The sequence below is a fragment of the Lonchura striata genome, chromosome 4 (assembly GCF_050655825.1).
Source record: "Lonchura striata isolate lonStrDom1 chromosome 4, ASM5065582v1, whole genome shotgun sequence".
NCBI lineage: Eukaryota > Metazoa > Chordata > Aves > Passeriformes > Estrildidae > Lonchura > Lonchura striata.
In genome coordinates this window covers 71,398,983-71,679,349 of record NC_140706.1, presented here as the reverse complement: position 1 = coordinate 71,679,349, position 280,367 = coordinate 71,398,983, and the positions used below count along the sequence as shown (strand labels likewise).

The 280,367-nt window shown below is 46.5% G+C and overlaps 10 protein-coding genes and 4 long non-coding RNA genes across 54 annotated transcripts in view; 12 read left to right on the top strand and 2 right to left on the bottom strand.

Annotated features, from left to right (window-relative positions):
* The window catches only part of FGF5 (fibroblast growth factor 5), a 14,345-nt gene extending 3,517 nt beyond the window's left edge, over positions 1-10,828 (top strand). Inside the window, exons 2-4 of the mRNA XM_085578438.1 lie at positions 1,462-3,283; positions 5,415-5,518; positions 8,453-10,828. Of these exons, the coding sequence (XP_085434564.1) occupies positions 2,962-3,283; positions 5,415-5,518; positions 8,453-8,791 (765 nt within the window). The 5' untranslated portion in view covers positions 1,462-2,961 and the 3' untranslated portion in view covers positions 8,792-10,828. The remainder of the gene's footprint in view (positions 1-1,461; positions 3,284-5,414; positions 5,519-8,452) is intronic.
* A 763-nt stretch (positions 10,829-11,591) lies between these two features.
* Positions 11,592-13,122, top strand: LOC146767722 (uncharacterized). The gene is made up of 2 exons (XR_014954970.1): positions 11,592-12,024; positions 12,660-13,122. It is a non-coding gene; the product is annotated as an uncharacterized LOC146767722 (long non-coding RNA).
* A 6,519-nt stretch (positions 13,123-19,641) lies between these two features.
* Positions 19,642-100,867, top strand: BMP3 (bone morphogenetic protein 3). 5 transcript variants are annotated; one of them, XM_085578430.1, is made up of 6 exons: positions 19,642-19,858; positions 20,805-21,186; positions 23,602-23,719; positions 87,130-87,277; positions 95,822-96,732; positions 99,106-100,867. In XM_085578430.1, the coding sequence occupies exons 2-6, from the start codon at positions 21,170-21,172 to the stop codon at positions 99,295-99,297; spliced, it is 1,386 nt and encodes a 461-aa protein (XP_085434556.1). In that variant the 5' UTR covers positions 19,642-19,858; positions 20,805-21,169; the 3' UTR covers positions 99,298-100,867. The 5 variants fall into 5 exon arrangements, with proteins under 5 accessions (XP_085434556.1, XP_085434555.1, XP_085434557.1 ...); XM_085578429.1 differs by having other exon boundaries at positions 19,643-19,858; positions 21,096-21,186; XM_085578431.1 differs by lacking the exons at positions 19,642-19,858; positions 20,805-21,186 and adding an exon at positions 23,146-23,318.
* Positions 100,868-101,021: 154 nt separating this feature from the next.
* Positions 101,022-118,863, top strand: LOC110470153 (uncharacterized). Of its 16 annotated transcripts, none has more exons than XM_085578436.1 (9): positions 101,022-102,902; positions 107,942-107,984; positions 108,581-108,817; positions 110,093-110,191; positions 110,760-110,775; positions 111,200-111,342; positions 113,893-114,004; positions 117,038-117,351; positions 118,597-118,863. In XM_085578436.1, exons 1-7 carry the CDS (start codon positions 102,790-102,792, stop codon positions 113,917-113,919), a joined length of 678 nt encoding a protein of 225 aa, XP_085434562.1. In that variant the 5' UTR covers positions 101,022-102,789; the 3' UTR covers positions 113,920-114,004; positions 117,038-117,351; positions 118,597-118,863. The 16 variants fall into 16 exon arrangements, 4 of the variants coding, with proteins under 4 accessions (XP_085434562.1, XP_085434563.1, XP_085434559.1 ...); XR_014954961.1 differs by lacking the exon at positions 110,760-110,775 and having other exon boundaries at positions 102,891-103,022; positions 108,581-108,623; positions 108,758-108,817; XR_014954962.1 differs by lacking the exons at positions 101,022-102,902; positions 110,760-110,775 and adding an exon at positions 103,319-103,364 and having other exon boundaries at positions 108,581-108,623; positions 108,758-108,817.
* A 5,361-nt stretch (positions 118,864-124,224) lies between these two features.
* LOC144246141 (uncharacterized) lies at positions 124,225-129,011 on the top strand. Its single transcript, XR_013339824.2, has 4 exons — positions 124,225-125,333; positions 125,746-125,820; positions 125,944-126,035; positions 128,662-129,011. It is a non-coding gene; the product is annotated as an uncharacterized LOC144246141 (long non-coding RNA).
* A 4,304-nt stretch (positions 129,012-133,315) lies between these two features.
* On the bottom strand, positions 133,316-152,156 carry RASSF6 (Ras association domain family member 6). 2 transcript variants are annotated; one of them, XM_085578425.1, is made up of 11 exons: positions 151,953-152,156; positions 145,708-145,797; positions 141,074-141,152; positions 140,555-140,706; positions 138,829-138,920; positions 138,223-138,407; positions 138,018-138,119; positions 136,298-136,349; positions 135,653-135,771; positions 135,466-135,563; positions 133,316-134,337 (listed from the first exon to the last, which is right to left on the bottom strand). In XM_085578425.1, exons 2-11 carry the CDS (start codon positions 145,776-145,778, stop codon positions 134,262-134,264), a joined length of 1,026 nt encoding a protein of 341 aa, XP_085434551.1. In that variant the 5' UTR covers positions 145,779-145,797; positions 151,953-152,156; the 3' UTR covers positions 133,316-134,261. The 2 variants fall into 2 exon arrangements, with proteins under 2 accessions (XP_085434551.1, XP_021385203.2); XM_021529528.3 differs by lacking the exon at positions 151,953-152,156 and adding an exon at positions 150,133-150,362.
* Positions 152,157-170,813: 18,657 nt separating this feature from the next.
* On the top strand, positions 170,814-177,219 carry LOC110470161 (uncharacterized). The gene is made up of 4 exons (XM_031504656.3): positions 170,814-172,649; positions 172,814-172,949; positions 173,755-173,838; positions 174,440-177,219. The coding sequence occupies exons 1-4, from the start codon at positions 172,187-172,189 to the stop codon at positions 174,468-174,470; spliced, it is 714 nt and encodes a 237-aa protein (XP_031360516.3). The 5' UTR covers positions 170,814-172,186; the 3' UTR covers positions 174,471-177,219.
* Positions 172,493-195,990, bottom strand: LOC146767721 (uncharacterized). 2 transcript variants are annotated; one of them, XR_014954957.1, is made up of 4 exons: positions 195,881-195,990; positions 193,626-193,716; positions 174,387-174,466; positions 172,493-172,928 (listed from the first exon to the last, which is right to left on the bottom strand). It is a non-coding gene; the product is annotated as an uncharacterized LOC146767721 (long non-coding RNA). The 2 variants fall into 2 exon arrangements; XR_014954956.1 differs by having other exon boundaries at positions 172,493-174,466.
* On the top strand, positions 177,383-181,899 carry LOC116183588 (interleukin-8-like). Its single transcript, XM_031504655.3, has 4 exons — positions 177,383-177,514; positions 178,158-178,296; positions 179,756-179,839; positions 180,412-181,899. Exons 1-4 carry the CDS (start codon positions 177,451-177,453, stop codon positions 180,485-180,487), a joined length of 363 nt encoding a protein of 120 aa, XP_031360515.2. The 5' UTR covers positions 177,383-177,450; the 3' UTR covers positions 180,488-181,899.
* On the top strand, positions 186,655-190,408 carry LOC110470131 (interleukin-8). The gene is made up of 4 exons (XM_021529529.3): positions 186,655-186,844; positions 187,603-187,738; positions 188,480-188,563; positions 189,126-190,408. The coding sequence occupies exons 1-4, from the start codon at positions 186,784-186,786 to the stop codon at positions 189,154-189,156; spliced, it is 312 nt and encodes a 103-aa protein (XP_021385204.1). The 5' UTR covers positions 186,655-186,783; the 3' UTR covers positions 189,157-190,408.
* A 3,281-nt stretch (positions 195,991-199,271) lies between the features above and the next one.
* Positions 199,272-204,604, top strand: LOC116183551 (uncharacterized). Of its 4 annotated transcripts, XM_085578428.1 has the most exons (4): positions 199,272-199,730; positions 199,842-199,968; positions 200,062-200,145; positions 200,505-204,604. In XM_085578428.1, the coding sequence occupies exons 1-4, from the start codon at positions 199,427-199,429 to the stop codon at positions 200,521-200,523; spliced, it is 534 nt and encodes a 177-aa protein (XP_085434554.1). In that variant the 5' UTR covers positions 199,272-199,426; the 3' UTR covers positions 200,524-204,604. The 4 variants fall into 4 exon arrangements, with proteins under 4 accessions (XP_085434554.1, XP_077638781.2, XP_085434553.1 ...); XM_077782655.2 differs by having other exon boundaries at positions 199,427-199,730; positions 200,062-204,604; XM_085578427.1 differs by having other exon boundaries at positions 199,427-199,968.
* A 1,253-nt stretch (positions 204,605-205,857) lies between these two features.
* On the top strand, positions 205,858-255,674 carry LOC144246240 (epigen). Of its 15 annotated transcripts, XR_014954951.1 has the most exons (14): positions 205,858-206,146; positions 207,841-208,025; positions 208,347-208,469; positions 212,805-212,957; positions 213,643-213,750; positions 217,442-217,534; positions 221,527-221,652; positions 238,175-238,295; positions 239,019-239,171; positions 239,464-239,585; positions 249,565-249,636; positions 253,508-253,609; positions 253,969-254,042; positions 254,286-255,674. XR_014954951.1 is itself a non-coding variant. In XM_085578415.1 (10 exons), exons 1-10 carry the CDS (start codon positions 206,007-206,009, stop codon positions 239,516-239,518), a joined length of 1,254 nt encoding a protein of 417 aa, XP_085434541.1. In that variant the 5' UTR covers positions 205,858-206,006; the 3' UTR covers positions 239,519-241,091. The 15 variants fall into 15 exon arrangements, 11 of the variants coding, with proteins under 11 accessions (XP_085434541.1, XP_085434540.1, XP_085434546.1 ...); XM_085578415.1 differs by lacking the exons at positions 249,565-249,636; positions 253,508-253,609; positions 253,969-254,042; positions 254,286-255,674 and having other exon boundaries at positions 238,178-238,295; positions 239,464-241,091; XM_085578414.1 differs by lacking the exons at positions 249,565-249,636; positions 253,508-253,609; positions 253,969-254,042; positions 254,286-255,674 and having other exon boundaries at positions 239,464-241,091.
* Positions 255,675-255,908: 234 nt separating this feature from the next.
* Positions 255,909-266,577, top strand: EREG (epiregulin). 2 transcript variants are annotated; one of them, XM_085578424.1, is made up of 5 exons: positions 255,909-257,421; positions 264,299-264,382; positions 264,512-264,635; positions 265,187-265,333; positions 266,161-266,577. In XM_085578424.1, exons 1-5 carry the CDS (start codon positions 257,415-257,417, stop codon positions 266,219-266,221), a joined length of 423 nt encoding a protein of 140 aa, XP_085434550.1. In that variant the 5' UTR covers positions 255,909-257,414; the 3' UTR covers positions 266,222-266,577. The 2 variants fall into 2 exon arrangements, with proteins under 2 accessions (XP_085434550.1, XP_021385210.1); XM_021529535.3 differs by lacking the exon at positions 255,909-257,421 and adding an exon at positions 258,723-258,951.
* A 1,964-nt stretch (positions 266,578-268,541) lies between these two features.
* Positions 268,542-279,484, top strand: LOC146767720 (uncharacterized). Of its 2 annotated transcripts, XR_014954955.1 has the most exons (4): positions 268,542-274,113; positions 275,116-275,276; positions 276,321-278,250; positions 279,080-279,484. It is a non-coding gene; the product is annotated as an uncharacterized LOC146767720 (long non-coding RNA). The 2 variants fall into 2 exon arrangements; XR_014954954.1 differs by having other exon boundaries at positions 275,116-278,250.
* The last annotated feature ends 883 nt before the right edge of the window (positions 279,485-280,367 follow it).

The window sequence follows — 280,367 nt, the reverse complement described above, 5'->3', positions numbered from 1 at the left end:
GCTTATCCCCTCCATTTGCTGAGTTTTCCCTGTAACCGAGCCCTGAATAATTTAAATAACATAACATCAGCATTAGGCTTCCAAAGGTGCTGGTGTGTGTGTGAGGGTTGCTACTTCCAAAGGCAATTACACACAATTGCTCTGGGAAGTTCGCTATTACACCTACTTATTTATTTAGATTTAAACCTCGAGTTTGGGTTGGGGTTTTTTTTTTTAGTTGTGCTACAGGAGTGCCTGGAGTATTTGAAATGGGTGTGTTAAGCAGGGGAACAAATGGAAAGCAGCCAGAACCATGCAGGTCATGCCCCCAGCGCTGCTTGTGAGCTCTTGGCGTGTCACGGTGGGCATGAAAACACTCCGTGTGCCACGGGGACTCGTGTGAATCATTTCTCCATGCTGACAGTGCTCGGGTATTGCCCTGAGGGGGACAGGGGAATCCACAGACAAGGGGGATGCTGTCCTGCCACTGCCATCCTGCAGCTGTCCCGTTCCACAACACAGAAAAGAGGTGTACAGGCAATGAGCAAACCACCAAGGGCTCTGCTGCCTCACTGGGCTGCCCAGAAAGGGTCAGGAATGTTCACTGCACTGGGATTCCTTCCAAAAGTGTGTCCTGGGGACCAGCCTGGCCAAGCCCACTGTTGGAGAGGATAGATAAATATAATTATTCATAAATAATACAGCCAGGATGAGAACGGTCCTCCCTGCTACCTGGACAATGCCCTTGACTACGGATGGGTCCAGGGGTCAAGTGGTATGTTCCATCTCACCCCCCAAAATGTACGGTTCACCCTACATCTGTATCCCTCCCCTAAAACATCAAGTGCCTGTAACTCCATTGGCCCGAGCCTTGTTCCAGCCCGCCTTGAAGCCCCCTGATAAGGGGATCCGAGGGGCCACATGCTCTTTTGGAACTTCCCCTCCTCTTGGAACTCCCCCTCTCCTAGAGCATCCTCTTGTCTCTCCCCTCCCCATCCCCTCAAGCCTCGCCAAGTGCTGCGTCTGGCAGCTCGAGGCAGGACCTTTCTCCATCCCTAATAAACCTTATTCCCCAAGAGCAGCCTGCAGAGATCTCTTGCCTCAATGCATCTACACCGTCCTGGAGCAGGCAGCGCTTCCCTACAGCCCACCTGGCTGGTGTTGCCTTCTTGGTGGCCACCCCCCTTGGAAGTTTGAGTTGTCTGGGAATTCTTCACAGGAGGGGAATAACAGCAGCATGGGTGAGCAGAGGATGCCTGGTAGCCAGGGTGGTACCAGAATTGCTGTTGGAAACTGTGAGGGTGGACAACAGCTGGCAAGGCTGGACTTGATGGTGAACCTCTGGGCACAGAAGTTTTCTAAGGGTGTGTATCTCTGGCCTGGGCATGCAGGTGCCTCCTTTCTGCTCCTGGGCTGCTGCTGTGCCCTGTCACCCCCAGGATGGTGACTGTGAATATTTTTGCATTCATCTTTAACTCCCAGTAGCAGAAGAGGTTTCTGGTCTGCTGCCCCAGATGGAGAACAGGGATTTTGCTGCTGTGATCCCGTACCAGCTGCAGCCTTTACACCAAGATGCCCAAGATCCTCCTCCAGCAAGTTGGCCGTGCCTCCCTCAGCTGTACTGGTACAGGAAGTCTCAGGCAAACACCACTCGAGAGGTTAGGAAGCCCTGCAGGTCTTCATCCTCCTCGTGGGTTCGGAATCATCACGTGTGTGTAATTCAAGAGGAGGTGGGTAAGTGGAAGTCATGGCTTTTGCCAGGCTAACCACCACAGCTGGGAGAAGTAAACAAGGTCTGAGTGCCCTGACCTTCCTCCAGGTATGTGCATCTATATATAGGGCTGTCTATGTGTACATGTCTATATATAACGCGTGTGCATATAGCTCGGGGGATATGGATATGTGCTGAGAAATGGTCTGAAATGGCAGCAATGCTGTGAGATCATCTGCTCACACCAGCCCGTGCCAGGTGTCAGCCAGGCTGGATACAGCTCCTCAAGTGCGTGTCCCTCTCTGTGCCCCCGACCTTCAGCTTCCTCGGAAGGCGAAGGTCACCCTCCGGCGTGCCACCGGCTCTGCCTCCTTCCTGCCGAACCTGATCCCTGGGAGCGTGGCCTGGGTGAGCCCGCCAGCCAGGAGCACCCCTGGGATGGCCGAGGGGCAGCTCCTGGCTGGGTTTTAGGGGACAACCCCGGCTGGCAGGAGCGCTGAGGGCACAGAGGGGCAGGGTTGGGGCTGCGGGCTGGCCAGGGCGTGTTCGAGCCGTGCTGGCTTTGGTGGAGGTGAGGTTTCCCCAGCGGCTTTGAGGGCCCGGAGCGGCCCCAGGAGCTGAGGAAAGCATAATCCATGTGGAGTCATGCCGGGGGGATGGATGGCCTGTGGCGGCTGTGCTCTAGGCTCGTTGTCTTTGTGTTTTGGCCGCTGGTGCTGGGGGGCACCTGGCACGTGTGTGGGTCACCCTGATGGTGGCGGGAGGCTGGGGGCCGTGTGCCCCCTGCCCGGGAAGCGAGGAGGATGTTGGGGACCGAGAAAGGGCCACCACCGCTTCCCTGCAGGCTGCGAGATGCCACTGGGGGGCCTTGATGGGGACCCCCCCGTTATCCCCCAGGGCCGAGTGTGGCCCCGTGACTGAGGGCGAGCAGCTCTGCGGTTCGGGGGCTGCCCCGAGCCCCCTGCCCGAGGCTGGGCTGGGCGTGCAGCTGCCGTGTCACCCCCCGAACCCCAGGCGGGGGGCTGCAACCCGAGCCTGTCCCCAGGGTCCTGCAGCCCCGTGGCCTCGTCCCGGCGAGGAGGACAAGTTAATTTTCAGATAGATGCACCCCGAGCCCCGCATCTGCCGCGGGCACGGTGGGGGGAGGGGGGGTGGGGGGCATGGGGCCGGGCACAGGTGCGGGGCCGCCGCCCGGTTATAAATAGCGGGGAGGGGCGGCCCGGCTCCCCCCGTGCTCGGTTCCCCCCCTCCAGGGCTCGGAGCGGAGCGGGATGCGGCGCCCTCCCTCCCTCCTCCCGCCCGCCGGCAGCATGAGCCCGTCCTTCCTCCTCCTCCTCCTCCTCCTCGCCCTGCCCGCCCGCGCCCGGCGAGAGCAGGTGCCCGGCGGGGCGCAGCGGGGCCGCAACGCCCCCGCGTCTTCCTCCTCCTCCTCCTCTTCCTCCTCCCCGGCGGCGGCGGCGGGGCCGAGCCGCTTCCCGCGGAGCCGCCCGGATCGGCGGCGGGGCCGGCTGTACTGCCGGGTGGGCATCGGCTTCCACCTCCAGCTGCACCCCGACGGCCGCGTGGACGGCGCCCACGACGCGAGTCCGCTCAGTGAGTGGGGAACGGGAGGTCCGGGGGGCTGCCGCGCCCGGGCCGGCCGAGCGGGGCTGAGCATCCCTGTCCTTGTGCTCTTCCCACCGCCGCGGGGGCTGGCAGAGCCCCTCGCTCCCGGCGGGCCCGGGCAGGGGCGTTTGGGGTGTCGGGGGAGCCTGTCTGCCTCCGGGATGTGCCACCCGGGGGCTCGCCCAGCCCGAGGAAGCGAGCCCGTGGGGATGGTGTGAGAGCGTGAGGTCTGCACTCCCACCACAGCCCCTTGACAGGCACCTGGGGGAGGAGATGCTGCCCCTTTTTGGTCCTTTCCCTGTGGGACTTTTCCATCCCTCTCTCTGCTTTCTCATTCTCCCAGTGCAGTGATAGGATATATTCAGTTTAAAAATAGGACTGAGGCTGACGTTCCCCCGAGAGAAAGCTGTGCTAACTCATGGCTTATCCTCTGGTCGGAGTTGCCATGATATCCTGCTAGAGGGAATGAAATGGCAGGTGGGGATGAAAAATCCCTTCAGGAGCCCAAGGGCTCGGCCCGAGGTGGCCCTGGCAGGCTCAGCTGTTGGGAGCGCTCACGCAGCAGCCCCCACATCTGCCTGGGACCAAAGGATTTGGGGCCCAGACCGTGCTGAGAGCAGCCCCTGGGCAGGAATGCCGGAGCCCGGGAGCTCCGCTTGGGGTTTCGTGGGCACAGCAGGAACGTGGCCTGGAGGGGTTTAGAGGATGGATAGGAAAAGGGGCCCCCCACACCAAGGCTGTTTTAGGAGACACGGGCTTGGAAGGGCTGGCAGAAGTTTGGTGCTACAGCTGTCCTACAGAGACCTGAATTATGTGCATTTCCTTCCTCCTTAACCTGAGATATCCCCCCCGGAAAGGCCACAGCGACACCAGCTCCGCACGTCGGAGCAGAGCCAGCCCTGGCTGGGGACATGCGCTGGTGACGGGGCTGTGGCACTGAGGAGGCCCTCAGGAGGAAGAAGATGCCTTTTGGCAGGGGAACCTGAGCTTTGGCCTCTGGGAAATAGGGCTTGACCCTGGGCAACCCCAATAAACAGGAGCGTGTCTGCCACAGCGGCAGGGCCACCCCGCAAAGGGCAGGAGGTTTTTGGGGTGCCCTTGAGGACAGCCAGGGTTTGACAAGGTACCTGCCTCACTCCTGTGGGGCTGCTGAGCCTCATGGCTTGTGGCCTGTGGCAGCTCCTAACCCCCCAGAGTGCCCCCAGGCCCTTGGTGCTGGCGCTCGGGTGCCTCAGGGGGATGTGCTTCCTCCTTAAAATAAACGTGGGAAGTGGTGATCCGATACCCAGCCGCGGGGGATTTAACGTGGCTTCGCCTTGGCTCCCGGCACGTTAATCCCACGGCCCTGTGGGGGCGAGATGCTCTGCGGGCTCTTCCCTCTGGGGCCAGGGCCACGGAGCCCCCGGGGCCGCAGCTGGCAGCAGGGCCGGCTCCCCGGGGTGCGAGGGGTGCACCGGGGGTGTGGTGCTGCCCCCCGGCTGGCAGGGCTTGGGGGATGTGGGGATGTGCCCGAGTGAGCCCGCACCACCTGGGCAGCTGAGGTGCTGCTGCTGAGGGATGCTCGGAGGTTCTTCTGTCAGATGAGATGCAGGTCCTGCGTGCCCCATCAGGGGCCGGAGCCCAGGTCACACTCAGAAAAGTCACATTATTTCCGTGGCTGGGCTGCTCAGTGCCCCAAGCCCTGCTGAGAGGACGGGGTGTGAGGGAGCATCAGTGGTGCCTCCGGTCCCAGCTGGCTTGTGGGACACTGACTTCCCGAGTTCTGCGTCTGTGCGATGAGCACGGGCAACTCCGATCCCAGCCGGCTGGTGTAGATGGTTTCCCCAGGGGTCAACTTGTTCTACCACGGCCCAGTCAGGAATTGTGCCCCAAAATGGAACTTTAAAAAAAAAAAAAATCCACACAAGTCCCAGCCACCAGGCTGTATCCATCCCAGAGTGGATGGAGGCTGCCGTGTGAGGCAGAGGGATGGAGGAGGAGCTGGGTGGAGCCAGGCAGCTGAGGAGCAGGGACGTGGGAGAGGAAATGCAAACCTGTCAGACTAAGTTGTATTTATTTTTTCTCTGTCACACCGATGTGAAAAGAACTGTGATTTATTCTGGGATTTCTGTCATCCTAGGTATTTTGGAAATATTTGCTGTGTCTCAGGGGATTGTAGGAATACGAGGAGTTTTCAGCAACAAATTTTTAGCGATGTCAAAAAAAGGAAAACTCCATGCAAGTGTAAGTAAACCCCCCACCCTTACCAGTACGTCTTGTGTATGAAAGGCTTTGTGGCACCCCTGCGTGTGGGCACAGCCGCAGTGCCACGCAGACAGAGAGAGGGGACAGGTGGGGCTGCAGCCCCCCGAGCCCACCTTGCTGCCGAGGGCTTGTGAGCTTGAGGAGCTCGCCTTTTTGGTGTGCAGCCGGGTGTTTGCATCAGCAGAGCCAGCTCTCCGAGCACGGCCGGGTTATTTTTAGCCGCTTCTGCCGCAGATCGCGCAGAAGGGTTTAGCCAAATGTCTCCCGGCGAGCAGCACGCGTGGCGCCGGCAGCGCCGGGGCTCGGGCTGCCTTTGCCCTTGCAGACGGAGAAGCTCGGGCAGGTGAGGTCCAGGCTGCCGCGGGTGTGTCGCAGCTAGGGGGGAAAAATCCCGGTAACTTTGCTCTGCAGGATGAGGTTTCCCTCAGGTCTCGATATCCTTTTTCCAGCTTTTCTGTGTCGAATGAATCCATAAGCTGATTTCGCTGCTTGTTTCAACCTTGGGATGTTGCTTCCCTGTTTCTGCTTGTCAGCTCGGAGACCATTGAAACAAAACACAGTGAGCTCCTGTGCTTACACCGAAGTCGGTGCCTTTGGAAGGTGTGTGTACGTGTGCCACCCCACCAAGGGCATTTGTAAGGCAGCAGCTCGTCCCTGAGGATGGCTCCCAGTGAGCTCCCGGCTCGGGCTGATGGCTGGGGAAAGGGAAAAGGGTGTTGCCCACCCCGCAGTTCCGAGACAACCCTCCGGGTCCCAGGGCGGATGGCACGGATGTGCTTGCACTGCCCGAGCCTGCAGATCGCTTCCAGGGGGATTTATGAAATCACCTCTCTCTCCCTTTAAGTCTTTTTGGTGTGTTGCTCCTGCAGCCTACTGATGCTTAAAGGGTGAGCACGTGATTGCTTCTTTTAAGAAATCAAGTAGGAGCATGAATGGGTTCTAGGGGAAAAGGGGATTGGTTCCATGGAGGAAAAAACACGAGGCGAGAGCAAAGTGGCAGAGCAGGAGAGGAAAAGGATGGGAGAGGAGAGGGAAGCAGGCAGAGCGTGGACCCTCCAGAGCCTTCCCCTCTGGCGTACAATGGGCCTCTTATCTGAGCTGAAGCCTTGATTTATGCCCTGGCACAGGCAGAAATTAAATCAAGCCTCGTTGGCGCACGGTTAATTGTTGACACACACAAAGGGCAGGGCCAGAGAGAGACCTCAGTCAGGAGGGTCAGGGCAGGGGTGAGGACACACGATGCCCCGCTCGGGTGAGAGCTGCAAATTTGTAGAAACTTGACCCAAATATCTAAAGATTGCTGGACTAAACAATGCCAATAATGCAAACCCAGCATCTGTTGTTCTTTCCTGCACTGGCAGGATCGAGGTTATTTCATGGCCTAATGAGTTCCGAGCAGTACAAAGCACGTCCTGTGCCCGTCACTCAGGGCAGCGCTTTGATATGGGAGTCAGGCCGGGGGCTTCGCTGAACCGCAGACAAAACTCATTCCTGCAGGAATTTGGGCTCCTTCAAAACTCGCTCTCAGGCTCGGCTCCATCCCAGCTCGGTGTTTTACAGACGCTCTCCTCCTCCTTCTCCTTCTTCCCTTTTTTTTTTTTTTTTTTTTGATGCCAGCTTAATTAAATTACCGAGTGGTTCATTTTTAGAGGCACCAGCTTCAGAAAATGACAGTTATCCCGGCAATTATCAGTTGCGTGCACAGATGGCTTTTTCCTCGTTGGTAAATCCTCGCTCTCCTGTTTGTCCATTTTTAGCACGGAGCGGGTGGGAGGGGTGTTGTGCCTGTCCAGCACAGACCCCGGGGGGACAGATTTGCCCAGGTAATTCTCCTTTCCCAGGAGCTGCCACAAAACCGTGTTCCTCACCAGGGCAAATCTCTGCTCAACTGGATTTTGATATTCAATTGACTTCAGGACTGCTCTGGAGCTCTGCAGGGCAAGTCTGATGCCAGCCACGTGCTGTGGCTGCCACCCCTGCCCTATGCAGGGGGGGAAAATGGCTTTTCCAGGCTGGAGTGGTGCAGTGATGAGCTGAGAGGCTGGGATGTGGGGATCGTGACAGGGTCATGGTGAGGTAGCTGTTGATGTACTTCCCAGGGCAGGGCCTTCCCAGGCACATAGTATGTCCTGCCTGAGCATTTTGGGCTTCAGGGAGCACCAAGGGTCAGCAAAGCCCTGCTGGAGAAGGTGAAGGCCTGTGCATGCAGGAAGGAGCCAAGAGGGTGTATGAAAGACAGGGAGGGCAGCAATGAGTCACAGAGGTGACGTCCCTCAGAATCAGCAAGCTCAAGAAGACCTAAATCCAAGTGCTATGAGGCAAAACATGCATGACAGGTTGTGGGCTCTGTCACTTGTGCTATAAGACTCAACTTTTTGAGTTAAATTTGGGGTTTTGAGCGCTTTTCTTCTGGTTACAAAGCCCTGCTGGGGGTTGGGTCTTGTTCTGGGTGGCTGGTATTGGAGCTGGAGAGCTCAGCATCTCCTCCATGGAGGTGTTGCTGGGATATGGAGTTGGGGAAGCTTTTAGGGCACCAGGTACCATGCCCACCATTAGGTTCAAGTATGGCAGAGCATTTTGGAGGGGCTGCCAGAAGCTACAGATGTCATCCTAGGTATTTTGGATGGGGATTCCGGGGCTGTGGGCACACAGGTGGAGTGCTAGGCTCTGCTCTTTGGTTTTGGAATGCTTTTTGAAGAGAAGGGAAGGGCACTACTGGGGCAACCCAAGCCTTTTTCTTCCCAGGAAAGCCCAAACCCGGGTGGCGAGCGTCTACTGAAGCACCTGCACTGAGGATGTTCCAACCCTCGGTGTCGGTGCCCTGTGTTTCCAGCCCCATCAGCAAGCCCTGGGGGTGGGGGACAGCTGCCACCCGACCCTTGCGAGCGAGCGGTGTCCCCTCTGTCCCCGCAGGCCCGCTTCACGGTGGACTGCCATTTCCGTGAGCGCTTCCAGGAGAACAGCTACAACACCTACGCCTCGGCCGTGCACCGCAGCCCTCGCTCGGGCCGCCAGTGGTACGTGGCCCTCAACAAGCGGGGCAAAGCCAAGCGCGGCTGCAGCCCCCGCGCCCGGCCCCAGCACGTCTCCACGCACTTCCTGCCCCGCTTCTGGCAGCCGCAGCCCCCCGAGCTCGCCTTCACCGTCGCCCTGCCCGAGAAGAAGCCGCCACCCAAGCCCAAGGCGGCCCCGTCCCCGCCTCGGAAGAACGCCGGCCCCGTCAAGTACCGCCTCAAGTTCCGCTTCGGGTAGCGGCGCGGCGGGGATGCGGCAGCGGGGAGCTCCCGGGGCTGACCCCGCGGGACACGCGTGTTTCCCTCCACGGACGGACACGGGGAGCTCCCGGGGCTGACCCCGCGGGACACGCGTGTTTCCCTCCACGGACGGACACGGGGAGCTCCCGGGGCTGACCCCGCGGGACACGCGTGTTTCCCTCCGCGGATGGACACGGGGAGCTCCCGGGGCTGACCACACGGGACACGCGTGTTTCCCTCCACGGACGGACACGGGGGAGCTCCCGGGGCTGACCCCGCGGGACACGCGTGTTTCCCTCCACGGACGGACACGGGGAGCTCCCGGGGCTGACCACACGGGACACGCGTGTTTCCCTCCACAGACGGACACGGGGAGCTCCCGGGGCTGACCCCGCGGGACACGCGTGTTTCCCTCCACGGACGGACACGGGGGAGCTCCCGGGGCTGACCCCGCGGGACACGCGTGTTTCCCTCCGCGGATGGACACGGGGGAGCTCCCGGGGCTGACCACACGGGACACGCGTGTTTCCCTCCACGGACGGACACGGGGAGCTCCCGGGGCTGACCACACGGGACACGCGTGTTTCCCTCCGCGGATGGACACGGGGGAGCTCCCGGGGCTGACCCCGCGGGACACGCGTGTTTCCCTCCGCGGACGGACACGGGGGAGCTCCCGGGGCTGACCCCGCGGGACACGCGTGTTTCCCTCCACGGACGGACACGGGGAGCTCCCGGGTGGCCGTGCCGGCTCGAGGGTTTCTCGTCCCCGCTCAGGCCGGGCGGTGTCCCCGGAGGGATGCGCCGGGGTGAGCGGCTCGGGCTTGCCAAAGAGAATTCCCGCAGCGAGCTGTAAGCGCTGGATGGACCTCGGGTTACGTTCTGTTGTTGGAAGAAATAGAAAGGTACCTCTACAGCGAACATATTTTCTCACCTAATTTTCACTAGTGACTCTTTTGACAATCATTTTCACGCGAGAGAGATGTTCAGAGCCAAGCGGTTTTGTTTGTTTTTCTTGCATCTCCTTCTTGCTGCACTTTTTCCTCCGACCATACCTCAGGCACCATATATCCAGGTCTGTCCCTTTCCCTTCTCTCGGAAGCCAGTTCTTCCCTTCCACAAATTAAACCCAGAGACCGAGCCCTGCAAACTCTGTCGCCTTATCTGCGGTGCAAGGTGGTCTTCCAACCCTTTGCTGGCAATAATAGATGTGTGCACATATTTTGTCAGAGTCGCAGGCTGGCCGAGGGTGGCTGCTTGCAGCCTGCTCCTGGCGGTCTCTGCTGTTCTTCCCTGGACAGCTGGAGGAGCGAGTCTCTTCCTCTCCATCCAAGTACGGATTCGATGCCTGCTCTAAAATACCTCTGCCCCTGTGCCGGGGCATTCCCTCTCCCTGGAGGAGTCCTCCCGCAGGTATCCCCACAGGATAGGGATGCCTGTGGCCCCCGGGTGCCCACCAGTTTCGTCCAACAGTTTTTGCTGCTGATTTCTTTTATCACTCTCAATACATTTGCAGAGGCAGGGAGCAAGGTTTTTGTTGTGGTTGTTTTTTTTTTTTGTTTTTGTTTTTTTTTTTTTACAGTGTGCAGGGCGATGTGGCAATAATTGCTGTTACAGCTGCTTGTCCCTTGGGGAGTGTTTCTCCCACCCAGGTTGCCTGATGGCCCTGATGTGGAATTTTTTCTCCGTTGTGGTGTGATCTGTGGAGTAGCTGTGCACATGGAGTTTGTAGTGGGTGTTTAGCAGTGTTGCTGTATGTACAGGCACTGGTAGCATTGAACCTCACCGGTGAAGCCTTAATAGGAGCCCAGGTGGGCTCAGGTTGGCAGAGCCCCTCAGGACCTGAGCCCTGCCAGCGTCTGCCAGCAATAATTTGCTTCCTCTCCACATCGGATTGTGGTACCAATGGCTGTTTCCATTGGGATCGTGGTTCTTTGCCTTTGTCATCCTTCTGGGCAGCCCCTGGCTGGACATGTGTGCTCCATGTACGAGCATGGATGGGGACGCTGGAATAAACCAGTCGTTTTTCATTTTATAACCTGATTGTCTCATCTCTTGCCTTGTCTGTGCCTTCTTCTCTTCTCCTGAAGGAAAAGAAAAAAAAAACCAAACTGGCTGCTCCGTGTGTTTCTGTGGGGCTGGGTGTCGGTGATGGGGTGGAGCAGAGCTGAAGGGATGTGTGTGCTCCCTTTGCTGTGCCCCCCCCCAAATTGTGCTCCGGGGTGTCCCTCCTGGTGGCTTCGCAGGGGCAGGTGAACAGGGGTGTCTGCTCCCCATCACTTACAGCCAGACCGTCTGATTGTGCACAGCCAGAATCCACCTGATCTGTGCTCAGTTCATCTCAGCTAATGGAACCAGAGCCTTTGCAGGTGCTGCTCCAGCCCGGGCAGGTAAGGGAGGAGAGAATGTGCTCGTCTTGCTGCCACTGCATCCCCTCAGAGGACAAAAGGTATTGGTTTCATCTTTTTTTTTACAGAAAACTCTTATGGGAAAAAAAAAAAAAAAAAAAAAACCAAAAAAAACCACAAAAGCTGATGTTTTGCTGTTGTGGTAATAATTACAACATGTTATTGAAACAAAGAGGTCAGTGCCAGGGAGAGAGCAGCCCCAGCAGGGAGAGCAGGGTTGGGGAATCCAGCAGACAATCCCCGTTCCTGTCGGACACTCTTCCTTAGGGGAATTCACTGGGCTTGCTCAGCAGCAGAAGATTACAGACCTGAGAACATGGTAAATATTTCTGTTAAATTTGAAAATCCAATTAGTGGTTTTTTTGTTTTTTTGTTTGTTTTTTTTTTGGGGGGGTGTGTGTTTTTTTCTGTTTCTCTCTTTTCCTTTTCAACCACCTCAGAGGTACTGCTGTGGTGCTGGGGAGAACAAGCCAGAAACCAAAGAAGATAAAGAAGATTCCCAAGTTCCTTTCCAGACGATTGCCGCCTTCAGAGCAGGTGCAAATCCACGTGGAGCTGAGAAGGGGGATGTGAGGAGTGCAGCAAGCTGGCACTGTCTCCCAACTCTCTGGTTTTGGAGACCTTCACTGACCTTCTGAGAGGAAAAAAAACCTTCCCATCACTTTTTTACCCTGCAGTCACGCCTACTAGGGATGTAGGTCTTGTTCCAGATCTCCCAGAAGGATTTGTGTGTGTCCTGCACTCCCCAATCCATGGCTTGGAAGGAGCATCCTTCAGCAGGAGCGAGAGGAAGAGGAATTCCTACGGAGCTGGCGAGTTCGGGCAGGTGAGAAAAGAGTGATGAACAAATGGAAGAGCTGAAGGGTCCCTTAGGTGCCTCAGGGGTCTCGGGGAGGGGTGGGTGGGGCTGTGAGCAGGGCAGGGTGTGCGCAGCCCCCCAAAGCCCACCTCCGAGAGGAACCCCGAAGATCCCCCGTCCATCGTTGGGGGGCCGGGCCGAGGCCCCCTCGTACCGCAGCTCAGCCGGGACGGCTCCGGGGCTGCCGGGCTGGCTCGGGGCTCACCTCCCGGCCGGGGCCGGGCTCAGTGCCCGTTCCGTGCGGGGGCTCCTCGGCATCTCCCGCTTCCCCGGGCACAGACCGGCCCGGCGGCTCCGCCTGTCCCCGGGAGGGAAAGAGCGAGGAGGCGCAGGGCTGGAGACCCCGAGCAGGGCTGGAGCCTGTCGGCAGCGGGCGGCCGGGGAGCACCGAGGGGCACCGGGGTGGGCAGGGCGGTGCTGGGCTGGCACAAGAACGCTGCCGGAGCAGGAGCAGGAGCAGCCCCGGGCACGGCGCTGGCTTTTGGGGAGTTTGCTGCCGATGGTCAAACAGCTGGGCACGAACACCCGTCCGGAGGTGTGAGTGAGCTGCCGGTGGGGCTGGCTCGGTGGGCAAAGGCAGCCTTTTGCTGCTCCCGGCCCAGAAATGCGAAGGTGATCCTGTGCAGCTCTTACGGAGTACGATTTGGGTGTTGAATTGTTCCCACCTGCTCGAACAAGCTGCATCACAGCGACAGTCGAAGCGTCTCAAACGCTGGAACGTGCATCTCCGAAGTGCCAGTGCAAACTCTAGGGGAGATGTTCTGTGCCACACCCAGGGGCAGGGCCGCTCGCTTGTGGGTGTGAGTCTCAGATTCAGTCAAAGAAAGAAACGGAGAGCTTCTAGCCAGGCAGAGGCCTGGGAAAGAGCTGGGAAAGAATGTAAATAATTCTCTATCTCTCTTGTTATTCACATTGTTTATAGCTAAGTTCTATCACTGTGCGTCAAGCACTCTGCACCAATGCTTTGGGTTGTTTTCACTTCAGAACCAATGGATTTGATCCTTACGAAGCTCTGTATAAAAGAGCGGGGTATTTTGAATAAATGGGGATTTTACTCTCAACATCCTTCTGAGTCAGAGCCTCTTCATTCCCGTCCTGCCTCGACAGCGACAGGGGGTGTGCTGCGCCCCGGAGAGCCGCCGGTGCCCGGCCGGGAGCTGCTCCGGGCGCGCCTTGCGGCACGGGCACTCCCCAAGGTAAGGGCGCTACCTGCATCCTCCTTCCGCAGCTGTGGCCCCAAAATGTGTGTTTTCCAAAGCTTCAGGCCCCGGGGGATGAAGGGGATGAAGGCCAAGCATCTGTTTCACCGTGGGTGCTGTCACAAGGTCCCTCGAGCCGGGGGGTTTTGTGTTGTCTTCATGCGCCGTGTTTAACTCGCCTTGAAAAGCCTTTGGACTTGTATTGATGCACCCCCCAAAAGTCTCTGGCAAGGGCAGCTCAGGCAGAGCTTATGCGATTTTGAGCTTTGGGATATTTTTTTTTTTTTTGGGCTCTGCCTTCTCACACTTGTCGCAGCGTGCGCTTGCTGTGAAAATTGAGTCCGCCTCGGGAATTCTGGGCTTTGCAGTCATATATTAGCGTATCCTGCGTCTGGTTCTCTCTGATTTTTTTTGTTCTTGCCCTTTCTCTGCTCTGTTTCCCTGGTGTATATGTCTTCAAACACTTATTTGTGTGCTTTCCTGGCCTCTTGAGAAAAATAAATTAACAACTACTGTAAATAGTAGTTTGGAGGGGACCTTGCTACAAGGAGCTAAAAAACATTTTTATAGCACTTAGGTTGTCAGCATAGCTGGTGAATGGTACAACCACTGAATAGCTTCGTTGTCCTGTGTAATTTCCCCCTTTTTCTGGTGTTAAGATGATTATGGCATAATTTAATAGCATGTGTCAAACGTCTTTGGTAGTATTTGTGGGCCAGGAACTCATGTGATGCATAGTTCAGCTATTGCCATACCTCATGTGCTATTCTGTTTCAAGCTCCTAATTCAGGCAAAAATTCATCTTTTTTTTTTTTTTTTTAATGCCTTTAAATGAAAAAAAAAATTGTATTTATGATGCAGGGTTGACTCTTCACAGATTCATAGAATCTCAGAATGGTTTTGCTTGAAAAGGACCTTAAAGTTTGTCTCATTTCACACCCCTGCCGTGAGTAGGGACAACCTTCAGTAGACCAGGTTGCTCCAAGTGCTGTCTAATCTTGCCTTTAACATATCCAAGGAAAAGAATGGGAGTCTTTTAGCTCACTGCTGGGACACAGGGCTATGGGCTGTTCATCCAGGAAGGGGTTGCTTGGGTCCAAACAGAGAGGAGTTAGCTGGTAAGTGATACCTTGTGTCCTCTTTGGTATAAACAAACTTGTGTTTAGTGACTTTGGAGATACCTGCGAGTGAACAGCTTTCATCACAAAGAGACTCCCAGAGCTAGATCTCATTCTCCAGAGGAATTGTGTTCACCTTTGGCCTTTTGAACTAGGAGGAGTGTGGGGCAGACTGGTCAGGTTGGTGTCTGAGAAGGGGAGGGTGTCTGGGTTCCAGCAGCACTCCCAGGGCTGCTGCTTTGGGGTGTGACACAGAACACAGCGATATTCCTGCTGTGCAGATGTGGCAGGGAGTGGAACAGCAAGTGCCAAAGCTGGGTTTTGCTCCCTAAATCCCAGGACAGCTGGATTTAAGTTCCATCAGCCAGAGGAGGGAATGAGCCCTGGTGCAGGTCTCGCTGTTTCTCTGCCATCATTTGCATGGTGTGATTCTCCCTTGAGCAGAGAGGGCAGAAAATGAGGCAGGAGGGGAAGCTCATTTTGTTTCTGTGAACCCTGGGCTTGGGGCAGCTGCAGAGCACTTTGGGTTCAAATAATCCTGCCCAAATTGCCATCCCACTGTGGAAAGTAGTTAAAAAAAGATGCTTCTGAGAAACTGATTCTCAAGTTTCTTTCAACATTGGTGCCTGAGTACAAGGGGTGGGAAAAAATGCATTTGCTTTGACCTGACAGGTGGGTTACGTGTTTTCCTCTGCTAATTTGTTCCTTGGTGCTCACCAAGCAATTTGGTGCTTTTCAAGCTGCTGCTTTCAGGCTTGCTCTTCTGCAGCACTCTATGAATCCCACAATCTTCTCCTTGGTCCTTTCTTTTCCTTGGCTGCTGTGTTTTGGGAGTGGTGTCAGGGAGTGGGAGGCACAGGCTGTTTGTTTCATGCATGGGGATGGAAGCATGTGCCTGCTCCCAGGGCTCCTTTCTCAGCCTGCTTCGTGTGGCACATGGAGAATTGCTGTCCAGATTGCTTGTTCTGATCACAGAACTCTTATTTTGTGTTTGGGACCCAAGCTATCCAAGGAAAAGCCCTTGCAGGACAGTGGCAGGATGCGTGGAGCTCAGGGTCTGGGTTCTTAAAGTCTCTGCTGATGTATTTTGTTTTCTGTGAAGGCCTTTCAAGCATGCTCAACTATCCCTAAATTCAGTCCATGCCCTTGGTCTGGATAGGAAAACAAAAAAAGTGCTTGGCAGAAATGGGGTGCTGTAGTAGAACATTGAAAGGCAGTGTGTAGCTTTCCCCTTGGCCTTTTCCATGTTATTGGATGTTACATCACAGTGACATGAGGTAGGATCCCTGCCTATGAAAGAGGCAGGGCTGAATTTGGAATTTTTTTCCCTCTGAGAACATCTTACCACTGAGAGGCTGTTTCATTTGTTTTTCCCTGCACACTGATGCTTCTGCTTGAAGCTTCATTTGGAGCTACCCAGAACAACATAATTCAGCAAGAATTTTTAATCCACCCCAGCACCTCTCCTGCAAGGGCTCGGGCACACACATCCTGTCACTGTCAGCCACCTCAGGAAGATGCCAATTGCTCTCCAGCTGTTTTGCTCCACCTGGGCACCAGATCCAGCTGCAGATGTCCCCCTCCCTTGGCAGGGTGAGGATGTGGAGAGAGTGAGCAGCTAAGGAAGGGGCTGTGAGGTCCCTTGCTGCCTTTGGGTCAGACATGTGGCTTTGTGAGGAGAAACACCCAGGAGTGCCGAGCTCACCCTGGGTCAGGGGTGGCTCCGTGTGGTGGAAAAATCTCTCCTCCAACCCGAGCTTCCAAAAAAGGCTCAGAAATCTGTTCAGTCTCAAGGCAGTTTATTGCAAGTTATCGAAAAGATTTTCTCCTTGGGCTGCTGTGGTTTGCTCACAGCTCAGGCAGAGGCACACACACACCCTGACATCCTCTCTGACTCTGACTGCTTCTTCTCTCCCCGCCCAGGGCTGCTGCTGTCTTTTATATGGGACATTATGTGTTACATGGTTACAGTTTTCCCCAATGCCTATCACCTATATTAAATGGTGCTTTTCTATCTTTTATATGGAACATTACGTGTTACATGTTTACAGTTTTCCCCAATGCCTATTACCTATATTAAATGGTGCTTTTCTATCTTTTATATGGTACATTACGTGTTACATGTTTACAGTTTTTCCCCATGCCTATTACCTATATTAAATGGTGCTTTTCTATCTTTTATATGGAACATTACGTGTTACATGTTTACAGTTTTCCCCAATGCCTATTACCTATATTAAATGGTGCTTTTCTATCTTTTATATGGTACATTACGTGTTACATGTTTGCAGTTTTCCCCAATGCCTATTACCTATATTAAATGGTGATTTTCTACTCTAAACCAATCTGTGAGTGCCAACATCACCAAGAACATGGAGGTGAGGAAGGAGAAAGAGAGAGGACAGGACAGGCCCAAATCCCAAATCCATCTTAAAACCTCTGACCCCCATGTACAAAACCAAAACCCCCCTGTACATCACTCAAAAATTCTTCCCTTTACTTCGTGACTACTTCTACTCTAATATCTAAACTTTTGTGACTTCTTGTTCTTCCTGCAAGGTTGGTAAATCATTCCATGGCTCAAACCCAAAATCACAGCTGTTTCCAGCTGCCTGCCAGGGTCTCAAATGCTTCTGACCTGGACCCGGAACATCCAAAAATGTCTGAGGGACATTTTGAGTTCCGACACTGGAGCAGTGGGACGGGTTCTGCAGACACCAAGTGAGTGTCTGGGTGCTGAGTGCCACACTGCAGGCCCTGCAGGTGCTCCCATGGAGCTAGGAAGTGTCTGAGCCCCTGTTTTTGGAGAGAGGAGTGTGGCCTCAGAGCTACTGGCAGGTGACATGGTTCAGCTGCCACGTCCAGCTGTGCTGCTCAGAGCAGAAGCTGAAGAGAGTTGTTGATTTTTTCCTTCTGCAAGCTTGAGTTTTTCCTTCCTTTCTCAGTGTCTGCTGTGTTGGGTGTGCCAAGGAGGGCTGGGTTCCTCACAAAGGGTTTCAGGGGTTGGTGGCAATTCTGATTTTTCTGAAGGTGTATGGAAGTGTGCTATCAAATCAGCTCTTTTCTCTCCTGAAAAGCTTTCCATCTATGACCACCCACGTGTCTATGTGTTTTAATCATGTAGCCAGAGGCACTAAAGTTTTTACTCTCTAAGCCAAAACCTGCTTGCTTGGTGTCTGTGAGAAGTGGCATTTGTGCTGGAGAGCTGCAGTATATTCTGTTATTCCTTTTAATTCTGTTGTATGACTGTGTATCATGTACTGTATGCTATATTCCTAATGAAATGCTTTTGAAATTTGTATTAAGGATGAGGAGTTGGGTCTGTTCACTACAAAATCTTGTGAGGTCTGGAGGACTGGGGCGGTGGCTGCTCTCAGCAAAGGTTATTTATATATTTGCATCATGTCAGACTGCCCTCAGCCCTGGGCAGGAAACCTCTGGGACCGTGCTGTGGGTGAGAATTGGGGCTGTGTTTAACACTGAGCCAGGTCAGGTCAATATTTACCTATAGGTGTGGGGTGTGGGCCCCCACACTGAGCTGGAACAGGATCAGGGTGACAGATGCTGCGTTTTGTTGCATCTTGAGATTTTTATGTGCCCTCTTGAGACTTCTCCCAGGACGTGGCTGCGGCGGAAGGTGATGCTGCAGGTCAGCCTGCACCTCCCGTGGGCATTGCTGGCCTCTGTCTGCCTGCTGTGCCATCAGACCATGGCAATTGGCTGCTGTCACTGTCACTGCCACCCCTCCTGGGGCTGTGCCCTCCTGGCAGCCCTTGCCAGCCCCACACAGGAGCTCCAGGGGTGCCTCTGTGCTGTGTTGGGAGCGTTTGCTGAGAATGTTCCTCATCCCTGGGAGTATCCTTTTGTTCCTGGGTGGCCAGACAGAGCTTTTGGGCCTGTCAGCCTCAGATGGATTACAGAAGTCGCTGAAAGGGAGCAGGACAGGGAGGATGGTCAGAGGGGGGCTGTCACACCACACCTGGCAGTCTGTGCTGTGTGCTGGAGGTTGGTGTGACTTGCACCGCGGGGAATGAATGTCCCCTTCCCAATTCAGTCCAACAGATCCCAAGGCCTCTTAGAGGAATGTTTTCTTTTATTTTAGAGGAATATTTTATCTTAGAGGAATATTTTGTTCTTTACTTCCCTGTGTGATAATCTATTCTCCGAATTGCTATGAGAAATTCATTTTTCCTGGAGAGAACCCCATGGCAGAGACAGCTTGCAGAGAAGCCCGGAGCCACATTTGGGGAAGAGAGCGCCGAGAGCTGTGCCCTCCTGTGCTCTGGGAGCAAGGCACTGTGCCAAATCCTATTTCCCAGTGCTTCCACCTGGAGAAGCAGGGAGCAGGTATGTGTTTCCAGGAGCTCTGGCTGGGCTGCGAGCAGCAGGAGATGGGGACGGTTCCATTTATTCCCACCCGTGGCTGTATCCCGAGCGCCACTCTTTGACCGCTCTTTTGGCCATTCTCTGGCCCCTCTTTGGCCGCTCCGTGGCCCCTCTTTGGCCGCTCTTTGGCCCCTCTTTTGGCCCCTCTTTGGCCCCTCTTTGGCCCCTCTTTGGCCCCTCTTTGGCCGCTCTTGGGCCGCTCTTGGGCCGCTCTTGGGCCGCTCTTGGGCCGCTCTTTGGCCGCTCTTTGGCCCCTCTTTGGCCGCTCTTGGGCCGCTCTTGGGCCGCTCTTGGGCCGCTCTTGGGCCGCTCTTGGGCCGCTCTTTGGCCCCTCTTTGGCCGCTCTTTGGCCGCTCTTGGGCCGCTCTTGGGCCGCTCTTGGGCCGCTCTTGGGCCGCTCTTTGGCCGCTCTTTGGCCCCTCTTTGGCCCCTCTTTGGCCGCTCCGTGGCCCCTCTTTGGCCGCTCTTTGGCCGCTCTTTGGCCCCTCTTTGGCCCCTCTTTTGGCCACTCTTTGGCCACTCTTGTGGCCACTCTTGTGGCCACTCTGGCCACTCCTTGGCCGCTCGGACCGGCCCGCAGCGGGCGCGCCTCACTGCTGCCGTCTGCCGGCCGCACTGCGCTACTGCAGCAGGAGCGACCCATGCGCACTGCCCCGAGGGGCGCGGCGGGGACACCTGCAGGCCGCCATGCGGTACTGCATCGGCGCAGCGCGCATGCGCACTGGGGCGCGGCGTGACAGGTGGCCGCTGAAGGCGACGCGGAGCATGCGCAGTAGAGGGCAGGCGCCTTGCAGCACGCGTGCCTAAGGGCGGGATAGCGCTGCGGCGGCGCGCATGCGCGGTGGCGTCCCCGCGCGGAGTGCTGCCGCCGTGCGGGGAGCGGGCGGTAGTGCAGGGCAGGGGAGGCGGCGGGTCCCGGTGCCGGTTCTGGTCCCGGTGCCGGTTCTGGTCCCGGTGCCGGTGCCGGTGCCGAGGGACGCGGGCCCCGAGCGCCGAGCTGCCGTGCCCGGGAGCACCGGGGGACCGGCGGGCGCGGGGCCCGGCCGCGCTGAGACAATCCAGGAGCGCAGCGGTTGCGGCGGAGCAGCCGCGCGGAAGGTGAGCGGGGAGCGGCCGGCCTGGGAGCAGCCCTGGGGAGGGGAGCCGAGTGTATGAGGCTTGCTGCTGTGAGCAGGCAGTAACTCCCATGGATGTTACAACTGTTCAAAATGCCAATCGCTTGTTTTTAGGTTTTTTAAATAATAATTAAATGGTTATAAAAATAGTAATGCAATTAGAGTAATAAAATTTTAGAGTTAGGACAATTACGAGACAATAAAAAGCAAAGAATTACGGATATCCGGATGTTTTCGGGCACTACGCTGCCAAAAACATGCCTTGCAAACAAAGGAATAACCCTTAAAAGCAATAGCCTGTTGCATATTAATATATCTCATACATGATTCATAAATTCCTTGAAATTACAAATTTTTCTGGTTTCTGTCAAGTTCTTCCGCATCATCCTGGTGGTTCCATAAAGATGGAGAGAAGGTGGAAGGATGTTTGTCTTTTCCAATAAAGAGGCTGTAACTCTTTATGTGCCCTGTCGCTGTTATCTCCATGCGAAGAGCTTCTTGATTATCTCATCTTTCTTGAGCTAGTTCAAAAGTATCTTATAATCGCACAGTTCCTATTTTACCATTGTGTTATAGCCTAGAAATATATTTAGCACACTACTTAAGAGAATTAACACAGCATAACTTTCTAACATTACACATATGTAATATTTGCGAAAAGCCAATCATCAAATATACATCAGAGAAATCTGATATTGGCACTGCAGCTTTGTGCCAGCATGTCCCGGGTGTTGGTTCTGGGAAAAGGGGAGCAAGGGCTGAGGGGCACCGGGACTGGGTGTTTGGTGCAAATGAGCAGCTGGGCCTTCCCTTAGGCTGTGCTGGGTACGGATTGGTGTCCTGCCCGGCCTCAGTCTGTGCAGCAGCTGCACACTGGGCAGGTTTGGGGCCAGCCTCTTCATCCTTTGTCCCTGTTTGTCTCCTTGCAGAGGAGAGGAGTGTGTGCCAGCCCTGGCATTCCTCAGCGTCGGTCGCTTTAGGTTGCTCTGCACGTGCAGTGGAAGATTTACCTTTGGAGAAACTGCTGTTGTATTGTAGATCTGCAGAAGTGTTGAGTCTCTAAGAGTGCTTTGAGGGTTTGACAAAGCAGAACAGAGACTGGACAAATCGGCTCCAGCAGGCTGAGGACCATCTCCTTTGATTTACAGAACACTTAATCCAATAGTGTTTCAAACCTGTGGCAATGATTCAAAGTAACAGTTGGACTTTTTCTTCTCAAGGTCACTGGGAAGCATGGGACACGAACTGAACCATAACTTCTTGCAAGCCCTGTCAGGAAGAGGAGCAGCAAATTATGCTGGAAGAGTTCCTGTAAGTACCTGTGAGATGATGATCTACAGTTTTAAAATGCATCTGGAAAGGAAACCACATTATTTGGAAGGAAAACGTCAGATGGAAGTCATGAGAAAGATGATTTGAGGCGAGATTTCTAGATGGCCAGAAATATGTTGATGTTGGGCTTTTTTACATGAGCAAAGCATCTGGAAACACTCCAGGACGGCGATGGGAGGTTAGTGAGGAGCTGAGGACACGCTTGGGGTCGCTGCTGCCCTGCCTCGTCTGCTGCTCCCACACTCCCAGCTGGTTGTCTCAGGATGGTTTGGCTCAAGTTAAAATTGCTGCTTTCTGCAGAGCTGCATGAATATTCTTCAGTTCCTAGGGAGTATTGTCCTTTGTTCTTGGCTTTTCAAGGGCTTCTGTTTTGCTCCAGGGAGAGCATCCTGGTCTTGGTGTTCAGCCAGAATACTGCCTCTGGTCCCTTTTTGAAGGAGAGAGCAGAGCTTGGATGTCTCTCTCCTAGATGGCCTTGGTGCTAAAGACAGGTCCTGCAGGGGCCTGCAAAGGCACGGCTGGGTGCTCTGCAAGGCAGCAGTGGCTTTGGCTGGGACACAGAGAGAGTGTGCCCTGCTGATCTACTTCATCTCCTTTGGCTCTCTGCTTGAAATCAAAGTGTCATTCCCCTCTATCCCCTCCATAATTCTGTGGGCATTATGTGTTCTGTTATGGCTGGTTAGTGGGCAGAGGAAATGCTGCCTCAAGCGTGGGTCCACAGCAGAGCTTACAACAAGTCCTTGTAGGCAAGACAGAGAGAGGCTTACTTCAAAAACTCCTCAAAGGAGAAGGTGAACTATTTCTGAGGCTTCCACCTAATTCACTGGGATCTTTTCCTGTCACTGGAGGCAGCGCTGAGGCAGTGGCCCCCCAGCATCCCAGCTGCTGGAAAAATAAGCTTAGTAGGCCCTGGAAAAATAAGCACCCTAAGCACATGGAGAACTCATATTTGATAGAACTGCACTGTGTAGCTAGTACATGATAATTGATATAATTGTTAGATGTGATGATTGTTTAGTAATTAAATATAATTACTGTTTAATCATAAGAATAATCATGAGAAACTGTGGTCAGTGACCTATGAAAGATCACGAGAAACTCATGTCAATGTATACAATAGAACAATTTAAGTTTAATAATTAATATGTGAGTTATGTAATGATAGAAAATAGGTTCAGCTCGAAAGCCATGTTGGAGTCAGATTTGGGTCTGTACCCCTGATTCCCAGAGCTCTCAACAAAAGCACCTGCATGGAATCATATCCTGTGATTCTGTGTTTCTGAACGCTAACATTCATGCAGGTTTTAGCGTCAGGCTGTTGTCCTGAGCTCTGCCTTGTCTTAGCTTTTGCAACGTGTGCTTTTCTTGAGCGGTGCCTTTGCCCCGACAATTCTGTGCTCTGCAGTCACACCTGATCGTACTTAACTTGTGTTTCCCCCTGCCTTCTTATCCGTGCCCTTTCCCCGCTGCTTCACTGCTCTGTACACCTTCACACTTTCAGCTCTGTGCTTTTCTAGACTCTTAGTGAAAATAAATTAATGAATACGGGAACTAGAGGCTTTTCGGGGGGGTGGGGGTTAGCTTGCCCTCAGGAGCCAAAAACTCCTTAAGCGTCACTTTGCCCGTGTGCGTTGCGAGCAGTAGGGCCGAGAGCACGGAGCTCGCCCTGTTATTTGCATAACTCGCGTAGAATGCGGTTAGAAGCCGCGAGGTTCGGCACAAGCCGGTTTTCAAAAGTAATTTTTTAAAAAGCGTTCCAAGCGCTGGGAGCGACCCTCACAAGCGCGGAGCTGCGGGCCGGGCGGGGGGCGGGGCCGTGGCGCTCTGCTCCAATCAGCGCGGCGGGCGGCGGCGGCAGCGGCCAATGGCGAGGCAGGGCGGCAAACTCGGGCGCGGCGGCGGGAGGCGCGCGGCCCTGCCGGGCGGGCAATGGCGCCCGTGAGGCGGCCGCGCTCCGGGCCGGCGGCGGCAGCGGCGCTGCGGCCGGCTCGGGTGGGGCCGTGAGGCCCCGCGGGCTCTGGGCCTGGTGGTGGCTGGGTGGAGCAGCGCCCGGGAGTTGGTTTGTGCGGGTGTTGTCCGAGGAATAGCGTGTTACGGCTGCCCGGGTGTCGGTGGGTTTAGTGGAAATGGGGTGTTCCTGTGTGTGTGTGAAATAAGCCCTCAGAGTGCTCTGGGTGCGTTACGGAAAACGCGCAGTGGTAAAAGTGGCTTGTGGAGAGGCAGCTGCTGTGTCGCAGGTTTGTGCAAGCGCTGAGTCTCAGCGAGCGGCTGCAGGTTTGTACAAGCAGAGCTGGGTGAGCCTGAGGACTGTCCTAACCCTAACCATTAACCCAGCAGTGAGCACAAAACCCCTGTAAAACCCCTTCTGAGTTGTCCTTTTTTTTTTTTCCCTAGGTCACTGGGAAGCATGGGACAAGACCTGAATGATAACTTCTCGCAAGCCCTAACAGGGAGAGGAGCAGCAAATTGCGCTGGAAGAGTTCCCATGAGCACCTGTGTGATGATGATAAAGGTAACAGCTCCAAAATCTGGATAATCGTGATATTTTGATGGAAAGCCTCAGCTGGAACACATTAGAAAGATTATTTGATGAGAGATTTCTTGACAGTGAGAAATATGTTGATGTTAGGGGTTTTTTTTTGTATAACTGCTGCTTGAAATACAAGTGTTATTCCCCCCCATCCCTTCCCTTCTTCCAGGGTTATTTTTCATTCTGACTGGCTAACGGGCAGAGGAAATGCTACCTCAAATGCAGTTCCACAGCAGACGTGAGCAAGGTTTTGCATGAGCTTCAAACGGGTCATTTTCTGCTGCCTGGCAAATGTCCAGGGAGCTGTTCTCCGTGGGATATTCAGGGAGAAATGTGACACAAAAGGTTAAATCTGTGCCTGAGCTCAGAGAAAATGGGACTGTGCTTGGGATGGTTTAGCCTTGGAAAGGGAAGCATTCCTCGGCTTACTGCACATAATGTTAGAAAAAAGGTAAAATAGCCACTGGTAGCTGTGGCCCGTGACTCCCTCGTCTCCCTCTCTGGCCAGAGCTTTCTCATCTCCTTGGAAAGGAGCTGCAGTTTCCTCCTTCTCCAGCCGGGGTCATTCCAGAGCCATTCCAGCCTGGGAGGGCTCTCAGTGCATGCCAGAGATGGTTCTGCCTGTACCGCAGGGCAGCACGATTTTACTTTTATAGCCTGAAAAGCTCTTCTTCTAGAACCTGTAGTAATTCTAAAGGTTTCCGGGGTAGTTTCTTCCCGTTTTTAAATTTTTTTCTGCTGCTCTGGTGCACGTCCATGATCTGTGGTGTTCCCTGCTATTGGTCTGTGTGTCTTCTTAGTGCTGTCATGGAGATGGTCCAAACTCTGGTTCTCCTGCAACTTGCTGGCTTACAGGAAACCCCAAAATGTTTTCTTGAAACACTTCAATATGGAAAGGAATTTCAGCTGGTGGGTCAGAAGTTACTGTTGGCTGCTATCACAGAGACACACAGAAGGCATTTCTGGTTTTCTCTGTTGTGTACCTACAGAGCCAACAGATAGCAGGTGTTCCCTGTGGAACTGTGGGGTTTTTAACCTGGCCAGTGCCCTCTGTATCAGCAGCAGGGCTGTACAGCTTTAGAGGCTGTGTCTGGACCCATAGCAACTGACCTCTGCCAGAGGATGAATTTCTGTTGTCTTTTCTGGATGTATAGCCAGCCTATCCTTGCATAGGAAACTCAACCCCAACAGCACTAGCTGAGGTTCCTGTTTCCTCCCCTTTACTTACACACCCCCATGTGGCAGGCTGTTGTGGGAGGGTCGTTCCCTCAAGTGAGCCTGCAGGAAGCCTTGTCTACACTTGCTTGGTGACCCAGACCTGATCGGGAGCAGCGTGTGTGAGGAATGAGCTGTAGGAGGTGGAATTCACCCGGAAGCCAGTGCCGGTGTCGTGGCCAGAAGAACTTTGGCAGGCAGGCAGACAGGTCCTGACTTCTTTACACAGGTGTATGTTTACCCTGTCTAGCCCTAACCTCTCCTCTGGTATGCATTAAACATCACTTGTTTATTCAGGGTGATAAAGGGCCCTGTGGATGTGAGCCCTGGTGTTGACAAAAGCCTTGGGAAATTATGCAACAGTTGGGAACTCCTTCTTTATGTCCCAGAGCGAGTCTCTCAGTGACTGTGCTGATCTCTTGAGGGGGGCTTGCTGTGACAGGCCAGAGAGGAACACTCCAGCCTCACTGATGTGTCTGAGGACCCTGTAAGCTTGGATGTGGCTTCCATGGCGATTGGAGCAAGATCTAGCTGTGGTTCTGTGGGCAGCAGTGCAGCCATCAAAAGAGTTTAGGCACTTCAAATAATTAGGTGGAATCTGTTGGTGGAAATTAGAGAACTTAGAAGATGAGGATTTGTCCTTTCTCTGCTTTTCCACTGATTGGGGATGTGAAGGGATGGGAGGGGAGGGAAGGTTTCCACTATAAAACCAAACCACAAAGCATATAAAAACCCCTAATTCCAGTGTTGGTGTTCTCAGCTGTGTGAGAAAGACAACCAGATCATCAGATGAAATCCATACCTGAGAGAATGGAACTTGCTGGATTTTTCCTGCCCCTGAGTGTTGGCTGTGAAGGCAGTTGGGTGATCCTTTTGGGTTTCAAGCGTGTGTTCCTGAGGCTGGGCAAAAGCACTGGTAGCACTTGTTCCCCTAAAGCCTCCCACAGCAGCCACAGTGGATGGCTCAAAAAAGATTTCCAGAGGACCCATTTCACATGCGGAAAATTGCTGAGGATGGTGTTGGATCTGACCAACAGTGTCCTCCTGTGTTTTCTTTCCCCTGTACTGTTTGCCAATATCCCTGAAGGGTTCCCAATCAAGGAAAGGAAGATATTGTAGAAATATTTATTTCTTTTAAATGAAGCCATCTTTGTCTGTTTAATGAATTGCTATGGAAATGGTGTGAGTCATGCAGGGAATCATAACCCTATTTTCAAATACTTCTGCCCTTGCAGTACAAAATAGCTGTCAGGTTCCATGTCACTGGGCAGTGTAGTGTGGAATAGACTGCCTTTCCTCAGATGTCAGATGGCAGTTTCATATCTGGAAGGCTCAGTGTGCGTTTCTTCCCAGGGCAGTAGGGGGATAGGTAGGTCTCCTTGTGGAGATTGCCTGTGAAGGTGACAAGTGGAACGTTTTATCTCCAGACACCTTAGGTGTGATGCTGTGCCTCCCACATCATGCTGCACCTTTGAGAACAGGTGTGGTGGAGCATAAAAGCACTTGTGAGTGCTCAGAAATGGGGCCTCTGGATCTAGAGTCCTCTGGACCCCAAAACAAGCTGTGGGAAAGCTGGCTGTCCCTTTATGGTGCACACGGGTTTCTGTTATTTCACTTACAGGATCGTGAAGCAGAAAAGGGAAAACCATCAGGAAGGGAATAGGAAAGAGAATGTTGTTTCAAATGGTAGGACAGGCTAAGGTAGCTCTGAAGTTCATTGCAGCTTTGTGCTTATTAGCTGTTACTTACAAAGGACCAATGAGCATAATTATTGCTTCCCTCCCTTCTCGAGATCCATATCTTTAAGTCTTAATTGTGGTAGCACGGACAAATCATTCCCATTCAATAGCAGTGCATGACCTGTGGATGGTTTTAAATGCCTAAAAATGGCATGATTTCCTGTAGTGCACATTCGTCAGGACCAGGCTGCTGGCTGTGACTCCGTGTGGAAAAGCCTGTGGACAACAAGGAGAAATGCAGAGCATCTTTTATATCTTCATTCTTTGCTGTAAATCATCCAAGTACAGGTGAATCATGAAGTGCAGGTTAAGAGAGCTGAGTCTATTTCATGGAGTTCATGAGTTGTACCATTTCAGTGGCATGACAGCTGTAAATAACAGCTAGGTACTTGTGTTGTGGGGCAAAAGAAAAGCTACCTGTCTTTCCTGCCCAGAAGAATTTTGATCAATTCCATTAACCTGGGAAATAGAAGCCAAGTCTAAAAATCGTAGAATGGAATCATGGAATAGGCAGGATTGGAGAAGGCCTTTAAAAGTCATGAGTCCTTGCACTCTGCCATGAGCAGGGATACCTTTCTTGGATGTGTTTCTGAATTGTTACTCTTTCCTGTCCATGATTACAAGAGAGAAATCCCAGTGTTTGAGGTGGGTGTTGTTCATTCCCCCTTCAAATTTGGTTTGCAAGAATGATTAATTGTATCTATTTGCAGCACTAAAAGTGCTGGTGGATTTGGAGCGGAGCTGTGTGCAGGTTTGGGTTGATAAAAGAGATTTTGGTGGCCATAAGGCACATACTTGCTTTCCAAAATAAGCCAGGGGGGTTACAATGGAATTTGGGGTAGCTCAGTGGAATTGAGCTCAATTCCCAAGGACTTTAGAGTGTATGGAAGGTGGGGCCACATTTGGGCTATGAGAGGGCATAAAGCAAACCCCAGATATTTCAGACCTCCAAAGGCATTAGAAAGATGAATTCTGAGAGTCCAGTAGATGACACGTTACATCAGGGACTGCAGGCTGGCCTGGGGAAGAGAGCCGAGATGTTGTGGGAAGTGACTGCGTTCCATAGGATTTCACTGGAGTGCAGCAGCCGTGGGCACCCCCCCGGAGCAGAGGGCCTTTCCCTCGGGGACAGTCCTGTCACCCCACAGCACCTGTGCACCTGTGAGCTCCCGTTTTTAGCGCACAGAACAAAGGGAATGCTTTGCCAGGTGCAGCTCACACCTGCGCCGGCAGTCAGAAATGTGCTCCGGGTTCACATGGGAGCGCTGGGAGGGGGCAGGTCCAGAGCTGGGCTCCAGCCAGGAGCCTCTGGGAGCTGTGTGGGGTCAGCTCCTTGCCTTCTCCCTCTGCCCCTGCCAGCCCGTGGGGCACAGGTGTCTGGAGACTGCCCAGAGGTTCCTGTAGCCCCCTGTGAGCCTGGAATGGGGCAGCTGGTGGCACAGGGAGGGACCGGGTCAAGCCCGTGCTTCTGGGATGATGCACAGCACACACGCAGCACTCAGTTTGGAAAGGTTTGCTGTAAGGACCAGAGGTACCAAGGTGAAGAGCAGAACACGGGGAACCTGGTTGGAATGTCTATGGACACTTCCTAATCATCCTTTCAGGCAGTTCCTGGAAATTTGTATTTGCAAGGTATTTTGAGAGAGAATAGGTAGCATCCATACCTATGAGGTAATTGCCAGCTGCTATGTGGTAGTTGCACGTGGAAAGTGAGCCAGGGGAGATGAAGCACTGGCACTCCTAAACTGAAAAGGAAACAGATACCCTGTAGCTCTGAAGTAAACCAGAAGCCTGATCTCATAATCACAGTGTTAATTTTCATGTAGGAATGCATTTGTTCCATTCCCCACAAGTTAGATAATGTCATATCACAAATGTGATAATGAACATTTTCATACTTGTAATAATCTATTCTAATAAACACTGTTATGTGTAGCTAACCAAAGCAGAGCAGCATTAATAAGGTTTGCAATACTCTATGCAGATAAGTAGAAAAACAAAGCAGGAAAAAAAGTAAAAAGTATCTTTTAGAAATAGTAATTTCCTCCTGAAGTCAGAAGAGAAGCTACAGTGCAAGCCTAGCAGAGACACGTGAATAGACACAGTGCTGTGAACTGGTGTCAGGGGACCTGCACACCTGGAGGAGAGGGGCTGCTGGGCTTCCTGGTCAGCCTATAATCATTTGTGGTGGGGGGTTTCAGCCCTTTCGTGTATTTTTATAATTTTTATTTGAGCTCTCAGATGAGCCAATGTACTCAAAGGACTGTGGGTGACTATTTCTTCCCTGTGCATGAAGTCTGTAACACCTATCTCAGAGTGTGTCTAAACACTTGGTAGGTTTCTAATCCATCCCTTCACTGTGAGCAAAGCAATGCTGTTGAATCAGTTTGCATTTTGGTTGGTGGGGAGAATTCTCATTCTTAGAGGAACTTGGTGTAGATTCTGCCTGTCTCAGCTAAACTGTAGTAATGTGGGTTATTGCTCAGACTAATCACTAAAAAGGTGAAAAAGAAATGAGGTCAAAATGGTCTGTGTCAGGCTAGTCTGCTGCATCTGAAAAGGGACAAAGCAAGGGAAGTTCTCTGGTCTCTGGAGAGATGTCTGCCTATGTCCAGCCTCTTAAGTTTTCACTGTTGGATTGAACCCCAAAACCTTCCCAGCTCTAGGTGCTGGTAGAAAGGCTGAGCTGACTAAAATCTCAGCTGAATTGACCTTTTCATAGGGATTTAAATTGTATAGGAACCTTACCCGTCTGCTGTTCTTTCCTGGCTCTTCTTCTCTGGTCTTTGACTCTTGTAAATATGTAAGTTTCTTAATTGCTGGGGCCAGGAGCGTCCATGGTGCCTGCTGCCGCTTTGCCCACACGCTTGTGCCGAGTGATCACCCTGGGATGTGCCAAAGGGCCGTTCCTGACCAGCCAGCTCAGAGCTCCTGACTGGGTGTCCTGTGCAGATGCAGCAATCCCAGTGTTAGAACCAGGGGCCAGTTCTCTGGAATCATGTAGTAAGAAGTTAAACACTGCTGGGGAGTGTGCCTTGAATGGGCTGGGACCTCCTAGTGCTCATGTTCCTGGTTTGCATTGTTTGCATAAAAGGAGCTTCCATATCTAGGGGAGAACAAGCACCAGTGCCTCCTATGAATTTATCCAGCAGTTGGATCCAATAATTCAGGGTTGTCTGCCCAAAGTATGCTCAAGGAAATGCTCAGGTCATCTGTTAGCTGCCTTGTGGGAGCACTGGACAGCTGTTGTCAGCAAGAGCTGATCAGGAGGTGGCTCTGAAGTCTCTGAGAAGGGCATGTGGCAGAGGGGCATTTCCCAAAGCTGCTCACCCATCCCCACCGCCCTGGGCAGAGCACACTGGCGGGGAGGGGCACGTGCCCTTCAAGCTCAGCATGCCCCATTTCAGAGCAGCATGAGGCAAATCACCTCACCTTTCCAGCATGGAGAAAGCTCCGTGTTCCATCAGCTGCGAGGTCTACCACAGGTTTCGTTTTGCTGTCGTGTATCTTGTCTCAAGTGCCCGAGGCTGACCCATGGGATGCATTTCCAGCACTTGGTTTCCAAATGAGATGAGGTGTTGGAACGATACAGGCCAAGTTTGCACTCAGGAGATGTTCTACGGCCCTTCCTTGCTCTCCCCGAAGAGCTGCCCTTATAGAACACTCCTCACTTACAGTGACAGTGTGCAAACTTTAGTTGTTGTAATGATAATAATAATAAACAACCTGGGAGGGACTGCTTTGGATTTATGGCTGCATGTTGTGTTTTCGCAAAATAAAATGAACTAGGTGCTGCTGTCTAGCTAAAAATAGCTTTTCTAATAGCTATTGTATAGGCCTTGATTGTTAGCAGCAGAAGTCAAGTACAATATAAGACTTAAACTAGTATAAAATAAACCTTATAACTCAGGGTAGGTTTGCTGAGACTGGTGTATGTAAAAGACATTTTCTGGCCTCAGAATGACAGACTGTCTTCCATCATCCAGGACCCAGCTGGAAAAACTAACCCTTCCTTTGATTTAACTCCCAGGGATGTTGTTTTTCTTTTCAGCTTTTTCCCTCAGAATCTATCCATTAAATGTAGAGCAATGAAGTTTACTTTTTATGGAAAATATCTATGAACAATGGGGAAAGGATGAAACCTTAGTATGGCAAGAGAGCACTGGACATTCAATAAACAGTAACATTTTCCAAAGTGAGCTGAATGCCTCTGGTTTGAGTGGAGCAAAGCTTTGCACATTTCAGTGCAAATGCAGAGAGAAGTATGTCTCATGGTGAGTACGGACTGGTCTCTGTCCCGCTTCCTGGGGAGGGGATGTGCCTTAGGGAAGTTACCTGTTCTCTGGCTGCCCGTGGCCCTTATCTCCAGGAAAAATCCTGCTGTCCCTTTGAACAAGACTGATCCAGAGCATGAGATGATGAAAACTTGGTGTCTTGTAGAGCTGACGGCTTAAACCTTGCAAATGAGGAAGGGACTGGAGTGTAACAAGCGTTCTGCTGCAGTTGCTGGTAATTTTTCAAATAGCAAAGGGCAGGACATGTCCTAGCTGGACAGGGTTCTATCCAGGGTGGGCTTCTGCCCTCCTGGTGGGGTTGGCATTGGAGCAAACCTGGTTCTTGGGCAGGACATTGCAGCACAGGGTACTTGGGTGACGTCAGCCCGTGTTCTGGGGTCGCTTTGGTCGGTCAAAGTTCAGTTCCTGGCATTTCTCCCTTGTCTTCTGTAAGCTGAAGTTGGGTCTTGAAAGAAATGCACCCATTTCATCTTTCCATGTTGTTAGCTATTTGTCTGCCCTCCCTTTACAAAGGTGAGTGCTGTCTTTTCTGTTTGCTGTGGTGATGTCATTGCCTGATACTCTGGCCAATGGCTGTTCCTGAGCACTGATGCTGAGGACATGACAAATGAGCAATATCTCAGGCTTTGGAGTTTAGTATGTTGGGAGACACAATCAGGCATATTGATTCTTACATTTCCTTTCTAATTCAGAGCAAGTTGTTGGTTGTGGAATAATTCTGTATGTTCCTTAGAACAGTCACTTGTGCAGAACGTGAAAGCTAAGCAAACTTAAGAGGGAAATAACTGCAGCAGGGAGCAAAGATTTTCTGTTGGGTGATATGAATACTTAGCAGAGGAAATGGCAACTGCTCATTAGTTGAGCTAGTCCCACCTTGACTCAATTTCCCTTGAGCTGAGCTAGGAAGAAATGCACATCTGTAGAAGGCAGATCAAGACAGCAGTGAGGCATGGGAGGGCCCCTGCGAAGCAGACGTGGTGCTGCTGTGCCTGTGGTGGGTCATGCTCTGCGGGCTGCTCAGAACACCTGGTTCTGAGGTGGCTGCTGGCACTACCCTGGGGACTTGGGGAACCTCCTTATGTACGAATTTGCCTGCTGTCGTGGACTGGGCGTGCTGATTTGGAATCCTTACCCCTGCAGTTTTCCCCCCATGAAAACAAGCCTACAAGATCTGTCCTGGCAGAAGTGACCCTAGTCCAGGATGAGGAAGGCTTTCTAGAAATCATTTGTACCCTGAACTAATTAAAATGAGGGATCTTCACTGCCAGACCACAACTGCTTTCTAGTGTCTGGAATCTTGCTTTAAACTGATGCAAATACATGTGTTCTACATCTGTTCTGGAGAGTTCAGCCCTGACATTCTTTCATCCCATGCAGTATTTGTTAAATAAAAGGAGAAAAAAAGAGGATTGGATGTGCTTCATACAGATAGGATATCTTGTTAGCTTGGAGGTGTTTCCCCTCTGGCTTTTGTGCTCAAGGACTGCTCCTGATGGCCTGGGTTCAGTTGAAGTTGGTGACTACTTGTGACTGACCCTGCTCCCACTTTAGTTAATTATGCCAGGTCTGAAAACAAGGTGGAGAGGGAATGTATTGGCAAACATAAACAACAGTGCCACTGCAGCCCTTGTTCCTTTCCTTTGGAATGCACTACAGTTGGAATGGGCACGGGACTGTCAGTACTTTCATCAGGTGCCTGCCTGTGGAGGCTTTTCTCTAAACCCTGCTCCAGGGAGTTTCCATAACCCTTCTGTAGTCATTGGTAAGTGCTCCTGCTTTGTTTAGCAACAGGAATCCCTGAACATGGTAAATATACCTTAGGGACAGACTCCTGCATGTTTGGTGATCAGTAGCAGTGCAATGGTGTTTGCACACAAGGCAGCTTCTTCTCTCTGTGGAATTGTAACAGTTGTAGGAGGTGTTTTTTCGTTCAGCTGGCAGCATTTGAAGTAAAAATATTGTCCATCATATGATTCTGAACTAATGTTGACAGTGTTGTCAAAATAAGGTGAGCTAAAATAATACAAATTTTTCCTTTTACTGGACACGTGAAATTAGATAGATCTGTTAATATTATTTGTTGAGTCATTCATTTTTCATCCTAGTGCCTGATTCCCTTTCCGCTAACTCTGAACACAGCTGAGACCCAGAAGCTAGAGATGTTGATGGTGAATATTGCCAGAGTCAGAGGGTCTCAGGCTCTCCCCTTCAGTTAGAAGTGCTTATTCTTTGGCCCTGCGTGCTCTGTTCCCTTGTTTTCTAGGTGTGTGTGTGTAAGTCCAGCATCCAGTGCAGGTGGAAGTAAAGTGCTTCACAGGAACAGACAGAGCAGGGTCAAACAATTAGTGCTGCTTTGGAGCAAGCAGCCTCTTGTGGTGCACAGAAAGGCCTAAGTCAGAGCTGGCTGCCCCATGCCTCAAAACACTGGTCAGGAGCATAAACCTCAGGGATCAAAACATGGTCTGGGGAGCAGGGATCTGCTTGTTGCATTTAGCAAATGTTTCTGACATGACGTGCTCAGTGATGGGCTTCTCCCAGGAGGGTTTATTTTGACATGTCTCAGACACAGACATTGCTGTCACACCAAAATGGTACAGAGTGAATTTATAGCCGCCGCTGTCTGAGATGGGAACTAAATGGGGTAAGAGCAGAAAAACAGGCAGTGAGATGACAAATTGTCTTCCACCTCAGGTCCTAAATATCTGCAGGTTACATAAATCTCAGCAGAAAACAACTTCCCCGTGTGCTCCACCAGGACTCTGCCCTGCCCTAAGGGGTTCTTTTCTCCCTCCCGAGGGTGTGCAGCCTCAGGCTTGGGTGGAGAGGACGTGGCCAAACGCTGACCACCTGCTTTTTTAGAAAAACAGATACTTTGGTCAAATATGAGGAGAAGGTCATGGGAAACATTTGCCACGTTTTCTTTTTTAATTAAAAAACTCCCAAACCCCAGCCCAGGCGTACCTGAGATCCCAAAGCTGTATTTGTGGTGCTATAAAGCCACAAAGTGGCTATTCCCGAGAAGATTTTACAGTAACACTGTGACTGGAAATGGCAATTAAATGGACTGGCTGAGTCTCAAGTGTCTGGAACCTGTTTCTTGGGCAGGGAATGCAAAAAGAAAGAATTTCTACCTTGCAAGTGAACCGGCCTCCATTCTGTGGCTGAAGCCTGGCTCTTGGTTTGAGGTTGGATGTCCCTGCACCTGGGGACTGTGTTGTTAAGGGTGTGCTGTGAGTACTTAGATTTTTGTGAGTACTTAGAATTTTTTTAGATTTTTGTCTGAGCAGACAGTTTCTCTGCTCTCACAGTTGCCAACCAGGTACACCTAGGTACTGGTAAAATACAAATACAAATGTCTGTGGTACAAACCCCAGCCCTCTGAAAAGCTCTGGGTCTGCAAAGTGCTTTATGTGGTTCTGGTGGGCTACAGCCCCAAGAACCTGCACACTTTTCCAGTGTAGAACTGTATTCTAGCACAGCTCCTGAACTGCAGCTTTGCCATCTGTAAAAGCAAGAGGGAAAATGATCCTAATGTTTCAAGTAAATTCCTCCAAGGAGGCAAAACTGCCAGACCTGCCATTTGTTTCTGCTTTATTAAACTCCACGTTGCATCCACTGTCCTGTCTTTCTTCTTTGCACTCTTACCTGGGCACGTGCTCCATTTTGGGAATTGAAGTTCTGTGCTGTCCTGTTTTGGTTCATGCTTTCCCTGTTTGTTTAGACAGCTTCCACTGTCTAACTCTGAGGTGCTGGAGCAGTGTGCGTAGTTGACTGGGGTTTGTGTGGGTGGGAGCATTTTTGTTATTCTTTTCTACTGCTGCCGTAACCCCAGTGGGGTAAGGACCAAAGTGGCAAGGTGCAGAGCGGGTTATTAACCTGAGCAATGGATTTAGCATGAGAAAATCACCTTCAGGCCTGTCCAGTGTCCTCCCTAAGCTTTGGGAACCAATCCCTGACGTGCTGTGAGCAGTGTGCCAGGTGCTCTCGGTGTCCAGCGACCACGGGGGATGCCAGCAGGTCTCTCACACAGCTGAGGCTGGAATCTGATGTGTATGGGCATGAATCCCTTGGGCCTGCTCCAGGGGGAGAGTAGTGCTGTGGGAGGAAGGCTGTAAATTGTTTAAAAGAGCGAGTGTTGTATGAGGAAATGGTACGAATGCATTGAAATGAGTTGTGCATGCAGGCCAGGAGATTTATATTTATTAGCTTAAAATAGCATTGACTTTATAACAGCTTCTAGAGGTCCTTCCTGAGGCTAGTCTAGACTCTGGAAATGCAGAGATGGAGACCAGCAGTGTCCTGGAGCATACAGAGGAAAATGAGCTGTAAAGTTATCAGCCCAGGAATTTACCAGAGGAAAAAGGGAAATTCTGGGGGAAGAACTCTTGACCCTGTATGTTTTTGATGTATATTGGAGCCTTTCTCCAGCGTAGGGTGTGCCAGTTTGCAGCATTTCTGTATGGGTATGGTGGTGCCAGCCTGGCTTTGCAAACATCAGAGACCTGGGCAGGTGAAATAAAACACTGGGGAGAGTCTGAGGAGGCACAGTGAAGGAAGTGGGGAGGGAACGAATGTGCTAGCACAATGTAAGTGCATAATTCCACATTCTTGAGAGAGTTTTGCTGAAACGTCCACTTCTAAGGAAAATATTTGGGGATCATTATTACAGGAAATAAATTTCATGGTGTTTTTAAGTTGTATCTATAAAAAGCTAGAAAGGATACTGAGTAGACAGCCCTGGTCTGGTGAGCGGGCCCCACAGCTGTGTTGGCTTCACAAATGTTTTGCATGTGCTGTTCTTAAAGAGCAAAGGAGAACAAAACGGGGGAAAAGCCCAACACAAATGCCTTCAGTCCCCTCATCTTTCAAACCATGAGAATTTTTCCTTTTTTTTTTTTTTTTTTGGTGTAATAATTGTATCAATGATGGCTTGCGCTTTTTCCGCTAAGTGTTTGAAATATTGAGCGGAGCCTTGAACTCCAAGAAGGCACAGTTGGGAAAATCAGGCATAAAGAGAGCCCAGCCATATTTGTGAGATGAAATTGCAATTATGTAAATTGCAGCTACTGGATGTGTAGGCATGGGAGCCCAGGAGAGCGGAACTGGCAAGCTCTCGGTTACGGCGGAGAAAAATTCTCATTTGTGCTGGAAGGCAGGGCCACGCTCGGCAGTTTGCTTGCGAGCGTGAAATCGCGTCACGGATGTGTCTGCTTGCTGCTTCTATTTTGGTGTGGAAGTCAAGTGGCTGGAAGCTTCTGTCTTTAATGATTTCCTCTTGTTTGCTCTCACAAACAGCTGTACCACATTGTCTGACACCAGTTAGAGTATTTACTGGCCAGTGCTCTGCAGAGACGAAAAGGGAGGCATTTAAGCTAATCTCCTTGGATGTCTCAGTGTTTGCACTTGGAAGTTTTCTTTTCTGCAGCCTTTGGGCAAGTGCAGAACAAATTAATGTTGCAGTTTGACACAGGCTGCCCTCTGAGCCTGATTACTTCCAGGAGCTCCTGAGGCACATCTTGAAGAGCTCTTTGCTGTAGGGTACAGCAAGTATAAAAAGAAATATCTTGTTACTCAGGATTGCTTTTAAGCATCCAGCTGAGCAGATCTGAGCAAAGTCTTGCATTGAGCTTCTTCAACTTGTTACCCAGGGATTTCGACCAGAACATGAGCCTCACGACATACATGAAAACGAAGGTTTTGTTAGGTCAATTTTGGTAACTTGAGGCAGGAAGGAGGCACAGATCTGACTGTAAGTGAATTCACAATGCAGCATGGGGGCCCGAGTCCAGCTTGTGTCAGCTGGAGGTGTGACCCAACCTACAGACTGTCATTCAGGTTCCTGAGAGTCATTGTGAAGCAGCTCCTTCTCCTCTGCCCAGTCATTGTGCTCGCGTGGTCACTGCAAGCACTTCAGACTGCTAGGAGGTGTCCCTGTGCGAGCAGTGTACCGTCACAGCTCCCGGTCTGCGGGGAAATCTGCTGGGCAGCCTCCCGAAAGGCTGTGGGAATGTATGGAAATGGACAGTTATTGACAAGACTGACTCAGGATGCCTTCATGGGCAGCTGTATGTGTAACTATATGCTGTGCCAGCACATTATTGCCCCAATGATTTGTGCTATATTGAACAAAAAATAGGCAGATATATCCCCACACTTCCTCTTTACTTCTCACAGAACTGCTTTTCAGTCAAGGTCTTTTTTCCTGGGGGTCAGTGAGCTTTTTGCCTGATATTTAAAGACCTGCAGGAGGTTGGACCTGTGCAGTGCCCAGCGACAGCAGTGGGAGTCTTGGGACACCAGTGACAGGTCCATCACCTGAAGGAGTTGCTAAATTCTTGACTCTGCTCCCAGTTGTGAAGGTTGTTTGAATGTGAGTGTTGTTTGAATATTGTGTTGGCTCACACAATACGCGTGGGGAGTCAGAAATAGAAGCAAGCTCTCCTGAACACAGAGATGTATGCTTTAACAATAAAACAATTTGCTTTCTCCATCCAAATCCCCAAGTGCTGTTTTGGAAAAATATCTAGAGCAGCAACTTTTCATTTGTAATCCAGCTTGCATAGCAGACACTGGAGGCTGGGTGCAACAAATCAAGATGGAAATGGCTGGTGCATACTTCTCGGTTCGGTCATATGCTGCAAGCAATGGCTTTGACAGATGCATTTTTCCCTAGAGATTGCACTTAGTTCATCAGTCTTAGGTTAAATGTGAAGGATCTGAGGTAAAATTCCAGGGCTCCGTCCATTAGCCACCAAGCCCATATTGTTTGTGTTGAATCAGCACGATGGGAAACGTGACCTGGTGATGGGGATTGAGCTGATGCCAGTGGTGCTGCAGCACTGTGTTCATTATGTCACACCCCACACATCTGATAAGAGAGGACATGATGGCGTTGGATCTTACGCACAAGGACTCTGCAGGTCATGTGGAGAGTGCTGGTTTTTATTTAATAACCGAGGTATGCAGGTGTTAATTGGAACCAGATGTGTGTGACGCCAAAGCTTGTTCCACCAAACTGAAATGATGGCCTTGCACTTCTGAGACTGAAAGGACGTTTTGGACCAAGCTTTATTTACTAAAATATTTAGGCAGCTATGAATTCTAGTGTTTGAACTCTTAATTTCAGTTTTGCTTGAAGAGTTACCTTCCTCTCTTTCCTCCCTCCATTCTAAGCCCCTTTGATATGGTTAAGTTTGAGGAAACCTTCCTGGAGCAGCCAAATTGGTACGGGAGCATCAGGTGGCAATTGGCTGACCCAGGTCTCACTCCCCTGGCAGTCAGTGATGTTGGCATTGCGTGTCTCTGCATGGGTTGGCCATGCACAGAGGCTCTGGCACAGGTGGGATTTGCCATGCACAGAGGCTCTGACACTCTCAGGGGTTTGCCATGCACAGAGGCTCTGGCACAAGCGGGATTTGCCATGCACAGAGGCTCTGGCACAGGTGGGATTTGCCATGCACAGAGGCTCTGGCACTGCCAGCCTGTGTGTGGGCTGAGATAGTCCCAGCTCTGATGCCTGGGTCTCTCCAGGAGCACAGGCATCTCCATAGATGCCACAGTGTGGTGGGTGCAGGCGCAGGTGTGAGCAGGCTGCTGGCACACAGGAGGGGCTGCCTCATTAGGGAATTTATATATACATATATATTTACATATAGATAAAATGTTTTGTCTTGCCTACCTTATTGTCCTCTTCAGACAGCGGAAATAAATTGCCTATCTGCATGATGTGATGTATTTCAGTTTCATCATGCAAGAAGCAGCTGGCTGCATGACACAGCTGCATGTTACCTTTGGTCTGCGAGGGTGGCCAGACCAGGAACCCTAACGTGTTCCAGGTTCAGGAGACAGCTGCCACACATTTGGGTTATGCCACGGTCAGTGGTGAATTTCCTGTATTTTGGTTGGATCTGTCAGTGCTGTAGGATAAGATGATGATGTTGAATGAACCATTACCTCTGGGCTGCTTGGCCAGCCCAGAACCTTGATGCTTTGGAATTGGTATGAGTTCTGGAACCATGGTGTTGCTGTGCCAAAGGAGCAGGGGAGGCTGCAGGCTCCACAATGGGTGTGCTCCCTGTTGGCCTGGGAGGCCTTAGGCAGGTTGGCATTTCTATTTTCAATCAGGTTCGTGGTTTGGTGCGTTTGGCCAGTTCTGTCCCTCCTGGTGCAGTGGGAGAATCAGAGTATTCAACCTGCAGATTGGTTATTGACAGGAATTCCAGTGGGAGGCTGCAACCTGAACAGTGTTTTCTCATGTGGAGACTGCCTGGAACTGCTTAGATTTTGGCTTAACAACAGGTTAAGAGGTCTTGCATACTTGTGAGTTTGAACCTCATTAAGAGGTTTTTATAATCAGGGTTAAAGTCCCGAAATCAAGAGTGTTTTGCTTCTCAGGTTTCTGCTCGTCTTTGCTTTTTCTGTGACTTAATAATATTTGTGCGTTCCAGGGATGTGCTTTTGCTGCCGCTGTGTAGGGTAATAGCAAGATCTGCTCTAATGCTTGCACAAAATTTTATTGATCCCATTTCAGTGCTCACTGTGGGGAGTCTCTTATGGGGCCTGAAATGATTGAAAGTTGCAATGTTGCTTTCCATTATGAGTCTGACTTTCCCAGTCGCCAGAGTTACAGCAGTTGCTGTAGTTTGGAACTGAGCTGCTGATAGTGTGCTTAGCCAGATAGATGTGTGCACAGAACTAGTTTAAAATAGTTGTGATTTTACTGTATACCAATCACTTGGACCAGAAGAGAGCCCAGAATTGCGTAACCCAGGTTCCCTTTTTGTTGTCCTGTGGCTAAGAAGATCCATTATATGGAAGCTGTCATTTCCACAGGCAAAAGGAAGTATTTTTCATAAGGTGAAATCTTCAGTTTTATTTCTGTGCAACATGCTCACTGTGATTATTGAAAGAACTAAAAGCTGAACAATGATGTGAGAGCTGGCAGTGCAAGTGCTTTTAATTAACTTATATACCCCAATGCACTTAATGGAGACATAATTATGTGTCCAACTTGATGTGAGGTGTGTTTATTCAAACTGCCAACAGGATGGTTAAAAAAGCTTTGTTAAAATGGCTGTATCTTTCTTGTCATCTTTTCCTAGCATCTGTCTGGTTTACACAGCGAGATGTACACAGGTTCTTCTGTTTTGAAACCTGCTTTGTTGTGGGGTTTCTTAGCAGTTAATCTTGCTGTGTGCCTTCACTGTGTACACACAATTGCTCTCTGAACAGTGGTGTGATAATGAACTTGTTTCTCATACACGTGACCATTCAGTCTAAATCAAAAAGTTTCAGTCTTGTTTCTTTTGGGTTTTCTTGACCACTCTAGAACTGCAGTTTGGGCCTACCTTTCTACTTTTTCAGTGGAAATCAGTGGTTTTTTTCCCCAAGAGCCATCTTGTTTTATTAGAAGCAATTGACTGAAGTGGGTCAGAACACAAGTGTATTTTTAAACATGGCATATCAGTTCCCTGTTACTTCTGCTGTTTGGCTTTAGTCTTTTGTATAGGAACATATTTAATGTGGTGGCTGAACTCAGATTCCAGTGGGAACAGCGTAGGTATAGTTTTCTAAACCTTCCTTGTGCTGGGGGACACCAGAGGAACCTTTGTCACAGAAGGTTATGTGCTGCTGGCCTGCTGCTGGTGGTACCCACTCATGTCAGCATTGGTCATCTAGACTGATAGTGGAGCAAGCAAAATTAGAAACCTTCCTGATGAAAGAGAGTCATGGATTCCTTGGCATTCCATATAGCAGAGGGATCCTCTGTGCTTTTCTTCCAATGCCCTTACCTCTGACAACCATCGAGAAAATGAGGCAGGGGAAGGCTTAAGTTTTCTTAAAAGCTTCCAGCTCGACTTTGACAAGGGAACAGCCAGTGCATCCAACAGCTTTTCTTCAAGCTCCGTCTCAGCACAAGTGTCATCAGTGACTTAAGAAAGTCACTGCTGTGTCCCGTGACTTTGCAGCTTTCCTGCTTATCAGGATGTATACTAGTGCCTGAAACTCCAGGATATTATTCAGAAATGCAACAGAGCTGTTGCTGACAGGCAAAAGGCAGATTCATACAAGCAAGCATGGAAATGTCTTTTAGGAGTATTTTTACATAGCTTCTTTAGCGTTTTTTCTTCAGGATTGTGACTTGATCACAGTCAAGGCCTGAGTTCACCTTGTCCCTCTCTGCCCCTCAAGCAGGTCAGGTGTAGCACAGCAGCTTACCTGCCTGGCACATCTGTCTCCATTGAATTTAGAGAGAAACTGCCCAAGATTACCAAATGTAAGTGTCCCTGGGACTTGTCAGGCATCATCTGGCTTATAGATCTGGTATGAAACAGCCCGTGTTGTGTTGGGGAATCACAGATCCCTCAGATGTGTTCTTCTGAACACCCTGGGACGAAGATGTTATTGGCCTGGCCAAGTGGATGAGGTTACAGTGACCTGCTGGCACTGTGAGCTGCAGCCAGGACTGCAGGAGGTACCAGTTGCACACTGGTAACCCCAGGTATGCATATCTGGTGAAGCCTCTGGGTGTGAAGCCAATTTGGGCATGTTTTCTGGGGTTGGGTGTTGGTGGTGCTGAGGTGTCTGCACTACTTTGTTTTATGAGCATAAATTCTCTCATCTTGAACAGAACCAGTAATTAATGACCCAAGCTCAGGTCACTGACTGTGCTGGGATGCCTCCAGCTCCCTAGGCTTCCATGGTGCAGCCACAGCACATAAATTGCCTTTTATTGCTGGCTTGTCCTGGTTAGTTTTACATGAAAAGGTTAGGACAGCTGAAATGATGCCTGGGGGAGCAAAAGCTTATCTCCACCGGGTACCTGTGTTGTTCCCCATGTCCCGGTTACACTCTGCAGCACCATAAAACTTTCCCAGTTTGAAAAGCTGCTCAAGTTCTGCACTCGGAGGCCCCAAATAACAATAATTTTGCTTCTGGCCATCACTAGATATTGCAAACACGGTGTGCTTACAGTGGGGCTCAGGAAGTCACGCAGGGAACGCATTCTTTGGAATCCTCTTCGTTTTATCACTGCGGAACAGCCCACAAAGATTTGTATTATTGCACCTGAATAAATAGTGCTCTGCACTTCCCCCAAGGAGGTCAGTGCCTGCGCGGGGCCGTTCCTGGGCCCCTTCCCTGCTGCTCCTGCCGCAGCGCCGGAGCCTGGCGCCCGTGCCACCTGAGCAGGTGTCACGGAGGGCATGTTTGTGGACACTCCTCTTGAAAAGCCAGCTGCTGGATGCCAGCAGTTCTTTGTGCAGCACTGTTTTCCTAGCAGGCAGGAGCAGCACTCATCTGTGTGTTTGCAGTTGCAGCCACAGCCATAGTTTTAGTAGCACGGCCTTGCCAAATTCTCTAAATACTTTAATTTCATTGTAATGCATAATAACAGGTGTACGGTGTAGTTGCCAGTTTCTGCTTGCTGGCTGGGTGAGTAAATTATTTGTTGCAAAATGAGAACGGTATTTAATTGATATTTGAAGATAGAAATGGCTAATAGCAAGTGCACAAGCTTCAGCTATGAACAGTTAGAGTTGGGGTGCTGGCATTCCTAGCTGTGGTCACTAGTTAAAGGAAAACACCTTCTTTGAAAGCCATTCTCAGCTGCAGAGAATGGTAAAAAATGTGTTACTTCAGAAATATGTTTTCCATATAATTCCTAAGGTTTTGATTACAGGTCTCTCTTTTTTTTTTTCACTTCCCCTCTTTTTGAGTCAGTGTTGCTGTTTGAAACTGGAGTGAAAAGCACTTCTTGTGTAGTTCTACCATGGCTGCTCTGCAAATACATTTTTTAATTTAGAAGTCTGAGCAGACACAAAAACCAGATTTCCCTGGTCTTGGCTGTGGAGGCTTTTGGGGCTTACATGGTCTGACTACTGCTGAGCTGAAGTCTGATTTTGGAGCCAAACTTCTTTTTTCTACATTGTTCTCGTGCAGACCAGACATTTGTATTAGGCAGGACATATTGCCAAAATATGGAATTGCACCTCCTTCACACAAATACTATGGAAGGAGTCTCAGAATGACTGCCTTCTGCCAGGTCAGATGCTTGTGTGAGAAGGGGAGGGGAAGATGGTAAGCGTGTTCTCAGAGCTGTGCCTCACTGCCTGTGGGGTCAGCCCATCAGAAGAGGGGTGCAAGCTCAGTTTCGTAGCTCACGTTGTGCCTGCAAATCTATGTACAACTGGAAGCTGTTGCCCAGAAGCTTTCCTGATTTCTGTTCTTTGAGGGTGTGGTCCCCTTATGCTGTTATTTGCACAGTTTAGAGTTCTAGGTTCCATGTTTTGAGCATGAAGACATTGCTGCCTTATGCTGTGGAGCAGTGTGAACATCAGCATTTCCTCAGTGAGTAATGCAGTCGATGCAGTTTTCAGCAATTCTTTCTCCAGAGGGAGAGTCCAGGATTTCTCTCTTACATGCTCTGCAGTATTGGTGTTTGGAGAAGGATTTGGGGCCTTAATGTTCAGTTTCTGAGAGCTCTTTCAGATTTCCTGACTAATCCCTTTTATGCACGTTTCAGAAGGACTATGCTGGGGGCTGCAGCCAGAGTTTGCCTCTAAACCACATTAAAAAGAGGCTTGTGAAAATAGCTGTGGTCAGCACCCAGATAAGCGACCTGGTTCTTCCAAGTCTGTTATCCCGGTGTCCCACCTGCTCTGGTCCCAGCACAGGCAGCACCTTCACTACTGCAGGTGAGAACAGAGTGTTAGTGCTGCCAGGATCTCTGAAGAAACACTTGCAGAAAATCCCTGATCCATCTGGAGGTCAGGGCACTCTGACAGAGGGGTTAATCACTGAGTATCCTGCAGGCCTGTCTGGGGACTTTGGACTTGGCTTTGGTATGTCTTTAACAAAACAAGGGACTTTACATTTAATAGCTAAGGATAAGGCTTTTGTTTACACAATGTAGTATTTCATCAAATACGACATTCTTTAAGTATAAAAAGAAAAACTGCGGGTTTGGAAGATGCTTATGCTGGATTCTTGGCTGAGGGGGAGTGAGGCAGCAAATTAATTTCCAGCAAGACGGCTGCTATTGATCGGCTGGAATGCAGGGGGTTTGGGCTGCTCGGTCCCATGACTGGCTTTGGAACCTGGAGAGGCCAGGAACTGTTCCTGGGGCAGGGCTGCTGTGCTGAGGGGACACCAGTGACCCACTGCTCCACTGCTCTCTTGCAGCCCCCACCATTCCCGTTTGGCAGCCTGTCCAGAGGGGAGAGCCTGCTGCGTGCTGTCTCTGGGCTTAGGGAGGGCGTCTCTCACATGGGAATCGAGGTTTCGACAGGACTTGTGTCTCAATGTGCTCACCTGAGTACACAGTTTCTGCTGCTGCCTGCTTTGAGGCTTGATTTACTCTTGAGAGCTTTAAGCCGTGGCATTCATAGGTGCAGATGGAAGTTTAGAATTTACCTTTTAGAACTGGAAATTTTTTGGTTTTGAAACCCTTTCTCTGAAAGAACTATGTAAACTGCTGCTGGGGGAAGCAAGTAGTACCAGACCAATGATTTTTGTTGTGGGAATGACACGACTTGGTTGTTTAAGAAATTCACAATCTATGCTGTGTTTATACAAGGAGCAAAGGGAGCTCATACCAGGAATAGGAAAAGAGCACAACAAAACACACAGATCCCATTCCAATCCACAGTCTCAAGTCAAATGAAACTGTTTTGGGGTAATTATCCTGAGGGAGCCTGCAGCCATGCAGCCTGCTGTGGTTAGAGCATCCGGCAGCTCTGCAGGCGTCAGGGAGGTGCACGAGCTGTGGGGAGGGCACAGCGATGGATGTGAGCTTGTGGAAAGGCTCAGCTTCCATTTTCCTGTCCAGCCACAGGTATTGCTTTTCACCTTGGGCGAATTGCTTAAAGCTGTTAATGGGTCTGTAACTTCCAAGCTTAGGAAATTCCCCTTTATGATTTCCTGTAGGTGTCAGGGAGCAGCAGGAGTCAGGAGCACCTCTGCCAAGGGAGCTAGAGCATCTGGGGCTGGTGGCAGCAGCTCCAGGGCTGTTGGGCAGTGGGTGCTTGGAAGAGGGCTGGGATCTTCAGAGGGCGATGAGAGGCTGCAGGTGCCTCAGTGCTGGGTTCTTGGCTCACCAGGGTGACTGTGGGCTGGGGACTTGCTGTTTTAATGGCTGTTTGCTTTTTACTGACATTGGTTTGGTCAGAAATCAGTATAGAGCTCTCTGGTTTTAGGCTGTCGGTGCTCAGTCTCTCAGGATGTGAGCAGGTTTAACAGCACTAATGAAGTTACAAGGAAAGCCAATTGCTCATTGCTGGGGTGCCCAGGAGGGAGCCTCCAAAAGAGGAGCACGCTGCCAGGGCTGTGCAGGCAGGAGGCTGATGCTGTGGCTGAGATGGGCCACTGGTACCTGTGGAGTGCATGCAGGCACTTGGCTGCTTTATTCGGTGTTACAGAGCAGTGAAACTCGGCAGTGTGCCAGCCTTACCGGGGAAGGTGATTTTGGTGGGAATAGGAATTCACCTTTTGAGCCAGGCAGCACAAGAGCCGAGGCGCTGTGCGCTGGTTTCTGTTGGCAGTGTGTGCTGGGGAGGCTGTGCTGAGCTGGGCTCTTGTGGGACACAGGAGACAGAGCCAGCAGGGGAAGCTCTGGCCAGTCGTTGGGGTGGCCTTGGTCAGTGGGGTGTTTCCAGACGCCAGGTGTCTGACAGGAGGAGCACTGTAAACAGCGCAGCCCACGGGCTGTGGTTGAGGCACACAGGTACTTTCCAAAGGAGTTGCAGTTCCTGGTTGCTCAGCCTTGGTGCAGAAAGCCTGTCTGCGATCCCACAGGCTGTTTGAAGCCCCTGAGGTAGCGCAGAGTGCATCTGGTGTTGTCATTCCCAACCGGCAGCAGGGGGAATTTCTGCTTTGCACCTTCATTTTCATCTGAGCTCACTTAGAATAAAAAGCAATACTCTTAACAGAGCTGTAGCTGAGGATCTTTCTTGGCAAGGAGAGGTACTTTTCCCTTCTGAGATACCAAGATTTGAACTCGTGTGGAAGCACCTGATAGCACTGAAAGTCTTCCTACCTTTTCTTGTGAGTTCTGGGGTGCTTTTACTGCTGCACTGCCAGCAGATGGAAAGGCTGTGACCCACTGGCCTTCGAGGGCATGTCTTGAGGGAGCCAGAGCAGAGAGGGAAGGATGTGCCAGGTCCAAGCCACAGCGACATGACGTGCTTTGGAAATAGATTTCTAGCCACAGTGCTAACAAGAGTGAAGTGGTGTTGAAATCCACCGTATGGGCGATGGTTGGTTTGCAGGTTTTGTTTGAGGCATCTGTGTTGATTTAAAGGCCTGTCTAGGGAAAACTTGGCAAAATGGAGCACTTTGCAAAAGTAGCAAGGGTAGTTGAACAGAGAATAGGGACAATTGTGTCAGGTTCTCCCCAGGAACCAAAGACCACATGCAGGCAGTGTCTGCTGTCACTGTAATCCAGTGTGTGTGTTGTGAGCAGCAGCAGTTTCTTCAGGCTGAAGGTGCCCCACAATCAATATTGCTACAATGGCAGCCTGAAAAATTGCTTTGTCTTGAAAATTGCTACGCTTAAAGCAAATTATGTGTCTTAAATTGCTCATCTTACTTTAGAATTGCAGATTATTAAAAAGAATCTTCCAATTTTCAAATATTGGCTTTGATTTAATGCTACTTTTTCCCCTTCATCTCATGATAAAGACTCATTATTTGCATCCAAAAGTCTGCACATCTGTTGTATCATTTCAGAAATGCTGTAAAATGAGAGTTGCTACTTTACTACTTGTGTCTGTGGGATTCTGCTCTGCTGTCACTGATGGCAACTGTTCAGGGATCCATATTGATCCTATTAATACCAGTTGAAAACTGGGGTTCCAAGTTTCAATTTTCTTTTTTTTAACCGGAAATAGGGCTAGGAAATGTTTGAAAATCGCTTTTAATTGGCTGGGTGTGCTTTGGAAAGAGTGCACCTGCTTTTTAGGGAAGCAGAACTTTCCCTTTAGCCTTTAGAGACCCAAATGTTTGGGCTGGGGAGGTGGCAGCATTAGTGTCCTGTGTATGAAGATCCTCCTGTCTCATCTTCAGCAGTCATTGAACAGGCTTCTGCTACTGCTCCCCCTCCACCCTTGGCTTGTCTTACCGACACTGTGAGCTCACTGGAATGAAAACCATCTCTTAGGATGTTTTTATACATCTTCCCCTAACAATATGCCTCAAATAACACGGATGCTGCTTTCAATACTGTAAAATGGCACGTGCTCTGGTGTTACCCGTGGGCTTCTTTGATCAGCACAGAGTCAGTCCAGGAAACGTGAGATTTGCTGATATAGCTTCCTTTCATGCACCAAAGCAATCTGGTTAATGGAGTGAATAATTGTTAGCAGAAACCTTGGGTTTGTAGCTGTGGGGGTGGGCTCGAAAGCCTCAGTAATTCCCATATACATCTCTGTCTTCCACCTTCGTGGCTAGGCTGTGTTTTGGTGGCAGTGCACAGTGAGTTCTCCCAGAGCTCCAGGCCTGGGCTGCTGGTTTTCCAAGTCCACAATCTATATAATCTATGTACTGCCAGGAGGCAGTGGCCTGTGTGCTGGGTGCTTGTTGGTTTGTTCTGCTCGGGGTGAAGTGTCCTGCCAGGATGCAGTACCTCCTGACCCGGGTGTACTGTTCTGCAAGGGAAATGTGCTCAGACATAGCTGGGCTGCAATGTGCTGCAACAGGAGCAGATTTAAACAGGCAACAAGATGCAAAAGTGGTGGTGTGGGTCTCCTTACTCCTTGCAATGCTTAGAGCAAACAGCTTTCCTACAGGGCAAGTGCTGTTGTGGGTTGCTTGGGATCTGTTTCTCGGTGGCACAGCTGTCATTTCTAAGCCTGACTCTCCTCAGAGCATCCCTCTGCACTCTGGAGCACCACAGATTATGGCAAGTGAAGCTGCATGATTTGCAGGGAGTTGTTATTAGTGTCAGTTGGCATTAATTTTCAGATAGCAGCAGATAAAGACCCTGGTTAGAGCGATTTATCTGTCTTTTTGGTAGTGTTCAGTATGTCAGACCTAAGTTGGGTTGTATTTACTCTGGCAGTTAGGAATTTTTCTCATTGTTTTCTCTTGCATCTACTGAAAAGTTAAATAGACAAGTTTAACCTGTAAGAGAAAGTGTTACTCCAGGCTGCCATGGCTGAGCGTGGAGCTGTGCCAGGAAGCTGCCCAGGGCTGTGACTGCTGGGATCAGGGCATTCCTTTGGGACATGCAGCCTCAGGTGATGTGTCTGCCCAGGAGAGCGTGCTCTGTGTGTCCCTGCCTGGCATCCCGAGTCAGGCATCCGTTCAGCAAGTGTTGAATGTGGAGTAATGGTGCAGAGTGGATGCACTGATCCCAGGCAGAACACCTCCTTAGCTCACTGCACTGCTTTAGGGCCAGCTGGGACATTTGATTGCTTCTACAGAAGTTCTGTACCTTCAGCTTGCCTCAGATTCCAGTGCTGTGTGCACGGGGAGGGGGGTGGGGAAGGAAATTGGAAGTGTGATTATCAGTAATTTTGAAGAGTTTGACATCCCCAAAGATTTCATACTCTTTCTAAATTCCATATTTGCAAGTACACAAAAGACTTTTCCAGTTGTTTGTTGTTCTCTTTACATTTAATTTAGAATTGAAGAATTATTTTTACGTATCACAAATAATTGGCATACATGAATTATATGCCTAAAATCCTTTGCCTGAGGCCGAGGTTCAAGTTTGTTGCCCCTGTGTCACTGTATGTGCAACAGTGGGGCAGGAAGAGATGAATCACCAGGGGTTTTGAGGAGAGGGTTGCCTCCGTGTTAACCCATAGTTGACCTGCAGGGGGGAATTTCAGCAGGTGAACGTCACTCAAACTGCAGTTCATGTTCTGGAGATGGACAAGTACTCTGCTTTGCATCTGGAATTCATTTTACATGTGTAAAATTGCACCTGCAGAAGGGGAATCCAGCTCTCCTGACAGCTCTGCTGTGAGCTTGAAGAGTTTCACAGAATGAATGTCAAGTCTTTGAAAAGTAGCTGGGGCCCTGCTGGAAATTGCCCTTATCCAGAGCTCTGAGGCTTTTTACCACCCTTCTCCAGTGAGAACTCTGGTAGGATAAGCTTTGTTTTGAGCTGAGATGCATTTGGAGTGGGGGGTGGTTTCCTCTGCCCTCACTCTGGCTGACAATTTAACATGTTTTCCTGTTGTGTAATTTATGGCTGAGGAAGCATGGCCCTGACTTTTGCTTGCTCTTCCCTCAGTTTCATCCTGTTTGTTTGCTTACTTCTACTGCTCAAAATGTCAGGTTTGCTTCGCCCCTTCCCCTCTCACCCCAGAAGGTTTCTGTGAATCACTGTTCACTTGGAAAAATTGAGTGGTCAAGGAATTTTTTCACTTACCATATTGATGCCGGCTCAAATAACTTGAAAACGAGTGGTTTCAAATTATTTCCAGCAATGCACCTGGAATTCTCTGCTGTATTTTATTTGGTGCCAGGTGTTTAGGGGATGCCCTGTTTGAGGTGGTTCCTGCAGAGTTCTGGCTGGGAGCGTGTTCTTGATGTGTCCAATGTCAGTTGAGCCAGGTAAAAAACAGCTCCAAAAGGAGGTGCTTGTTTCTCCAGGAGCTGCTTCTTCTCTGTAAAAAAAAAACTCTACTGAGTTTTGGTATTTTGGGTTTGTTACCCCAGGAAGACATTATTGGAGGGCTGCATTAAAGTTTGTAAAAGAAATTCTCAACTTAGCAAGAAAAGCAGGATTTGGAGACAGCATCTCTGTCTCTCTTCAACGTTACTTGTCACTTGTTTCATTCTAGTTGGTTCCTTGTGAATACTCCCATCTCTCCCATGGTGAGAGCACTCAGGACCAGTGCAGCCTCTGGTTCTGTAATGCAGCACTACAGCTGGACATGGATCACGCATCCTGAAAGGGAAAGCCTCTTCCCAAGCCCCTAATTATCAGGGAAGAGTAACTCAGATTCTAAAGAATTGCAGTGGCTTGCTAGCTCTTGTTGTATTATATGCTGTGGGCTGAACCTGGCTGGAGACTTTATCTTGGGCTACTGCTGTTAAGAAAGGGTGTGTTTGTCACTTCCCCCTGGGAATTAGGTGGAAGGTTTTCTCTGCTGGATTGTTCTGCACTAACCATTGGTGACAGGCAGTACTTGTGACACTTCTCTATATAATTAGCCAGTTACCATGCTCTGATTGCTTAAATCTGGAGACTCAGAACGCAGAGGAATTAGGAACTCCTGCCAATCTCAGGACAGCATCTGACACTGTGCAAGGAGGACTGTGCTGCTGTCTCTGTTTCCAGTTCTAGGGAAACCATCACCAGTGAAACTGTGGGGTTTCCTCACAATGGAATCCGGAGGCCAAAGCAGTCCTGCACTCAAGTGAGAACTGACTTGTAATGTTCAGAGGAAGAAACCTGGGGGTTCCATCCTTAGTAAGTTTACATGGCAAACTTACTATAGTAAATTATAAATAGCATGTATTTATAATCCTCCAAAGGCATTCTGTGAGGAAATGGTTAGAAAAACGTGCCCTGTCTTGGATCTGTAGCTGAAGTGTGAGCAAAATTCCCCTTCAGAACAGTTGACTCTGTGCAGAGCCTAACTGGTGATGATCAATGCAATAGGCCCAGTTTGATTTTCAGATGGCTCAGGACTTAAATGGGGTTGGCAGTGAGGAAAAGCATTTGATGAGTGCCCATTACAAAACAGTTGCTGAGGGGCTCGGTGCGATGCCAGCCCCCATAGCACGCAGGGGGCACGGCACACGGCGTGCTCCGCATCCTGCTGCCCTTGGTGCCCTCAGCAGGGCGAGGAGCCGGAGATGGCGGCAGTTCCTGAATGTGTAAGGGCGCTGAGCAGGGTAATCCCAGGCTGAGGGATGCTCTGACAGAGCGGGGCAGCCTTTGAGCAGCATGGATGGGGCAGGGCCAGCAGCAGCCCCGAGCACTGCGGCCGGGCACGGGGCACGGGTGGGGTTCTCCCCGACCTGCGGCGTGCTCTGCTGCCGGCCCCAGTGGATCCGTGCGCTCCGGGGCAGCAGGAGCCGTGGCGCTGGCAGCGCTGCACAGTGCTGGCCGGGAGGGCTCCTGCCCCCGCCACGGAAGCGCATTCCCGCACGCAGCACTCCCAGCGCCGCAAGCACGTGCTCCCAGGCGCCAGATGTGGAGATGGAGCACCTACTGTGCTTCAGCAAGCAATTACTCAAGCCCATAATACTTTTGCTTCTGAAATTAACCACTTTATGAATTATACAAAAGGAAATGATTGGTGTTGACAGCTGATTCTTTTAAATGGAGTGTAACCAAAAACATAATTAAAAATATGTCTGGAGTTCACCATTCCACAGTGCTGACTCTCGTCAAGTTTTGAACTGCTGTTAGCCGTGGCATGTCTTGCCTAAGATTCTTAATTTTCCAGGTATTGCCTTGTCTTAATAAATCTGCATTTCTCCTCCTCAGAAGTAATTATGATTTCTGGGCACTGCACCAAAACTTGCAGATGTTTTGAAGATGTCCTGATCAGCTGAGATTAGGACATGAGTTTTAAACTTTATTTTGTAGGCAGGGCATCCTTGAAAGGTGATTCCATGACCAGGTTCAACAGTCCAGGACAAGGAAGCGTGAATCAAGCCTGTTCATGAACAGCTTGATTTCAACACTGGCTGTTAAAAGAACCCCATGCAAATCAATGCTAATCTCTTAAGAGAAATCTCTGCATTTCTGCTGACAACCAACCACAGTGGAGGTATTGCTTGCCTCTGTTTTTTGTGGCCTCTGGTTTTAGCTTTGTGGTGATGACACTGTATTCCCTGTGGAGGTGAAAAGAACTTTATTTATGTGTCAGTCAAGGTGACCCGGCTCCGTTTGGCAACCTTCTCTCTTTGTGTTTCCTTGGAAGCTCCTTGAGAGTATTGCAGGGCCTGAGGTACATGCTTTGGAGCCTGTGGGCAAGGCAATCCCTTTGCCATGCTTTTCATTTGTAAGATGTGCTGCACGTTCTCCCCTTAGCTGTGACTTTTTAGAACATTCCTCCACCTTTCCTTTCCCTTCAAAGTTGTGTGGGTCTTGTTGAAGTGTCAGCTTCACGTACAGGAGTCATGAACTAGTTGTGATCTTTTTGAGGGTTCCTTCCCCTCTCCTCATCTCTGGATCTTTACTCTCAGCATTTAAGTTATTTTTGGTTTTGGTTTGGTTTTTTTTCCTTCTTTTCAGTAAAGCTGACTAATGGTACAGAGCCTGCTTGGCTTGGGAATACAGAAAAAGCAGTCCCACTTTCAAAACCCAGTGAGCACAGGGAAGGAATATCAACCACAGCTGCAAGGTGGGAAGTGCCTGGAAATCCAAAAACTTCACCCACCCCACATCAGTGGCAGGAGTGATCCAAGTGGTAAAGAGCAGCTCCTTGGAAAAGGGCCTGAAAAAATTATTTCTCTCTTTACCTTAGTTTGGTCTAATCTTGACTTTACCATCTGTCAGCCTTTTCCGGGGACTGTTTGGTCTTTGAAGACATGCACCTGTTTTTATACCTGTGGAAAATACTTGAATTGCTTTCCTACTGGAAATCAGTGCTTTGTTTTCACCCTGGATTTAATAAGTAAACTCCGGTTACTGTTCATTGCTCTTAGGTAGTATTTACAAGCCCTGGTTGTTGAAATCTGTGATACACGGTGACATGCAGTTGAGGCAGCTGATTAAATGAACATGACAAATACAAATTCTTTAAAATGTAAACGAGAGAAGAGAATGTGAACCAAATGTTCGCTGGCACTCGGATACGTCCCAGGGTGTAGAGACTTATGTATCAGACTTAGGTGGCAGTGGCTTATGAAAAATGGCTTTCAGACCCCAGTCATCCCCTCTGAGTAACCTGTGTCCCACTCTAAGGTCAAAGGCCTTTAGGCTCAGGGCTTTTTTTGACAAAATGTTCTTTTGGTTTGACTGGAAACCTTCCTTACTGACTTTTCCAAAAGCCAGCTCCATTCCTGTCCTTGTCATCCTCCTGTTCTTTCTGCAGCTTCTGGGATAAAACCAACAGCCCTGGATCCGTAGTAAGGAAACAGTGTCAGGTCATTATGCTAGGTTTTTAGGTTTGTGTGCCTGGTGATTCCAAAGACACGACTAGGAATAAGCTTTTGTATTTTCAGTTCTGTGGGTTGGTTTGTTTGGGTTTTTTTTCTTCTTTTTTTTAGTGCTGTCTACCATATTTTTGTACATGAGCCAGGATCCTTCTGGGTGTAGTGTGTGCCAGTGCAATTGATAATAGCTGATTGATTTACCTTCATTACTACACCTTAAATATTGCATTTGCAAGCATACTCCTCTATTTATAGCGAAAAACATCCACGGTGAGTTTTTTTCTTGTCTACTCTTCCTGGCTGCACCATTCCATCCACCCATAAGAGATGCAGGGTGTCTTCCACCATTTATCCCAAACGGTCCTTCCCCTCAAATTCCTGGCATTCTGCTGGCAGTTCAGTGGGGTTGGCAGTTCCCCGCAGCATCCAGAGCTGAGCTGCTTGCACATGGTCCCTGGGATGTTTTGTGGATATTCTAAAAGGATTTAGCACTGCTGTTGTCAGGATAGCTCTGCTGTAATCCTTTATGAGGGAAATCTTCGTTTCTTTCATGACATTTTTTGTTGACTTGTGTTTACACTCTGTAAGGTTCACACCCTTGTGGGGAAATACATGGAGTGTAAAGATGTCAGAAGGGAAGGTGGGAAGGGGAGTTGTCCGTGGCAGGACAGGAAAAGCAAATTGCCGGTTTCTGCAGACCTCCAGCTCTGCCTGAGTAAAGTCTACCATGTCTGAGTCTCCCTGTGTTCCCTGGGAAATATCACCAACCTCACATCCCCGGCTCACTAACATCATGGACAGGGAGGATTGTGATACACTCAAATGATAAGAAGTGGAGATGAAATCTATGGGTCTGTCTTAGATGAATAATTGGGGCACAGATGAAAGAGACTGACACTCTTGAATTCCCCATAGCCAATCAGGAGGGCAATGAGATTATAATAATGATTGTTACTCGCTCTGTATGTGACAGTATTTGGGATCTCGCCCTTTTTCTGCCCTGGCTTATCCCCATGTGGCTGATGCAGGCATCCTCAGTGCCGGCGCCTGTCGGGGCACAGCGAGGGCTGGTGGCTGGGCTGTGACAGGGAGATGGCTCCCGGTCTCTGGGGGGCTTTCCTCCCTGTCCTGCTCCAGCCCACATCTGTGCAGAGCTGCTGCTGCAGCAGCAGGAGCGCTGGGATGCTCCCTGCACTGCCAGTGCCAGCAGGAGCCTGGGCATCACCACCCAGGTCACCGGGGGCACAAATAGGGCACAAGCCTTCCTGCTGGAAAGGTGACAGAGCAGACACTTCTTTATCAACTTTTTATTGTCTCTGTAAGTTTGATATGATTGATTAGTGTATTAAATCCTGCAACAGTAAACAAGAAGGTGCTTGGTGGAAAAGGTTTACCGCCTTCTGTGCTGTTTTGTAGCAACTGATTTGCTGCTGTAATGATAACTTAGAAGGACTTTGTGTCCCACAAAGTTTATGGCTTGATATGAATGTTTGTTTTAGATATTGCATCTCAAAATCTCTTTTCCTTTTTTTTTTTTTTTTTTTTTTTTTTTTTTTTTTTTTTTTTTTGTGGAATTTGCTGATAATTTGCTTTTGCTGGAAGTTCTATCCTCATGAAGTTCTTGATGGTGGAAACAATTCCCAAAACGAGGATCCCGCTCCATGTGGGTAAAGTGGCAGGGTGGTGTAAGGAAGAGCTATTGCTTCTCCAGCAGCCCTGGGGTCTCATGCAGGGCTCAGCACAAAGCTTGGCTTCCTTGGCTCTCGGGGGTATTTAATTAAATTCGAAGTGGAGAACAGCTCAGGAGACAGCAATGCCTGGGGAGGCTGTGGAAGTGTTGGACCGTGTGCTATGAGGATCTCAGGCATTTCTGGCCAGTAGATAAAGGTGCAAGGATAGCAAACAGCCCGCAGCATCTGTTTCATGGCGGACTGATCACTAGGTAGATGGCTTTTGATGATATAACAAAGACTATTTTGTATCAGTGCTAGAGCTGCTGGGTGAGCTGGTGAAATATTTGCTTAGCTGCAAGCTGTGGACTTCCTTGTGAATTATCAGGTCCTTCCTACCTGAGTGTGGGACTTGGCTGAGCAGTGAGCAGGCGACAGCGTGTGGTATTGTAACAGGACAGTAAGCAGGTGGTTGTTTTGTCACAAAAAGGAAAACCCTGACCTTGACAATAATCTTCCCACAAGCCTCATTGTTTTTGCTGCCTGGGTGACCAAAGGAGCACAGCCTGTCTCGGAGGCAGAGCTCCAGCTGCACCTGGCATGGCAGGTTTGCACAGAGATTTGGTTTGAGAATGGGGGCAGACCTCAGCTGTATTAAACACCTTTTCAAATGTACATGCACAGCGTTGCTCTAGTTGGGATCATCTTCCTCAGGACAAGGCTTTCAGACTATGGTTTCTTTGTAAAAATAATCATTAGCAATCAGTAGCTACAAAGAACACACCCCATCAACCAGAGACATTTCATGGCATCCCAGCAAGAGAGCTGATGTGCACTTGGCCTGGTTTTGTTACATTCTGTATCTGCTATTCTAGGTATTTGTGATATTCTGTGATGACCATTCTCATTGTTGGTGCCTTGCTGACTTCACGAGTTTTAGAGATCTCAGGTAGAAAGTTTGTGCTGTAAAATATTCAGAACGTGTTTGTTTTCTTAAGGCTTTGGTACCAGGCACTTCACTTTCTGACATGACCCCTTTAATGCCACTTTATCCTTTACTTTTGCATTTTCTCACCGTACTATACAAGAGGGGTAAAAAAAGGAAGACTTTGTGTCATTCTTATACTTTCTTTGTATTCAAAAGAAAATCTGTAGTAACCTGTTGTTCATGACCTCAGTCATGTTTTGCCCAGTGTCTGTTTTGCCAGCTCTGAGACGTTAACTTTTCTGGACTGCAGGAATATCCATCAGTGATCTCCCTAGTATGGCTGTGCCCTCTCAGATTCTGACAATGTATGGAAGTGTAGTGTAGAGCCAGGGAGTTCCAAAGAAAGGAAACTATTGAGAGTCATCACATAGTTCTTACAAAAAGTAAAAGGGCAGATCAAAGCATTTGCTGACTATTAATTTCCAGCTGTATAAAGAGCACCCCTGCAGTGGCAGAATAATACCTCTCCAGGAAGGCGGCTTCTTGGACAGGGCTCCTGGAATGGAGTTTCAAGGCCAGCTTTTCATGCTGCTCGTGAAATGGACTTCAAGTTATGCTGGAAATTGTTTTCATGGGGCATGTTCCCTCTGCTTTCGAGTAGAATGAAGTTTAAAATATTTGCTTTATCTGTGTGGGGGGAATGGGGTGGAAATTTCTCAAATGTGTTTTATTTTGCATCACATTAATTGATCACTTTGTGCAAGAAGCTGAATGGAGGGAAAACAGGAAAGCAGGAAAGAAAGGAGCTGGAGGCAAGGGCTCAGGGAGAGGAGAAGGCTCTTAAACTTCTGCAAAAGGCGTAGTACCGAAGCTACTTCAGCCTTTCACTCTCCAGGGCGATAAGTGAATTATTTATTATAAAATGCCAATTGATCTGGGTGGGAAGTGGAAAGCCACTCTAATCCAATTAATCCCAGAGCATGGGATGCCTCTCTGGCAGTGTGAAAGCAGCCCCAGCACATGCTCAGCTGTTGCTATTTCACAATGCATGGTGCAGTTGTCACTCCCAGGCTCCTGCCAGCAAAAACATCCGCTGGGTTCATTTTACCACCAAATATTTTTACACTTCTGTGCTAATAAATATAAACTGCCCTGGCTGCAACTGCTGTGTCCCATCCTACCGTTCTTGCATCGCAGCAGAGATGTGAGTTGAGCTACGCTGCTGCCCTGTTCATGCTCCCAGCAGTGAGATTTCGTCTGTCCTGAGGAGCTCTCCTCTGGTGCTGATTTTAGCCCTGAGCAGGAGGGAAGAACTTCAAATGAGCCTTTAGGATTGTAGCCTGTTGGCAGTCTGTCCTGCCTGCTCGTAGGGGAGCCTGGAAGGATTTTCCTCTAGCTGGCTGCTGTTGAGGCATGTCCACACGTGTGCAGAGCCTGGGAGGTGGCCGAGGTGCAGGCACTGCTTGCATACGGTGTTTTTTCCCTGGTTTAAAATGGTGCTGTGTTCTGTGGCTGGAGAGGGACGGCGTGGCCAGTGCCTTGGCCTGATGCTCTGGTGCTGCAGTGTAGGGAGGAACGTGGCTCAGCAGGAAGGTGGGGACAGCATCAGGTTCTTCTTTGGAAGGACCTTTCTTGAAGGCTTCATCTGAACTCTCTTTAAGGGCATGCCAAGCATTTAAGTACTGAAAATATACTTGTTTTCTCTGCTTCAGAGGCTTACACAGCTGAACTCTCCAATATTTATGTTTGACGTCAATGGGAATGTTGCCTGAATGTGGGATTAGAAGCACTGAGCGGTTCCCTGCTCCATGTGTCAGAAGGCAGCAGTGTGTGCTCACCAGCCAGCCCAATGCCATGGCCATTGTGCTGCTGTCACAGCAGTGTTTGGTGAGCCCTGCCACACAGGAAGCTCCCTCTGCACTTGGGACAGCACCCTTCTCTAGGTGCAGGCTGTGGCTGCTGCTGTGGGACAGCGTGTGACTGTCACCCTCACAGGCTGCCTTCTGTGTTGGGGGGGTCACACCAGTGTCTGCTCCTTTCATGTGTTCCTGTGGCACCCCATGGAGGGCCTGGGTTCCGGGGATCTGTGAGATGTGAGAGCATGGCTTTGTTTGGCTGAGGGGAAGAGCCTTAGCACACTTGGCTGGATTGACTGCTTGGTAGGCCAAGGGTAGAAATGTCTGAGTGGCTGATAAGTGCTGAGGAAGTAAGTGGAAGGATGCTGAGGCCAAGGTGAGTGTCCATAGGTAATTACAGATAAACAACTGAACAGTGACTGACTCTTATTTCCAATAACCTGGTGTTCAGGAGATTGCTGACCCACTTCAGCATTGGTGACTCCATTGCCATAACTCTGGGTAGTACTGCCAAGAGGATGTAGGCTTTAACCAAGTAACGTGATTGGAACTTGTGTGTTCCTTGTGGATGCACCAGTCCAGCTGTTTGCACATTCTCTCTGCATTTCCAGCTTGGAAGAGTGCAGAACTTTCTTTGGTGATTGGCTGGGCAGAAGAATTATGATATTAATCCGGGCTGTATTCTCTGCTGTTCATCTGTAAAATGAGACATTAATAAACTGTCTCTGCCTTGCTTGAGTTTTTGCCAGCATGATTTTGACAATAAAGACATTAATGATTAAGAAATTCTCAGCTTCTCTGATAAGAGGATAAACTAATGTACCTGGGATGGCTTATTTCCAGAGAAATGCAGAGAGTTCAAGGAGGATGGAATTCAGATGCAGGATTTTTCCTGTTCTTCTTTGACCAAATGATTGACAGACAAAAGCATGGGTGTCTTCTTATTTTATGCAATTAGAAAGTGTACTGGACCAAATTGGAAATAAAAATATGGTCTCAATGTCCAAATCCTTCCTCTTGTCACAGGATAGCTGAGTTCCTCTGTTAGTATCTAAGGACAGATTCCAGGTTTGTATTGCTGTCACGACCAGGTGATGAAGGTGACTTTCTCAGGTGATGAAGGTGACTGTACCTGGGCCAGTGGATTTCTGTATGTTGCCAGCAATTTCTTCTTAGAAGATGTTGTTGCGGACCTGCTTTTCTCCCTGGCCTGAGCAGTACTTGTCACTTGTATCTGTGAGACTCCAAAAACCTTGGTGTGCGAGTCTGCTCTGTGGAGCACTGTGCTGCAAACATCAGGGAGCACAACTGTTCCCTCTCAGAGCAGAGGGAGCTGCTCTCCTTAGAGAAGGGGCAGCAGTGTACTTTGGGTGTCAGAGTAATAATGTCAGACCGAGCACTCTGCTGCACTACTTCATATAGAAGCAGAACCTTTTGCTTCTGTAGCACATCACAGAGCACCTTCTACTTCAGGTGAAAAAACCAAACCTCCTTTCTGTTTAAATCTTACTGCTGTAATTGTAGCCAACCCACTGCTCTGACTACCATGAATGTATTTTTCCAACACAGATGTTCTAGTCATTTGCATTCTGTTGACATCAATGTTTAATTTTATGTTTTTAATGCTCAATGTAATTTTGCTAAAGAATTACATAAATAAGAACACGTGTGTTATTGAGCTGCATCCCTCCCCACAGCCTCTTGGAATCCAGTCCTTCACTTCTGGGTGGTCACAGTACTTAGAGGGTGTTTTTATAGCGGGTATATAGTGGGAGCTGTCTGGTGTAAATGAGAATACAGCGGAATCCTGTTTACAATTAGGACAGTTGAACTATCTTGCTTCAGTTGTCTGTCTCTTCCTGTGGTCAGTGCAAGGAAATTGGTTTGTTGTTACAGGGACAGCTTGGGATGTGTTTCAAAAAATCAAGAAAAGCTTTACTTTGGGGAAGAGAAAACATTCGTCCTGTGAGGGCTGAGGATGCTGTCTTTGAGCATGGATGGCAAATAGGATGCATTAAATCCTTTAATACGGAAAGGAAATCCCTAGAAAGCTGCATTATGCCTTTTACTTCTTGCCAGTCCCTGCCTGTCATAGTTGATCTCTGTCAAAGTAGGCAGAATTGAAGTTTGTTTCAGGGTGAAACAGCCCAGGCTGTTCCTTATCCTGTCAGTGTTACTGTCCTAAAAGATGCTGCTCCCATATTCCCCTGTACTTGCTGTGCCTCTGGCATCCCAGTGAATGGAGAGATGCAGCCGTACAAAATTCAGTGTGAAGAAAACAGATGTGTTAAAAAATGCAAGAGGTTATTGGACAGCTCATCCTTGTAAAAATCATGGCCATTTAATGAGAGAATCTGCCAGGACAGTGGCCTAAACTCAGACACTGCTTTGGGTCAGTGCCATGTGAATGGCTCCGATAAAAACCCAACCTGCCTGAAATATTGGTGCTCAAAGTTTGCCAAGCCACGTTGTAAAATGGCATTTGCTGTTTAGGTTTGAAGCAGTCAAAGTGTTTGTGAGTCCTTCCAGGTCTACTCTTGCTGGTCCCCCAAGGGCCATGGCCTGCATCCCTCCTTGTGTCCAGTTTTGTTTAGGTATTCTGAAGCTCAGAGCTGGACCTGCTGAGATCAGATTCATTTCTAGAGGCAGGCATTGGCAGTATGTAAGTGCAGTCAGGCACTTAGAAACCGAAATTTGCCAAGTGGAGCTGCTCAGGTGGGTACCACCCAGCCTCTCTGAGAGCGTGCCCCAATTCCCCCAGGCAGATGCTCCTGCTGAGCAGCTGTGCTCTGAGCTGCACACAGAGCATCTGTGAGGTTGGCATGGGCACTAAGCTGAACCTGTAGACTTGTGGAACTACTCCTGTCTTTCCAGCACTCCCTTCCTAGGACCCTGCTGTCGTGCTTGGAAGAGCCTGAGTGTGAAGGTGTGAATTCTTGGGTCTTTTAAATCCTTTGCATCTTTGAAAACGAGATCTGATCCTGCTGTGACGGGGCTCTCCAAACCCCCAGGAGACCTGTGCCAGCTCCTTGGGGTGCAACCACATTGGCCCTGTTCTAAGTCACCCCCGAGTCACTGAGCCAAAGGACTGGCTGCAATGGCCGTGGCTGTGAAGTGGGGACCAGCAGTCTGAGCTTCACAAAAGCCAGGCTTGGTCCAGGGCAAGGTGTGGCCTAGGGGTGGGTGTGTGTTCCCTCCCTGGAAATGAGGTAGGGAATGCCTGGCCCGATGCGGGTGTTCTGGCTCTGCAGAGGGTGCACAGTTTGCCAGGGGGACATGGCCCCTGAATTGCCTGTAGCTGCAGGTGTCATCCTTGTGCCTCCAGGCAGCTTGTGATGCCATAGCCTTGAGCTTCTACAAACTGAGACAGAGATGTGCAAGGCTTTGGTAGGGATGCTGGTATCACTGCCTCACCTGAGCACTCCTTATCTTTCTACTAAAATGTTTTTATTACACTGCTTTTGTATGTTCACCTCCTGGTCCAAAGCATAAAGGTCCCTGCATATCCTTGCTGTTGAGGACTTTGCCATTACTTTGGAAGCCACCTGATTGAAAACTGTATCAGAGTTCTAAAAAGAAGTATTGAGAATAGGGAGTACTATTGACAGGAGGCAGTGACTGAGTGTGTGATAAATACAAGTAAAGATCAAGGGCACATTACTTCACAGCACAGCTGTGGTAAATTGGACTGCATTTCTAGTGGGTGGTAATGGGCAATAAAGGAAGAGGGCTACTGGAGTTCTTGGCTTAGGAAAGGTTCACACTCACTCCCAAGAAGGCAGCACTGGACGAGAACATGCTTTTGCTTGATGTGTTGCTGATTTTCTGTTTGGCCTAGTGAAAGCGTAGGAATAGTTCAGAGGAGTTGAAGCATGAATAGGAAGGATTTTTTTTTTTAATGCCAAGTGAAAAATAAGATGAAATGGGGGAGAAAATTACCTTGTTCAATGAAAAGGGTATGTAATTAGAGGGCAAATTGTCAGCATAGAAATAAAACCCTAGAACCCTAGTGCTGATATTTTAGGTAGGATTAGGCTGAGGTTCAGAGTGCCTGTGGACTCCTTCAAGATGTTTGTGTACATGTTTGGGAAACATTCCTGTGTATATTTTCAGAGTTGTTCATTGTTTCAGACAACTTGTTGAAATAAATTAGGCAGGGAAAGATTAAGCAGTGCTGGTCACTTGGTGCCGGCCTTCTGGAGTTCAATGACTGCTGCTTTTTCTTTCTGTATTTAGATTCCTGCCCAGTTAGGACAGCTGGGACATGATATTCAGGGATTAAATTCTTTGGCATTGCCCATCACTGGTTTTGTTGCAATAATAGGCTAGAGCATCCTGGGAGAGAGAGGGAACTCGGCAATTTATTATGGGCCTATTTTCCCTCTCTTTGTCTTGAATGTAAGCAGCTTTCTGGTTTACATACATACACAGAACTGTCAGAAATGTGCTTCTGTGTGTTTTTGGAGCCAGGCCCCTTGTCAACTGCTGCCTGTTTTGCATAGGGTTGACACAGAGTGTCTGCAAAGGCAGTGATGCCTTATTTATCTGTGTTTTGTGTCACACAAGTACCACAACCAGCCAGACCCTGACAGGAGCTGTGTCACATTGACTGTAACTGGTCACTTGAGGTGGAGACTCCAGTTCTCAAAGTCAATGAAGTCAAGGAAAGGTCACAAGAGAACTGGAGGGTAAAAGCTTCTGAACTTCTCCTATAAAGTGTCGCACTGGACAGGACAGTGCCCACTTGGGAGTTTCCAGCTTTCTGTGTTCTTTGTGAACTGTAGTTACTCTGAGGGTTTGGCTTTTAGAAATCTCAGAAGCTTTGGAAGGTAAATTAAATTACCTCCAACTATGCTGCTTGCTTTCTTTTAAACGGAACACATTCTTCTCAAATTGAAATGCAATTATGGACCTGATGTACTGTGAACATTTCATTTATTCAAACTCAAAATTGTATTCTCTGCAAGCTGCTTTAAAGCCAAAATAAAAACCCCAACCTAATTATAGCAGCAGTGTGGAGGAGGTCTGCTAGGATATTGTATGATACATTTTGACAGCTGCTTTTTACTGGAAGGTTGTCAAGACCGTCACAAAAACGTTTTGAGGTACTTAAAATGGGTAAACCCAGGATCTGTGGCTGTTGTGTTCCTAGCTGAGTCCAGGACTGGAGCAATGCATTGGGCTGGGGTAGAGGTGTGTTCTCATCTCTGCTGGGCTGCTCAGCTGCATTCAGGAGCTTTTGCTGAAGGAGTAAAGGGTGAAACTGAATCTTTATTGGGCACATAGACGGAAGTCTCCAAAAATGTTCATTGGAGGAGAGGCATTTCATTTAAAGCTAAGGCATGGCACTTCACTGTTGTAATCATGGTCCGTAGGTCAGTGGCAGATGAGGTGGTTAGAACAGTGACTAAAATCCATCCTTAACCCCTTCATTTCTTCCATAGCTGTTGCCATGTGGGTCCCTGGCACCAGTGCCACAAGTCAGTGCATCTGGTGATAATCCTAGGGGCAGTATCAGATGAGTCCAAGGATAACGAATATTCAGGGACCTTCTGTACATTGGGGCAAATGGTGTTCAATGGCCCTGCTGGAGAGGCATGGTTTTTACTCTTAAAAATCCCAAAGAACAGAAAGAAGGGAAGAGAAGGGCAAAGAAAGAACTCAGCAGTTCTCTTCATCCTGTGGAGATGGCAGTTTGTACTGGGCGTTTTGGAACATTGGCTTATTCAACAGGTTTGAGGGAATATTGAAAAGAAAAAAACTCTCTAAGCATGGGTTCAAGGAAAACTTGTCCACTGAGACTGCCAAAGATCCCCTTTCTTTAGGGGGCTGCCAAAACAAAAGGTATAGGCAGTGGAGGACTGCAGTTCAAAAGGAGGAAGAGGTGCTCCTTGCAATGGAACAGCGAATGGTGGATGTGATTTTCACTTTAATGCTTTGCAGTCTTTCCTAGAGTGTCTTTGGTGCCAGAGCTTGTGCCTAATGGTGGCATGCATCTGGATAAGGAAAATCAAAATGAATTACATCCTGTATAGCAGCTGTCATTGTTGAATAGAGAACTTTTTCTGGGAGATGTAATAGCCCATGTTGTTCTTTTAAAAAAGCAGAGAATATTTTCTTGATGCCCCATAGAGGCAAATCAACAAGTTACACCATGTGTTGTTCTGGCTCCAAGGCTGAATGCATTTAGGGATTCACTTGTTCAACAAATGCTCATTTGCATCAACTGACATTGACTCAGACTTCAGGGGGATCAGACTTGCTTTGATTTAGCTGAACTGTGAAGTACATTTGAGATTTTTTTTTTCAAACTGTCTGCTGGTATGAATTCCAGAAGTGTTTACTGGAATTTCAACCAAGACACGACAGAACTATACCAGGTGGCCTCTTACATGTTGTTTTTATGAACATCATTATTCTAAGACTATAATTACTTGGAAAATACTGCTAATTAGGATTACCACATGGCTTAGCAGGAACTGAGGAACCAGCTTCTCCTTTTGCATAAGCAGTTTGGTCATGTCTGTCCTTGGTTTCATGGTTGGGAGTTGTATTTGCAAGTGGGGCTCAGGGCGTGGAGTCCATTTGTTAGCAATGAGTCTTTGATGTGAGAATGCACCCCACTGCCCAGTGGGACGTTACCATGAGGATTTTTGGTGCTTGTGTGTTAACCATTGTGGCTTCTGTGAAAGAAATGCCTTTTGTGAGGGAATCCGTAACTGACATTTCCAAGTCTTTCGTGCAGGGAATTCCTAGGACTTGCTTCTTTGACAGATTTGCATGTACAGCATCCAGCTAGCACTTGAAAGAAAGGGCTGTATTTAAAGCTTCACTTTGTATCCAAATAATGAACATATAAACACAGGCACAGAATGTGGCCTGCTTAGGTCACCTGTTTGGTTTCAGCTGGCTGAAAACAGCTTTCAGTAAGTTACGTGTTCCTACCCTGGCTGCATTGCAATGGTTTTTCTCTTATTAATACACAATTTAGTTAAATGTCGGTGTTTTAAAATCATATGCACTAGGTCCTGAGGGTCTGGTTCAGTGGTGAAGGGCTGTTTACTATGGTTCTGCTCTCCAGCACTCTGAGGAAGGGACCTGCTGGGCATTTTCTTCACCAAGATCCTTTGGAAGCTGTCATAGTGCCCTTGCAAAGCTTCACCAGCACATTCACTGGAGCACCGCAGAGATTTGAGAGTGATTTAACTCACAGCAGAACTTGGCATTTGGCTGGGTTAGGAATTGTAGAAGTTGGCTCGATCAGTGATTTATAGATGTTGAGAAGATGTTGAACAACGATTTTTGAGGAGCACTGTAAACAAAGTCTGTTTGTATTAGCGATTCTTTGATGTGAAAATCTATTCAGAAGGTGCCAGGGCGCTATCTGAGAACAGCATCGAGACCATCCCGGTGTGTAATTTAGCAGCAGGCGTTTCCTGCTGTTGCTCCGTGGGGCTGCACCTGGTGCACAGCACAGCTGACGGTGCCTGTCCAGGTACAGCCCTAAGTGAGCTTTTCCACAGCCAGCTCTCTCACACCACAGCTGAGGGGCACCGGCTCAGCTGCTCCGAGCCCCCTCCGTCAGCATCAGCCCTGCGCAGACTTCCTAGCACTCAGGAGCAGTGCCCAAGGATGTGCAACTGCTTCCTGACCAAGCCAGTTTTGGGACGTGCTCAGGATTTGCTGGCTTTTGTGATTTCAGATGAGAAATAAGAGCCAAGTCACAATTACCCCTCAGGAACAAGTGGTGTAAGGTAGCTAAGGGGAAAGTGCCAGTGCAAAGGAGCCTGTGTGGTTGCAGTTGTGCTCCTCTGGGCTGTTGAATGTTGGTAAACATTTCTGAGTAACTCAGCTACTTTTTAAGCTTCAGCTTAGGGTATCTTTGCTCTGCTTGCCTTTTCAGATGTATGGCTTATATTTCCAGCTGTATTTCAGGCAAACTGGTTGACTGAAGGCAAGCAGGGTGTGCTCGGAATGCTGCTGACTGGGAGACTCGAGTGGAGTTACCATTGGATTTCACTGGAATTGCAGAGAGATACTTTTCTCAAGATGGTTTCTGCTATACCTAAGCCTTTTTTCTGTCCAAGGGGCAGAGCGCCCAGGACAGCTTAGGAAGGTATCAAACATATGGAGTTCATACAGGCTGCAGTTCTTCCATCTTTCACCTATGTAAACAGTACAGGGGTCAGGCATGCTGATGGAGCACGGTCAGGACAGGTCTGTATCATGATTTTGCTGCTGATCAACAAGCCCCACACCAGGTCAGGTTTCCAAGCTGTCCTTTCCAGGGTTGCTTTGCTTGAAACCCAAGAGTTTCACTAATCGGTGCTGTGGATGCCAGGGCAACATGAAGTACCACAGACCTCTCCACAAAACTCTGGTTGCACATGGTGGTATCTCCTTCAGTATCTGCAGTGGGCTGTGAAAAGAGCCTGGAAATTCATAAACTTAAGTAAGAAAATGGGAGCAATGCTATGCAAGCATCACTCTTGGGCCAGAATCCGATTTCCTGAACTCTTGATGAGGTGGATGGCCAGAAAATGCCAAGGAAAGCTACTGACATAAAAAGGGAGGCACAGCTCAGCAAAAGGGGCATGCAGGCAAGAAGGGGAGTTATGGCAGAGAGGGCCAGAGCTGCAAACTTGCTCTAGCAAGGTTATGGGAGGGCAGTGGTGGCTGCTGCCAAGCCAGCACACCCAGGACCCCCAGAGTCATGTGTGGGATGGTTGCCAACTGAGTCCGAAGTAGCAGCATGTGTTTGACTGATCACAGAAGTGATCCCAGCAGAAGGCTCTGGTGTGAGTGGGAAGACAGAGAGGTTGGGCTCTGTTTATGTAATTGAAAGCCTGTTTCCCTCCAAAAAGTCTGTCCCTTCTCAGCCAATAGAGGCAAGCTGGGCGCCTGGGGGAAGACTGCAAAGGACTGATACAGGGTGGTGTCTCCCTTTTCTCTTTTCCTTCCTTCTTCCTTCTCCAGTCAGCTGTCCTCTCTGTGAAGAATCAACATCTTCATAAAGGGAGTCTTGGGTAGTGCTTTCTGTCCCAGTGTCACTGGGGTTTAATTAGTGCAAGGCTCCACATGCTCCTTCAGCTCCTTGGTGCCAGCAAAGGAACCAAGCAGCAGCACAGCAGCACTTTTCCTCTGGCTTTGGTGTTGGACTAAGTGATGTCTTTGGAGGAGCCTCAGAGGAAATCTCTTGAGATGTGAAAGAGAAGCCCTCAGAATCAGTACTCTCCCTCTGGAGAGTACTTCCTCAGTCCCTTCCAGTGGGGACTGGGTTTGCCATGCCTGCAGTAAAACCTGCTGGCAGCACAGCACACGCTGCCAGTTGTGGTCATAGCTTGCCTGGAGATGGATGCTCCGGGACAGTGGAGTGCTGAACTTTGGTTGGGGGTAGGAAATGGGTGGAAGACTCCAGGAATTAAATTGTTGAGCAGTGTGAGGCAGCCGTGACAGTGGTTTCTGGTGCTCTTCAGCTCAGGCCACTGGGCCATGACAAGCACAGGACAGTCCAGCGGTGCCGGTGTTGACGCAGCCTCTGCTGAGCTGCAGTGTGCAGCCAGGGCAAGTGCTTGTGCACATGCTTCCTGGCAAAAACCTCTTCCCTTCCCTGGGCAGCACAGTGCGGTTCCTTTTGGCTCTGCATCGCTCCCCTCTTTCCCGTGCCAGCAGCAGGAAGGGTGGGAGGGTCAGTCCTCAGGGCTGGGCGAGGATGGAGCATGTCTGCTCAAGCTGCAGATGTGACAGAAGTCCCTCTGCCATTCTAGCACCCTTGGTGATGCCACTGCTTATTTTTTCTCTCTTTTTTTTCCTGTCAAGAGAACATTTTTTTGAGGGAACAAAAGCCTTCAGCCTGTCAGCCCCATGAGCTGCATGTGTAAGTCATTGAGGATGTGGCTGTTGAGCATCTCCTTTGTATGATAGATCTGGAACCAAATGCGTGTGAGTCCACAGAACAGGCTTGATTCAGTCGACCAAAATTATAGGGCAGCTCTAGTTTTCCTTTTTTTATTTGATGGCAGGGTTTTAATGTGGTCATGGTACAAAGTCACGTGCTTTATAATCAGATGGACTAACCGCTCAATTACGCCTTATAAATCCACATGCATACCTTCCAGATGCAAGGCAGAGAGCAGTGAGACATCTTTAGCATGTGTTGGCAAGGCTATTTTCTGATGGAAAGTAGGCACCTGGCCCTAAATCCCACTGACATGAGAAATCAGCAAGCAAAGATGTGCCTGACAAGGGCCTATGTCTATTTATAGGCAGGTCTGTCCAATTCAAGGCAAACTTTCCTCTTTTTTGTCCCCTTCCAGCTACATTTGCTGCCAGAGTGTTCTGGCTAGCTGTGGGCTGCTGGAGCTCCACATGAAGCCGTCTGCATGGTGGCACCACCCTGTAATTACACGGAAAGTGATCTCCGGCCTCAGTTTGCGCCACTAGGTTTGTTCGCAGGGCGTTCCACGTGTGGCACTCGCACCCACCTGGCCCAGGGTGGCACTTGGGTGAATCAAATCCACCCTGGGCTGCTTTCACCGTGTGAGGAGTTGTTCCTGAAGTAATTAAAATCCTCTTTCCAAAATCCCCAGAGGTCCAACACACAAGGGTGTCATGTGCCATACAGTGAAGGTCATCCACAGGCCTCAATTCCAGCAGGTTCAGTTAAGAAATCGGAGTGCCAACTTCCAAAGTCAGAGATTTTTTTTCCTTGGCTTTTGGTTGGTTTGTTTGTTTTCCACATGACTTTTCGGGTGTTTGGTCTGTGCAGGCTGCTTTTTTCAGTCCATGTTCCATCTTCCCTTTTTGTTAATGACAGGCACTGTAGTTATGCCCTCTGTGAGGGATTCTCACTTCTGACCTGCTCCCAATGCTTGATTGGACCAATGGGTGGATTCCTCTCTTGCCACAACAGAGGCAGAGGCATTTCAGTGGTGCTGAAAGTAACTGAAGTCTATTTTATAATTGTAGCTTTTATAAAACTAAGAATCTTGGGAGCAGGAATGCTAAGAGAGAAAATGACTTCCCCAAAAGCTGCTTTGCTCACAGGTGCCTTCCTTAAGACAGAGTTGATTTGGGGCACTCTGCCCAAGGGAAGTGGCAGGCAAAATATGCTGGATGCTCAGTGTGCTGTTTCTGTCTGTGTTAAATTTGGTCTTTTATAATGAAAATCTGCAAACAGCTTCTGCAACTTGCCAGGATGTGCTAGTGAAAGCTCTCTGCCCTGAAGAGTTTGCAAACTTCCTTTCCTACCCCTGCTCTGCATCCATGAAGAAGCAGGAACTTGTGCTCCCTGGCCTATCCCCCTGCCCTGAAGTGGGGAACAAAACTGTAACTGTCCCAATCTGCAGGAGTGAGAACTTCTCCATGGTCTCTTCCAGCAGTGCCAGTATTGAGTACACACAGGGAATACAGCTGAGGCTCATGCCCTGAGGCTGCCAAGCAGATTTTACGGATGTTTCATAAACAGCATTTTTGAAAGGAAAAAAAAACAAAACATGGAAGTCTGGGAACGACTTGCTCATTTCAGCGGTTGGAGGCATGACATTCATTACAGTCAAATCTGTTCAAATATCCTTGACAAATACCAGGAAAGAGTGTTCTGTAGACAGGTGGATTGTTCTTAAAAGGTCACTCCTTAAACAAAAGAAAAAAAACATAAATAAATAAATAATAGAAATAAGGAAGAGACAGACTGTGAGGATTGCAATTCCAGCTGTCCTCTGGAGAAGTAGCATGGCTGCAGGGAAGTGTGGGGGACAGGAGCAGCAGTGTGGCTCGGGCTTGACCTGCTCTCTGGGCAGGGAAACCTCTGTGGCATTGACAAGGTGTGGCCTTTGAGACATCTTACCTCCTGAGCAGGGCATGCACAGTTAGGCAGATGCACGTCAAATCCTGGTTTTAATTAGCATTTCCAAATCAACAGCTCAGCTGACTTCTGTGCGTGGTGACAGGAGAAATGAGTACACTGTTATATGATCAAAAGCATCTAAACTTTTGTATGTTAACAGCAAGTCTCTTATGCTTTGCTTTGATTTTACTTCCTTCCCCTCTTTCTCCTTTTAGTTCATTTTGGGTTTCTTTCCCCCTTTTGTGGAAATTTGAGGACTCTGGTGGAGATCTGAGCTGCTTTTTATGTTTTGTGAGTCTGTCTAGGGCCAGGGATTTTTAGTTATGTTTTGGCTTTGCTGAGTAAAGCTGGTTTTTAACTGTATCTATAAACCTTAATCCATCAGTCAGTGCCTGCTGTGTTTGGCGTGGATTTTTGCCATGGTCCTTCAGGTCTCATAACTTGAGAGTGTGATCACATAGCAAATGTTCGTGGAGCTGCTAGCTGCTGTCATCATACCTGGAGTTCAGCTCTTCTGGGTTTTGTGTCAGAGTGTGTTCTGCCACGTGGTTTGATTCCTGCTTGCCCTCCTAGGGTCCATCAGAACTGGCATTAGAAAAGGAGAAAGAGGCATTTTGCAAACTGTGCCTAATTATGCCTTGTTGTGAGTGAATTTGGGAAAGAGCTTGCTCTGCTGCTTTTGGAGAAGGATGGGACTGTAGCTGCTAGCACCAGTCGGCCCCTCTGCACCTGCCAGGCACAGGCAGCTCTCCAGCTGCCCCGAGGCCAGGGAGGAGCACGGGGAGGGAGGCTTCGGAAAAGCAAATACCTGTGTCGGCAGGATCGCTCCCTCGAATTGTTATTGTGCAAGTGCAGGCGACTAGGAGGTGACCTGCTCGTTTCAGTCCCCGCTGTTCCAGAAGAAAGTTCCTAAAATCTGAACAACTCATTGCTGTTTCAGGATGTTTGGTGGTTCTCAGGTAGCCTGGCCTCTGGTATCAGGGTGGGCTGGATTCCTTAGGGAATTAGAGGACAGTCTGTCAACAGCAATGACTGGCCACTGTTGCTGAAGAGTGGCAGCATCAAGCAGAGCCCTGGCCCTATGTTTTACCTTGATGGCTGGAGCTGGGATTGTCATGTTTGCCAAGGCAGTAGGATGTCCTGGGCTTGGCACAGGTTGTGTCTGTTGAGAACAAAATAACGCTGAGGCTTTATAGATTTGCTGGCTGAGAAGGACTCCATGTCTTGTGAGGCAGATCCCTGATCTGGTGAGGATGTGCTCCCAATGCAGGACCAGGCTGGAGACATCTCTCTGTTCAACCAGCAGATCAAGCAGGAGGATCTGTTCCCCTCACATAACTTCACACATACTCCCTGCCCCCTCCCCCTTTTGAAAGCAAGAACAAAAAAAGCAAACACTCCCTGAAAGTTCAAAGATATGCAAATCAATCCTTTACTGTTTTGACAGTAACTTTTTTTCCCCAGTGGAAAAGAAATTATACAAACGGACTTGTGAAAAGCCAAAGCCTCAGAACTGGGCAGAGGCCGCGTTCCTGCGGCGCGCTGTGAAACGGGCACGCTGCACACCTGCCCACTGCTGCCTCCTGCCATGCATGTCCAGCACGGGCCACGGCTGCCAAGGCAAACACGCAGCAGTGTGGCAGTAGCAGCTGTGGAGTGGCCCCTGTCAGCAGAGCCTCAGCCCCAGGTTCTGCTGCACAGTCTTTATTTTTCTTTGCCTGGCCCATTTTTTGCAGAGCTGCCAGTGAGCAGTCCCTAACCCTGACTTGAGACATACCCTTATTATTCTATTTTCTCTTGCCTTAAAACTGTCAGATTCATAAATCAGGTGTTTTCTGGGGAAGATAACTGGAAGCCTGTCTGACAGGGATGCTACAGGATAGTGACCTGAAAAAAAGCCCATCCTTAAGCAATATTTATGGACTTCTGAAAGTTGGCGTTCCAGGGGAAAAAGGCTGCATTTCTTCTCACGTACTTTCCAGGCTAAAATCTGTTTCTGGTTTGTCTAGTGGCTTACCTGTCTAATAACTGCTCCCCTTGTATGTGTGTTAGCAGGATAAGTATCTGTGTGTGTTTTCAGTGAATCAAGTAGCAAAGTGAACGGATGTTTCCTACTGGCCCTGCAAGCCCGTGGCAAATTCATGCTTTCAAACCAGTGTGAACTGGGAGCTGACCATGCTCATTCTGGGGACTGAGCATGTTCAGCTAATCTTGCAGAAACTTCTGCGCTCTGACCCACATCCTGGAGCTCACAGGAAAAAGTTAATCCAAAAGCCCCGTAGCTTCAATGGCCCCACACCCCCTAAATCCATCATTCTGCCTGTTGGTTGGGTGCCATGGAAAAATGGTGCTTGGGACTTGGTAGAGGGATTTGGAAGAATCACAGAGCAGCTTGGTTTGTGTAGCAGCCGGAACCCTCAGTTCTGTCCTTTGCCTCCCATGGGATGTCAGTGGTTGAGCCAGTGGCAGCTGTGACATGCATCAGGGCAGGGCCAGCTCCACGATGGGGAACGTGGCTCAGAAGGTTCTGAGCCTTTGGGTGAGTGAATGCTGCCTGAGATGGCAGCTCTGCAGGGTGTTCTGTGCTCTTCTGCCCTTGGCTGTCTCTCTTTGTGTGCTGAGTTTTGCTTTGGTTTTGTGTTTCTCAGTCCACTAAAAGCCTGGTAATTCCTCAGTGGCTGTAAAGAAAAACTTGCTTCCCAAAAAGGTCCCAGGAGGCATCTGCAGGTCTCTGTTTTTGATAGGCCCTGATTGCAAAGCAACTCTCTCCTGGTCCTGTACTTAAATTCACAACAGTTAGGGAGTTCTCCATTCGTTCTTTTTTTTTTTTTTTTTTTATTTCTCCTTTCTTGTTGTTTTCCTTTTCTGCTCCCTGCAATGTGTTCCTGACATACAGACAACTGCCTTCATGCTTCTGCTTCTCTCCTCCTTTTGTCTCTTCCCTGTGCTCAGGAGATTCCCTGCAGCAGCTCCCTCTCATTAACCTGGAGAGCTCATGACCCTCTGGTTCTCTGCTCCCCATTAGCTGCACCCAAGGGCTGGGGCTGCCTTCTCGCTGCTGATGCCCACTTCTTGTCTGACTGAGTAAATTCTGCCTTCTCTGTGTGTCTCTGTTTTTAAAAGACTTCTTTATTTTCATGCTCACAGAATTAATCTAAACTCGGTCTCTCAGCAAGCTGTTCTCAGCCATAAGATTGTTTTCCAACTGAGGCAACACCCTGTTTACATAGATAGGCAAATTCACAGTCCACAGAGCTTCTTCCAGTGAGAGCAGCTGTTGAGCGCTTCGTGCAAGGGCAGCACATGGCTCACATGTACAGCAAACAGTTCTTCTTTTGAAGGGTAACCCTTTTCTATAGTTATTTTTCTTTTTTGTGTTTTTCTTTCCCTGAAGAGTTGAAAGCTAGAACATCTGCTTCTTGGCCAGCCGTTCTTTCCCACAAATGTTACTTCCCAAGTTCAAAAAGCTGGGTTGGGTTATTGTGTGTGGACACGTCTCGGTGCCCGTGTTTCTGGAATCTGCCTGGGAGCACACCGGGCAGCCAGGAAGCCAGGCAGGCTCCACCGGGGCCCCGTGTCTTGTGCTGCAGGGTCACTGTCTGCTGAAGGGATGGCACCCTCACCCAGCCCAAGCTGAGCAGAAGGTAAATGCTGAGCTGTGTGTCTGTGCTTGGGGCTGCTTTAGCTCTGGGGAGCCAAAAGAGCAGCTCAGCACATCATTCCTGCATCTGAGGTAGACACGGGCAAAGCCACCTGGGTGTCGAGGAGAGGTCCCGTCTGTGACTACTGGTACCCACTGGTGTTTCCATTAGATGTAACCTGAGCTGCAGGTGGCAAAGAAGGCCAAACACGGTGCAACAAAATTAAATTGCTATTCATTAAACATGTAGTTCCATTGGAAATGTGTTTTACACCTGTCCCTTTCAGACAACTTCACTTGTTCCCCTGGACCCCCATGTGGGACATTGTCCATGTGAAAAGAGCTTCCTCTGTGATTTAGTAATTGGCTCCTAAATATTACTGTCCCTGTTTTCCTGTCATCTATCCTTGGTCTGGTGTGCTGTTAAAGGATGCATTCCTCGATAATTCCAGCAGACAGCAAGGCTGGCCTCTTTGTATTTGTCTCTTATTTCCTGTCCCCAGCTGCACCGCACCTGAGCCTTGTGCACTGCAGCAATCTCAAAGCACCTGGAATTGCTGTGCTCTCCAGTTTGTTTGCTGGTCTCAGTGCTCTCCAGTTGGTTTGCCATCTCGCAGGTCCCAGCCCAGCAAAGTCTGTGGGCACATGTAAAGTTCAGAGGTATCTAGAGTGTGGAACATGCCCAAAGCTGCATTGAGGAGGTGCTGAAAGAAAAGTCTGTATTGAAATGCTTCCTTTCTGGGTAGGAGAGGTAAATGAGGGGTTTGTGTAGCGCTTAAAGTTTTCTGAAGATAATTGACCCCCATACTTTTTAATCTCCACGAGGTCCCTGTGGGTTTTCCCCTTTGCAGGGATGATCACTGGCGTTAGCCCTCCTGCTCCCTTGGCCAGCCCAGAGCCAAGGTCTGAGCTCTGGAGAGCTCACCTGCAGCATGACTTTGTGAACAAATGCAGGTGGCCGCCTGGTGCATGGGAATTAGCTCAGCTCTGAGGTCATTCCTTGCAGGCTGCTCTGTAGGAACAGTTTTTTTTTTGATAAGTGGCATTGCTCAGCAGCAGAGCCACGCCACAGGTCATACTGACCGTGGTAGGGGCCACACAGGGCAGGTGCTGCCTGTGCCAGCAAAAGGACAGGGCACAGAGGAGCCATGTGCTTGGCAGGTCTCTGTACTGATAGCACAGAACTTGATTTTGTGGCTGTGCAAGTTGTGCTTGATTTTTGAGGGTCGGTGGGTGGAAAAACACCTAGTGGCTTGGTCCGGTAGGGCTGTGTGCTGAAAGGCAATAGAACTGTACAAATAATCCATGGGGTTAAGGAGATCAGTAAATGTCTGGATGAATTAGTTATTCACAGTGGTTTGTTGGTTTTCTTTAATCTGGTTTGGGGTATGACAGGTTGACGTTAGGCTTTTCCAAGGATCCCAGGCATATGCTCCTGAAGAAATGCTCTCCTGTTAGCACAGCCAAGTGTAGCTCCTTCTGAGTGCTCTGCTTTTGTCTTAGGAAGCAGCAGCCAGAAATGATTTTGGAGTAATCAGAGCATTTGCATCCAACAGAATTGACTACCATAAAACTGTATCACTGAAGATGGAAGTGAGAAAGATAGATGGGGAAAGATAGGATCTGGAACTGTTCTAAATGACAGTTTGCCAGTCTTGAACTCTGTCTGCTGCTCAGCCTCTTCCCCATGGAGAGATTTATATTTATAGGAACTTACCATACACAATTAAAATATATGGTATTGACTCCACTGAAACTCCAGTAACTCTGCAATCCTTGGTGAAACCTCACTTCTGCATGCTTCTAGCATCTGAGTAGGGAACAGGGAAAGGAAACTTAAGTGTTGCATGGTCATTGTCATAGCTCCCTTCCAACTCAATGCTACTCTTTTACTCTGTTTTGCTCAAAATTACAGTAAATGTAAGTCACTTTATTCCAGTGGTAAATAAGTTCAGTCATTAGGCCTAAAAGCTCTATGTACACATGCCTTTCGAACCCCATCACAAACAAAAGCTTTTCCACCTTTTGCTGTATAAATTCCTGAAGCACAGATCTTTGCAGTTAATAGAACTTGTCATGTGAGAGACAAATCAGAATTAAGAGGAGACTTCTGGGACATGATTTCCCTCTTTATGAATTCCCTGGCATATTTATTTTCTTTGTTTCTTTGGTGTCAGCAGCTGTAAGATTTTGGGAGGGAAAAGTGCAGATTTGTACAAATCCTGTCAGGGCGAAAAGGTGCAACAATTAAAGTTTGAAAGAAATAAAGAAAATGCAACTGTTTTCTAGTTGAATAAGTGAATGTTTCTGGGTGATTAGAAATAAATCAGAGGTGAGGCAAGAAGTGATGTTGACAGATGAGGAGCTTCACCAACGGGTAGTTTTGAGGAGCAGAGCTCCAAAATGTAATCTGTAACATGTGGCACTTGCGATATTCCGCTTGCTCTCGTCGAGGCTGCCAAGTGATGCTGGCGGTCTGCGTGCTTGCCTGGGCTTTGGGATGATCCATAGCTTTCACTGTCTGAGTGATTTCCAGGAGGCTGGTTTGTGAACAGCAGGGTTCTCCTCGTGCTGCCCATTGCAGGTGGCACCGCAGCATGGGCGCTGCGTGGCTCACGGCATTGCTTTAAAGCCGTGGCTCCCTCTTGGATGCCTGGCTGCCCTCGTGTCACAGTGTGCAGTGCCTTTGCTCTGTGCTGTCTTATTTTTCCTCTGGGCTCGTACCTGGCTCTGCTGAGGCATAAATCAGTTGTTCTGAACAGGGAAGTGCTGAGGATAGGGAGGAGGCTTGTATTTCAAGATGGTTAGAAGTACTGCCGGAGGTTCTTCTGGCTCTTCTCATCAGCAGCATCGAGGGTACAAAATTGCAAAATGAGTAACACATGTTTTAAAGGAATTAAATGTGAAATTGGAAAAGGAAACGTGTCTCAAGTATAACAAAGGCTTGCCAGATAAACCATTACACTCTAGAAATCTGCTGCTGTTAAAATAAAAAATGTTTTTGAAAAGGTTCCATGTGGTATTCTTTCCATTTTCCCATGTTCAACAAAGAAGTATCACTTGATTTCAGCTGGGTAAAAACAAACGTGTGCAACTAACAGATACTCTTATACCTCACCTGCGTAGTAACCTCTGCTTTCCACCTTTAGGGTTTTTCTGTGGATTCCTGGATGCAACAACCCTTCTGTCTACTGGTTCTTTTTGCTTTTTGAGTGTGGTAGTGTGAGATAAAGAATTCCCTTCCACTAGCCTATCTCTGTTCAGCTGCCCTGCCCTAATCAGCATTGCTTCTGGATGTGTTTTCAGATTTTGCTCTGCTATTTGTTTGCTTGTATTTCAAGTATCAGAGTTTCGCTCTCAAAGTCATTGGCTGTTAGAACTGAAACAGTGCAGGGGTTGTCGTGCAAGAGAAAGGGCTGGGGAAGCCTGCTGCATTCTCTGGTCAGGACACGGAGCAGAGGTGTGCAGTAACCAGTTCCCAGCCCAACACCTCTCTAAAAACATCTGTGGAGAATATTAGGGTCAGTTCAGCTTTGGCTGCAGAGGGGCATTTCTAATAAAATAGCGTTCTCACTCTTCCTACCTTTCTGGGGTGGTCTTTGCATGGACAGTAGCATTGCAGATGGCCAGACAAACCACCCTTGCTTAAAAATAGGTGTCAGAGGTGTCCATTAGACTGTTTGAGTACTGTGTGCATGACAGATACAGCCTGGGGCCAGTGGGAAAAGCCTTCCCAAGTGCGTCCTTATGGGAGTCTCCTCTTCCCATGGCTTAGAAAAAGTAAGAACTATCAATAGCTCTGTGCAGTGTCATACACAGCCAGGCTCCTGGTGACCAGGCAGAAGGTATGGAGGGGTTAATGTGCTTTCTTAATTTTCTGAGAGCATTTTCTGTAAATCAAATCGCTGCCAAGCCTCTTTGGTCAAACCTGCATGTTCCTTACAGGGCTGAAAAGCAGGACGGGGGGGTTGGAGGGGCCAGAGTGACTGGTGAGGGGTCTGGTGGTTTGTTCAGGGGTCAGCCAGCAGAGACAGACACAGAAATCTCTCAACACAATTGAAGTGGGAAGCAAAATTTTGGATTTTGTGCTTTTAAATCTCAGAGATGAATAGACAGTTGCTGCTTATGACTGAAATAAGAACAGGTGTAAACATAACTTTTTGTCTGCTTTGCATAAGTAGTCCTTTCTACATATTAGGAACCTTTTAATAAAAGAAGCCTTTTAATATCCTTGTTGTCACATCCATCAAAGGGGAAATGTCCCCTTTGTATTCAGTAGGTATGCTTAGTCCTAGTTGCTCTGAGTGGAAGAAATATCATTTCGTGTATGCTTCAACCACTTTTACCATTCCCTGGGTATAAACTAGGGAGGTTTATACCTCCCCCAGAGTTTGCACACTGCAAACTCAATGGACAGGTCAGCATGTTCATCCCTTCTGGAGGAAGAATGTAGCTTCAGGTGATGTTTCATTTAACTTCTTTCCTAAAACAAAACACAGGAAGGGGGGCTAGAGCATCTCCCGTGTCTGGGGTTTTATAGGTGGAACGTAGCACATGCAAAACATTATTTTTTACCTTCCCACTGAACATAAAGGGATGTTTAGACTAAGTGCCAGGACACCTTGTTTGCTTTGTCTGTGTGTGCATGGTAGTTACTGAGGTTCCTACAATACTGAGAAAGCTTTTGGACACATGGAGGAACAGGTATGAGGAAGCTCAGGAAGAAAGTATTTGGCTGGTACTGTACTGATTTAAAGATTCGTGTTGGCAGAGAACTTGCCGTGTCCCCTGGAAACCTTTTTACTGAGTGGGTAAAAACATCCTGTTCCTTGGATCGAGTCTTATGTGTGAAGCTTACCTGCTGAATCTGGGATTTGTAGTTGCATGCCAGGTTAAATACAGCTGGAGGATCAGACAAGTAGTAATAGCATGGGCTGACATGAAAACTGTCTTCAGCCATTCTTTAGCAATCTAAAAAGCATTTGCTTACAGGTAATCTGCCTCTGTGTTCTAACCAGGTCTTCAAAGTGTGTCCAGAACACTGCTTGCTAATGGGATAATCGACACCTTATATAATTTTGTGCCTTCACCTTTGAGTCCTTTATTGAGCTCTAAATCAAAGACTTTTCCTTGCAATTTTCTTCCCTGGCTGCTTATGTGTTTAGGCAGAAATAAAATAATCCTTACTAGACATGGCTTGTGTGGTGCTCAGGCTGAAAGGCTGGGCGAGTGTTTCTGTCAGGATGGGTTGTTCCTAAGAGCTGCCATAGCAGGTTCAGTGGTTCCACAATGCTGCCTCCCTAAAGAACGAGTGTCTGGGAAACTGCCTTGCTTCTGAGCGCTGTAAAGCCCTTACTGTTGGTCATGCTTACTCTGAGTCACTTGGGAGACTGTAAATCTTGGATTTTTCAGGAGAGGTTTGTATGGTCCGTAGAGATATCAAATTATCTTTTCAATGTGGAAAGGCATACTTTGCTGAAACACATTTTTTCCTTGGATGTCTGAGTCTGTTAAAAGATATGAAACTTGGTCTTAAGTTGAAGTCTTTGAATCAAATTCTTGTTCCCAATACAAAGCAAAAATACTGAACAATGAAGTTTATGTGATGTTCATACTTCAAATCCAGAGGGTAATATCAGAGGCTCTTGTATTTGATCTGCGTGGTTCCTCTGAGTCTTTTTGCCATTTTACTGCATCTCCCTATCGAGGGAGTATTATTTATATGAGATAATCCTCATTTGGTTCCAGTTTGTTAAATGAAAGGAATGTGTTAGGCAGTCAGTTCTTAAGAGGTCCTGGAATCTGGGCTGTAATTGAATCCATTCCCTTTCAGCTAATTTATGTAATCTGATGAGAAACAAGTGTAGTACAGTTTGTTCAAAGAAAATGGAGAATGTTCACTTTATCAAACCATAGCGAAAAAAGTTCTCCAAATGAAGCAGCGCAGCAAAAGGCATAGTTTGGGTTCCCTTGCCTGATTGACCCTACTTGGGGTGTCTCTCCTAATGAAGGAGGATGGAGGGAATGTCTTACACTGGAATGGTACTCTTGGTTTTGTGTGAACTGCCTGCTTTATTGGTTTTCCGTGGCAGCATGCTAGGTGTGCTATTTGTGAAACTGCAAGCTGGGCAGTGCTGTGTCCTCAGGCTTCACTTGTGACTGTGGTGTTTTCTCTTATTCTTATGTGTGCGTGTTGTTTTCTGAACCAGAGCCAGGCAAGGAGCCGTTCTACTGCAGCACCTGGCTCCTAGATTTTCCCCTGGACTAATGATGTGAAGTCCCTCCTTTATCTCATCAGCAGTGAAACTCATTTACTTTGGGCACAGCACGCATCAAGCCGAGCAGGGCGGTCCAGTCGGGACCCGTGGGCACTCGGGAGCGGCGTGTTGGGCATGGTTATCTCAAGAACCATCCCATTGCTTTTGCCCTTCTCCTCTCACACTGCTGCTGTGGTCTGCTCACTGCAAGTGGGTGAGCACTTGGCAGGCAGTCGCTGGCCAGGATTGGAATTCCCTCCCCTTGTATTCTCGGGTGTATTCAGAGATACAATCTGGTAATCTGTAAGGACCTGTAGGCCAAGTCATGGCCAGCAACCCATTCCCAAGCATGGGGCAGAGGGCAACTTCTCCCTTCCCTGCTCTACCCTGAGTTTAAGAGCAGTTGACGGGGGAGATTTGCTGTCACAGATCTCCACACATCCAGGCCAGAGTGGAGAGGGAAGGAAGCAGTGGGAGCTGAACAGAGCTCCAGCTGTGCCTGTGGAGCATAAAGGCAGCAGTGACCCCATGTAGGGGAGAGGGGTGGTAACCCCAGAGTCCAGCCCAAAGCCTCTGGAAAGCATGGAATGCTCAGTGGATGCCTGTCAGTTGGTGACAGGAGCAGGTCACCTGCGACGGACAGCTCATGCCTAGTGACCACAGGTGTCACTGTCATCTACCAGTTTCCAGGGCACAAGGATCTGCAGAGGGTTCAGATGGGAAAAGATGGTTGGTTATGGAGTTTTCTGTTTTGTGAACAGCAGAGGTTTTTTTGCAAATGTAACAGGAGTTTGTGCTTATGTTGTAAGACCCAGAGCTGGCCCTTCCTCCAGTGACCCTGGTGGTGTGTTGGCTGCAGCCAGCTCTGGAAGGGAACCCCTGTGGTACCTCACTCTTGGCTGTGTCCGTGGGTTCCATCCATCACACCTGCTTGGTGTGCCATTGTCCCACCTGCTTCAAGAGAAGCCAGCAGTGCTGAATGTCTGCAAGTCCTTGGCTCAGTGGTGCTCATCAGATGCTATGGATACAGGCTATGACTTAAATCCTAACCTCACTTCTGGAAAAGGTCAACACATCCTGAGTTCCCAAACTGTGAACTCTCCAGTCCTAGAAAGGATTACCCAGCCCCTAATGTGCAGGGATTACTGTACTGCTCATAATATTGCAGTGTGAAATAATTAAGGGTTGAGAAAAAAATGCCTGTCTTCAACATCCCAGTTTTTTATGGACTTTACTGTGACTGATAAATTGCACAGTATCTCTTAGACAAGAGCTACAACAGTGTGTGAGGAGGGCAGCGCTTTGTTTTGTAGCTCATAAAAAGTAGATGTGGTTTTTTCCTCGTTTGGCATCATACTTAACATTTATAAAACCACTTGGCCCTTTGCTTGCTCCTGACTGGCTGACCAAGATACTGATAGTACGGGTCCAGTTGCTGTTGGAAGTCTGGGGAAATGGGAGCTGAAGGGGTGAAACTGGGGTGCCTGATGAGAATGAAGCCAGGGAAGGCTGCTGCTGCCTCCAGCCTGTGGCTGGAGCCATATGGGAAAAAATATCTTCTCAGCATTTACATGTGGCTGTGATTCTCCCTGCATAATGATGGTCCCCATGTATGAGACTTGATGTCTGCAGTCATGGATTGCATACCCTGATTTTTGAAGACTTTCAGTCTCCTGATCATGCGTCTTGCTGTCTCTCATTGGGCATCCAGGATTGTCACAGTCTTCACATCTTTTGGAGGTGGAAGCAGGCCACTGTACTGATGTGAGGAGTTGCCATGCAGGAGTCCAGGGGATAATACCTAGGAATGCAGAAAGCAACAGGGAGCAAGATAGATGGATAGTTGCATAGGTAGGAAGTAGAGAGTACATTCGGACTCGACGTTTGCATGTGTGGGAAGTAAAATCTATTGCTGCCAACTGTGTAAATGTTTAATTTGGAAATGAATGGTTCCACATCTGGCCCGTCTTTAAATACAGCAGATACTACTTCTCTCTTTAAATTTCTCTCTTTTTTACAATTTAAACTTCAATCTCATAAGAAAGATCAAATCTCTTGTGAGGAAAGATGGGCTTTTTAGAGCTTTATAGAAACTAAGCACATATATTTGCAGTAGGGAAATGGAAAATACAGATGGCTAAAATATTAGGGGGAAAAGAGTTGTGGCTTAGGAAAAATGCTATCCTGCCCTCCCTGCATTGTCTGGTTTGCTGTCTGGACATCAGCCCGAGACCTGTGTGCTGCTCCTGTGATTGCTGCCACACACAGGTGTCTGAGGAACTGCTTTCCCTCTGCGTTCCACCAGGAAATAGCTGTGGCTGACATCTGGGATATCCAGATTTTTTAGTGGATGGCTGAATGGCAAAATTAGTACTTTCTTCAGCTGCCAGCCATATCCTAGCAAAAACAATGGCAAACCCCTTGTGCACAGTGCCGGTCAGTGCCGCTGTTACTCGTGGTGCCAGCTGCTGCAGGTACAGGTGGCATTGTGGCAGACAAGGTGAGGGTTTCCTTGGAGAGCCACCTCTTGCCAAAGGCAGAGTTGGTGCCTAACACTTGGCAGGGCACAGCCCCAGCTTCCACGAGAGAGAGCCCGTGCCTGTGCCCAGGAGGCCAGAGGCTGTTTCTTGGTGATTGACTTGCAGGAAACAGATGGTGCGGGGGATATCTGCTTTGACTCCTTTTAAAAACTTCCAAAACTGTTATTTGGAAAAGACCTGGCATCTGTAAAATTCTAAGGAGAGGGAGGAGCAGGAAGAGGCAGAGAACAGCCCCTGATGAGCTCAGGGTGGGTCTGCGATTACTGGCTTTTGTGGCTGCGTTTTCCAAGCTCTGCTGTCTAAGCTATGTCAGTAATTAAAGATCCAGTGAAGAATGGGTATGCAACTGCACTTCCCACATCCTTGGTGAGGTCTGAGCAATCAGGGTCTTGGAATAAACATTTGGTTGAAAAATTCCTCAGTATCCCAAGCTGAATCTACTCATCACCCGTGCTGCAGCAGAGATCTGCAAGTAATTTGATCACATACAAAACAGAATTTCAGCAAAAAGTTCTTGTTCAATATTGCCGTGTTTCCCCTTATTTTGGATTATTGGTCTTTTCTCCCATATAATGCCAGTTAATTTTCCTTTCTCTGTAAATGTCTTGTGATTAATCATTTTGTTGCTCATCCATAGATCTCATTAGTAAAAATGAAGTATTTTTATAAAAATCATCTATGTCTTATAGGATGTTCTTTTCTGGCTGCAGTGGTCATACCAAAGATGGCTTCTTCAGCACTAGTTAGTGTAGTGGCAGTCTTGCTGAGTTTGCTTCTGCTCAGTCTCAGAAGGACACCACGCTTGATAAAAACAGAGCACACGGACTGTGATGCTTCTCCAGGTCACCCTGGCACAGCACATGAAAGCCTTAGATCTTACTGATCATCACTGATTGGGGCAATGGACGTTGCTGGAGACAAAATGTGAGCTGTGGGATCTGCAATGCAGCAGTGGTAGTCAGGAGTCATGCACAGGATCACTGCCTGCTCAGGAAACCCACCTCCTTCCTTGCCCACCTGTGCTTGCATGCGAGCTGCCCTCCTGGTGTGGTGTCCCTTCTGACATCCCGAAGCCAAGGACCCCTGAGCGTGACCACAAAATGGAAGCTCCCAAGTGACGTGCTATAGTCCTTTACCAATGCTAACTGGAGGAAGCTCTGGCCTCTGCCCTAAGTGGAAATTTGTCCCCAAACACTTCTGTGGTCTGGCTTCCATTCTAAAGGAAAGGTTGATTTTCTTAGACAGAGCATAAAAAAGTAACTTAGCAGCCTTACGCTCCATTTCCGTGAAACGTCACTGGGTGTTATTCCCAAGGTCTTGTCACTATTCAACCCTGATCAGACCAAAGTGAAGTGGACAAGCAAAGTGCACAGCAATCAAGAGAGAAGCATTCCAAGGACTGATCACCACATGAAAGCTTCTGGTGTATATTCTTAGGCCTTGTGGCTTTTTAGTAGAAACCAATGCCAGCTGTCCAGCCCAAAACTACTTCTCGATGTAAACATAAGGTGCATGGAAGTGTCTAAGTTTTTTTTCAAAAGGAGATTCTGGTGTTGTTGTCGATTGTGACATTTACTGCAGGTACAGGGTTTGCATGCTGCCGTAAGTGAACTGATTTTGGGCATTGATGGGCAAGTGGATCCCTGGAAATCAAGATTTTGTACCAGTGGGGGGAGTTGTAGGTCTTTTTCCAGCACATCTGAACTGTGTGCATCAGTTAAGGTCTACAGGTTGTAATAGCCTGTATATGTTTTCAGTTCTTCAGTTTCTTCAGCACCCCACCAAAATCATAATTTTTTTTCTTTTTATGTGGCATCTGGATCTTTGGTCTTGCAACAACACCGGGATCTGTTGTTGTGGTGGTTGTTTTAGGTCATAGTGTGGAGCTGGAAAGTAGCAGGAGGCTGGTGCTGAAGAGCTTCATTCTGCTGAGCCACTAGCACATTCACAGCAGAGTTGTTATTATTTAGTATAAAATGTTTAGTAGAAATTTATTTAGTAGAAAAATGTTACTATTTAGTAGAAAATGTAGAACATCATTAGATTAGAGAACTCCTTTTGGCCTTCTGTGAAAGAAGCATCTGGGGAAACTGTACCCTTAATTCCATCTCCCCACACACAGAAATCAGATTACAGATGACTAAAACCTTTGGGCAGTTCTCTGCGAGGCAGGCAGGGACAAGCAGTGCAGGCCAAGCCGCAGTTCCCACCGCAAAGAAAACAAAAACACAGGTGCTGAAGGGACTGTGGCCACGCAGATGAGCTGTGTGTACAGAACACGGCTTTGCACGGAAGGGGAGCGTGGCTCTTGTTGTGCGCCTGTTGTTCGCTCAAGGCGTGTTTGATTTCAGCTCGCCTCCAGGCAGAGCTGTTACGGGTCCTGCAGCAGAAGTTCTCTGTGGTGAGAGAAACATGTGATCCCGGGGCCTGAGAGAAGAAATTCTGCTGGAGGGCCCCTCCAGGGGGAAGGCTGCTGCTGGCCACCTGAGCAAACACCCAGCCCAGCTGGCGAGCCTCGAAAAGCCAGCACAGGGGATACAGGGAATGGCTGTGCACAAGGGGCTTTGCTCAGGGCTTCCCACCCCAGTCTGCCTCGTGAAAGGCTGCTCTCTGTGTACTTCTCTGGGGCCGTGAGCAGGAGCATTACAAGGAGCACGTGCCTCCTTGTTTGCAGTAATGGGAGAGGCAGCACGGGGCGTTGAGGTCCTTGGAACGTGGTTCCGAGCTGGATCCATTGCTGGATGGGTGCCGTGGTTCCAGGCATTGCTGGATGATGAGCTGCTCAGCATTCTCATTTGTACCTGGTGTACCTGGAATGTGCATGTGTCAGGGATGCAAGGAGGTGATAAGGACCAGGGCACAGTGGTCCATATCAGTGGTTAGATTGACCCCAGGGAGAAGAGACAAGGTCCCTGGATGCGGGACAGCACACCTGAACCTGGGGTTGGGGTCTGGTAAGAGTGGGGGTGGCTTTGTGGGGTTGGGAACACACCAGGGCGCAGAGCTGGCGTCACTGACCCCAAGAATTGGTGTCAGGAGGCCCTGCCACAGCAGAGCACACAGAAGCCCTTCTGAGACAGCCAAACAGATGTGTGGAGGGCCGGTGAGAGGCAGCAGAGGCAGAGCTGCAGTGGGGAATTCTCCAGATGACAGCCAGGAGAGCTGGATGCAGGAGCCACAGCAGCGGAGGTTGCTGTGCTGAGTGAGCTCTGCAGCAGCTGAGAGCCAGGCAAATAGCAGCACGAGTGTGGGGTTAGCCTTCACATGCTGAACAGATTTTGCTAATATCACTTTGTTATGCAAATATGTAATTATTTCATTTCCTCTAGAAGGAGTATTTGTGGTTTCCTGTTCCCTGGGACTTCCGAGTGCTTGTGTAAAGGGAGCAAATGGCTGCAAAGTTAGCAGGTTGTGCAGCCCGTGGCAAGTTCTGAGAAAGTGAAAACCTTGAAGTTTTGGTGGAGGTTTGAATAGCACTTTTGAAGGGGCTGCTGGAGGGTGGTGAGGCTGGCCCTGATGATGGCACAGGACTTGCTTACTATTTAAATAAACTTAATTTGGATTGAAGTCCGCTCTCTACCAGGGGCTAAGGAACTGAAAGGCCAAGTTGCTGCACAGGCTGGAGAGTGTGGTGATCAGGATGGAACTGCTCAGGCCCAATAGGGCCTGGAGTTGTGCTGGCTGTAGCTGAAGGGCAGGATGTGTTAGAATAACTGGTTTGCAGCACTTCTGTGGAAGAAGCAGAAAAGGAATAGCAGAGAAGCACAGAAGTGCTGTTCCCTTGGAGGTAAGGGGTGAGAGTTTGTCAGCTGTGGAGAGGAGCTCCCAACATGGTTTGGTTTGGTTTGGATGGTGTGCTCACAACAAGGCTCTGGCATTTAAAAGTCTCATGGAGTGGGGAACATTCTTAAACTTCACAAGCTGCAGAACTCTGTGTAATGAGTGTCCTGATAAGTCACAGGGACAGCCCATAAAACGAAGGATTTTTAAAAGCCTATGTGTGCCTGCTTAGCACACCCTGAGAGCTGCAGCAGCTGTTTGAAAAGGAGGATTCAGAGAAGGCTCCTAATGCTCCGAGAAGTCACTTTTTCCTTTCTGTTTCATATGCAGTGTCCTCTTTCTCTCTCCTTGCTGGCTGTAACAGGTTTGTATAGGGCTAACTTTCTATTTTAGACCCTTAGCCGCAATCAGGTGCTGGGGCGAGTTTCTGGGAACTGAATTTGGATTTAATTTTACATAAACAGGGCTTTCTGCTAACACTTAAAGGATTTTAAATAAAAGCTCATCCATAGGGTGCTTGAGCTTCCATGTTGAACTAAAAGTAGTTCTTGTCTAATCCCCTTTCGCTTGAGAATTTATCTGATGATTTGTTCAAATTTTTTCAACTCAGGTAATTCTCAATTTACAGTGGTCTGATCTCAAGAGTCAGGAAGCTGCTCAGAGGATGTGTTGGAGATGTACAAAAGATGACATCTTCCAGCCAATGGCTTGGTTAGGACAGGATTCAGTTATGCCAGTTTTTATTTAAGGACTTGTGGCGTGTTGTTGCTTGGGTTTTTTTTTTAATGTTGCTTCTTTCAACAGTAGGAAATAACTGAAATCTGAAATTATCCCGAAATGGTAATTTCCAGTTGCGTAGATATTCTTCTTTGGGATTGACTGTTCTGCCATGGATATAAGCCAGGGGCTGCTGCTTGTGCTGAATTTTTTAGCCATCAGTTTAAATAATTTTGTTTTCTTTCTACATGGATCTGCATTGGTTTTATTACTTATGTCTACAAAAAAGCAATTATACCTTAATGTTTTAAGTATGAACTTGTTAATTATGTTTGCTTCTTTTGTTATCTTTTATATTGCACTAATGTGTATTTCTCAGCTAGAGAAAAATAGAGGTAATGGTACTACTTGCATGGATAGTGACGTGGTGTGTTTCCACATCTCTGGCTAGGATTTGGAGATGCATATGGCAGCTTCGGTGCCTCGGCACTGTTAGGGGATGAGCCACTGCCATGGGTTGTATCTGAGCCTTCAAATGTAGGAGCATATAAAAATCACTCCTCTGCTGCTGAGAATCTTCCCTTTCCTCCCTACCTGCTGGTGTGCACTCACCTCTCCTAGTTACAGATGGGCTTATACAAGTGCATAACAGTGCTTGCTACTGATCCTGATTTCAGTGTAATTTGAGAGGCAATACATAAAGTGTCGTAGTGTTCTATTTAGGGCTGGATAATGATACGCTTGCTGCAGCCTGTGGAAAAGCCAAATGCCCTGCTGAAAATGCTATGTGCTAATCTCCGTGTGCTGGTCTGTAGGCCAATCTTATTATCTCCCTTCTTCAGCTTCGAAACCAAGCTGATCTTGGGAACCAGCACACAGGACGCTGTCCCTTACCCAAATCTGCCTTGCAACAAAGGGGGGCCTCATCTGTACATCGGGCAGGGAACACACGGGAGGTGGAAGAGGAGCCTCGCTGCAGTGTCACAGTTTGTAAGTGTGCGGTTGTGTGAGGCTGCGGCACTGGCAAGGGCGGGTGGGACATTTCTGTCCTTTGGTGCCGAAAGACAGCAAATGCGGGAGGCACATAGAATTGTCTCAGCTGAACAAGGAACAACTTGTGCGGGATTTCTCTGGCTGCGCGTCCCTTCCCACGGGTTCCAGGCTGCCGAGGGTCACTGAGCGCGGCTGCTGCTCGGGAGAGGCAGGCAGAACCCCAGCACAACCCGGTGAGCATCGCTTCCACCTGCCCGCGGTGGACTGTGCTCCGCTCCCAGCCAAGCCTAGCCTTGAGAAGTTCCAGGGGAGAAGCGTGAGTGCGCTGCTACTCGTGATTTTCTTTTTTAATGCGATCACGTTGTTGTACGGCCTTTGGGAGGGGCTGGGTGGAGGCGGGCAGGGGACCGTCCTCCGCCTTGATCGCCGTCCGCCCAGGGGGATGGAGTTTCCAGAGCATCCCCTCCCTCCGTCCCGTCCCGTGGCTGCGCTCCCCTGGGGTGTCGGCTCCCCGCCGGAGCGAGGGCGGGCGGGGCGGTCTTGCCCCGGTCTCTCCGCGGCGCGGGGCTGCACCGAGCGGGAGCCGTGCCGGGAGCAGCACCGCCGCCTCTCCCGACAGCAACCTGCACGGCTGGGAATAAAGCCCTCGCTCCCCGCCGGGAAGGGAGGGCGGTACAAACCGTGGAGCTTTCCTCCGCCCCGCTTTTTGTCGTTTTTTTTTTTTTTTTCGTCTTCTTTTCCCCTTTTTTTCTTTCCCCCTTTTTTCCTTCTCCAGGAGGAGAACGCCCCGAGCGCGCCATCCGCGCAGCGCCGGGCTCGCTTGGGGGCCCCGGGCGCCGCCGCCGGGACGGAGGGGCGGGATGGCGGCGTCGGCCCGCTGGGTGCTGTGCCTGTGCCTGGGATGGGGCTGCCTGTGCCTGGCTCTGGGGGACGCGCTGCGGCCGCGCCGGGTCGGGCTGCGGCGCCGGGCTGCGCCGGGGGCCGTGCGGGGCAGCCGCGCCCGGGCGGCCGCAGGTGAGGACGGCCCGGGGCAGCGGCGGCCCGAGCGGCCGGCGGCGGCGGACAGAGTGGCGGAGCACATGCTGCGGCTCTACGAGCAGTACCGCGGCGGCCGGGACCCGCCGGCACCGCCCGGGCCCTGGCTTCGCCGGGGCAACACGGTGCGCGGCTTCCGCCCGCTGCCGGCAGGTGAGTGCGCACCGCGGCCGGGGAACGAGGGGGACCCCGTCGGGACAGGGCTCGGCTCCCGGCGGGGAGCGCTCGGCCGCGGGGCAGCCCCGTGCTCCCTGAGCGGCGGCCTCGGAGCATCGCTGGGGCGGCGCCCGGAGAGCTCGGTGGAGGGAATAAATGAGAGAATTGGAGGAGTATCTCTTCCTGCGAGGACTGTCGTGTTTGATGTTATGTCCTGTGCTTTAATTATTGCCTTACCGCTTCTGCTCTGCTTCTAGCATCGCTGTCATCACGATGGCTGAGTACAGTGCGAGGGAGGTAGAGTAATTAGTGGATCTTCTCCGGAGTCCCCCATTTGTTAGTGGTGTTCTGCACATGTAGCTTCTGTTGGGGCCAAGGGCTGATTTGCACGTGATGGAGCTGTGACATGGTTTGGGGTTTACTGACAATGAGATGCAGTAGCAGATGAGTTCAGCTGAAGCACGACTTAGGTGTCGTCAATACTTCATCTTGTCATCTTTGGAAGAGGCTCTGTGGTTATGCACTGGCATACGCATGTGGATGGGTGAAAATGTAAAAACATTTTCTCTAAGGGAGGGGGACATGTTTAACATGCCAGCAACTCAAAGGAACTATGTCCTAGCAGAAAGAGAAGAAGTCGCTGTCTAGGTGCTAACCCTAACCCTTCCCTCTTATGGTTTTTGTGCATGTGAGCTCCACAAGGGCTAAATGGAGTGGCCAGAACCCAAAGATGAGCATTGCTGGCATGTCCTTCCCCTTTCCTGCTGCACCCCAAAACCTTGCTGCGTGTGGGACAGCTGTCACGGCACACACAGAAGCCCCATTTGCCAGTCTCTCACTTTTCTTTACACCGGTGCACTGACCCACTGCTTTTTCTTGGACAAGCATCTCTCAGTAAAAGTGAGAGCTGTCTGTGCATTTCAGTGACTTGCTTCAAGTCTGTCCCATCCTTGGAAAGAGAGCTGTGGGTAGCGGGCTTCCTTGCTTCTTCAAAAGCAACCATGTCTTTTATAAGGCAGCTCTGTGCAGAGATCAAATACAATGAGGAATCAGTGGCTTTCGTGTCTTAGGTTTCAACCCTGCAAGTATTTCTGTCCACAGGAGAGGCTTTAGAGGAGTAATTACCCTGGGTTTGGAGCACTGAGAGCCAGGACTCCCCAGCCACTGCTCTTACTGAAGAGCTCTCTTGCCTTTCTAACCTGACTTGCTGGCCCCATGAAGTCTCATGTCCATGACTGTCGCTGAATTAAACCTACCAAGAGAGGGGAGGATTCACTACAGCTACCCCATGCACCCCCCCCCCCAAAAAAAAAAAAAAAAAGGGAGCTTGTTAATGACCCTAGCAGAGCAATATTTGCTCTGTTATGCATATCTGATTAAAGACATTTATTGCTCTAAACCTACAATGTTGTTGGTTGAAATCCCATCTCTGTGGTCTTTCTGATTATATTTGTACTCTCACTTGATGTTGAGTGGCAGCAGTCCTATAAACACACTGCTTGCTAATCCCTTTCCTCCTCCTCCACTACTTTCACAGATCAAGTGCCAAAGCAATAAATTGGTTTCAAAAATTGTTGACACTTTAATAAATACTTATGCAAAATATTACCAGTTAGCTATTGTCTTTCTCTTGCCGTTGGCAGCAGCAGCTTATTTTGTGTGGTTATTGATGGCAGAAAAATCTGTTTCCAGAAAGCCCTTATATTTGATGCTCCTCAGGGCAGTGGGTGCAATGGAAAGACTCTTTCTGACTTCTTCCTTGGGCCCAGCTGCCTGACAAGGCCTGCCATTAGAATGGCACATCCAGCAGTATTCCCCTTTCAAGGTACTTTGTCTCTAGCTCCTCTGCTTTGACTGTTGCACTCGTTGGCTCCAAATTTCAGTCTTTCCCTTGTCCAGCTTCCCCTTGTCCTTAATGGGATGCATAAGTTAATTTAATATGGGACATTGCTATTACTCCTTCACATTTTACCAGTCCCTCTGCCGGCCCCTTTAGGACTCAATTTTTTGTCTGCTAGGAGCAGAAGTTCCCCAAGAATCCTCCTATGTCTCCTCCATCTACAGCAAGAGGTCTTGAAGTAAATTTTCAGTGGTTTCATTTGCAGTTTAACTTTGCAATTTAGTTTGACGTCTTCAGGAGGGAAGCTCTTCCTTTCTGAAGCACAAATTTTCCTGAGCTCTGAAATGTAGCTGTGGAACCTTTCTGTCCTTGCTTTTTCTCTGCAGGGGCTTCTGATTCTTCTGCAGCACATGGGAAAAGCCTTTCCCAAATGTCTCAGGTAACCCAGCAGACAAATTTTTGAGACTCTAGAGTATTGTGTGATGAGACCAAAGACTCGTAGGATTTGTTAAAACTCATCCCTGTTTCTAGTCAAAGGAGAGTGGTGTCACATGTGGCAGCTGCAACCCTGTTACCAACAACCAGCAAAACCCAGCCAAGACTGAGTAATCAAAACAAGCATCCTCATACCTGTTAAAAGCAAGTTTCTCTTTCAGCAGCTCAGTTCTCTGAGGGGATGGGACCAGAGCTTCAGCCCCGTGTGGCATCTCTTTGAAGGCTCCATCCCACGCTGCCCTCACATCTCTCATGCACCAGACTTCACAACCAGGCTGGACGGTTGCTTGTTTGGGCTGGGGGTTTAGGCCATTGATTTTGTTGAATGTTCATGCAATCATTCAGGTAAATTTGTTTCCTGTTAGTCTTGCTAAATTATCTGTTTGAATAGCTCAGAGAAAGGAACCTTTGCCTGTGACAAAGCTGAAGCGAAACCCCAGGCCTGAAATCCATGAGGAGTGCAGTAAGGATGTACATCTTTCTCAGAGTGTTTAGTTACACTTTAACACTGTTCTCTCTCATGGACTTAACTGCTGTAATTTGTTTCTCTGTGTTTGAGTCAAGGGATGTTCAGCCTGTGATTTCTGCAGCTGCTCTCCTCACTGTTTCAGGACATTTCTGGGATGACTCTGGTAGTCCTTGTGTTGCTTTGGACAGGCTTTTTCAAGTTCTTTACCTGTGGGTGCCACAGGAGTGAGTGATGTTGCATCCATTGCGGCTCTAAAAGACATATAGGAAAGAAAGTCAGGTGATCTGTGAGCAGTTCTGGCAAGGGAACTCTGGAGCTGTGGTCCTGCCCATGCTGCAGTGTCTGTACACAACTGTTCTCTCCTCCTGAAAGAGACCTGAGCAGAAATCTGCTTACCCTCAGCACTTCCTCTGGAGGTGTGCTGCTTGCTGCTCAGGCTCAGGATTTGGAGGTCAGATACAGCATGAAAAAATAAAAGAGAGTGGAAAGATAAAAGCCTCAAATGCAGATTGGGTTTGCTTCTGAAAGCATTTTTAATCCTAGCATCACTTAAGGAACATGGCTTGCAAATGAGTCCTGACTTTAATTGGAAGGTCCTCCTAATGGTGTTATAGTGTAGCTATACAGTCAGAAATTACTTTAAACTCTTTTTTATTGACTGAAGTTCAAGTAATTTCAGGTATTAAACCTGCCCCTGGGCCAATTCTTGTGGTTTTAGAACTATGTTCTCCTCCCTTTCCAAAGGCCTTTCTTTCCTTTGCTGTGGTGCAAAGTGCCCACGCAAACAGGGGAAATGGAGCGAGCATGGGGAAAGCAGCGCCTCACCGGCTGCCATCAGCCTGCAGAAACCAGTCCAGGCCAAATGCTGGCCCCTCTGAGCACCAGTAGTATCAGGGGTTCTTTGCAACAAGAGCTTTAAAAATATTCAGTCAGGGGACTTGTGTTTTTTCCTTCTGTGTGTTTCTTTGGTTTGTTTGGTTGGGTTTTTGTCTGCACCACTGTAAATACAATGCAAGCAGTAGCATCCTGGTATTTTTCAGGAACTCGACAAGCATTAAGCTATGATTTGGGCAGATGGGCCCAAATCTGCCAGCCTCTGAGGCAAATGGGCAGGAGGATCTGTGGGTTCGGCCCCTCGGGACAGAATTTTCTGACTTCTGTCACTGTGTGTCTCGCAGCGGTGCCATGCACGTGAGCCCACCTGTGTTTGCAGCTCCCTGCCAGTCCCTGTTTCTAGAACACATTGCTTCAGCATCAGGAGCTGTGGCTTCAGAGGACAGGCTGTGCACAAGGTGCTTTTCACCCCAGCAGCCAAAGTGCAATGAATCGTGGCTGTGAGGAAGAGGGAGGTCAGCTCTTCTGCCCAGATTTGTGTCTACTGTGGATGTACCCCCTTAGCTAGCTTCAAGCTGGATGTTGTGTTTAGTTTTCACACCTGCTGTGGTCCTTAAAATATATAGAAAAGAGATCAAGTGGCCACTGTTCAGCGTACCTAGGCTGTGCATGTGCTGATTAGTGGGTTTCATATCATGAAACCCTCATGTAAGTTAGGTCCTGGGTATGCAGCGTAGCTGTTTCTACACAAGTTCTTTCTTTGGGCGTCTGATAGCTTTAATCCATGGTGAACTTGCTGCTGTTTTGTATCAGGTTGCTACCTGCTGTGATCTTACCTGCTTTGCTAAAGGAATTAGTAAAAGAAGTTTAGCACCAGCTCCTATGCTCTTTCAAAAGGGTGAACCACATCCTATCTTCTGCTTTTGCAGAGAACACAAATTGGTAACTAGGAAGCAGCAGCCAAGTAAGAGGAAGATGGGAGAAAAGAGAAAATCTGACTGCCAGATCTGTTTCTGTGGAGGAGCTTGTTCCCATTTCCAGCTCCAAGTGAACTTTTGTATGTGGGCTGTGAACTGATGAGAACAATGTTTTACACCGGAAACGCCTATCCGTTCTTAACCAGGCTCTGGCACAAGGGCACCTCTTTAATATCTCTTTTAAATGATGGCTAATTGTGACTATATAACTTATTGCATCCTTTTTCACCCGTAGGATAGATTTGGCAGTCCATAAAAATGTCAGGGCATCCTCTATAAAGGTAAACACACCACATGTTAGCAGACTCATTCCAGCTTATTGATGCCTGAAATCCCCCTTGTGACAGGAATCTGTGTCGCTCTTGACAGACCTACTGCACTTCCTTAAAAATAATTTTTAAATGCCAGTCACAAGCCTGCCTTGCAGCTGTGGAGTGGTGCAGGGAGGCGAGGAAGCGTGGGCCATGCCCCTAAGATCCAGCAGGTACAGGTACTTCAGCTGCCGTGCCAGGAGCTGGGTTCCAGCTGTTAGCAAACAGTCAGGAATGGTTTCCAGCAGAGCGCGTCCTATGAGGCAAAAACAAAAGTCTCATTTCAATGAAATGAAGTTTTCCTGAGCAAGAGACACCTTTGTAGTTACTTTGCATCTTCCTTGGCGTGCCTGTAATTTTTAAGGGTAATTTCTGGCCCGGGGGATGCTTATTTCAGTGCAATGCTTGCACCTGGGAGTCGGGTATCAGTGTCACACAAGTGGTGTACTGCACCCGGTATTTCCAAATTTTGATGAAACCCCAGGTCATGCAGTTGGGTTTCTTGAGGCAGAATCTGGTGAATCCACAGATGTCCGTGCTGGCCTCTAGTAACTGTTTTTGAGACGATTTTGCAGATGAAAGAGAGAGAACTTAGAGCCGCGGAAGCTTGGAGGTGGTTGTGTAGGAAAATAGCACCATCTACTGCAAGTGCTTCGTCTTGGCATAGAGCTACAGCCTGGAATTCAGCTTTTAACCAGAGCTATAGACTCCCTCTGTGTCTGCCCCATGCTGTCCAGAATTTCTTGATGAACAGAAGTATCTTCCTTTGTCTTCCAATACAATATGCCAATTTAGAACAGGCAGGATTTTTTTAAGTGGCATTGGTAATAAAAATTAAGATCAAAATTTGTCCTTCGGCATACAGCAGTGATTCAAATAGTAACTTCTTAAACAGGTGCCCATGGGACACCTGTCAGAATTCTGGCTCCTAAGACTGATGTGATCAGTGCTCTGCCAAATTACATATGAACCTTATTACATCAGTGGTTACAAACCAAGCAGAAATCAGGTCCTCATGTATGCCTAGTACAGGTGTGGTCAGGAGCTGGTTTTGGCTTGAGGAATAAAAGACAGGATGGAATTCCAGGTAAATCTAGTTCCCTAGGCATCTGTAACCCGTGGTATGTGAGTTTTCTGCACATGGGAAGTTACCTGTGTGCTTTGCTGTCAGATAAGGCTGAACATGTAAACAAAGATGATTCCTTAGATGATTTGTCCATGGCACTGTTTTGGCCCTGTTCCACTGAAGATGATGTGCAGTTTTTTGCCAAAATTCCATGAAGCAGTGCACCTACTAGGTCAGGGAGAAGGGTTCTCTCTTTCTAGTGGGACCAGTTCCTGCTTTTTTAATTGGAATATTATGACACAAAAATGTTCAGAAGAGGAGGAAGCTGCTTGGATTGCTGGGGTAGGGATGAGGCAGCACAGGGAGAGTTCTGGCTTTTGCCACACTTACCTGAATGGGACTGGCCATTGGGATATTGCAGGCTGGAGATGCTGAATGTCACACAGAACATGAAATTGTCAATGTCTGTGAAAGATGAGTACTGGAAATGGTGTTTTCACCTGCCTGGGCTAGGGACTTCCTACTTTGTGTGGAGGGTGGCAGTGGTGTGGCTGGTCATCCCTAGTCCATGGCCATCTCTGTGCTTGTCACTGCGTGGACTGACCCTTTGGAGAGGCTTTTTGCATGCTGTGGTGTCCAAAAAGCATTTAATTCTGCATGCCCTCGTTTCCATAACGTCAGGATGTTTCCAGCCCTTTGGGCAGGGCTGCAGACCATACCTTAGCTGTACCATATTTGAGTTTTCCCTACCAGCCTGGTTTACAGCTTAACATTCTGATCAGTATTTCTCTTTCTCTGAAGGATGGACATAACCGCAGCGCACAGGGAATTTTAGAAGAAAAATTACACCTTCCTCTTGAGCCTTGCTGTTGCACCTTGTAGGGGCTAGAGTCCCCTACGTGTTTCCCTGGTCTCGGGTGTGGTACCTGAGGTTGGCTCCACTTCCTGGATTTCACAGCTGTGGGAAGCACTCACTCCTGCCTGGCACAGGCACATCCCAGGCATAAGGAGGGTTGTCCTTGCCTTGTTCATCCCTGCACAGACACAAGGGAGTGTGCCACCTCACAACCCCTCAAATCTGGTTTTTGGATTGGCTTTCTTTGGGCTGCCGGGGATGGTCTAGTACCATCTGCCTGCATTCAGCTGTATTAATAAATACCTTCTAACTCTGGCATGAAAATTGATGAAGTGTCCAGGATGGAATGACTAAATGTACCCAGTGTAACTGAATCTTCTAGAGGGAAACTTTGGGCATGAGTAGTATCTGACTTAGCCAAAAGGCTGTCAGAGCAGCCCTGTGCCCCTCTGGATGAGATTTTTAGATGCCCATTTTCTTATGTGATTACTTCTTTTTCCAGGGAGCCCCAAAGGCCAGGAGATGTACGTTTTTAACTTGACATCACTCACAGAGTCTGAAAACGTCCTGTCAGCTTCAGTGTATTATTATATTGGTGATCTGCTGCATGTGAAATGGAACTGTTCCCAGCCCAGTGGCTGTTCTCATCATTGGCACAAGAAACCTGAAATTCAGATGCGTCTTTCAGTTTGGACCTTTCCTTCAGCTGGGAACCTGACTCGGAGCCTGGGGCATTTCCTCATAAATGTCTCCTCTGCTTACCAGGATATCCTTTCCTGGCAGTGGAAGGATATCACTCAGCTCCTGCATGAAGCAAAACAAAACAACGAGCTGCTGATCAGTGTTAAAATGGATCTGACCAGCCATCCTCCCTGGGAAAGAGCATCTTCCTCCTACGAGCCCTACATCCTGATTTACGCCAATGATTCTGCCATCTCAGAGCCAGAGAGTGTTGTCTCCACTCTGCGAGGACACCGTCATCCTCTGGCAAGGGTCCTTCCCAAGCCAGAGCTCCACAGGAGGAGCAGCGTGGATAACCGCCGGAGGAAACGCTCTGCAAACGTCCTGTTGCCGTTGCAGAACAATGAGCTCCCAGGAGCCAAGTACCAGTATGGAGAGGAGCAGGCATGGGAAGGCACAAAACCCTACAAGACCTTCCAGCCACAGCTAGCAGACAGGGCCAGGAGTAAGAAGAAGCAGAGGAAGAGTCATCTCCAGAAGACCCAGACTCTGCAGTTTGATGAGCAAACACTGAAGAAGGCGAGGAGGAAGCAGTGGAACGAGCCGAGGAATTGCGCCCGGCGCTATCTCAAGGTGGATTTTGCAGACATCGGCTGGAGCGAGTGGATCATTTCCCCTAAGTCCTTCGATGCCTATTACTGCTCAGGAGAATGCCAATTCCCAATTCCAAAGGTATGGTCTCTAGTGATGCTTTTTTGCTGTTTGTTACCATAGATTTTGTTTCCCATGTCAGTAAAAGGCAGCCAGTGATACAAGCCAGATCTGGAAAACTGTTTGGTAGGCAGCACTTGTGCCCAGAGGGAACCCAGAGGCCCACCACGGGCAGAGAAGGCTGCCCCAAGGGCAGAGAGCTCCAGCTCCAGGCAGTGGCAGGCGTGGCTGGGTGCCACAGAGTCAAGTGAATCACTTCTGATTCACTGCAGCGAGGGGATCCAAAAGCAATGGATCCAGGCTCGCCCACTTTCAAAATATCCTCTGGTCTGTATGAGCTGGTTGCATGTGAGTAGCAGGGGAGGCTGTTGTGCTCCTAGCCCTGTGACCTAGACAGATGAACTCTGTTCCAAATGTCCAGTGTCCTTAGCAACACGTAGGTCCTGGAGGCTGCTCAAACTTGGGAGTAGGACATGGGATTTGAGGCTGGCCTAAAATGAGGGGTATGCACAAGTAACAGCTGCAGGAAACATCAGTAAAGACAGGGCTCTTGGGCTCACTGCAGTGTTTCATTCCAGAGTCTGTAGTCCTGCCACAGTGAAGCCAGAGCAGTTGGTTACAAAATATATGTGGCATTTCAGTGGCTTAAGGAGCCTTTGAAAGTGATGGGTGGAAGAATTGCACCAAAGGGGATGGTGCCCAGACAAAGCAAGCTGCAGAAGGAGCTTGGAGGAGGAGATGACTTGCCCACCTCCAGCTGCAGTGGCTGGCCTCAAAGCTGAGCATCACGGGACCTGCTGCTACTGAGAGCGTGTTTGCAGAAGGATACCCTGACCCTCAGGCAAGAACAGACTAGTCTGTGCCTGTGGGTACGTCATGTCCCCTTGCTGAGGCCCTGGAGTTAACAACCTGTTGGTAATGGAGAACAGATGTGCCCCCCCACACCTCCAGATGTGCAATGTTTTTAGCCATGCCCTGCTTCTAGGCAGCTGGTTGACTGCTGTCAAACCCACATGTGCTGGGAGCGTGACCTGGCGTGGGACTTTGAGGTTCCTGAGAAGTGTGGGACTTTGGCTTTTGCTCCAGTCACGGTAAAATTCCCACTGGCTGAAGCTGCTTGTCCTTCAGGGTGCAGCTGAAGGACCAGTGCAGCTCCTCACGGGCTGGGGCCAGCGTGCAGGGTGTTCTCTGTTGTACCCTGCCCAGTCAGAGGTACCTCTCTTAGGACAGCGTGAGTCCAGGCTGTTCCCACCAAAAGCCATGCTTGAAATCCGTTCGGTGCTGCTTAGCCTGAAGTCAGTGTGGTGCAATTTAGCATTTTGGGGCCCTGAATTCCATATCTGAAGGAGAAGGTTTATGAGGAGATGTTACGTGGCATGTTTGGAGTCCCGGTTTTAGTACTACTGCCTACAGGAAATGGGATCTCAGTAGGTGTTCTACCTTTTGGCATGTGATCAGCAGGCTTAGCTCCCAGTTATTTTGGGCAGAATGCTGCCCAGCAGCTGAGAAAGGAAGCATGGCTGGGCACTACCAGAGCTTTCACTTCCCTTTGAAGACAGAAATAATACAGAAATCTGAGTTGTATGATAACCTAAAACATATTTTTAAATCCCTGGCTGCTACTGCTGAGGAGTATAGGTACTCTTGCATTCAAAACAAACCGACAGAAATGTCTTTGATCAGCCTAGATGGAGATTTACAACTTCATGTACTAATGTGCTGTGCAAATGATGTGACAAGCTGGAATTCACAGTTATTCCTACGCTTTTTGCAGGTCCATATCTAAACATAAGACTGACTTTTTTTCACAGGACCAAATCATCTCTCATTGCAGCAAAACTGCAAATTGAACATTTGGCCAAAATAACCTCGTTCTGTATATTTCCCAGCGACATGTGATGGGATACACGCTGAACTGTTTTGATTCCCCACCTTGTGTGTGTGTAAGAGCAACTCTAAAAACCAAAGCAAAATTCCCTGGCTAAAAGCTGTGTATTGTGCAGTTTTCATACTCACCTATCTCTTGTACAGATACTTGGATCAGGGTTCGGAGAAAAACTTTTTGCTTTTCATTTCTCTGTGTTGGTTTTTTATTTTTATGAACATCTTAATGACAGTTACCTTAGCAGGCAGATTTGCTTTCTGTTCAGAGCAAACCCAAGCGTGTCCCCTTTCTATACATTTAGGAAACTTTGTCCTTTAAAGTTTCTTCCCTGAGGAAAACGTCATTTTAGTATGAGGCATGGCTGTCTTGGAGGCTCACTTCCACAGCAGTGCCACTGGCTACTGATGTTCCAGCTGAGGGGTCTTCAACAAAGCAATCTTATTGTAGAGTACATGAATCCATGGCAATGTGGGTGCAGTAACATGTTCTGCCACGTCTTTCTCTTGCAGGCCATGAAGCCGTCCAACCACGCCACCATCCAGAGCATTGTGAGAGCTGTCGGAGTCGTCCCCGGCATTCCCGAGCCTTGCTGTGTTCCTGACAAAATGTCTTCTCTTAGTATCCTGTTCTTTGATGAAAACAAGAACGTGGTTCTGAAGGTGTACCCCAACATGACAGTGGAGTCCTGTGCGTGCAGATAACGCCTTGGGGGCCCTTTGGGCAATGCCAGGTGATGGCTTGCTGTTTGGGGAAGGGGGTGGGCAGGAGTCTCATCATACCTGCTTCGTGTTTGCACTGCCAATGCGTTTCCCTGGGACAAGAAAGAGAAAATGTAAAGAAATCCAAGCAATGAGAATGGGACCAGGATGGATTCCAAATAGCGATTCCAAGGGAAGTGAATACAAACTTCATTTGTCCGTGATTCTAACCGAGACACAAGGCTTGGGAGCGGGACCTGACTGTACCTGTTGGAAGCCAGAGGTGAAAGAAGAATCTGCAGACTTTTGAGACTGCCCAAAGGACATAGTGATCTATTTTTGTACAAGATTTTGGAAGCAGCACAGGCTGGTACTTCTTATCTCTGTTCTAATGGTGACTAATGGCAGGGGGAGGTTAGAAATGTAATAGTCTTCATTTTAAAGCTAAGTTTCTTGCCCTAGGTTTTAGAGTAGTACAGCAAGGCAGCAAAACAAATCTGACATCCTGAAAGCTGCAGATGACCGTGCATCTCCTTGGTACGAGGTTACCCACCTGGTGTGCAAGTTCCTTTTCACTTGTCCTGCTCTGTAATTCAGCTCCTGGGAGCTCAGTGGCACAGGAGCTCAAAGCAGGACTGCTGAGTGTGTCACTCTGATTTCTAGGGAAACTCAGCAGGCCAGGGCTGTGGAAATGCCACGCTCAGCCAAGTGTCCGAGTAACTCATTCACCACGTGTCCTGGAACACACTTGCAAATCATCTGTGGGGTGTCTACCTGCGAGGGCACTGTGGCCAGGTTGTGTGCAGTGGCCTCTTCTCCCAGGTAACAAGTGACAGGACCAGAGGCCATAGCCTCAAGCTGCACCTGGGGAGGGTCGGGCTGGACATTAGGAAGGATTTCTCCATGGAAAGGATGGTCAGGCAGTGGAAGGGGCTGCCCAGGGGGGAGCTGGAGTCACCCTCCACGGAGCTGTTCAGGAAAGGACTGGATGGGGCACTCAGTGCTCTGATTTAGCCAGCAGGGTGGTGATTCAGTTCTTCCATACTCTGGAGGCCCTGAGCACATCAGCAGCAGAGTGTCACTCCCGGGGCAGAACTGGTTCCAAAGATTGGCACCCTCAGCTGAGGAGAGGCTTGTGGGTTTGCAGGATGGGTTCTTAAGTGGCTCCTTTTTCCTTGTAAAACCAGCATTTTTAAATGATTTCTGGGGAAAGGTTTATCTGTGTACAGACTGTCAATTTTAAAAAGTGAAAATCGCCCCCCAAAAAGGAAAAGTTATTTTGTATATGAAAGAAACTTTTACCGATGCTTCTAATTTATTTTATATCCATGGCCCTCCTAATGTATCCTCCTTTATCTCAGCACTCTTCAAACCATGCAGTTTTCTCTGTCAGTGCAGAGATGAACAAAGGACAGGTGCACCCACAGTGTGAAGGGCATGTTTCACTGCTGATGGATAAGCTTGTCTGGTCTGTGTTGTTTTCCTTCAGTAATACAGATGTTGTGCTTGGAATTCTGGAGAGGCATAAAATAAAATTACTTTCAAATAAAAATCCATGTTTTCCTGTGTGGCACTCAGACATTTCCAAGAACATTCAAGGTTGCCTGGCAGAGCCTTTCCAGGGAAACAAAACCTGCAGTTTCTCCCACCTCAGCCCGTGGTGAGGGCCAGCAGAGGGGGGAGCAGCACCTGAGCAGGTGGGGCAGTGCTGGGGCACAGGGAAGATGTGCCTGGGTCTGGAGGCAGAGCTTGCAGGCTTCTCACATTTTAAATGAAGCTGGGAGGAGGTGGTACAAAAGCACTGTGGGGGCTCGGGGAGGTGATACATGACTCAGGGGAGGGAGTTGCTTTCCTGAGCTTCTGAAGGAGCAGTTGTGAGAAGTTTCCCGTTTGGAGCTGGGCTTCAAAAGGAAGGAACCAGAAACTGCTTCTCCTGATAAATCCCTAAGTATGGGAGGCCATAGGAAGCTCACTGCTGTAAGCAGCCAGTAACTTCCACGGATATTTTAACTATTAAAAACAGTGACTTGGATTTCCTCTGGGCACAAATGACTTGGTTCTCCCATGTAGGATTCACTGAGGCTGTGAATTGCAATCCAGAGCATCTGCAGGCTTCTGGTGCTCAGGGCTGTGGCAGAAAACATCCCAGGCTGTCCATCCTGGCTCTAGATGTGCATTTCCACAGTTCCTCAGAGTGGGAAAAGGCCAAGAGGGTGGTGGGAAGGGCTTTCTCCCAGGCATGGGCATCCTCAAGACACCTCAAGTTTGGTTTTTAAATGTTTGTTGTCTTTTGTTTCCCAGCCCAGGGCTAAGCTGGGGAAAAGGTGGAGAGAGTAGCAAGTAGGATTCCCATGTTTAGATCCATCCTTGGATTCCAGGTTCCCCCGGTGGGTCTGTGCTGCCCCAAGGAAGGTGATGTTGGGAGTACATGTTTGTTCACATGTTGAGCTTGGAGGAGACCCTGAGCATGAAATTGCAAGGAAACCAATTTCTGCAAGGAAACTCGTGTAGTGACTGGAGGAGAAGCATCTTGCCCATCATCCCCCCACTGGAATGTGCTGTGGTTGTTTCCCCTCTGGGTCCTTGTTTCCCTCTGTGCCTCTGTATCCCTCTGTCCTTGCCATGTGTTTGGCACTCTGGTTTTTTCTGTGTCCTTCTCCATGCCTCACTCATGTTCCTTTTTATTCTCTGTGGCTCTAGTGCTCCCCGTGCCATTGTTCCTCGTGGGATCCTTGTGTCCTGTTCCCTGTTCCTGTTCTTTTTAATCCCTCTATGTCATACTGCCCATCCCAGGTGTTTTTTTGGTTTTTTTGGAGGGGAGGGTGCTTCCAATTTCATCCTGCACACTGGTCTTCTTTTCCTTCCTATGTCCTCTCTGCTTCTCCTCCCTCTTTCTGCCCCTGGCCTGTGACAGCGAGGCTGGGCAGGAGCTTCAACCCTTCCGGGGGCTGCCCCCCATTTCTTGTGGCAGAGTCCCTTTTGGGGGGGATGGAGGTGTGGGAAGGGCTGGAAGGGAGTGCTGGGCTGCTGTTTGGGGCAGTTGGACCCGCCCTGTGCCTTCTTCGGGGGTCAGGAAAAGGGGCTGAAGACTCGGGGCTCTGATGCCATTTGGGGCACCCCAAGGTCCCCAGGAGAGGGACGCACACTGCGGTGGAGGAGCGGGTGGGTGGCGAATGGGGGGGGGTCACGCTGGGTGCCGTCCCGCAGAGTAACCCAAAACTGCCCCAAAATTCCCTGGGAGGGGTGTGCGTATAACACTAAAACCTGGCAAGTGTTTCGTTTTCACAGCTATTGGTAAAGAATAGGACTTTAGCTCTAAACTCATTTGGAAAGAAACCCCGAGCAGCCCCAGGTGTGAGCTGTGAGGATGAGGAGGAGGGGCGGCTCCTGCCGGGGGGGAGGTTTTAGGGCGAGGGTTTGCCTCCGCTGGCTTTTGCACGGAGCTGCTGGAGGAGAGGAGTTTTTGGGGGGCTCCCGGGGTTGTCTCCTGGAAGGATGGTGGGCGCTTCGGACAGGGTCCGGGTGATCACCTGGATCTCCACCTGGATACGTGGAGCCTTGCTCAGAGGAGGAGCCGAGGGACAAACCTTTGTGCCGAGAAGCAGCAGGTGAGCCGGTGCGCCTTTGCAGCCGGGACTTTCCTTCTTTCCCTTTGAAATTTCGTCATCCTGAGGTTGAATTGGAGGGGGCAGTCCTGTTGTCCCCCCTTTTAAGGGGTTTGGATTGAGGTAAGAAGCCCCCTTTTGCCATGGTTTGAGGCAAGGCGCTTCTTTTCTGCTCTTCTAGGGGACGCAGTTGAAGGGGAGCGCACATTTCTTCTCCCTTGTTGGAGGGGGATAATCGCCGGAGCGTGGTGTCAGAGTCGGGGCTTCAGAGGAAGGGAGCTGCAGCCGTGGCAGCGCTGGCAGGGCGGGGGTCGGGCTGTGCCGCTGCATTCGGGGCGCTTCTTCTGCCCCCGGCCCGGCAGCGAAGGGTGCGGCGCGGAGCCCTGCCGGCAGTGCCGGGGCTGGCCGGGGCGGAAGGGGAGCTGGGCGCGGCTGGGCTGCCGCGGGCCCGCCGGAGCCGCGCCGGTGCGAGCCGTGCGGAGCCGAGCGGAGCTTTGGCCGGGCCGGCGGGCGGGGGAGGCGGCGCGGGCGGGGCCGGTGCCGGCCGGTGCCGCCGCTCCGTCCGCTCCGGGCGCGGGGCTCGGGCGCCGCCGGGGCCCCCCGGGCCCGGTGCCGGCCCCGCCGGGCCGGGGGCAGCGGGCGGGGGTCTGCCGGCGCGGCGCCGCCTCTGCCTGCCGGAGGAGCCGCTTTCCTGCCGGAGCCGCGCTGCGCCCGGGGCCGGGAGCGCGGCTCCGCATCTTCCAGCCTCCCTCGCTGCGGTGGCTTTGAGGTGTTCACTGCATCGTTTCCCTGCATCGTTTCCCTGCATCGTTTCCCTGCATCGTTTCCCTGCATCGTTTCCCTGCATCGTTTCCCTGCATCGTTTCCCTGCATCGTTTCACTGCATCGCTTTCTTTTGTTCGCATTGCTGTAGGACAAGGGCCGTGCTGAACTTCTCTGCTGTTGCGGTTCTTGGGCAGATGCTGATGACAAGTTGTTTTTTGTTTTTTTTTTTATTCACTGTTGTTGGATTTCTTTTTGCTCGGTTCTTATGTTTTTAAAGGATGCGTTTTTAAAGGTTTCCAATGGTTTTTATGGGTCGTGGCATGAAGTAGAGGGTTGGTTTTTAATTCTGCTGTGGTGGCTTTTATTAGCGCGAGTGCGCAGTGCTGGTTTCGCTGGGTTTGAGGGAGTGTCCTGTAGTTAATTAGAGAGATTTTTAAAATATCGATCATTTCATTCTTGTTTATTCTATTACAGGCGTTTTATTCGTTTGGTTTATTTGATTGCCTTGTATGTTTTATTGTTGCGTATAATTAGGGAGCTATTGCTGAAGGTTCCATTTATCTTTCGGCGCCGTGTTTATTTCTAGGTGCTATTTTCGTTTTGATGGTTTGAGGCATTATGGGTTCATTGGCTAAGGAATAATTTTGTTGTTGTTGTTAATTAATATAAGTTGTGGGTTTTGTTTTTTTTTTTTTACTTTGTAATTTGATGCATTAGGGGGTTCTTTTTTATTCGTTTTATTTCTGGGAACATGGGTATTTATAGAGTGGATTTTTTAGGTAGTTATTTGGGTGGTGGTTTTTTTTGTTTGTTTCTTAGTAGTTTAGATTTTTTTTTTTTATATCAGGAATTAGTTTGGTGGGGTTTAAAATTATTTTACAGAGTATTGGGTTCTCGTTATGAGTTAGTGTAGAGATGGAGTTTTGGTTGTTTTTTAGCGACGTTCAGGGTCTGTTGTAGGGTTTGGTGTTTAGTAAGTTAGTTGGGTTTTTTTTTTCTTTTTAGTGGTTTTTGTGATTTGCTGTGTGGGTTTCTCTATTTTTTTTTAACTTTTTATTTTTGAAATGTGATAAGAATTGTTAGTGTAGAGAGTGTAGTGGGGGTTTTTTTGCAGTTGGTTGGCTGATTTATTTGGACGGTATTGGTGGACATTTGATGCTGTTTGTTTCGTCATTTTATTTTTAGGAATTGGATTTAAATGGAAAATCATAACTATTACTAAACAAAACAAATCTATTAATATGAAAATGGGAATAGAAAACTTCAATTTTAAACATAAACAGAATACATAGAAACAAAATTTCACTTTTAAATATAAACAGAATACATGTAAATAAAACATGTAACATAAATAATATATATTATTCTAAGATATTATAATGTTTTATATAGAGTATTTTATATGTTTTTATAAATACAAATAGGGATTATAAATATAAACAGAATCCACATAAAACATCAATATAGAAATTTATAATTAATATATGTAGATATGTAAATATAAAATTTACAAAATCATAGAAATCGATACAATGCATAATACATATTATACTGTATATGTCTTAATATAACACATTATATTTCATATATTATTATATATCTGAATATAGTACATCAATATATTGTAATATAATATATAAGAACTTTTAAGTATCAAAAATATATAGAAATACTTATATATAGTTTAAAATAAAGGGGATTTTTATTTTCTATTTGGTAGTAGGTAGGAGGTTTATTATAAAAATTATAAATATAATAAAATTAGAAATCCCTGTATAGAAATATATCATAAACACATTAAGATCTATATAAAAATTTAAATGTAAGTAAATTATAAGTATTAGCAGTATATGTGAAATATAAATAATAATTTATCTATCTTGTTACATTATTATATATATTATATATATTCACAAATATAATACATCATTATAAACTATAAATGCAAATGTGAATATAATTATGAAAAATATATAAATATTTAAATGTAGTTTTAAAAAAAGGCTTTTTTGGTTTTTATTTGTTTAGAGGCAAGGTTTTTATTTAAAAAATATGAACATACAATTTATTTTGATATAATTCTAAATATAGAAATATATAATCAATATATAAAGATATATATAGAAATATAAAAGATAAATAAATATGAGTAATAAGAAGAGACAGAATATAAATAACACCATATATCAATATACATTTTAAGTGTAAATATGAATATAAATGTGGAAAATAGAAATTAAAAAACATTAAACACAGTTTAAAAGAAAGGGCTTTTTTTAGTTTTATATGGGTAGAGGCAGGGGTTCTATTTTAAACATTATAAGCCATTTCGAAATAGAAATCTAAATATGTAATCAGTAGATTAAGCTGTGTATAAAAATATAAAATATCATAAAATATAGGTAAGAAATTATAAAATTATAATTATGCATCAATATACATTGCATATGAAAACGTGAATATAAAGATGAAAAATATAAAAATACAGAAATACATTGAAATACAGTTTAAAAGAACAGGTGGGCTTTTTTTGGTTGTCCTTGGCTTAGGGGCAGGGTATTTTTTGGTGGCGTTGTTTTCCGTGGGGAATATTTTGGGGGATTTTCCCGGGGGATCGGCCCCGCCCCTTCCCCCCCCCGCTCCGGGCCGGGCGGGCGGCGCTGCTGCCGCCTGGTGGCCACAGCGCGGAACTGCAGCCCGGCCGGCGCCGCGGGTGTCGGAGCTCCGAATGTCCCGCGGGCGTTTTTGGATGTCCCGGGCCCAGGTCAGAAGCATTTGAGACCCTGGCAGGCAGCTGCAAACAGCTGTGATTTTGGATTTGAGCCATGGAATGATTTACCAACCTTGCAGGAAGAACAAGAAGTCACAAAAGTTTAGATATTAGAGTAGAAGTAGTCACAAAGTAGAGGGAAGAATTTTTGAGTGCTGTACAGGGGGGTTTAGTTTGTACATGGGGGTCAGAGGTTTTAAGATGGATTTGGGATTTGGGCCTGCCCTGTCCTCCCTCTTTCTCCTTCCTCACCTCCATGTTCTTGGTGATGTTGGCACTCACAGATTGGTTTAGAATAGAAAAGCACCATTTAATATAGGTAATAGGCATTGGGGAAAAACTGTAAACATTTAACACATAATGTACCATATAAAAGATAGAAAAGCACCATTTAATATAGGTAATAGGCATTGGGAAAAACTGTAAACATTTAACACGTAATGTACCATATAAAAGATAGAAAAGCACCATTTAATATAGGTAATAGGCATTGGGGAAAAACTGTAAACATGTAACACGTAATGTACCATATAAAAGATAGAAAAGCACCATTTAATATAGGTAATAGGCATTGGGGAAAAACTGTAACCATGTAACACGTAATGTACCATATAAAAGATAGAAAATCACCATTTAATATAGGTAATAGGCATTGGGGAAAAACTGTAACCATGTAACACGTAATGTACCATATAAAAGATAGAAAAGCACCATTTAATATAGGTAATAGGCATTGGGAGAAACTGCAAACATGTAACACGTAATGTACCATATAAAAGACAGCAGCAGCCCTGGTGGGAGAGAAGAAGCAGTCGGGGTCAGAGAGGATGTCAGGGTGTGTGTGTGCCTCTGCCTGAGCTCTGAGCAAACCACAGCAGCCCAAGGAGAAAATCTTTTAGATAACTTGCAATAAACAACCATGAGACCGAACAACAGAGACTGCTGAGCCTTTTTTGGAAGCTCGGGCTGGAGGAGAGACTTTACCACCACACGGAGCCACCCCTGACCCAGGGTGGGCTCTGGCAGTGGGGAAGGGCGAGGGGTGGTGTCTGTGGATAGGGGACGGGGTGAAGGAGATTCAGCACTGCAAAGGGACGCGGTGGCAATCCTGATTTTTCTGAAGGTGTATGGAAATGTGCTATGGAATCAGCTCTTTGTGGCCACCCACGTGTCTATGTGTTTTAATCACGTAGCCAGAGGCACTAAAGTTTTTACTCTCTAAGCCAAAACCTGTAGGAGATGACTGCTTGCTTGGTGTCTGTGAGAAGTGGCATTTGTGCTGGAGAGCTGCAGTGGGGAAGAGAAGATGGACTAAATGTGCTCTGGGTTTGGGCATGGGAGGAAACACTTGCACAGAAAGGCAAAGCAGCGGCGATTCCTGAGGAAAAATGAGAGGTGGTTGCTTGAGATCTGTGGGGGCTTTCCTTTGGAATGATCGATCAGAGTGTGGAAGCAGAGAGCATCTTCTGGCTATTTCTGCTCTGGAAACTTCTCTCTGTCTTCACAGGTCCGTGCTGGAGAGTGGGAGAAAGGTCCCTGCTGGTTGCCAGGTGTGAAAAATGCATATTTTATGATTGGCTTATTGCAAATATTACAATGAATATTATATGTGTAATGTTAGAAAGTTATGCTGTATTACTTCTCTTATGCAGTGTGTTAAATGTAGTTTTAGGTTACAACATAATGTTAAAACAGAGACTATGTATGTGGGGGAAGTTTTTTTTTAGGAATGAGATTCTCACTTTGAGGAACACCTAAATCTTCCAAAGGAGAGGAATTTATGGCTTCTTATCAGAAGAAGTGAATTTCTTCAGGCCTTGCTCAGATTCGAAGTCGCCAGGGGATTAAAGGAAACAGTTGACATGCAACAGACAGAGTTTCTTGTTTAGAATAGAATGTATGGATAACCATAAAGGATGTATGAATATGCAACAAGTGTATTGTTTTAAGGGTGATTCCTTACATAACAAGTTATGCTTTTTGTGACTTAGTGTCTGAGAGCATCCAGACGTCCAGATTTTATTGTCTTGTAATTGTCCTAACTCTAAACTTTATTGCTCTAATTGTATGATTATTTTTATAACCATTTTATTATCATTTAACTTTTAAAATTGTAAAAACCAAGTGATTGGTGTTTTTCACACAGGTCCTCAGTGGGCAGAGAGCTCTGACCTTGGCCAGGTGGGCTGGTGAGTCTGAATCAATCCCTGCCTCCAGGAGCTGGCATCCGTGCTTGTGGATTGGGAGCACTCCCCTCTTCCACAGTGCCAGCTTTTTCTCTTACATGTACATAAAGGTAAAGAGATTCCTTCTGTCACACCAGTATTTGCACCTGAGGAAGGTACTGGGGTTTTTCCAGCTTTTCTGCAGTTTTGGTTTTGAGGTAAGAGTCTCATTTTAGGCATCCAGTAATTCTTCAGGAACGTATTAAAAACAGCCGTAAAAATGCACTGAAACCCCATTCTCCCACAGATAGTCAATTAGAAGCATCTTTCTTCTGTTTCATATTGGAATTAAAAATGTTATTTCTGTGGGGGTTTTGTTGTTTTCTTAACACTAACACACGATGAGCTGTGCTGTGTATGCTCTGTGAGCACAAGAAAACAGAATATTCTGCTCCAACTAGCTGCAATTCCTCTTTGGGCTTAGATTAGTAACTTTGAGTTCAACTGAAGTATTTTAGAAACAGCACCTTGTAGAATTCCATTTCCATTGCATGTTTGGGCTGCAGACTGACTGTTCCCAATGGCTGTTAGTGATTAAATTTGATAGGAATGGAAATGGAGAAGTCCAGAAGAAGCCCTGAGCTGGCACTCAGAGGGAACCAGGGTTTTGTGCTCTTAGGAGCAGGTATTCCTTGGGAATGTCTGATGGTGGGGTTTTTTTTTTTGTTTTTTTTTTTTTTGTGGCTTCCAGTACAAAACAGACTGTGAGTGGATTTCTTGGGGAAGGGCTGTGTGACAAACATTGCTATGAGTTTTATGACTAGCAGAGGATTTTCCATGTCATTCTTTCCTTTTTCAACAGTCCTTTGTGTGACGAGGGCTCCCAGGTAAGAATTGAAAAAGAAAGTTCCAAGAAACCCCAAACCACAGAAGCTTGCGTGGCTTCGAGATCTCAAGTACCAAACAAAGGAACAGTTGACTCTGCCTTGGTCCTCTTGAAAATCTGTTCCTTGTTGGTTTTGTCTATGTGTGGAGGGGGAAATAATTGTTTGTGTCTAAACCAGTCCCATCCTTATCCCCTGAAACTGGAGCAGGTTCCTTCCATATGGAGCCTCACGTTTTGCTCCTGCAGTTGGGGGCTTTTCTTTTTGGGGTCTCTATTCCCCAGCCAGCACATTTGTTACCTGAGCAGTGCTTCAGCAGGAGGGAATCTCACGTGCCAGGAGCTCTCAGGTTTGGGAGCATCCACCCTGAGCATTTCAGGTATCAAAACTTTGGAGAAAAAGAGAAAATTGCATTGCTACCTGAATGCTTCTTGTAAGAGCAGCACCTGTAGTATGAAGTGTTGGGGAGTGTCTTTCCTTCTCTGGAGTGCTGAGAATGGGTGGTGTTCATTTTACCTGGAAGTTGATCAGATACCAGCCAAATTGCTCCTTTTTGGTTAGATAATTAGATCTGGGCTGTAAAAGAACAAGTTGCATTTTCTGTTTCAGAGCCGTGTTCTGGAGATTTTACAAAGTGCTGCCCTTGCCACCAGAGCTGACAGAGGATCCCAGCCTCCTCACGTGGCTCCTGCCCAGCTTGGAGAAAAGGTAACCAGAGGAGTACAGGAGAAATGGGAACAATTTTCCTGTCCACAGGAGAAGAATTCTGTGGCTGAGGATAAAAGCAAGAGTGACAGAAATGGAGACAGGGACACCAAGGGCTGCCCTGGCAGAACTTGCTGAACTCTGAGGCCTCCCTTGTGCTTTTGAAAAGAGAATCAAGATGCTTTCAGGTTGTGGTAGGTGGGATGATGGTTTTGTGATTTGGAAATCACTTCCTTGAAAAAGCAAAATGACACCTTGTGCTGGTGTCTTTACCTTTTAAATGTCAAACCCCCTCAGTTCCCATCCTGTCGCAGGACCTGCTGCACAGGAGGTGGCACAGTGATGGATTTGAGCTGTCTGGAACATTATTTCTCCTGCCCTTGCCTCTCCCTCACAAAAAATCTCTTCTGCTAACATCGAGTGCCCTGACAGGTTCAGGCAAGTGCACCAAAAGTGTGCTTGAATATGGTCCCTGTAGGAGATGGGCCAGCTGCTGATGAGGATCTGCCTTTCAAATGTGGTTTTCTTTTTTTTTTTTTCTTTTTTTTTTTAAATTTGTTTTGTTTTTCAGGCTTCTGGAGAACAAGGTGATAAATAATTTCCTTACTCCATACTCTATGGCTAATAAATTTAGAAGACAGAGAGGAAACAAGAAGCAATCCTAGGAGAAGAATTGGGAATTGTTGGGAATTGTTTCCCTTGGTGTTTTCATTAGAACTTGTAACCCACTGTTCTCCCACTGGTTATTTGGAGAAGGAAGAATAATAGTACCAAGAGGATGCTGTCATGGAAAAATGTCTATTTACATCTTCTTAGAGTATAAAAATGCCTGGAAGGTGGCAGACTTCTCTGCTTCTTTTGGTGGGGTCAGAACAAGTGGGACTAAAAAGTCACGATGAGATCAGTTTACCCTGCTTTTTAATGGAAATAAGGCTGATGAGGTCACTCTTAGGCATATTTTGGGTAATTTCCTCCCTAAAACTGACAACAAATTTCAATTAAATTTAACAGACAGTGAGCATCTTGCCTCAGAAGCACAGTTTCTACAAATTTCAAGAAGACAGGCAGCCGAAGAAAAATACCCCATCAACTGCCAGTGGGGGAAGTGCCACAACACAGATGCCACCTCTGTTATGCACCAGATGATCCAAATGGTAGGAAAATGTTATTAAGGAGAAAACAGGGGAAAGGTTTATTCCTGACTTTTGGGTTTTGCTACACCAGCCACATGCCAGAGACTTACATCCAGCTTAGCTAAGCAGTCTGGGGTTTTTCCCCAGTGGAATTTGGGGGTAATTATCTGCCTTAACTTTAAGAGAATCAGAGGAGTTTCTCATAAGTTGCCTGGTCCCAGCAGCACCAAATGTTGCAGTACTAGATTAGAGAGCAAGATTTCCTGTAGGGAAGGTTGTGGATAATCACACCACTTTCTTTAAGGTGTGGTGCTCCAAGTTTGGAGGCAATAAACCCTCGGCTGAGCTGAATGCACAGAAAAACTTTTCCAGAGGTGGTGCAGAGTAACTTTCTGCTCCTTTTTCCTACTGCTGTCCAGGCAAATGAAGGACAAGCATCTCCTACCACAGAATCCAACCTTCACCATCAGAAAGGCAGTTTCTTGCATTGTTAGTGAGAGAGACATGAAGATATTCTGAAAGGCCATCACATTTTCCTGGAATATGTAAATAATTTCACTGTGATAACCTTGGGAAAAACAATTTTAGTCTCTGAATCCACATCTGAACAGTTGCAGCCACCTTCAGTAAACTAAAGAGCAATGAGTAAAGCCCATAACTTTGTTAATGAACTGAAGACACAACCACAGGCAGAGGCTTGACAGGAATCAAGGGAAAGCACTGCCCAAGTGACTCCAAGACTCCTTGGTCTTTGTCAGTCCACCCATCACCCTTGGTTAATCTGCTGGGACCCAGCTTGTCATTTTATCTTAGCAAAACCCGACCACTGCAGTTACATCAGAAAAACCAAAATCATCTGCCACTACAAGTAGCCATAACAGGGCACTGCTGCTCCACTGTGCAGAGCCAGGTGTGGAATGGAACGAGCTATGGCAAGGTCAGGTGAGTGAATGCTGCTTCCTATCCTTTGGGAATAAACTGCAAAGCCCAGCAGAATCAGTTTCCACAGCAGCAAAGCATTTGCACAATCATGGTCACTATTATTTTATTGGTTCAGCAGCACTAAATCAAAGGAGGAAATGTCAAAGAATATGTTTGGAGCTTATTGTTCCTGGCTACTGGAAACACACTCCATTTACTAAAAGTCTGAGTGTTTACCAGTTGCAGTGTCAGCCTGGTCCCAAGATGAAAACACAGTATTTTTATGAAAACCTCTCCTCTTTCAGTGAACTTTGGTGACAGCAGCACACAGGTAACTAGCACCCCACACTACAGATTCACAAGTCATCAAATTTCCCCTTAGCAAATGACTCAAAAAAAAAAAAAATCTGTCCTTGTAAAGAAGAATTAGTGTCAGCAGTCTTATAGCTTCAAATACTGTAAGGTAAAGCCCAGAATTGCACAGCTGGTGCCTGTGCCAGGCACTCTGGGGTCCTGCAGCTCAAGGGCTGCCTTGGGACTGAGAACATCTCCTGGCTGTGAGTGTTCATGGATGGCAGAGATGTAGCAGCAGCCCTGAAAATGCAATCCTCGCTTCTTGCTGGACACTCGTGTTACTTCTCAGGATGTTTTAAACAGAGATGGGTGCCCTGTAACCCAGGGACAGGGTGGGCAAGTGCCAGCTGGATCACAAACCCTTCTCTCCGAGCAGTGTGTGGTTCCTGGCAGCTCCTGAGCACAGCCAGGCTGGAAAACATTCCTGAAGGCATCTGGATGGGAAGGGCTGGGCTCTTAGGGGCCACGCCAGGAGTGGCTGAGGGCACTTGGTTTCTTCAGCCTGGAGGAGATGAACAGCTGGAGCTGGAGGGGTTCAGCTTGGAGACCAGGAAAGGTGCTGGCACTGCCCAGGGCACGGGCACAGCCCCGAGGCTGCCAGAGCTGCAGGAGCCTTTGGAGAGCATTGCCAGGGATGCCCAGGGTGGGGTTGGTGGGGTCTGGGCAGGGCAGGGGTGGCACTGGATGGTCCCTGGGGGTCCCTTCCAGCTCAGGGGGTCTCTGACTTAGGAATGACCTGATAAAAGCCTGGTCAAGGGTCCAGAGTGCTCGTGTCCCCCAGAGCCCCTGGAACTCTGATGTGGGTGCTCTGTGGCCTCAGGCAGAGGGATTCCTCACAGGGACACGGAGCCATTGGGATGGGAGTGGCCCTAGGATGAAGGAAGGCAGGGTTAGATGAAATATCAGAGGAAGCTTTTCCCTGGGAGGGTGGGCAGGCCCTGGCACAGGTGCCCAGAGCAGCTGTGGCTGCCCCTGGATCCCTGGCAGTGTCCCAGGCCAGGCTGGACACTGGGATTGGAGCAGCCTGGGACACTGGAAGGTGTCCCTGCCATGGCAGGGGGTGGAATGGGATGAGCTTTAATGTCACAATTTAGTGATTCTGATAGCCAGCCTGAGGAGCTGTTGCAAATTCAGGCTGAAAGATGAAAGCTCATCATTTACACTGTGTAAAGCAGGAATGAATGCTTAAAAAAATTCTAACGCATGATTATTTTATTTTTTAAGAAAAGGGATGGGGAGAGATGCTTCCTTTTATTTTCTTCAGAATAAATGTTATTTCTTATTTCTTACTTACAGCATGGTAGAAAGCTTATTCTGCTGTGACTGCTCAAGGACACTCCAGGTGCAGCTCAAGGAACTTCGACTACAAGAGAGATTTGTTCTGTTTCAGTATTGGCTCCGTGGACAGGTAAATACAGAATTTTGTGGGTCAGCCTGCCAGCTCCACTTCACTCACCAGGCATCACACTGAGGGTGCTCCTGTCATGTCTCTGGGAAGTCTTGAGGCAGATTTTCCTGCTGCTCCATCCCAGAGTGATTTTCTGTATTGCTGCTGTTGGCATCCGAGTGCTCAGTTGTGAGGAACATCACCTGTGTAGGACAAATCCTAGAAAAAAAAACCCAAAACAGCCAGGTCTGCCTTTTGTATGAGAAATTGCATTCCAGCCAAACAAATCTCACCAGGCCCAGGGCACGGGAAGGTTTCTTCTGTTTGGATCAGAGGAGTGCCCAAACCAAGCCCCAAATAGGCTGTCAGGCAGCGTGGCCAGAGGGGCTCAGGCAGAACTTGGGGGGCTCCAACCTGTCCTTGCTCAGGTGGGGTTATGGTTTGACACTGGCACAACGTCAGTGCTTTTATGAAAATGGACTTTTTTTTAACTGAATGCTGTGAGCTGTGATTAGGAACAGAGCAGTGCAGGCTTGAGCTTAAAAACAAAGGAGAAAACTTTATTATTCTACAACTGGAACAACAGGAATACACAGAATTTAGGATGAAACCCTTTTAAACATTCCTCTTCCTTCCACTCATTTTCTACTAAAACACAGTGAGGCACAACTTGGATTCTTGATCAAGTTACTATTCTTTAGATAATTGATTTTTAGTTTATCAAGGGAGAGAGGAGTTTCTCTTGTGTTATAGATCTCTAGGAAACACAATTGTAACTTTTTGTGTTTCTATGTCACACATGGTACTGTCTGGAGAAAATTTGCTATTGTGACACTTCCCCTTCCAAGTCACAGTGCTCTCACCACTGTGCATGGACTGAAACTGCTTATAGGGTTTCTTTTTCAGGATGTTTTGCTAAGGACTAAAAGAATAACAGTTCTTTAGTTTTGGGATAACAGTCCCCCCCATTTTTTCCTCCCCTTGGGCTGAGGGTCTCAAGAACTGAGATTTTTTTTTTTTTAAGCTAGAGGGTACTACTATACCCTCTTTAACTTTTTTTCTTTCTTTATTTTACTCTTGTACTTTTTTTAGCTTAAGTCATTGTATCCTCTTAAAAATGCAGTCTGTGTGTTGTAGGAGAAAATTGGTTTAGTCTGTAGCTATACAAGAAAAGTCTAGCTAAAGCTACTCTATTATTTCTTTCTACTTAGGGTTTTTCCCTCATTTTCTTCTGACATTTCAGGTCTTGGGCTGTCTCTCTTTTAGATTAAGCAGGAGGAAGGTTTTGTAAAGTTTTCTTTTTTCAGGATAGGGTTAAAAGCCTTAAGCTCCCAGCACGGTTGAGATCTTACAGCAGGCTGCTGAACTTTTATGGCTGAGCACTTGCTTTTCTCTTATTTTTGTTTTCTCTGCAGTGTGCTGCTGGCACATGATATTAAATTTTTAGGTGGAACGGGCTCTTTTTTCCTCTCTCCCTCTCTCTCTGCAGGGTTTGCTTGGGATATTTTAAGTGTTTTTTTTATCTTTCTGTCTTGTGGTGGGGCTGGTTTGGTTTTATTCCCTTCACCCCTCTTTCTTTTCCTGGGGCTCTGCTCTACTCCAGTTACAGGTGGTGTGGCTTCCCCTCTGTAGGTGTGAACAAAGGGGGTTAAAAGCAAAGAACCCCCAAGAGAACTCTCTCTTCTGTTCCAGCTAATGCTTTTAGTGGCCACTTTAAGTGTTAATATCGAAACTTGATAGCTGATTAGTTTGACTCCAACTCTTTGAGAAAACTCACTTCTATGTCACACTATAATAGGTGGGCAAAGGCAAATCTGACAGCTGAGTTATGTGCTTGACACTCTCACTCAGCCCTCTTAAAATCTGTCTAGAAAAATGAAAGTGTGCTTGGGTTTAGTCAGTTTATAGCACTGAAAAGTGGTTTTAAGGTATTCTTCAATAACTACATCGTGAATCAAGGCTTTATGCCAGAGTTCTTTTATGCAAGCATTGTCCTGATGGACAGTGTTCACCTGAACTATTTTAATGCTTCTGTTTTTTTCTGAAGTTCACATTTATTTTGCTGGATTGCTGTGGATGTTCACCCTCACACCTTTGTGTTTTTTTCTTAATTCTACAGCTATGATACCTTCTTTTTTGGCAGTAAAATGGCCTGGCAGTGAAATTCTCTACAGCACTAACCTGGCTGCAGAATGGCACTTTTCTTGGAGAGTAATGCTGCTTCTCCCAGCCAGTGCTGCACTGTTCCTGATGTCTGTGCAATTTTTCACTGCATCCTGCAGCCCCAGAGTCCAAGGCTGCCTCTCAGGGTTCTGGAGGAGTGCTGTGTCTGGATTTTTGGCTTCAGAGTGAGAAATGGACCCAATGCTTTTGCTGTAGCTTTGTATTGAAATCTGACATCATAAATCAAGCTGATTGATGTTTTGCTCTACTAAAATCTTGTGGCTGCAGGTAGGAAGAGCTGGGAGCACATAGTGTAAGGAAGTTGACAGTGGAGACTGAAGGTTGTCCAGCTAAAGCTGAGTGTGTGGCTCTGACACCGAGGATGGAAAACTGTCCACTGTGTGGGTGTTAGAGCTGGGTGAGCTTTTAAAGCATGAGAGCAGCAGGGAAAGAATCAAATGAAAAGAATCGGTGATGTGAGATGAGATTTGATCCCTTTCTGACATCCACACGTGCTCTTTGTGTTGTCAAATCCTGTGTGTAAGCCAGAAGCTCTCCCTGTGGGTCTCAGATTCAGTCAAAGAAAGAAACTGAGAGTTTCTAGCCAGGCAAAAAGCCTGGGAAGGAGCTGGGAAAGAATGTAAATAATTCTTTATCTCTCTTGTTGTTCACATTGTTTATAGTTAAGTTCTATCACTGTGTGTCAAGCACTCTGCACCAATGGTTGGGTTGTTTTCACTTCAGAATCGATGGAGTTGGTCCTTGCAGAGCTCTGTATAAAAGAGCAGTGTATTTTGAATAAATCAGAGTTCTACTCTCACAGCCTTCTGAGTCAGAGTCTTCTCATTCCTGTCCTGCCTCAATAGTGACATCTCCCTGATTATTTTGCAGGTGGATGTGATATTAAAAGCCTGGAGGCAGGGCTGAGCACCATCGAGTCGTTGTGGCTGCTCTGCACAGGGAGCGTGGCAGGAAACACTCGCTGAGCTGCAGGAGAAGGGCTAACATGAGCCTTGGCCCTGCCATCCTCTGGGATCTCCGGGGACACTGCAAGCACTGGCAAAGAGCCGAGAGCCATGGGAGCAGCGCTGAGCGAGGCTGTGTCCCAGCCAAGGAGTTCCTCCTGTGTCCCTTAAGAGGATACCCCAGGGCTGGTTTTCTAATAAAGACTTCTGATCAGACCATCTGTAGACTTCTGGTTTAATGTAAATATTTATTTAAATTTTTGTCTCTGACAGCAAAGCATTTATCTCCTGACTTCCCTTCTATTCAGTGCTGAACTGGGTGTGCATTTTTCCTAAGCTAAGGAAAACCCTCCCTGTGATTCTGTAATTTCCAAAGGAGCAGCATTGAGTCACTTATGTTTTTCTTGTGTCCATAGCTTTAGCTTGACTCGTGCTCAAGGACAGGAATGACTCAAGAACTGTATGTGGTGAATTGTTAGTTTGGCAGGGTTTTTCTGCAAGTTCAGGGCTAAAATGTGATATAAGAAAAGGCATTTTTTTCAGCATTAGAATTTTGCAGCATTGCAGCTTTTCAAGCTTTCTAAGTAAGTCACCTCATTCCATTTTAAACTCTCTTGAAATATGCTTGATATGTTTTTTTGTTCCCCACTGTTATATTAGGTTTTGTTTTGGTTTTATTTTGTTTTCTTTTTTGCCCGGCTTAGGAAACTTTAACAGCTCTCACTTTTTTCTTCTCCAGTTGAGTGTAGCGCTATCTTCTTAATTCAAAAACCATTTGCTGTATGGAAAAAGCACCTTGCCTTTGTGAAGGGCCAGGTGGGAACTGTTTTAATGGCCAGTGGCACAGCCCCGTAGCACACAATTCCCAGGAAGTGGGGAGCCCTCTGCCAGGCAGAGCCACCTGGCCAGGTTCCTGCGGGTGCTGCTGCTGTACCCGGCTGATGAGGTGAGAAGCAGCTTGGCTTTATTGCCAAAATAAAACTCACCCGTTTTCCTATGAATCCCAGCAAAGTGGTCCCAAAGGCTCTGTCACTCAGTCTCTGCTTCCATTGGTGTGGAGAGGCTGGATCCCAGTTATCACCCCAGCAGTGCCCCTGCCTCCCTTTTCCCCACTTTTCTGTTCCAGTCGTGCGAAATATTCAGGCTTTGTTTTCTTCCCCCTGCGGTTCACTGCAGATCCCAGAAAACCCACAGGAGGGAAGATCATTCCTTGTGCTTCCACCTCCAGGTGAGAGAGGAGATGGGCACATCCTAGGAGCCTGATTTTGGAATGTTTTCTGGAATTGGCCCAGTGGCTTTTACTTCTGGGCTTCCTGGAGTCTGTCCGTGGCAGGTCCAGCCCGTGCTTCAACTGAGAGCCCTCAGTCCGCAGGGAAATGAACCTTTGGGGAAGTTCTTACAGCTCTGCTTAGTGCTTTATGAATGGTGATGATTTTCTGGAAGTAGGCTGTCCATTCTGACCCTTTTCCTTCCCTCTCCCTGCAGACTGTACCTGCTGAGAGGCTGAGGTGAGACCAGGATCTGTAAAATCCCTGACTCTCCGTGTTTTCCCGAGGCTGAAGCCGTGTTTGCTGTCAGTGACGAGAGGGTGGAAGATGCTAAAGACTGAAAACTTTGCATTTTTTCCCCTGAACCCCAAGACTCTCTCTGCAGCTGTGCCCTGTCTATCTCTTGAAAGAGTTTCTGGGTTTACAAAGGTTTTTACATTCTGCAATATTTATCTAGAACTCAATTAAAAAGAATCATACTGTATCAATGTGGTGTTAATTACTTTGTTTGAGTTGGTTAATTAAAGCAAATTATTGATAAGGGGTTTGAGCATCCCTTAGTTGGAGCTGGCAGTTGTTATTTAATTTCTCTTCATTCCTTTAATTTCTTTCAATTATTTCTTAAGCAATTACTGTGATTAGGATATACAGTAAGGACAAGAGCATTTCTGCCCTGCTGGATTGGGAAATCCGAGCCCAATTCCTTGGAGAGATTGAGGGGATGGGGATCTGTACCTCAAGCTGGGTTTTGACAGTGGGAATTTGGTGAGGAAGGAAGAGGAGAGATCCCACGGAAAGTGGCTGAGGCCAGTTCCGCTGGCTTTGGGTGCTCCTACCCCCGAGAAAATCATCCTGGCTGAAGGGAGCTGGAAGAAGCCAGGGGGCTGCGCCGGGGGCTGTGCAGGGACCCCAAACCCTGGTCAGGGGCGCTGGGCAGTGCCAGCTGCAGAGGAACGCTGCAGAGGGGCTGCGCTGGAGCCCCTCAGCTTCCATGCAGAGATGCTGGCACTGCGGGGCTTTCGGGACACTGCCGAGAGGCTCCGCTGCCAGAGCCGGGGAGTTCTCCCGTTCTTTTCTGTCGTGCTGGGCACTTGGCAAGTCCTTAGAGCCCCGCAGGCTGCCAGTGCCAGCGGAGCAGCTGGAATCACAGACGGGCACACAGAAACCGGGCTGGGAGAGCAAATGAGTCGTTCCATGTTGTTTTTCACAACGCGTTTTGGATTTATACCAGAATCTCTTCTCTCCCCTCAGACCCCGTACCCCTGACTTTTGAGTTTTCTCACAGAAATGTCTCGGCCTGCACCGGGAAAAAGAAAATTCCCTGGCACGGCGGGGAGCGGCGGGGTTTGGGGGTGCTGGGGCGGCACGGGGGTCCCCGCGCCCCGGCCGGTCTCGGTCAGCCCCGGGAAATCGCCGCCGCCGCCGGCTCGGCCCCGGCGCCGCCCCGGTGCTCCGGCCCGAGAGAGACCCCGACCCGCCCGCCGGGGCAGAGGCGGCACCGCCGGGAGCCGAAGCGGCAGCCCCGGGCCCATCCCGGCGGGCCGGGAGCGATGGCCCCGCCTCCATCCCGGGCGGGCCGGAGCCTCAGGGGCGGGGCCGGCGCTGGCTCAGGTGCGCGGGACCGCGGGGCACCTGCGTGGGGTGGGGCCGAGCTTATTTAAGTGCCGGGAATCGCTGCAGCCGCCATTTGCTCACTCGGAGCGCAGTGAGGGTGGTGGGTTCTGTGCGGGCTCCGCAGCTTCGCCCTTCTCTCCTTCTCCCCCTTTACTCTTCCTTCCTCCTGCTCCCATTCCCCTTCTTTGTCTTCCTCCTTTTCCTTCTCGTGCGGGCTCCGCAGCTTCGCCCTTCTCTCCTTCCCCCCCTTTACTCTTCCTTCCTCCTGCTCCCATTCCCCTTCTTTCCCTGCCTTTCCCCCGTTTTCCTCTCCTCCCCAAAGCCGACTGCTTTCGCCCCCCTTTTGTGCCCCCTTCTACTCTTCCTTCCTTCTGCTCCTATTCCCCTTCTTTGTCTTCCTCCTTTTCCTTCTCGTGCGGGCTCCGCAGCTTCGCCCGTCTCTCCTTCCCCCCCTTTACTCTTCCTTCCTCCTGCTCCCATTCCCCTTCTTTCCCTGCCTTTCCCCCGTTTTCCTGTCCTCCCCAAAGCCGACTGCTTTCGCCCCCCTTTTGTGCCCCCTTCTACTCTTCCTTCCTTCTGCTCCTATTCCCCTTCTTTGTCTTCCTCCTTTTCCTTCTCGTGCGGGCTCCGCAGCTTCGCCCTTCTCTCCTTCTCCCCCTTTACTCTTCCTTCCTCCTGCTCCCATTCCCCTTCTTTCCCTGCCTTTCCCCCGTTTTCCTGTCCTCCCCAAAGCCGACTGCTTTCGCTCCCCTTTTGTGCCCCCTTCTACTCTTCCTTCCTTCTGCTCCTATTCCCCTTCTTTGTCTTCCTCCTTTTCCTTCTCGTCCCATTTCGGCCTCCCCCCCCGTCCCACCATCTACCCTTCCTTCCTTTTCTCCATATTTCTGTTTTTTCTCCCCTAAACCCACTCTCCCTCCTCCCCCAAACGCGACCCCCCCCACTCGTCCCTCACCTGTCCCTGCCCCGCTGCTCCGTTCCATTCCCCCTCTCTCCCTCCTCTGTCCCGTCCCTCTTTCCCCCTGCCGGCCTTTCCCTTCCCCGCCCGCTTTCCTCGCAGCCCGACCTCCCTCCCCACCTTCCCGCATGCTCCGCTCTGCTCCCCTGTTCTCGTTCCCCATTCCCCTTTTCCTTCTTTCCTCGCAGCCGCGGGGCTCGGGGCGCCGCAGAATAAAGCCCAGAGGGCCGGAGCCGGCGCCCCCCGCCCTCGCTGGGGTCCCCACACGGGGCCGGAGCTGCTCTGCGGGTCCCCCCATTGCAGTCTAATACACGGCCCGACACTGCCGGGGTGCGGCTTTCCCGACATCACACTGGGGGTCGGGAGGGGGTCCTGGGGGGAGGAGGGTGGGGGGTTAGGAAGGGCCCCCTCATTAGGAGGGGGTCCCGGGAGGGTGGGGGGGGATAGGAAGGGCCCCCTCCGGAGGAGGGGGTCCCGGGGAGGGGGGCGGGGTGGAGGGGGGGCCTTCCCCCCTCCAGACCCGCCCACTCCCCGGGACCCCCTCCTCCGGACCGGGACCCGGGGGGGGGCGGGAGGGGGTGGGGGGGGCGGGAGGGAGGGGGGGGGCGGGAGGGAGGGGGGGGGGCGGGGGGGGCGGGAGGGGGGGGGGAGGGAGGGGGGGGGGGGCCAGAAGGGGGTCACGTCACTCTGCGCCGTGAACAAACATAAAAAAGAAACACACGACCAGCCGCCCCTTTCGGGACCCCCCCCCCCCTCCCGCCCCCCCCCCCCACCCGCCCCCCCCCCCGCCCCCCCCCTCCCCACCCGCCCCCTCCCTCCCCTCCCGCCCCCGCCCCCCCCCCTCCCTGCCCCCGGGCCCCGGTCCGGAGGAGGGGGTCCCGGGGAGGGGCTGGGGCTGGAGGGGGGAAGGCCCCCCCTCCACCCCGCCCCCCTCCCCCGGACCCCCTCCTCCGGAGGGGGCCCACCCTGGCCCCCCCCCCCGGGACCCCCTCCTCCGGAGGGGGCCCTTCCTATCCCCCCCCACCCTCCCGGGACCCCCTCCTAATGAGGGGGCCCTTCCTAACCCCCCACCCTCCTCCCCCCAGGACCCCCTCCCGACCCCCAGCCCGACCCCCAGTGTGATGTCGGGAAAGCCGCACCCCGGCAGTGTCGGGCCGTGTATTGGACTGCAATGGGGGGACCCGCAGAGCGGCTCCGGCCCCGTGTGGGGACCCCAGCGAGGGCGGGGGGCGCCGGCTCCGGCCCTCTGGGCTTTATTCTGCGGCGCCCCGAGCCCCGCGGCTGCGAGGAAAGAAGGAAAAGGGGAATGGGGAACGAGAACAGGGGAGCAGAGCGGCAGTCGAGGGGAAGGGGACGAGGACAGGGGGCCGGTGGGGAGAGGTCGGGGTGTGCAGGGCAGGCGGGGAGGGGCCTGGGGGTAAGGCAGGGTGAAGGGAAAGAAAGATTGAAGGCAGCTTTGGGGAAGGAGGCGGAATGTGTGGAGGAGGAAAGGTATCACGGAAAGGCGGCAGGAGGAACCGGGAGCGCGTGGGGGGGAGCAGGGGGAGAGGGCACGGGGGAGCCCGGCTGGGGAGGGAAGGAACTGGGAAAGGATGGAGGGACAGAATAGTGAAGGGGCGAGTAAGGGAATAGAGAGGGAGGACAAGGAAAGGGGTGTAGGGGGGCCCGCCGGGGAGGGAGGGAGGGGAGGGCTAGGGGGGAGAGGGAGGGGGGGGGGTTTGGGGGGGGGGAGGGAGTAGGGGGTGGGGGAGGGGAGGAAGGGAGGGTAGATAGGAGAGGTATGGAGAAAAAGAAATACAAAAGAAAAGAAACGCGCAAGAAAAGCAAAAGAAACAGAGATATAGAGCCCGACCGGCCGCAACCTCCCGCTCCGAGCGCCCAGCACCAAATGGCTCCGCCGCGCTCGCCCCGCGGTTTAAATACCCGCGGCCCCGCCCCGCGCAGGCGCGCTGGGGCCCCGCGCACCTGTGCGCGCACCTGTGCTGGCCCCGCCCCCGGCCCCGCCCCCCGCCCGTAAATGGCGGCGGCTCCGCGCCCGCCCCGTGTTCTGTGTGGATGCTCGGACGGACTGCGGCGGGACCGGCGCTCGGAGCTCCGTGCGGAGATCGGATCGGGGCAGCTCCCGGCCTGCGCGGCGTCCGAGGCGCTCAGCTGAGATCGGGATCGGGATTCGGGTTCTGGTCCCGCCGGTGTCTGCTGGGGGAGCCGGGCGGAGCCGCTCCTTCCTCGGCGGGCAGGGAGGGGGTGCCGGGGCCGGGGGGTCGAGGCGGGATCGGGGCTGGGATCGGGACCGGCGGCGCCGCGGGCGGGAGGAGCCGCTCCGGGACGGGCGCCGCCGCTCCAGCTGCGGCCGGCCCGGGGCTCGGGTCCCGCCGGGGCTCGGGTCCCGTTCTCGCTGTGGCCGCGGGGAGCCGGGGCTGCGTCGGGGCCGGGGCCCCATCGGCACCGCCGCTCCCGCAGCGCCGCCTCCGGCCCCGCGGGCGGACACGGAGCCGCCCCGCAGCCCCCGCGGGATGCCGAGCCCCCCCGCCCCGGTAGCCCCGTGGCCACCGCGCTCCCCTGCGAGCAGCAGCGCCCGCCTCCCCCGCCCCGTGTCCGCATCCCCGGGGGAGCCCCGCCGGACGAGCGGGGCTGCGGCGCCGCGGCCGGGAGCGGCCGCTCCGCCGGGGCCGCTGCTCCCGCTCCGGCTGTGCCCGGTGCGGGGCTGGAGGCGCCGGAGCCCCCGAAGGGCAGAGAGCACCTCCTGTCCTTGGCTCTGCGGGGCGGGAGCTGCCGTGCCCTGCCCGTGGCTCGCAGCGTGCCGAGCGCACGTCCCGGCACGGGCACCGGCGCACGGGACAGCGCTGGCACGGACACGGCTGAAGGGCTGCCCGCGGCTCCTCGGCCAGGGGCTGCTCCCCACAGGCACGCAGGGATGCTTCAGCCCGGACAGAGGACAGCGACAGCCGACAGGGACCCCAGGGAACGGCTGGCATTACCTGGGAATGGAGACACGGGCCGTTTGCAGAGGGGCTCTGACGGCAATCCCTGTTTCTGACCTCCCACACAGCTGCCAGGTATGTTCCAGCCACCCCAAATCTCCTCCCTCTTTTCCAGCCGGAGCCTATCATTCACCAGCAGCATTTCAGCCAAGGCAATCTTCCTTCACAGGTACTAAATGCCAAGCAAGAGCCTCGGAGATGCCTTGAAATCAGAGATTGGAGTGCGATGATGTTGGGAGATTTCCAGGGAGCCAGCTGGAGGTGCAGAAGGGATGGAAAACTCTCACAGGTGGGTCCCACTGGAGGTGTGCTGCAGGCAGGGATGTGCATCCCTTTCCTGAGGAAAACGGACATGCCGAGGCTCTGAAAGGAGCTGAGCTTCTGCAGGAGAGATGTTCTGCCTCAGCACAGGCTGGGAGTGCATCCAGCCACCACCTTGTCCTGCTTTAAAACATTAACTGGAGCCTGAGCTCCGGGGGGTGAAATCAGCTGAATTCCAGGGAACTCTGTCATCCCTGGGGCTGGGGGATGAGGGTTTTAAATAGCAAGTTCTGTAGAATAGAAACCTGTCCTTGTCCTGATCCCACTGAGCTTCCCTGGAACCTGGAACTTTAGCTGGTGCTAAAGTGGCAGCTCTGCATGGGAATTTCTAATCTCCATGAGGCACCGTCTGGTTATTCCACCAGGGAATTTGGGGCTGTGGGTATAATTCATCTGAACTAGCAAAGCTGATACTGAACCCCAAATCTAGGCACCACACAGAGAACAATCTTTGTGGTAAAACCCTGGGCTGGGAAATTTCAGCAGCCAAATGTATGGAATTATCTAAATCCCAGCAGCCAGCATCCCCCAGAGGGACAATCCAAGTGCCAGGTTGGGAGCTCATGTCCTTCCCCTGCTGCTGGTGGGATAAATTCCCCTCGGTGCAGCTGGTCGGGAGGGAGCTGAGAGCAGGAGGGGCAGGAGCAGGGATGGGAGATGAGGCTGCTGGAATGTTACCTGGAGCAGCTGAACACGTTCTGTCCCTGCAGGAGCCAAAGCAGATCCCTCCTGGCCGGGCTGGATGGGAGATGAGGCTGCTGGAATGTCACCTGGAGCAGCTGAACACGGTCTGTCCCTGCAGGAGCCAGGAGCCAAAGCAGGTCCCTCCTGGCCGGGCTGGAGGGCAGCTGCTGGATCTGCTGTGGGGGAAATCTCCCTGCCCCTGCCAGGAGCACTGGCTCTGCTCTTTCTCCAGCTCCTGAGCAGTGTCAGGGCCACCGTGAGGGAGTTCAAACCCAAAAAATCCCCACAGCCCACGGAGTGAATGACCCCAGCAGAGAAATGCAGCATTGAAATAAAAATCTTACAGCTCTGTCAAAAAGGCTGTGACAACACTGCAATGGGATTCCCAGGACTGTTCTGGTTTGTTCTTGGAATCTCTTGGTTCTCTTTTATGTATTTTTAGTCCCTCAGAGGTTGAGCAGGGTTGGCTCAGGATTGACCTTCACCTCTGGTGCCGCTTTGCGCAAACACAACGTGGCCGGGCTGGGTGAACTCGTGACCTCAGCTTTCCCCTCCAAAATGTCCCTCGCTTATTTCCCTGGGGTGAGCTGGGATTTTGGCCCAGACTGTCACTCCTCACCTCCCCGTGCCCGCGCGGTGTCCGTTGTGTTCCCCACGGTGCCCTGGGGACACCGGCGGGTCCCTTTGCCTTTCTCCTGCCCCTTTCCAGCCCGAGGCTCCTGTGCTTGTCCCACACAGCACAGGGGCACCGAAGGGGAAAGGCTCCAGAAAACATTTCTGCAATTAATCAACAATTATTTAAATTCCCCAGGGAGAAGAGCATGAACTCACAGCCACCGAGGCCTGACGGGTTCCTGCAGCGAGAGCTCGGCGCGTGTCCGCAGAGGTGAGTGCAGCACCTGAAAGGATAAAACACACAGGGGAGAAATGTGATTTATTTTGCTTCAAATTATTGCAAGTTCTTAAAGCCCAACTAACTTTTGCTCTTGCTTTTGGTCGGGTGGAGCAGGAGCAGTGGGCAGAGGTGGTGCCATTGATGCGGACGTGCCCGATGCTTTCTGGAGCAGAAAAAGGAGATTAAGCTCACCTTACGTCAAGCAGGTATTTAAAAAGATTTATAGCTCTTTACACATAACACCCTTTAATTACCATAATGTTTCTTTCATGATTTTAACTAATTCTCAGTGTATTTTATAAAACTTAAAATAACACCTCCTCCCTAACAGACTCATAAACCATTAGACAGAGAGTCCTAGTGCCAGTCTCATGCTTCCACATCTAACAGCAGACCCTCCCCATAACCAAACAAAAAAATCAAAATAATGTGCCAAAAGTAGTCCTTACTAACATTAAAAATACAACTCAACTTATCCAAAAAAACCCCCAACTTTATTTCCTCCAAACACCAAATACTCTTCAAATTCTGAATGGAAAAGCTCCTAAAAAAACCAACAAAAACCATCAAAACATACTTCAAATATAGAAAAGCCTTACCATAGAAATATTTCTCAAAGTCCACAAAAATATAAAACAATCTAATAATTATCCTACATTTAAAAAAGCCCCACTATACAAATTAGTACAATTCTAAATATAAATAAAAATGTTTTACTAAAAAACATATCTCCCAATAAATAAAAGATATAAGTAACAATCATAACTCAACAATCTAAAATCTCTCCAAAACACTTTAAAAAGTCAATATTTAAACATAACCTTCAATAAGTGAAGTATTAATAGAATCAAACAAAATTATTTTTCACTAAATTTAAATCTAAATATTCTTAAATTTCATTTTATCACTTTAATATTCTATTAAAATTAACTTCATTATTCCTTACTATCAGAATTCATTCTAAATTTAAATGTTATTTAATATAACTTCTCCTAAATTTTATTAAAAATCATTTATCTAAACTATACAGTATATGGTTAATTTTCTCTTTTAAAAAAAATCTCCAATTAAAACAACTAAAAGAAAACACTAACAAACACCTATTCAGAAGTAAAAAAAATACAGTTTATTATATCATCAATTTCATCAAAAATTCTGTTCTTCATTACAATCTCTGCTCTTTTGATCTTTTATAAGTAACACCAAAAAATAGCGATTACTATTAATATAATACTATTTTAAAATAATTTTTACTCTATATCCTTTATATATAAATATTTTTAAAGTTATCCTAACTTCTTCAAACACTTACTACTAATATACAAATTATATAAATATATTAATTTTTATAATAATATTTATTAAATAATAGTTGCAACCAACTTTCATATACTTTATTATCTCTTTATATAATTATCTAAAAAACACATACAATTTCTAAATCCTACTTTTTTTATTCTCTACTTATACAGCTCTTAAACCAAGTTAACTAACTAATCTCTACACTAACTCTCTAATTTAACCTAATGTTATCTCATAATTTTAAATGTTTTTCAAAATTAAAAACAAGAAATTTCATTAAAAACCTCCTCCAAACTGTGAATCTTATCACTTTCCGCAGTTATTATTACAAAAACACTTCAATATAAAATCCAGCTACAACATTAATTTCTTTTTCTAAGTTTCACACTAAGTAATCGGTCTCTTACATTTCCTCTACCTTCACACTCTGAATATCCAAATCCAAACTCACAATCCCATCTATAACCACTTTCAAATCTTTAAAAAAAAAGTTTAGTATATTCAAAGCATCTCTATTCTAAAAAATCCAATTATTAAATAATGTAATTAATCTTTAATCCTAACATTTTTACTCTTAACTATGACTTTTAAAAACATTATATAAAAATAAATTAAGTAACATTTGCCAATTAAAATATAAACTGTAACCTAACCCTAACTCTACCTAAATAAAATAATTAACAACAAACCCAGATATTTTCTACATAAAAAATAAAATTCAAATAATTTTAACTTAACAATTTAACTTTATCATTATAACAAAAACTTATTTCTAAAATAAACCTTAAAAATCATTATCTACACATAATTATCCAACTTTACACTAATTTAACACTTATCAACTGTTATAAAATCTAAAATAATGTACAATCTTTTAATACTTACTAATTATATAAATTTCACCTATGTTACTAAATAGAGATATTATCCAAATAATTCCTAATTATTATCAATTTCTTCTTTACAACATACATTATTTTACTCTTATACTTCTTCATACTTATAACTAAAAAATTATAGTAATAACAGCTTATATCATTATCTTGCAAATCTCTATACAATTTTATAAAACAAAACTTAACTTTATTTCTCATATAAAAACAAAGTTTACTTATATCTCACTCAACACGTACAAAAACCCAAGTAAATTTCAATAAGAAACATAAAACCAGATCACACAAAAAACATCACCATCACTCCACAAATAAAAAAACAATGTAAATAGATAAATTACACAATGTAAATACAAATGTAAATTACACAAGCGTAAATTACACAAAAATTCCAACTTACACATAACATCTTGTATTACACCCACAAAAAACTATAAACTTTAAGTTTCTTTATAAATATAAAAATCAATATTATAAAAATCTTATTATTTAATAACTTAAAAATATAAAATTCTATCAAATATTATACTTCTACTCTATTTACTTTTGGTTATATCACTTTACCTATTAACCAACCTATTTCCATGCAGATAGATACTATATAAACCTCTTGTCAAACTCTGACAATTTTCTACAGGTCCATTTCCCACAGCAGAGCTGCTCCCTGCCCAGCCCAGGAGCTGCGAGTGCTGTTGCAGGGCACAGTGTCTGAAGGAACACCGGAGCTGTGACATTAAAACCAGCAAAAGCAATTGCTAAGTAAAAGAGATCCTCACCTGGTCCTAGAACTGAACCTCTGTGGCTCTTCCTCACGGGGTGACCCTGCTCCAGGGAGGAATCTCCACACAGCCCCGAGACCTGGAGTCAGACGCTGCCCTACCAGCAGAAGAACAAGGGGTTAGTGAAGCTTTTTGGACACATTCTGTCCTCACAGTGGTTTGATAAAACATCGTCAATGTGATTTTTAATAAAGACAGCTTGCACCCATGCTCGCAACAGAGTTTTGTGTGTTATCTCCTCAATGTTAATGTATTTTGATATTAAAAGTGTTTAAACAAGCTCTGCACCCTGCCCTGCTCCAAGCCCTAAGGAAGAGCTGGACATCCTCACACTTGCCCAAGCTGAGGCAGCTCTCGCACAGGGAGGGAGCTGCTGCAGCATTTAACAACTCCTAAAAATCACCCCTGCCTTGAGGGCGTCCAGAGCTGGAGAAAGCCCTTCCACCACCCTCTTGGATTTCCCTCCCTGCCCCTGGCTTTGCTTCCAGCTTGGGAAGGTTTGTCCTGGGGCCATTTCAGCAGCACAAAGGGCTTTTCCAGGGGTTCCACGGGAGCCCAGTGACTGGCCCAGCTGCGCACCCAGGCACGGGGGAAGCTCTAAACACAGATTATCCTGCATGAGCCAGAGCACTCCAGGGCATCCCTGGAACAGCTGTGGAGAGCAGGAAAAAGACACAGCTGCAGCACCAATCCCGCTCCCTGCTTTCCCAGAGGGGCAGGAACATCATTTCCTCCTGATCCTGAGAGCTCCCAGGGAAATCCCTGTCAGGGTGGCACTGAAGGTGCCACTTTTCTGGCACTCAAACTCTAGAACCACAGCCCAGCAGGTTTCTGTGGGAGCGGGGATTATTGCTGCAGTTCAGAAGCTGCACATCCCTAAAGCATTTCCTTGGGAACATGAAGCTTCCCACGTGCATTTTGTATCCAATTTGTAATTTCAGAGAGTTTAAATCGGAATGAGGGGACTCGGTGCCAGCACAGCATTAGCTACGGGACATCGGGAGACTCACCAGACGACATTCTCGGCAGAGCCTCCATTCTCAGCGCTCCAGCTGCAGCGTTCGCATCTCTCACGGACTCCCAGCTCCGTTTCCAGGGCTCCCATCGGGAAACCGGCGGCCGCTCCCAGATGCGAATGCCCAGGGCACCGCCGATCCCAGCCACTGCTCCTCTCCCCCGGACCCCCTTCCTCCAGCCTTTACCCCTTTTATAGCCACGGCCCCGCCCAGGACACAAACGGAGGCTCCCAGGTGCCTCCTGAGACCCAAATCATCCCAGGTGCATCAGGAAATCAATAGAAATATCAAATCAAATAGAAAGCTCGTCCCTTTTAGGGTAATGAATTATCTTTTTCTCCATTTCCCCTTCTGTCTCCTGTTCCCTAAGGCAAAACACCTGGACCAGGTGGGGGTCAGGGGGAACATGTCAAGTCCAAAACCAAACCAAATTTGTTTTTCCATCGGTTTCCACCAGGACTGTTTTCCCCCTGACCCTCGGCCGTACCACGGGAGCGGCTTCTCCGTGCGACCCCCGGGGGTGGCACAGGGACCCCATCCCGCTGCTCCCGGGAAACAGAGCCCAGTCCTGCCCAGTATTGTAAATAACAAATAAAGTTATTGCCTTTGGCATTTATGTATTAGCTCTGGCAAGTTATTATTGACCACAAAAATCCTGATAGAGTACAATTTGTAATTCCTGCTCTTGATAAAGTATAACCTGTCAGTTTATATATTCACCGTACAGCTTTTATAAACCGTATTGTCATATATATTATCCTGCACCGTAGCACCATAGAGACTGTGAAATGTTAAAATGCTTTTTACATGTAACTAACTCAGAAAGTGGTGTAAAATAATCAGGTGATTTCCCACATTCGGCGACTGTCTTATCTGAAGCACAAGATAAAGGAAACAGAAAGCAGAGTACCGGAAAAAAAATAGAATAATTTATTGACCCTCGTTATCAGGGAGTGAAAATACAGCAGGAAGGCATCACAGGAAGAAACCAAATATATTGGTTTAATCTACAAGATGGCATGCAGACAAGTCAAAGGTAAAAACCAAGCAAAAGAACATCTAAACTCAAAGGAACTTTGAATATGCAAGCCTGCACTGTAACAGAAGACAGAGCACGGGGTTTGAGGTGACCCTGCACACCTCCGTCCCCTGCGGCCACTCACCTGGAGGCACCATGGGCTCCTTCCCGGCGCTGCCGCCCGAGCCAGGGGCATGTCCCCATCCAGAGCCGAACTCAGCCAAACCCGGCGAGCGGCTCCGCCCCGGCCGAACCGAGCCGAGTCCGGCCGAACTGAGCCGAACCCAGCCGAGTTCAGCCGAACCGACCGAACTGAGCCGAACCCAGCCGAGTTCAGCCGAGTCAGACCGAACTGAGCCGAACCCAGCCGAGTTCAGCCGAACCGACCGAACTGAGCCGAACCTAGCCGAGTTCAGCCGAGTCCGGCCGAACTGAGCCGAACCCAGCCGAGTTCAGCCGAGTCCGGCCGAACTGAGCCGAACCCAGCCGAGTTCAGCCGAACCGACCGAACTGAGCCGAACCCAGCCGAGTTCAGCCGAACCGACCGAACTGAGCCGAACCCAGCCGAGTTCAGCCGAACCGACCGAACTGAGCCGAACCCAGCCGAGTTCAGCCGAACACAACCTCCTGCTCTCGGGACTGTTAATGAGCGCATGTGATGATGGGCTTTTAGACCAAAGCATTTTCCTTATTTCCCTGCCTCTGTTTCCCTCTTCCCTTCCCTGTGCTCAGCCCGCTGAACGACATATCCCAAACCTGCCTTGGCTCCTCTTCACCCTCCAGTAAATCCAATCTTCCCATTTCTCTCATGTCCCTCGCTTTGCTACATTCCTAACTTAACAAACCATCCCTGACCCATAAGATTTTATTATATTTTCCTTGGCTTAAAATGTTACAATAGAAAGAATTATATTAATAAAAATTTTTTCACCTCTGGAAATGCTTGAACAGTACATCCCCAAAAGATGATACTGATCCTTCCTACCACAACTGTATTTCAGTAGTTTTCTGACCAATACCAAGTGTAAGGCCAGCTCAGCTGAAGAGCAAAACCAAATGTACATTCACAGTGAAAAAAGTGTCCGTGCTCTGCACACAAGTGTTGTGTACACCGTGCCAAGGCCATAGGACAGACAGGTCCTGCTGCCACCTCACTGAACATGTCACAGACACATCAGGCACCCTCCTGACACTATTGATCCCAGGGATTTTCCTTTTTCCAGCCTCCAGAACTCATTCAAAGGATGAGAAAATGCTGTCAGCGTAAGGAGCTGTACAGTTCATGGGAAGGTCCTCACTGGAAAAGTGACACAAATGGCACAGGGAGCATTTAAAGCAAATCAAGTGACAAAAAGCCACGTTTAGTTCAGAGGGAAGCTGAATTCCTGTATGGAAATCCACTGAAACAATAAGCTAAGCGATGGAAATTCAGGGTATGGCTGTGGTCATGATCTTCTGGCATGAAATATTATTGTATTATCCCAAATAGTCACAGAACAAAACAAAGAAAGGCATTTTAAATCCTAGCCTTATGAGGTGTAAGTGCAAATGAGATCAAATGTACAAATTCAGATAAGATATAGACTAATCACCGATTCTGTGTTTAATGGCTTTGTGTCCGAACCCGAGTGACCCCCATTTCCTCTATCACCTGTGTGTCCTTGCTGTGTTTCCTTGAATGTCCCAGAATACCCTGGAAGAAATTCTTCCCTTGCTCTTGCTTGTATTTGTCAAAAACAATTCATTTAGACAGCACAGCACTTGCAAAGAACCAACCCCACAAGAGTCACAGCATGATTTCCTTCACCCTGAAATCCTGGCCAACAGCATCAGCTCTGTGTCCTGTCCCAGAACTGTCTTCCAGAAGCCATCAGTCCCAATTCAGCAAGAAAGAGAATTGAAAAGGATTCAAAAATTGAATATCAGACGGTGGCAAAAATGGCTGTTTTAGGAAATGTGGACATACACAGGGGATTGGAAACCTGCTTGGAAACACCTCTTTTCCACTCTTCTCTCAAGAAATTATTTAATATTCCAATACTTCCACTTGGAGGCACACCCTGCTGCTTCAAGGAACTGTCACGTGTAGCTGCAAGCCAACTGTCATTTAATTCCTACCCCTTAACTGTGAATTATTTTAATTATTATTATTATTTTCTGCCCTCTGTAATCCCTTGTCCCTAACCATTTTCCTGGGCAGGATTATAAACTGCACTTTGAAATAACACACTTGCTCCAACCTGAGGAGCTTCAAATCAGCACCTTCACCTTTACTTTCTGAATTCTCATCCCATTAACGGGATTTCAGGCAGCGCAAAGTTTTGCAATTTGATTTATTCCATATAATTTCTAGGCAACAGGTTCTGCACATCCCTTTCCTCCCTCACAACTATTTGTTATCTGCATGAGACAAAGGCAGCTGAGGTAAGGTGCAGACACAAGGTAAAAACAACCAGCTGCTGCAGGAGGACAACGAGCTGTGCACAGATTTATTTTATTTACATCTCTGTAACCGGAGCTCTCACACTGAACACAAGTCAGCCAGGAAGGACCTGGCAGCTGCTGCTGTGCCCTGCGTGGGGCTGGGCTGGAGCCAAACTGCATCCCTGGGGAGGCCGTGGGCCCAGCTCTCTGTGGCTGTAACATGCAGCCTCTCACTGAGAGCTTCTCAATTCCCTTTCAAAGGGAAAACACAGGAAGGAACACAATCACTTATTCCAACTGCAAAACCACTGAGATGCCTTTCAGGACCCAACAGTGTTCAGTCAATTCTTACTTGCAGTTCACGAGCGAGGTATTTCAGCGATAAATTCCCTGTCATTGCCAAGAGCTGAGCAGCTCCTAAGTGAGAGGGTTTCCAATTATGTTTTTCTAACAGTAGCTCAAAGCTTAAGCAATTTCAGCATACACCAGCCTGAAGCCACTGGATTTCAGGCATCTTGCATGGACATTGTATAACTTAAGTGAAAATTCTACCTGCAGTCTTAAATACATAAATACCTTCTGCCACTTGGCTCTACTGAAAAGCTTTCTGCTAATATAATACAGTATTTCTTTAACAGAGGGCTAACCATATTCCTAGTTGGCATATTTTCAATCAGCACATTGGTTATTGCAGTATTTTTCTAAGCCAGCCTCTTGGTGGCAGGTCACACATCAGCAGGGTTTAAAGCTGAATGCTTTGGGCTTTTCAGAGGAGTTTTTGCCTAAGCTCCAAGCCAGATCCAGCACGCGTCGTTTCGGTGATGCAGCGTGTCTCCGTGGGTGCTTCCAGCCTGCACCCTGGCCCTGCAGGAGTTAATGGTGAGCAGAGGCTTCTCCCACTTGGAGGATGAAGCATTCCTCAGTCCCAGCCCCAGAAGGCAGCAGCAGGACTGCCCTTCAGCAGCCCAGGCATTCCTGAGAGGTGTTCCAATGTTCCCCATCACACCGTGGTCTCTGTTTTTTTAACACCTCGACTTCGAAGGTGCTGCTGGATCAGCCTCTTCTCTCTTACATACCTGAGAGAGAAAAGGCATTTAAGTAACCTCTGCAAACTTTCAGCCCAAATTCCAACATGTCAATGGTCACACGTGTGGCCATTCCCAGCTTTTGTGTCCATGCCCAACTTTCCCAACGCAGGCAAGCCTATTATTGAATCATCCAGTAACAGATCTACGGCTGCTGTAACCTCTTAGTGCTCTTGAACTCAGAGGCTCACAAATATGGGAGCTCCTCTGGCTGGTACCTGTGGGGCATTTTCAGCTACTGACAGGGGGATTCCTGTCACTCACCTCAAGTTTTAAGGGGACATCTGGCACTGATGTGGCCTAAACGCTACAGAACTGAAATAGTACCATGTGTGGTACTGATAGTAAAAGGGTTTTAAAATCGTGTGGATTTAGGGTTAAAAGGAAAAATAAGCTTAGTAAACCCTAAAAATAAACACACTAAGCACATGAAGAACTTCTAATTGCTAGAACTGCACCTGTGTAGCTAGTACATGATAAATGATATAATTGTTAGATGTGATGATTGTTTAGTAATTAAATATAATTACTGTTTAATCATAAGAATAATCATGAGAAACTGTGGCCAGGGACCTAAGAAAGATCATGAGAAACTCATGTCAATGTATACAATAGAACAACGTAAGTTTAATAATTAATATGTAAGTTATAGAACGATAGAATATAAAATACATTCAGCTCGAAAACCGTGTCGGAGTCAGATTTGGGTCTGTACCCCTGATTCCCAGAGCTCTTAATAAAAGCACCTGCATGGAATCATATCCTGTGATTATGTGCGTTCCTGAAGGCTAACAGTACTGCATTTACCCTTTCCAAGGAAATAGCAGCACGTCCAAACTGAACCAGTCAAAAGCTCGGAGAGCAAACAGCAAACAAAATAAAGAGGAGTTACCCTGAGGATCCAGATTTTCTGAAGACACCACTCTGTGTGTAGTCAGTATTAATTATAGAATCTTTAAGAGCAACAGGACATGGAAAGGATTATAAGACCTCCCAATCCCTTCAGCCTTCCCATTGCAGTATTCTACTCTGCTGCATCCCTATGTTCTCCTCATGAGCCAGGCCACAAATGTACAGATTGCCCTGGACTCTCTGACACCTCACTTTGTGTCTATTTACCTTGCAGTTGTCTGTTGAATCTCCTGCTCCTCCTCTTCATTTATTCTGTGCAGAATGGATTCCAAAAAGGGAAGATGAAATGAAATGTATTGAGCAACCTAATAAGGAGAAGACAAAAAAGGCACTACTACTAACTGTGGTCATTGAGAAAAACTCCATGAACTATGAGAGGTGAGGATATACGTACATCACTGCTGATCTCTTCCACGTCTCTATCCATGAGAAAGAACTTGGCAACCTTCTCAGAGGGCCCCTGCAGCAGCCTGTGCAGCAAGGGAACATCTCTACTCCTCAACTGCTTCTTTTCTGGAATTTATAAGCAGTGTTATAAAACATGTAACATGCCACAGGGGCTCCATCTGCCACCCACAGTCATGAGCCTTTTTTCCTGACAGAGATCCCATACTGATTTGAGTGCAATTACCAGATACCTAACCGGTCCCTAACATTGTGCTATTTAAAATACCTTCTTCCCCATTCCCTCCTATTCTCTCAGGTGTTCCCATTAAATAATAATTATCAAATCTCCCTTTTCCAGGAAAAGTAAGAGTAAGCTGCTGTGGAAGTAAACTTTTCCCACTGAACAGTGAGTACTTTGAACTCAGCATATGCAATGCAAAGCTGTCAGCAGAAAGGGCCCACAATACAATGATTCAGCTTGTCTCCAGAGGAGACATCTCTGAAGGGTCCCTGAGAAGGCAAAATGCCACGCCATACACACATGCACAAGGACAGAGGCCTGGCACGAGTCCTGCTGCTCCAAGGGACACATTCCATACACACACAGAGAATGATTAGAGCTGAAGTGCTCGGGCAGCAGGGGCTGGCTTACCTCCAGACGCATGGATAACATAAAGTGCGAATTCATGGGGGTTGTTTTCTATCTGTGGGGAAAGAAAAAAAACAAATCCATTCAGGCTCACAGATCTTCCCAGCACTTCCCTCTCAGCACATTTTCCCTGTGTGTCTCAGCTCAGAGATTTGGATCAGTCTGAGACAGGGATCCTGTCTGTAGAAGAGTTAGAAGACCCTGGATCTGGATAAGACAGAAGGCTGTGTTGCCATGTTCACTGTGCCAGGCCTAACCCTTGCATTCCCATGCTGCCCAGATCAGTAACACACTGGAAACCCAGATCTTTCCTGCCTGCTTTCCTTGCAGCATCCTTAACCACTTCCTATAGCTTACTTCTCTCAGATCACACATAGATCTGCGATTTGTGTTGCCATCAAGGTAAACCTCTGTGACCTGACAACCACACTCAGAAAACAGCAGAGCTGTTGAACACTTACTTTGCAATTTATTCCCTACAACTTTACACCCTGCTCTGTAATTCCCTCCCTTATTACTCCTACAAGTGAAGTTTTTCTCCCAAGACACTAACAAATCTTACTAACCACACAAAGTAATTCTGCAACAGTGAGGTCTCTAGACACATTAAACGGGAAGTTTAAGACCATTAAAGTATAAATTAAACACTAAGCAGCCATGCAAAATCAAGATATTTGAAAAATATGCAGCAGTAAGGGCAAAGCTACTTCTTGTTGGAATCTGAGGTATTAATGATTCTGAGATGGTAGAAAGTCTCTGTCTTTCTGCCCCGCTGCCAAAGCAGAAGCCATAATTGGTCTGTGCTGGTTTCCAGGTTGTTTATTCTGTTGATCTCTCACATGTTCTGCTGCCCTGCCCAGCTCTGTCCTGCAGGGCAGCGTGTGGGGCTCTGCCCTCAGTGGGATGTTACAAACATTAAATACCAGAAACTCCCTGGGCTGCATTTACAATAACGTGCCAATAGCTGTCACCTACGTTGGACAGTGTGTTCCCAGCCTGAACCAACAGAGAAATGCCAACACCACAGTGAGACATGGAGGGCATGAAGAAGGAGAAAAAGGACAAGGCACACCCAGTTTCCTCCATCTTGTCCCCTTTGGACCCCTCATCTAGAATCCTAAAATTTTACTTTTGCACCCGTGCCACACTTAATTATTACTGATATCACTCAGAGCTGCTAATTCATCCTGTAAGATTGAAAACTCTTTTCCATGGACAGAGATCACAGCCAGTGTCTCTGGGGGCTCTGTCCAGGGGGGTTCCTGACCTCCTGCCAGGGTCCCAGACCTGCCAGGGCAGCCAGAGGGAAGCCCTGGATTCCCACAACTTCTGACCACATAGAACACTGTTGGTGGGAGATGATTGCAAGGAAACTCAGCATGGCACTGACGCTGAGCATGCTTTTAGCTCTAACCCTGTGCATCTTTCCATACGCCTGGCTCCAGGAGCAAGCCCGTCCCAGACAGACATGGGCGATCACCGCTGTTGTTTAGCGCGGCGGCGTTCGCCCCGTGGAGCGGGAGGTGACAGAAACGCCTCTGAGAGCCATGAAACACTGGTAAAATAAACCCAAACCCATGCATTTAAAATTGTCTGTCTGGGTTTTTTTTTACACTCTGCTCCAAGCACTATCCTCACCCAGCTATTCCCCATCTTTTGCGCAGTGCTGGAGCGCACATCGGAATTAACATTTCGCCACACCTCCTCCTGCCAGCAGTCTTACCTTAAACTTACGAAGCAACTGTTCTATCACTTGTCTGGTCCTCATCTGGCTGTTGATTCTTATTTTGGTTTCTGACCCAAAAGCTGGAGTGAAAACTGATGTCTGGGAACAAGAACAGCCACACCACGACATGAGCATGAGGCACAACGCTCTGGACAGGGTTCCCTGTCCCTCAGGTGACAAAGCCAAGCCTAAAATTTCCTACCTCGTGGTTGTAGAAGTGGCCATTGATAGAGAACCTGTGAGTTTCTACTTCCGTCCTGGTTATCGTGGGCAGCTTGGTCCTCCTGCGCACGACCGTGGCATCGCTGCTGGCCCGGGGCAGGGTGGCACAGTTCAGCTCTGGCTCCCTCCTGGACTTAAGAGTGTGACTTTCATAGCATGGATAACCTGGACACAACAGAACCACACATCGTGTGCAGCTGCTTGCCACTCCCTGCCAGCACCCCCAGAGGAAGGAGGCTCTCAGTGAAGGGCTTCATTTACTATTTACTATTTATTATTTTCTGGGGGAGTGGAGCAGGAAAGGAACAAGGCAATTCAGAACAGATTGCAGTGGTTGCAGTTTGGTGTTTTGGTCCCTTGGGAATGATTTCTTGGATAAAAGCACAGCTCATTCCCACAAGCTGCTCACCGAGTCACCTGCACAGCCCTAACCAGCCCTAGGCCAGAGTTTCCCCAGCTTGCAGTACTTGTTACACAGAGCAAAGAGACTTCCCTTTACTGCTAGGGAAGGTCTGATGTGTGAGGTGCATTTGGCACTGTCACAGAACACAGAATTTTTTGTTAACCTGAGAGCAGTGACACTAACTTGGCTGGAGGTCTGGCTGTTCCTCAGTAGATTTCAGCGTATCCCCGCTTATGTGATGGAGGTCATCAAATTCTCCCCAGCGAGTCATTCCCCTGAAAGACCAAATGTGTAGTTATCATGGACTGCTCCTCATTCACTCAGTGATTTCAGTTTATCCTGTGGCCAGGGTTCATACCATACATTACTGTTCCTGCTCAACCTACAGACTTCAGAATGGTAATTTTAGTTTAAGTCGTAACAAGATCAGGTATTACAATATGGTATGACAAGGGATCCCAAATGTAACACATCCAATTTAAAACCTTTTGAACATCAACCAGGACACAACTGAAACAACTTGCAGTAATTCCTCATCTATTTTACAGCAAAACCCTGGATTAATCACACTCAGACTACCAGGCAGGCACACCAAACACACATATTGTTGCTTAGTAGTTACAGAACACAGGTCTGTTACAGAGGTTGAATTACACACAGCCCCTCGTGCTGTCCAAACTGGCTGTGAATGAGAGCAGGAAGTTCCATCCAGCCTTTCAGAAAACCTGTATTCATGTCAGTATTTCCATAAATCATTGCCCAAACTCTTCAGCATGAGGTCTTCAGCCAGTTACTGCTCTGATTGAGAATAAACCAATTTGTAGTGCAATATTAAAAATTAATTTCATATGTATATATTTATGTATTTCCAGTAATATTCAGCTACCCCCAATTTACATTTACAAACAAGATCTCGGTTGCACTCCACACATTTACCAAGTTCATTTAAGATCAGACAGCCAAGCTGGTCTGCATACCTTAAAGCATGTCAGGGCAGCCCTACGTTTCTGGGATCATGAGTGAATGTTTACTTTAGTATACAAGTTTCCACCAGTCAGAAGTTTTTTAAGAACTGCCCTGCAGGCCATGTGCACCCCACACCAGCTGACCTGGTCAAGATAAACAGAAAGCCAGATCTGCCTAAAACTCAGGTTCTTTCCTAGTTGCTCCTGTCAAAATTCATCTCTGAATTTCAACAGCCAGAGATGGGGAAGAAGACTTTACTGGAATTAAATCTCCAGCACAGTTCCAACATGTTCCACATACAACCTAAGACAGTAAGTCATTAGAAAAATAAACTCTGCAATACACTATTTACCAGGGAGTCATTCAGGGTGAACATTGGCTCTGCCTCTATGTTACAAGATTCAAATTCAGCTCATCAAATTCACCAGTCAAGACTGAGGAAACAGCATTCAGAACAAAGAAAAAGTAAACTGACTACCTGCATCAGCTGAGCACAACCCACTGGGATATAAAACCTCATTGGCAGCAGCTGGAACAGCTGCTCTGTGGGCATTTTAAGAAGTTTTTACACCATATTTTGCACAGACAAAGCCAGTATTCTTCCCTGACTTGAACTTCACCTGAGCAGCAATGGTTCCAGACCTCACATACCTGGGAATGCAAACTGGGACAGACAATACCTACCAGATTTTTGGCTTCATGCCATGGTGTGTGCACCAACATGAGACCTTTCAGAGGCTACCAGTATCAGGTGCACACAGAAACACAGGTGCTACAAACATACACCCTCCTGCCCAGAGGAAGCTGTTGAAAGAATCTGCTGTCCAGCAACCACCACAACTTTGGGGAATCTGGGACATCTAGCACAGCCAGCCATATCCATTGAAGCCACAACACGAGCTATCTTGCAGTGCTAGCCTCCCTAGGGAAGTTCATACATTACCTTTTACTAGGAAAAACCCCCACATTCTCTGTTGACTTCAGGGTTACAAAAGAGGGTATCTGCTTCTCATCCTGAATTTTTAATCGGATCGGATGGCGTACTCCCCAGAATATGGAGAGGATTCCTTCAATGAATGGCGTGTTTCCTTCTCCCTGGAGAAAAACAGGGAAATAGTTAGTGCTGCATAATAATAATAATAATAATATACAGTGCTGCTACTAATAATACATCTCCCCTCAAAGTACAGGAATACAATGAAATCACTGAGGCTAACACAGCCCTGGAACAGATTACTTGGAAGAACACATAACCTCAGTTTTGAGCAATTTCCAAAAAAGCCAAAGCTGCAGGCTGACCTGATCAGTTCAGGAAACCAGTTCTGGTTTATTATATTAGATGGGACATGTTGTGCAATAACAGCACCACAGCAAGTGGAGCTGGAGTCCAGTGCTGTGAGGAGAAGAGAGCACTAATTTGTGATGTCCAGATTAGTGGAGTTTCTCACCCCTAAATCCTTACCTGATTATATGTCAGTTGCAGATTCTCTTGATCTGAATAGTAAGAGTTATAATTCTTCAGAAGAGAACTGAGCTGCTCTCTAGAATAAAGATCACAATGAAAAACAAATTTTTAACATCTCTGCAAAATGCAGGTGGTACGTGGCAGGGTAACACCCCATAACTCTGCTACCCACTGCATTCTTGTATAGGTTTATTAATGAACTATACATTGTTTTCTGAGAGTAAAGTTTTGTCAAGTTACTGGGTTGCTCATAAGCTGCTTCTTTAAAGACCCAGAGCAAATTAATTTGTCAGTCTCACATGACCTCAATAACACTGCCCAAGCACAGCTCGTACTTTGCACCTCCAGAGCAGTCACGAGGAAGAAGCAAACAGAACAACATCCCCATGCACCCACCAATGCTGCAGGTTACTTTAACTAGGCTACACTTGGCTTTCCCTGCATGATGGCTTCTGTTCAGCTCTCATACTGCTTCAATACATTTTCTATCTTCAAACACCTACAGGATGTCTAACATTTCTATTTCCCTCTGCCTGAAATGAAACAGCTTTGCACCACGTCTTTGCTGAAAGGAGAAAGGAAGGAGATGAAGAGAACTTCTGCCAACAAGCAAGGAGCCATGGAGACAAAGCCAGCTGCAGCTCAGGCTGTGGAGGGCTGAACAATGACAGAATTAATTGAAATGCATTTCAAGGCCATCTAGAATGAAACACTCTTCCCCACCACCATTTAAAGATGATTCAGACTGCAATTCAAGCAAGAAATTCCCACCAGCAGAGGGGGTTACCATGGGGAACAACTGCATGAAAGTGTACAAATTCTTCCTTGTGGACTAACAGTTACAATGGTTTCATGTCCAGCCTCACAGTCATGTGTGAGGACACCAAGTTTGTTTCTAAACAGTGCCTATTATTTCCATGTTTGTGGGAGCTGTTGGAGCAGTGTGGGAATCCAGGGCTTCCCTCTGGCTGCCCTGGAAGGTCTGGGACCCTGGCAGGGGGTCAGGAACCCCCCTGGACGGAGCCCCCAGAGACACTGTCTATGATCTCTGTCCATAGAAAAGAGTTTTCAATCTTACAGGATGAATTAGCAGCTCTGAGTGTTTGATATGAGTAATAATTAAGTGTGGCACAGGTGCAAAAGTAAAATTTTAGGACTCTAGATGAGGGGTCCAAAGGGGACAAGATGGACGAAATTGGGTGTGTCTTGTCCTTTTTCTCCTCCTTCATGCCCTCCATGTCTCACTGTGGTGTTGGCATTTTTCTGTTGGTTCAGGCTGGGGACACTGTCCAACGTAGGTGACAGATATTGGCACGTTATTGTAAATGCAGCCCAGGGAGTTTCTGGTATTTAATGTTTGTCACATCCCACTGAGGGCAGAGCCCCACACGCTGCCCTGCAGGACAGAGCTGGGCAGGGTAGCAGAACATGTTAGAGATCAACAGAATAAACAACCTGGAAACCAGCACAGACCAATTATGGCTTCTGCTTTGGCAGCAGGGCTGAAAGACAGAGACTTTCTACAATCTTGGGATCATCAATACCTCACATTCTGACAGAACAGCAGGCCCACAGATCAAGCACACAGCACCTGCAAACTCTGCAGCACACATTCCTCAGAGAGCTGCTGAAAATACTCAGAACTCATGTACCATCAGAAACACTATTACAACTCTTCCATCAGTTTTAAATAAAGAAGTGCCCCGGAGAACTGACAGCCCAGTGTGGGGACAGACTCCAGGAACGTGGCTTTCCCCTGGACCCAGGTGTCCACACACCAGACAGGAACCAGGGACAGCCAGGAGGGCAGGTAACACCTCCAGGCTATGCGGAGTATGAACATGGAAAGCTTTCCCTGGCATACCCATCCCTCCCTCTGCACTTAATAAACAGGACAGTGTCCTGTTGCTTTAGAGAGCCTTTTCCCATAGTGAGAAGATCAACTGAGCTTTTACAACTAGGAGGTAACATGAGGACAGGGGCTGCAGCATTAAACTCAAGGTTCATTGCATTCCCTGCTAATTCTGTGGATGTCAATTATTTACTTCACATTACTGCAATCCCACACACAAAATATATTTTTAACCAGCTTTATCAACTGGATTCTAAACAATGATTTTCAACATCTACTTCAACTTACTTTAGTCTTAAATCCTCAGAATTTGGCAAAAGCACTAGGTTGAAATAGCTTATTCCAGGTTCTTTGTGTCTCGTGAGCTATGAGGGACTGCATTCAGGTCATCCCACCAAAAGGGAACGCAAATAGATTTGGAAATGAATCAGGTGCAAGCCCAGTTCTGATCACGCTGGCTACAGGCAAGCAAGATGAAGCACGCCTTGCATCATGTACACAGGCAAGCTCCAGATGCAAGTCAGGATTACCAGACAAGTAGGAGACAGGCAGTTCTGTCTGACAGATGTTGTGACAGACCTGCTGATCCTGCTCAAGTCTCTGTACTTCACAGAATTTGGCCATCATTGTATTGACAGCTGTTATCTGACAAGTTTTTTCCAAGTAGGAAGTTGGGAAGGTGAGATCCGTGAAGATGGATTAGAGATACATAAGGAATTGGGTCACACTCTGAGGCCCACCTAATTACTCTTAATCCATGTTGGCTGCAAAGGCAAATAAAATCATACACTAACAGCAGTAAGTGGTCTGGTAAGGGTCATCTCTGAAGCAGATTCTGTTTCTCAGAGCAAGCTCTCAAGATTTCCACACAGTTTCTTGCCTTGTCTAGAAAAACTTGCCATTACCTACCTCAGAAGTTTGCATAAGTAAATCTTCAAGGTTTCAGCCTTGCATTAGTGCAACCAACAGTGACAAACCACACAAGCAATTAGAAAAGCCCAGAGGGAGAGATTAACAGCAGCTCACTCAGACTTGTTTGTCCCTGTGTAGTAGAAATATAAGAGAAAAAAACCATTTTCCTTCCTTCAGCCCCAGAAGGGAATAAGTGCACCAGCCTAGCTCAAGGAGTAGTCTCACTGTAGCACATCTTCCTGCTGCCCTAACCTAGAGACAGATGCCATCTCTGCTGAGTTTGGCATCTGGAATATCAGCAGCTGTTGTGACAACAGCCAAACACAGCCACGAACAGAAACCAAAACCAAGTAACTGGCAGAACAACTCACTCCCAAAAAACATAACATGCACTGCAGATTCACTACTTTGTTCAGCAGCAAAAGCAGGATACAAAGGAGCTGCAAGATCAGGTGCCCCAGTGGTAAACCACAACAGAGCTCAGGCTGCTCTCTGGAAGCACTAAGCCAGGACAGCTCACCTGTGCTCTCTCCTGCCCGAGCCCTACACACAATTTATATGAATATTTATGGCAGTTGTTCTGGAGACACAGCAGTTCAGCCAGCCAAATCACCTCACAACCTTTGGTCAGCCTTTTGCTCCAGCCATTGTGCAATTCCCAAACAGCAGGCTTGCCCCATCAGCAAGATTTCAGGATAGAACTGGAAGAGAAGTAGTGTAACAGCAGATTCAATGTACAGATGAGAGATCACAGTCTGGAAATTGCATTGGAAGCAAGCCTGAGTGCATATGGAATTGGCAGTGGTTCTTGAAACACTTATTCCCCTTGATGCAAGGTGAAGAAAGTTTAAACCATGGCTGTCATGCAGAAAGGTCTCAACTGGGATGCACATTTCACAGGCAAGTCCACAGAGGAATAAAGCCCCAGAGACACTGTACATTTCCAAACGCTCTTGCATGCCAAGTTCACACACATTAATTAAAAGCACTGCATCCCAAAGTAGCAGAAGTATAAAGGAAACAACTCTTGAAGAGAAAGGGAGTGATGCATCTGCTGCCTGTGTGCAAAGCCCTGACACTCTTCCTTGAAAAGGGAGAAAACAGCATTGCCCAGGCCACACAGGAAAGTATCAGGAGTTAGGAACAAATCTCTGCTGCAGCACGATAAATTCCACTCCAGACCCATCCCTGCTTGAGTCCACAGGTAGTTTCTTTCCCATGGGAAGACTAAGAGTGATGGAAATGAAGAGAGAAGAGAGGCTTTCCTTCCAGTCAACAGTGGGAAAACAATCCCATAAAAAAGGGGATGGAGCTAAATGGCAGGTGGCTCAGAGTTTGGGCAGCAGTAGGAAAAATTCCTCCCAGGGAGACTGAACTGTGGAAAAGCATCCCACAAATGACAGATTCCAATTTTTTTCTACAAGTAGGTGAAAAAGACACTTCCTCTGACCACAGCAGAGAGCTTGCAGCCCAAAAGTCTTTCTACACAGATACCCTGCAATCCGGGGCTGCCTAACCCCAAACTGCAGACAAGCTGAGCTCAACTCTGGAACTTATGGTAAATTCCAACAGATTTCCAGGACAGAAAGGTCTTCCTCCCTAACCTGTAATTTTATTTCAGAATCCTCTAGAAGGGCTGTTCTCCTTAAGGAACAAAACCCACATACCCGAAGGCTTAATGCTCTGTTCTCTTAATTCCATGTCAAGGCCAACTCTGTTCTGTAGACAGGTTAAACTAACTTAAGTGGTAGGGATTGCTGTGGCTACAGGCTTAATTGTCTACAGAATCCCCTGTCAAGGAATAAAGGTGGAATAACTTGAAAGAAAGCAGCAAACTCATTAAATAGTCAGGGTTTTAATAATTTACCTGGTTACGAACTTCTCTTCATTGATGAAAACAGAAGGCAGATGCTGTGCCTTCATAGTCACTGTCTTCATTTACTCAGAAGAGATGAATCTAAGCAAAAGGTGAAAAAAAGTAAATACATCCATTACTGCTACTACAAAAGATGGAATAGTAATCAAGCACAGAACTTAGGTTTGCTAAGTGACACAGGCTGGGACACTCAAGCTGAGGGCTCATTACACCATATTTTGACTACTTCATATTTTGCCTTAATACCCAAGTATTTCCCACTCCTAATAAAACAAGCCATAAGCCATTCCTGTCAAGTGTATAACAGTACCTTAAATCCCAAGCACTACATCTACCAGGACTTTCTCAAGCAGTTTTGGGACTGCTTCAGCTCCAGGATTATGCTTGAGTTGTGAGCAGTCTGAGACAGCAGCCCAGGCACTGGTCAGGATCCATGTGTCCACCATGGACACAGGGTCAGCAAAACACACTGTGACTCTTGCTTCATCCAGATTCCTAAAACTAGGCACGGGAAGGAGTGGTGATGGTTAGCACTGTCCTGCAGCACACCCAGAAAGCAAGTGGAATAGCAAAGAGAGAACAAGATGGTAATTTCAGGGAGGTAGCAATACAATTCACAGATCTCCACATTGGGATTCAAGTCTATTATGCAGGCAAAGAGCCAGAGCCATGAGACTTCAACAATGCATTCCTCAATAAACTTAATTATGGAGTCTAGGCTCTTTCCTTCACCCCCAGGTACTAAAATAAAAGCAAGACTGAGGAGTTAACTGAACAAGTGGCATCACACATGGCTGGGGAAAAAAACTCAAAGAATCCCACGTAAAGCAGTAACATCTCCAAAGACTGCATGAGAAGTTGATCATTCCACTTCCATTTCTCTTATTTGGGCATGGTGACAGAGGAATTTGGCTCACAGCACTCAATGTGCATTGTCCCTTATGCCAGGTGATTGACTTGAATCAGATTTCAGACTGCATTGGACAGGTCCTGGTCAAAGATATCTGCAAAGTAGTTGATTGTCTATAGTCCCCATGACAAGCAATCTTCCAAAAACCAATTTAGGGAACATTCAACCTTGAACAGATCATGGCTGGGCAAAGAGTAAACACCTCACCTCTGTGTACTGCACTACTGAGCTGCTTTTTTAGATGTCACCAATTTTCTATAATCATAGATAAATAGCTTCTAAAAAACAACATATGTGGACAAATGAGAAGCTTTGCATAGAAAAACCATGATCTCCACCCTACAAAATGTACAGGAAGTTATTTAATAATCCCTAAAACCAGAGTGCCCTACCAAAATGAACTTTACCCGAGCAGCTGGTCTTTCTAGCAGTGCTCTATCAGGAGCTCACTGAAAAGAGCAGCACTCCCTTTGTCCTTTGGGTGACATCCATCAAGACAAAAACATACCTGCAAGCCAAATAAGCCCAGGGACTTCTGTACAGACATGAGTCTGTGTCTGAGGAATACACTGCTGTATACCACTGCTTGGGTTTTCCCTCTGAAATTACTTCAGTCACCATTGGCCACACCTTGAAATCTGATTTTATGTGACTTACTTAAGACCTCTAAGTGAAGCAGCTGCCTGTGTCAGTGCATTTTCAAGCCATTTTTACAAGATGCAGAGGAGTTTATGTACTTTGGCACCTGAATAAATGAATGTACACTTGGGCTTCCTCCCACCTGTCAGGAAACAACACGTTAAGAGCAGTGAATAGCCAAGTCACCTCTACCAACTGTAGAGTAGTGACACCAGCAAGCTCCAGCACTGCTTCACTGCTTGTGGATGCACTCTTTTCTACACTATTTGGCCTTAAAATGATTCATCTGAAAGAAAAAGCTGATCTCTGCCCATGGAGAGAAGTGACCTTTACACACACACAAAAGAGATGAACACTCTTTCCATATGCAGCAGGTGGCTCCTAGTAAATTATTTGCCTTAAACACCTTGAACGTATTTTCAATCAGCTGGGTGCCATTAAAGTGCTGAAAATAAAGTGAATTGGAAGAGTGGGTGGTGATGGGGATAATTCTTCACCGACACCTTTCTCTTTCTCTCCATCATGGCTGCAACACCCAGGAAAAAGCCTTCTCTCCTATGGCTGGGGGAGAAGCACAGCTCTCACTATATTCTCCTCAGTTATGTGATCTGCTGTGCTTATCAGCCTTGTACCAAACACTTCCACACCACCAGCTCACTCCAGAGATGAACCTCTTCTCCCTGGACCCTTCCCATGGGCACACTGTAGCTTATTTTTAGCCAAGACCCAAACCTGTGGGTTGCCACCACGCAGTGACTTCCCCAACACCAGAACCTGACACAACAGATGCCAGGATGTTTGTACTGGCACTCCCTAAATCCACAAAGCTGTTAGATTTCCCATCACCTCCTGCAATCTTGCTGCTTTCCATGCCACTTCCCTGTAGTCCTTTTGAGGAAGCAAGCAAAAGTTAAATGCTTTCTCCACTGCTCCCTTTGATTTGAACTAACCAAACCATGCTAATTTTCCAGCCACTCCAACCATATCTGCCTGTGTCATTTATTCAAAGCCATCTCCTGTTTTACTTGGTATCACACAGGTGTTTTTACCATTATGTTAAACTGGACTAGAAGGGCAGAATTTCCTCAGATAGGTTACACCTGGAAAGTGGGAGCTTGGTTGGACTAAACTGCTGGCCTGAGATTTGCTTGGAGGAATACTGACTGAAGCCTGAAATACATCATGAGGGAAAGCAAAGGGAAAGTCAGGAGGAAATGAAAACTGGGAGAGCTGAAAACTGAGCATTTCTAGAGGAGGACTGCAACTATTGGAGTAGTCTAGGAAAAGCAAAGGGAAAACAGACCAGTGCACATTTCAAAACTGCAAGAGCATCAACACGTCAGGGCACAAGACAAATTTCACAAAGGTAATGAGCTGTACTTGTCTGTAAGATTCATATCTTACCCGAAATGTGTTTTTTTCCCCAAAGAAAATGTCCAAGTGTCCGTGCAGAAGCAGGTAGGAGGACTTGCTCCTTTTATTCAGTACAGTGCTATTTAAGTCACTTACTTAAGGGGACAGACCAGGGACAGTAGAGTGCAGGAATGACAGAGCAGAAGTTAAGAGCAAATGGCTAAACCGATGTTTAGAGAAGGACAGGCGGCTGCAGAGGAGGACTGGAAGGAGAGGGACACCTGGGATGCAGAGCTGAGCCAAGCAGGAACAGCAAGGCAGCACCTCAGCTCCTGGAACAGCCTGGATGTGCTTTCTGGTGCATCCATCTATGGAGACAGGGCCTGCAGAGTGCAGTGCACTACGCAGAGCTTTTGCCAGTGCTAGAGAAACCAAAACCCCAAACCTCAGCAAAGAGCCCTAGGTATTTTAACCCAGCACTCCCCAAAGCTCTTCCAAACCCACAGAAAGTCAGGATAGGGTAAAACTCTGAAACTCTTCCATTTCTTTTACAGAAAGCACAAGGCTCAGCTTCCTGTTAACTCAGCTATCAACTACACACACGGGGTAATTTATACATAGGCACAACATCATGTCCAGCTGAGTCATCTTCTAAACTCACAAGTGCCTGGTATTCAGCAAATTGTTCGATCCTGATTGGTTGCTATAAAGATGAATTTAAGATTTGTTCAGATAGATAAACTCAGTATCAGCACAATAATTTTACTAGTCACATACTCTAATTACGGGACTTCACGTTCCCCTTTTTTGTAATTTTTGTTTAAGTTAGATGTCCTTACCACCATAGAAAAAGGCGGTAATTAAAACAAAGTACTTACTTTGAACAAATGTCTTTTCCCCACTAAAAAAAAGGGCTTTGTTTTTTTCTTGAGCTTTCAGATTTCTTCACACCTTATTTTAATAATTAGCTGCTCAGTACAGAGCATTAAGAGCACTCCTTGAGTACAAATCACAGCACAAGCCCTCTGCTCAGGCAGGCTCGGAATGGGATTTGAAGGAAACAGCAGTAAATTGGATTATGTGAATACGGCCCCTTAACTTTCCCAGGCACAAGGCAGGAGGCGCGGACCCGCTCCCTCCCCTCGGGCGTCGCTAGAGCGGGGCTCGCACACATCCCTTCCAAACTCTGCTACCCCGTTTTAGGAGAAGTGACTTTCTGCTCGCAGCCCACCGGCACAAGCCCTTCCTAGCCGCCGAAAAGAGCGCACAAGGTCGCCGATGTCGCTGCCGAATCTCCGCCGCACCGAACGCAGGGCGCGACCTGCGACCGCCCGCCCCACCTCAGCCGGCTCTCCCCAAGCCTTGAGGAACTTCTGCCGAGCATTTCTCCTTCCCCCCGTAGGGAATGACCCCAGAGAGTGTGCCTGGAGTTCCGGGAGGCTGCGAGGGACCTGGCTTCCCCCGACAGAGCAGCGCACACAGCGAGAGGCCAGCCCCGGCCGTCCTTGGCTCACCTGGCCGGGCGGTGCGAGCAGGAGGAGCGCGGCAGGAGTTTCACACGCCTTCCCCGAGCCCCCAGAAAGGCATGGCAGCACGGCCAGGGCGCACCGCCACCTCCGCTGCCGCTCCCCGGGACCCACCGAGCTGCTCATTCCTACTTGGCTTAACGAACCGGGAAGGCTGGGAGGCCACAGGACACTCCCCGCAGCTCGGTGCACGTCGGGAATATTTACCTATCCCACTTTGCTTACTCCAAGCGCGGACAGGAGCCCGCCCTTAGCCGCGGTTCCACCTCCAGGAGGCTCCGGTTAACGCTTTAATCGCTCGCTTGAGCAAGGGAGGCAACCTGCCGACTCCCCGGAATCAGCTGGTAACATCCTGTGCCCAAAGCACTTTAACCTCTTCTGCTTCCTAATCCATTGGATAAAGTATGCTTTCCCTCAGATACATGCCCATCTTCGGTGTTTGGGGGAATAAGTGGCACAATCCATCAGATCGTTACACAGATTTAGAACATTCTGACAAATAGTGACAGCACAGCTTGATCCCTTAACCCCACACAGTTATTTTTGCTGACCTGTGTAATGCCCTTATGAATATTACTGGGCAAAAGCTGCATCTGTAAGAAGGAAAGCATGGCCTCTTACTTTATTTGCTCAGCAGTAAATTGCATAAGCAGATGCTTAAGCTAGAAAAAAGAACTGAACCAGGACACACCTTCACCATTCCTACGTTTGCCCATCTATTTCCAGCAAATAATTTATTCACCAGATCAAGCCCAAAACAAGAAGTTATTGGGCCACAGAGAAGCGCAGGAAAAATGCCGAACCTGAATTTGCCTTCACACCCATCTTATTCCACTGATTCATATCAAGTTCCTTTTGCTTTATATAATTTGATGTTAGGGAGAGGCAGAACAGACTCAAATACTCAAATGTTTGATTCCTGATCACATACTATCCTGTGGTATCCTTCTCTCCAGAGACGGACACGCTGCCAAACACACGCCACAGCAAGCCTGGTGTTTGGGATTAAAGTTTGTATTGCAGTTTCTTTCTTTGCACCTTGAAAAAAATCCTTCACACAAGGATTTAATTGGCATTTACAACATGGAGAGTCACTCAAAACAGGAGGGAAGCAACATGCAAGGTTTTTTTTACTCAGTTCATAAGAGCACGCAGCTCTGTGCTGGGACTCAGAGCTTCGTGCCAAGCTCAGTCTCTGGAGCTGCTCCATCTCAAGTGGGACAGTTGAGCACAAACCCACACAGCTTCCCAGCTGCTGGAAAACCAGAGGTTTGATTTTTCCTGTCCTGGCTTCAGATATTTGAGCACGCTGCCTGGCGCTCTGGGATCAGAGAACTGGAGCAGACAGCAATAGCAGCCTGACTCCTTCGAGTCACTAACCCAGGGTAATGTCAAATATCTGTCTTTGACAAGTCTGTCACCCTGCTGGACACTCACACCATGAAGCTGTTTGGTACCAGGAGGTACTCAAGTATTTTTATGACTGAAGACAACACTATTGGCTTGCAACAGCAAAATGTGATGTTAACCCTTCCCCAGCAAGGATAAATCAGACTTTATCCTGACCCCAAATTTTTCAACTTAAAAAACAAACAAAACCTCAGATTTCTAGGGATAGCTTTTTACTTTTTCCTTTTTTTTTTTTCCTTAAAGCTTATAACCAAGTTTTGAAAGCCCAATGTTTAAAGTACTTAGATTCATGCAAAGATGTCTCAGTAAGAAATTATTACCATAAAGCAAAGAAATTTCTAATTGTAATAAAAACCTACAGTTCCCATTTTCATAAAAGCAGATGTGTTGGTCCTTACCTTGGCCTGGGCAACGTGGCTCTGGTTTGTTTCCAGTTCTCTCTCTCACCCTTGAACTCTTCCTACCAATGGGCAAGTTTTGACCTCATCTGAGTCACAGAAAATTACCTGCTGAGTAATTGGGAAGGACTGGTCAGTGCAGGCTGGGAACAGGTATGGGGAGGGGAATCAGGTCCTCAGGGCCACAGAGCAGAAACTACTTTTACTGTCAACTCCAAGAAACAGAAGGCTTTGATCCCTTTCATAGAAATTAAATAATCAATGCACAGAGACAATTATTTTTTTGTCTTTCATAATCAGCATAGTTTGCATGGCCTGGAAACCTATGAACAAGTCACAACTTGGTAATACTGTTTTACCTCCTGAGTGAAAGGGTAACAATAATTTCTTTAGAACAGGCAGGAAATGTGATGATCCTGGAGTCTTTACAAACTGTGTTACATTTCTGCTCCTTGCATGATTAATAACTAAGTAATTTTAGGTTAATAAGTAATTGGAAATTGGAGTTAAGCTACTTCATAACTTGGCCTCAAACCATTAACAAACACACTGCTAAAGATAGGAGAGAACCTCTAAGAGGAAAAACAGAGATTCCTGTTCTATTTTTGTAGTAGACAATCAAAATAAGCAGGCTGCCATGGCAGCATCACACACACACTTCAGTGGAAGAACTTTGATAAACACAAAATATTCCTTTGTTTCACAGTAAGAAGGAAAATCCCTAATCCTGTTTGCAAACACTTATTTCTAGACAACTCATTAACTTCAAGCACAAAAAATTCTTCCGGGATTTTCTGAGCTAGCTACTCTAATGCAAAAGGAGAGCCTCATCTGAAAAGACCTGAATTTAACTCAAAAACCCCCCTGTGATCAATTCTTCCATTCTCATTACAAATGGTACCAGAGTGGCGGCATGATCATAGGAACAAATCAAGAAATTAAAACCTGAATTTAGGCTGCAGAGGGCCTCTCACTCCTTAGCAAGATTATTTTCTGTCATCACAACCAAGTGCCAACAGCAGTACATGTTCTGGAGCCACAACTGATAAGCACAGAAACTAGAAACTGGGTAACAGATACTAGCTCAGATATTAAAATACATCAGAAAAATGAAACACACACAAAGGCTTATGCACTGTCATAGGCCAGAATCCTTCACACACACCATTTGGTGGATCCATGAGTTTTAAAGGAACAGAAAAGAAGCAGAGCTGAAGTTGGCAGCAGCCCATGTACTAAAGTTTTAAATATCACATCAAGAACTGGAACTTACCAAATGCTGACCTTTGCCTACATGGAAAGCAGCTTACAGGTCTCTGTTATTATCCCCATGAGCCACTGCTGGATGGGCAGGTCTGACCCGAGCATCTGAAACACCTTTAGTCATGCCTCGTGGCTGTCATTGCCTGTGCACACCCATGAAGTCATCCATTTAATATTACAGGACTTCACAGAGGTACATGAGGATTTTTTACTGCCTGGAGCTACAAAATATCAAAGAGGACAGAACCAGAGGGGACTTCCCTGTGGCAAAGAGCTACAGTAATACAGCTTGTCACTCCCACTAGTGCTCAGGCAGGAGTAAAATCACTGCCTCATCACACCCAGCCGCCTTGCACAGCCCTTAAAAACTGTAACTTGGTCACACTCAAGATTTTCAGATGTGCATTTTTCTTAAATCCACAAAACATAATTTCTCCTTTTTTTTTTTTTTTTTTTTTTTTTTTTTTTTCCCTGTAGGTCATGGTATATATCTGGATTATTCTGTCTTTAAGATACAAAACCCTTGGTCTCCCTTACTTTTGACAGCTGCTATCAAGACCCTCGCAATCCCACACAACAGCCTGACACCAATGCATTACAGGATCCTTTTATGCTCCATCACCCCTCTGAAATGACCAGTTGAGGGCATGAGACTGCATTGTCTGACTCTCTTTTCCCATTTGCAAGTAGTTTTCTTCAATCTTCTCTTAAGGCAGGTGAGTCATCATGTGGACTGTCTCCTATTTTCTATTTCATTTAAAAATGTCTCTCCAGAACTCCCCTCAATGGAACAGTCACTTCCTAGAGTTCTGAGAAAAATTCAGATTCCCAAACCGAAATTGTTACCATCGTTCCTGGAAGGGCAGACTTGCCTGCTACAGCTGGGACATCCTTCCAAAGTGTCATTTTTTTCTCATTTAGAAGAGGTATAAATATGCATTTTCAATTTGAAAGGTGTTACACATCAAAGCTTCTGTACAAGAAGGACAGTTTGTCCCTGCAGCAAAACACGCTGAAATAAGCACCACCAGCGATCCTTACATTTGTAACAATTAGTGCAATAAAAGGGTGACAAACAGCTCTCTCTTGTAGCTCTGCCTGTGCAGCAGGGCATGGGAGACTGGTGGGCACTGGGGGATGGCAGCAGTGGCAGTGTGCCTGAGCAGCCCATCTTAAAACCTCTGACCCCCATGTACAATACAGAAACCCCCCTGCACAGGACTTAAAACCCCCCTGTACAGCACTAAAAAATTCTTCCCTCTACTTTGTAACTACTTCTACTATAATATCTAAACTTTTGTGACTTCCTGTTCTTCCTGCAAGGTTGGTAAATCATTCCATGGTTCAAACCCAAAATCACAGCTGTTTCCAGCTGCCAGGGTCTCAAATGCTTCTGACCTGGGCCCAAAACATCCAAAAATGTCTGAGGGACATTTTGAGTTCAAACACACTGATACCTCAGACTGCCAGGAAGCTGTGAAACCAGCCACATCTGAGACCTAAAAAAAAGTTCCTGTAGTGAATATTGGCAAGCAACAGCCCTGAAGCATTAGAAAACTTGTTCATGGAGAGAACTATGTAATAGCTGTGCATTAGAGATTTATACAGACAGTATAGCAGGTGATCCAGAAGCATCCATGGCACTTATTTATTAATTTTGGTCATGAAAACATGAGCCCAGAGGGCACTGGGAAGGAGAAAGTACAAAGCAAAACAGATCAGGCTGACTCACTGAGGTTCTGCCCTCAGCTGGATGTGTTGAGGGGACCATTGTGACTCCCTTCTAAGCAAGTTCATGCTCTGACACAGACACCCCTCAACTCAGCTCAGTCTTCTTACTGGAAATCACCCTGCTGACACTGTGGTTGCCTGCTCTGTGTCACTCCTGGCCTTCCATAATACTGCTTTTACCTTAAAGTATCAAATAACCCCTTGGAGCATTGTGTTCAAGAATAAATTCATTTATATACTTACTGTATCACGTTCATGTCCTTCTCCCAAATGTCTGATTGTATGGATCACATTTTTCTTCTCATTCAGATATTCAGTGCCCAAATTCTTTGGGTCCTAGAGCTTATGCTGGCATTTATATGTCCCCTCCAGGGCAGAGGCGGTGGCATTTCAGCAGCATTGAAGGAAACAATAGAGTCTCTAATTTGAAGGGCCAAACCCTCTTTCATGCTTGGCTCACACATTTACCAAACTATGCTAGGCTTTATGGGAATTAAGGGGGCTAAACTTTTATTTGATTGTTGAGGACATCTGAATGTCTTTCTGGCATAGAGATGCTTTGGAAAAATTAATCCAGACGAGAGAGCCATGGAACATGGTGGAGTATCAAACCACTATCTGATTTGGACTATGAGCTCTGCCTGTGCCTGTGTAAGGTATTTTAAACAAGTCAATAGATGTTCAGGAGATGCTGAAATTCTGGAAAGATTCTTCCCTGTGCAGTTTTTTGGAGGGTGTGTCTCCTAAGTTGGAATTTGATCCATCTGAAACTGTCATTCTCAGCCCCATGGGCAAAACCTTGATTCTAGCCAGTACACATGTCCTTACAAGTGAAGAATCTGAACACACTGGGAATGCAGAGTCAGCCTCCAAGATGATGTTGCCCTGGCTTTTAAAAAGCACACAGGAAACCACAGGATGCTGGATGACAGAGCCCACCTCCATCAAGAGGATGGTCAGCCAGCTAAAGAGCTGCAGAGTGTCTTTAGGACTGTGACCTCGAAGCTGTGCTCACCCTGGTCTGTGCAGAGAGTGCAGGTTCTGACAGGTGTGGGAACAGACCCTGTTTCAGGCATGAAATGTTATGCCTAAGTGATTGCAGAAACATGAAGTGCATCGAGCAGTAAATGTCAGAGGCAGCTCCCAGGTGAGAGCAAGACCTTCTCATACACCAGTGCTTACAAAGCTCGGTGTTCATGACCGGGGCCAGGCAGACAGGGTGGATAGCTGTCCTAGTTTAGGGCAAATTTGGGGAAAACCCTCTGGGAGGAGCCCCCAGAAAACAAAACCCCACAGCCCCTCTCCACCCACCTGGTTCGGGAAAAATTTTTCTCTGAGAGAAGGGGAAAAGAACCTGTTTATTCAACTAACAAAGCACTCCCCAGCACCAAAAAAAAAAAAAAAAAAAAAAAAAAAAAAAAAAAAAAAAATTAACACCACCAGATGACAACAAAACTCTTTCACCACTCTGAAGAGATGAACAAATCCAGAAAGTCTCCCCTGGGAGTGGGTCTGGACGCTGGGGGTTGCTCTGGGCACTGGGGATGGCTGCTGCAGATCACAAAGTGCAGCCTCTGGGTGCTCCTCGGTGTTTCCAGGTCCCAGTCTGGAGCAGGTTGGATGGTATTCAGGAAGAGGAAAGGAAAAGAAACAGTCCAGAGAAAAAATTGGGCTGCTTAGCTAAAGTAACTAGGAAGCAAAAGCAAAAGCAGAAGCAAGCAAAGCAAGCCAGCCAGCACCAGCCTTTTCTAGACAGCAGACCATGGGGGGAAGTGAACCGGCTGATAACAAGGCAAAACAAACCTTCACTTTCAGAGTCAGCTCTGAAAGCACAGAACATAATAGAACACACGATCGGGGATACAAACCCCATAACGTCACGCCGGGACAATAGCACGGCACAGATTTGGGCTGTGCTGCCGGGCTGCCGGCGGGGCGCGGACACGGGGCGGTGCTGCTCACCCGCGCACCGCGCCGCTCCCGCGGCATCAGCCTCGGCGCTCCCGGGAGCTGCGTGTTCCGAGCGCCGCCTCACGGCTCTGTGGGCACCGCCCCGCTCAAACACACACGGGGAAAACGTGACTTCCCAACTTGCTGGAACTCAGAATGGCTCTCAGACATTTTTAGAAGTTCCAGGCCTTGGTCAGAAGCATTTTAGACCCCGGCAGGCAGCTGAAAAACAGCTGTGATTTTGAGTTTGAGCCATGGAATGAGTTACCAACTTTGGAGGTGGAACAAGCAGTCACAAAGGGTTAGATAGTATAGTAGAAGTAGTTACAAAACAGAGGGGAAAATTTTTTAGTATTGTACAGGGGTTTTTAGCACCTGTACAGGGGGCTTTTTACTTTGTACCTGGGAGTAAGAAGTTCTAAGATGGAGGAAAGTGGGCTGATCCTGTTCTTCCTCCTTCTTCTTCCATGCCTCCATGTTCTTGGTGATGCTGGCACTTATGGATTGGTTTAGAGTAGAAAAGCTCCATTTAATATAGGTAATAGGCATTGGGGAAAACTGTAAACATGTAATACATAATATATAATATAAAAGAGAGCAGCAGCCCTGGGCGGGGGGAGGAAGAAGAAGACAGCAGACAGAGAGGATGTCAGGGTGTGTGTGTGCCTCTGCCTGAGCTGCTGAGCAAACCAGAGCAGCCCGAGAAGAAAATCTTTTAGATAACTCACAATAAACTGCATTGAGACCAAACAACAAGTGGCTGCAGAATTTTTCTTTGGAAGCACGGGTTGGAGGAGAGACTTTACCACCAAAAAGACCCCAGAGCAAGCCCGGGGTTCTCACACCAACCAGCCCGCCCCAGGAATTGCTGCTGTCACGTTTTATTGCGCTGCTCTTTACGCGGTGGCCCGCAGCAGAACAGAGAGGAAAGGTTGGACGTGTCCTCCACAAGCTGTGTGGCCCATGGGGAACATCCACCAGTGTTTCCCTGCCTAAGGGCTGCCCCTGTAGGGTCTGAGGCTGCAGGAGTGGATGTGGAACTTAAAAAAGGAATCCATTCAGGGATACTGGTACATCTTCCTGCACCGAAGAGCAGGAAAAGGGAATGAAAGATTCCGTTTTGGTTGCAAACTCTACAGCGGGTCACTGACAGGAAAGATTGTCATGGACAATATGATACTGCAGGCTCCTGCTTGATTGAAGGTGTTAAAGAAGCACTTGGAAGAGAAATCCCAATATTCCTAGAAAAGCCAAATACTATTAAAGGAAAAAAATCTGCACCAAAAGGGCCGAGTCCTGGACAAAACAAGAAATGGACATGGCCAGTGTAGCCTGTTCTCTCCTAAGGGCAAGATGCTGCTTCTGCCCTTGTTGAGAACAGGAAAATATCCTTTCTTTTAGCTCGCAGATTTGTGAGTTCCTAAACAGGAAACAGTGCTCCCTTCCCATCAAACACTGCAAACATATAAACAGGAATCCTGTCAACTGGATCTAAAATGTTTGACATGCTGGTACTGGGAGGCGTACCAGCATTGGGTCACCTGCAGGAAGTGTAGAAGCTGTTTTTTATCTCAGCTGCTGCCTCTCCCTGTCTGTTGGAGACTGTTTGCATCAGCTGCTGAATGGCACCTCATCACAAATTGGAAGCTTCTCATCAGTTATGACCTACCAGGATAACCTGAGAATTTCTGGGTACAGGCTGATGTGTCTGAAACTGTCACAGCAAAATGTTATGAGCACAAACCTCCAAACAGACTAACAACACAATGCAGCATTTGTCTTCGAGAGAAAAGGCCCAGTTGGGCAGTCAGCAGCTTGCTATTTCCTGGGTGGTTTTGTGTGTGCACGCAGGGACTTGCTGCTGCAGGTTACTTCCAGGGTAGCTTCAGAAATTAATCTGTTTCTCATAAAATAAAACATGAGTATCTCTTTGTCATCATTTCTGAAAGTCACGTGGGCGTCAGTTTGTTCTATTTCTGTAAAACACAATCCTCAAGAACACAATTCAAGTCCATGTCTGGACAGTGTTGTGGCAGAACCCGAAAATCAATAGAAAATCTTTTAAATGTGCAGTTCAAAGTCTTTACAAGACACAAACATTTTATTTTTGGTGTTTTTATACCTGTCTCATGCATTCCACTGACAACACTTCTGGTTGTTACCAATGTGCCTTGCTATTGTATAGTACCTTGTTCAAAAATAAATACCAGACCAATAGGGGAAAACACTTAATCTCATTGTGTGTGATGTCAGGAGGAACTACTTCTTCATTCTTTTTTTTGCTAGAGTAGTAAAAGCAATTTCCCAGGGAGAGAATGTGTAGTAGCTATGAATAGTAAGGAGTTGCCTCTATAGGAACATGAATAAATTTAGTCTAAAACTTCTCCACTAGTGATTGAAGTGTTAATATTAAAAACCTAAAAAAAATAGTGAAATCCATGAATAGGGATTTTTCCAAATGCTGACATGACTTTTAGTACCCCACATTCAAATATACGTGGTTTACAAAAAGAAGGTTCATTCTGAAAATCACACCATGTCCAAGCTTTCAGAAAAATCAAAAGCATTTGTAGCCAACAACTGGACCAGGCAGTATACTAGGTAATTTCTGCCACCATTGCCAAGGGACAGAAGATCAAACCTAGAGCAAGCATATGTGATTTAAAATTGTTCAATTTCTCACACTGAGCAAGGAAACTCACATAGGAAAGTAGTAAAGGCTGGTTTACATTGAGGCATGTATTCAAGACAATTAAAAAAAAAAAAAATCAGAGATATATGTCTAAAACTCAGCTGTCATTTAAAGATGGAAGGCCAAGAGATCAAGAAAAGGGTTTTCTGATGTGCTGTAACTTGAAGGAAAAAACTTCTGTATTTTACCTTTGCTGTATCAGAAATGATTAAGATTTTAGTTTTATTTCTGTTCAGAGGATTTAGGAAAATATCAGACCTGCAGAAAGGTCACAGAAGGCATCAAAATCTGCAATTTGTTTGCAGTCTGTAGCTGAAGGCAGTTGAAGGAGGAAAGTCCATTGACTCTTTTCCTTCTTCAGTATTTCCAGCTAAATCCTTTCATGACCCCTCAAACTCCTCTAGCAATTTTACCTTCATAATCCTGGGACCTCTCCATGCATCCCCTCTTGCCCATGGACCAACAAGTCCATTTCAGCTCAAGCTTTGGCAATTTTCTTACTTTTGAACTTTGTTGGAGGAGTGCTTGGGTTGGGTTCAGCCTCAGTGTCGAGTTTTCCTGGCCATGGATGGCACTCATCCAGGTGCCTGCCCTGTCACTCAGTTTTTTGGCTTGACCTGGAACTTGCCTCATTGCCCTGAACTTTGCTGGTGATGTAGGCTCTTGGTTGAAGATCCTGCCAGGATCTCCTTGCTCAGGCTCTGTGGGACACAGCTGGGCAGTGAGGTGCCTGCCCAACCTGCTGGGTTCAGGTGTTTGGCTCCCAGGGCCTTAGGGAGTCTTTCCTGGGCCCCAATATCCACCTGCCAAAACTTGCCCACTTGCTGCAAACTTGAGCACTGACTCCTGGTAGTATTTCCTGGGTGCTCTCTCACTGAAGCTGTAAAATCAATTGGTGGGGGGAAAAAAAAAGGTGGAAAAATTTAAATATTGTGATTCATGTAAGAGCAGGGGATGCACATAAAGATGTTTTCAAGTGCATACTCTGAATTCAGTTCTGCTGCAAGTAGCAACATTCTCAGTTGGTATGGGAATCCAGGGCTTCCCTCTGGCTGCCCTGGAAGGTCTGGGACCCTGGCAGTGGGTCAGGAATCCCCCTGGACAGAGCCCCCAGAGACACTGTCTGTGATCTCTGTCCATGGAAAAGAGTTTTCAATCTTACAGGATGAATTACAAGCTCTGAGTGTTTGATATGAGTAATAATTAAGTGTGGCACGGGTGCAAAAGTAAAATTTTAGGATTCTAGATGAGGGGTCCAAAGGGGACAAGATGGAGGAAATTGGGTGTGCCTTGTCCTTTTTCTCCTTCTTCATGCCCTCCATGTTTCACTGTGGTGTTGGCATTTTTCTGTTGGCTCAGGCTGGGGACACACTGTCCAACGTAGGTGACAGATATTGGCACGTTATTGTAAATCCAGCCCAGGGAGTTTCTGGTATTTAATGTTTGTAACATCCCACTGAGGGCAGAGCCCCACACGCTGCCCTGCAGGACAGAGCTGGGCAGGGCAGCAGAACATGTGAGAGATAAACAGAATAAACAACCTGGAAACCAGCACAGACCAATTATAGCTTCTTCTTTGGCAGGGGGACTGAGAGACAGAGACTTTCTACAATTTAGGAATCACCAATACCTCAGATTCTGGCAAGTTGGTACCCTGCAATAGCATCTCCTTCTTACTGGTGTCTGGTCACCTGGTGCTTCATCGTGGACCTTTTGAAATGAAATATTAAATGATCAGAAGCTTATTATGTTCACCTCTTTCACACTTTCTGAAACAGAGCCATTAAACCTTTGAAGCCCAAAAAATGGTGAATGATGCCTACAAGAAAGAAATGCATCACATGCCAACAGGAAGTCTTGACAGTGTTTTTTACTTTGGAGATCTTGCTAATGCATGTAAGATGGGAGGAAAATTATCAGATTACAGAAGAGGCAAGTGGGTCAGGGAAATCACCTCAGTGACTTCAGTGGGGTGAATAAGACTCTTGCAATTCCCAACAATGTGTTAGGACAAATAATGCAGAAGAGAAGAGAAATAAATCATGCAAATCCTTCATTAAAGCGTTGATACCTGTGTCAGCTTTAAGCAGGAAGTTCAGCTTTCAGGTGGTGTCTGTAACAGGCACTACTAGAAAAACAAAATGGACTGCCTTGAAACCAGTGTGTCACTGGTGGCTGAATTTCCTGGCTGCAAGGTGTGGAACAAAATGATAATCCACCTCAAATCCTTTATCCTGTGGTAGTTTATTTGTTTATGAAATGTGTTGAGGCTGAAATATATTGCTTGAATCCTTTCCAAAGGATTATAAGGCAGATCTGTCCCAGAAACAAAGAAAGCAAGACAGTTTTTCTGAGTCACATATTTGCATGATTTCTTTTTAAAGGGTTAAAGTTCTTGAAACATTAAAGATAAGATTATGTACCTATAATTTGTATTGTTTCACATAAAACATACAGAATAAAGTTGATGTTTCTTTCAAAGGTCTTCTAAATCCATATTTCCAAGTATGCTTGGTAACTCCCAAACCCTACTTTTGAAAGAAAGAAAACCCAGTATCACTTACATTGTCCAAAGTCTGTACTACTTGTGTTTGAGAATTGTGCCAATTCCTTATTTAATCCAAGTAATCCTTGGCAATCCTCTACTTCTGTTTTTTTTTTAATGCATATATATCTACAAAATTATTAAAATATTAATAATTAAGTTCTCAAGGCCGCTAATCTTTCTCCATACTGTATATTTTAGTGTTTCCTCTTCTGAAGCTCTAGAAATTATTCTAAAAGTTTCACTAACTCAAACTCATCTCCTGGGAGACAGGCACTTTCAATCTGCACAGCCATGTAATTGTGTTGAGGAGAAGTCAGGCACAAGGAAATAAAGCTTCGATCTTCAGCAGTAATTCATTTGCTCTGGCAGAACCTTTGAGGATGACAGTCTCATCTTTGAAGAGGACTTGGCAAATCCTGGCTTATTCAACTATCCCAGAGTCACAAACCTCTGCTCCAAAGCCAAGAGCTGCACTGAAGTCGCCATGGTTCCAGGATAACACTTTAGGCATGAGATTATCTTTCCTCTGAATCTATCCATCTTCCAAATCATGTGCATGCGATAAATATAATTTACTTGCTGCATTTGTCTTGGGTAGTCCTTATAATTTTCTTTCACACTGGATTTACCTAAAGCTGAAAATCCCTAATGGGTTCATGTAGTACATTGCATTGCAAGGACTTCATCCACTGCAGTCCTTTCACAGGTGCACTTGGAAAGCAAAATACTGAAATTCTCTTGATTATTGCTTTCCCACATACCCAATGACTTAATCTGCAATTAAAAATGTGAAAATCAGGCCATTTATTCAATGGTACAACTTTAAATGTGAAAGGCCAGACTGATAACTTGCCTGAGGAAATTTGCATCACATTCCACAGAAGAAAATAGGCATTATCACAAAGCAATTCCATATCCTTGGGTGGAGCCTTAGGGAAAATTCCTGCTCCCAGGCAGGATGGTGCCCTGCTCTCCTGAGAGAGGGACCACCACAACTCTTCCAAAATGACACTGGCTTTGTGTGCGTGCCATCAGTGCAGAGCTGACGCCGCACACGGCGCTCTTGGTATGACACTGCAATACCAGGACATTGCAACATGATGCAGGGAGGATTTGATTGTCTGTCTTGCTGGAAGTCATTACCAAGTTCCTCCTTCCAAGAACAGGAATGACATGAAAATGCCCTGTGGACACCCCAGCGATTAATCACTTTGAAATGGGTGATGGCTGTCGCACAGGTTTGAGGATGAGGCCCTGGAAAGAAGCCAAGGTGCAATGTGCTGGCCTTTTGCAATTCCCCTGGGCAACAACAGCTTCTGTGCCTCCAGCCTGCTTGTTCTCCCTCTGTACCATCACACTTTAGCTGCAGTGCTCCAGCTGGGATAGAAGATGTGCACTGGAAGTCATTCCAGTATGATCTGACTGCTTCCTGATCAGCACCGAGTGCTTCACACCCTTGCTGGCTGCTGCTGAGGTTCATAGATCCAGCATGCTATACCAGAGATATCCAGCACTTCTTTAATTTATACCCACTGCTCTTAGCAGGAAGAGCAAACGTGAGCAAACTTGTCATGAAATGAAGTGACCTATATGTTAGTAAGGTTGGTTCTGTGATAAAAATGGTATTATGCGTTGAAATTCCATTGTGTTGTACTATTTAAATTCATGGTGCCTTGGTTCATAAAGGCTGTAGAGCCCCTGCCACTAATCCTTCAGGTATTTTCTGTCTGATGCTTCGTGCAACAGATCACAGTAAATAATTTTCCAGGTTGTGCTGTGTACACTAATTGAGATACACAGTTTTGGGGAAGCCACTCAGATGTTTTTATTTCTTTTTCAGTCCTGGCCTCTTCTTTCCTTTGCAGTCTAGCTTTTGCACCATCTCCTCAGTTATTTCACCACCAGTGTAGATTTCCAAATGATAAAATGCACCCCCACAAAAGAAGAAGAACCACACTAAAAGCAAAATGACCAGCACTGAAATGAAGAAAACCTGTCTGTAATGATGGGCACCTCAGGAATTTTAGCCCATCCTATTCCCAGGTCTCAAAGTCAGCCCCAAAAGTCCTCCACTGAAAATCCACTGTGATTGCATATTAAGGAGAACCACTATTCCTTTCTGGATTAATCTGTTGAAAACATAGCAAAGCAGTGCAATAGCTGTAGATTGGAAACCATCTTTGATTCAGAGAAGAAATAAAGACAAGCAAATAAAGGAGGGCTCCAAGGAACTCACAATGGTGTTACATAACTTCCTTTAATGTCCTGCTTAAAAAATAAAAATATTTTTTGTATCTTCAGAAAGAAGGCAATTAATTGTCTGAACTTCTGCCACTTGGCTTATGTTTCTTACTGAGGAAAAAAAAAATCACATAATTACTCAAAAAATGTGTTTAAAAATCAAATCGCTTTGCTCTTATGCCTTCTGCTCCAGACACATGCTTTTCATCTGGAATTTCTTTTGGTAAATGATTACCATGATGTTTGGCATTTCCTTTTGGAATGGGCTGTGAAAAGGATAGGACATGCAGTGGCTTATACAGAATTACAAGAATTACTTTCAGAGTTCTCTGGGATGAGTTCAGACCATGACACACAACTTTGTAAACAGGGATCACAAAACACCCAATCCAGAAAGTACATGATGAAAAATTCTACTGTGACAGAAAGCTTTGGACAGGATCTAACTGTCCATCATGGGGAGATTACTTCCACTAGAGCAACAAAGAATACAGCAGCTTTTTCATTCTGAGTGTATATTTCAGGGTTTGATGGTCAATAAATGGAGCCTATCTTGAAAGCTCTCATAAAAGACAAAAAATTTTAATGAGGTTGCACAAACACACTCCAGAACTCATTTTCTCTTTCCCGTCCAATTCTGTAGCTTAAAACTGAAATTTTATTACTTTAAGTTTATAATAAGAAGGGCTGCAAGTTCAAGTGTGATCTGTAGCTATTCCCTTTCCCACATGTCTATAATGTACTTCAGGAACTTGTGTGAAAGGTGAACAGTGACGTTCAAGTCAACAAGTGAACATCCTGCTCATCTTGCAACATGAGGTGGAAGGAAATTGTTTTCAAACTGTAGTTAAGTAAGTGTTCTTTGATCAAAACCACTACATCACTCTCACTAAAGTGCAAACCAAACCCTGATGTACCAATAATTGTGCACCACCACTGCTACAGCCTGGTAATTGCTGTTTAAGGCACTATTGCCTGAAAACTGTCCCAGCTGTAGTATAACTAGAATACATGGGGAAAACCTTTTCAGGAGAGAATCTTTAAAACATCATATAAGCCAAAAAGTGGATGAAGCATGAAGTCAAACCAAGAAGAAATGCTCCTAGGTGTCTTGCATTTCGTATTTACTCCCTGACAGTCTATAAGCAACTCATCTGGAGGACATCTTAGCAGCCAAGGAGTTTCTGTCCTCTAAAGCTGCTGAAATCATGGGGGTTTTCCAGGAGAAATAGAAATATCCTGTGAAGAATATGTGTGATTGATGGCACGAACCTTATGAAAGGCTTCCAGCTGGTATGCAGTCACACATGAAGCTCCAGGAATGAAAATAATAAAACAGTGGCTGGAACCAAAGCTCATAATGACTCTTAGCAGTTTCCAAGCTCTCGGGTGGTTATTGCACTTCAGAGGAATGGGGAAGGATATGGTTTTCTGTGGGTGATTAAACATTCGGCTCCATGCCCTGTGTTCATAATGGATAGTTTTCTGATTAATTGTACTGGGATTGGGTACCTCCACTGGTTGGACCTAACAAACAGGTATTGCCAGACCTTCGGGAAAAAGGTGCTGGGGAAAATCAAACTCGCTGCTGTAGGTTTATATCCGTGATCTACATTATATATTCAGATATCTGAGTTTGGTATTGACCACTGATGTTCTGTGTCACACAGCAATGCAGTTGTTTATGCTAATCATATTCCTTTCTCTACAACGAAATTAGCTCTGTGCTGAAAGTAAGAGAAACAGTGACATACAAGAGTAATTTCTGCATTTCATTGAATCCAAATGACAAATACTTTTCATCAAATGAAGAGGAGGTGATGCCTTTAATGCAAAAAAAATTCAAGCCCAGAAATAACCACTGAACTCGAACAGTGAAGAGAGAGTAAGGTGGGAATGGCAGAAGGAGAGTAGAACTTCTGGAAGTTCAGAACACACCTTAGGAATTGCTAAAGGTATAAACACACTTGCAGTTCTAACTGTGACTGTCCAAGCCAACTCAAACCTTGGCTGATGGTGGTTTGGTAGACGTCAGGCCCAGAGACATAAGTCAGTCATAGAGAGATAGGCTCTACCTTTGATGAAGAAGATTGATCTGGGTGGGAAGTGATTACAAATCACTACTTTAAAATGTCCAGTCACTTTCTTCTGAAGAGTTAAAGATTAGCTTAATCCTTTTCTCCCAATGCACCAGGGTGAATTGCAAGTGCACTAGGAAATTAGTGTGCAGAGGAGATATGATTCAGTGTATAAATACCAAGATAGTTAGGCAGAGATTTACACTCCTGAACAATGGTATTTTAAATGCTAAATTCACAAAATCCAAGATACTTTATACCCATATAGTGTTGCTTTCCAAAAGTGCTGTAATTCTTCAGGCAATCTATGGAGGCTTAAAACAATATGAACTCTGTCTTTATACCACTGGGTCTTTAAACATCTAGAGAGCTACTTGTGAATGCTTGGAAAAAATCCAAGGTGCAAACTCTCCCTGTCCCACAAGTATTCTGGTTTGCTGTTACATACCTGTGAGGAATGGGAGAAGGCAAACAGGTCATACCTGAAGCATTTGTTTGACCTGCTGCTAACTCATGATCGGTGTTACAAAATTCACTGGAGTTAAAGGAAGCTCTCTACGGCAGGAATTCCCAACAAATCAATACAATGTAAATTATTCCCTGGGGCTTTCCATTTCATATGGGAATGAAACAACATGAAATGAAAGAAAGAAGAGGAAAATCCGGTGACAAGAAAAATCAGTTTGATTTCCTTGAAAATCATTATCTTCCAGCACAGTGTTCCCAAGCAGGGAAAGTAGATGTTGGAATTTGAGGCCAATGCACACTCTTTTTCTCATAGCTCATAGCTTATAGCTGTTGTGCTTTGCACCATCTCAGTTCCTCTGAGTTCAGGACCTTGTTCTCTTCGGATCTACATACAGTGCTGAAGCGTGACTCCATTTATTTTAATTTATTCCTGATTAACACCAGTAAGGGTGAGTAGAATTGCAATGCCCGTGGAATGAACCATAGGGTTTTAAATTCTACTTTGATAAAGTGCTTGAAAATACTATATCTTTGGAAAAGCTGTCATTATTTTATCCTTTTCTCCCAAGCAGGTAAACCCTAGAACACAGGCTTCTAGTTTTGGGACAGCTGAGGGGATATAGGCTGGCAAAGAGGAGGCCAGGGAATAAGGAAGGGAGCATAAGTAAGTGCTACTCCCAAGGATCTCAACTACTCTTCCTGCTCAGTCCTGGAAGTCTTGGCTTTGTCACACCGGGAAAAATATTTTTCTGAGTAACTCTTTTGTTAATGTATTGTAATAGGTTTTCAGTTACATGTGATGATTAATGAAAAAAGGTATCTATCTAATAGGAAAGACAATACATGATGATACCATATATTGCAATACTGGAAAATCCCTGAGTAATCCTATTGCAATTAGTCTTTTTCTTAAAAATGCAATTAATGCAATTAATCTGGTCTCTTTTTTCTTTGAAGAAGTTGCTGCATGCTGAGTAGCCTGAATATCCTGGCAATGTTTCAGGCAGTGTCCTGTCCATTTCTTCTTTTTCTTTTTTTTTTTTCTCCCTTCCAATACTACTTCCCTTTTCTGGAGATGATTTCATTTCCTATGCAGTTATTACATACATGGGAAAAACCCAGGAATACACAAAGACAGATATTTTCCATCAAACTCGATCAGTAATTGGGTTTTGTTGTATTCTGAATATGCCAAGGGTCACAGAAAGGAAGAACTGCAATTCTGGAGTCCTTCAAAGTGCTGAAAAATGTGAATCAAGTTCTGAGTCAACCACAAATACTCTGCTAGAAGCTTGGGGAGTGCTGAAGCAAAGCTCAGCATCACCATTAGTGAATCTTAGATGTGCAGCTGCAAGCGTGGAGAATTAAATGCACAACACCAGGACCTAGAAAAGCCAGCAGGATGAACACTGGAAAATCAAGCTAGAAAATTCAGGAGAGAGAGAGAAAGAAGTGCTAGCAATGGTTTTAGGTGTGTGATATAATTGTGTACCCCTGCAGCAGGGACATCCATGTGCCCGGTGCTATCGAGACAGAACTCCAGGGTGCTTCACCTGCCTCTGAACCAGAGATCTCATCAGCAGGGCAGGTGGAAAAAAACATTCACCAGCAGAGATGTTGCAACTGTGCTTCTGTGCAGCAAGAATCACGGGCTGCACGGAAAATACAGGAATAGGGATCATCATCTGTGCTCTGAGGAAGCAGTGCTGTGGTCCAGCAGAGCTCTGCCTCTCATCCTTGCTCTCAGAAGACTGTGCAATCTCATGACTAATTAATTCTCCTTCCTTAAACCACTCGCACAGTGACCTTTGTAACACCTGCCCAGTGCAGGACTGATTTGGCAAAGACCCTCCACTTCTAAAAATGATCAAATGCTATTTCCATTTTTTTAAATGAAGGCAAATATCAGACACAAACAGTTTCAGCAAGAGGGGAGAAGGCAGCCACACAAATTTCAGCGAGCCTCTCCTGAGATGGAGAGCACAGCAAAACAAGCTGGACTTGTAGAATTGCACATTAACTAAATAAAAGAGAATTAATATTTTTGCACAGGACTGATCAGACATTGCAGAAGCTCATCAGAAGACAGATACTAAAAGTGAATCTCATGGTCATGTTTCTAATTACAGCCCTTAATTCTATATTTTTCATGTAAAAGTCATCCAGTATGAAAGCTGGCAAACTTAAAATCTTGTGGAGTTTCTTGATATCTAATTAAGGAATAGTAGTTGTGAAAGACATAGAGTTATGGCATTTGTAACTATAATTAATTCTTTGTTTGGCCCTCTCAAGTCGGCCAACTTTCCTCAGGAAAGGCTCACACAAGAGACCATCTCACCTCTAGAACACAGATGAAACTAAAGACCCCAGCTGCCAGGGAAAAGCCACAAAGATACTCAAGTATTTTCCTATTGCAGATCAAAAATATGGAGAGATCTTGCATACAGGGTCACAGAAGTGTAAGAAATTAAGAGGAAGAATTTGCCTAAAGGAAATCCAAAGCAAAAGAGGACTACCCTTTCCTGTGGAACAAAACACTCTTTCAAAAAAACCTTGCCAGGTCACATGGACTGACTCAGCTGCTCAGCAATTTTTAAATCATCTTTTACATGTTTGGATGCAAAATTCCAGGCATGAGGCAGAATTAGTAAAGATAGTAGTGAACAGTCATTGAGGGAAATGAGGACAGGGCACTGCAAGGATCCCCCCAGGGGAAAGAAATTCCTCTCTGCTGATGTGGGCATAAGGAAATGCAAATTTCCTGGGCATTCAAGTCACAGAAAGGCAGGAGCACACTGAAAATTATCTGAGAAAATGCAGTGTTTTCACTTGGGTATACCTCAGCCTCTCTCCTGCTTTTTGTTTTCTATAGTATAAGTGATGTGGAAGCCTTGATTAGTGGAATTACTGAATTCTATGCCTACTGTAGCACCCCCAGGTTGATCTGAACTAACCCTGCATGTACCAGTTTGCCATGTGATTTGGACAGGGACTGTGGGACCACACACCAGTGTCAGAAGTTGGATGCATTCCTGTGTGTCATATACTGCTGATAAGTGTCAGTACTCAGAAATCTTATCGCTTGGTAGCTGTTAAGGCACACTCCTGCCAAGAAAATGGAAGTTTCTCAATAACTGTGTTCATGACCCTTATGACAAAAAGGTGTGTATACGGCTGAAGAATACCAGATATCATTTATGACACTTGTATTTAAGGCTTAGCAATGGCTCTCTTCAGTCAGCCTGTGTGTGAGCTAAAATTCCAGCAGAGTTTCATTCACCTGCCTCATGCTCCAAAACAAGGTCCTTTTAAATCAATTGGAATAGCAGCTGCTCTCTTTGGCCCAAATCACACAGTTTACAATAAAATATGTGACCTTTTCATTCAGAGTTCATCTCTTCTGACTTCTCTCTGTAATCACAGGAGAGATTTTATCTTTGTGGACTGGGAGTTTTTTGCAGGCCACTCCTGAACACTCTGCTCCTTATATCATAGATTGCAAGTCAAAGCACAGCCTCCAGAACAGTGCTCAGCTATCCCTTTGCTCCATATCAGGATTTGTTATGCTGGAATCATTATGTTGCCTCTGATAAGCATACAACACCTAAGCCCTTTCTTTATATTTGAGTAGAGACACACAGAGCCACAAACATCTGGTCTGTCTGGACCAAGAAAGCAGAAATGACATTTCCCTAAAACTGATCAGGCAGAAGGTTTTGCACAAAGAGGACAAAGGATAATAGCTTCATTGCATATAGAGCCCAGAAAGAATAACTTTTTATTTTTTGAGATACTGCAAATAATTTGTGAAATTAAAGAGGAATAACAGTTTATTGGAAATGCTTGGGGAAAAAATCCACACTCATTAGGCCCTGCAATTAATCCTTCCATTTTCTCCTTGTATGCAGGCCAGAAGACTTTTCCATTCATGCTCTAGCTTGCATTTCTGTAAACAGCTTGCTGTGCATGGAAGTAGTGTGTGAGGGGAAAATAAAAAGTCCAGAGTTAGGAACAAACAACCCAGTCTGTTGGACAGAACAGCACTTGGCAAAAAGAAGTTGACCTGGAGACATGATAAAGGCCTACAAATTCTGAAGCCAGTGGAAATCAGGGGTAAAGAGCAATATCTGCTTCTTGTTATCCTGTAAAATAATCAGAAGGCAGCAAATGAACCAGAATCAGACTACTAGAGGTAAGTCTCAAAGACACTTAGTCTTTTCTTACACATCCTAGATGCCTGCTGATTGCCATGGTTGAATAGGAAAATCCCTAGGCAGACCTCAGGTCAGACAAGCAAGGGCTGGGATTAGGGGTTTATCTATTTATCTATTAGCTAATCCAGCTGTATTTGCTGCAAACTGTAAAGTGGCAGGGAAACCAGGTGCTTAATTCCATAGCTTCTGGAATAGCTGCTGTTCAGATCATGTGCTCTAAAGCTATTTATAAATTACAGACATGATAGATATGGTAATAGTGACTGGCATTCAGTCTGGCCTATGCAAATCTCTGAGACCTTCATGATCAGTCAGAGAAAAATAACCTACATTCATGAATATCTGGCCCTGTGCTTTATTCCTTTGACTTCCCCATTACCTGGCAGAGGAACAGTAATGGGAGTCCTTACTGTTTAACCCAAATAAGGCCAGATTGTATTATAGTACTTGTCTCTACTGTTAAAAGGAATGGTTGAACACCTCTGACTTTGTCTGAATAATCCTTCTTCATGATCCCATTTTCAGTTTTCTTTATTTTCATCATAATGGGAAGAAATCTTCTCTTTACAGCATCAAATTTAAATTTGCAAAAGTGCCTCATTGTATTTCAGAAGCAGAATCCTACAGCAGCTTTTAGAATTTTCCTTTGTCCAAATTCAAAGCAGCAAACAACTAAGAAGTTTTCGTTTCAGAAAAAGCAGTCATCCTCAAAAAACAAAATCCACTTTAGGTTAGGCAAACCAACTCATTGTATCATATTGACATGTTCTGTGTGTTCTCAATGAAACTACAGAGTCTCAGTGGTACTGTTGCTTATTTCAGTGAAGCTAGATTTGAATTAATGAAAAGAATACTGTATTTCTGTTGAAGTTGTGTTAAAGTCAGCATATAAAAAGTGGTTTTTTTTTTTTAATGTACATGAATATAAAGACAAGGATGGCTAGTCTCTATAATTTCTAAAATTATTGACTCCTACTTCTATCATGTCTAAAACTGGAAGAAAGTGAAATTGAAGTCCAAGGACACAGAGATGGAAAATCAGAGAGCAAATGCCTTCGAACTGTGGTGGAAAGTCACAAGGAGGACACAAGTACAGATTAAAATTATTCCAAGAAATTACAAACTCCCTACAGACTCCACACAGCTCAATACAGGGCAACTCTATCTACATGTCTTTACTTCATAAATTGCTTTCTCTTAAAGAGAAGAAGTTTTGTGGTCATGAAGGGAAAGGGGCTTCCCCACTCACCTGTGACTCAGTGCTCAGCAGCATCTCGCAGGTTCGGAGTTTCCGTGGCTATGACCCCTCCTGTGATGCTGGAGAGCCCCAGCAGGATATAAACACAGCCTGTCCCAGGGCACAGACACTTTCCACCCCGGGATCTGCCAGAGCTCCCTCCAGCACACAACCAGGCCCAGGACACAGGAGGAAGACACGTTCTTACATCATGATTGGCAAGATTGTGGCTGCTGTCCTGGCCCTGCTCCTGCTCTCAGCACTTGGAACACAAGGTAAGGAAACCCTTCCTCAAATTCTGCTAATGGCCAGAGGTGGGGAGACACTGTGCTCTCTTACCAATGCAGCAAAGGACTCTCCCAATGCTGTCAGCCAAAATCTCCATGTTGTGCTTCCTGTGAAAATAGCGAACCACTCTACCTTTATTTTTTATTTCCAGGTGAGGCGGTGCCACGCTCAGCCATTGAACTCCGGTGCCAGTGCATAAGCACCCATTCCAAATTCATCCATCCCAAGTTCATCCAAAACGTGAACCTCACGCCCAGCGGACCTCACTGCAAGAATGTTGAAGTCATGTAAGTGTCTTGCAAAAGCTTCCTGATTACTTAAAAAGAAGGAAGCAGATTTTGCTCTCAATTGGGTGTAAGTGCTCTATGCTCTGGCAGAAGCAGCTGCTCAGAAAGCAGAATAGCAACATTCCCTGCTCCTACAGACGACGTGCTACATGTTGGGAACTCAGTGTTGTTTTGCCAATCTCTACTTTTTAAACACATGCAGTATTTTGACCTAAGTTCACAGTCATCAGGCAGCAAATAACTTTCTAAACTTTCTAAAACTCTGAATTCCACTGGCTTGTGAAAAGGCATGGAGCCATGCTGATCAAGAGATAAAAACAAAACTTTTAAGGGCTAGGTCAAAAAAATGATCACACTTCTGCTCAAATCAATGAAAAAAAAAAAAAAAAAACCAAAGAAAACTACCATTAGCTTACAAATCATTCCAGAACTTTTACTGTAAGTAATCAAGTTCCTATGGACTGGTAGTTCCTCTGGACTGGGCAGTACAATTTCTGAATCAAGATGGAAAGATTTAACTCTTCAGTGAAAGACTGACACCAATACAAAGCCAGTTGAGGGAAAAAAGCAGTTTTTAAAAGAGGGAGATTCCTGCAGAAGGTTTAATGCATGAAGCAAACAGATGTGAGAAAACACTAAACTAGTGAAAAAGATCTCTTTATGTTATAGGCTACAGCCTCAGTTTATACAGCTTCAAGTGGAACATGTCAGTATATGCCTAGAATGATGTTATTGTGAGAGAAAGGTGACAATGCCTTGGATTTCACTGAACAGCCCTTTTCCCTTCCTTTTTTCCCTGTTGCAGAGCTACCCTGCGAGATGGCAGAGAAGTGTGCCTGGAGCCCAGTGCTCCCTGGGTGAAGCTTATTATCAAGGCAATTCTGGACAAGTGAGTAATTTCTCCTCAATAAGCACAGTTTATTGAAAGCTGGTATTTTAATTGAACTACCAAACACAGACAGGTGTGAAGCACTCCAAAATTCTGTCTCCTCGGGGAGTTATTACCTTTTGTGTTCACTAATTGTGACAAGCACTGTGATTGCTTTGAGCCTTAATTATAGCATTAGCTACTGAAGCCTTACTGTGCCACGCATCTCTGGGAAGGTTACCTTCCTCTCTCCTATGGCACAAGCATTTTGAAAACCTTCAGCACAGCTGCTCAGAAAATCCAAGCATTAACTGACTAGTTTTCTCATGCTTGCAGTGGCAGAAAGCAGTTTGAAAAAAAAAAATTCAAACTACTGGCACATAAATAAGTGGGGGGAAAATCAGCTCCATTTGTCAAGTGAAGCATCAAACGATAGAAATTCACTGCTGCTGAATAATTTTGGGAATGTTATGATGTACCAGTGTCTATTGGGTTCTGTCACAGTTTTTGAGGGTCTTGGGCACAGCAGCACAAAGTAGTGGATTTCAGCTGACACCAGCAAGTCTTACCTGTTGTATGGTTAATTTTTAATAGCTTCCTTTTCCATCTTCTTTCTTTCTAGGGCCAACACCAAACCTGAGGCAGCATACTAAAACAAGGAAGAAAAATGTCCTAACTCCTCCAGCAAGGCAAAAATAGGAAAGACATTCACCCATCTCACAAGACAGTTCACCTCCTCCTGCCTCCTACATTTACAATGTCACAGCATTTAGAATATGCATTCCCTGCTTTGTAGTTAGTCGACAACAATACTTTAAGTCTTTTAAACTGGTCTCTTTATATAGGAAAGAAACCACTACCACCTCAATGAGAAGGCAGGAAAAATGGCTGGTGAAGGAATATGGAGACAATTCTGGAATAATTTTTTGCTAAACACAGCTGGAACAGTGCAGTGCATGACCAGTGGAGTTTTCACTAAATAACTCATTCCCTTTTTGCAAACAGTTTAGGAAAAGACCAGCAACAACTTCTCCCCAGCAAAGCATAGACAGGTAACTTCAACTGTACCTGGATCACTGCCACTCACAGTGGGCTACTGCCTGAAGAGGGGAGCTTCTAGAATTAAGACGTCAAAATTCTGATACATCAGGTTTTGTCTCATAATTTTCAATATATTATTTATTGTCAATGAGTGTTTTGAAGGTATAAACATATATTTAAATGACATCTTTTGGCTAGAAAAAAACCCACTTTATTTATTTATAGAATAATATTTATTTATTTATTTATTTATTTATTGAAGATGTTTATGTTTACCTATCTAATAAATGCTTGTTGAAATGTTTTCACTTCAATATTGTTTGTTATTAATTTCCTCGTTGGAACAGAGAACTGAAAAAAAGAGGAAGCGTTTTTTTTCAGTTTGTATCACATAAAGGGGTTCAAGAAGGGCAAGGGGGAGGATCTGAGTTGTGGGGGCCAGCAAATTGAAACAGCATATTGCTGCCTCTGTAAAGTGTAGACAATTAGAGGAATTATGAAAGTCATCTACTTTCTTCCTCTTTCATGTGAGACTCAGTGTTTTCAGAAGTCTGGATGATAAAATTCACAGATAGTAATGAACAAATACTGGCCAGTCACAGAAATCACAAGGCAATAGCAGTGACAGTGCAGAACCTGAGAACATGACAATGAACAAGGGTTTTCATCAGCTTAAAGAAACAGGGAAATCTGATAAACATTATGGAAGTCACTGAATATCCTCCATAATTCCAGTTAGGAGGGAGGACTACATCAGGGGAAATCCTAAGAAACAGAGCTCCCATTATATAGCCTTACATCTACCTCTGGTAGAGCAATTTACAAAGGAATGTTGAAATTCAAGCAGCTAACACCTGGGAAAGTTGAGCAAATATTTTGCTACTTGTTTAGGTTTGATCTTTTCCAACAAGGAGCCTCTCCATATTCTGCACAATCAGCTCATGTTTGCTCATGGTGCAAGACATAAAAGGAGTTTTTTGGCAGTGTTTAAGCAAGTTCTTGTGCAAGAGGACAACTATTCTGACCTCCCTCTCCCCATATTGCCTCTGTCCCACTGCACAGCATTGTACAGCCTGCTAGACCTCAGAATGGAAAGGAGTCAAGGTTTCTCAAAGAGAGAGGTTTTGTTCAGACTTGTCTTACAAGTCTAAGCCTTCCTGTTAATAATCCTGAGGGATTCTTATAAGATATCTTCTTTCAGAGATGTAATTTGGAATAAGGATGTTGCAAGTATCAGCCAAGAATGTGGAGAGGTTGGGAAAGACCATTTCATCTGCACAGCCATAAAAATCTGGGTGTATCTTAAAGGACTGCCATCAGTTTTAGTGTAATACAGATACACATAACCTTTGCCACAAGCAATATCCCAGTCAAATTATTGGGAGCTGAACCACACTGAGAAAGGGCTTTTCTCATCAGTTCTTCTGTCCAAAATGTCAGCAATGGCTGCACTTCTAGGGTAGGCATCTGCACCTTCCTCCATAGGCTCATTGGTGGGATGTGATTCCAAGGGTAGAAATGACAACATACCACATCTCTGTTCTGTGTGCAGTCACAGAATACCTTCCTGAGAAGTGCAACAACCACTCTCATGCTTCCAAAAGTGTGTTTTGGTGCTCTTGGAGACTGCTAAGTGAAGTGCTGTGGCTCTTTTGACTTGGCATCTACCTTCACCAGACTGGGCTGCTCTTCCTTGTCAGTAGAAGTCACTTATGACATGTGTTTATCTGCTGTCTTAAACACCTGTGATTATTCTAAATGCACTAGGTTAGAAAGAAAAACAAGCAACATCCTAAGTGTTTATTTTAACCAGGTATCATTACAGCCCTTACTGCCAGATACTTTCTCCTTTCATATTCTGATCAGATGAAAGTTTCAGAAGAGCTTAAGTGACTTTGGTGACAATGCCTCAGTCATTTTAAGCTCATCATTTCCTGCTTAATGACTAGAGAGACTTCTCAGTACAGAATAAATCATCTAAATCCCTTTAGCCAAACTGAAAGAGACAAAATCCTTTCAGAGAACAAGAGAAACTAGCTGTGTCTTGTCTTCATAAAACACTGACTAAATAACTTCATTGGATTCATGCCAAAATATAGTGTGTAAGATTGAGATGAAAAGTTCTTGTAATTACGCTGGTGCTGAATGAATGTTTTTGCACAAGTCACTTAAGCATGATGCAAAGAGCTGAACAGAAGTTTTATGTTCACAGAGGAGGAAAAAAGTCTCTTTATTTTGGCTCTGAGAAATGTCTGATAATGTTGTATTGATTTCCAAGAGCAAGCTTAGCGTTGTTGGCTAAGGCAAATATTCCATGAAGAAGTGCAGACAGAAAGTGATGGACAACAATAACCATTTAAAGAATAATTGAAAATATACAGCAGCAAAAGCTAGGGAAGTTTGAAGTGCCACTGAATGGAACTGCATAGAGGTTTGGGTTTCTTATGCAACACTCTCATGTATTAGGAAACCTGCATGTGCAGAACCCACCTCTCAGCACTCAGGCTGCTGGGAGCACACCTTTCAGGTATAAAACCTGATGGGAAACAGCACCAGAGCATTACATCTGTCAAGAAGAAAACGTGCACAGCAATGGGTGGCAAATCTGTTGCTATCACTTTGGTTCTCTACTTGCTCTCAATGGCAGGGTCAGAAGGTAAGAAAATTGTTTCTTAAAAATCATGTAAGCAATTACTAAGTGTACACGTGCAAATGCAAGTGGGCTTACGCTGTGTCTGTGATGACTTTTTGCAAGAGAAGTGCATCCTCAGTCATTTGGAAGTAAAAACAATCATTTGTACCTGCTAGGATGCTGTGGATGCTTCCAGGAGTAAAATATGCTTCTGTCTGCAAATGAATTTATTCCTATACCACAATATATTCTTGTCTCAAAATTTAATAAGTGTTTGAATTAAAACAGGACTTTTCCCTCTAACTATATCCATATAGATCTTCTTTTACAAATAACAATTTTATCCCTTTTGTGATTTTATTCTTGGTAGGCAGGTTAATGACAGAGCAAGAATTATCGTGTTTGCAAGCACGAATAAGGAATATGAGCAGATGATCATGGCAGAAACGTAGCAATCCAAGTTTAAATTCAAACGCACCTGCACGCCAACAGCTCTGAAAATGCAGCTGCTGTCTTGTCCAGATGCAGTTACTTTAATCTCAGCATCTAGCAAACCAGAGTGTCTGAGGAACACTAATGAGGCTACAGGAAAGAATACAGCTTGCTTCAGGGGAGCAAATAAGGAGACTGTTCATGTACCTAGAGATAACAAAATTTTGTTCTACAGGTAAGGCCCTGGAGAAGCCAGTAGAAAGAGGCTCCCAATGCCAGTGCATAAGTACTCATTCCAAGTTCATTCCTCCCAAGACTGTTCAGGATGTTAGATTAAGCCGAAGAGGACCTCACTGCAAAAATGTGGAAATCATGTGAGCACATTTCCTAAATAGCACCTTGCTTCCTACAGGAGGAACTGACCCAGCATTTCTCATCCTATTTACTCATTAACTGTGAGTGGTGGGATGTTTCCCTAGCAAAGCATCAGAGATATCAAGTATCAGGAATGAGGCCTTATGTCCAAAGGAATAAGCTTATTCCTAGCCAGTGTTACAAGCAGCTTCCAGACAGTATTTTAAATCTCTTTCTGTTGTTATCTTACTTATGAACAACATCAGAGGAGAGAATCAGATTCCCACAACACAGAGCACAATTAATAACTTTGACATTGAAAAATCAATCAAAGATATAAATTTGATCCTCTTGACATGAATTAAAACAATTTCCTCTGCCTTTGCCTGCAAGTGGCAAAGTTTGAAAGGCCCCAAGTTATTTCCTGTGTCAGAATTTCACAGGGAGCATTTCTCTGGTTGAGGAGTGGGGAATTTGGATTATACTCCACGTGGGTACAAAACAAAAGATACAGTAAGCTTCATTTAAAGCCACTCCTGGAACTAGTCACAGGAACCAGGGCAGTGCAGTCAGTAAACAGAAGAGCACTGTCAGGCTGTTATGCTTTCACTATGGTTTCTTAAGCAAATAATGGTTTGTGCAGCACTGCATGGTATCCCATTCCACCCCACTAGGTAATTTAAGCCAGGCTTGGTTAAAAAAACACTTTTCAAGATAATCCAGTTCCTGAAAGATCTGCTAAAATACAGCCAGATAGAGAACTGAAACCAAATAGAGAATTCATTACGCTCATTATAAGCATAAACACCTGTACTGACATCATTCATAAAACCCCCGAAACACATAAACCAAAACCAAACAGGTCCTTTATCTACTGGCTACGAGAAATTTCCAGCCATTAGGAGAAGTGTGAGGTGTAGGGAGTGCTGGGCTCTAGGACGGTTTAGGTGAATGGAGACGAGAGATCTCTGCAGGCTGCTCTTGGGAATAAGGTTTATTAGGGATGGAGAAAGGTCTTGCTTGGAGCTGCCAGACGCAGCACGTGGTGAGGCTTGAGGGGATGGGGGAGGGGAGAGACAAAAGGATGCTCTAGGAAAGTGTGGAGGTCCTAAGAGGGGGGAAAATCCAAGAGAAGGGAAGTTCCAAGAGGAGGGGAAGTTCCAAGAGGGCATCTGGCCCCTTGGAGACCCCTTATCAGGGGGCTTCAAGGTGGGCTGGAACAAGACTTTGGGACAATGGGGTTACAGCACTTGATGTTTTAGGGGAGGGATACAGGTGCCGGGTGACCCATACATTTTGGGGGGTGAGATGGAACAGTCCATTTGACTTTTGGACTTATCTGTAGCTAAGGGTATTGTCCAGCTAGTACAGAGGATTGTTTTCATCCTGGCTGTATTATTATGAATAATTATATTTATCCATCCTTCCCAACAGTGAGGGACACACCTGGCCTTAACTTCTGTGCTCCTTTCTTGGCAGAGCTGTGCTGAGAGATGGCAGGGAAGTGTGTGTGGAGCCCACTGCACCCTGGATCCAGCTGACTGTAAAGGCTCTGCTAGCCAGGTGAGCTGTTTCCGTTTCCTAGAACACCTGCACCTGAAAGCTCATTTTAAAAGGCTACTTAAATTCTTGGCATGCCTCTTGTTCACCCTCTTCAGGCACAGCTAATGATTTCCATCAGTTCTCTCTAAAACAATATTTCTACATGCCTGAGGAGTGAAATAGTTTCCTTTGATATCTTCCTGGTGTGTTAAACCACCCAAAAGGCCTCTGCTGAGAGGCTGCACATTTTGTGTGTTTGACACTTCTAAAAATCAAGGTCTCAAAAACTCACTTCCTCATAATGGGTATAATTCAGACATGCAGCTGGCATTGCCAAGGGTTTTCACTGCTGTAGACAGGGAAAATCAAATCCCTGCTTTGCACACAGACAGATGGAAGTTCTTTCTGTTGGAGCAGTTCATGCAGGAACAGTTTAGGGTTTGGTTTTTTCTTTTTTTTTTCACAAATGTTAATTGGTTGCTACAGTAGAAATAAGTAATTAATGATTGGTGAGCACTTACTGCTCTCCCTTAGCTTGTCTTAATAGTAATTGTTTCTTTAATTTCTGAATTCACTTTATACTTAATCTACAGGGCCAGGGACAATGTTGAGTCACCAGTCAAAGAAAAGTCAAGGAAGAATAAACCTTGGATTTCTGCAAGGATATGAAATGAGAGAAAACATTGTTGCTGAGAATGCTATAATTTTTGATGAGAATGCCCCCTCTGCTACATTACTACTGTTGATTATTTTTCTTTCCCTGAAATGCTTGCTGAGTCATCTTATTTTCTTTGCTGTTGCTCTCTCTAAACTTCTGTCTGTGATAGATCGAAGAGTTCAAGGTTAATGAAAGTGTTCAAGTATTGTAATGATGAGAATAAACAAGATTACATTAGTTACCCCTAAATGGCCTGATTTAAACAGAAACAGAATAAACACATAATAAAGAAGCATCTGTGTAAGTTTGAAGGAAGTAATCTCTCATGCCCTTGTTGCAGCTATTTGAAGGTGAAAACAAGACATGGATGTGGCAGGTCTCACCGGTAGAGTCAAACTGCCTTTCTGAAATCCTTTCACAGCCCTCACTAAACGCTGGAAATAATGAGGCTAAGAAAAACGTCTTGGAAATGGATAAGTAACAGGTGAATACACAGAGATGAAGGGCAGAATGAAAAGATCAATTTTCACTGATAAAGGGACCTCACCCGTGGATTCTTACACCACCTTGTGTGGTGTTCTGTTAGTTTTGGCCGTCCCACAGGGGATCTGGGAAGGTCATTTGCCATGAGCTGAAGTACTCTGGTGATGCCAAATGATGATGTGAAAACAAGGCTCATCTATAAAGAACTGCAGAAAGACCTTGGAAGAGTCATTGATTAGGCAACAAACTAGCAGGTGAAATTCCCTGCAGGAAGTAGCCAAAGTGATTGACATAAGACAAAAATTACAGCATTCCTATGGAAGTAAAACATTCCAGGCTGACCATCAGCACACAGGAGTGAGACCTCGGGGTGATGCTGGGTGTATGATAGGAATATCAGATTAGGAATGGGGAGTGTTTGTAAGTGACTTCAGCTGAACGGGATTTGTCTGGGTCTAAGGAAGATGCAAGCAAGCATGGGCTGATACCTAAAATACCTCCTGTCTCATCAACAGTTCCAAGTCACTGTAAGCCTCAGGGTAATGACTGGGAACTCTGGGCTTTCAGAAGGGAGCAGCTAAAAATAGAGAGACTACATCACCCTTGTTACTTCTATTTGATGTGCTGCAGTTTCCACTCACAGACAGGAAGATGCAGGCAGAGAGACACACATACACATAGATGCCAAGAAAAGTTTAGAGGTCATATTTCCAAAGAAAATAACACATTATTTACTTCAATAGTAGAAAATATTAGGCCAATCTTTTTCTCTCATGTTAGTTGACAGATTGATCTGAGTTGGAAGGGATCCAGAAAGATTATCAAGTCCAACTCTTAGCGAAAGGCCAATATGGGGGTTGAACTGCGACCTTGGCATTATGTTCTATCTGAGACCCTAATAGACCACATTTTTTGTTAAATAAAAGGATTTTGCAGCTTACACACTTATTACGTGTTGTTTTTCTAGTGTCATGCTTATATGGCTGAACATTAATGTTAATGTGTCAATCCCATTGATTTATTGTTAATTTCTTTCTATAGTCAAAAAGATGCTTTATCTTAGTGATTTGCTTCACACTGTTTATGGCTGGCCATATAAATCTACTTTCTGAGGTAGAAAATGCTGAAGTGCAGATTCTAGCAGCACTCATCAGATGAGACACACATGGTGAGAGTGATGGAGGTCTCAAAAATGCCATGAGTGCCCTGTGGGGTTCAGTCTTCTGTTTGAAGTTTGACCCCCAGCAATCCCCTCACCAAAGCAGCTCTGGACTCAGACCTGAATCCATGACCTGACTGAACACATCCACTGTTCCTTCCTGCACCATCAGGTTTTGGTGAGCAGCCAGCTTTTACCTGTCCATCTGTTTGATATCCATTGGATCACCAAATTCCCATATTACAGTTGTTATACCAAACAGGTCTCACTTATGAGAGTCAGAGATGAAGGTGGGATGTGTCTTACGGCCACTGACCGCTTCTAATTTAATCAAAAGTTCCTGGCACAAACTTCTTAAAACTTATCACGTGCTTCCTCCTGCCACTTCCAGGTCTTACTTGCATACTCAGAAAATGCCTCTGGCCAAGCTGATGAGAGGAAATGCAAGTAAGCAATAAATGCAGCCTTATAGAGCAAGTAAAGCCCAGGTGCTGGTGCCTAACAATTCTCTAGGTGGACTTAGTATCTCTTCTGTTCATACCAAGTGGATACATTTTATTTATTGTATGTATGTAGGTAAATTGTATTTTTTAGTATGTATTTTATTTGTTAATATTTTCTAATATTTTATGCTAACACTACAGGTGATATTAATACATCATTTTCTTATATTAATTTAAACCTTATATTAATATTTTCAATATATTTTCATGCTGAGTTGGAGCAAATTGAACATTTCATTTAATCCACAACAATTTTTTAAGTGGAAGCTACAATACAGAATTGAGTCTTTTCAAGCAGAGATGACATACATATCTAAAATAAATATGCATTAACATACTACTGTTTTTATAAATACATATATTAAAAGGCAAATCAGCCTAAAAGCTGTACTGCTACTTGTGATTCCAGAGGGATTCAGGAAAGTCCAACACTTACTGTGATCTGACTAAGGCTACATAACCATCTATATTTAAACACTGAAGTTGGAAAAAACCCCACAAGCTGACCTAAGCCTTTCTTCTTTCCTTGATATCACTTCCTCCTATAGCAATTCTGATGTCTAGCAGATATTTTGCTTTTTACGTGTCTGTTCCCTAACATTTGCCTGATTGCAGACTTCCACAAGTGTTTGCACAACACTGGGCACAGCTTCTGAGCAGCGGAAGCAATTATTTCCCAGCTCCTGTATTTGTTCCTTCAGCCCTCTGCAGCTCAAGTAGAATGGCAGCTGAATGCCAAGGCCCTTGTGAGGAAAAGGAGGCAGTTTCAGAAGACAGAGTGAGATTTTCCCTGGGTACAAGAGTAGCTGGAACAGAGGACACACAGGAGGCAGGAGTTGACAGACAGGCTGAACCCTCATTCCAGCAAAGGTTTTACCTCCTGGGCCTCTGGGTCTTGTGTGCACAAGTTCTTAAGGGAGAGGATGGAATTTGTCTAAAACAAGACAGATTCTTAATGTTGTCAGAGTAACTTCCAGCCCAGGTGCTGGAGCATTCCTATGGACCTGGAGGGACTCAAACTAGTAATGGACTGAAGCTCAGCCTCAGTACACCTGAATCCCCCTTATTGTGTCCCTTGTGCAGGATCATCCTTTGATACATGCAAAGATTAACGGATCCCAGTCAAGATCCTAAAAGATGCCCTTTTGACTTTTGTGCTTATTAGACAAGCTGATGAGTCATGACAAACCACTAGTTTCCATCCTGCAACGTGGGGAACACCAGCTATATCCTGCCTTAGAACATAGGCACGGGAGGCATTTGCTTCCTTTTCAGCAGTCTTTCAGTAGTCAGACTATTGTGTAAGCATTGTTTTGTTCACTGCCAGCGTGGTTTTTACAGGGTTTTGCATGGAAGGTCTATGCTCGCGGCAGTATCAGCTCACTCAGTGACGCGATCCTGCCAAAGGAGCAGCAATTCCATTTGCACAAGTCATCTCTGATGGCTGTCAGGGAAACAAGCTGCCAGAATTCCAGAATGGATTTGCAGTTCCCATGACAAAAGCCTGGATGAGATCCTGGGCACAGTGCTGAAGGGATGTAGGGAGAACTTTGGCAAAACACGGCACTCCCAGAAACGCAGTTTAGGAGTGCCTGGCCTTTGGGCTTGATCTCATGCCTCGACATTTTCACGCCTCAGTTTGTTTCTCTTACTCCCCCTCCACACAGTCCCAATGAAACTGTAAATTTGGTGACAAAGTGCAGGGGTTTTTATTCAATTACAAACAAACTGCTCTTTTGGACAGACACTCACTCTTAGTTCAGAGCGGGGCTCATCATAGGTGGAGCAGGCTCTTGGCTTCACTTCTGCCCTGGGGATTTCTGCAGATCCATTACTGCCACATGCAGGAAATAGCTGAGCCTGGTGGTCACGAGCACAAGTGTTCACTGATTTCACTTGGGGATTTGAAGGGGATTTTGTTGCCTTGATTCTTAAGATTTTTTAAAGCTTTTTGAGTTTATATTTATATATAAGTATATATATATATATATATATATATATATATATATATACTTTTTCACACATTTTCTATAAACAACATATTGTTTTACATTCTTTTGTGGGGGTGGAAGAAGTTGATATACTAGTGGTTTATCTAAAGTCTTTGGAGAGGTGGCCTATTCACTCTCCAATCCACTGTCACCTTTAAAAAAGTATAAAAGTTAGAGTCAGAAAAATAAACTTTCTTCTTTTTACCTTACCATCGTAGTAGCTCATATTGTGCTTTCTCGTGTCCTATAGCAACAGGATTTCTCTTTTATTTCCTCTGATACTAATAACATTTCAGCACATACCAAAACGATATAATAAAGCTGCAAATTGTAACTAAGAAAAATGTGATCTCTAATCAAATGTTAATTTAACCTCTGTGTGTGTGCATACATGTGTGGAGACACAGAGAGAAATCAAAAGAAAAAAAACCAGCAAAACCTTCCAAGTAAACTGATTAAAACTCCAACATCTACAATCTGGCACTAGTGAAACCATACGTTAATATAACACAACATATACATCATAATAGAACATAAGCAATAAAAATAACCCTAAGTTCCTAGCAAAACCCTCTCCTGGTTCACACCTTCAGAGAAGTAAATGTATTTTTCATTGAAGTTCTTTAAGAGACACAGTTAAGGAGCAGCACCATCAGGAGGCAGAATCGGTATCTTTTGTCAACTTAATGCTCACTAAGAGGTAGGAGAGAAAAAGCTGCTGGATCTTTTCCTGGGACAGCCCACACAGTGATAGGAAACAAATGAATTTTTATCACAAAGTTAATTTTATCAAGTTAATGACGTGTGATACAAGGAAACGACAATAAATTATGGGCAAACTATTCCATTCTTACAGTAAATAAATTGCAATGCTTTACATGCTAAAGATGATTGAGTTATTATGAAGTCCCCAAATTTAGGAAGAAGTACCTCATTCAATCCACGTATCCTAAAACCACAGAGTTTTGAGTTTGAAGACCACAAGCAGCAACATTAGTCATGTCAAAAGGATGATGTTCTTATTGCACTGAAACAGAAGGCTTTCTCCTGGTCACACATATTCCAGCTGGGTTTGAAAATACAGATCTTAATTCAAGCAAAAGTTCAGCATTTAAGCCCGTCCTCCCTTGGAATCATCTCCCTTGCAAGGTTATTATCCCCAGCCACAGCAAATGAAAGCTCAGCATTCATAAAACAAGGTTCTCTAACAGAAAAGTCTGTACAGAGCCATAACTCTCACTCTTTTGTCCCTTTGCTAGGACATAGGTTGCTGTCACTGAAAAGATTTCAGAAAATACTTATTAAAAATGTCTGGACTTACAGAGAAAATCAGTTGTGTTCAGCTGGTCATACTGTTTAGTTTGCATATAAAGTTTCCTCTGTTTATAATTCATTAACGTGTAACATGAAAAGTACAGGCATGATTTTCAAATCCGTTCAGAATTCAGCATCTGCTTCCCACAGAAAGCTTTGAATACTGCAGCCTCAATTCCTTGTTAGCCACAACATTTAGTGATGAATTTACTTTGTATCATGCCTCTTGAACAGAGGGGAAAAAAGACTAAAATTAAAATCTTTTACATCAAAATAATGCTAAGGTAAAATCCTGACCCAGTAAAGAGCTTCTCAGTAATTTCAGCACTGCCTGAATTCCACTCTGATGGCTTGTATGAGGTAAGTAGAAGCTGTCACCATAAGTGGGAATAAGAAATTCAGTATCTCCACTGTAGACCTGATACATCTACAAAGAACAGTTATAACACTGAAGAAAATAATAATGTGACAACATAAATTTAACTGAAACCATTCTAAAGTTGTAATATTAAATACGGATATGCTTTAGAAAAAGCACAAAATTTACAAGTCTACCGAAATAATTGGAATGTGTGACTATTATAGACATATTTTAATAAATCAATGCATTGTATCATTATCTGCAAAATAATTCCTCGTCATCTAGGAAGAAGTTTCACAACAGTCATGTGACTCATTTTTACTGCATCTGGGAAATTCCTCTAACGCAATCTCCATGCCACCAGAGCACAGAGGCTGGGCACAAAACAGTATATAAGCAGGAATCAACAATCCTCACACACAGCAGGAATCAACAATCCTTTGGGACTCCAGCTCGCAGAATTAGACTGAAACTAGCAAACAACTCCTGTCCAACCATGAACGGGAAACTCGCAGCTATCCTGGCTCTTTTCCTTATCTCAGCAGCTGTGTCTCAAGGTAAGCAAAGCTTCCCAAAGTCCCCTTGGCTGCAGTTTTACCGAGGCATCAACTGAGATGCTTGTCCTTGCAGAGTAGCTTTCTATTTGTCTCACTAAATTAGTCTCTTTTGGGAAATTTTCAGCACCTCTCTTCAATCATAAATCTACTATGTAGACCTTGGACTAAAGAGTTACTGACATCTGGTGGGAAATATTTTAAGGATGCAACTTGCATTTGCTTTGTTTCTGTTTCTATTGAAGTGTTTGTGGCTAGAGACAGATTTTTGTTCTGGAGTGTTTTAATGTTTCTCTCCCTTCCCACACAAATAGCAGTTTATAATTTTGTATTTGTTGCTTAGTGGCCATGCCAACTTAAGCAAGTAATACACAGTTGGAAAGGGAGAGCAAACAATTTGAACACAGAAACATGGGCAAACCTCCAAATAATGAACAAATCTAGGGCTCTGTCTTCTGCAGAGTGGCCAAGTTTTTTTATCCAGATACTAAAACAATGCAGTTAAACATACCATGTAGTCAGTATGGCTACTAACCACAAAATATGTGGGTTCATTTTTAAAAGATTTGTTAATTTAGTTTCCAACATACTTGGGCATCAGCTTCCCTGAAACCTAAGTAACCCTCCCTCATAACATGAGGATTTAGATAGCTTGGACAAATGCAGTGTTTTAAATGAGAATGTTGTTACAATAGAGCAGCTGTGCTTTATGTGTGATAATGGACACCTGTCAAATCCCAGTCTCTTTTTTCTGCTCACAGGTAGGACCCTGGCAAGGATGGGAACCGAGCTCCGGTGCCAGTGCATAGCCACTCATTCCAGATTCATTCCCCCAAAATCCATCCAAGATGTGAAGCTGACACAGAGCGGCCCCCACTGCAAGAATGTTGAAGTCATGTAAGTAGCTCTGCAAGAGGTTCCTTCCTCTTCTCCTGCACTACTGACACTGCAGCTGGGCTTTTAGGCTTCACAAGTAGCACAGTCAGCATGTTGACCTCATGCAGCCAGACTTGGCTTGTATTGTGAGAGGGATGGTTTTAAGTGAAACATCCTGTTTTTTCACCATCTCTATGACCTTACATATTCCTGAACCAGCCATTGTTTATCTGTCAGGGGATGTATTAAATGTTTCTAGTAGTAGAACATGAATTTCATGGACTTGTCAGGTCTTAGTACACAAGGTAATGATGTAGTTTGAATCCTGCATTTATGAGGCAGGCAGACTCAAGAAGAAAAACTAAGTTCCAATAAGCAGATTTAGGGAAACAATGAACCAGCCTAACCTGGTCTGAACAGCACAAAGGCACTAAAATGTTAAAATCCTTATCTGTTCAAACACCTTTTCACCACTGGAGGTTTCCACTGTGTAAGGAAGCTTTAGTAATATAAACACACCCAAAATAAGTATTCATATATAGAGGGAAAGATTTTTGGAAATGTGTTTGAGAGCAGACACAGAGACTCACACAATTCTGGATGATCTCAGTTGTTCAACACATAAAGCAAAAGAGCCAAGTCTAACCTAGAGTAGCTGGGATGAATTTATACTATCTGATCTCAAAGTGCAAGATTATATTCTGTGAGTAAAACAAATCCATGTAGTAGTTTCCTGACTCTTCTTTATTCCTTATTTTGCAGAGCTACTCTGAAGGATGGCAGAGAGGTGTGCTTGGAGCCCACTGCTCCCTGGGTACAGCTGATTGTAAAGGCAATTTTGGCCAAGTAAGTCTCATTCCCTGTCTGTCTGGGCAGTTAAGTGCCAAACCTCCCAGAAAAAGCCAGTTTGTAGGATTCCATAGTGATACTTCCCATTATTTTAAAATCAGATTTAAAGACCAGGGAAGCTTCCTGCTCAACTATAGAATCAATCTTAGTTTTAATGGCTGTGCTTCAGGGTACTTGCTCAAGCTGGTATGTCCGTACTAAATCCTGAGTACTAGCAACTCCATCTGCAGGGAAGCACAGAAATGCTTTTCTCCCTTTGAGAAATAAGGCTTTAAAAAAGTAATTTTCCCCTTACTTAGTTGCTATTTTTGAGCTAACAAGGCTTTTGCTGTGAGGAACTGCAGAAGCTCGTGCTGCAGAGGTTTCCCAGCTGGACACCAGGCATGTACGCACTGGCATTTCACCAGCTGCTTTTGAGACATCAACTTTATTCTCCCTGTGCCACAAGATAGCACAAAGAATTGGAAAAAGACCTCACATCCTAAATTGTTTGAGCAATGCTAAGCAGTGGTAACTTGAACCTCCTTTTAAATTATTCTCTTCCCTCACTTCTTAACAGGGCTGAACAAAATTCCGACTCTCCTCTCTAAGAAACACTGGGACAGAAAAAATGTGGGAACTGCTTCTTCTCCTCTGTCAAGAGAAACGTTTGGGAAAAGCATCATTCAAGCAGTGCACCATCTTCCACATCCTGCATCAATGTGATACTGTTAATTATGGAAGGTTTTATTTATTTATCTATTTATTTAACTGTGTGTATTTAAGGAAGTCTTTTGCTATGGTCAGTGTTGTCCGTGGGATACGTTGCTCGTGACACTGAAGGAAAAGCTGTTTGCTGAAGGATATTGAGAACCTTTGGCAGCCACTTTAGCCAAACGTATGCAGTGAGGTGCAATGCACCCGCAGCACAGTTTATTTACACTAAGCCTGATAATTTTGCTATTTCACCGGCAAACTGATGAATCCTCCTGCTCCCCTGGAGCACACCAGTATGTTGTGTCAACAACAGCTTCCTGAACCACAGTCAGCCTGTGGCCAGACTGTGAACTCTAATGTCTAGCTTGAAAAACCTTACCTACAGAATGTGTAACTCTGGATTTGGTATTTATGTATTGTGATTTCCATGGTATTTATAAATGTATTTATTGAGCAGTTACTATGTAAGAAAGCAAATAATTATAATTTATTTAATTTCTACTGGATTTTTTCATTTCTGAAGAAATACTCACAATCTCACTACTCTGTACTTGATTGTATGCCTAATTAGCTACTCCATCAGCTAATGGAAAAAAACACATTTTACATACCTAGAGTTTGAATATGAGAGTGTAATTATTCCTAAAAATGTACTATTAAAAGTTTTATATATAAAAAAAAATTGTTATCAGTTTTATCTTTTAAATGTTAATTTTCTTTATTTGAAAATTCTGCTTTATTTTTGCCAGCCTGATTTCTGGAACTGAAATGAACATTTTTAAGTCCATGGTGCCATAACTCCCTTCTTATGGTAATCTGGCACTCCTGACTACACTGAAAAGCTCTTAGGATGGGCCAAGAGGCTCACTCTCCTATCTTCAGGCTGTTCCAAATCCATGGGGACTGGTGGGCTCTAGGTCAAGGCCCCTTCTTTAATTCCCTCGCAGACAAAAGGGTTTTACTCTCAGATGCCTAAACACCACTAAGCGTCCACTTCAGCCAAGCAGTTGTAAATCTTTACTACAACAAAAAGCCACTATCTGACCATCGAAATGGGAACTTGTGACCTTTACTTTGGGTACCCAAAGAGCAAGCGCTTGTCCTGGTGTAACAACTGCTTCCTATTCTGACCCCTGAAGTGCAGTGTGCTGAACACATGATGCCTGCCTCTCTTAAAAACCTTCCAGATGGAAACAAAGAATAAGAGAGAAAGGGCATAAGTTTAAAAACTATTGTTTTTAACTAGAGTATAACTGTTTACTTGAGGGATGCACACTCTTATTTCACTTTTATCTACAATCTAGATAGTAATAAAACAGCAGAGGTAACTTTGTGATCATAAAATAAGACAGCTGTCTCTGGCTTGTTTTTTCTTGAAGACCCTTCTCAGTAAGCTTAATACCAGTCCTCTTCTTCACCATTGTTATTTTGGCATCAGCTGGAAGAGTTCTGGCACTTTAAACAACGTGCCCTGTGGCTCTCTGGCTACCCATCCATGCAGAAGCCAGAGGGGAGAAATGCACACTTTAGAAACATGCAGACTGTGCAGTCAGTGTCTGTGGGGGTACACGTTCACATCTGTGGAACACAGAAGGCAGCTGGCCAGCGGATGATTAAGGGTCAGGACATCAGCATCACAGGGAAAGGATGGACCCTGAGATTTCACTGCAGCTAACTACGTGCTCTTGTCCATCTCCTCCTTTTCCTAATCTCGTGAAAGATTCTGCTCCCCTCGGTCACTTCATTTAACATCTAAACTGTCTTTCTACAAGACTGTCAGAAGACCATTCCACTTTACAGCTGCCATGTGCATTCATCACTTCCCTTTCATTTCAGTGCCTTCCATGTAATGAAATGCAGCAGAGATGTTTTTACATTTCCTTTCTGTCCTTTGCTATTCTCTTGGCCCCTTACTTTACCTTCCCTTCAAGCCACTTTTAATTCCTTCTTTCATTTGGGAGGCAAGAGAAGTGGCAACTATCAACTGACCAAGCAATGACTTCTAGTCATTTCCCTCTCTTCAAACTCTCCTTCCCATGCCTGGTTGCTGGAGTTCTGCTCTTGTATGGAGAATTGCAAGTTGTCCCCTTGAGTGTCTGTGGTTGCTGTCCTTGTAATAATGAAAGAATATTTCTCTCTAATGTATAAACACTGGAAACTATAGAGGAAGTAATGAGGAGAAATACTGGAAAGTCCCTGAAAAATACTTCTAACTCTTTCTTAGAAGTACAGGGAATGCAGCATGAGTTTCTCAGCCTCATTTTCTCTGTCTGTGATGAATATTGGCTAACATAAACATCCTGGTTTTGTCTTAGATGACAAACGCATGATCTGTGCTTAACTTGCTTTTGATAATGGATAGCTCCCCATTCTAAAATGATTGTTTTTCTTATGCTCTTATCACAAAACAAGGGAAAAATCCCATTTTCCCCAGGAAAATTACACATAGGACAGACTTTATATTGCAGATGTGTTTCAAGCATTTATTCTTGTTTATAACAGGATATCATAAGCAACTCTACAGGAAGTGGATCCTTTGGAAATGACACAAATTGCCATGGAAACTTTGGGGTCAGTGAATAGGCATTTTGTTTCTATGCACAAGTGAAACAAGAATTTTGCCACCTACAAAAATAAGCCTGAGATCTCTGCTCTTGAAAACTGTCATGAAAATTGACTTTCATATTACTTGCAGTTAAATTACTTCAAGTAACAACCATTGGTGTCAGTCAGTGCGAAGCCTACTTCACAGTTCCTGTGGAATTCTGGAGAGGAAGATTCTGTGGAAGAATCTGGAAGGTTATAGGTAACCAGGCTCACTGATACTGTTTTCTCTGCCCTTTCATGAAATAGACAGCAGAGTGACATCTCTACAACCTTCTGCGGGCAGATTTCAACGCAGCTAATGCTGAATAACTTTTCATCACTAACAAATATTATTTATTTTAACAAGCATCAACCTCTGATACACCCACTTATCCACATAAGTTCAAATTAATAAGAAATGTGATCAATATTTTTTTGAAAAAAAAGGGTTGCACAAGCTTTCCCAGAACCCATCCCCACTGACTCAGCCAAGGACACCAGCAGAAGTGTGAAGTATGACTGCACCACCCAAAGTGCACATTGGCAACTGCAGTATCAGTCTGTTGATTTCTCCCGTTCCTTACTGGAGGTCAGGTGAACTGGGGGAAATCTAATCTTTTTATCTTTTGCATAAAACTTTTTCATACATAGACGCCCTATAAAAATCTATGGAAATAAGAAGTTGTTAGGCAAGTGGCTTGAGAGTATATTTGGACCCAGTTAAGCAACTTACCTCCAAAGGAATCTTCAATTTTTGAGAAGGAGAGTTAAGCAGTTTTTTCAACTCAGCTAAATGGAAAAATAATTTTTAAGCTCTGAAGTAACATTCTCACTGCACTCCTAAGATTCACAATTTATAGCTTTTTCCTTGAAATGATTTTCCAGAATGATGAAAGCTTCATAGAACAAAAGAGAAGCAAATGAATAAGTCTACCCTCATAGCCTGGTTCTTTTATTAAAGACATATATTACAGGTTTACACCAAGATAAGGAGACTTCCAAGACACTAGCAATTCTTCTTTTCCTCTTCTGTTTTCAAGGTCACATTTTTAACAAGTTTACAAGCAGACAGGAGAATCAGAATTCAACTGTTGTGCTAAGGCTAAAATGTAAATAAAATTGCAAAAGCTTGAAATATCATTGCTGTGTGAAGTGTGTCTAAATCATCAGTGGCAGATTTCATGAAGAGTGAGACAGGACATGCGAATGAGAGGATGGACCATGTGAGCTTGTTTTTTACTGGATGAAGAACATCTTGAAGGAATAAAAATGTGCGAGAATATGTGTGGGGGGAAATCACAGGCACAGATGAAGAAATTACAGTGCAGTTAAAAGGCAAGGTTTCTAGCTGAAAGCCAGCTTTCACAGGTACTCATAAAAGCACAGCCACCTGCCGTAGCAGCAGATAATCACAAGCAACAGATGACTGACTCCTGTTTTCCCTTTGGTCAAGCTTTTGCAAAAGTAGAAAGCAAAGGAGGAGCAAGATATACTAAGCTCAGAAAAGGACCAAAGAGCAGAACTTGAAACACCCCCCGCCATCCATTGCTCTTACTGAAAAGTAAGAGTCTGTCCATGCAGGTGTCAGACCTTGGCATGAAAGGCACTTAGTCACTCAATACAAAGTGTGAAGAGCCTGACTCTTTGAAAGCTTTGTGTTTGACTTATCAATAGCCAATAAAGGAATGCACAGCCACCCAGCTGGTTCATTGCTGAGCCAGACATTGCCAGCAGAAGACTAATAATAAAGCACATAAACCTAGGTTTGCTGACTTACTGCATCCCTGTAGTCAAAATTTCCATCAGCTCCTCATTTTCTGCTTTCTTCTCTGTTTGGTACTTCACCTCTGACAGCAAAGCCCGTCATCCTGCGAAAGAGAAGCAATTGACGTTAGCACTGCTCACCGTGAGCACAGTCTCAATGAGAAGAGCCAAAGAAAACAGGCTTTGTTGTAGCTGGTTCGTGTTGAACACTGCAGCTTCACCCATTCCTTAATACCACCGCAGAAAACCCAAGTGGTTTTTGCATACACAAATCTTTCAGCAAAGCCAGCAGGAGACTCAGCTGAGGAAGGAACATGGGAAAGAGCTGTCAATCTACCTGCACACACCTGACCTGTTGGCAGGTCAAATGCTGGAGTCATTTCCATGCCAATAAGTTCTCACAGTACTGTTATTGCTTGTAGGAAAGGATGAGGGAGAGCATGCAATGTCTTCTGATACTATAATGACTATTAAAAAAGAACAAGAAGAAGAAAATGCATGAAAAGTACCCTGTACAGTTTTTTTCAAATGGTGTAACCAGGTACCAGGAATACAAACCAGAGCCATCCAGATGAAAAAGCTGCTGGTGGAACAGTGCTTCCTAGAAAAAATGAGGATTTGAACAAACCGAAAAAGAACCTCATTAGAAAGCAATAATTTTGTCAAATTCAAGCTTGTGTTCAAGCTCTAAGGGCAAAATTAATCTAAATTAAACTAATCTTAGCTTGCAGCAAAACAGTATTTGGAGCTAAGCGGAATTATTCTTTTCAGTCAAAGTCCTGGTCAATTTAATTTTATGGGTACTTTCACTGTTTAGAAGAAAACCAAAGTTAAAAATGCTGAATTTCAATTAAATCAAGTGTTGCTTTTTTTTTCAGTAGCCTGTTTTCCATGGAATGCTCCTAGTTTGCTTACTCTCCTGCCACCTCAGTGGACTCCTGACAGCAGCACTCACTAGCAATTTCAATTTCTTAGTTCTTAAGAAAGAAAAAATGCTTTGCTCATGTTTGTTGCCGTAACATTTAGCGCAATGTGCTGGCATAGTCCGGTACCCTGCGTGTACTGAAGCAATTTGGAGTCACACTGTCTGGGAATTTAAAAAAAAAGGAAGGGAAAAAAGAAAGAAATACAAGATAATAGGGAAGAAAACCATTGACAGTAAACTCAGTGGTGATCACATTTACCAAAAATGTTATCAGTGTGTTTCCTCCAAGCACCTCCTTCTCTAAATACCTCCATAAAGCAAGCTTAAAAGGATGAATGTCCCTCTAGCTGCTTTATAGGTTATTTTGTATAATTCAGTGACAAGTAGGCAAATTCATTGGTATTATTTTTCCTTCCTTCCAAAAAATAGCAGCCATTTTTTGTTGCCAGGAGCAATCCAATTCATTTTACTTCAGAGTACAAATACACTGGAGACTGAATCTGCATATGGCACTCAAAAGGACTGTAAGAAAGTGTTCCCTGAATAGCAGCTTTAGTGTCTCCTAGGGTGTAAGTCAAGTATGACTTCTTCATTTTTCCTTCATTGCAACACAAGCAATGAAAGTAACAGACAGGATTGAAGTCTGAGTGTCATGAGAGAAGACTTCAAAGATTTTGTGATTATTCCAGTGAGCATTCCCGTTTTCTTGTGGTCAAATGTCTCGTGTCACTGTTTTCCCAAGTGATGACATCACTTTAACCAATAGACCACAACTATCCAAATCACACTCCCAAAAATTACTCAGCTCCACTGAGTCTGAAAACTGCAATTGCCTTAAGCCATGTTAGGGGGAATGTTGGTTTTGGGGCCTTGGATTTGGTTTTGTTGGGGCGAATAATTAATTTTTTAAGAGATTCATATTTTCTTTACTTCCAACTCTCTGCAGATGGAACAAATTTTATTGTATTTATTTCCAAATGGATCATTTACAAGTTGGCCGAAATCTTTGTTACAAAGAAGTTCTCACAAAAGTTCGGACAAAAGCTTGCAGGCAGTTCGTAGGATGAAGAGCATTTCCTGCTGCTGCTAAGGCCAAGAGTAACTCTTTCTGCCTTTCAGAAGCTGTGATGACCTCAAAGGCTTATCAACTGAACAACTATGGTGGAAGGAGTCATACAGTTGCAATCTTTGTCCAGGACCTGCCTGGGAGGTTCTTCCCCCTCAGCAGAGGTAAGAACAAATTGCTTAAACATTTAGGTCCCAAACACAAAATAAAGCCTCTCCTGTCCTTATATATTAGGTGTAAAATACCAGAACCAGTGAATGCACCACCAGCCACTCACTTTTTGGGAATTGCTGTACATGCAGGAGTCCCACTTAGAAAGGTGACAGTGAAACCACAGTCTCTGCAGTCTCATCAATGATCTCAGAAAAGGCCAGCTGGCACCTGAAACTGAAAAACAGAGAAATTATGGCCGAACACACAGATTTCAAAGCCAACATGTTCTATTTGCCAAGGTAATGCCTGAGTAATACAAACACATGCCTTTCAGCTATCTACAGTGTGTGTGCGTGTTCATGCTCCGATTCCCAGCAGTGGGCATGGATGCAGAACTTCTAATTCTGGGAAATGGAAACAAAAAACCTAAGGGGTCCTGAATGTTAAAGTTAGGTGAAGATGCAGGAAGGAGTGTGGGAAGATACTGGGCATCATTTGCTATAGGTCATTACTATAAATGTGAATTTTCACATCTTAAAAGGTATTACAGAAATGAGCACACAACAATGTGTGACACGTGCCACGATGCAGCTGGCAAAATGGAGTTGGGATGCTCCATGACACAAGGTAAACAGCAGGACACTTCAATCTCTTACCTATTCTGGTACTATTATCAAGGGCATAAGGACTGGAAACATTTCAAAACTTGAGAAACACACAGGGAAATGGAAGGAAATAAAATATCTGATAGATATAAAACTTACTTTGCACGAAACTGTAGCTTGAAATTTGGTTTCTGCCTCCAGCAAATATGTTTGTACTTCATGACAGAGCTGGATCCATGGGAAGAATCATAGGTGCTAGGGAGCAGTACCTCATCATAGCCAAGGAATACTATGAAGCATACTGGTATAGGTAAGAAAGGTAACATGATGAAGATGAGAGAATATCAGCAGTCCATACTCTCTGTACTAGGTAGCAGTGACTCACCATTTCACGGATCAGAACATAAATCTTTCCTAATCAAAACCCTGGAGGAAATAAGACTGCTCCTTCAGAGACTGGCCATGTTAAATGGTTTCTAGGCCATGATGAAAGTTCACCCTATGCTTGTATCTGGGGCACATCCTCCAAAGTAATTCCTGTGCACTTAGGAGAAGTCCTCACTTGTTGAAATGAGACATCTCTTGTTTATCTTGTAGCTCTCCTGGGTCTGTTGCCAGTGAATGGCTCCCACTGCAGGTGCCAAGCCAAATAAATACCTGCTGTAGAAAGGCATGCAGCCATCTGCAACAAAGCAGCCAAATCACTTCCTGCATGTAATCAGTTAAGGACTGGACAATGTGAAGGCAATTGATGCATGAGGTTTATTCTCTTTACGTACCTATTCAGGGCCTGCCTGATCTGGGAATGCTTTCTGTGTCCCGGTAACCCCAAGACCCATGCTAAGGACACTGAGAGATTTCACGGAATCATGGAATTCTGGTGTATCTTCACACAGCAGTTTCTGCTAAAGAGGTGGGTAACTTGAATGAGAACTTCAGTGAGGCAGATACAAACCTTGTCCTGAGTTCTGTCCCAGCTACACTGACACTACTACTCACAATAACTACTTTAAACTTAATTCAAGATGATCTTCAAGGTCCCCTTCCAATCCAAACCATTCCATGATTTTATACGTACCACCTGCACTCAGTGCATGGCAAACTTATCTAAAATGAAAGAGATAGGGCAGCAGGCAGGGGTAAATCTCAGCTTTCTAAAGTGATGCTGTCTGCTCCCTATCTTTTCCATACTTGCTAAAGGAACTTTGCCAAAGGTGGTGAAGGGAGACAGGGCAAGGGTATAATTCAAGAGAGTTCCTCCACAGCTCAGCCTTGTTGCCGCTGTCATCTGGACTGAAGAGACCTTACTCACATTCCCACAGAAGGGGTCTAGAAGCAATCTGAAATCTGCAGGTACAAAGCACACCCAGGCAGATAGTCTTGCATGTTGAAATAGTCCCAGGAGACACCCATTTCCCTTGTTCCAGGCCTGTTTGTGCAAGCACTGACTCAGAGGACCAGGCTCTGCACCATCTGCTGCACCGCAGCATGTCCATGACCTGACTGCTGCTCCTTTTGGCACACGGCTCTGAGGGAGAGCTGGCCGCAGAGTTTCACACATTGCTGCTCCATATCTAAACACAGCCTCACACTCCAGACCCCAGGAGACATCTGGAATTTCCTCAGCAGTAACCACTGTGGAATGAGTCTCATGGGTCAGTTCTTGTGAGCAGTCATGCAAGCATAAAGCCAAGTGCTGTCACGTAAACTGTCCTTACTCATGTGTACTGTCCAAGAGCAATGTGTAATCTGACTGCGCACGAGTGACAATGAATGATCTGCCCCCCCACATCCACTCAGAGCTGGATCTGCCAATGATAGCTGCACTGACCTGAAGCAGACTGAAGACTACCTGCTTGTTGCCTCAGTTTGCTACAGCTGGGCAAATCCTTCTTCCTGCAAAGAGCATGGTGCTTTCTTGGTACAACCATAAGGGGAACTTGCAGTCCAAGGCTTGGGTGGCTATAACATGGAGGGAATGGTGATTCCATTTCCATGATCTCAAGGGATGTCAGTAAAGGTTTCTAATTAGTGGCTTCTCCTAAGTTGACCATGTAGCTTCCTTCTAAGACCAAGCTAAAAGCCAGGTGCTTCCAAGGCTATCGTTACCAAGCTGCATCTAGAAAGGGCTCCAAATTAGTCATTAGATATTTCCCGATAACATGGGGCAATCACCATTTGCTTGTGACATATAATATTCTTGCAAGGCTGATCTCCTGAAGGACTAATCCAGCAGCTGTATGAAGCAGGATGAGCTGTAGATGATGGAGGCCAGTAATTAGAGTCTTAGTGTTCCATCAGCTTCCTATCTACTTAATCCCTTTTTATGACTGCTTTACACGCTGTATCTTATCTATTTTGGATCCTGACTCAGTTTTGTTCACAGACAGTACATCTAATCTAAGGCAAGACACATGGCAGCCTGACCCTAGAACAAACTGATTTGCTGAACTGCACTCATGTTCACAAAAGTCTGGAAGAAAACAGATGGGCTACCAAAGCAAAACAACAACAACAAAAACACAAAAAAAACCCAAAACACAAAAAAACAACAACAAAAACAATGACAAAAAACCAAGCCAAACCCAAAAGACATGACAAATAAAGTGCAACATTATATTTCTTACTAGAATCTAAACCTATGTGTAAATAAAATTTTAAAAACCTGCATCTCATTTTCATTAAAAGCTCATAGAAAACTGCTATTTTGCTTCTTTATAACTGAACTTGGCAAAATACCTTGACAAGAATGAAGAAAAAGAGTGACCTGTGTGTGCAGAGTGGTGGAAGCGTAGGTATGGAAACCTGAGGGTCTCCTAGTCACAGGTAAACAAGATTTCCAGTTTTCAAAAGCTAGGCAAATAAAGGGGCGCTCAGGGGAGCAATGCCTACTGAATAAGAGTGCGTGGTTGCACAGGGCTCAGCAGCAAGGCAAGCTCCAGAACCCAAATTCCTCTTTGGCTGAGCACCGTGCACCCTGAAAGCTAACGGAGAACCCCCACAGAAAACCCGCCGCTCCTTTCGGAGAGTGGAGTCCCAGCAGACGCTGGACGATTCTCGGGACGATGCAGCGCCACGCTTCCCTCGCTCCCGAACCTGAAGGAGCCGCTGTGCCGGCAGCGGCCGCTCTTCTCTCTCCGCCTTGCTCCTTTAGCCGCACACACCCACCGGTGGAAAGGAGCCAACGGGGCGCTGCCCCCCGGGTCCACTCCGGGAAATTCCCCGGCAGCTCCCGGCAGGGAATAAAAGCACGGGAGGGAAAGGGGGCCGCCTCGCCGGCTCCTGCACCCTCTCCGCCGCCAGCATCAGCCATGAACCCGCACCTCCGCCTCCTCCTCCTCCTCCTGGCCGTCGCCGCTCTATGCCAAGGTAAGCGGCGGAGCAGGGGTTACCCATCCGTCCGTGGCCGGCCCCGTCGGGGGGCCGGGGGTTTCGGGGGACCGCGGAGCCGAGGCTCAGAAGGCTCCTCCTGCCTGCCAGGTGCGCCGCTGGCCGGGGAGCTGCGCTGCCGCTGCGTGCGGACCGTGTCCGAGGTGATCCCGCCGCGGCGCCTGGCGCGCCTGGAGTTCCTCGCCGAGGGACCGCACTGCGCCGTGCCCGAGGTCATGTAAGTGCCCGGCCCCGGCCCCGGCCCCGGCCCCGGCCCCGGCCCCGGCCCCGGCCCCGGTCCCGGTCTCACCCCTCCCTGTCTCGCCCGCAGAGCCACGATGAAGCAGGGACAGCTGATCTGCCTGGACCCCGCCGCACCCTGGGTCAAGCTCCTGGTCACCAGGATCCTCCGCAGGTACCTGCCGGGCCAGCTGTCGCCAGCACTCGGGGCCAAACCTACCTTTTGGAGGGGCTTACCCCAGAGTAATGAGCCACATTCTGTTATTGATTCCTGTAGGAAAATTCTGGTTAGTCACAGCAAAAATGTGTCCAGAAAGTGCTTCTTTGTTTGGGGAAGAGACAGCCCAGCAGGTTGTCAGGGAGAGTATCCATAAGAAATGCCTGATTAATTGGAAATCTAGCCACAGTATGTTCCATCATCACCATCAGGCATCTTTTCCACACCTCCTATGGGATTTAGTATCTCGTGTATGCAAGAAAACTTATGGAAAGTTTTCCTGGCTGGCTTTACAATTTGAATTCTGCCTATTGCAGTTCATCCAACAAGCTCTGAGTGAGGGAAGGAACACCTTGGAATGAAGCTGCCTGTTTGCCACAAGATACCAGGAAACAGATGCTATGAGACCACAATAACTCAGCTCTCTAGTTTTGATGGGTTTGTAGATCAGATGTTCTATTTTTCATTCCCTCTCCTCATATTTGTTATTGCCTAATCCTATGAATGGTTTTATTGACTGAGATAAAGTGATTGAATCTATTTGATAAGACAATGGAAGCTTTGCTGGATGCCTCTCAGCAACCTTCTCAGAACTTGCTCCACCTTTGTGCAAGCTCCTTCTTGCCAAATACTGCTTGCTAATAGGTTCCTATAAAACAGCCTTAATATCTGAAAAGAAGATGGGCCCATCATAAAGATGATTTTGCAGATGTCCGCAGAGAGCGTGACATGAGAGGTTTGAATGGATTGTGCCGATGACTGGGGGTAACCCTTCCATCAGGAATAACAAGAGTGCTGTCTGGCACTTAACATTTCAGTGCCTGTTCAGGATTACATGGGAATAAAATCTGGTTCAGGCAAGAATAAACATTTGCTGAATCTCTTTTTCCTACTCCAACTCTCCAGCCTTTAACACAGAATGCCTCAGACCTTTTTGCACAAGGTACTGTCTAATGCAATCACAGATTTTCCCCCTGAAGTCTTTTTTCCCCTATTCAATACTTAGAGGAGTTTAATAATTTCTGTGAAATTGTGGGCGTTTGTGCCATGACTGGTTTGGTTTTTAACCAGATAATGTTGAGGTTGGTTAGTTGGTTTGTTTTTAAATTAATTTACATTACAATATTTGGTCTTTATGCACAAGATCTAAAGGAACAGTAAATGTTCTGGAGATACTTAGACATTTTATGTCTACTTGTATGACATAATGTCATAACTCATAAAGAATAACTAATTTTCATTATTCTGCTGTGGAAAATTGTATGTGGAGAGGTGGATTTCTCATGATAATGTAATAAAATATATGATGCAATAAAAGTGTTTTCCTGTTGAAAAATATCCTGGGTTTTTGTGAATTCCATGTTAAATGGACCTGTGTACCTGTGTCAGTTGGGCTAGAGGGATGCAGGGAAGCAGCGACCTCTGAGTACCCAGGGATTCCTGGGCAGACCTGCAGATCAGTCCTCTCTTTGTGCCAAACAAACGTTCCTATATTCAGAGGAACATCACTTAAACACTCTGATGTGAAGCTGACCTGAGATGCTGATATGAAGAGAGATTAGCCCAGGATAGATGTATGGAACCCAGGCACAGCCCTGCAATATGCAGGAATTTCTATTTTCTTTTCTTCAACCCACCTTGAAGTGGGCTGTGTTTAAAGTCAAACACATTTTGCTGGGTGGGAAGGAGTAACAGTGTTTGCTATGGTAAGAAACAGTAAAAGTTTGCAACAGTAAATTTGTTTCCAGAAGAAAAACTGATCAGGTCCCAGCTTGTTTCCAGAAGAAAAACTGCTCAGGTCCCAGCGGTTACAAGGATCTCTGGCACTTCTGAGAGCCAAGAATCCCTTTGTATGGATTCTTCAGTGCACCTTTCTAGGACAAGCAATCTGTCACTAGGTACATGGTTCTTGTTTACTGACAGACAAATCTACTGAGATGAAATGAAATCCACATGAAATCAAACAAAACCTCATCTGAAAGCACACCCACATCCTGGCCTTGCTGACATGGGGGAGTCATGAATGTTTTCCTATGACACCTGAGGAAGGCTGGCTCATCCCCAGAACATGGGACAGACAAATTAAGATAATATGGAAATCTGTCTCCTTTACACACCCAGGGGTAGAGAGCATGAGAAGTTCTTCCGTTTCCTTGTGAATTTCCTTGTATTTTTTTTTTCCTTGTATTAAAAAAAAAAATTAAAAAAGGTGGTTTTTCCTTGCCATTTAAAGGTGATCTGAGACTGTTGCTCCCTCTTCAGAACCTTGAGAAAGTCCTGTCTGCACTGGCCACCTCTCAACAAACTGCAGTGTGTCTGCACACATCATGGCTTTCCCCCTGGGAATGGTTTCTGCCTGAGATGCCCACACTGCCCTGTCACACCATGTCTGTCTCAGGAACAGCCCAGAGAGAGCTACATCCTGCTTCACTTTACCAGAGCAGCAGATATTTGCAAACTCCCGAGGCAGATTTTTCACTTTCCCTGCCTAGTACGCACCAAAGGCTGTGACTAAAACACCGACAATAACCGGGTCCTTTTGAAAGCTGAAAAGTGTAACTTGCCAGCAGGAATAGATACCTATTTAATATGCCATTTTTGAAAACCATGGCTCAGTAAAAACTTCTACAGTCCTTTCCTTCTGCTCTGTCATATGTTTTTCTTCAGATGCAAGTGAATAGACTAAAACAGCAAAGGAAAGATCTTGTGCAACTCTGGATTTTTTGCCTCCCACCCAGTTTTCAGCAGGAAAGTACATTGCCCAAGAAAAAATGCTAGTAAAACAGGACACATCAAAAGCCTCTCAGGTTTTTAAAGTCCTCATGAGGTTCAGGAATTGTTATCATCTGTTCTTTGAAATTCTCAAGATATTAAGCATGAATAAAGTTCATCTTCACAGCACCCTAAGAGATTCACATAAGAGCCTGTAGATAAGTCAAATGTACAAACTCACAGTAAGCCTATCACAGCATTTACATCTACATTTAACAATTGAAATTGTTTGGGTTCTTTGTTTTTGTTGGGTTGTGGGTTTTTTTTGTTTGTTTGTTTTTCCCCTCTGGAATTGAAAAGAGCATTTGGTTTCCATGTAAAGTTCCGTCTTTGAGTAAATAGCATATTTTATGCTAAATTGTAATGAACATGATGAACTGATAAGTTTATAAAATATTTGGAGGAATGACTGGGAAACTGCTTAGTTCTCCTTAGCTGCAGACCATGGAACCAAATGCTTTCATGGAGAAACTGAACGTGACACAAAGGTTCTGGTACTACTTTTAGAAAACACACAAGTTCAGCAAGGGAAAGGTAGAGACTTTAGAATTTCAGACACAAACTTTCTGCTGTTAAAAAAAAAAACAAACCCAAAACAAAAACCAAGGAGAAGAGTCGAGGACTTTGCAGCTGTGGGACATTACTGCTACAGTGTGTCTAATTACCCACGAAGAATTCCGAATATATAGAAGGGAATAACAACTAGTACATTCATAACTCTTTGGAGTCTACAATTTTCAAGATGCTTTGGAAAAATACACTTTCAATAAAGAAAATGCCAAGATCTTAGAGAGGCTTATATAGATAACATCAGCAATGCAAGCACGTTTGCTGAACTTTTAATATGAAAAGCACATTGAAAATTGTGACCTGGCATAGATTTCTGGGGCTTTTTTTAGGTTATGTGAATTCAAAGACTGTCACTAAATAGAAAGAGTTGTAACTACTTCTAGTAGTAATAGTTATTATTGCCTAGTAGTTATTTCATAATACAGAAACAGCTATTTCAGACAAATCAGATCTAAATTATTACTTTGTTTCTCCATGATAACATGCATCTGAATTGTAAAAAATGCATATTTTATGATTGGCTTTTCGCAAATATTACAATGAATATTATATGTGTAATGTTAGAAAGTTATGCTGTATTAATTCTCTTACATAGTGTGCTAAATGTAGTTTTAGGTTACAACATTATGTTAAAATAGAGATTATGTATGTGGGGGAAGTTTTTTTTTAGGAATGAGATTCTCACTTTGAGGAACACCTAAATCTTCCAAAGGAGAGGAATTTATGGCTTCTTATCAGAAGAAGTGAATTTCTTCAGGCCTTGCTCAGATTTGAAGACGCCAGGGGATTAAAGGAAACAGTTGACATACAACAGACAGAGTTTCTTGTTTAGAATAGAATGTATACATAACCATAAAGGATGTATGAATATGCAACAAGTGTATTGTTTTAAGGGTGATTCCTTACATAACAAGTTATGCTTTTCATGACTTAGTGTCCGAGAGCATCCGGACGTCAGTAATTTTTTGCTTTTTATTGTCTTGTAATTGTCCTAACTCTAAACTTTATTACTCTAATTGTATAATTATTATTTTATAACCATTTTATTATCATTAAACTTTTAAAATTTTAAAAACCAAGTGATTGGCATTTTTCACAGGTCAAACCATTAAAAGCCAGCATACGCACTGTATGTGGACGCATCTGAGCCACATTGCTTTTGGAAGAATTTAACTTGTCAAAAACCTTCGCCAGGATCATAGCCGAACATGAAGCCTAAATTGACAAATCTTTCCAAAGCTTTTCCCAACTTTATAAAAGAATTTTCCCACTGTCAGTAGGCTAATGAGGGTGCTGTTATTATTTTGGCATGCTTTCTATATGCTATTTCAGATCTTGGTTCGTTTTCTTCTTCCACTCTGCACAGGCGATTTTTTACTATAAAATTTGCCATTGAACGTGACAGAAGTCACCAATATGAAAGCTGCCAGCGACTCTATGAGGCTTCCCCCTTAGGAAACGTGGGCGTGCAGGGAATAACTATGAGGGGCAGCGGTGCTTGTCCGTGGAGCTCCGTGTTTACCCACTCCAAATTGCGGCGGGAATTTTGGCAGCCCAGGGAGCCAAAGGCTGAAGCCGAAGCCCGTGTTTGGGGCGCTGTTTGCGCGGCTCCTGCTCTTCCCTGAGGCTCCAAGTGCCCGTCACGCCGATCGCGCCTCAGCATCTCCCCTCCCTCAGCATCTCCCCTTCCCTCAGCATCTCCCCTTCCCTCAGCATCTCCCCTCCCTCAGCGTCTCCCCTTCCCTCAGCATCTCCCCTCCCTCAGCATCTCCCCTCCCTCAGCGTCTCCCCTCCCTCAGCGCCTCCCGTCCCTCAGCATCTCCCCTTTCCTCAGCATCTCCCCTCCCTCAGCATCGCCCCTTCCCTCAGCATCGCCCGTCCCTCAGCATCTCCCCTTCCCTCAGCATCTCCCCTCCCTCAGCGCCTCCCGTCCCTCAGCATCTCCCCTCCCTCAGCATCTCCCCTTTCCTCAGCATCGCCCTTCCCTCAGCATCGCCCCTTTCCTCAGCATCGCCCCTTCCCTCAGCATCGCCCCTTTCCTCAGCATCTCCCCTTCCCTCAGCATCGCCCCTTTCCTCAGCGCCGCCCGTCCCTCAGCGCCGCCCTTCCTCCCCTCAGCATCAACTCTTCCCTCAGCTCCGCCCTTCCCTCAGCACTTATCATCCCTCAGCGCCGCCCTTTCCCTCAGCATCTCCCCACCCTTAGCGCCGCCCTTCCCTCAGCGCCGCCCTTCCCTCAACACTTACCATCCCTCAGCGCCGCCCTTCCCTCAGCACCACCCTTTCTTCAGCACCGCCCTTCCCTCAGCACTTACCATCCCTCAGCGCCGCCCTTTCTTCAGCACCGCCCTTCCCTCAGCACTTACCATCCCTCAGCGCCGCCCGTCCCTCCGCTCCGCCCGCTCTGGCCGCGATCCCGGTGCCCCTCCCGCCCGTCGCTTGGTTGCGGCGGCGCTTCCGTCCGCGGGGCCGGCCGAAATGGCGGCGGCCACCGCAGCCTTCTCCCTCTCCTCCGCCTCCTCCTCCTCTGCCGCGCTATTGCGCCCGGGCTGGGCTCCCCTGAGGCGGTGGCGAACCCTCATCCGCAGCATCAGCGGCTCCCCTCGCAGCGCCGCCAGGTACCTTGCGCCGGTCGGATCTTTTTCCTCTTCGTTCTCCTCCTCATCCTCATCGCCCTCCGGGCGCGGCGGGTCCAGAGGGCGCGGAACGCCTGAGGGATCAGCGGGGTCGGGCGCGCCGCCATCCCCCTTCGGGCTGGATGCCCTCCGATCCCCGCTGAGTTCCTCCCGGGAAAAGGGGAAGAACCAGCGGGAGAACGGGCCACGGCCCTGGCCTTGCTGATCCATCGGGGATTTAAGCAGTGCCCTTGAAATTGAAGAAGCCCTTGCAATGTGAGCTTCCTGCCCCCTCCCTGAGGGGAGTCTGCGAGTTTGCTTGCTCCTGGTACCTTAAAGGGCCTGTCAGGGGATTTATACAGAACTACTGTATATATTCATCACTTGGTGGCAAACAGGGCATGCTTTGGTGCACTGGGGATGAGTGTCCTGACAATAATCACCCCCTGCATTTAATTTATTGCAGTGTCTGCAAAGGGATTCTGGTGGTGGTTTTGAAGCACTGCAGCTCTGAGCACTTGCCTGGGTGTGCATGGGAGGGTCTCTCTGAGCTCCTGCTTGTGAACCTTTTCATTTATATGTAATTGTGTTAAGACCTGGCTGAAAGCTGACTGAAGAAATTCAGCACATCACAAGTGCCAATGCTGAGAGCACTGTCTTTGTGATTTCAAGAATGAAAAGAGGAGTGAGCTGAACAGTCATTGCAATAAACATCTGACCCCTTGGATGTTCTGTGTATTCAAAATTGATTCTGTCAGTTTTGGGAGAAACAGCTGTATTTCTAGACCAGTGCATATCCTACTTCTGTTCTGTGCTGCTAGTAACTGTTCTTTTCCAGTTCTGTGAAACATAGATGTTCCTGCACTAATAATTTACCTGAGGTTTTTATGGGGTGTGGGACATGTCTGTTGTGATGCTGAATATGATCTCAGGGTTTTAGAGTACAAATTGATCTAAAATAGCAGTGCAGATCTTAGTCTGTGTTGTGGTCTGCAAGTCACTGGGTTCATAAACAAGAACTTTTGTCAAATCAATCAAATTATGTCAAATCAATTTTTAAGGAAATTTGAGGAGGGGAGTTAGTAACTTTCCTTAAACCAGTAAAACCTAAGGGCGTAAGAACATTGTCACGTTTTATTCCAAAATGCAAGAGTTCACGTATGTTTACGTGGCTAGCTGTGTGTGTTGGGAAGGTGAGTTGTGGCTCGTCTGGTGAACTCAAGCAGGTGAGCAGCATTGAAGGTAACAAGACAGGGAGTGCCCAGGTGTGCTGACCAATCACTAAAGGGAACAGAGGGCACACAGGTGTGATGCATGAACCATGAGGGTATAAAGGGTTGAGCAAGAAAGAGCACACACTTATAGCTTTCTGAAGTGGTGTGGTGTTCCTCTGTCTGAGTAGGGACTTGGAGTCTTCTGAAGCGGTATGGTGTTACTCTGTACGGGTGTATGCTGAAAGCATTCTGAAATAGTGTGGTGGCAGTCTGTGTGTTGCAGCTGTCTCAACTGTGACAAGTGGGAAAGCGTTTTTCCCATGTAGGTTTGTAGTGTGTTCATGATTTTTGACTAACATTTGAAATGCCTGTTAATATTTGAAATTTCATAGTGTTCAAAATGGTAGATCACACACTTAAAGGTGTCTTCTTCCTGGCAAAAAATTTTATGCCTAAATGTTGCATGTCTTTTTATTGTTTCAGCGACGAAGCAACCGTTATCTCAGGGACAAAACTTGCACACCAGGTTTTGAAAGAAGTTCGAAGCGATGTGGAGTCGTGGATATCTGCTGGGAACCAGAGGCCTCACGTCACTGTCATATTGGTAGGAGACAATCCAGCCAGTCACATCTATGTCAGGAACAAGATAAAAGCAGCTGCTGCTGTGGGTATGTCATATAAGTGTTCTGTTGGTAAGCACAAGATACTCTTGTTTAAAAGGAAAAAATAAAGCAGGAGGAGTTCCCTCAGTGTCTTAATTAAATTTTGCACCAATTTCTTCCACGTTTTCTCTGATGGATCTGAGGATTTGCATGGATATACGAAGAAAGTAGTTTTAATGTGTTTTGAATGGGAGCTGTAAGTTTCATTTTGCATCTTAAAATAGTGTTTGGGAACAGTTCTTAAGAATCAGATTTTTGGACTAAAAGACTAAGCTGATTGCTCTGTATCCTTATTCTGACGTGTCTTCTGTCTTTTGTTTTTATCAGGCATTTCTAGTGAGATCATACTGAGGCCTAAAGACATTTCACAGGAAGAACTCTTGGATATGACAGTACAACTTAACAAGGATTCCAGAGTTAGTGGTTTATTAGTTCAGCTACCTCTCCCAGGTGTGTGATGTCTTTGTCCCACTCCTCATACATAGCCCATGTAAGAGAAAAGAGTTTAATAGTTCTGAGCTGCAAGTGTACCTTGGGGCTATAAAAAACTCTTGAAAGACGACCTGCATAATGAATGGTTAGCTGAGGTGGCTGGGTTTTTTTGTTGTTGGTGAATATGCAGTTCATTTTCAAGAAGACAAATTCTGCAAGTAATTTCATATGTAAAACTTGCCTTCTTTAATGATCAGTTAGACTGGTGTTTCAAAGCATTTCACATAATTTATCCAGTTTAATTATATTTATTTTTTGAGTGTGTTGCACTGCTTTGCCTTGAATTCCATGCTTTCATCCCCTATATCGTGCAGAAATATGGTATGTAGCAGGTGATGCTATAGCCTTTTTCATAGTGATTCCAGGTTTTGCCTTGAACATTAAACATTTGTTTTCTTTGTCGGCTGTGATGTTCCAGGTGAACTTTGTGCAAAGGTCCTAATAGCTTTGATTAAATTTTAGGGTTTTTTATTTACCTTCTCCTAATTTGTACTGAAATATCACCAGGGAGTAGCTGGCAAACTGGTATTTTTGGGGTGATAAAACTTGCAGAGAAATAAAGAACTAAACTGAAAATGTTTTTTGTTTATAAGATGGCAAAACTGGGGGCAGGTGCTGAGAGTTATGGAGGAAAAAAATGCTTTAGTTGTATTTGTAATAAACAGTAGTATTCATGAGTTGGCACTGCTACCTGAAATTGGACATGTACTGAAATAAATTTGCCACAAGGTGGAAGTATAACACAAGCAAGGAGCCACCTCCTGGCCTTCAAGGTAGGAGCTGATGGAATGTGGTCAGTTTTCCTTTGGAGGATCATCTCTTCCACTAACAGATATTTGCAGCAGCAGGTGATGTAAATAACAAGTGATAACTGCAAAAGATGGAGCACAGGCAGCCTGGGGATGGGAATCATGCTGTCTGAAACCTGTAGCAAAGGAAGCAAGCTTGTACACGGGGCTTCCAGTCCAGTGCTGTGCTCCCTAAAAGTGGGAGGTGTCACATATCTTGCTAGTGAAGGTACTCAGGGGAATGGTTATGTGTCACTTGCAATGCATTTATGAGGAGGATATCAGGTCACTGCAGTCCACTTTCATCAGTGCGCAGTTCAGAACTTCTTTCAGTCTTCAAATGTAGTGAATTTAAACCTGGTCAACATGAGAAGAAAAAAAGCCTGCTGATAATTTTAGCTGTGTCAGATTAAATGTTTGATGCTTCTGCACTGCAATGCTCGAGTCCATAAATGAGGGCTAGTCCTAAATTTGGTTGAAGATTCCTCCCAAGAATTGCGACATACCTGTCATAATAACTGCATGACTAATTAGCCTCCATCCAACCTATTGGACAGGCACAGCTGTTGCTTGTGCTCGGAAAAGCCTTAAAACAATTTAATCAATAGTAGAACTTCGTCAATATTGTAGTGTCTGCATAATAGAGTTAAATGTGCAACTTGTCATGAACTGGAAATACTCAGTAAGCTCTTTTCCACGAGTTATGTTGTTATTCCATAACAATGTAACTCGGATAACTTTTTTTTCCTCGATAGAGCTTAGTAAACTAAAGGGCCAAAAGCTAAGTTAGCTCATTTTCCAAATTTTATTTGCCTTGTAATGGAAGGAGACAAAACCCATGAATTGTTAAAACTCATATTAATGGAAACTCCTTATTCCAGAATTGAGGTAGTGGTGTTGGGTTTGGAGCTTTTTTGCAGTAAACCACACAAAGTGTGGCTTTTGATCAACATTGGGTTAAAAATGGAATCAGAAGTAGCTCTGTTCTGTTGCACTATTTTAAGTGGGGGTGACTTAATTTTGAGGATTGTTGTCTTTGCCTGAGGAGAACTTTTTTTCTGTGCACCTTTTGAGTGCATTACTTGTGATAGTTTTCTGGACATTTTCCTGTGTCTTAGTTTGAATTGCCTGGGAGGTGGCCCTGAGATATTAACCTATTTGAGACAGAAGATGAAAATCCATGCAGTGTTTTTTTCAAATCTGTTTTGTGCTATGGTATTGTTTTCATTAGTCTTCCCTTTTGAAAACCAGTCTTTATTTTTCATGTGCCAGCACCAGAGGCACTTGTTGTGTAAATATGAGTTTCTCTGTGTGCAGATGTTTGGCCAGTGATACCCAGTGTAGTCCTGCAAGTTTTACCAAAAAGGGAGAGGAGGAGTGCAGAGAGGAACTTGGCCTGGTGGGTGGCCTGTAATGACAGCAAGGAAATTTGTATGGGTATCAGCTCATGTTTTATGAGACTGACAGTAAGATAATCAACAAGTTATTTTGTTCCTCTGGAAATAAGGCATGTGGGATCCTCTTCTCTGGCCCCCAGCTCACTTCTCCCTGACTGTTCAGCTGCATTTCTTCCCAGTACTTTAAACCCTCTTCTGGAATTGTGTAAATTGGTTTTGAATATGGAAAATACCAATGTAAATCATGGGGTTTTTTTTCCTTTTATATAACTGTCTATCTGTCTGGTTTTGGGAAGCTAAAGACAATGTGGAGGAGGTGTTTTTCAGCGCAGTGTTCTGCTCATCCCAGGCACAAGGAAAAACATGGCTGCCAAGTTTGTGTTGGAAGAACAACTGACTTGCCTAAGGGTAACAAGTTCTTTTGCAAAAGCCATTTAATAGGTTACTCCAAATTTCTTTCTTGGTTTTGTTTTCTTTTTTTAATTCCCAAGTTGACATAAAAACAGGGTTATGGTTGCTTTCAGTATCTGTGAGGCAAGTTTCAGTTCTAAGAGACTCTTTAATCAATGTACTTAATATATTAATTTCCGCAGTCTTTTCTCATTAGGATTCAAAAGGAAACTTGCTCTTGTCAAAAAACAACAGAATTGTAAATCATAGCAGCCTGGTTTAACTCTAGGGGTTTTCTAATTGGAAATCTTAACAGATTGCCATGGTTTAAGTTCTACAACATGCTTATCTTTTATCTAGCTCCTTTTAAAGGAAAACCACAAAAATCTACTAAATTAAACCATCCTGTTTATGTCTCTAAAATATTTTACTGACAACATCTGACTTTCTTACTGATGCTTATTTTCCTTTATTTGGTTTTTTTAAACCTCCTGTAGTGCCTTCTGACTTGGGCACTGGGACATCTTGCCTCGTAGTTGCAGGATTCTGTTCAGGTTGTGGGTAGAATGGGTGATGTAAGGGATGCAAAAAGCAATTGCTCTGCAATGGAAATTGTAAACCCTCTGCCTGTTTGTCAGGTTTAGGGGAAGGTACTTCGGTTCACTCTTACTGGTGCTTGGGAGGAACAGCCAAATTCCCAGGAGGTTCAGTAACAAATTGGTCATTAACCCACAGAGGGTCAGTGGCTTTCTCCCCATCTACCCACTCTGGGGGTCTGCTTGACTTTCTCCCAGACAAAACCTTTCAACAGGTCTGGGTCAATGCAGGCTGTGGGTCGGTCAGTGCTGGTTTGGGGCTCTGAGCAGGCCGTGGGTCAGTCATTAAACACAGTTTGCTTTTTGGGTTAGCATGGGATTTTTGTGGAGCTGTTCCTCTGTGGTGTTATGTATTCCAGGTTGATGCTTGGGTTTGTAACTCTGCAGGGAGAGGTCCAACAAACAGCTTTTTTCATAATCAGCACTAATGTTTATGCAGTATAAGTTTTAAGCAGTTGCAAAGCTGTCCTGTATCATTACTGCATATGAAAAATATTCAGTATGAGTACATATGAATACAAAATTATGTGCTGGTAATGCCATTCAAGCCATATTCAATGTTTTGGGATCACCACAATCAAACAGTTTTGTGTATTCTCACTTCTTTAAATGAAGTAGGATATGTTTTGAGTCTACTGATTAACTGACTAAAAAATAGTATTGTTGGAAAAGGAAAGCTAGACCTTCAAAGTTACTTCAGCTTGAGGTTTGCATGAATCTGTTTAAAAATGTGCTCTGTGTGCTTAGAAACCAGAGAAATTCATATAACTGTTCTCCTGTGGATTGTTGGGGTTTTTGAGCTCCTTCATGTTCAAGAATTCTACATTGCAGAAGTGACTTCCTTAAACATTTCTTCTTTACTTCTTCCTGTCCTCACTCTCAGCTGAGTAATGGGCTTTCATGTTTTGACTGAATCTGTTGTATCAACACTGTGACAAATGCCTTGACCTAATCTTTAGTAAACTCGTTGAAAAGGGGAAATTGCCTTTAAGGGTGAGTGTAGTTCATTTGATCAAGAGCAGTCATTAGTGACCCTGGCTAGATCCAGGCTTGCCAGTGCCATGATGTATTGAGGGCACCTGACAGCGAAGGAGCTGTAGCTGAGGGCTGTGTCTCCCCTAGATCACATAGACGAGCGGATGGTCTGTGACGCCATCGCCCCTGACAAGGACGTGGATGGGTTCCATATTGTGAACGTTGGACGGCTGTGTCTCGACCAGCCTTCCATAATCCCTGCCACCGCTGCTGCTGTCTGGGAGATCATAAAACAGACGGGTAAGAGACTCTTCCCATCCTGGGAGGTGAACAAGGGATGACCTCAGGTGGGAGCTAGAAGGTCAAGGTGCTCTAAATGCATTGGGCTAAATGAAGAACAAATGTTTAGGGTATTAATCTGAATAAGGAGCTGCCAAATAGATGGGCTTTTGTGCCATTAGCACAACTATTAACAAAGTGTAGACAGTAGTATTTGGTGGAACACTTCAGTAACTTTCTGAATTTCATAGTTTTGCAGGTAATTTTCTGTGCTGTTCTATTTGTCAAATAGAAGATTGGATGCATAAGTTCTTGTCGAGAAGGGGGAAAAACAAGTATGAAAAATGGGAGCACTTAATTCAGTACTGGAAGGGGAAAAAATGCCTATGTGTTGCATAGTTGTAATTTTTTATTTGGAATATACATGTTCTTACTGGTAGATGTAAGTGCTTCCCTTTGTGGCTGGAGCAAGGAAATTAAGTCCTTGCTAAGAGTGATTTTGGTAACCTGAATGAGTTGCCAGGGTGAAAGGTGAAAGCTGTTTTGTGGGCTGATCCCTCAAATTCAGTCTTGTGGATTTTCAAGTCGTGTTGATGTCAGCAGTCCACAACAACAAAATAATTGTCGTGGGGATTAAGAAGGAAGGTTTAGCTGTATCAAAATAGTGGGATATAATTTTTTAATACTTTTTTTTTTCCCCCACAAGGAATACAAACATTTGGAAAAAATGTTCTTGTAGCTGGAAGATCCAAAAATGTTGGAATGCCTATTGCAATGCTTTTACATACTGATGGAAAACACAAAAGGCCTGGAGGTAAGTCCAGGAATGTTGTTCCAATGTTTCCATTTGTGAAGGCCTGAAAATAAAGCTTACTAGAGGACTGAGATTAAAGAGAAAGCTTTCCACTCTTGTCAGTACTTGCAACCAGACCAAGAAAATAAATTTGCTAACCTGTTTCCTGACTTACTCTCAGGAGAGCAGTTTCTGGACTTCTTCTGCTGTTCAGTCATCATTTCCTCCTCCATTTGAAACAGCTGCTTTTTCAAGTGATCCTTGAAGGTGGTACTGGCAGTGAGGCCTTGAGCTGCAGAGGCTCCTGTGGTGTTTATACAATGTAGCTGTTTATAGGACTTGTCCTTGTGCTTGTTCAATATTGATTTCGTTGGTCATACACATGAGCATGCGGGTACTCCTGTGTATACATGTGCACACACATGTTTATCTAGGAATAAGCAAAAAAGGTGTGGCATGACCTTTGTGTTGTGCTGTGTCAGTGAGGTGCTGCTTATGAAAATACCCGAATGACCAACCAAGGAACTCTTCAGCGCGAGTACCATGATTACTTGTTGGCCTGGGGGATATTTCTGCAGTGCAGTTTATATCCCCCTGGAAATTGAGTGTTGTGGTGGAAATATTTTAAAGTAATTCTAATTACAGAAGCCTACAGTAGTGCTGCTATAATTGTGCTGTAGAAATTAAAGCAAATATAATGTAGCTAGAATACTGCCCTTTTGACTCCATTTTGATGTTAGGAACTGCTGTGGTGTATAATATGTGGTGTGCATAAATGAGGTAAACATAGACATTTAATCCCAGGCCTATTTAATTGGAGCAGAGTGAAATCTGTTATTAATATAATAAAACACTAAAAAGCTTTATACTAATCACAGAGTTGGTTTTTCTGTTCAGCCTCTGTGGGAAAGTTGCTATTTGGAACTCCTCTCAGTGCCTGGATCGTAATTACTATTGGTACATAGTTATGGTCTCATCCTCATTCCCACGAAAATTAGTAGCATTTTTGCTATTTGCTGCAAATACTGGATGACATTTGTTATTGGCAGTGCAGCTGATGTTTGAAGTAGGCTTGGTAGAACACAAAGTCATGTTACAAGCTACTTATTTACATGTTTCCCACTTGGAAATGAGGAGACCTAGTGACCTGTGATGCTTTCAGCAGCTTTTTGCAAGACTCTCACCAGCTGCATGAGCAGTTTTGAGCTGTAACTATTTGCAGCTTCCGGCTTTTGAGTGGATTGGATCCACGGCTCAGTTTGGTCTTGTATCCTGGGTTTCCAGTTTCTGTTTGACTGTCTGGTAGTGCAGCTTGTTTTGAGGGGCCAGTCCATGAGATTTTTGTGGTTCTTCATGGTCTTCTGCCAGTGTTTTGTTTCCTGGCATGTCAGAAGACTTCCCTTGCAACCCTGCTTGCTGGCATTGCCAGTGTTCTAAGTATATCACATATGTGGTGTAGGGTCAGAAGAATGTTCAGGTAGTCCCTTACTGACACTGGAGCCTAGATACAGAAAGAATTAACGCACTGGACTTATCCTTGCCTAATCTGAAGAACTGGATTTATTTATCAGGTAGTTTTCTAGTTTTCCAGTCTGCTGTGAGTTGGCACACAGTATAAAGCAGCTGGCAGTGAGAAAACAAGGGGATGTGTACTTCTCTGATAATGAGCTGGTGTTAAGTGTGTATGCTGTGTATATGATGATAAATACTTCTGTATTTGGGGTGACTTCTGTACAGAATACTTCTGTATTCTGTATTTTGGGTGGCATTTTCCTCCCTAACTCACAGATGGGGCTCTCCTGAAGATCAGGTTCATCTTTTGCACTTGGGTTTAATTTCTGCTTCTGCTGTGAGCAGCAAGAGACTGGCCTGGGTGGTGTGTAAAAAGGAAGGGAGGTCAGGCCATGGTTTTAGCTTGCTTTTTTTTTTTTTTTTTTTAAACTTAGGGTGATAGGGACCAGAGAAGACCTACAATGGAACACTGAAAAAGAACTTTCTCAGGTTATCAATCAAGAAAATTTTTTTCAGTGACTGGGTTGATTTTATTTTTTTTTTTAATTGAGAAACTGTGCAAGGGGTGGATGTGTATGGTACTTTTTTTTGTTGTAGGTTTTGGTTGGTTTTCTTTATAGATTATGAACAAAAATTCAAGATTGGGCACTGTCTTAATTTGTGATGTTTCATCTGTAGATACACTTATGTCCTGCAGGTGGCAATATCTGATCAGATGTGAACCACTTCCAAAATAAATAATGTTCTTTGTAGGCAGGTCAAGAGATTATTTCTGTTTTGTGAGCTAGGGGATTGACTTGGGAGTATCATGTGGAATCTTAATTGTTAAATATATTCCTCTTCTTTCAGCAGAAGTAGCAGTATAAAAATAATTGTTTATTTTCTGTTTGGGCATGATCACAAATAAATGGAAAGCCTCCCCTTTCTGAGGTGTCTGTAAGCTTCTGGACTGCTGTTGTCAAGGTACGGGCTTTTTTTTTCCCCCCTCTTTTTTTCTTCTTTCCTTTTTGGTAGTGAAAGCAATTATTTGGTTTCAGGAGTTGACTACAGACACATTCCTCACTAAAATCTTAGAGGCAAATTACCACCAATTTTATTCCTCAGAGGTAACCTTGTAACTTTGGATTTTATCCTTTGTTTTTTCTCAACCTTTCTGCTGAGTAATGATCATGTTTTTTGTTATTTGGCCTAAAGCAGGTATTGGTAGACTCCTCTATTTTTTTTTCCAAGCCTGTACTTTTCAGTTATCTGCAAATGTTTTGATCTGCTTGTCTCTGGGGAGATGCTGTGCACTGCACAGCCTGAAGAAGAGGGGTAAAAAGTGAGGGGAAAGAGCAGAGAAGCCAGAGCCCAGGAAGGTTGAAGATGAGATGCCTGAAAGAGTTAATAAGATGAGAGGCATAAATTTGACCAGTCAGACCATTCCATAGGAAGCAGATACAATGGTAATGTCTGAGAAGGCAAAAGGTTTTTGTTTAATTGCAAGTAACATGGCCTAGGTGTCTGTGAATGGAAGGCAGAGATGGGGGAGTGTAACATCTGAACACTGTGTAGTACAAATAATTGCAGAGAGGGTTGGAAGGAGTCTTCTTTGAGAGCCATTCTCTTTGCTGCTTGCTTGGGGAGTCTTCAAGGGAATACCACTCCTGCTGTTGGATGCAGTAGGAGACTTTGGACCCTCTCCCTGTGACTGTTCATGCTGTGGTCCCTCCTCAGTGTCTCCATCAAACAGCACAAGAGTTTTTCATGTCTAACCAGGGGAGTGTATTCTGCAGGAGCAGAAGAATGTGTGCTTCTTTTGCTTCTGCTGGTGGTCTTGTACTGAAGCTGTCATGTGTGGCAGACAGCTGAGTCTTGTGGTGCCCTCTACAAACTGGGCTTGATAAAACAGACCCTGGATTCTGTGCTGGGCTTGCTTTGTGGAGTTCCACTGAACATAACGAAGCCATGCAAGGGCTTACCTTCCTGTGGAAGGGAATTTAGTCCACAGTATATTTTTAAGAAAAGTGTTTTTTCATATATGCGAGCAGCAAGTGTTGTGAGTGTTCTGCCTATGCTGATTTAAAATTCATGTCCCAAGACAAATCTGATTATGTGTTCTATTGTTAACGTACCAAAGTAATTTGTGCCTGAAGGTAAATTCTGTACTTTTTATAGCATTTCATATCTGTCAAATAATTGTTTTTCTCTTCGGTTTCAGGTGATGCTACAGTGACCATTACTCACAGACACACCCCAAAAGAGCAGCTCAAGATCCATACACAGCTTGCTGATATAGTAATAGTTGCTGCAGGTAATACTGGTTGGTGTCAATACTCCAATTGCAGCATTTCAAACCTAAAAAGAGGACTTTGCAGTCTGTGGCACTGACTGTTTCACATTTCTCTGAATAATCAGTGCTTGTGCTTGCTGATGGTGTTGCAGTGGGTAGGATTTCTCACTGTAGGAAGGGCAAATGATTTGGCTCTTTGTTCTTGCCCTTCACATTTGCAGACTCATAAACTGTTTCTCATCACATGCGACACCTTTCCCTTAGGGAAACTTTGGAGTGAACTCAAGATTGGGAACCAGTCAGTGCATAGTTTATACAGGTATAATTATGTAAATTAAAACATTCTCTGTGCTGTGGAAAAATCATGAGTCATTTAAAATTTGACAGGAGGGTTTCTTTAAATCAGCTGGAGCCTGCTTTCATAAAACCATGGTATTATTCCCCTGCTGTTAGAATTAAGGCCAGTCTTGCCAAATTAACTGGAGGTTTGGGTAACCTATGTTAGTAATGGCTGGGTTTTTTTCTCTTTTACCATGTCAAGAGAAAGATAATGGTAATTGCCTAGGGGAAGGGGACTGAAAGATCAGTGCCTGTACTCTTAAAGCAATGTAAACTGATACAGTTGAACTTATCTGTCCCAAAGAAACAGGCGGAACTCTGCTTCTAAGCAGCCTTGCTTATTTGTTTGCAGGTATTAGAGGTAGAACTACAAATTAATTTTTCAAAATTGAACGACCCAACTTAGCATAACCTTGGTAAAATTCTGGGTCCCTTTGCAGCTCAGGGATATCATCCTTCTCTTGTACCATTTTGTAGGGACTACAAGAGGATTGTCTTTGCTCTTTTCTGCTCCCTTCCCCCTCTTTCTCATCCTCAAGACCCAAGACTTCCTTATGTATTTTCTAGATGAAGACAGACAGGTGCCTGTCTAAAGCTTGTCACTTCCTGGTGAAATGAGATGCCCTTTCCTTCAGGTTTAATTTCACTGCCTCTTTCCTAAGGCAGGCCAGGAGTAAGTATCAACATATTTGTCCCCCATCTAATTGTTCAGCTGTGGGCCTGACGAGAATTCACCACTGTGAATGAAAGGCAACAATGGTTGTGCTAACTGGAAAATAAACCACTAACTTTTCATCCAAATTCACTGCTTCCAGTTTAATCATTGCTTCGGATTTTTGTGCTGAATGTGGTTTGTTGTTGTTTATGCTTGGACTTAAATGGCCCAGTAGCAATTCAGCCATATTGACCTTTCACATTATTTTCCTGTGTCATTTGTAACAGGAGTGTGATACAACACTCGTTACACAACTTGAGATATACTTGGAATGATGAAAAAACCTAGGGCTAGGTTATGCAAACAGCACACAGCCCTGCCCCGGTGGGTGCTCTGGGGAAAGTTGTGCTTTAGAAAGGTGGAATCACTCCAAGCTTCCTTTTGTTACATGAGAACTGTGCACATTTTAGCTTTGGGGTCACACACTCCCCAGAAATGGGTGATCTATTCAGTGGGTGTTACCTTTCTTGCAACTTGTACCTTGCCAGGTTGGAACAGGTGCTTTTACATGCCACTGCAGAAGATAAGCACATGGAAAAGAGCTTTTTTTGTGTGTGCTTGCATGGAAGACCAAGGTTCCTTTTCTTTTGTAGTACTTTCACAGGAGCCATCTGCATCCTGGCTCCTGTTTGGTGACTTGTTCGAGTGAGTCTCTTCTGATCTGGTGCAGTGCTTTCCTGTTCACTTGCATTCATGGTTTTGGTAATACTTCAAATCAGGTGCTTCTTTTTTGTTACTCCTGAATGTGAGAAGATTTTGTCTCTGCTGTCTCTCATTTGCCCCCAGGCATGGGGCACCAGTTTTCCTGCTTATTTGGATTGTAACTATCCATGCAGTTTATTCCTTCCTTTTTGTTCCCAGCCAGCTCCTTGCATCTTAAGTTCCACCAACACTGTTCTTGTCCAGCCTACTCCTCCCTAAAATCTCTTTCAATACCACACAGCTTTTGAATTTCTGTCCAAGGCATTGTTTCCTGTTAAGCACACCTGACACGTATCTCAGCACAGGGGTTACCCATCTTGGCCTGCTAACCTTGCCTATACAGACATCCCATGGTGTCTGTTCTTTTTGCCATCTGCCTAGCCCCACGGCAGAAGTGTAAGTGCAGCTTCACCCAGTGGTGCTCCTAGAGCCACCTCAGGACAGGTGAGACACTGATGGAAACAGCAGGACTCCTGAACCAGTCAGCTTGCTGCTCCTGCTCTCTGGGATTTCCTGTCTGCTGAGAGAAACAGGGCTCATCTGCCTGCTATGTTTGGGGAGGAGGTAAAGAGGAAAAGTAATGGCAGTGCCAAATGCCAGGTGAGCCTCTGCTTGGACTACTTGTGCCATCCCTTGGGTCATAATCTTTGGTGGTCTTCTGTAGGAAGTGCTGGTTGATCAAACCCTTTATTCTGCTTAGCATTCTTAGAAGTTGGCTGTTTCACAGTCCTTGCACCTAAATTTGGATTAGACAGGGCCTTGTTTTTCCTTTGTTTAAAATGTGATTCATCATTTTCTACAAAAATTGCCCATGAAGGCTTTTCCCATATTCAGTCAGTGCATTTTAGGAAAAGGTGCTCTTATGTTTATCCTTTCCTACTTGGTATGTAAAGTAGGCTTAAGTAAATAGATACGTTCATTTGGTTTGGGGGTTACTTCATTTGTTGCTATTAAGTATTTGGCTTATTATCAAACCATTTTACAAAGGGTGTAACTGTGCAGCTGCCATTAATATGCATCCAGCCCTATCACACACAAATCATTCACCCCCATAAGGCTGAGGCATTATCCAATTACCAGCCAGGTTGCCATGGATTACATCAGAGGGGGATGAAGGCGATGCAGTCAGATGTTATCAAATGGGCTAGGAGGGAGTTTGAGATCTTGGCTTGCCCAATATGAGAAGCAGAGTTTCAAGCAGGTGTCTTATGGGTGAGTGAGAAATGGAGAGCCAAGAATGTTGTAGTATGGCCTATATCCAAATGACTAAGTGTCATTTGGACACTTAGTCCAATGCTCTAGCACTGCACATGGAGCCAGAGCCTTGTACACCACCACTTCCCTCCCAAAAAACTGCAGTTTCAAACTGTATGGATTTGGTTTCTTTTCCTTTTTGCCTTCTTCCCACCTGAGAGAAAGCTGCTTTGATAGGGAGTGGGGAGTTCAGACTACCTTTTTAGAGGTACTCTTAACATTCCTCTCAAAACAAAAAACTGGTGGAAATGCTCAAGAAGCAAGATGAATTGTAATATTTAGTTTGGAAATTCCCATTACTGAAAGCTGGAGGTTGCATGCTAGGGAAGAAATTCCTGACTGGAGTTGTACGGCCATGGATACATTTAATTATCTAGACTTTGAAGTGACCTTTTAGGTCTTCTGTGTCCTAACTGAGGCACATATTAATGATGAATATCGAAATGCTTCATGTTTAAATGTGCTGAAGGAATACGTTGCATATGAAAAAGCTGAGGTGGCTTGTTGTGGTTGTTTCAGCTGGAATTTTTTAATAGCAAAATAGTCCTACCCCAGGATGCCACAGAAATGCAGCCCACAAGATGTGCAGTGCCCAGGCTGAGTCTCCCAGGTCAAGTACAGAGGTCTCACAAATTGCTGTAAAGAGCAAGAAATGGTGTTTTGTCCCTGTGGAAGATCAGTGTTGTCTGCTGGGATTACTGCAACAGCTCAGATTGCCTCATGGTTGTATGTTTTTTCATCCAAAACAAATCCCATGGCACAATTTCTGGTGGGATGTTTTTATGTTTATTTTTTTTTCCTCTTTCCTGTAGTAGTAGCAGTTCCAAACTGTGTGCAGTTGAGGAATATTTGTGTTCAGTGTGGGGTGTATCAAGAAACATTCAACAGAAAGAATTCTATTTTGCGCATACATAGCTATGCATGCACACCCCTTGATATCATTCAAAACTGATAACCTCAGACTGCCTGGCTAGGGTAATTAAATATGTCTTGATGATTCCAGGTATCCCAAAGTTGATTACAACTGATATGGTCAAAGAAGGTGCTGCTGTGATTGACGTAGGCATCAACCATATCCACGATCCCCTTACAGGAAAAACCAAGTTAGTTGGGGATGTGGACTTTGAAGGTCAGTGAAACTCTTTATACAAATCTCTTGGATAAATATATTGAAGTCTGTATGATTCACTCAGGGTAAAATTTTGGGCTAGGCAGTGTCTCAAATGAGACAATGTTTCAGTGACTTTGTATAATCTATTTATTTAAATAAGAACACAAATCTATCTGCTATCAAGAAATTGTATATTAGGATATAAAGTGTTGCATTCAATTACAGGTACCAGCAACCCCTAAGAGGTACCGATAAGCTCTTCTGACAGTGGTGTAGAAGGTGCTTGTGTCCAGTTTCTTTAATCCTTTGAGTTTATCAAAAGTTAGGGAAGCAATCACTGAAAACAGAAACTGTTTGTCAAGCGTAAGGTCTCCTGCTATTCATAGCAATTATAATTAAACCACAGCTTCTCAAAGCCTCCTTTTACGCTCTTTCTCTACACTTGTCTGTGTAAATGTTAACTTGGCTTTAGAAATACCCTTTATGCTAAAGTTGAATGTGGGTACATCTAAAAGGGCTTAGCATCTTGGTCCAGGCAAGCCTAACAGATAAAAAATGTTGTTACATATTGATCTTCTTATGTTTAACTTGTTGCAGAGCAAGTTCACAATGTAACTTCATTAAATATCTCCGCTCTGGAGGAGCTCCAAACTGGAATAGCAGGATTGTTGTTGCACTTATTGGCAGGGTTGAGTGTGGGAAGCTTAGACAGCATTTACCCACATTATTAATGGTTCTCAACAGTTCCTTATTTTGATAAGTATGAAAATCACCCACAGGTTTTTTTCCACAGTTGTTAACATCTTGGCTGGCATAATGTTTCAAAGCTTAATTATATTCAGAATGGTTTTAGCGAGCTTGTGTGTATTTGTAATTACATCACTCACTTAGTTCCCTGCTGCTTTTACTCATCATGCATGTTACCTGTCTGTTAAAGTCTGTGAAATTACCTGTGTGAGTGTAGCTGAGCGACTGTCTTGGAATGTGTTTGGAAATGTGTAACTGGATGTGTGCAATAGAGCTTCAGGAAAAGAAATCTTTTGGAGGACAGCTTGAAAAGTTTTATTTTATTCTGTCTGGATTTGTGGAATCACAAATAAAAGGTTCTGTTTTCAGAGCTGAACTAAAGTATAGAGAATTTTTGGGTGTTTGGTTAGCTTTAGCAGGTATGGGAATACAAAAGCTGTAACTTTGAGAAATGTGAACCTGCATCCTTCTTGTTTGTTTCTTTTCAAACATGGAACCATATGCCTGCAATAAAGGTGTAGATTCAGTGGCAAGGCTGTGATTCAGAGTTTCAGCAATGCACTGTATCTGTCTCATCATGTCTGCTGTGGGTTGTTCTTGAGATTTTACCTGGGGGGAGGGAAGATCCAAAAAAGAGGGAGGAACTTCAGCTTGGATTATGCCACAGCAGTTACAAGTAGCATTTCACTGTGCATTGCCAAAGGGAAGTTGTTGTTGGTTCATTGGTATCGGTGAAAGTTTCACTAAATCTTTAACAGCAACAGAAAACATCCCGGTGGAAACAGTTCTGAACTCTAGCAAGTAAATCACCCTTGCCAAGTACTTGATCTGGCAGTTAGGAAATGGAAGAAGCTAGCATGTTTCTGTTGCAAATAATTTTATCCTTTTCCCCTGTTTGATCTCTTGGCTGAATCTATATTTAAGCCTAAATCAAAATAGTTTTTGCAGATTGAGGACAGGTACATAAACATGGCTGGCATAACATGCAGTGCCTGTGTAACATCACATAGCCCACCAGTATTTATTGTCTCTTCATCCACTTCTTTAGGAGAAAAATCCAGCTGTGGGCAGAGAGGTTTAAGTGGGCAATCAGAGTTCAAATTTCAATTACAAAAATAGATGGAAATTGCTTCCTTTACTAGGTCATCTGGCTGAAATGCTCCTGTAGTGGAAATTAATTTTATTAGGTGGGTGGAAGGTGTTTTGATTCAGTTGCTTATCTTGCCACTACTTGGATCCCATCTTCTAATCTCTGCAAGGTAAGTGAGAGAGTAAAAGTTATTATCTCTTTAACAACAAAAGGATGCATTTCAGCTCTTCTTTTTTGTCTTTCATTGTCAATACAGCGTACACATTTGCAAAAGTAAAGGAATGCCTTTAAACAGTGTTTGCCATTTCCCATGTCCCCTCTTTAGTTTGACGCTCTAAACTGCGTGCGCATCAGAAAACAATAGTGGTTTGGTCTGGAATAGTTGACTGTGCAGTTCCAAGATATCTAAAAGAACAAGACAGGAGAACATTGTGCATGTGGGGGTCAGCTGCAAAGTACTGAGATACCCAGCCTTGATACTACAGTGATATATTCAACTTCACATGGCTGTATTGGCGTCTGGGAGCCTCAGGAGGAAGAGTGAAGTGCCAGGAAGGAGAAGTGATGGTGTTCGTATGTGATCTCCAGTGCCATTTTAGCTGCTTTTGGGCAGCAAATTTTGGTGACAGAATGGGAGATCTGTTTCTGTGAGCCACACAGTGCATGTGTGGGTGTGCTTGGCCCCGTTATAGATGCTTTTGTTGCCACAGCTATAATGTCAAGGGAGGAGGAGGGCTACAAGGACCAGGAACATGGAATAAAGCAAAAACTTAGCCAGAACATTTAGCTGAAACAGCTCTTTTGGGTGGAGCATCATTTCCAGGAGTAACTGGTAGAGCAGGGTAGTAACACACCACAGTTAGTAGCTCACCTTTGCAAGTGGAACTGGAAATACCAACAAAACCAAAGTTGCTTGTATTTCTTTACAATTCCATCCTTATTTTTGACAAACGGCAGTGCTGATTGTTGAGTCTTTATGATATGCCTATGTAGAAAACAAATGCTTTGTGTAATATTTTTGTTTGGTGATGAAGATGTGATATAAGTGAAGGGCTTTACACAGGAGAACTCTTCTTTCTGACTTGACAATGTCAAAGAGATTCTGGAAAATTAGTGCCACCATGAGCAGGGAGGGATTCGCAGTGCTGAAGAGCAGAAGAGGGAGCCCGAACAAGTAATTTATGTGGCTCCGAGGTGGTGGGCCTATATATTATGCATTTTCTCTGAAAGAGATTGCCCACCACAATCTTCAAATCCAATTAATTGATGGAAGCAGTAGTCCTTCAGCTGTATCTTTGCAGCAGTGTGCAGGAAGGCTGGGCTCTGTGACAGCCCCTGCATCTGATGGTGTTTGCTGCCTCTCTGCGTTCATTGTGGTACCTGCCTGGCTATAGGCCGTTCCTCACTCATTGAGTCCTTTCCAAATTAGCTCCCTGTGCAGTTTTCCCAAACAGTGGTCACAAAAATAGAATGTAGATGCTTCAGGTGCTGTTGCTAACTAAGGTTAGTTAGTTCCTTTCTCAGTTGATTTTGAAGATCTGGTATTTATTTTGCCACAAAGAAGAGCCCAGTCTGTGTGATCACATTTCCGTATTGCTGACCTTAAGGGGGAACCATTGCCTGTAGTGCTCCGTGACTGCAAGGAATCAATAAAGAAGGTTGGTGTTAGGCTATGACAGAAGCCAGAAGGCTGCTGGCTAACTAGAGCCAGTGAGCTGCTGCATGGCCAGTCAAGGTTCTCCTGCACAGAAGAGGATGTTGTTCAGGGGTGTTACTGATACACACTGTTTGAATTGCAGCACTGCGCCATAATTCCTTGGTTTTCTTTTAGATTGCAGTTAAAATAGCTGCAATAAGGGAAACAAAGATAAGAAAAAGAAGGAACTCTGATCAATGGGGTAAGTGCTTGCTGGTTGGTGTCCCACAGTGCACAGTGAGAAGAATCCCAGAATGTGTGGAGCAGAACATGGGCTATCTAGTGTGGCTGCTGAGCATGTGATTTCACACTTGGGCAGTGCTGCAGGGATCTGGTGTAGCTTTACAGGGACTTGTAAAGCTGTGTGGAAACAGTGCTTAGGCAGGAATTACTCTGCATCACTTAATGCAGATGCACAAGACCCAGAACTGCCTTCAGGTTGAGACTTGCCATTGGTTTGTGTGATTAACCCTATTAGGTGTCTGATGTCCTCAGCTTTAAAGGAACCTAGGAATGAAGGGCTGTTTCCCAGGCAGTGGATCCTGTTTTTCAAGGAAACAATCTACATTGCATTTCTTCTGAAGAATCAAAGGAAGATTTCAAGGTTCTACAGAAGCTGCAAAATAGCAGCTCCTCCCCCATAGGCATCTAATTTGCATTTTCCAGATTGTCAGGGGAAGGTCTGGGAGACCAGCATCCATCTGGAGAAATCAGGAGTAAACTGTGAACCAAGTTATTTCATTCTCGAGAAGCAGAAGCAGGACCTGATGGAACCTCACCTGCCTGCATGAGCTCAATCACACATTTACGTGATGTCTGAGAACTGTGCTTTGGCCTATTTCATTTGATCAGGAAAGTCTATTGATGTTTTTGAGGCCAAGCTATCTTCCCCCTTTGGTTGCTGGCATTCATCTTGGAAAATTGCGCTCACTGTATCTGTATTTACTCTTACCAATGGAAACATATCAGATGGTAATTTCCCCAGCACAGACACCTGTTGTGTGTTCAAAAATCTGGATCAGCTTTTGTGCATGAGCTGTCTGGGTGGTTTTATGCTATCTGATACAAAATTTGGCTTCTGCCACGCCTACCTACAGGGATTTCCATAGTGGTAGAATATGGGCAGAGGAATTCACCAACTTCAGAAAACAGTGCACTGTGTGTTTCCTGCTGGATATGGTTACTAACACCACAGGCAATGCATGTTGTGCCTGACAGGCTTTGGAAGGCTTTCTTGAGGAAAGGCATGGTCTGATTGTGGGTTGTCCTCTTTGGAGGTAAGGTAGGAGTAGTTTGAATAACACCACAAAAAGAGATGGGTAACATTGCCATGGAAATAAGCATATTTCAGTTTCAAGTGCCTACAGTGTTTTCTGTGTTAATGGCTGTGTTTTCTTCAGATGTGGATACATTTCAATAATTATGACATTAATCCAAGAATTCATAGTAACTGTATTAACTGTAAGCACCATTCTAAATGGGAAGGACTTTAAAATAGTATGACAAAAAGTTTAATTGTTTGTGTTTGCGAATATTGAGAGTTACTGTCATATGACATCTTAATTAATTTGTTGAATTTTATATCTGAAAAACCACATTGTAACCTGACTTCCTTTGCATATATTTTAAGAGTGTATCTGGTGGTGCCAGTCAGCAGAGTAATTAAAACCCTCCTGGTTGTATTTACCAGCTCTCCTCAATGAGGGTTGATCTTCTGTTCTTCAGTTCAGTGAGATATTTGCTGATAACTTTGCAAGTGCTCTTGTGAGTTCCCTGCCATGGGGGAGGTTCAGACAGTATTTTATTATTTTCATTTACCTTTGGCTCCTCAAATCTAGTAAATCATTTCCCAAAACCTCCAGTGTCTTAATTTTTCAAATTCTTTTGTAATAGTTCTTTGAGACCTTCTTATTCCTGCCAGCACCACATAGAGTCCAGAGATTCAAGATAAATACACTTCAAGCAGTAGCAAGTGATCTTGTTTGTTTCAAAGCCAGGTGCCTAGTTTTCCATCTCTTAATCTCTTCTCATAGCCAGACAGAGTCTGCTCTGTAGGGATTTCAGTGGAATTGAATGTGTTTGTGTGAGTTATGCTTGCTCAGTTGTCTCCTGTGTGTGTGCGCGTCTTTGAAAAAGCAAAGCTTCTGAAAGTGGGGAATGATTTACCAAGAAGTTATTACTGACCTAGACAAAAAAAAAAACCCAAGCTAACAAACAAAACCTCTCATGGTGGTGCCCTAAAAAAACCCTGACTGCCAGTACTAACAAGGTGAGTTGCTACAAAGTCGAGCTGAATTCCTTTGCAAACAGCCTGTAATTCCAATTGATAGCTTTTTCCACAGTTAAGATGATCAAGCCAGAATTTATTGCTGTTATATTAATTCCTCATACAAACAGGTTAACTTAATTGCACTCAAGGTGTACACTGGATTTAAATAGTCTAACCTGACTAATGGTTGGAGTTAATTCATCAGTAAGTTTTTCCATTGTGATACTTTACAAAGAACCTGTCCCTTTGCATCCTGTTTTAAAGTAGGCATCCTAGTAAAACCGATTAAAAAAAAATAAGTCTTTTCTGGAGGAACTTGGTGTTTATGGCAGAAATTGCAATGGGAATATTTTTTCTTGAAGAAAACTCTTGTCTTTGTCTGTAGTGTGAAGCAGAAAAACAAATAAAACAGAAAGTTGTACTCTCTCCCTCTCCAGTTTTAAGTTTTTCTATAATTTCAGGGTGTCTTTAGGATGTGTCCTAGGAGAACAGATTATGGGACATAGGGAATGGGGCTGTGGCTGAGCCTCATTCCTAATGGGGTGCAGCTGTGTAAAACAGGTGAACATTGTTAAAGGAAAAGGAGCAAGGAATGCTGAGGTGCTTTGACCAATCACAAGAGAGTAAAAGGCCACACAGGTGTCATGCATGTGAGAAGCAGGGTAGAAAAGGCTGGACTAGGGGAATAAAAAAGTGCTGATGCTTGAAACCATTTGTGGTGTCAGTTGTGTGTCCTCTGTCGTGTGTGGGACAGAGGCTGACTAGGTGACTTGGCTACTGCTGGTGCTCTGCTGTTGATGGCAGTAGTTGCTCTGCATGCTGTTCTTCAGGAGCACAGAGTTGGGGGGTGTCACCTCCTTACCTAGAGAATGGCATCCCCAGCTTCCATAGCTCTCCTGGCTATCGGAGGTGCAGTGTCCCAGCTGACGGATGGGGGTGATGCGCATCCATGCTGCTCTCTAAGGCTCATCCTGACCTCATGTCACCCAGATGGTCCTGGGACAGCTGATCACCCATGTCACATGGGCAAAAATTGCCCCTTAGCAAAATAATTCCTTGGAATTAACTTTCCCTGTGTCGGAGCACAGGCTGCGTGAGTGCCTGTGCTGCCATGGGGAAAGGGCAAGGTGCTGCAGGTAGATCAGCTGGAACAGGTTGTGCAGCCCTGGCCCAGAATTAGCCCTGGGTGATACATTCAGATTAGAAGTACCTCGCAGCCCCGGTCCTGGCCACGTTCCATGCCTGCTGTGGCTGCAGTAACGCTTCTGCCTTGGCTGGTCCCTGACTGGTACTTCCCTGCAGTACCTGCCAGTCACAGCCCTTGGTGCAGATGTGGGGGAAAAAAGGTTTGGAAACATTGTTAGTCAATGCCTTTTTCTGTTTTCTCTTAGAAGTGAAGAAGAAGGCTGCCTTTATCACTCCGGTGCCAGGAGGGGTAGGACCTATGACTGTTGCGATGCTTCTGAAGAACACGCTCCTGGTTGCTAAAAAGCTCATTTACTAGAGCAAATGAGTTACTTTGGAAGAAGAATCTGAGTTGTTCCATTTATTGATACACAAAGCGCTTATTTTTTACTACAAATCTATTTATTTCTACATTGTATTTATTTTTTGTGTCAGGTATGTTAAATCTGACGGTTTATAAAATGTTCAAATCCTCCTACTGACTTATTGTAAACAAAATTGACTTGGAGAATGCAGCCTGCATAGGTATGTCGGTAGTGGTGGCCAATTATGTGTTTCAGAGTGAAGAATGGAGCATGAATTTCAACTGTACCTATCTACTGGGGCAGTTATTAAGGCCTATTAAACACCTGGGACCTGTTCAAACAATATAAAATCTAAGACATGCTAGATATCTTTCAAATACATGGTTTGGGTTCTGAGGTCACTAAGCACTTTGGATGTAGTTGAGAATTCTTAAATACTTTTTTTTTAACAAGTAGAGCCAGCAGTGGCCAGGCAGTAATGTTGACATGAATGCACGTGTTCAGTAAATGTTTTTAAATAGTCAAATAAGCTTGAACACTGGTGAAATTCTGACTTGAAACATCTGCAAGAGGTAAGTGTGAATCAGTAGCTAGAATTGAGGCTGCAGTCTGGGCAAATTGTTTTGGTGTGTAGTACCCCATCTCACAACAACCCCTCAGACCTGAACAGTTGATTGGGCTGAATTTGATTGAAATTGAATGGGATAGAATGAAATTGATTGGAATGTAGTTTCAAGTACTATACATATACTACATATGTAGTGCAGCAGGAGACAAAGGGGAGGAGAAACTTGATCCCTCACAAAATATTTGTGTTGGAACTTTAAGCAATTTAATTATTCTCTTATTTTTCAAAACTGCATGAAGAGGACCTTTTTTTAGTCTATGTTGTAAGCCTTGACTTCAATGGGCACAGAGTTTTGCTGGTTAGAGAAGAGTATATGGGATAAGATCAGTATGCTTCTATTCCCAAAGTTGCTTCCTGGATGCATCTAGAACATTCCTATGCAATGTAAAAGTTGTAGTGGAGTTACTGCTGAGATGCCAGTTCAGCTGAGTGTCTGCACTTGTGACATTCCTACTGAAGGCAGTGGTAGACTGTTTGGGCTTCTACATGTTTTTATCTGGGCAGGGATTACTGATTTGTTTTAATTGAGATCCTTAGGTGTTTGCTAGTGAGCTATGGCTAACTTGGAAGGGGAAGGAAAAATACTGTGGCTAAGTTCTCTTGCTGTTACAGGGAAAAATGCACTTATTGTGATAAAGAAGTCAAGGTGGAGCATTGTTGCTGTGCTGACTGTTCTTGTGATGGATTTTGAGAGTTTGCTTTAGCACAGTGTTTGCAGAAGTTTGACAGGATTATTACTAAACATACAGTGCTAATGGTGCAGACGTTTGCTTGTCTTTTTAAATGTAGGTGGTAATATAAATTTATGTGGTGATTTAAGTGGTTGGAAGACAAAGGTACCTATGGAGACTGTACTTGGACTCATCAACCCATGACTGAAAGATGGAATAAAACTTGTTCACTGCTACCTTGGTCTTGCTGTAGGGTGTTGATGTGGTTGGGTCATGGTTGTGTTCTTCCTTTGTTTATTTTGTGTTCAGTCATTGCTGCACCCATCTGTTTGCACTGCTGTTTGCTTTCTTTGGTTCAGCTCTGATCATCTCTGTGTTTTTTGGCAGAGTAACCATTTATGGCACCGTGCTGGTGTCCCTTGAGCGAGCCTGCTTGTGTCATGCCCTACAAGCAGGTCATAGTGCATTGCAAGCCTTTTCCCTTTATCCCATGGTAGCTGGGTTAGCATTGCAGTGCAGCCAGTGAGGCGTGGGCTTGGCTCCACTGCATGCTGTCTGCAGAGCAGCTGGAGGCATCTGTGAGAGTGCTCTCTGCTGGGAGAACATCCAGAAGGAGCATCCAGAGGGAAGGGCCCATTAGACAACCCAGAATGCACACTGGTATGCCCGACCTGGTCAAGGTTTGTCCAAGGACAAATGCCCTGCAGCGGACAGAGCGTGACCTTGCCCACTGCAGCTTTGTCCCAGGCCTACCACACCCGTTGTGTTGCCTCATGACAAAGCCTGCTTTCAGATTCAGGCCAGATTAAACTGCCATTGTGCAGCTGAGTGTTGAAAGCAAGGCTCACGATCCTCATCCCTGCTTGGGACTGGTAGCAGAGGTTATCTGGGTAGGCATAAATGCTTCTATCCGTCCAGGGAGTGTGCAAGCTGCACTCAATCAGTGTGCAGGCATGCAGTAATTCAGGATAGCAAAGGAAGGGAAAAGCCTCCTGGAATGCAGTCCATGAGCAGGAAAAGGTGTAATTAAAATATGCATAACTAGCTTGTGTTTTTTCCTTAACACGTGAAGTGGTTACATGTAATCCTACAGATTACTGAGGAGAATGCAGTGGAGAGGGAGGTTGTGAGCTGGTCGGAGTTACCAGGGCACTTACTAAAAGACTTTGGGTTTTAAAATCTGAAAATTGTGAAATGATTTGTTGCTTGGAGTTCACAGTTGAGGAAGTGAGAGTTGTTGCTGAGGTGAACTGTGTAGCTCTGCTTTGGTCAGTCAGGCTGTTGATGTCTCAGTGTGTTACTGAACTGGGCTTTTCCAATTAACTGCTCTAGTCTGGGCACATCAGTACCCTTCAGAGAGACCAGTCCTACCTGTTCCAAGCTGCCTGTGACCAAGGAAGCTGGACAGTGTTTGGAGCTGTGGAGAATGGTTTAGTATGAGAAGCATGTTTGACAGGTCTGTTCTGGAGACCCTGCAAACACTATGTAAAAAATTTGAGTGTTGAGCGTAGTCACTTCTTGGAGAGGCAGAGATGGGCTTTTCTGGCAGAAATTAAGGGATATGCTGCTACAGGAGGCAACATTTTACCTGCTTTTTCAGTGTGTTTCCTCAGTGCCTGTGCCTAGCAAGGTCTGGACTTGTGCCCCGCAGCTCTAGCCAGCAATCCCAGGCCTGGCACCGGCCAGTGGGCTGCCTTGCTGCCCGGGCTGTGCGCAGCCGGGCTGAATAGAAAGTGATTAGCACAGCCTTCAGGCTTGCAGGGCCTGGGATCAAAGGCATCTCGCTGGCAGTCACTGATGAAGAGCACCATCTATTATCTTCGGGCCTGATCGCTTCCTAATCTCGGCACTAGTTGTTCCCGGCGTTCCTCTTCTGCACGGCAGGGACTGAGGGACAGGGAGGACCAGGGGAGGAACATTAGCAGAGCAGGGACTGGTCTCTGCAATTGAAATCCAGTGTAGCATCCTGAGGGTGAATATCCTCCTAGAAGTAATACAAGACCTACATTCTGAAGAGAAGGAAACACCACATTTTTCACATCGTGTTTTGTTTGGCTCACCTTTGTTTGGCTGTTTTTTTGTTCTTCTGCTCTGTCAGATTGAGTCTTGCTCTAAAACTGTACCTTTATGCCCACAGGTAATAGGAAACCAGGGTTTCAAAAGAAAACCTGATGCCATTGCTAGATAATAGCAGTTTCCTAAATAAATGTGTGGTTGCCCCGAGGGTTAGGTTGTTACCAGATGCACCTTTTTGTGATTGGTGAGAACAGGAGATGACGCTTCCTGGCATATAAGTGCAAGAGAAAACACGGGAGTACAGATAAGCAGAGCAAGCAAGCCACCTGGAAAGAAGACTTGAGAAGGTGTTAAAGCAGCTGCCTGCCATGGCATTTGGAATGCTAATCTATATTTTGCTGAAAGGTAGGTTTGGAAGAGGCTTTTCTGGGCTTTGTTAAACAGAAATAAGGCCTCTCCTTAAATAGGCGGTGGGGTGGGAGCAGTGCAGAGACGCTGTGAAGCAGAACTACTTCAGCCATTTGAAACCTGGATGAAATTTTACTGATAGGGTATAATTTAGACTCTTTGGAAATAAGCTACTTAAACTGGTAAAGAGGTGTAAGGTTGTGTTATGTTACAGGTATTTGTGTTGTATATTGTGCAAGATTATAAAATGAAAAACAGGATGGATTTGTCTTTTGGGAAATTTGCAAACTGTCGTTTGTTGTCCCACAATCATAATTAGGCTGTGTCAAAAGGAAGTTTGAGGCAAAAGTGTTTTAAATGAATTGTTATTATATTGCTGCCTTCTCAGGGGTTTGTTTGAAGTGCGTCTTGTATGAAGTGCTTTCTGGGTGAAATGAACCTAGAATGGATATACTGAGTTTTCTGTTCCAGTAAGCATGTATTTGCATTACACAGCAATGGGGGCGCTGAGTGAAGAGTCAGCTATTACTGCTTCATCCCTCAGCACTGACTTACGGAATAACTGGACAAAAAACAACGCTGAAGGTACTGTTTTTTTGTTCTGTTTGTCTCTGTTAATCAGTTAGGAAAAAAACACAACCAACAAACCAAAACCTCCACCATAATCTGTTATGTTAGCTGCTGTGATGCTCCATCCCTTGGACACTGTTGGATTTGTGAGATGAGCTGATTTCTTCACGGAGCCTTTGAAACCTCTCTGGAGTAAGGGCTGCCACCCAGCTGGGATAGGCTCAGCAATGAGCAGCTGAAGCATCATTTAACTCAAGTTCAGTCATAATTTGAAGGAGGGGGTTTCTGATGGCAATTTCTGTTACTTTCACCTGGTGCTTGGTTTCTGTCTGTCCTCGGCATGCACCTTAATGCACAGAAGTGAGAACGAACGGGCACAACTTTGAGCGATGCCTGTCATGAGTTGTTACTCAGTAGTTTCTGTCTTTGTTGCAGTTTTGCTTTTGGCTGTCTGGGCTTTCACAGCCCTCAGAGTGCTGGCTCTCTCCCTTCTTCCTTTCTCTTTCCTGACTGAAATGTGAGCTCAGGCTATTTTACCTGCCAACCTCTGAGAGCAGAGCTGTGTTTATCCTACCAGCTGCGTTCTTGATGTTAGCTGAGATGCTGGTGATGTCATTGCTTTTGGAGAGCTGTGCTGTCTGGGAATGAGGTTTTGGCAGGTCAGTAAAGGAGGAGAGGAATCTAACTGCGATAATTTTTAGTGTTTCTGTACTTTGAAAGGGATATAATCAGGCATACAAATAATCCTCTGTTAATTCTAAGTTGTCACAGGACATCTTCCAAGCCTTTTTTAGTAGAGCCATAAGCTTTTTATTATTTTCTTATAGCAAGTCCAGCTGTCTTATTTTCATTTCTGATGTCTCATAGTGAAAGTGTTATATGTACATTAATCCATACACATACTGTATGCATGAGTTCTATATATACACAAAGTATGGATACACACTTGTATGCATGTGAAATTGGTAAGGTGTTGATTTTTGACCGCAGTACTTTGGTTTATCAGTGCAGCACTGTGGTCTTGTTTTGTCTGTGACACGATTATTGAAGAGGTGCATACAGCAAACAGGAGGATAATAAAATGGAAATACCTTGTGGCTTGTTATGTGCCCTGATAGTGTTGTTTCTAGAAAGCAGGAGCAGTGGGTCATGTTTCAACAAAGAGGTGGCATATTTACAGGGTCACAGCCATGTCTACAGTAGTCGGTGACCCTTTGTGGCAGCTGGAGCTGTGGTAGTCAACAGGACACCAGCACTTTCCTTTGAGAGAATTCCACTCAATGGCAGAATCAAATTCACAAACCTTGAAGCACACATTTACACGGGAAGTTAAAATTATATTCTGGTGGACCTCGTACAAATCCAGTGAAAAAGTTAATCAACAGCCTTTCCAGAAAGAAGATTGAAAAGAAATGCTTAAAAAGACAACAGAGAAACTCACTGAATCTCTCCAGGTTCTTGGTAGCTTCTATTCCTGTGCAGTGTAAGTTTGTGCTAAGATTTAGTGCTAGGATTCAGCCACACTGGATTCTAAGGACATGAATTCCTGGTTCAGTATCGCTGGAGAAACTGTCAGTTTCTTTTGGGATTCAAGTCCTTTGGTGACTGAGGTGCTGTTTGTGGAAAAACATTAATTTCTGCTCAATTTTTTTGCCTGCTATTTACAGGAACTGGTCCTATTTCCTCCTTTGATGTCACATAGGCTTTACTTGTCGCCAGTGCTGGGGCCTGGAATTTTAGGCTCAGTGATTAGCTGAGAGAGAGAAAGGTCATGGAGAGGAGCTGGGAGCTGGCATGGCATAGACAAAGAACTTTGGGTGGTGTTGGGGCTGACAGACAGCCTTTGTAGCAAAAGGGGCAGCCAGGAGTAGGGAAAGTCTCGGTTAACCTGGTAGAAAAATGGACTCTCTTGATTGCCATCAGCTGGTTCCATACAGCCTGTAAAAGGAGGCCCTGGACCTGGGGCTGTTCCTGCCTCCTCTTTCCCACTGCCTTTCCTCCCCCATGCACCATACTTGGGGACTGAGCTGTCATGGTCTTACTGGCCGACTCCTTTTGTTGCCAGTCTGTTAGTTTTGGCAAGGCCAGGCTTCCAAGTACCTGTAACCCCGACTTCATGTCAGATCTTGCCAGGTGTATCTCTTTGAATGACTCAGTTGCAGGCAGCTGTCAAGTGCTTACACGGCATGTTTCTCTCTCCTCACGTGACATGAAAGGGCACATGGGCCTGTTTATTCAACAGCTTGTTTAGTATCTAGGCAGACAGTACGATAATGCTCTGGGGCAGGCTAGGAAATCATCCTTTTTGTTTTCGAGACTCATTCTTTCAGAGGCAATTTGTACTTTTGCAGTGTTAAAATAATTAGCACATGGAATTTTTGTGTGTAGACTTAATAGCTGGTCTTACCCACAGTGGACCGAGCTGTTCCTCCTGACTGTGGCAAAGGAATGTGTTGGTTTGTCTCAAGTGCTTTCTAGGCAGGCTGCTGCTCCAGGCTGACCTGGGTTTCTAGTGACACCAGCACTCAGGGAAGAGGTGCCTGTGCAAAGCCAGGTTTCCTGCAGATGTGGTTCAGTGGAAGTCTGCCACCTTTCGGCAGCGCTGGTGTGGGCGAGGAGAGATTTTGGGATGTGGAAACCCATCTGGTCGAAGTTGGGGTAGAGGTGGCTGGGGATTTTGTGCCTCTAGGGTGTGAATTTGTACCTTCCTCATGTTTATTTTCTTTCTTCCCCTCATGGAAGAGATGGAAGTGAAAAACCTGCGCAGTAGAGATCTTCTCAGGGCCTAGCAGGAGAGTGGTACTTTTGGGAAGTGGGAAATGCTGGCTGAGGTCTCCCATTAAAGGGTATTTTCAGTGATTTTTCTTAGTGGACTTTGTGCTGAAGTGGTGATTCAAAACAGTTGGTGCCCAAGTGTTTGAGGAGGCTCCTGGGAAAAGTGTAGATGTGCCGTTGTCTGTTTTATGAAATTCTTCCCTGCAGAGCTTAGGTAGCTGTTCTGCAGGTACTTGAGACCTAACCAGAGTGGGCTTTTGTGAGTCCCCAGCATCCTGGATCTCCTTGGCATGCTGAGCCCTGCAGCTCTGCTGATTGCGTGCTTTCCATTGTTTTCCTCATCAGAGAACAGCATACAGTTCTCCTGTGCAGCCAGTAGGGTCATCCATCTCTTGTCCCAAAATGTGCCTTTTTTCATGGGAACTGCCCTTTCTTCCTCCTTAAGTCAGTCTCTCCAAGACCTGGTTCTTTGAGGACTGTGCTCTTAGCCAACAAGCCCATCTCCAGAGGTTGTCAGCAGCATTCCCAGAGCCAAAGCTGGATACTAGAGCTTCTATTTAGCCAGCACCAACTTCCTCCCTTATGTTTCTACGCCCCACACTGTGAAGAGAAACTTGTGGGTAACTTTTTCTCCATGGAAGGATGGATAAGATATCCTTTTCTCAGCCACTAGAAGTTCATTTTAAAATAAGACATGCTTCTCCCACCTCTGTAGCTTTTCTGAGGAAGTGCAGTAAGCCAACATGTCATTTCTCAAGCAGACCTGAATTGTCACTTCTTCTCCCTAAGTCTTTTCCTAAGCTGCAAGTCTGGTTACTCTGTCAGGTTTGAGAAACACTGTTGTCAAAGGAATTGTTTGATCTGAGTGTCAGTGATAGCATCATGCCTTTTGGGTGTCCAAACCACATCATTCACAGCTGAAGTGGAGAGCTGCTCTAGCAAGAGCAGCTGTTTGCCATTGCTTGTCACCTCTGATAAAGCTGCAGAGAGGAGGAAGACAAAAACCCCCAAAACTACTTAGAAGAGCACACAAAGAAGGTTCCTGCCATTAAATGGCTCAGACTGGAATTTGATTGGGAATTTAGGGGCTTGGTGCTGTTAATCCTGGAAAGTGTGTGATGGGATCACAAGTTGCCCTCAAGGAAGCTTGATGCTTGTGTCCGTGGCAATGGTTCCATGATTGTACTATCTCCAGACCTTGATTCAGCACTTAGTCAGAAAGGAAGGCTTCTGCTTGCTCTACCTTTGAGTCACCTTTGTTGAGCAGACCTTGTCACCTTGCTGCAAGATGTTATTTTTCTTGTGGTCATAACTGAAAGCTGCTGTTGACATGCACTCTGTTAGGAAATCACCTTCAGCTGTCACTGAGGCAGTCCCCTGAAATAGCAAGTCATTGCTTGGACACCCCACCCCACCAAGTGATTCCCGGAACTGGGTAGAGAGACCAGTTGGAACAGATGCCTGCAGCGATGGCAAAGCTTTGGAGCTTTCTCTTTACTGACTGTGCCCGTGTTCCCAGGACTTCTTCCCATTTGAACCACTCTGAATAAGGGAATAAGGTAGCATTTTCTGTTCCAGAAGTGTGCCTGCTGACCTGGTTGTGTAGAATTCAGCACCAGTTCAGAGCCTCATTAACCATGGACTGTGCTTTTCGCAGCAAAAACTATCCACAGAATCTTGGCATTGAACTGTGGAGAAGGGTGGGAGGAGTCCCACCATTCATCCTCACTCATGGCTACATAGCTGGCAGGCAGGAGCACTAGAAATGTGATAGTTTGTCTTGGGACAAGGAAAAGAAAAAATTAACCATTAACTGAATTCAGACTGGGGAGGATACTGAGAATAATTCAGTGCTTGCCTTGTGTCCTAAACCCCTGCTATTGCTGGGATAGTTTTTCTGATTGGATTGCAGAATGGGTGGGTGCTGATGTTACCCTGTGTGAATCTCCCATAGTCATTTCTGTACTTGTTCCTCAAGAGCAGGTGATTTATTTACAATTTGTGCTTCTCAAAGCTGTGCTGGACTGTCTGGGAAGCTTGCTCTGTTCAGTGCTGACTGAATCAGCTCACAAGACACCACACAGTAAATTGATGTGCTCCACAGTGTCTGTTCTCCAGGTGTGAAAATAGGTTCAAATGATGCTTTGTCCTAAACATAACGTGACTTTGTTCTTTCACAGTAGATTATACAGAGCAGCCAAAGCTCTTGAAGCTGATGCAGACCTGCCTTGAAGAACACCACAGCTATTGTATCAATGGGCTCTGTGCCTTCCACAGCGAACTGAGGAAGCCCATATGCAAGTAAGGAACTGCCTATTATATCCTTCTTCAAAAATGGCACTGCCATTGATTCTTCATGTGCTGGGTGTGCAGCTTCACAGTGTCGGTCAGGTATTTGCAGGATTAAACTTTGGGACAGACCTGAGTGCCATGGTGCCTCAGGACTGCAAACAACGCTGTATTGCTGTGCTAGTGTCAAACTAAGGAAGGGAGAGGGGGAATTCACAGCTTTGCAGGTCACTGCCACGGTGCCATCTCAAATTACAGCTGATGCTGGAGTAAGTAATAAAGGAATTGGTAGATGTTCACAGTGAGTACTAAGAAGGGAACAGCACCTTCCAACTATCAGCTCCAACTCCCTTATTCTACAACTGCATACCAGTCAGGACCATGGTGTCCTTACAATTCTCTAGGATGCACAGTGGATAGTCTTGGCCTCTGGAGACATTACAACAGCTGAGGATCAGCAGAGCACAGCGCTCTTCATCCACACCCTGCAGAACCAGGCGATGTTTAGACTGTGTGCTGCTGTGATTGCAGTACTCAAGCTAGGTTTAACCTAGATAAACTGGGACAACTGGTAGTCTTGGTGGAGGGAAGAGGTTCTGAGTGAGCACCAGGTTCAGCCCTCCCTCGTTTAGATGTTTTGTGATCTGTTCAAAACTGATGAAAACTAATGTGTTTGAAATAGAAAGTGAAACAAGCTCTGAATAATTTTTTGCATGATGTGTATTTATTTTGTAGGTGCCTTGCAGGTTATAATGGAGAGAGGTGTGAACATTTAACACTAAATTCATATGCACATAATTCTTACGAGCGCTACATTGCTGTGGGGATTGGTATAGGAATACTGACCAGTGGAATACTTGCCATCATCTACTACTACGTAAGAAAGAGGTACAGGAAATCTGGAGCCTTCTGATTACATTGATCTGAATTTCAGTGGGCAGGGTTTTGAGGGCACTGGGTTTGTGGTTTTGCCTGCTGTTCATCTCTGAGGTGATGTTAAAGGAACTAACGCTCTATACCTCTGATTTCTGATCTACTGGTGTGGCCAGTGGTGCAGTTGTCTGAACCGTGGGGCTCCTCTGGGCTGTCTAAGTGAGTTAGGGGGTTGGGTTTTGGTTCTTGCAGGCTGCTGCAGTTTCAGGTTTGGCCAATAGAAATCATGTGATGGTGTCTGCTTTAGATGCAGGAAACTGAAATCACCCTACAAGTTGTGCGTGGGTGAGACGGCGTTGTGAAGCCCCAGTGCTGGAACACTCACCAAGTTGCCTGCTGAGGAGGAAGGCTCCCTGCACCATCGGACAGGTACCCCGGCCTGGCTGAGGAGATGAGCTCAAGGGAACGGCAGAGGAGCGCCAAGGGAACTCCCGCAGGACTGACAGGCTCTGTGTGTTGTTGAAGAAAGACTTGCTCTCTTGGGTGAGGGTGGAGCATGCTGAGGTCCAAGCAGCTGAGGACACTGGCAGGCCTCTGGGCACTATCCTGTGCCCAGTGTTTGCCATGGGGAGGACTGGTTGGTTTTAGCAGTTTTCAATCATTTCAAGCACTTGTACAGTGTTTTGTTTTGGTCTCTTGTGTGTTTTGTTTGTTTTTTGTTTTTTTTTTCCTTTTTTTTTTTCTTCTCTGGAGGATAAGCACCACTTCCCTCACAGCGGAGCTGTATTCTGGACATCATGCACTGACAACTGACCGTTGGGGTTCTGATTTTGGTGTCTGCTGGCTGTGTATGTGGATAAACAGCCCTCTCCCAATCCAATGGTTATCTTTGGTGTGCTGGGCCAAGCACGGGCTTCTGGTGCCGTAAAGGACAACAAATGCTTTGGACTGAGGAAAATGACTGGTTCTCAAAACCATCCTTAAATTAGAATATAGAGAGTAAGCAATTCCTGAAAAATCAGACCATGACACCTCTGGGCATGGTGTGTTTTTATTATTTTCATAAGCAAAGCAACCAGACGCCTTTCTCAAAATGGATTATGGAGCATGCTTGTGACAAGGAGCTCTCCTCTTCCCAAACATCTTAAGGCAACTCCTTAGTTCCATGGAATTTCAGGCAGAACATTGCCTTGCTGCACCCTGATTTCTGCACAAGGCTTCAATTGCTAGAGAAGCTGCAATTTTGTTATGAAACTTCACTACAGTTTTTTTCCCAGGAAACAGACTTTTCTCTGTTCCATTTGCACATTATGGAGACAATGTGACCACTCAAATAAGAAAGAAATTATTTTAGGGATTTGGTTCCATCATGGACTAACAGATTGCATATCGGATGCTTGGTTCCATTCATCTTATCTACAAAGAATTGGGAAGGTACAAAGATTTGGTTCAAGGAAGAGGGAAGCAAATGGGTTCTGAAGATGGTGACGCTACCTGAGATGTCTCACTGCAAGCTGGAGTGTTTGTCAGTGCTGATGTGACTAGAGATGGCTCCCAGAGATTTTCATTTCAGCTGTTGCACATTGTAGACTCATCTGCTGTGCTCGGCCATCTACCAGAGAAAGGCAATTGGTACTTTGAGGTCTTGTGGAGTAATATTGGCTCCTAAATTAAGGTGCCCTGCTGAAAGCTCAGTTTCTTTGTTTTGTGAGTTAATTTTCACAACAAGGATGGATGTTGTTCATTGAAAAAAAGTGTATTTGTAAGACTATGGTGGCAATGCTGAAATGTGTATGAAAGGTGGGGTTTGAAAGGGTAAAGATGCATGTGGCACTTGAATGGTTTGAAGCTCAGGGGGCTTCTCATGTGGGCATCCTAATCAGTAGCTGAGCCATCTTGGTTCTGTGATACTAGTAAATAAAATGGCACATCATACACTGCTTGGAATTCCATGTAACAGAGGGAGCAAGCAGCATACGGACACACAAAAAGGATTGCTGGTGAGGAGTGGATGAACACCAACCCTCTCCTCTGTACATTGGCACCAGTATCTTCCAACCCTCAACCTTTTTGTCTTCTTCATCTCCAGTCAAACCTTTGATCTTTGCACTGTACATTCTTCTGACCTTTTCTTAGGTTCCACTGCTGGGTAACTTGTGCTCTTCACAGTCCTCAAGTCTGTCCTACCATTTTTCTGTCACACATACGTGGTGAGAGGGCAATTAGGTATAAATTACAGTCTGCACATCCTCGCAAATGAAAAACTCCCTTCATCCATCTCACATGGAAATGGAAGATGTGTATGTTATTAGGAGTGTTGCATGTTATTAGGTGAGAGATCCTGCTTGTTGGTCTCAGGAGAAAATTGTAGAGCTGAATATCCCAAGGATGAAAAGCCTTAGAATTTTTGTCATATGAGTGAATCTTTCTCTTCCTGTGCTCACACTGCCAGTGTTGGATTCACTTCCCAAGGATTAGCCCTTCCCCATCGAGGAGGTTGTCTTGGAGCAGACACACACCCTACACAACTGGCTCAGGGGTCCATGCATTTGTCACACAAGTTCTAAGGGCACAACTTGGAACAACTGGACTTCACCTTGCCCAAAGAGAACTGTTGGAGTGAGATGCCTTTTTATCTGCATGTCCTCTTACTGATGTTTGTTACACCGTTTGTGTACTAAAGGCCAAGCAGGTACCCTTCAGGATATGCAAGTGCCTTTTCAGTTGTATTTACTCATTGCACTGAGCCATTTTGCACCTACAGCAGCATGCACTGACTTGATTTTTTTCAATGTTTGGTTACAAAGGTCTGCTTAGGGGGGTCACAATTTAGCAGGGGATGACATAGCGAAATATGTTTTTTCTAGTTGGCTTTCAGGCCCAAGGTGGCTTGGAAGTGAGAGGTTGCTGATATTTTTCTGCTAGTGGAAGAAAAACTGGAGAGTGAAGCACCAGATGAGCCTGTGCCATGCAAAATGAGACTTGATGTCAGGACAGAATGAGAATAAAATGCAAAGATGAAGATGGGAAGAAGGCAAGGCAGGGAGGAAAAGAAGATGCTTGCTTTATTTTCTTTTTCCAAGTGGAGTCACGGCTTTCAGCACAGGGTTCCTTGCCACTTGGGTGCTGTGTGCCCACCCTGCAGAAGCACAGCCTTGGAGCAGCCCCAGCTGTGTGCTGCATGAACTGACTCACAGTGCAGTTGGGCTGAGGGGAATCTGCATGGCCTCAGATTGCTTCAGGGAGTCAGCCCTGCTGAGCCCTTCCTTGATAAGTGACAGATGCTGCCAGCCTGGAATGGTGTGTTGCTGCTTACGGTGCTGAATTTCCTGCAGAACTGGCCTGTCAGAGGATCAGGATCATCTTTCCTAGCTCATTTATCAGGCTCAGACTCTTTCTGTAGTGGCATAATTGAGTTGTAAGCTTCTCCTTCCCTTTCCAGCTGCATGTGCCAAAACCTATCATTTCAAGAGGAGCCCCTGCGTTTGTGTGACTTTTAGGCAGGGCTGCCTCAGCTGTGAGGGGCAGCAGCTCAGCAGGGCCAAGCCAGAGACATCGAAGACTGGGATCTTCTTTTTGGAAGGACAGAGCACTTGCCCTGTCAATGATCCAAGCTGCTGGAACTACACTGGCTTTTCCTGCAGCACACCTCTCAAGCTGAGTTGCCCTTGAGCCACCCAGCCTTGAACCGGCTTCACTGGCATCTGCAGCTGCTGTGCAGGTGTGCTGGGTTGCTGCTGGAACATCTTCCCTGAATTCATCTTCCCCTTTTCTGCTCAGGTGTGTGGGTGGCCTGCAGTTTCCCTGATCCCAGCAAGGTCTTTTGCAAACAGTGAGATGCAAGCCTGGGGAAAAGATGGCTTTCAAGACACTTGATTTGATTTTGGAGGGAAGTGTAATGAGCTGGATTGATGCTCCCAGTGCAGTGTCCCTGTCCCACCTGTTGGCAACAGGCTGGGGCACACTGGTGGCTGGCAGGCAGGTAGGAGACAGTTTTTCATTGGAGATTTTCTCTTATTCCTAGTAACCCACAGTATATTTGGATAATGACACACCAGGGTTTCTTCTCCACCCCACTTCTAGTAAAAGCACAAATCTGATTCGTGCTGCTGCAGCATGCAGTCCTGCCTTGTGTTTGTGTACTAAGAACTAGCTGTGAAACTAGTCACTTCCCGGTGACTCTCAACTTCATGCAAGAAAAGAAACCAAAACAAGACACCCCCCCGCCAAAAAAAAAAACCCACCCCAACTCTCCTCTCCACCTCCAACAAAATCCCAAAATCAAACCCAAAAAATCATATTCCTCTCGGCCAAGTTTTAGAGCTTGGTAATTCTTTACACCTGTTACATGTTTTGTTTCATTTCTGGTCCATGAAATACACTGTAGCATCCCACAAGGAGAAGGCTAATTTGGTAATGTAATTGATTTTATAATTTAGTTCAGAATAATTCCTGTCACCCTTGAAGGCTGCAGTTCTTAATGGCTTGCCTGTAGACCATCCCTAGGAAGCAAGGCTTTAAGAATGATGTTCTGTGGAGAACTAAAGCAAGGAGGGATTAAACCCACATGATGGAGAGACATCAGACTTCAAACCTTTTTAAAAAGTAGATAATTCTTCTTTGAGTTCTTTTAAGAAATGATGCTTGGGTAGATCAGTAACACAGTAAGTATTGAGAGAGGGCAAAGATGGGTCAGATTTACTAAGATGCAAGTTGGATGCAAACAGAGTTTCTTTTTGAATGTTCATTTCAGTTCTCTGTCGTGTGATATGAGTGCCGATTTACTGTTTGTGTTTTAACTTTCAGAGCTATCCTGGAAAGTATCATGGCAAAGTGTGTTTGAAAGCAGACCATTTGCACGATAAATAATCTGAAGGCTGGATTCAGTCAGCTCCAGCCTTGTCATAGGCAAGGTCTTCATAGCCCTGCTGATTTCAGTGAATGCTGAACCCAGTGCTGGCTGCTCTGTGGTCTGTGTGTCACAGAGCTCTGGTGTGGCTGCTCTTACCTGTCCTGAGCCTTGTTGGGAACAAGGAAGCGCCTGTAGAGGTCCCTATTGTACTGCAAATCCAGGAAACTGCTTGGGACTCCTCCTTTATGACCCAGTTAAGGAACAAACAGAAAAAAGTGCAGGTACTCATTAAAATCTCAGTGTAAGTAGTCATCAATTATCATGACAGCAATAAAATCTTGTACTATGACTAGATTCAGGGCTGCTCCTACTCTCGCTGAACTGAATGGAAGTGAGAGCAGGTTCTGTGAGCAGCAGACCTGGGCGAGCTGGAGAAGGTGTGCACGAGAGGGAACTGTTCAATGGGCTGCTTTGGGAGCTCTGCTACTCCAGGCCCTCCCTTCTGGCTCTTGGCTGCCCAGGTGGGCAGAGCTTCCTCTGTGGCTGCTGGGGTTGGGAGGTGGGGCACAGGCTGGTTTTGGTTGAGAGCAGGGCTTGACTTGGTATGAAGCCCATGGCCTGTGGGCAAGCAAACCTCTTAATGAGAGGTTGCTCGAGTCAAATTAAAATTCTAATTCAATTTTTCATAAGTATAAACATAAAAATAGGCTATGAGACAGTTTCACAGACAAATCAGGGTTAAAACTGCTTTAAATGCTTATTCTCTGGAGCAGTTTGGGATGAGCTTAACTTGGTAGTCAAGGCATGTCTTGTATAGCCATTCTGGGGGAGTTTTCTGTTTGATGGTTTGGGGATTTTGCCCTGTTGTGGAATTAGGGTCATCTGTGAATGGTCACCTGCCTTAGCTCTGGGCTCAATTTTCTAATTCATAAAAAGGTTCAAGGTGTCCAGAGGTGAGTTTTGATTCCATATCGAAGGCTGAGTCACTTAAAAGCTAATTTATAATCAAAATTTCTTGTTGAATTTATCTGGTGAATATTGGCAAGGAAATTTCCTTGTATAGATTCCCTAGTGGCATTTCTTTATGAGGGTATTTTATAATACTTTCATATCTTTATAATACCTTCAAATAAGCAGAAATACAGTTTAGTGCATTTTGAATACCAGATGTTCAAATATCAAATGCCAGGTGTGTTTCCTGGCCAGGACTGACCAAAATGTGGCATGGCAGCATTGCCCCTGACTGATGGGAGCCAGGCTGTTGGAGAGCCAGCCTGAGGTGCCCAGCATGGGGCAGCTTCCTAAGCAGGGTATGTCTGTGAGCCCAGAGCTAGGTGCCCACGCCTGCTGCCTCAGGCCTGAGGCTCCTGGAAGCCCAGTTTTTGGAGCACTATTGCTGCGTGCCGGTTCATCTGCCATCACCTTCAAGTTCCCAAGCCATGGGGAACAATATGATCCAGTTACAGGAGTGTGAGGGCATGGACCCTGGTACTCCAAATCTATTGTGCTCTTTGCCTTTTTTTTTAAGTTGTTATTCAGGTTTTTTTTTTGTTTGAGGGGGGGCAAAAGGAAATGCAAGAACCCTTCCTTTCTCCTCCTTCTCCAAGGCTGTTGTGCAGCTCCACATCTCCCTTTGGCAAACAGCACAACCAGTCTTGAGACATGAGAGGACAGGGCCGAGCTTTGCAAGAATGTCTGAGTAACTCGGGCAAAGCTAAATTGTTTGACATCATTTCAGTGCGTAAGGCTAAGTCTGTTTGTGTCCCATTGTTGCGGCCAATCCCACGATGGACGGAATTTTATTGACTTGTGCCGGCCGTTTGACAGAGCGCGGCAGCGGGTTTGGCCGTGAGCGCTGTTCCAGGAGCTGCCTTAATGGATGTCACTGCCGAATTGGGCCTCGCAGGGAGCTGTGGCAGCCTCACCACAGGGAGGACCCGAGTGCTTCCCTTGAGTGCTTTCCTGATCTGCTGCCTCTGGGCGGGGGAAGCAGGCTGGGATGAGTCAGTGACACGGGGTGGGAGGGGGACCTTGAGTTACAGGCCATGCCAAAACGTGCAAGGTTTGCCTGAGAATTTGGTGCTCGTCCCCTTCTTTTCAAGGCTATGGCATTGCGTGTTCATTGGAAGGATGCTCTTAAGGCAGACAAACTCAAGGAGGGCCTCCAAGTGATTTTTGGAAACTCAGCATCTCAGGTGCCAAGTTTTTGGGTATAAGTCTTTGTGGTTCTGACATGGTACTTTGGTAGCTTAATCTGCCTTGTGTCTCAGGATGCATGACTGCTGCAGTGCCCTTTCAGGCCATCCAGATTTACCAAAGCAAACCAATGCCCTGAAACACAGGCAGGACTCCCAAGAAGCTGAAAGAGAGGAAATTCTCCTGCTCTTTCCCCTTGCCGTGTTAATGCTTCTCTTGATTTCTTTGGTGGCATGTTCACGACGTCTCTTGTGCAAACAGATATGAAAGTTCTCCCTCAGGCAATTCTCAGCCGTCTCCTGAATTCCTTTCTCCATCACTAACGACATTTTCCATCAAGATTACAGCAGGAAAAAAATGTTCTCTATGGGCTAGGTGCTCCCCTGTGCGTGAAAAGTGTGTGCAAGAGCCAAGAAACACTAGAAGTTTCTTCCTGATTGTTCCCAAGAAGAATGGAGAGTGACGCAGGGTAAGGGCACGACCTTACACCAACAAACACACTCCAAGACCTGCACAGAAGTGTCCGTGACCTCAGCATGACAGTGAGGAATTTGGGGGTGGTCTGACCCATTTGGGTGTCCCCTTGCATTCTTCCCTGACCTTTTCCTTCTGGTCCAGCAGGGTTCCTTTCAGACTCATCCTTCCTGGCCTACCCAAAATAGGTGCCTCCCAGCCAGGAGCAGGTGCCCCTGAATAATTCAGGTGCCACATTCAAACTGCAGCCTGAAAGGACTTTAAAAGGGTTTTTAGGATGATGCCAAGTAAGGGTTAGTTTGGTTCCTTTTTAAACCATTAAGGATTTGTGAAATGTACTGGTGGAATGGCTCCACTGAAGGCTTTTCAAGACAATTAATCATAAAGTAGGGCTCTGTGATTTTCCCAATCAGCTCTGCCCTAACCCCAAGCTCTGCTGCAGGCTGTAATAAAGCATTTGTTGTCTTCAGTGGGTGCAGACACAGCTACTTGCACTGCCTTCAGTCTGTGGCTATTTAGGCGTTTATGGCTTTTGAGTGCTGTGGGATTCTTAAAAATTCCTATTTGCTTGTGGTGGTTTCTTGAGTGAGAAGCACCATGATACATAAGAACAAAGTGAGAGATACAAGCCAATGTGACAACAGTAAGACAACAGTAACAGCATGTACTTTGAGTGCTACTTGAAGGTTAAAAACCATGGGTGGAGGAGGAAACTCAGGGGCCCTTGGTCCAGTGTGTGTGTGTATAGGCACATTTTGGGTAAAGCCTCTTGAAGTCCTGGGCTGCCACAGGATTTCTGGGGACTGTGCATTGTCCATAATTTCAATGAATTGGAGTGAGGCTACTTCTCTCTCTCAATACAAATAGTTCTGCACAGGTGCATTGAAAGAAAACATGACAGAGGTGGGAGACGAGTTCTCTTTGTCTTCCAAATATTGGAATACATTTGTTTGAGACTGTGCATTGCTTCATTATTTTCACATCCTTCCTTCAGCACTTAAGCTGTGTGCTTAATTCCTATTATGCCAAACGATATTTTCTGTGATCAGTGTCCAGGTGACGTGGTCAGATATTGACAGAGGTGTCCTGCATGCATCTGATAAAAAATCTCAGACTTTAATGTGCATACAATACCCTGTGCTGATGAAGAGCTGAGGCTCTGCCCTAGATATCAGGTGGTTTGGTAATGTTGAACAGCAAGTTTGGTCTTTATTTCTCATAAAAATAATCTTTATTGACCCAGAGCTTGGGTTCATGCAGATCAGTACATGTGCAGAAAGCCCTGCAGAAAACATTCTATTATCCTTCAAAGAACTTGGGGAAACCCAAACCCCACCACTGTTGGGGAGAGTTGGACCCCCTGGCTGTGGCCCATGGAGGGTTTGGAGTGAGGGCCTCTCCCCTGGCTCAGGGGCAGGTCTGTATGCAAAAAGGTGCACATCAGGGCCTGCTGCATCTTAATATTATTCTGCACCAGAGCTTTAGTCCAGTCCTTTCCACACAGAAATTCCCCCAGGGTCTATGGTCCTGTGCAGAATGCAAAAATGACAATAGATAGAAATGATGATTGATAGAAAGTACAAGTAATATAAATAAGACAAAATTACAGTTATATGTGATTTAATGCAAGTCACTGCCAAAGAAGTCCAAGCAGAGGTTTCCACATATCACCAAGAGTGAGATGGTGCAAAAGCAGCTTTTTGTAAGTTCAGAGGCTTGAGCTTGAATGTGGCTTCTGTCTCTTGTAAAGCAACAAGCTAGCAGGGTGTCAGGCAGGAGCAAACATTGATTTAGCCTGTGCTAAGGATGAGCAAAGGGAATAGCACAGATTGCTGGGCTGAGCCTGCCATGCATAGGGTCTGACATGTCCTGGGAGAAGAAGCCTCAAGGGACAGCAGACATGGCATGGCAATATAATGACCTGATAGTTTTTCGTGCTTAAATCTCTCTGTGGTTGTGTTTAAATTCCCCTTCTCCTGTAGTATGGATCAGGACTGCAGCATAAGGAATGGGAGCCTGGGAGGCAGCAGTGCTGCTCTGGCTCAGCATCCATAGAGGAAGTGATCCATGAGAAGGGCAGGAGTGGAGCACAGGGACAAAGGTAGTAGTCCCTGCCTCTGCACATGTTCAATAAGTTGCAGGCCCTATGCTTGCATCTGTGCTGCCATCATATAAATATCCAAATAGCTACAAGGATGCCACAGGGGTGAAAGTGTTACAACCTTTGAAAGTAGCTCAGAGATGCTGGGGTATGGAAAACCAACACTTAGTCCATAGGTAACACTTTGTGTCTGTGGATGGAAAACCAGTCTTGCTCCCAGCATGGCCTCTGGGGGAAGTGGACAACATTTCAGCAGCCAGCTGAAATTATTCAAAGACTCTCTTCACCTGTCATGCTGCAGAGAAAGCAAAGCCTTCTCTGCCTCTGCTTTTGCTTGTTGCCTTCTTCAGCCCTGCCATCCATAAACAACTGGGGGGAGTTTCGGGTGTTACTAATTTTAATAAAGTGGTTTTAGGAATGTTTTGCCTCTCCGGAGCTTTCATAATATACAGTAATAGAGGCTTTTGGCAGGAGCAGTAAAGCAAATTGCTCCCACCCTCCCTTAGCATGTGGTAAGCTGTGTGTGTCCCAGCAGCCATGTGACTGAAAGTCTGAACACGGCGCAGCACCTGGGAAGCTGGGAATGCCCGTGTGAAACATGCAGGCTCCGTGCCCTGCACAGAAGCACCAGCCTCTGCTCTCCCACGCTTTCTGGGACCCATGATCTCTGCCAACTCGGGCAGTTCTCTGGAATTGCTTCTTTTGGAGATGATGGGGAATGTTCTGTCACTGGGGATGCACATCCTTGCACCATAGTTTATGTCTAAATTTTCTTTGCTTTTCAGGGCTTGCATAAGACTGTCAGGCACTATTGAACAGAGACATTTGTGTTTATCTGCCTACCTGGTAAGGGAAAGGTAAGCAATTTTTATGCTTCAAATGCCTCTCATATCTCCCCAAGGGCATTTAGTTATCTTGCTCCTTGGCTGGAGGTACAGTTGTAGTGGGTGTAAGTTACAGCTTCCTCCTGCTCTATCTGCGAAGCAATCTGGATCCCAGCTGAGTTCATAGTGCAGTATGCAGTGATCTACTTTAGAACAAGTAGGGTCAGGACTTCACAGTGCTTCCTTTGCCCCTTGTTTTAAATTAAACAAGTTCCTGATGATTTCCTTTACAGCTTACATCTATTTCAGGTGTGGCTGTCGCTGTTCCAGTGATGATACTGATGGGTTAGAGGGGCATAACACAGGCCTGACGTTTTCAGGTGCAGTAGGGATGACGCCAGAGCAGTCTGTGCCACTCACAGGAGCAGAGGAGAAGAAAATGCTGTTCTGTCTGCGAAAGGTTTTGGGAATACCACTGAGGTTATGCTGGGAATTAGACTGAAATGAGACTGGTTCTAGTTTTTTCTTGCTTGTGACATAGCATGAGTCTTGTCCTTTTAGCCAAAGTCTGGGGGAAGAAGCTGAATGCTTTGCTGGCATCTGACCTGATGCTACCATGATTGTAGCCTGGAGTTACAGTTCTTCAAGGCACTTGTTTTTGGAGCTAGGGATGTGCTGGCAGACTACTTGGCATCAACACACTCCCAGTAGTGGGTTGTTCGCATGTGAATGAGCAGTGACTCAACTCGGTGCTTCTACTTGCACACCAAGAGTTCTTAGTGTTGCTCTTCTGTTTTCTTCCAAGCTGGAGCTTTCCTCTGCATGAAAGCAATTCCTCCATCCCTCAGAGCTGGCTACCCAATTAGTCAAATATGAGCCAACCAGGATAAGTGTGTGTTGCTTTTAATAAAGTATTTAGCTGACAGGGAACTTTGAGCTTCTTTCTAGCTCTGATAGGAAGTTCTGTCCTGAGATGCACTGCCAAAACATAAGACTTTGGTGCTATGACTTCTTTTTGAAAGTTATCTTTGGATTTACTGCATAAAATTTGCAGATTACAGACAAGTATCTTAATTATTGACCATCAAAAAAACCCATTTTGCAACACTGAAGAAACTCACAAGAAAATTTAGATTTTTCTCCGTGTGTCACTGTCTTCATTTAGCTGGAATGGATTGTTTGTATGAAAGAGAAAAAATCCCTACCTCTAGGTAAGATGTAGTAACAAGCATTCCATCAGTGTAACTCCCTTGTCTTCTCTACCTGAGCAAGAACTACACAGCATAAGCCTCTGGGAAATAATGCCAAGAGTAATGTATCATTCCTTTCACTTTAAATTCCCCAATAAATGCTCCCTAAGTGCACCAACTGTCCAAACAATTTGTAGAAGTCTTGGTACGTACCACAAGAGGCAATGCATGGTCAGTAGGGGTTGTGCAACATTACCAGTGAGGGTGTAGGAGAGAGAGGCAGACTCGCTGCAGATGGGTATGTATCAAGTGCAGCTGAGGGGCTTCTGACAGGATATTTACAAATTGGTGATATCCTGTTTATGGGAGCCATGTAAACAATCGAAGGCTTGCCCAGAGGCTCCACTGTTACTCAGATGTGTGTAAAAGACAGTTCTGACACGAGCAATGCAGCCAGCACTCCGATGATGTGACACGGCAATCAAAGCTGCTCCGCTGTAATTAAATGCACGCAGCAATGCGCAGCGCGTTGCATAAGGTGCAGCGTAAGACGCTGGGAAAGGGCTTGCAGAGAGACCTCTGGTTTAGTTTAGTTAACCTGTGTGCCCTTTAAAGTGGCTGGTTTGGAAAAATGGGTAATGAGCTTTGTGTGCTGTAGCTCTTCCTGGAAATCTCTCTCCTGGTTCACAAAGGGGAATGTTACGGGAACAAAACGGGGAAGGGTTGAGGAGGCAGGATGGAGACAGAAGAGCAGAGCTGTGTTCCGCACAGGCTCTCAGGTCTGGCATGTTTCACCTGAGAAAGATCCTGTCCTGTGCTTAATGGGCTTCAGGCTGATGTCAGGCTGCTTGTGTGCTGGTTTGGAGGTTTGGACAGGGGAGTTAATCCGGATGTGGAGCTGGAAAGTGAGCCTGTGATGCTTGAGGGTGTGACCTCGACTGTAGGCAAGCTGCAAGTGAGGGGCCAAAGGTGTCTCATCCTGAGCATCTGATGTGCAGTCTCACAACAAAGGGCTTCTCAGGGATATCTGTTGAAAATCCTGTAGAGAAACTATTGCTGTTCAGAAGTTTAACAGGGTTCAGAGACCAAATTTTTGGTTGGCAGCCTTGGCTAATTCATCCTTGTTCCCTAGCCCTTAATTTCCTCTGTGAAGGACAAAGATGTTGGCTGCAGGAGGATCAATCAAGATCTGCCAGCCATAGCTCAGTGCTGTTGTTAATTTAATAACATCACTGATCTAATTGAACCCAGCCCTGGCCTATGTCCTGTCCCACTTGATCTACACGCATGTGCTTCCAGTGTCATAAAGTAAATCTCCTGCCTCTCTTAAATAATGCTAAGCTGTGGGAACGAGGACAAGGGGGTGGATGCGTAGATAGAGGAGTTATGTGGGAAGTGGCACACTTGGCCAACTGGCCACTGCCACCTTGCCCCCAGGACATCCAGTTGCAGATTCCTGTTTTGTCCCATCTACTACTTGCACCTCAAACAACCAGCACCCTCTGTACCCATGGATGGAGAGACAGGACAAGTTCCTTGGGTCCTGGGCCTTCACCTCCCCTTGGCCCTTGGGCAAACCCACAGCTCCTTGCTGAGAGACCAGAGAAACGTGAAGGCACTGAACACTTTTTAGTTTGCTTTTTAGTGTGGGAGGAATCCAGACTGCGCTCTGGAGACAGGTTGGGGAACAGCCAGCTCTGACCAGAGAATTGGGGTCTGTCTCCTTTCCTGGAGGAAGCCTGACCTCTATAAATGGGAGGAAGAATCATCATTGTAGGCAGATGGTGTCCACCTGTGCAGGAGCTCTCCCTGCCCTTCTCAGCCTCAGTGAGGCCTACAGTCCTTCCCTGTGGCTTCCAGTCAGTACCCAGTTGGCTAATCCATTTCTTTCGTGTGTAACCTAGGAACAGTGTCCAAGGAGACTTGGATACCTGAGATGATGTTCAGATCGTTGATGGGAGGAGAAGGTGACTAGAGGATGATTTCACATACTCTTGGTCATTCCCAAACCAAACCCCAGAGGTTTCCACATACCATGTGACTCATGGGCTCTCAAGAGTTGGTGGTACTGAATTCACTGGAGATCAAAGAATATGGAGTTTTATAGCAGGTTGGGCCCAGTCAGGGAAAACACCGAATGGAAATGTGTTGCTGGGTGTTGCAACATCAAAGTGCTCCTGATCAGCTTCTTTCCTTTCTACCTGCATCTGCCTGCAGGCAGAGAGCAGGATATCCAGCCTGGCTCCCAGCTGATGTGAGCTGCAGGGAGTGCCACACATTATTTTTGCTGGAGTTGTAGGAGAGCTTCATTGGGGACCAGAGTGTCCTAGTTTGGAACATGACTGCAACGATGAATTGGGCACATGTGTTTATAGGCTCCCTGGGGCAGACTGTCTCATCACCTCTGCATGACAACAGCCAGCACAATAAAGGTCTGATCCTCACGGCCTTTTTTTTTTTGGTCACTTCAGTAATAGTAATGATTAACAGTAATTATCAGAACAGTAGTGGGAGTGTCCCATAATACTAGTGGATGGGGGAATTCCACTAAGTGCATCTGCTACAGTGCTTAGTGCTGGTTACCAGGCCAAACAAATACCGGAGACCTGTGGCTCTTTCCTAGGTTTGGTTTCTGGAACATGTGCTGGCTGAGCTGGTTTCAGGTGGATTGCTGTTTACTCCATCATCCCTAATGACACATTCCTTTTGTCCAGGGTGCCCCAGGTCCCGTGTGCAGGTGACAGTCACTGCTGTGCTGCAGCCAAAACGTGGAGTCTGTGGACAGCTGAAGTTCCAGTGGTGGAGCAGGGCCTGGGGTGAGTCACAGCTCAGTGCAGCTTTGGATTTAGCAGGCCAAGCGCAGGCAGGGAAACAGCCAGCTAGTCAGCCTCTCCTCTGCTCATATATGCTTGAGATATAAGAGCAAAATATTTATCAAGGGCCAAAATAAACTTGCCAAAGGGATTGAAGCCAATGCATCTTAGGCCTGTGACGGACAAGATTCCCAGATGGAGTAGTGGAGAGTCAGGGGCTCTACTGATGGTATGTGTGCAGCACATATTGCTCAGGCTTCAGTGCAGGCCTTAGAGACTAGTGCCATGCTTCAGCAGGTCTGTGCTTCTCACTGACAGTGTCTCCTCTTGTCTTCCCCATGCTGGCACCATGGGAGGTACAGGAGAGGCATGGAAGGTCCAGGTGGAGAGCCCACAGCCAAGAGAGACTGCTGTGCAGAAAATGTGATAGCAGCTGGTGAGTTGCAGCAGTCCCCATCGCAGTGGGTTTGCCACCCTTTCACTGTCCTCAGGTGGATGTCCCTCTCTGGGCAGAGCCATTGAGTGGGTAGGCCATATGGTCATCCACCAGTGGCATGCTGCCATTTAGAAATTTCAGTTCTACTGGCCACTGATCAGGGGCATGAATGATGCACCCATGTGTGCATATGGTGACTTGTCCGAGAAGGCAATCTTCACCTTTGCATATATTCTATCCCAGTGGTTAATCCTTGTCCCTGGAGAATGAGAAATTCTGTGGAAGAGATGACTTTATAAACCCAAAGAGCTGCTGATGGACAGAACAGCACACAGGACTAATGGGTAAGGGGCTAGTGTTCTCCCAGCTTACTTGCAACGTACTACATGCTTTGGGGAAATCCCTTTGTTTCAAGCTTTATCCTTCTATTATTCTATTCTATGTAATTGTTCTTAACAGTTCACCCAAAGCAAGGAGAAACAATTAATAGATATAGGGACAGTGATGTGGGGGAGACCTGGCTTGATACCACTCTCAGCAAGGGCATGGGTTTGTTTAGCACCAAGTCAAAGCAGAAACCGTGGAAGGACTCCATAAATGAGAAAGGCTGCAACCCCTCGGAGGCTAAGAAATCACTCAGCATGGAGCACTGGGCTGTAATTAGGAAAGGGAAATCACCAGCTGAGCATTAAGAAGTTCTTGCTGCCCGTGAGATGTGTTGAGCCATTCAGGATTTGCCCAGGGGAGAGTAATGGCAAAGTCATACAAGCCAGGAGAATGAAGTTTTAAAAACTGCCCTTTAGGGAGGAATGCAGCATGAACCTGTCTCCCTTTTCAATGCCATCTTCTGAGATGGATGAGAATTAGCTGCTTGGGTTTTTTTTTTTTTTTTCCCTTTCTTTTGTAAATTGCTGGTTAATGCTGACCCAAGAAGTTAGCAAAGAAGTCAGTGAATTTGGGGAATTGTTCTTTATTTTTAATAACACAACATCTATGTTGTCCGGTAACTATGTTGTCCTCTTGCTGTGTTTACAGGAAAAGGCATCAGCCACTTTCAGCCCTGGGTGCAGAATTTGAACTCTTGTAGTTTACAGGAGAGGATGGTTGTTTAATTCATCCCTCGCATTCACGGCAAATTTGAAACTGAACTTTAAACTGAGTAATTTGGTTCAAGGTTTTTCTTTTCTCCATTTCCTCCAGCTGGTTGCGTCTACATTTTCCAGTTAAAAACACATTGCCTTCTTAGGGCGTTTGTGTTCCCATGAGTCTCAAGATTTTTACCATTTATGATTTTCACAAAATCATGGAATCATCTTGGTTGGAAAGGCCTTCTAAGATCACTGAGTCCAACCATTCCCCCCACCACTGCAAAGCTCACTGCTGAACTGTGACTCCAATGCCACATCTACTTGCTTTTTATATCCCTTTGGGAACTTAATATTAATCATGTGTAGTTCAAATGAAAGTGCTGTCAAGAGTGAGGTGCATTCCAATTGATGTCTGACCTTCTGAGAGTATTTCTTGAGCATCTCTCATTTTGTGCAATGAAAGCTTGCTGTATGTAAGTCTACATGTGGATGTACTGACATGAAGTCATGGTGTTTGAAAAATTCTGGATGATTTTCCTGAGAATTTATGAAATTGCTGCTTTTTGTTACTCTGCATGTGTTCATAACAATGATGAGTGCATCAGCACAAGACAAGGAGTGCTTTTCTTTCCCTTTCAAAAATACTTTCTAGCAAGAAAAGATGTTGATTTTGCTAATTTGTCTTGTTTTCAGGAGATGAAACCTATGCAGATCCATGCCCGCAGCAGTAATGCATAAAACTAGGTGCAAGCCCTACAGAAGGCAGCTAAAGTAAGTGGTACAGACACTCACCATGTATGGTTTTAGGTATGTAAGAACACACAGATGAAGTGGCTGTGTTCATTGCTGTGAACACGTATTCTTCCATAGTGAGTCCCTGTGAGGAAAACAGACACTCCAGAAAAATATACACTTAAGCTGTGTTTTTTCCTCTTTAAATCAAAAAGAGCATGTTGTTCATAGAAAGTGCTGTGTGCCATCACTGATGGACTGCAGAACACTGACAGACAAGGCTCAGTCTGTATCCATACAGTAATCACTGCTGTGAATCTGCTGCTCTGTCCCAGAAGGGGAGATGGATGCTTGAGACATTGCAAGGGACTGAAGCAAGGACTTCAGCTGAGCCTCTGTACATTGTTAAGAGAGGTTTTCTTTTAAAGGTGGTTATTAAGGCAGTGCAAGGTAATAAAAGCAAGCAAGACTTCCACATAGGTTCTGAAGGTACTTCCTCATATTCTTGTTACACTTTGTAAAGAAAAAAAATCCCAAAATCAAAGCATTTAGGGGGCTCCTCACTGGTGGGGTGCCAAGGGGCACAAATCCATGGTTGCCTTGCCCTGGGCGTGCCGGTTCACCCCGGCTGAAATCGAGGCCAGCAGCGGAGATGCACCCGTGATGCTCTGTTGCCCAACAGAGCATTGCACAGACTTGTCGCTCCTACCGGGACCTGTGGGATGCAATGAGCCTGCCTTACCCCATTGATGCTGCAAGGCCTCTTGGAAAACTGGCTCTTAAGGTGTGTGCCAGCCTTACCCCAAGCGGCAGCCTCCACGTGGGGGAGGGAATGGTGAAAGCCGCACGCGGGGATGCCGGATGCGAAATCAGGTACTGTGAAACAAAGAGCATTACAGAAAGATGAAACAAAGATGTGTCCGTGATACTTGTTTTCCATATATTCACATCTGAAAGAGGAAATTCCAATGAATTGCTCCAATTGTGTCAGCGTTACTTGGTATCTGGGTACCGATGTACAGAACTATAATTAAATGTTGCCCTTCAGAGGATAAATCACACAGGAATTTAAGGGTAAAATTAATTATAAAGTGGAAGTTCTTTGGTGATGCTGCTTTTTAAGGCATCTGTGAGCCTACACAGAGAAACACGTTGCTAATAATTGCAATTCCTTCCTTTACTCATTATGATCCGTGAATGAACAGACAATAAAATCCTTAATGAGGGAGATCAGCACAAATTAAAGAAGCAACCAAAACAGTCATGTGGCATCAAAAAAGACACGATCTGCATGGTATGGCTAATTAGAGGGGGAAAAAAGGGGACTTAGAAAAAGATTCCAGCTATATCATGTCCCACTTGCTGTGGAGGGCATCCTTCTTAATGCCACTTTCACACCGAGCTTTATTACATTTATCTTACCAACTCTCATACCATTTAGGTAATTAACAAGTGGTGCTGACACACAATTCTGTAGCAACATGCTGTCTTTTTCCACTTCAGCATCTCTATGCCACTGTAGACCTAAGAAAATGCTCTGAAAATAAGGAGTATGATTTGTAAGTATCAGATCTATTGCAGCCCCCTGAATGAATGTATTTATTACTTAGAACTGCATTCTGAACATGGAGTTGTGGTATATGGAGTTCTACAGTAATTTCTATAGTTACCTCTCTTCAATATCAGTATCAATAACTGCTTGTAAAACAGAGAAATTAGGGACACTTGAGTCATCAGCTGGTGCAGTGCAGCTCAGTGTCAATATTCAGATTCCTTTCACTGTGAGAAAGGAACACAAAGCTTATCAGTACCACAATAAACTGGGTATCGATGTGCCTTTATGGAGAGCGGAAAGGCAGGGGAAGAATATTTTTCCTTTAAAAGGAAAAGGAGTAAATCATTGCTGAGCAGCTTGTTGAGATGAAACATGCTTCATATTTTAGGCAAATGTGTGCAGTAGGGATTTGGTGGGTGAGATCCTTCAGTCATCCCACAGTGAGATGTAACTGCTGAACGAGGTCTTGCCTCATATAGCAACAGAGAGCGTGGGCTTCAACAGGATGCTTGAAAGGAATTTTTTAAAAAGTAGCTGTTGGCTGGTCTTTCAAAGATCTTATAACTGATAGAGGTGTTGCTTCCAGGAACTGCCTGTGCTACTGGGCTGTGGTGAGGCCAGGGGCTGGAGGGGGAACGTGGCATACACACCCCCTGAGCCCAAGACCATTGCGGCCAGCCCAGGTGCCGGGTGAGGTGTTGGCATTCCTGGTACCTGTGCTGTAACTTAATAAGCCATTTCTGCCCCTAGCTCCGGGGCTCCCTGGCAGCTGCTCGTGTGTGTTGAGGGTCACTTCAGAAATGCCAGGAGATGGGAGATAAGGCCAGCAAGTTTCCAGCTGCCCACCCTGGGGCGTTTCCCAAGCTTTGTTAGTTCAGGCACAGGTGGTGTTCATGGCAATGCAATGGCCCAAGGGTCCCTCGTGTGCCGGCAGGGCCTATTTGGGCAGATGGCTCCGGGTCCGCAGGGCTTCATGCCACTGCGCATCGCATGGATGCTTGGAGGGCAAGCAGACACAGCGGTGTCGAGGTTGTGCCGTGGGCATCCACAGCCCCGGGAGGTCAGCGCATGGGCTAGACTGCTCAGAGGGCTCGGGTAATATTTACGGCCCCAGGTACTTGCTGGAACCAGGGGCACCTTCATGTACCCGGGCACCTGCTGACGGCCGGAGGGGCAGAGCTGCCCCGCCGTTCCCTGCAAAGGGACCTGGCAAAGCCGGGCCGGGGCGCCGTCCCTGCTCGGCGGCCGGGGCATCGCCCGCCGGTAAAGCAGGGGCGGCCCGAGGGCCGGGGGGCGAGGCAGGAAGCGCGGAGGCCGAGCCGAGCCGCTGCCCTCGCCGGGCGGGCCGGCTGTCACCGGGCGGGCCCCGCCTCTCCGCGGGCACATAAATGTGCGGCCGGCCGGCCGGCTGATCGCACACCGCTGCGCTGTCCTGTCGCCGCCGTCTCCCTTTCTGCCGCCTCCTCTGCTCCCTGGGGACCGAGGGCGATGGACGCCGGCTGCCTGTGGGGCCGCAGCCTGCTGCTCTTCCTCGGTAAGCGGCGAGGTCCTCGTTCCCGCGGGCAAGGGCTGGAAGGGCGTCGGGCGCTGCGTCCTGGGACAGGGGCGCTCCTTGGCTGCTGGGAAATCTGCGTCAAAGCACAACGTTCAGGCTTGCCTTCAGGTGAAGCCGATGGGTGTCTCTCCGAGATGAAGTCCCAGGCGCTGACAGGTGTACCCGGGTGGATTGTATGAGCTGAGGAGTGGAGCGCACACCGCACTTCGTGGTGTGTTGTTACAGGATGTTTTGTTGCTTGTGTGATGCCCAGGTGTGTCCTGTGACTGAGTGAAGGTGGACATTCTTTCCCTTCTCTTCGGCTCTGCTCCTGGTGCAGTCTGCTCTCTTTCACCTTGACCTGTCCTGTTTGTCGCCCGGTCCTGCTGCCTTTGCCCAGGCCATGCTCTGGGCGAGCTCAGTGGGTGAATCCTCAAAGAAGCAGAGACTTCCTGATCATAACAAAACAGGTTGTGGCCTCCTTCTATTTGACACTTCTCCTCCTCCTTGCTGGGAGTGTGTTACTCCATTGTATGACATAAGCTACCTGAAAGTCTCAAGTGAACACGTGTATCCTTAGAGCATCTAGAGTCCTGGGGCCTGGGTGTGCTGTGATGCAAGAGCTGATCCTTGTCACACACCTCCACGGGGCGCTGGCACTGACAGGTGGCGACTGCTGAGAGCTGACCCTGTTGGGCAACTTGAGCTCTGTGGGCAGCAAAGTCCTGAGACCTGGCACATTCACGCCTTGCTTTAATGACAAAGCATATTCTCACACTCATGATGTTGGGCTCGAGGTCGTAGTTGATGGACAAACTCCAAGACTTCTCTTTTGGGACAGATATTTTCCTCACCTTCTAAGCCCACTGCAGTATGAGTTTGTGTCTTTCATCGTAGCCAGATATTTCCATAACAGTTGATGGAGCAGCTGCTGCACAGTGTCTCACTTGCCAGGACAGCAGGCTAAACATTTTGTAGTCCGTGAGTCAGCCATGCTTTGTACAAAAATGACTCTGGTAGGAACTGGTATGTCTTCATGGATCTGTATATGAATTTCTCTGTTTCCGGGGCAGGCACAACATCTAATAGTAAGGGATGGGTTAGTCATAGCTAGGTGGCATCATAACAAGTGCTATGAGCACTTTACTGCCTTCCCCTCCCAGGGCAGGAGTGTAAGCAGAACTTGGTGCTTCTGGGAAGACTGGCATTGGTGTTATGCCAGACTGGAGGAGGTTCCCTGCTGAATGGCTGAAGCCTTACTGAAGTGACAGTCCTTGCCAGGTTCATATCCTGGCTATTGTGCTCTTGGGACTGGGCAGCAGCAAGGCAGTGGTGGGAGAGAGATATTACTCCTGAGGGGACACAGTGCTATGCCAGCCACACACAGAGGTGATGGTGATGGGGACAAGCCGGGGCCCTGCCTTTTCTGGGAGTTGCTGCAGGAGCCTTGGCACCGATCTCCTTGTGCTCACTGTAATGCCCACTCAGTGGAGACAGCAGGTGTTGGACCTCCAGACTCACCGGGCAGTTCCAGGACCTGCTGTCCTTATGTTTTCCTGTGTCAAATTCTCCTGGCTCTCAGAGAATTGGCTCAGCATAAAGATCACTGTGTCTGACAATGGGGAAAGTGTTAGTGGCCAATGTGCCTGGCTGGAAGTAATAAGGGATTTCTGCTTTTGTGGCATAGGGACCTCAGCCCTCATGCAAGTGGTGGGAAGCACTGTGGCTGAGCACAGGGGCAGCATGTGAGTAAGATCAGTGGTACTTAGGTGCCTAGGTCTCCAGAGGGGTGGAAGCACTGCTGGGATGACTGGGTGTACATAACTGCATTATCTCTGCCTAAGGGTAAGTCCTGGTACAATGCTGAAGATGATCCTGTGGGCCTGTAGCAGTTTTGGAGCACCAGTCTTCCCATGACAGACTGGTGTTTCCAGGGCTGCCATATAGCTGCTGATCCTGGATATCCATAGCTGTGAGTCTGTGGTTCTGGAATTAAATAGTGGTAGTAGGGATGCTCACAAAATCAGTGGGACAGACTGGCTAACTTCCATGTTCCCCACTTGGTTTGCCCAAAGAAGACAGAAGACAGTTAAGACATTCCCTGGATGTCCAAAATCAGGTGATGTGAATACATCTTCATCTGTCTTTGCAGTCAAAATGGGCTGAGATCCTACAGGTGCATGTCACCTGAGCACCTCCACTTTGAAAGCGCAACCCATGCGGAGTGTGTAGGTGCTGCTGCTGTGGCAGAGAGACAGCAGAGATGTAAATGGCAGGTAGCACCATTCAGGTGAATTAGTACAGGACTGGAAATCGCGGTGACAGGCAAAGACAACTCAAATAATGACTGATCTCTCAGAACCTTGACAGTTCCCCTAGTGACAGTTCCCCTAGAGCGGTCCTCAGTTTAGTGTATCTTGCATGTGCCTCCTTTATCCTTAGCAACCATCCTGCCACTGGAAACTACAGCTGGCTCACAGTGGGCAAACTGATGATTAACCTTTGCAGGTTATCCTGGTGGGGATTGTGGGAAGCGAAGGCAGTTGGTCACCGGCCCTCATTTTCCTTTCTTCCCTTATGGAAGGACAAGGAAGCAGCAGCGTTATTCCTGTTCCAGTAAATGCTGTCAGTGTGAACCTTGCAGGAATACCTGTGAAGCCGGATGGGATTATCATGTAGGAATACGACATGTAACATTCATTCCTGCAAGACACAGATGAAAATCCACCACCTCATTACCCTTATCTTGTACCCTGTGTTTGCTTAATGAACAGTGAAGGAATAAAAATATAACCTCTCCCAGGTGCTGTGTTTAGTATGCATCATCTGATAAATATCCTGGGAAATGCTCTCCTTTGCCATTGCTGTGTGCAGATCCCTTATCCTCCCAGTGATGTCAGAGGGGAAATATGTGCATGGGGGAAAGGGCAAAACAGAGCAGTGCAGAACAGGAAGAACTTTGCCCAAAAGCAGCAAATACTGCTGGGTGTCAGCAAATATCCACACCTGCAGTCCAGCCTTTCCGGCCCTGAGAGCCTGCAGTCAGATGGAGGAGGCACCCGCACATGGCTGGGACTGGGAGAGCCCTTGAGCAGTGTTGGAGGAGGAGATTATTTTTAATTTGTCCTCCATAGATGTCTGGGTTGTGGGCTTTAACTGGAAAGCCATGTTTCCTTCTGGAAAGGAAGTTTCTCCAAGAGGAGAGCTGACCTGTCTCTTCCATGGGCTTTTTGGTTGGAGTGTCCTCACATGTGAAAGCTGGGTTCTGCTAAGTCTCCAGCTGGGAACTTCAGCTTAAAAAGCAGCTGCTTGGGTTATGCCCAGATCAAGGAAGCGTGCAAACTGTGACAGAAATGAGCAGGCTGCATGAGATCCTCAGCTGGCTTAATCCGTCTGCTTAACTAGTGGGTATCTGGGATACCTCTGGCAGGTTTAGCCTTGACTTCTGTTAATTTTTGTCCTTAATTCTTTCTGTGACATGATGTATCCTTAGAGGGACACTGCTGCCCTATGCCACAGCTCCTCCCTTCCAAGGGAGCAGCTTAGTCCATGGAGCACTCTTCAAATGTCCCCCTAGTTCCTGGGAAGAAGAACTGGCCTGGTAAATCTTTTTCAGCATCTTTTGGGACCCCAGGTTCCTGGGCTGCCACTGTCTGACAGCTGGTGGCCTCTCCTTTCACACACTTGAACTTATGTTTTAGCAACTCAGACTGGCCTCACAGAAATGTTAAACTGCTGCTGCTGAGGCAGTCTACAGTGAGCACACTGCCGCTTAAAAAAATTCCACCCTGAAAGTAAACTTGTATGTCCTTCCCCATTGGAGGGAAAGGCAGGTCCTGCTGAGTCATGCCAGCTCCAGCTGGTACAGGTGCTGGCATCATGGATCTGTTACTGGTGCTCTGGCTCTGGGGGACTGGGCTTTGTTCTTTCTTCTAGAGCTTGGTGGAAATCTGGTTTATTAGCTTTGCAGAGGGAGGTGAGAAGGAGGAATGATGTTTTTAAAAATGCAAACACAGGAAGAGCCTTGTCCCTCTTAGATATTCCTGCTGGTTTTGTGTGTAGCTGGAATGAAAGACAAAGGAAGCCTGCTGATCACCCAGAAGCAGATGAGCTGCCGGAAATCCATAAATTACCACTACTAGATTTAACCCTGAGATGTAATGACACTTTCTAATAACTGGAGTTGAATTAGAGCGATCAGGAAATTATGGAGGCACACTCCCTCCATTAGACATGCATGACCTGACAAGTTAATAGAGGCAAACAGCCCAAAGACACAAATTACAGACTTCCGTGGAATGGGGCTGATGACTAAGCAGTTCATGAGCAGGTTAATGTGACCACAGGAGGAGTTTTAGCCAGGTGGATTTCATGGCCAGCCGAGGCAGACATTCACTATTCCTCACGGACTAGCAATGAAGCTACAGGCACCTGTGCTGAATTTCAAATCCTGTTTGCAAATCTTCATTTAACTAGTGGAACACCTGAAAGCTGTGCCTGTTTCTTCTGGTGTTCTGCTGAGTAACAGTGGCCCAGGGTCCATAAAGTGGTCAGTAACCTCTCCAAGCCCGTGGGCAGATGAGGAGTGTTTCGTGTTAGTGGCTTTACAAGCGGACTTTTAACCAAGGAACTGCCAAAGGAGTGGGCGTCAGTGCAGGAACTGTCCAGCCCTTCAGCTGTCTTCAGCGAGGAGAGGGCTGAGGAAGTTCTTTGCTGGTAAAAAGCAGCTTTTGTGTTAAGCCTACCTGGAGCAGTTTGTGTCCTCTCAAGCCAGTGGCGGGGTATTGAGCCTGGCTCAGCACTGACCTGGTGTGCTGAATCACCAGCTGCACTGACTTGCAGATTCCTAGGAAATACTCTTCCTGTGGCCTGTTGTGAGTCAAGGATATCTTGATTTGGATCAGCAAAAGGACTCCTCCTGTGATGAGTGCTGGACTGTCATGTCTAATTGTGGAAGCCTGGCTATTTCCCTTGCACAGGTGCCATGCCAGACCAGTCAGAAATCTAACATAATCATCAAATGGCCTAATTCCTGCCTCTCCCCATAATCTCTCAAAGCCTGTTCCTGCCCAGTTTCACTCTGAGTGTGGGCGAGAGGTGGTCACAGAAACCAGGTTTCTGTTGAATCTTTGTTCTGTGTTATAAGTTTGCATTTCAGAGATGTTTCTTTGGGCTGCCATATATAATGTAGGCAGAACATCACTCAGACCTGTATTTTTTCAGGTTTCAACTTCGGGTCTTTCCTACCATGATGAGAAGTTTCTGTTCTTGAATTAATTACTACAGCATCTTAAATGGTTAACTCAAAATGCATATAGTTTTGACTGCTGCTTTTATTCTCTTATAGGTTACCTATTTCAAGCAGTCCTGGGCACAACAGTGATCCCGTTATGTGGGCCTGGTGAAATGGAGAACTGCACAACAGCGCTCAGTAAGTACTGCACAGCTCTTTGGTTCCCATCTTCCTTGGACTGGCAGCCTCACTGAGGTGCCCTTGGGAATCATTTTTCTCTGAGCATCATTGCCCACATCCTGAGGTGCTCATGAAATATCTTTGCAGTCCAGACAGAGAACAGCCCACGTGTGGCCCAAGTTGGGATAACGAGATGCAAGCCTGAAATGAAGGACTACTGCTTCCATGGGCAGTGTGTGTACATCGTGGACTTGGATGAGCACTATTGCAGGTATGGACAGGCCCCACTCATCCTGCAGATCTCCCTGAGGTGGGCTTTGAGGTGAGCTTTGCTCTGGCTGCCATTGACACTTAGCTGAAAAACCAATCCAGCTATGTATTAAATGCTCACAAGAAAGTGAAGAGGAGCACCATGTCTGTAATGCTCAGCTGCATTTTAGGAAGTGTTCAGCACATGTGCTGCCTCCAGTGACTTCTGTGCGAGTCTCAGACACATGAAATTAGTGACCAACCCGGCTTAGACTTGGGACATTCTTTCTGATGTGCTTCCCAGGCCATCTGTATTTATCCTAGTATGAGATCCAGAACTCAGGCACAGCACCAAGGTCTCTCCTTTGATCCAAGCTACAAAATAAAGACCCTGTAGGCATTTTTAAGGGTATTGCTCATTTTCCTGAACAATTTGCAGCCCTCTTTAGGACCACGTGGGCTTGAGTTACATCTTAAGTGTCTCATCCCTGAGGAAACAGCAGGCCAGCAGCTTGGGATGCTCTGTGAGCTGCTGAGGTGTAACCCCGCTCTGACTGTGCCTCTCGCCCTCAGGTGCGACGTGGGCTTCTCCGGAGTGCGCTGCGTGCACTCGGAGCTCGTCCGGCAGCCCCTCAGCAAGGAGTACGTGGCACTGACCGTCATCGTGGTCCTGCTCTTCCTCGCTGCCCTCTCTCTCGCCAGCTACTACATCTGCAGAAGGTGAGACTCGTGCTCCTGGTGGCTTGGGAGGCCGAGCCAGCTGGAGGTGGCAGGCATCCTCTGAGCACCCCGGTGGAGCCTGGAACGCCTCGCTCAGCGGGCAGTTCCGTGCACGGACCCGCTCAGCTGCGCTTGAAGCGCTCAGCACAGGCAGCAACACTGTTTGCCCTCACACTGGGGCTCTGTAGGTTGGTTCGTGTCTGGCTTAGAGGGTGTGTTGAGATCAAGGAGAGAGCAGGCAGGGAATAGGAATATTCTAGTTCTTTCATTGGTAATGCCATTCCCTCAGGCATCAGGGGCTGAAGAGCAGCTGGATTTCTACCAGCTGATTTGCTGATCTGGTACGCTACTGTGGTGAGTGTGATATCATGAGCACTGCCTTATCAGCTTTACCATGGGGGACAGTACTCTTCTCCATGAATGGATCCAAAGCAGCAGGAATCATTCTGCAGCCTGAAAACTGGCTGGTAGGCATTTGTCAGAAGGCTGAGGAGGTGGAACAAGTCCAGAAGGAAAGCTCAGCTTCCCAGATCTGGTAGACAGCTAGATGTTAACCAGCAGGATTTCTCAAAGACAAGCCTAGTATCAGCAGGAAGACTTTAATGCAGATGTGGAATTGTCAGTGAAGAGAAGAGAAAGGAGACTGCATTCAAGTGATTACCTGGAAATGAGCACAGACAGAGACAGCCCAGCTGCTAGAGATTTAAAACAAATGTGAGGAGCTCATACAGCTTTTTTTTCCTTCTTTCCTTTGCCCCCCACTCCCCATCACTCTCCAAAAGCAGCAACAGGCTTTCCAGAACTCAGATTTCTCTCTTCTATTCCAGGTACCGCAACAAGAGGAGACAAACAAACGCCAGTGAATACAAGGAAGTTGGTGCCCTATAGGAGAAGCTGTGACTTCTTGCAGTGTTCTGTTCATCTGGATGGACTGACTCAGTGGCTACCTGTCTATTTAAATGTTATTTTTATTAATAATATTTACAATATTTATAACCTTTAAAAAATTTCAATTGTTTGGTGATTCAATAAGTATAGGTCAAGCATTTTATTTTCAGTGTTTTATTTTTTTATTAAATAATATGTCCTAAAGGGAATTCCACCTAAGTGGTTCTTTGGGATAGAGATATATTTTTATAAAAACACATCTTCTTGCTCTGGAGAGAAGAATTTTATATTTATTCTTGTGAATATACTCAAAGCAATTGTATTCCTTGAAATAAAACTTCTACACAAAGTCAAAATGTCTGCTGATTCCAGCAAGTGGTCGTGGATGGAGTTACCTCCAGCTGGCTGCCTGTCACTGGGCATATTCCCAGACCTGTTTTGTATCTTCATCAACAAATCCTCATGGAAGGGAAGACATTGAGAGCCTGGAGCATATCCAGAGAAGGGAGGTGGGGAAGGGTCTGGAGGGCACATCTGGTGAAGAGCAGCTGAAGGAGCTGGGGGAGCTCAGCCTGGAGAAAAGGAGGCTCCGGAGGGAGCCTTCTGTCTCTCCACAACTCCCTGACAGGAGGGGGCAGCCAGGGTGGGCCAGGGGATCTGCTTCCAGGGAACAGGGACAGAACAAAAGAACACGGCCTCAAGCTGTGCCTGGGGAGGTTTAGATTGGATATTGGGGAAAATTTCTTTACTCTAAGAGCCTTCCAGCCCTGGCAGAGGCTGCGCAGGGCAGTGGTGGAGGCCCCATCCCTGGAGAAGTTTAACAGACATGTTGATGTGGCACTTGGCGAGCTGGGTTATTGATGGATTTGGCAGTGCTGGATTAATGCTTGGACCCTATGATCTCAGAGTGAAACCCAGCGTGGCTTGACTGAGCAGTGTCTTTGAAGCCTCAGCAGTTATTCTTGGAGAGAGAAACCACAGTACTATTAATAAAGTGTAGCAATGCACCTTAATTCCAGTGGATAGTTTTAACTGGCACAACTGGAAGAAGTCTCAGAGGACAGCTCCTAGTGCAGCATATCAAACATGTACTGCATGACAGCACCCATCCATACCCTCAGGAAGGCTGCGCTGACTGTATTTGGGATTTCAGCAGGGAGGCAGCAGCACAAGCTAATGAGCCTCTGCAGCTGAATACATGAACACGTGGCAGCTCAAGGTGCGAATGTAGCTACAGCAGGACACCTGCTTTGGAGCCAGCACAAGTCCTCCCCGTAGAGTTTCTGCCACAACATCTATTGTACAGCTTGGAGCAGGGCAAGGAAAATTTTTGAGTTTGGCCATAAATATCTTGTTTGCCTAAAATAATGATAAAGTAGCCTGCTGAGGTTTAGCTGAACCCGTGTTGTCTCCCTGTGAACAGGAAGGATTCTTGCAGCACCTGAATCACCCCTGCTAATCCCATCCCTTCTCACACTTTCAGAAGATGTGAGAAAAAGCCCAACCATTACATCATTCCTGGTCACTGCCAGACACCCAGGCAGGCTGCGCTGGGCTGTGTTGTTGGGTGTTGGTGGGTGTGAAGCCGGTGATCTCTTGCTTGTGCAACACTGGGTTATCCTGTAGGGATTATGCTCGCCGTGCCGGGTCTGTGCAGGTAGCCTGTGGCTACCTTCTGCCACCTTCTCAGGTGACCTAAGTGCTCATTGTTGGCAGTGCTACAGGGCTGTCTTTGCCCAGCCCTCAGTCCAGGTCATTCAGCAGTTAAGATGAGTTTGGTTGGTGTAAAGTTTTCCCTGCTCCTTCTGGACCCTCAGCATGGAACTAGAAGAGGATAGTTGGTCATTCCCAGTTAACTGGGTTAACTCACAGGGTCCTCATTAGCTGCTCTTCAGCTTTTCACTTCCTCTCTCCTTCTCCTGTAATCCGGTTGTGACACAGGAACCTGTTCTGCTGGGTAACTGGTGACAGCTAATGGCAATCCCAGCCACAGCCTCGTTGTTACACAGCTTTTCCCAGTGGTAACATGCGGCAAAAATCGATTCTTGGAGCCTCCTTCCATTCATGCTGTGACCCAGTTAGAATATGTGGTGACACATCCTTTTTCCCCCTCAGGCTTCCCTGCCTGTCTGTGAACTACTCTGTCCCATCCCTGTTTATCCTCCAGAAACTTTTCCTGGACTCCCGGAGAGGCTCAGCCCAGAGGCCTGGCCTCCAAACACTGACCTTTCTGCTCTTCTGCTCCACTTGGCAGGAAAATCCCAAAATGGGACCTGAGCAGCCCCTGGAACTGCAGATGCATCCTTCTGCTGCTCTTGCAGAAGGTTGCAGTTGCAGTAAGAGCAGCAGCCTGGGGATTATCATGCCTTACACTTTTGGGTCAGACACATCTAACAGGAACAGTCCACTTCCAGGCCTGTGCAGGATTTGTTTGGAGTTTTTTATCTGTTTGACTTTTAGCTGACTGTCCTGATCTGGCTTGGGCTTTCTCCACCTATCCTGTTGCTCATCTGACTCCAGCCCACAGCAGCCCTTCCAGCACCCGTGTTTTTCTCACTCCTGCACAGAGTTGAGAAATTGCAGAGCTTAGGGCCACATACCAGCCTGCCACCTCAACAGCTTGTGCTGGCTGGATGGAGATTGCCAGTCCAGCAACCACACAGCTGGGTCCAGGGGACACACCCCAAATAATTTGTCTCTGAGAATGAACCTCCCTCATTCTTTCCATGGTTTCTGCTGGCACCACCTCTGTCCCTCTGCTGCAGCTCTTCCTCACCTGCACCACCCACTGTCAGAGTCACCTTTGGCTGCCTCTTTCCTGCGGTGAGAGCACCCGTGGTGTGTCTCCCAGGTGGCCCTGCCAAAGCCTTCCTCACACAATGGCTTTGCTTGCTGCATGAGTATTACAGGCCAGGGCAGTTTTTCTCTGCCCATGACAAACTCATTCACTGCAGAGGGAGTGTGTTTGTGTGGGGGAAAGGGACTAGAGACTGGTGCTGGAGAAACACACCTGATGACGTGTCATCATGCAGGTGGGTGACAGGTGGTCATTAGCCTGTCCTCAAGACCACCAGCAAGTCACTGTCTAGGGTTTCTGCCTGGGACACTTGTGCTGGCAGCTCTCTGGAGGACCGAGCAGCCACAGCTCCCATAGCTGCAGGGGTGCTCTGACTGACATCTCCCATCCTTTTCAACCCTGTCTCATCCCAGATTTGCCCTCTTGGTAACCCTGCCCTGGGATTCTTGCCCTCAGGTCTGTGTATTTTATCAGAAACTCATTCCAGCCTCCTGGGATACAGGCAAAGGCCAGCTGATGCTTGTTTTCAGGCCTGGGGCTGTCTGACCTAGAAAGCAACAGCAACAACTCCTTCCTGGTGTCCCGTGGAAGGATTGTGCTCATGTGAAGTCTCACTGTAAACCCTCCAAAATGCTCTGGCTTTGTGCAGACATCACCGGTGGTGTTTCCCCTGGTCACCACATGGCTGACTTGTTTTAAGAGGACATTAGAAGAGAGACCTTTCCAAAAGTAGCCGCCAGCCACAGAACTGCAAAGAGATTAGAGTGTGAGTCCTCACAGTAACATAAGCCAGCCACCACCTCATCACTTCTTGAGGAACAAACCCTTTCAGCGCCTGCGCCGTGCCCAAGCACCAAAGCTGGAACTGCCATTTGCACGGTGTCCCTGGCTGCCCGGGTGTTTAAAAGCAGCTCCCTGCAGTACACGGTGCAGCTGCAGCCAGCTCCAGAGCCGAGCCTGCTGCCTGCAAAGGCCGCTGCCTTCGCGTGCCTCGCCGGCTTGGGCAATCGCAGCACTTTGGGAGTCACAAGTTCCCCGCAGCGGCTTTCCTCGGAGTGCGTCAGCCGCGGAGCTCAGGAAGCCTCGGTGACTGTCCCGGTTACATCACAGAGGCGGAGGACGTTTGGACAACTGTCCCTGCTGAGGCAAGCCTCGGATTGCACAGCGCATCTGGCACCTCATCCCGGGGCTGCTCGTGAGAAGGGCAGGGATGGAGCCCAGGGAGGAGAGAGGAGCTTAAGTGGGCTGGAAAGACTCACAGGTCATGTACTCATCGCATATCTGACCTGGGTCAGTAGCAGTCATCCTTTGTGTCTATGCTGAAGAAAGGATGGGTGGATAGACCAATGAACAGATGGAAGAAGGGAAGAAAGGATGGACGTAAGAAAGGGTAGATGGAAGGTGTTTCATCAGTAAATGTAGAACTTTAGTCTTGCACAAATAGACATCATTATTTTAATAAAGCCGGTGCCAAACCTAAATTACCCCAACACTCCCATGATATAATCCCATCCTACATGATTAAAAGATTTCCCAGCAAACTTGGAGATTAAGAAAACTGATCAAAAAATATTGAGAAATCTCTGTGCCCTACCTTATGCTTCTGACCCAGTCACCAGAGGGATTCAGCCTCTTGATAGGAAAATCCAGTTGGAATTTAGGAGATGACATACAGTAGTGAACAGGCACAATTTGGAACCACCGTTTGGCCATGGACATTTGTTCCCAATGGTCCCGTGACAGTGGCTTTTCTGGTCTGGTTTGTTGGGCTGGTTATTGATGCCCTTCATTACAATGGGAAACTGAGGAAGTTGGAAAAGCTGCATGAAGATTAAGAGAGGTCAGTTCAGCTGCCTCTCCCAGAGCTGCTGTCATTTGTGCAGTACAGGGAAATGGAGGTTAATTTTAGGAGAGAAAGCTGGCTGTTGGGAGTGGATATCCATCTGGATACACACAACAACAGGGGAATAAGCCTTCAGGTCACTGCTGAGAGGAGGACGATGGAAACCTGACTGAGAAATTGTAATAAGCGGACAGAAAATCAGAGAGTAGAGTTTCAGTGAGAGCAAGAAAGGATGGTAAGGGTTTTGACAGCAAAAAGGATACAGAAGCAAAGTCTGGAGGAAACAGGACTCAGTACCTCACAAAATCAGAACACCTGCAACCTCCCAAACACATGGACTTCACTCATGGTCAGCTCACCCAGCCCCGGTGAATGCTCACCAGGAGAAGAGGAGCATTTAAAGAGAGAAGGGCAAATATCAGAAATCAGACTTGTAATCAGACTCAGGGTTGTTTCTTCTCCAAGCACCTTCACCTATTTATTTAGATTTCCTTTCTGCTGTGATAACTGAGCTGGGGTATTTCATTTCAGCTGCTTCATCACTGGTGAAAGTTTGTTGGATTTTTTCCAACTCACCCAGGTTGTTTTGTTTCAGTGAATTCGTATCAAACAGACGAGAAAAAAAAAAAAAAAAAAAAAAAAAATCCGTCCATCAGCTGGTATTCCTGACAGGTTCGGCGTCCCGTGCCATTCCTAGCGCTGTTTTCGTTCCCATCTAGTGGCTACCTGGAAGATTACACTCCCGGATCCCCAGGTCTTGGCGGGAGTGTCATCCCGTGCTGTCACCGTGGGGCCGTCAGAGTGGGAGCACAGCCTCCCTGCCTTTATGGCAGGCAGGCCATGGGGAGTTAGCTGGGAAATTTCCTGGACAAAAGCAGTGTTTTATGCTCATTCTAAAAAAGGCAGAGAACGTTCTGAGCTTAGGAATGTTGATACTTTTGTGTGCATCCAAAAGAAAGGTGGAAATTATGGCTCTCAGCATTTTCTTCATGCAAAATTTGGAGCACCACCATCCCCAGCATGGATAAAATAATCATGCTTTTGACATAATGCCCTGTTTTTGATTAGAAATAGAAGCTGGAAAACCAGACTTCCCAAAGGGGCAGATGCATGGCCTTGGTCAGTGCTGATCTTAAATGCAGTTTCTCTGGAAGGTTCTCACCTGTTCTTGGAGTGATCAATCACTAATGGAAGACTCAGTTTCTGATATTTATGGCAAAGTTTTCCTGTCTTTGCAAACCCAAGGTGAGCATCAGCTGTCTCAGAGCTGTGCAGCCACAGGGAGCGTTTGTCAGCCTCATCCCTCACCTCTGCGGGAATCCTGAGCTCAGCCTGCCTTTGGCAGAGGCTGGAAGCCGTGCCAAGCTCTGTGATGGATTTTATTCACCCCAAAGCCGCCCTTCCTGTAAATTCATCACCTTCCAAACGAGCTGCTCAGGCTCACGGTCTGAGAATGCAAGAGTCACCGTGCCCTCGTGGGGTTTTGGCAGTGAGCTCAGCCCTGAGGTGCTGAGCCCCCCGATGGACACCCGGGATCTCTGGTTGCCACGGCGGTAATGTGGCAGCCGTGGGTGACCAGGAAATGCACTTTGTGTCTCTGCTGGCATGGGCTTCAGACCCGTGTCCAGAGGGCTGTCTCGTGGCCTCCCATCTCTGATGCTGTCTGTGTCCTGTGCAGGTTTCTGCCCGTGGTACAGCGTGGAGTCACCATTTCCAGCAGCAGAGGTCAGGGGCTGGGGAGAGGCTGCCTTTGTGCCCCGCTTGCCACTCCAGAGGTCTGGGATGGCCGGGTGGGGGCCGGCCAGTCTGGCAGTGCCACAGAGCACAGCACCAGTGAGGTGGGTACGTGCCACCTGACAGCCAGAGCCAACAGACACGTTCCACCGGGCTGAGAAACCTCCAAGAGCCAGGACTGGGCTCTGGGGAAGGGCTGCAGGGACGAGAGCAGGAGAGCCCAGGGCTATGGGCACAGGCACGCTGGGAGGAAAAGGACCCTGTGCTCAGCAGTGGGGCTAGGACAGAGCCAGCATGAAAATCCCTTTCGTGGAGGCATTTTAAGGGTTGGGCACAAGGCTGCTTTTTGCAGGCCTTGCAGTCTCAGCTCTCCTCCTCTCCGTTTCTTCCAAAACAAAGTGTTTACTTTCTCTGTGGCTTCATGTGTAGAGCCTAGCACCTGTGAAATGAAGAATTTGGCATTTGCAGGGGTCTGGATACTTGAAATGTGATTCTAATATTGTCACTGTAGGACCACTTCTGAATTTTCATACATTCTTATGCATTTTTTTCAGTTCAGCTCCTTTTAAGTGTTTTCCATTTTATTTGCCACCACTCTGCTAATGGGAGGGAAAAATGCCTGTCTAACTGCAATGCTTAGTGGCCTGCATCATGCATGTTAGGATAAAATGTCTTTAAATACTAAAATAATTTAAGTGTAGTCAAACACCATTGAGTTTTATTCCTCTTTTTACACAGAAACATATTAGTCCCAGGCAACTTGAGCTCTCAGCCCTGCACTTGCCACCTCCAGGTTTCTCCCTCCCTGTTGAAGCAGACCTCTGCTCCTGATGAAACATCCTGGGTGAAGCCTACAAGGAGAAGACATGGTACAGTGGTGATGTTGAGGGGCATTTTAGGAGTGGTGAGACAGCTCTGATAGTGGGATATGTGAGTGCACCTCAGAGCAGAGACTGGGCTTTGCTCCAGAGAGGCAGAATGTGCCTCCCCACAGTTGGGCTTGGGCGGACCCAAACATGCCAGGCTGGCATCGTGGCGTGCCAGTGTAAACTGGGTCCTGTCCAAGGCCTTCAAGAACAGGGTTTTTCCTACGTGAAGGCAAACCCACCTATAGGAGGAAATGAGCCTGTGCCTAGGAAAGCTCCTTGGCAGCATGAGTGTGCAATCTTTATGCAAATAGCCCTTACTCACGAGGTGTCTCAGCAGCCCTGTCCTGGGAACACGCTGGCCCCACGCTGCCGGGACACACGGGACACACAGGCGAGGGGGGCACCGGGTGACGTGGGGAAGGGGGGACACCAGGCACTCTACCTGCTCAGGTTCCTCTGAGGGAGGGAAGCAGCTTCCAAAGCCCTCACTGACCCCAGCTTCAGCACGCTGACATGAACGCTCCAGCTGCCAGGACTGACTGATTCCAGCAGCACCTTTCTAGTTTGCCAAATTTCATGCCCCTTTGCTGGCACCCTGGCACGGTTCAAGGCAGCCAGAGTCACGAGGGCACAGCACTGGTAGTCAAAGGTAGGCACCACCAGCAAACAATGGGATTTCCAAGGGAGCATAACTAGCATGCCTGTGAAATGGAGTGTTCTCCTGAGCTTCTTTGCTTGCTCATGGCCTGTGAAAAAAATCAAAATCCAGAGAGATCTACGTAATCATTGTTGTGCGTAGGAAGCCTTGCCTGGGCTTTGTGCTAGGGAAAAAACTTAGCTATGGCAAAGGTGAGAGGAAAGGAGTTGCTAATTGCTGTAGGCTTCTCCTGTGATTCATTCTTTCTCCACATACCAAATGATTTCAAATAGGTGAAGAAAATTCACCACCTGATGCACCTATTGTGAAGGCACTAGGAAGATCTCAAAGCAAAAGGCTATGACAGAAGCTGCACTTCCAGGAGAAAATTCCCAAACAATCCTCACATGTCCTTTATTTCTCTGCTGCTCTGGACACAACTGGAAATAATGTGCAAGTCTCTGTCATGTGCTCCCAGTCCTAATGGGAGGTTGCATTCCTCAAAACAAGCAGTACTGTATAATTTGCTCACAGGATCTGTGCTCTCAAATGAGCTGTGATAAACATCTCCCAGGTGACTTCATACCCCATTCCCCAAGGTGAGGAAAGGGACATAAACTCAGTCAGAATCCCTGCTGCAGCTCCCATCAGCACCAACACGCTTGAGGTTAGCCAGACCTCTGTGGCCAAGACCCTTAAAGGTAGGCCCAGATTGTTGCCAAAATGCCATACAGTGGTATTTTGATTTGGGGAGGCTTCTCTTAATTTAAAGATTTCTGCTCTGGCTCTTTTTCAGCTCAGTCTCTAAGACACTAGGGCAAAACCATCTCTGTTTTCCAAGTATAGGCATCATTTTTCCAGCAGCCACCCTGCTCACATAACTACACGTGGTCTCCAAGTCAGTGCATCCTGGGATTGAGCTGGCAGATCTCCAAACTCAATGAACAATAGTCACACAGCTTCTGCTACCTTGAGCATGCTTCACATTTTAACTTTTTTCCCTCTTCTCTTTAGAATGAGGACCTCTTGAGCCCTTGCAGAATGATCCAGTGGCTCCATACATCTCTGGGAAGTGATGGAGCTGGGTGCTCTCCTCTGCCAGGCACTGTTGTGGGCTGCAAGATGGAGATGCTAGAGAGATGACTGTATGATTTTGCTGATCTAACAATGGTGTGGTAAGCTGAATATGTAAAATAATGTGCACTGCAGGTGAAGCACTATCATTCTGAAGGTAAATGTTGCCAGGTAAATGAGTGTCAGGCACTGGCTACAGCAGCTGAGCCTTTGTGTCCTTAGAGATTCCTATCTAAAGCATCTTCTCCCTTCTGTCCAGTGGTGTCAGCAGGGTGGCTTTCCACTGGGGTACCACTGGGGAGCCTGGCTTGGGCTGCACATGGGGATAGCCATGAGCTTGCCCTCTTCAGAGCGTCCTGAGAGAACTTCTTGCTAATTGCCTCAGGGAAATGGAAGAAAGGTCAGCAATTTTCAGTTCAGCATGGCAGGATGTGGTATTTTAGAGAAGAAGATTGTTAGCTGAGGGGCAGCTCCTCATTCTAGTGTAAATCCAGTATTGCTTCACCCACGTCCTGGCTTCAGGCCCTTAAAATTACTGCTGGGGTCAGGATGCGCCCCCGAGCATTTGCAGGTTGAGCCATTGCACAAAAATGAGTGGGTGAGTGCTGGAGGATGTGTTTGGTCAAAGGAGAGCTGCTCAGTGCATGCTGTGTGAAAAATGGAGCCTCTGAAGCCCAGGACAGGCAACTTCCCAGAAGTCTTCCTAGCAGGCAGCAGGGTGGCTGTCCTGGGCAGGCTTGCAGCACGTTTACCCCATCCCTGAAGCAAAACCAAGCTGGGCATGTCCTGCTGAACTCTGCCTAGTGCCAGCGAGACGCAGCAACTGGAGCCACATGGCACAGGGTGCTTTGCAAATGATCAGGCTGAGTTCCCCACTGCCTGCCATTCAGGAAAGCCTGTGGAAAGCAAGTGTAAAGTCCCACTGCTGTCATTTGGTAGCATCGCATTCCTTAGCACTGCTGTGTGTTTCATCAGATTAAGCAGGGGTACTCTGGGTCCCAGGAGTTGATGTTGTCTGAGAAGGTACCCCTTAGATTTTCAGGAGGGACTTTTTCCATTTGTATTGCTATAAGTGACAGAAAATTTTACGAAATCTTGTCATCACAGGGCCAGCAGATTCTGTTCCTTTTGTTTTTTCTCCTTAGACATGCTCCAAAAGACATGCTCAGATGTGGAATGTTGGAAAATACAGAGCAGTGGGCAGACTTTCCTGGGAGAACAGTGCATAAATTCTTCCCTTTCTGGACATGTTTTACTCAGGCAACCCCTGCTTCATTTAAGTCTCCAGGAAAGGAGCGGAGCACAGGGAGAAGTCACCGTCTTAGCAAAATGGTTCTTTGCTGAGGGCTTTCTCGGCAGGGAAGCACAGCCACCTCAACACCTGCAGGCCAACAAACTCTACCAATATCCAGAAAAGCAATATCCAGGCCTTTCCCTTCCTTCCTCCCCTACACCCTGGCTGTGTACTTGCATGCTCTTTATTACAGCAATCTTGATTTACATCAGCAGGAATAGGAGTCACACATGCCTCACTTCAAAGCTCCCTCCCTGCCTGTGAGGGAGCTGCTGATAGCAGCAGATAGGGGTGTCTGCAGCTCACAAGTGAAGTGAAAGTCTGGTGAGCTGCCCAGACAGACACCACTCCGGTTTGAGTCATTACCCTTTTCCACCTGTTCTCAGCTGGATGGATGAGAAAGGATAACTCATGTTCAAACACCAGGTCAGCTGTGCCTGCCCTTGCAAAATAAACATTTGATGTCAGTGAAGAACATGAATGGGATGGTATTTCCGGTACTTCCTTTCCCTTCACGCATTTCTCGGGGGTTTTATCAAAAGTAAAGAGAGTGAATAAGATCCCAGTAGGCACTCAGACTCTGCTGGAAGCAATGATGTCCTAGTGCGCTCCACCAAGGCCTGGCAGCTGTCAGCATGGGTGGCACAGCTCCTCCACAAATCCATGCCTATGCCCCGGATGATCACAGCACAGCTGGGAAGTGATGGCTGTGAGCTGGCCACCCCCGTTCCACAAACATGGACCTGAGGGGCAAGAAGATATCAAGTATGTCACCTGCACTGGGTGCTGCCAGGTGCTGCCTGAGCCCAGTCTGTGCTGAAGGTTTTCAAAATGATGGTCAAGGCCCAGGGAGGACTAGCCAGGCTCCTGAGCCCATCTCGTCTCACTTCACTGCCAGCCTATGGAGAACCAGGTCTGGCTCAGGGCAGGTGCCAAGAGCTGTGCCTGAGCACACAGCCCTCTGCACAGGTTCCCCACTCATCTGTAAGCTGCACCCGTTTGATCTCGCCAGCCTTTGGGGCAGCTCCCTGTTCCCAGGGACCAACCTCATGGAAGAGCCGAAACAAGGACTCTCTGAGCAGCAGCTCCAGCCTGGGTGTCCTGCCAGAAAACCCCGGGTGCTGCCGGGAGCGAGCGGTGGCTCAGTAGGTGGCACTCTGCATCCACAGGGAGCCAGCACCTTCCCAAAGGTGAGCCCTGCCCTTGCAGCCCCAGCAACCGCAAGGCCCCGCTGCAGTGGGGCAGCCCAGGGGGCTGAGCCTGGCAGCCCCCCTCAAGGCTTCTCCTCCTTGCACCACGTCTGGGGTTACCCTCTGGAAGTTCATCCTGGGAACAGAATCCAAATGTCCTTCCAGTCCTGGAAGAGGGCAACGGCTAAGGTTAGTGCCTTTTCCCTCACAGCACACAGAAGAACTGGGGCTTGTGGCAGATCCCACTCAGAATGTCCTGAAATGTGCGGTATCTGCAGGGTGTTCTCTCCAAGAAACAGCCAAGCAGGGCTTGGCCAGGAGGCTGCCATTTGGGAAGAGCTCCCCTGATGTCCTACTGGAACCTCTCCATGGATAACTGGGTACCCATCACCATCTGGCTGAACTTTCTGGACTTTGGGGAGTTGTGCTGGTTGACACCAGGCCGCCCTTTCTTCTTCAAGCTCACAGAGAGGACTAGCAAGAGGAAGTTGATGAAATGACAACTTCAAAGCATGGCAAGCCAAACTCCTCACTGCTGGCAGTCAGTGAGATGAAGCTATCAGCTGGAGACTGGAGAGGAGAGGGCACACGGTGAGTCAGCTGCTGGATATGCTGTGTTTGGTCTCCAAACAGTGCAGGTAACACGGGCAATTGCACTTGGGACATGCAACCTTTCCCCCGCTAAGCCTCTTCCAATTGCTCAGCAGTTTGCTAAGCGCGGCAAACGGGACTGGAATGTTCAGTGCTCAGTATATTTCTCAGACTGGGCTTAAAAAAATGAAAATGTTTCCTGTGAATCTCTGATATAAAAAAATGGGAGAAATATTTTGTTTTAATAGCTGAAGAAAAGAAAATTTGTGGGGGAAGCTGTGGTGCCTGGCTGAGGAAGCCAGGCTTGAGCACAGCAGGAAGAGGGAGGAAGAGAGGGAGGATTCCTGGCTGACAAACCTTGCTTTAGCCGGTCTTAAATCACCAGCCTCATGTTTCAGTAGAAGAGACCCCAAACTCCAAAGTCTCTGCCTCTGGAGAAACTCCCCTCACATGCAAATTATCTCTGTGAACTCCAAGCACTGAGACTTACAGAGGTCTTGCAGGAAGGGAAATTCCAGTCCAAGGGGGAAAGGAGGAACCGTGTGAATCCCCTGACTATCTCCCAAATAGCCCAGGAGCTGCTTGTTGACTGCCTGCAGAGCTCTCTGACATGGGGTTGCAGTGATGAGCAGGATTTGCCTTTTCTCTGCTGTACCTCTGAGGACAGGCAACAAAGGGGAAACACGACAAAAACCCCAGAAGTAAAGCTGTCAGCTCATGCCAGCGGTTTCAGACAGTTTCCATTGTGCAAAAGGGCAGTCAAACGTTTGCTGGAGCTGTCTGGGTCATCTTAACAACTGAGTGACTGATTCAGCATCTTCTTTTCCAGACCTCTTCAGCATTGCCTCTCAGAATTGGCGTGACATGGCAAAGGCACCAGGAACCACATATCGTGTGTGTGCCCGTGGAAGAAAGGAGAAGGTTCAATGACTGAACCACTTGGATCTCTGCCACCTCGAGCAAAGGCTACATCAGCTTCCTGAGCTGTGAGTAACATTATGTCCTCTCTCAGTTAAAAGGTCCAGATCCTGCTTTCCCAAGGCAGAATTGCTGCCTGCTGCCCTCCCAGCCTGCTGTGCCATGGGGCCGAAGCAGGGGGTACCAGTGCCTTCATCCTTGACTCCCTGGGCTTCTCTGGGTTCCTATGCTAGACCAGCACATTACAACCTGCTGCCCCAGTTCTTCTCCCCTCAAAGCAGCAGTTCCTTCTACAACTACCTGAAAGGAGGTAGTAGCGATGGAGTAGTAGTGGAGCACCCGGTCTCTTCTGCTGTGCCTGTAGTGAGAGTACTAAAAGAAGTGGCCTTAAGAGAGACCGGATTGGATACTAGAAGAATGTTTTCACCGTTTGGGTGCTCAGGCACTGGAATTGTTCACCCAAGGAGGTGATGGACTCGCCATCCCTGGAGGTGTTCAAGAAGCATCTGGATCTGGCACCGGGCAATGTGGTTCAGTGGTTTGGGGGTTACAGTGGCAGTGCTGGGTTGATGGTTGGACTTGGTGGTGTTACAGGTCCCTTCCAACCTTGGTAGTTTGGGAATCTTTCAGCAGGTGTGCTTCCCGCTTCTTCACAGGGAAGGTGCCAAGAGCTGTGCCTGAGCACACAGCCCCTTGCACAGGCTCCCCGCTCATCTGTAAGCTGCACCCGTTTGGTCTCGCCAGCCTTTGGGGCAGCTCCCTGTTCCCTGGGACCAGCCTCATGGAAGAGGTTCTTCACACAGCAGCTCCGGGGAGTGCACCTCGGGGCAGGTGTGCTATGGGCAGCTGTGCGCGGCAGTGCCCCCGAGGAGCACATCTGACCCTGCCCGCTGGGTGGGTGCTGCCGCTTACTCAGCCCTTACTCATGAGCCGCTCCGGGAGACGCAACCAGCGAGGCGAGGGGGGTTCATTCCCGGGTTTATCGCTGGAAAACACTTCTCGGGGAGATGCGGGGAGAGCAAGGAGCACGGAGCCAGCCGACAGACGGGTGTGCCCGCAATAACTCGGCGCGGTCCCGACTCCGTGCTCCCCGCGGGATCCACGCTGCCCAGGGAAGCTGTGGGTGCCCGATCCCTAGAGGTGCTCAAGGCCAAGCTGGTGGGACGGGGTTTGGAGCGACCTGGTCTAGTAGAAGGTGC

Bases quoted from the DNA above. Each gene is read 5' to 3' on its own strand.
- BMP3 (XM_021529525.3), top strand. From the start codon at position 88,141: ATGGCGGCGTCGGCCCGCTGGGTGCTGTGCCTGTGCCTGGGATGGGGC. The intron at 88,469-95,821 runs GTGAGTGCGCAC...TTCTTTTTCCAG, and splicing joins CTTCCGCCCGCTGCCGGCAG to GGAGCCCCAAAGGCCAGGAG. The intron at 96,733-99,105 runs GTATGGTCTCTA...TTTCTCTTGCAG, and splicing joins GCCAATTCCCAATTCCAAAG to GCCATGAAGCCGTCCAACCA.
- LOC110470153 (XM_085578434.1), top strand. From the start codon at position 107,823: ATGAGAGGTGGTTGCTTGAGATCTGTGGGGGCTTTCCTTTGGAATGAT. The intron at 108,818-110,092 runs GTAAGAGTCTCA...TTTCTGTTTCAG, and splicing joins TCTGCAGTTTTGGTTTTGAG to AGCCGTGTTCTGGAGATTTT. The intron at 111,343-113,892 runs GTAGGAAAATGT...TCTTACTTACAG, and splicing joins TGCACCAGATGATCCAAATG to CATGGTAGAAAGCTTATTCT.
- RASSF6 (XM_085578425.1), bottom strand. From the start codon at position 145,778: ATGAAGACAGTGACTATGAAGGCACAGCATCTGCCTTCTGTTTTCATC. The intron at 138,120-138,222 runs GTAGGAAATTTT...TCTTGTTCCCAG, and splicing joins GCCACTTCTACAACCACGAG to ACATCAGTTTTCACTCCAGC. The intron at 135,564-135,652 runs GTACGTATATCC...TCTCCTTATTAG, and splicing joins TGGAAGAGATCAGCAGTGAT to GTTGCTCAATACATTTCATT.
- LOC110470161 (XM_031504656.3), top strand. From the start codon at position 172,187: ATGCCTTCGAACTGTGGTGGAAAGTCACAAGGAGGACACAAGTACAGA. The intron at 172,950-173,754 runs GTAAGTGTCTTG...TCCCTGTTGCAG, and splicing joins TGCAAGAATGTTGAAGTCAT to AGCTACCCTGCGAGATGGCA. The intron at 173,839-174,439 runs GTGAGTAATTTC...CTTTCTTTCTAG, and splicing joins ATCAAGGCAATTCTGGACAA to GGCCAACACCAAACCTGAGG.
- LOC116183588 (XM_031504655.3), top strand. From the start codon at position 177,451: ATGGGTGGCAAATCTGTTGCTATCACTTTGGTTCTCTACTTGCTCTCA. The intron at 177,515-178,157 runs GTAAGAAAATTG...TTTGTTCTACAG, and splicing joins CTCAATGGCAGGGTCAGAAG to GTAAGGCCCTGGAGAAGCCA. The intron at 179,840-180,411 runs GTGAGCTGTTTC...CTTAATCTACAG, and splicing joins GTAAAGGCTCTGCTAGCCAG to GGCCAGGGACAATGTTGAGT.
- LOC110470131 (XM_021529529.3), top strand. From the start codon at position 186,784: ATGAACGGGAAACTCGCAGCTATCCTGGCTCTTTTCCTTATCTCAGCA. The intron at 186,845-187,602 runs GTAAGCAAAGCT...TTCTGCTCACAG, and splicing joins CTCAGCAGCTGTGTCTCAAG to GTAGGACCCTGGCAAGGATG. The intron at 188,564-189,125 runs GTAAGTCTCATT...ACTTCTTAACAG, and splicing joins GTAAAGGCAATTTTGGCCAA to GGCTGAACAAAATTCCGACT.
- LOC116183551 (XM_085578426.1), top strand. From the start codon at position 199,427: ATGCAGCGCCACGCTTCCCTCGCTCCCGAACCTGAAGGAGCCGCTGTG. The intron at 199,969-200,061 runs GTAAGTGCCCGG...TCTCGCCCGCAG, and splicing joins TGCGCCGTGCCCGAGGTCAT to AGCCACGATGAAGCAGGGAC.
- LOC144246240 (XM_085578414.1), top strand. From the start codon at position 206,007: ATGGCGGCGGCCACCGCAGCCTTCTCCCTCTCCTCCGCCTCCTCCTCC. The intron at 208,026-208,346 runs GTATGTCATATA...TGTTTTTATCAG, and splicing joins AAAAGCAGCTGCTGCTGTGG to GCATTTCTAGTGAGATCATA. The intron at 213,751-217,441 runs GTAAGTCCAGGA...CTTCGGTTTCAG, and splicing joins AAAACACAAAAGGCCTGGAG to GTGATGCTACAGTGACCATT.
- EREG (XM_021529535.3), top strand. From the start codon at position 258,906: ATGGACGCCGGCTGCCTGTGGGGCCGCAGCCTGCTGCTCTTCCTCG. The intron at 264,383-264,511 runs GTAAGTACTGCA...ATATCTTTGCAG, and splicing joins GAACTGCACAACAGCGCTCA to TCCAGACAGAGAACAGCCCA. The intron at 264,636-265,186 runs GTATGGACAGGC...TCTCGCCCTCAG, and splicing joins TTGGATGAGCACTATTGCAG to GTGCGACGTGGGCTTCTCCG.